Source organism: Eumetopias jubatus, unplaced genomic scaffold, assembly GCF_037043125.1.
Source record: "Eumetopias jubatus isolate StellerSeaLion01/CBP00866 unplaced genomic scaffold, mEumJub1_p1.0 scaffold_11, whole genome shotgun sequence".
NCBI lineage: Eukaryota > Metazoa > Chordata > Mammalia > Carnivora > Otariidae > Eumetopias > Eumetopias jubatus.
The window spans coordinates 113,801,651-114,090,008 of record NW_028274817.1 but is presented as its reverse complement, the minus strand read 5'-3'; the positions used below and the strand labels follow the sequence as shown (position 1 = coordinate 114,090,008).

The 288,358-nt window shown below is 40.9% G+C and overlaps 1 protein-coding gene and 2 pseudogenes across 1 annotated transcript; 1 reads left to right on the top strand and 2 right to left on the bottom strand.

Moving 5' to 3' along the window:
- Positions 1 to 55,271: 55,271 nt before the first annotated feature.
- Positions 55,272 to 246,934, top strand: REPS2 (RALBP1 associated Eps domain containing 2). Its single transcript, XM_088028580.1, has 19 exons — positions 55,272 to 55,280; positions 62,870 to 62,993; positions 73,450 to 73,598; positions 74,982 to 75,108; positions 82,108 to 82,205; positions 105,660 to 105,798; positions 115,470 to 115,533; positions 118,416 to 118,558; positions 123,650 to 123,744; positions 130,339 to 130,408; positions 131,872 to 131,967; positions 137,749 to 137,794; positions 141,408 to 141,544; positions 171,897 to 171,958; positions 173,797 to 173,889; positions 206,088 to 206,171; positions 207,284 to 207,429; positions 224,733 to 224,838; positions 241,263 to 246,934. The coding sequence occupies exons 1-19, from the start codon at positions 55,272 to 55,274 to the stop codon at positions 241,329 to 241,331; spliced, it is 1,857 nt and encodes a 618-aa protein (XP_087884706.1). The 3' UTR covers positions 241,332 to 246,934.
- LOC114200439 (histone-lysine N-methyltransferase SUV39H2 pseudogene) lies at positions 114,173 to 115,222 on the bottom strand (annotated as a pseudogene).
- On the bottom strand, positions 132,171 to 135,004 carry LOC114200440 (proline-rich protein 19 pseudogene; annotated as a pseudogene).
- Positions 246,935 to 288,358: the final 41,424 nt, after the last annotated feature.

The window sequence follows — 288,358 nt, the reverse complement described above, 5'->3', positions numbered from 1 at the left end:
AATTATGTCAGAATCCGGGTAGATGTTCCCCAAACCCATTTCTTCTTCCTGGCTATATACATCGACTACATTTCCCAGACTCCCTTGCAGTTTGCTGCAGCCACATGACTCAGTTCCAACCAATGGAAAGCAGGGAGAAGTGATATGTGCCACCTCTGGCCCTGGCCCATAAAATCCCTGTGTAAGCAATCTTCCATGCTCTCTCTCTCTTTCCAGCCCTGTTGAGCTCTCTCTTTCTTTTTATAACTGCCAGATGCAGAGCATCTAGTGGAAGACTGTGAGGTCCCACGGGATGGAGGACTTACTAGCTAGTGTCCTTGAATGAACACAAAGAGAACCGCTTTTCTGCACAGACCCTTGTTGGACTGTGACCGGAGCAAGAAAGAAATCATTATTATGTTAACCCGCTGAGATTTTTCAAGTTGTTTGTTTCAGTAGTTAGCCTACCATGACTCATTTAGTGAACCCTCTATTTTTCAGAAACCTGAAAAGCTTCTGAAAATTTTATGAATTCTACCCATGTCATCAATAATAATCCTTGCTCAAATCTGTGGTGACCAAAGTGCTGAAGACCTAAAGTAAGAATTTTTTTCTTATTCCTTCAAAACACAGAAGAAAGCTCTGACAGTGTGCTTGAGTATTATGGGTGAATGTGAAAAGCACCATGGAACTATATGGCTAGGATAATTATTATCCAAAATCCTGTTCAGGGAAACCAAGCAGGAAGCTGCTTTCTCAAGTTTAGACAGCTTGCTATTGTTAACAAGTGGTGACAACTGTCGGCTACGGTTTGTCTGATGTAACTATTGGACTTGCCCAGTGCATAGAAAGCTTTTTAATGTTTCTGTTCAGCCATTCCCAGGGCTACCATGGAGAGAGGTGAGCTATCTGATAGGGTACCTAAGAGGCCAACAGGGTTACTGAGAACAAACTATTTGTTGTTCGGGAACAGCCACCTTCTCAATTTGTCAAGCTTTTGCTTCAGAGGATGGAGTTGCTACAGGAAGGAAGAGGGCACATTCTCTCTCTCTCTCTCTTTCTCTCTCTCTCTCTCTCTCTCTCACACACACACACACACACACACACACAGGTGGATATAATATATAATTTCATCGATGTTCAAAACTGGTTTATGGGAGACAATAACTTGTAAGATTTCATTGTCATTAGTGGTTTGCAGAGCGTACAGGGGGCCAAGTGCTCCAAAAGCTCTCTCTCTAGGAGCGTAGAATGCATTGGGTGGGCCCATGTGGCCCACATCAGCTTTACTGTTGCTGGAATTGAATTGGAAATTCAGATTGGTTTGTGGCCACAATCAGGCTTCTTCTTACTTTCCCTACCCCCTTCCTTCTCCACCCCAAAGAGAGTCTACAAAGCAGGCTTTTACCTGTCAAGCAGCAAGGACACTGCTGTCTTACACCCATCAAATCCCACAAGTGGGAACAGAAGAGTGGCCCCAAACTCAGTGTGCTTTCTATGTGAAATCAGGTAGAATGGAGTCCTCTCTGAGGGCAACAGAATTCAAGGGTGTTGGTGGTGGGGAGAGAGGTTGAAAGAGGGGGGGGTCAGGAAAGAGAGAAAGAGAAACAGAGTGAGACAGAAAGACAGAGACAGAGAGGGATAGAGAGAGACATTGTTAAAAATCAGGAATGATCAGTTTCTTCTGCCTTCCATCACTTCTGCCGTAGAGAAGAGAAAATGAGAGGAGCTGGGAGAAGCGCCAGTGTTACTTCATCATACTCCCTCCTGGGGAGTAGAGAGGAAATTTCTCAAGAAAAAATGCGGCCAGGGGAATAGGATTCCCTCTCACACTGTCAAAGATCTTTCTTCACTTCCAGAAAAAAAAATCAGTCAAACAAGTGATTATTTAGTGTTTACATTGGTCAGTCCCTCACTAAGTAATTTTTAAAGTTCACAATCTTTGAAATACAATGTCAAGAACCTCAATATCACTCATGAAAATTCTGAAGCTCAGAGAAGCCGAATAGAATTCTGTATACCTCCCCTGCCTAGGTAACCTATAAACTGGCTGTAGGTATAAGAAAATATTAGGTCTCAAAAAAGAAAAGATTAGGTTTCCATACTATGAAACAGGAATCAGTAAATTTTTCCTGTAAATGTCCAGAGACCTTAAGCAATGACTCAACTCTGCCATTCTAGTGTGAAAACAGCCATAGACAACACATAAATGAAGGGGCCTGGCTGTGTTCCAGTAAAACTCTACTTATGAATACTAAAATGTGAACTTCACATAATTTTCACATGTCCTGAAATATTATTCAGTGTACAGAAAGCACTATTTTTCAACCATTAAAAAATGTATAATCCAGAGGGCGCCTGAGTGGCTTAGTCAGTTAAGCCTCTGACTCTTTTTTTTAAAGATGGATTTATTTGGGCGGAGGGCAGAGAGAATCTCAAGTAGACCCCTGCTGAGTGCAGAGCCTGAGCTGTGGCGTGATCCCACGACCCTGAGATCATGATCTGAGTGGAAATCAAGAGTGAGTCGCTGAACCGACTGAGCCACCCAGGCGCCCCAAGTGTCTGACTCTTGATCTCAGGTCACATCTTGATCTCAGGGTCAGTGAATTCAAGCCCTGAGTTGGGCTCCACGCTGAGCGAGGAGGAACTTAGAAAAAAAAAAAAAAGAAAGTACAAGCTGGGGCACCTGGCTGGCTCTGTCAGAACACACGACTCTTGATCACGGGGTCATGAGTTCAAGCCCTACATGTGGTGTGGAGTTTACTTAAAAGAAGATGTACAACCCATTCTTAGCTCGTGAGCCATACAATACCAGAAAACTGGGGCGCCTGGGTGGCTCAGTCAGTTAAGCGTCTGACTCTTGATTTCAGCTCAGGTCATGATCTCAGGGTTGTGGGACAAGCCCTGCATCGGGCTCTGTGCTGAGCGTGGAGCTTGTTTGGGATTCTCTCTCTCTCCCCCTGCCCCTCTCCACACACTCTCTCTCTTTCTCTCCAAAGATAAAATAAAATAATAATAAAACCAGACAACTGGTCCTAGTTTGCCAACCCCTGCTTTAGGAAACTCTTCCCTACAGGTGACCAGCACCTTGTTCTGAGTTTGTTCAGTTGTCATCTTTATGCAGGGCACTCATGCTGGATTTAAAAGGAAAAAGCAAAACTTAAAGACCCTGTCTTGACTATTCCCGAATATACAGTTGACCCTTGAACAACACAGGTTTGAACTGTGTTGTTCTTTTTCTTTTTCTTTTCTTTTTTTAAGATTTTATTTATTTGACGCAGAGAGACACAGAGAGAGAGGGAACACAAGCAGGGGGAGCGGGAGAGGGAGAAGCGGGCTTCCCGCCGAGCCGGGAGCCCGATGCGGGGCTCGATCGCGGGACCCTGGGATCACGACCTGAGCCGAAGGCAGACGCTTAACGACTGAGCCACCCAGGCGCCCCCTCTTATGATTTTAATAGCACTTTTCTCTAGCTTAGTTTATTATAAGAATATAGTATATAATACATATACAAAATACATGTTAATCAACTATTTGCTATCGGTAAGGCTTCTGGTCAACAGTAGGCTCTTAGTTAAGTTTCTGGAGAGTCAAAAGTTACACGTGTATTTTCAAGTGCATGGGGGTCAGTGCCCCTAACCCCTGCCTTGTTTAAAGGTCAACTGTATTATCATTCTGGCCTCTCTAGCCATGATGGAGCCCAAACAAGTGTGGAAGTTTAGAACTGCAAAAAGTAAAAAGAAATTCTCTTCTAAAACATTCTTGTTTACTGCCAGCCTTAAGGGATATGAGTGTTTCTCGTTATTACATTCTTAGCTGTGTTTACTCTGAAGTTTGATAACTATTTCTTTTATTCAAAAAACTGTTGCAGAAATAAAGAACAGCACTTGGCATTCCTTAGATACAAAGACATTTAAAAAATGCCATTTTTTCCCTCCTGCATCCTAGGTTTACTGGTTACTGTTGGTGGGTCACTTCTGCCTCTTGTCCTCCATTGAGCAGCTTTCCTCTGGCATACCAGAGCCCCAGACAGGCTGCCCCCTCCCTCCCACCCCAGCCCGCTGTCCCACACTCACCCCTTCCTTGGCGCCAAGTCTCTGGGGCTCCTCCCTCTCCTGTGAGCCCCCCCACTCTGTCCGGCCCTTTTGCATCCCCCAGTCGAACCGATTTGTAACATCCATCTGGGGGCCTTCTCCATTAAACCTTCCTGGCTGGGCTCTGGCTCATGGATTTTCTCTCTTCTCTAAACTCCCACAACACTTAGCCCGGGTACACGATTTAGCACTTAATTATATATTGTCTTTTATTGTGTGTTTTTATTTGTTGTGTTAGTTTTGTCTCTTCCAGCAAAGCTACAGATTCCTTGAAAGGAACACATCGTGTATTTTTTTTTTAATCCCTCACAGTACTCCAGTAGGGACACAGTTAATACTTTCTGTTCTACCAATGAGTGCTGCTTGATGGATAGGCACAGATGTAAGACTTTCTACGCATTTCTGCAGTTATCTGTGGTGCTGATGACTACCTGTCAAATTTATTAAACTGAGTTGAGTAATGAAGAGCAGCTCCGAATCTAGTATTCAGTTGGGTAAATCACATCATCTCTGTATCCATTTTCTCATCTGCAAAATGAAGATGAAAATGTTTTCCCAACCTACCTCAGTGAGTTACTGTGAGACTTGCTTAAACGAGATAATGTAGCTTTGAACTATATGAATGTCAGGGATTATTATACCTCACATCTCTTTTCCCAGGTGTTACAGGGGAAAGTAGGGTTTGGCTTTTATCACAAAGAGTGGGTCCCTTTCTAACCTCTGTTAGAATGGTGGGGGAATCCTGAGTATGACTAAAAAGGTCAGAAGAGAATAAACATGATCTCTTGGCTTTCAGTTTTCCTGAGAAATTATTACGGTCGTGGAAAAGACAGTGGGTGGTTAGATTTTGAAATGGAAATTCCCCAGCTGAGGTAGTCTTCGCTGCTTCTTACTTAACTACCCTTTCTGTACTCTTGTCTGCAAGCTTATTTCTGTCTTAATTCTCTCCTGGCAGGTCTAAAGCAAAATGTGGTAAAAGGAAATCTTAGTGAAGAGATGAGAACTTCCTGCTTTTGGAGTGGATCTTATTTCATGTCCTTAGATTCCAAAAGGAAAATCTTACTCTGGCCATCAATTGACATAATTTTCTTCTTCTTCTTCTTTTTAAAACCTTTTGTTTATTTATTTTAAATAAACTCTATGCCCAACGTGGGGCTTGAACTCACAACCCCAAGATCAAGAGTTGTATGCTCTACCTACTCAACTAGCCAGGCGCCCTCATAATTTTTCTTCTAATGTATTCCCTTCCCCCTTTACCACCTGTTGATTTTTTCCCCAGTCTTCCTGCCCTTCCTCCTTATTTGAGTTGACCAAAATACCAAAGTATATTTGCTATCATCAGTGCTATTTCTTGAGATAGTTTTTGTTTTTAATTAAAATAAAATTATTTGGGGTGAAAGATTTATGTATCTCTTTATTAAATTCTAAAATGTATTTTTTATTAGTGCTTAATCCTGGACTTAATTTTTTTTGTGTGTATATATATATACACATATGCAATTCTTCTTCCTAGGGCCCCTTTTACTCTTATTACTCTAGTACTTAACACTAACTGATGTTGTTCCTTTTCAGGCTCAACTGCAGACCTGAGGAAGTGGCCTAACCTCATCGTCCCCGTGAGCGCTTTGGTCAGTCCCTGGGTCAGTCAGTTCGTATGATCTCTGGATCTCCATAGGACACAGGAGGACAGAAGCGCTACTGCTATGTAAAAAGGGAAACTTAATTTCTCACGCCTCCTCCCTTTTCCGCGAAGGGCGCTGCCCCAGCTCCAGCGTTCTAGGGAGAAATCACCACAGCTTTCTCCGCCCGCTGAAAAGCGCCATACTCCAGGTGGGTCTAGTTGTCTCCTTTCCCAGCCTGGGAGGAGAGCCAAGGGCACCCCTCCCGGGCCGGGTGAGCGCGCCAAGCGCTGGCTCCTGCCCTCCGGGTCTGAGGAGTGCGAGAGGGGCAGGTGACCGGTCGCGTGGTGGACGGCCCGCAGAGTTAGTTACCTGGCGCGGCGCGGCGGGGCGGGGCGGGGCGGGGCCGGATGGTGGGGGCGGGGCCGGGGTGCGATCTCAGCCTGCGATTGGTTCGCCCCGCGCCTGTCTCCATGTGCCGCGCGGCGGAGGCACAACATTCAAGTCCGGGGGCGGGGCCGGCGCGCGCCGGGAGGAAGCGGCCGCGCGGCAGCTGCGGGGCGTGGGGGCGGTGGCGGCGGCGGCCGAGGCCGAGACCGAGGCGGCGGAGGCTGAGGCGAAGGCGTCGGCTCCTTACCCGGTGACGGTGCTACGCCGGACCCCCTTCCGGGCCCCATGGAGGCGGCAGCGGGCGGGGGCTGCGGCTCCGGGCCGCCGCTGCTACTGAGCGAGGGCGAGCAGCAGTGCTACTCCGAGCTCTTCGCGCGTTGCGCCGGCGCCGCAGGCGGGGGCCCCGGGTCCGGGCCCCCTGAGGCCGCCAGGGCCGTCCCGGGAGCGGTCACCGCAGCCGCGGGCCCCGTGGCCGACCTGTTCCGGGCGTCGCAGCTGCCCGCCGAGACGTTGCACCAGGTAGGTCCCCGCGCCCCCTGCCACAGCAGGTCTGTACGGACCATTTCTGTGGGGATAAGGGGGCGGGGTGGGGCGATGGGGCTGCTTAAGAACCTGGAGGCCTCGGGCAGGTCGAAGTCGGGGATGGCGGCGACGCCCTTGTCCCCCGGGGAACACCAGCCTCCTCCGCAGCTCAGGAGTGCTGGGTGCGCTCCCCGTTTTCCTCCCCTGAGACAGACTGACACTCCCTCCCCCCCCCCCCCCCCCCCCCGGCCATCGCTGGGGCTCTGCAGCCGTCCGGACCCAAAGTTTGCCTTGTTCTGGAAATGGTGTTTGTTTTGGCTGGTGTCTGGTTTAACCTCTGCTCGCTGCTCCTGCCTTTACCTCTCCTGGGTGGGTGGAAAGGGATAGGCGCTCAGGGTGCCTTGCTGGGATTTGAACTTGAAGTGTGCGTGTGTGTGTGTATATGTATGTATGTATGTATGTATAGCCAGGGGCCCAGAATTGAATATTGTCCGCCCTATATCCATGTAATCAGTCTATCTGTCTAGATATATATATCTACTATATGTATTTGCTCACTAACATATTTCTGAATATTGGTATTAAATTGGAAAGCCTTAACAAGTTGCAGAGCAGGGACAAAGGGCTGCAAGAGGATGTATGTCAGGGCAAAGCCAAGCTTACTGTTTCGTGCTAGAGATAGACCCAGACATCCACCATAGGAGACAGCTGTAGTTTCCCATCTTATTACTTGGACTTGAAATAGAACTGGAAAGTAATGTGTGTCACCTCCTTTTAGCTGCTCCATACCTGGAAAAGGAGGAGGGAGTGATCCACAGCGCATGCTGTTTTTGTTTTGTGCTTTCCTTGGAGCTTGGAGAAAGACTACTTGATAAGCATCGTCTTTTGATATCACCAGGCTTTCATGTTGATAAGATTCTTAATATCAGGCCCAAAACATGAAATGAAGCTTTTTAAAATTATTTTTTTAAGTTTTAATTGTATTTCCAGTTAACATACAGTGTTATATTAGTTTCAGGTGTACAATATAGTAATTCAGTACTTCCATACATCATCCTGTACTCATCAGGGCGAGTGCACTCTTTAATCCCCATCACATATTTCACCCATCCCCCCATCTCCTCCCCTCTGGTAACCACCAGTTGGTTCTCTGTAATTAAGAGTCTGTTTCTTGATTTGTCTCTTTTCCCTTTGCTTGTTTTGTTTCTTAAATTCCACATATGAGTGAAATCATATGGTATTTGTCTTTCTCTGACTGACTTATTTTGCTAAGCATTATACTCTGGCTTCATCCATATCATTGCAAATGGCAAGATTTCATTCTTTTTGATGGTTGAATAATATTTCTTTATATATTATATATAAATAAATAACATTTGGGTTGCTTCCATATCTTGGCTGTTATGAAGAATGTTGCTATAAACTATAAACATAGGGGTGCATGGAAATGAAGCTTTTCTTAAAAGCAATAGTTAGTATGAAAGTTAACATCAATTGAATATTTAGAGTGGGGAGTGGTATTTTAAAATCTAGTTCTAGAGGATTAGTGAGGGTTTTATGGCTCACTTGCAATGTCACTGTGTTTGTAGGTTCTTTATTTTTTTCTTACCACTTAAGACTGTGCTTTATACTGCTGGAACATGCATATGCCTGTGTGTTTGTGAGCATAACTTTAGCCACTCTGTAATCTTTCACCTTTTAAAAGGGATTTCTGAAAATGTAATGAGTATTCATAGAACTTAGCATGGCTGTTTAGCCCTTAAGAAGTCCTTTGTATGTAGAAAGTTCTGCAATTGCTGTTCCGTGGTTGAGCTGAACGAGGTAGACAGAAAGTCAGTGTCTTAAAACACAAACCATGGCCATTACTTGAGGCCCTCAGAATATTCTCAATCATATAAATTTATTAAATGCTGTTGCAACTTCTCAACTGAAAAAGGAATAAGTGACTGGTGCCACACGGCAAGTAAATGGCAGGTGGGCACCTGCTAAGGCTTATTTGTAGTCAGTAATACATGGAGTGTGATAAGAGAAAGTGGGCATATTAAATGTGAATATGTTGGTTCACCACTCCTAAGGAATTGGGGAGGGGACTTTCCTGGTGTTAGAATCCATGCTCCCTTCAAGTATATATGATTTAGAAAGAACCCAAGGCACAGTACATTTGCATGAGTGAGTTTATATTCTTGATGTCCAGTTGGAACTGGAGACTGCTTCAGATGTTGGCAAAGGGAGACATGCCTAGAAGATTGCTTAGAGTAAATGTCTCAGAGCTTTAAGCTTTCTTACTCAGCCCAGCAAAATAAAATACATCCTTCCCCGTTAACCTAATATAATTGCAATAATCCAGTATTCTTCATAACAGGCAAAAATGAACATCAGAGGCATCCTGGACAGGGAAATGTGATCAGAAGAGATTCACACAAAGCTAGCAGTCAGCAGCCACCTAATTTTTGCCAATCATTTTAGTGGGGAGTGGTGTGGCGTGGCGTGTTGTATCTTGATGTGAGTGCATGCTCCATTTACCTCAATTTGCATTTCCCCATGAGTGTATTAGCCATTCTTTAAAACAAATGTAGACATTTTTAGCCTTTCCCTGTTGAACAGGAACCTGTAAGTTCAGAATTAAGTGACCCAACAGGTATAACTGCCCAAATCATGGAGGCACTAACCATCCCTGGTAATTTCTATGGTAACAGCCAGATTTTTGTTTTCTTAATAAGCATATAATTAAGATTACCATGACATTTCAAGCAGGGCGAAAATCTTACCTGGAGTAAATGTTTTACAAAAATACTTAATTTTGTCTCCTCCTTGCAGTAAAAAATAAGCTACTATGTCTGTTACTTTGTCATGAAGGTGAGTTATGTTAAGGATTTTTTTTTCTGTTGAAATGTGTATATATATTTTTTAATAGATTTAATTTTTTTCAGAGCAGTTTTATGTTCACAGCAAAATTATGGGGAAGGTACAGAAAATTCCCATAGATCCCCTACCGGCACACATGCCAGCCTCCTCCATTATCAACATCCCCCACCAGACTGGTACATTTGTTATAGTTGACATTGACATTGACATATCATTATTACCCAAAGTCCAGAGTTTGCATTAGGGTTCACTCTTGGTGTTGTACATTCCAAGGTTTTTTTTTAAAAAAAATTTATTAAGACTTAATTTTTAATTTAATTTAATTTATTTCAGAGAGAGAGAATGAGAGAGAGCACTAAGGGGGGAGGGTCGGAGGGAGAAGCGGGACTTGATCCTGGGACTCCAGGATCATGACCTGAGCCAAAGGCAGTCGCTTAACCAACTGAGCCACCCAGGCACCCAAGACTTGATTTTTTTAGAGCAGTTTTAGGTTAATAGCAAAATTGAAGGAAAGGTGCATAGTGTTCCCATATACCCCCCTCGCCACACACATATACAGCCTCCCCCATTAGGAATACTCCCTTCCAGGGGCGCCTGGGTGGTTCATTCATTAAGCGTCTGCCTTTGGCTCAGGTCATGAGCCCAGGGTCCTGGGATTGAGCCCTGCATTGGGCTCCCTGCTCCATGGGAAGCCTGCTTCTCCCTCTCCCACTCCCCCTGCTTGTGTTCCCTCTCTCGCTTTGTCTCTCTATCAAATAAATAAATAAAATCTTAAAAAAAAGGAATACTCCCTTCCAGAGTGATACATTTGCTACAATTGATGAACCTACATTGATATATCATAATTATCCCAAGTCCCCAGTTTACATTATGGTTCACTCTTGGTGTTGACCATTGTATGGGTTTGGACAAATGTATAATGACATGTATTTACCATTAAAATATCATACAGAATAGTTTCCCTGACCTAAAAATCCTCTGTGCTCTGCATAGTCATCCCTTCCACTTACCCCCAACCGCAGGCAACCACTGATCTTTTTACTGTCTCCACAGTTTTGCCTTTTTTAGAATGTCATATAGTTAGAAAAACACAGTACGTAATCTTTTCACATTGGCTTCTTTCATTAATAATATGCATTTAAGATAACTCCATGTCTTTTCATAGCTTGATGGCTCATTTCTTTTTAGTGCTGAATAATACTCCATTGTTTGGATGTACCACAATTTATTTATCCATTCATGAACTGGAGGACATCTTGATTGCTTTCAAGTTTTGGCAGTTATAGATCAAGTTGCTATAAACATCTGTGTGCAGATTTTTGTGTGGACTTAAGTTTTCAGTTCCTTTGTGTAAATACCAAGGTGTGATTGCTGGATCATATAGTAAGAGTGTCTTCAGTTTTGTAGGAAACTGCCAAATTGTCTTCCAAAGTGGCTGTACCATTTTGCAGTCCCCTCAGCAGTGCATGAGAGTTCATGTTGCTCCATATACTCACCAGCATTTAATGATAAGAGTGTTTTTTATTTTGACCATAGGAACGTAGTGATTGATATCTCGTTGTTTTAATTTGCAGTTCCCTAATGACATGATGTTGAAAATCATGTCATATGTTTATTCCCCATTATAAATTTTAATGCATCATAATAGCCTATTTTAAAAAGGTCTTTTGGTCCTATTTTTAGAGTATTTATCTTCATTTGCTGATTTATTTTAAAAGCGGGATTCTAGTACTAGGTGAAAAATGGTAGAACAAAACCCTTTACATTAGAAAAAGAAAATATAAATGTCTGAGAAACATAGTTTTCATTTTAAGACAAAGAACTACAAATGTTAGTGATTGGTTTCTCAGGTTGTAAAGTATTTCATTGGTGTTCAAAGGCCATCATTTTACTAGAAGGCATAAGGTGGTGTGGTGGGAATCAGGTTGGGTTTGACATGCATTTGAGTTTCTATTGCTCATAATGGACAGTTCTAGATGCTGAGGTTACAACTATGAATCAGACAAATCCCTGTCTTCATGGAGTTTACATTCCAGTGCAAATTTTTTTATTCTTCAGTTGATTTGAGTAAGAAACAATTTGGAATATAACCTCCAGGGGGGTACCTGGCTGGCTCAGTTGGTAGAGCACATGACTCTTGATAAAGGGGTCGTGAGTTCAAGCCCCATGATGGGTATACAGCTTACTTAAAAAAACAAAAAAGAGGAATATAACCTCTAGAAATAAAATATCTACCTTAAACTAGCAAGTTTTGCATTTGATGTAATGAATTAAACTATATAGACTTATTTATAATATTTGTCTTAGGATGTTGTGTTAGTCTCTGGGAATGCTGTGCATATTTGAAGTAGTCATAATTTGTTTTAGTTTTTATGAGAATCAGCTCCTTTTATTTTGAAATAGTCTTTTTAATTGGGATATGATTAACATGTAACATACTAGTTTCAGGTATACAACATAATGATTTGGTATTTGTATATTTTGTGAAATGATCACCACAGTAAGTCTGCATCCGTCACCATACATAGTTAAAACATTTTTTTCGTGTGATCAGAAGTTTTATGATATACTCTCTTAGCAACTTTCAAATATATACTCTCTTAGCAACTTTCAAATATATAGTATGGTATTAACTATAGTCTCCATCCTGTACATTAAATCCCCATGACTTACTTATTTTATAACTGGAAGTTTGTAACTTTTGATCACTTTCACCCATCTCTCCCCCACCTATCTGTCCTCTATATTTATGAGTTCAAGTTTTTTGTTTTTAGATTCCACATGTAAATGAGATCATATGGTGTTTGTCTTTCTCTGACTTGATGGTTAACTCTTAGACATTAAGGGGCATAGCTATAAAACACTGCTGATTCTGTAATATCAGGGGAAATCATTGAATTGGAAAAAAGCCAATAAATGTCTGATTGTTTAAGCAGCTGTGATTGAGGTAAAGAAGTAAAACAAAGCTGCTAGAAGCAGAACAAAGCAGAAGCAGGGATATTTTAAAAATTCCTGTGCACAGAATCATATTTTTGTTTTTTTAAAGATGTATTTATTTTAGAGAGAGCATACGGGGTGGGGGGAGGGCAGAGAGAATCTCAAGCAGACTCCCTGCTGAGTGCAGAGAATGTGGGGGCTCAATCCCAGGACCCTGAGATCACCACTGTAGGCAAAATCAGGAGTGGGGTGGGGGGGTGGAGAGGGGTGGGGGGCTGGGTGGTGGTCGGTTGGGCGTCCCACTCTTGGTTTTGGCACAGGTCATGATCTCGGGGGTCATGAGATCAGCCTGAAGTGGGGCTCTGAATTCAGCGAGGAGTCTGCTGAAGTTGCTCTCTCCCTCTCCCTCCACCCCTCCCCGTGCTCATTCGCTCCCTTTCTCTAAAATAAATAAGTAAATCTTAAAAAATTAAAAAAAAAGAGTCAGTTGCTCAGGGCATCTGGGTGGTGCAGTCAGTTAAGGGTCTGACTCTTGATTTTTGGTTCAGGTCCTGATCTCAGGGTTGTGAGATTGAGCCCTGCGTCAGGCTCCCCACTTAGCACAGAGTCTGAGATTCTTTCTCCCTCTCCTTCTGCCCCTCCCGCGTGTGCGTGCTCTCTCTCTCTCAAATAAATAAAATCTTCATTTTTTTTAAAAGATTTTATTTATTTCTTAGAAAGCGAGAGAGATCACAGAGGGAGAGGGAGAAGCAGACTGAGATGAGAGCCCAATGCGGGGCTCGATCCCAGGACCATGAGATCATGACCTGAGCCGAAGGCAGCTGCTTAACTGACTGAGCCACCCAGGCGCCCCAATAAATAAATTAAAAAAAAAAAAAAGAGTCCAAGGCTCAACTGACTGAGCTACCCAGGTGCCCTGTGCATGGACTCACCTTTGGGAAGAAGTCCTATTTAAAGGTTTTCTTGTAATTCATTGAAGCAACTGTTTAATCATTAAAGAAAACTATAGGTAAAAGACAAAATTCTTGTGAACTTTCCCCATTGTTAGCTTGTTAGCCGGAACTGTTTTTTAAAAATGCAAATAAGGCAGTTTTCTGCTTTTACATCTTTATATCATATCCCTTTGTAACATAGACGTTAAGGAGATAGAGGCATTTTGCCTCTAAAACAGAAAGAATATTTGCTGTTTAAGATAGTGTTCTTTTTTTATAAAAAAGAAAGAATGCCAGCAGATATAGGAAGTTCCAGAGCCAAACCGTTCTGTGGTTAAAAGAGGGACATTTGCATAAGAGTTACTTGTTGACTCTTTTATAACAAAAATACTTCAGGTGTGCAAAACTTAGAGGATTACCCAACAAATAAGTAAAACAGTTCTTTCAGTGTGAAGGTTTCCTGTGATCTCCTTCTCTGGTCCCATTCTCTTTCCTTCCAACCCCAGAGGTTACTGCTGTCCTGAATTTGCTGTGTGCATGAATTGAAAAAAATGGGACGCCTGAGTGGCTCAGTTAAGCGTCTGCCTTTGGCTCAGGTCATGATCCCAGGGTCCCGGCGTCAAGTCCCACATGGGGCTCCTTGCTCAGCAGGGAGCCTGCTTCTCCCTCTGCCTGCTGCTTCCCCTGCTTGTGTTCTCTCTCTCGCTCTCTCTCTCTCTCTCTCTGACAAATAAATAAAATCTTTAAAAACAAAACAAAACAAAAACGAAAAAAATGTTAATACGTTTACTATACATGTAGATATCGTGTGTATCTATCTGTATAGCGTGTGTGTGTATATATATGTCACTAAAACAATATATTGTTTTGTATGGCTTTTCAACTTTTTAAAGATTTTATTTATTTGACAGAGAGAGAGAAAGAGAGAGTGCAAGTAGGCGAAGGGGCAGAAGGAGAAACAGGCTCTCTGCTGAGTAGAGCCCAACACGGGGCTCAGTCCCAGGACCCTGGGATCATGACCCTAGCTGAAGGCAGACCCTTAACCAACTGAGCCACCCAGGCGCCCCTGTATGACTTTTCACCTTAAAATTAGGAGTATTGTACTCTGTAACCTGCAACTTGCTTTTCCTCTCATTATTATGTTTTTGAGATTCATCTTTGTTGACACATGTAGCTCTAGTTCATTTATGTTTCCTTTTTAAAAATCATTACCGGGGCGCCTGGGTGGCTCACTTGTTGGGCGTCTGCCTTTGGTTCTGGTCATGATCCCAGGGTCAAGCCCTGCATCGGGCTCCCTGCTTGGTGGGAGGCCTGCTTCTCCCTCTCCCACTCCTCCTGCTTGTGTTCCTTCTCTTGCTTTGTCTCTCTCTGTCAAATAAATAAATAAAAAAAATCTTTAAAAAAAAAACTTCATTACCTATTGTTATAGTGACTCCTTATGGTGTTGTAGAGGCCTTTATGCCTGAGGAAAGGTGGCATTTTTATTTGCATAGAATGTCACATGACTGGGGGACTGTGCTAAATGTGTACAAATATTAAAAGCTCCTTTATAGGTAGCAAAATGCACACTGATATTCTTTTTTTTTTAAAGATTTTATTTATTTATTTGACAGAGACACAGTGAAAGAGGGAACACAAGCAAGGGGAGTGGGAGAGGGAGAAGCAGACTTCCTGCGGAGCAGGGAGCCCGATGCGGGGCTCGATCCCAGGACCCTGGGATCATGACCTGAGCCGAAGGCAGACGCCCAACGACTGAGCCACCCAGGCGCCCCGCACACTGATATTCTTGAAGTGTTAGAGGACCTTAGAGTTAATTGATTGGGCTTTCATAGGCTTGTTTTTTTTCCCCCTCATCTTTTTTTTTTTTTTTTAATTTCTGGTGCAGCCTGTGAATGAATGTCACCATCTTGACATTTATTTTCTTACATTTTTTAAAATTTAAATTCAATTAGCCAACACATAGTACATCATTCAGATGTAGTGTTCAGCAATTCATCAGTTGCATATAATGCCCATATAACATAATATGATGGTGTTCATCACATCATGTGCCCTCCTTAATGCCCATCACCCTGGGATCGTGACCTGAGCTGAAGGCAGACGCTTAACGACTGAGCCACCCAGGCGCCCCCCCCATCTTTTTTTAAATGGAAAATCTTAAACAAGTAGATGGAATAATACATTAAGCTCCTCTGTGCTTGCCATCCATGCTCAACAACCATCAGTGCCCATGTGATCAGTTCTGTTCCATCTGTGTTCTCACTTTTGTACCCTACCCTCCAAGTCTCTGACATCACACAATTCATGGGGTTTATCTTTAAAGAAGGAACCTGGGAGTGGTCAGAGGAGATGGGAACATGGAGGGGTTTAATATAGGCAGAAAAGGTATCTTTGGCTTTTGGTCAAATGGCAAGACAGTGATGGTTCCACATGATCGAGCTATTTGCAGTCTTAAAGATAACGATATTTGAGACTGATTTAGAATGGGTAAACCAATAGGGAGAATGAAAAGGTAACAAAAGTGAAGACTAGAAATACAAGATGGGGGCGCCTGGCTGGTTCAATCGGTGGAGCATGTGACTCATGATCTTGAGGTCGTGAGTTCAAGCCCTGAGTTGGGTTAGAGATTACTTAAAAAAATGCAAGATGGATTTGAATATTGACCTAGTTTCACATGCATAACTGGGAACTGTCCTACTTTAAGGGTATGGAAAATTGGTTGTGAGGAAATTTTGAGTTGTTTCACTAATTATCAGTAACTTTTTAAAGAGGGTTTGGTTCCTTTCCAGGTTTTTTTTTTTTTCAAATTTTCTCTTTGTTTCATAAAGGCAAGTATCTAAGATTTTGTATTTATATCATTCTCTTCTTTAGTACATGTTTTTTGGTGGGCACCTAAGTCCGTTTGGGCTGCTATAACAAATTCCACAGACTGGGTGGCTTATAAACCATGGAAATTTACTGCCCACAGTTCTGGAGGCTGGTAGTCCAAGATCATGGTGCCAGCATGTTTGCCTTCTGGTGAGGGGCCCCTTTCCTGGTTCATAGCTGGCACCTTCTTGCTGTGGCCTTAAATGATGGAAAGGGCTAGGGTTTTCTCTGGAGCCTCTTTATAAGGCATTCAGTCCCATTCGTGAGGGCTCTACCCTCATGACCTAAGTATCTTCCAAAGGCCCTGCCTCCTAATACCATCACATTGGGCATTAGAATTTCAACAGACATATTTTGTGGGGGGGGCACATTCAGATCATAGTAACTAGCCTGGGTTGCTCAGGCCTGTGGGGTTTCCTGGGGCATGAGATTCCGTTTTCAAAGCAGGACAGTAGCAGGCAAATTGGGATGGTTGTTCACCCCCTGTACTGGTTACTACATGAATTATCTATTGCTCTATAATGACTTCGCATAAATTTAAATTGCAGCTTAAAACAGCACATTTATTATCTTATTGTTCCTTTGGGTCGGGAGTCCTGACATGGCTTAACTGGGTCCGCAGGTCAGGGTTTCACAAGGCTGAAATCAAGGCATTGGCTGGGTGGCATTTCTTTGTGGAGCTCGGGGACTTCTTCCAAGCTCATGTCATTGTTAGTAGAATTCTCTTCCTCGTGAGTTTAGGACTGAAGCTCTCAGCTACTAGAGACCACCTGCAGTTCCCCGCCACGTGGCTCTTTTCATAGGCAGTTCATAATATGGCTGTTGGCTTCTTTAAGGAGATTCTCTCTCTCCAGTTGGCTTAGAGGAGTGACACCCTGTTGCCTTTGCCATATCCTGCCTTATATATAGAAGCAAGTCACAGGTTTTGTCTGCACTGAAGGGGAGAGGATTATTCAAAAGCAAAGAGAGAATTATTGGTGGTATGTGTCAGCTTAGGAACTTTGTACCACACTTGCCTTCCAGAGTTTTCTGAAGCAGAAAATTACTCTGTCTTTTTTGGGGCCAGATAATATAGATGTTTTTGCTCACCCCCTCATTTAAAATTTCTTTATCTTTTAAAAATACATTTTCATGCGTAATTCATTTTCTTATGCCAAGTAGAACTGGCAAGTATATTATCTTATGTATTATTTTCAGTTTTAGTCTTTAGGCAATTTGTTTTTCCTCTTAACTAGTAGGAGGCAGGAAAAGAAGTAGAAAAGCAGATATGAATGCCCTGCATGTCCACTCCTGCCCGGAATACTCTAAAGCAGGCCTGGGTCCATTTCAGGGGTCTGTGAATTTAGATGTGGAAAAAGATCCGTTTTTGTTTGTACCAACCCCTAAGTGAAATCAAGCATTTCCTTCTATTGTGTATATAGGGGACAAACCACAGCAGCAGTAGTAGTACCTGTGATTTCATCACCTGTAGAAATAGGATTTTTAAAAATCATAATTATTACAGGTAGTAATGCATATTCAAACACATGCCTTACTACCACAAATTTGCTTTTTAATATTTTGATAGCTATATTTCTGTATGTTTCTTTTATAATCCTATTTTAAGTGTTTCGTGTTATGCATTTAAAAACAGTATTCTGAGAAGAGGTCCATGCAGACTACCAAAGGGTAAGGGGCATAGCACAGAAATAACTAAGAGGCCGTGCTCTGAAGAGTTGTGAGGTGTCTGGACTAGGAACTTCCCTACTTCATAGTTGACCGTTTCCAAAGTCAGACTGGCAGCAGCAGTGCTGGCAGCTCTGCGGCAGGAATGCGATTCCCTAAGGCTGCGGTGGTCCCTCCCCCTCCAGGCAGCCCTGCGAGGGGGAAGGAAGGCCAGAGAGAATGAGAGAATGAAAGCTCCGCTCCTTCCACCAGGACTTCGCCCTGCAGTCCCTGCTCAACCCTCCCTGCTCCTGACCTTCCTGTCTGGCCCTCTCTGCTCAGCTTCATTCCAGAGAGCCCCTGGGGGGCACATGCCAGCTGACTTTGGGCCTGTTTTATTTACCACTGTTCTCTCTACTTCAGAGACGGGCTAGAACACGAACCTGAAGGAAACGTGATTTTTAACAGACTGGAGAAACTCAGCTCTCCTCATAATTTAATTCAGAACCAGGAGAGGCTATTTAATTTAGGTTAGTAGTAAACGTTTGCTTTGACTTAATTCATTTGTAACACTTTGCCATTGGTTTACAGAAAAATAGCTTTGTTCAGCCTCCTGGGGGTAATTAAATGTTTCACCTGTGTTAATTTCCTGACTAATTGAAGTAAATGCCATAAATGCCAGCAATTAAGAATTGTTTTTGCTTTTTTTTTTAAAGCAGGCTTTCTTAAATGTGTAATGTTTGCCCTGATGCCTTCAAAAGAACATATGTAATGCAATAATCTCTTTGTTTATCCCTTAGTTCACGGTCAGTCTTGTGAAAAACAGATGATTTTACATGAATAGGTTTTTGACCCTGGAGATGTTTGGTGTGCTTGCTTTTTGAGTTTTTTTTCTCCTTTAGGATTCTTTTAAAATTGTTTTAAAATGCTTTAATTCCTCTCCTTTGCCTACACTCTGGTAACTTTGAGTCTTGTTATTAAGAGATGGCACTGGAAGCAAAGTGCGTGAAATTTACCATGTGGAATGTCTTAGATTCTTTTTTTTTAGACAGAGAGGGAGAGTGCAAGCTGGGGGGAGGGGCAAAGGTAGAGGGAGAGAATCTTTTTTTTTAAAATACATACCCACTTTTGTTCTTTTTTAAAAAAGATTTTACTTATTTATTTGACAGAGAAAGAGTGCATTCCAGAGCACAAGCAGGGGGAGCAGGAGAGGCAGAGGGAGAAGCAAACTCCCCGGGTTTGGATCCTGCTTAAGATTCTCTGTCTCCCCTCACTCGAGGCTGGATCTCACAGCCCTGAGATCACAACCTGAGCCAAAATCAAGAGTCAGACACCCAACCAATTGAGCCATCTGGGCACCCCTAGGTTTTTTTTTTTTAAGATTTTTAATTTATTTATTTGACAGAGAGATAGGCAGAAGAGCACAAGCAGAGGGAATGGCATAGGGAGAGGGAGAAGCAGGCTCTGCACTGAGCAGGGAGCCCAACACAGGACTGGATTCCAGGACCCTGGGATCATGACCTGAGCCAAAGGCGGACGCCTAACCATCTGAGCCACCCAGGCACCCCACCCCTAGATTCTTTTAATTTATTCTTCATTCTCTTAAGTTTTCTCCACCTTGGCACTATTGACACTTTGGGCCAGATCATTCTTTGCTGTGGGGCCTGTTCTGTGCATTATACAATGTCTAGCAGCATCCCTGCTCTCTATCCAGTAGATGCCAGTATCTGCCCTTCCCCTAGTTGTTTCAGCCAAAAATGTTTCCAGATGATTGTCCCTTGGGGCAAAATCTACTCCGGTTGTAGATACGTGGTAACAATCATAGTAGCTACTACTGTTTATGTACTGATTACCATGTAATTGGCCTCGTCCTATAACTTGTAGAATGCTCATCTCATTTAATTTTCACAAGCAAACCACAAAGTAGGTATTATCGCCCCCAGTTTGAAGAAGACAAAATGGAGGTACAGAGAGATTCAGTAACTTGCCCATGGTCACATAGATAAATGACTTCTGGTAATATTTTTCATAATTATTTGGGTTGAAATTCAGTCTTTGTTGAAGAGACAAACTAAAAAATAAAGGGGGTGTTTCCTGATGATGTCTCAGTGGAGAGGCTTTGGCTTTCATAGCAATTCTGTGTAAATGTTGGAATTCTTGCTTAAAGGTGTGAGTCTGTCTATGGGTCTGAGTAGGGGATTTGAATCTGCTTCTAAGGAGCTTCAGTATGGTAAAGCAGAACATGAGACAGTCTAGGGTCAAGGCTGCTTAAACTTCAAAACCAAGGAAGCCATCAGAAATTGAGGTAAGGCTCAGGCACCCCTTAATAATTTATTTTATTCTACCTTATATGTCTAAAATATTATCACCTCAGGGCCACCTGGCTGGCTCAGTTGGTGGAGCGTGTGACTCTTGATCTAAGGTTTGTGAGTTTGAGCCCCCTGTTCAGTGTAGTGATTACTTAAGAAATGCTTAAAAAAATTTTAAGCTGGGGATTTGGAAAACGTCGAGACAAGGTTTATATGACAAGAAGAAAAATTAATACATTGGCTTGGTGGGGAAATCAAGGTTTAGCAGAGTTTTTGCGCAGTTTGAATTTTAGAAAGCATTTTCAAGATTTTATTTTGATACTAAATATTTATGTTAATGTGGGCTCAGTGGTCTTGTTCTGGAAATAAACTTTTTAAATATTTCTGTGTCCATTCTCCCAAATATAATTTGATGATTCAAGTAAAAAAAAAAAAGAACGAAATCTTGCCATTTGCAACATGGGTGGATCTAGAGGGTATAATGCTAAGTGAAATAAGTCAGTCAGAGAAAGACAATACGATATGATTTCACTCATGTGGATTTTAAGAAACAAAACAAACAAAGGAAAAAAGATAAACAAAAAACCAGACTCTTAACTCTAGAGAACAGACGGATGGTTACCAGAGGGGAGGTAGGTGGGGGATGGGTGAAAGAGGTGAAGGGGATTAAGAGTACACTTATCATGATGAGCACTGAGCAACAGAGAATTGTTGAATCACTGTATTGTACACCTGAGACATATTAATATAATACTCATGTTAACTGTACTGGGATATGAAGGCTGGTGCTTATGTGGTGGTTTTGGAGGCAAAAGCTACATGTAGAGCATGGCAGAACAGCAGTATATGTATATAGGGAGAGAGCCTGGGTCCCATACCTTGATAAAGCTGCCTTATTAGTCCAAGACAGTCCAATTTTATACTACTTTTACATGAAAGAGAAATAAATTTCCATCTTATTTTTTATTTTTGTTTATTTTTTTAAAAGATTTTATTTACTTGAGAGAGCACGAGCGGGGAGGCTGAGCAGGGAGCCTGACATGGGGCTTGATCCCAGGACCCTGGGATCATGACGTGAGCTGAAGGCAGAGGCTTAACCAACTGAACCACCCAGGCGCCCCTCCATCTTATTTTTTTTAAATCTGTATATATCAATTTTTTTCTATCATATAAAATTTACAAAAGTATTTACAACTTGTTAGCTAACTTTAAAATATTTATTAATCTCTCCTATCAGCTGATTTTAAATTCCACATTTGACATGTTCTCTTACTGATTGAAGTTTTAAGTATTTGTTTCATAGAATTTATTATTTTTTATAAAGGGATAAGACTTTAACCCGGGTGTAATTATTGTTGTTTAAAAATAGATACTGGGGCGCCTGGGTGGCTCAGTCCTTAAGCGTCTGCCTTCGGCTCAGGTCATGATCCCAGGGTCCTGGGATCGAGCCCTGCATCAGGCTCCCTGCTCTGCGGGAAACCTGCTTCTCCCTCTCCCACTCCCCCTGCCTGTGTTCCCTCTCTCGCTGTGTCTCTCTTTGTCAAATAAATAAAATCTTTAAAAAAAATAAAAAATAAAAATAGATAACTAAATTGATTGTAAACCATTAAAAAAAAATTGGGGTAAGGCTATGTATGTATTGTTCAGGGCCCGAAGGAAATGGCACACTCAGAGGGTTTTACTGAAAACAGCATGGAGGCATGGAGAGATTAGCAGCAGCACGAAGCCATTGCTGTCCCTAGATCTGAAGGGGCCCAGGAAAGAAATGTTGTTGCTGGAGCTGTGAAAGGTGTGATTCCCCTAACAAGAACAGTGGTCTAGAAGAATGCAGTCATTGGCAGAAATGTGGCCAGGGAGGGGCTGGTGAGCTGAGGGACAAATAACCAACTCTGTCTGATGTGCTCCAGTGCCCAACTGGAAGCGAGAGGCAGAAAAGCCTGGGAGTTGAAGCTTATAGAGACCAGCCTCCTGGGCAGAGTGGATGAAGGGTTGTGGTTCTGGGGGACACATGGAGGAAAAGCCAGCACAGGCTACAAGGTGAATGGGAACCACCGCCCTGGATCCTAGGGAGAATGGGGCATGGCTGGTGTAGGGGGCAAGGGAAGTCCATTTGTGCCACACTGGGCTTGGGTGTGCAGACTTTCATGAGGGACAAGAGAGGGCTGGACAGGAGTGACTGGCCCATCTGAGCTGCTGCTTTCCACTTCTTTAGGAAAGTCTTGAAGACTGTGGGGTTGTCTGTTTGCATTCGGGTATGGGATGTATGCATATGTATGCTTTTTGATCAGAGTAGGACATTTCCATGGGTTGCTGGGTTTGTTCTTATTCAGGGCACTGGGAAAAATACAGCAATAGAGTAGCCTTCTTGGAGATTCTGCCAAGAGTAGCTGCACATGGTGGGAAAGGTTGCCCTAGGGACCAGAGATGAATTCAGGGGAGTAGGAAGTATATTATAACATTTGGGGGTATGACCTAGCATTAGTTTGACATTTTTCTTTCCCCGAAGGATAAGATTCCTGTAGAGATTCTTTCTCACCCCGAAATAGCTGTATATGTGTCCACTCAGAATTTCTTTGTACATTGCTCAAACTTACTAAGGTCCTATTGAGCAAACCGAGGACTTAAAGAATCTTCCTCATATACTGCAAAGTAAAGGCAAGTGCAAAGAAAGAGCTTTGTTCTCTTTTGCATTCTTCATGGGCTCTAGCATATTTTCTGGAAAACTTGTTGCCATGGAAATGGGATATTATCTATCTCTGTAGTGTACTACATAAAAATAGCCCTTTGTGTTTGAGGGTGATGTTGGTCACAGGTGGTTGGGTGAATGTATAGCAGGGTGCCTTGTCAGCATTCCATTGTTGAAGGTTGTGAAATCAAAATGAGTATTGATTTGCTTTTTTCTCTCAAAACGCAGTTTTATCTGGAAAAGGCAGGTAGTGGTGCTCTGTTTGTGAATTTTAAGCCTCCCTTTCTAGGTCAGGTGAATATGGTGATTGAAAGCACCACTCATGGTGATAAGTAAATGGCTTCTCTACTCTTTCTTTTGGTGTTACAGGGTGTGCAACACAAGATTGGGCTGGGGCCAAGTAGTATAATTCTCCTGTTCTTGAACACATGGTTCTGCTTAAGTGCCTTGTACTTTTAAACTGAGACGTAGCAGCAAGTGGTTAGGTGGAATAGATGAGCTCTGAGCTGTTTATCAAATAGTGACTTCTTGTGGGTTCTTATATGGAACAGATCCTTGGTAAAGAAAGGTCGTCGGTTCACCATGCTGGTTTTAGCATTGGCCTCACACGTGTAGCCAAGGTTGAAATCTTAACCCTAATCTTAATTTTTCCTTTGAGAAATCCTTTGGGTAACTTTTTAGAGCCATAAGTCTCAAATATTTTGTCATTCTCTCACCTTTCTTCTAGAAACTTGTCTTATATGTAAATAACAGCTTCTTGGTGCTGAAATAAAATTTAGTCTTGAGAATTTTAGATTTTCTTGAGAAAATACCATGGCAGGGAATTTTAGACCTAAAAGTAATCACCCCCTTTTTTTAGACACAGAGTGTGTGCGTGAAAGCAGGGGGAGGGGCAGAGGGAGAGAGAGAGAGAATCTCAAGCAGGCTCCATGCCCAGCATGTAGCCTGACGTGGGGCTTGATCCCAGGACCCTGAGATCATGACCAGAGCCAAAATCAAGAGTCGGATGTTTAACCGACTGAGCCACCCAGGTACCCCAAAAGTAATCACTCTTAATTCTGATTTGTGTTGTACTACTGCAGAAATGGAATCATTGCCTTTATCTTTTCTCTGTGAGTCAGTATAAATATCTTTTTGCTAATAATATTGTAAATAGTTTTTGAGTGCTGAGCATCCATTATTATTCTTAGAAATTTTTTTGTGTAATTAACTCACTTAATTCCCATAAATATTCTTTTTTTAAAAGATTTTATTTATTTTAGGGAGAGAATGCATGCAGTGCACGCTCATGAGTCAGGGGAGGGGCAGAGGGAGAGGGACAAGCGGACTCCCTGCTGAGCGTGGAGCCCTGCATGGGGCTCCATCCCAGGACCCTGAGATCATGACCTTCAGCCAAAGTCATATGCTTAACCAACTGAGCCACCTAGGCGCCCCATAATTCCCATAAATATTCTTAATGGTTTTTGTCACTGTTTTTCAGATGAGGCATTCTTATTAGTATGCCTTTTCATTTCTGAAAATTATTGCTGTGCAGTGTAAGACTTGGTTGTTCCTTTTTGTTTATCAGGATGTTGTGTTTCTAACACTGAAAAGCATTCTTCTATATCAGGGGATGACAAAATACAGTCCATGGGCCAAATCCGTCCTGTTATTTATTTATTGATTGATTGATTGATTGGTATGCCCAATGAGCGAAGAATGGTTTTTACATTAAATGGTTGGGACAGAAATAAAAAGACTATTTCATGACATGAAAATTATATGAAACTCAGATTTCAGCTTCCATAAACAAAGTTTTATTGGCACACAGCCACACTTAAGTTTCTGTATAGTATATGGCTGCTTTCACACTAGAGTGGCTGGGTGAATAGCTGTAACAGAAACTGTTTATAGCCCACAGAACCTCAGAACCTAAAGTACAAAGTTTGCTAATCCTTACTCTATATTATTCTACATCTAGAATGGGAAATTGTACTGAATAATAAAAGTAGGTCACATTTATGTACAGGTTCATATGTATTTGGATTCTCTTTGGGTATTATATTTTCCTCTCTTCCACTAAATGTTACTGCTTTCACAAGCCTACTGTCACATACTATGGCATATTTCAAATATACTTGATCTCAACTCTTTCTATATCCATGTTGTTTTTTTTATCATAACAAATACTCCTAACCCTTCCTAAACAAGGGTAATGAATTTTATCACTTTATTAGTTAATGTGTTTTCTTTGCTAGATCAGTAATTATCCCCCCAGTTCTATTTATTTCCAACTATGTTGCTTTCTACTTTTGGGCTTTTCAGCCACCATATAAACATTGATACTTTAATAATCCTAACTAAGCCACCTGAACTGATTGTGCTATTTTAATTTAATAAATCCTATATTAGATAAAGATTATATTTTCTATATTCATCCTGTTGGGTTTAATACACTTAACATGATCACAGCTTTGGAACATTCATGCAGTTATTTTTTTTTTAATTTGTTTTCTTTTTTGTCTCTTACTTCCTCACTTTTTAAATTAATAGCTTTATTGAGATATAATTCACATACTATACAACTTACCCATTTAAAGTGTACAGTTCAGTTTTTAGTATATCCACTATATATTTCCAGAATATTTTCATCACCACAAAAAGAAACCCTAGGCAGGGTGTTCTCAGTAGTGTAGTCATCCCCAGTCCTACTGTCCCTAGGCAACCACAACTCTCCTTTTTATCTTTATGGATTTGCCTATTCTGAACATTTCTTATAAATGGAATTGTACAATATGTGGTCATTTGTGGCTAGTTTTTTTTAGCATAAAGTTTTCAGTGTTCGTCCATGTTGTAGCATGTATCAGTACTTTTTATGGCCCAATAATATTTGATTATATGTATATGCCATATTTTACTTATCCATTCATCTGTTGGTAGACATGGGTTGTTTCTATATTTTGGCTGTTATGAATAATGCTGTTATGAACATTTGTGTATAAGTTTTTTCTAAATTTTATTTTATTATGTTAGTCACTACATTACATCATTAGTTTTTGATGTAGTGTTCCACGATTCATATGCTTTTTTTTTTAAGATTTTATTTATTTAATTGACAGAGACAGCAAGAGAGGGAACACAAGCAGGGGGAGTGGGCAAGGGAGAAGCAGGCTTCCCGCTGAGCAGGGAGCCCGATGCAGGGCTCGATCCCAGGACCCTGGGATCATGACCTGAGCCGAAGGCGGTTGCTTAACCAACTGAGCCACCCAGGCGCCCCCCCCAAGATTCATTGTTTGCGTATAACACCCAGTGCTCCATTCAATATGTGCCCTCCCCATCACGGGGCTAACCGATCCCCACCCCCTTCCCCTGTGTATAAGTTTTTATGTGGATGTATGTTTTCATTTCTCTTGGTTAATAACCTAGGAGTGGAATTGCTAGGTTACATATAGTAACTCTGTATTCAATTTTATTTATTTAAAAAAATTTTTTTTAAAGATTTTATTTATTTGAGAGCGAGAGACAGAGATAGCGAGTGAGAACACTGAGCAGGGAGGAGAGGGAGAAGCAGGCTCCCCGCTGAGCAGGGAGCCTGATGCGGGGCTCGATCCCAGGACTCTGGGATCATGACCTGAGCCGAAGGCAGCCACTTAACCGACTGAGCCACCCAGGTGCCCCTCAATTTTTTAAAAGATTTATTTATTTTTGTTAGTGGGGGGCCTGACCCAGGATCCCAGGATCATGCTGTGGGCCGAAATTGAGAGCTTGATGCTCCATCAACTGAGCCACCCAGATGCCCCTCTATGTTCAGTTTTTTGAGGAACTGCCTGACTCTTTGAAAGCTGCTGTGTCATTTTACATTTCCCACCAGCAATATATGAGGATTCCAATTTCTCCATATCCTCACCAACATTGGTTATCGTCTGTCTTTTCTATTACAGCCATCCTAGTGGGTAAGAAATGGTATCTTATGGTGGTTTTAGTTTGTATTCTCCTAGTGACTAATGATGTGAATGATACCATGTGCTTATTTGCCATTTATATATCTTCTTAGGGAAATGTCTATTTAGATCCTTTGCCCATTTTTTTTAAAGATTTTATTTATTTCTTTGAGACAGAGAGAATGAGAGAGAGAGAGCACATGAGAGAGGGGAGGGTCAGAGGGAGAAGCAGACTCCCTGCTGAGCAGGGAGCCCGATGCGGGACTCGATCCGATCTGGGGACTCCAGGATCATGACCTGAGCCGAAGGCAGTTGCTTAACCAACTGAGCCACCCAGGCGCCCTCCTTTGCCCATTTTTAAATTAGGTTGTTTGTCTTTATAAAATCTTGAGTTGTGGAAGTTCTTTCTGTATTCTAAATATAAGTCCCCTATCAGATAAATGACTTGCAAAATTTTTCTCATTTTGTGGGTTGTCTTTTCACTTTCTTGATGGTGTCCTTTTTTTTTTTAAGATTTTATTTATTTATTTGTCAGAGATAGCACAAGTAGGCAGAGTGTCAGGCAAAGGAAGGGGGAGAAGCAGGCTCCCTACTGAGCAGGAAGCCCGATGTGGGGCTCGATCCCAGGACCCTAGGATCATGACCTGAGCTGAAGGCAGACACTTAACCGACTGAGCTACCCAGGCACCCCTTGATGGTATCCTTTGAAGCATACAATATTTTTTTAAAGATTTTATTTATTTATTTGAGAGAGAGAGAGAGAGAGAGAGTGTGCATGAGTGGGGGGAGGGGCAGAGGGAGAGGGAGAAGGTGACTCCCTGCTGAGCAGACAACCTGGGGCTTAATCCCAGGACTCTGGGATCATTACCTGAGCTTGAGGCAGATGCATAACTGACTGAGCCACCCAGGCACCCCTGAAGCATATAATTATTTTTTTTTATTTTGATGAGGTAATCTGTTTACTTTTTGCTTTTGTCATTTGTGTTTTTGGTGTCATATTTAAGAAACCATTGCCTGATCCAAGATCATGAACGTCTACTCCTGTGTTTTCTTCTTTTTTTTCTTTTTCAAAGATTTTATTTATTTAACAGAGAGACACAGTGAGAGAGGGAACACAAGCAGGGGGAGTAGGAGAGGGAGAAGCAGGCTTCCCGCAGAGAAGGGAGCCCAATGTGGGGCTCGATCCCAGGACCCTGGGATCATGATCTGAGCTGAAGGCAGACGCTTAACGACTGAGCCACCCAGGCGCCCCTCCTGTGTTTTCTTCTAAAAGTTGTATAGTTTTAGCTCTTACATTTAGGTCTTTGCTCTGTTTTGAGTTAATTTTTGTATGTGGAGTAAGGTAGGGGTTCAGCTCCATTCTTGTGTATATGGATATCCAGTTGTCTTCATATCATTTGTTGCAAAGTTGTCCTAGCGTCATTTTTTTGCCCTTGAATGGTTTTGGAACCCTTGTCCAAAATCAGTTGACCATAAATATAAGAGTTTATGTTTGGACTACTCATTCTATTCCATTGCTCTGTATTTCTGTTATTATGCCAGTACAACATTGTCTTGATTTGCTTTATTTATTTTTGAGGCACGTATTCCCCCCTCCCTCACTTAAAATTAGGACATCTCACAATTAATGGTATCTTCCATTGCATCAAAACAGGCCTACTGGGTGTAAGTGGCTTGGAAAAGGATACTGAAGTCTAGAGTGGAGCACTGTTAACTCTTAGGATCCAAATGGATGGGAGATGGGGGGTAGCGAGAGAGGTGGTAAATTGGATGCTCCCTCAGTGTTTAGCAGCAAACTCAAAGCAGTAGTCAAAAATAGTCTAGCTTTACAAAATTTCAAAGCTGAGTACTAATAGTTCCAGTTTCTTTTTATGGATTTTTTAAAAAAATGCTGCATCACCAAATGGTGTTGGTAGCACAGAGGACAACACTATGGAAAAACATGGACATTGACTACTCTTAGTCTAAAAGATTGACAAAAGTTCAATTCTGAATGTGAAGTTTTAGGAAAACCTTGAACAACTAATTTTGCTTATTTTCCTTTGAATATATGAGTGAAAAATGAAAAATATATGAGTTCCTTTAGTAAGTCTAAGATAAACACTAAGTAGTATTACTGTTGTGTCATATCTTATTTGGCTGTGTTTTCTTAGTGCTACCTAAATAATGGTGTCTTATGTTTGAAACGCTGTTATCTTCCTGCCTCTAGCTCTGTTTACATCTCAGAGGGAGTTGGGTCCTTTCCCAGAGTCTGTTGTATGAATTGACCTCCTTGGTTTCCACTTCCTGTCCATCACTATATGTCCATCTGTTTTCTAGGCACCATACTTTTGTTTTTTTCCCTTTCTCTTGTTCTTATAGTTTTAAGACTTAAAAAACAACAGCAACCCTGTATTATCGTCCTAGTGGAGTTTTGAGTAGGAGTGGGGGTTAACGTGTGTTCAATCCAGTAGGAATATTCATTCAATCACTCAGGAGATGAGCTTACAGAAAATGACTTTTAGAAAAGTTGCAAAAATAGTACAGAGTTCCCTTATTTTCCTCACCTATAAGATGCCATTAGCATCTTATATAATCAGTACAGTCATCAAGAACAGGAAATTAACATTGTTACAATATTATTAACTAAACTACAGACCTTATTCTCATTTCATCACTTTACCACTGGTGGTCCGTTTCTGTTCTGGGATACTATTCGGGATCCCATATTGCATTTACTTATTTCTCCTTAGTCTCCTCTAGTCTGTAACAGTTTTTTAATCTTGTCTTTCATGACACTTTTGAAGAATATTGATCAGTTATTTTGTAGAATAGTCTTAATTTGGGTTTGTTTCATGTTTTCTTATGATTTGAATAAAGTGCATTTTTTGGCAAGATTACTAGAAAAACAGTGATGTATCCTTTCCATTGCACTCTATCATGGAGTTCATAATGTTGATAGTCTTTTTTTTTTTAAAGATTTATTTATTTGAGAGAGCGAGAATGAGAGAGAGAGAGCATGAGAGGGGAGAGGGTCAGAGGGAGAAGCAGACTCCCTGCTGAGCAGGGAGCCCGATGCGGGACTCGATCCTGCGACTCTGGGATCATGACCTGAGCCGAAGGCAGTCGCTTAACCAACTGAGCCACCCAGGAGCCCTCATAATGTTGATAGTCTTATTAATGGTGTTATTTACCTTGATCCCTTAAGTTGGTGTCTGCAGAGTATCCCCCATAGTTAAAGTATCTTGGGGGGAGGTCCTTTGAGACTATGTGAATATCCTATTTTTCCTCAAACTTTTGCCTGTTAATTTTTTAGCATTCGTTGGTGGATCCATATTCATTTCATATCATTTTCTAGAGTATTTGTGAAAAATATTCGATTAAGTAAAATAGTGCTCTGTCCTCCAAGAAGCCAAGATCAATTACATTAAAGTCCTATCGTATTGGTTAGTGTAACACTAGCAACTTTGTACACCAACTTTCAGAGGCTTAACACAATAGAAGCTTTCTTTCCCAATGTGCATATTTTTGGTTGTTTTTCTTTTTTTTAAAGATTTTTTTTTTATTTATTTGACAGAGAGACACAGTGAGAGAGGGAACACAAGCAGGGGGAGTGGGAGAGGGAGAAGCAGGCTTCCCGCGGAGCAGGGAGCCCGATGCGGGGCTCGATCCCAGGACCCTGGGATCACGACCTGAGCTTGAAGGCAGACGCTTAACGACTGAGCCACCCAGGCGCCCCATATTTTTGGTTGTGTAGGTGGTTTTCTGTCATATAATAATTCAAGGACCCAGGTTAAGCTTTTTATTTTAAAGTAATTTCAAACCGACACAAAAGTTGTGAGAATAGTACCAAAAAATGCCTATGTACCGTTTATCTAGGTTTACTTGACATTTGCCCCATTTTACCTTATTTTCTTTCTCTCTCTCCATGTATGTATATGTATTTTATATCTGTTCATCCACCTATTTATTTATCTTTTACCTGTACTAAACCATTTGAGATTAAGTTGCATACGTCATGCTCTTATATGCCTTAATAGTTTAAACTTAAATATTTATCTATATGTTTAATTCTAGTGTACATATAAAGTAGTTGCAGAATTGCTACCTCATACCCCTGTGAAAAAACACTTTCACTAACTAGATTACAGCATTTATAAACCATTCTCTTTTCTTTAGATTTACGGTATCTAGTCATGATACTGTTTTCAACAGTTTTCCACTGAAGTATTAAATTTGAAAACTGTACACAAGCACATAGAGTTATTCAAATTCAGGAAGTTATTTTAAAGATTTTATTCATTAGGGAGAAAGAACGAGAGAGAGGAAGAGAGAGCGTGTGCACATGAGTGGAGGGAGGGACAGAGGGAGAGGGAGAAGCGGCTCCCCGCGGAGCAGGGAGCCCAATGGGGGGCTCGATCCCAGGACCCGGGGACCATGACCTGAGCTGAAGGCAGACGCTTAACTGACTGAGCCACCCAGGTGCCCCTCAAATTCAGGAAGGTTAATATCAATACAGTACTTTAGTTTGCAGTCTGTATTCCAATTTCCCCAGTTGTCCCCAAAAAATTCTTTGCAGGAGTCTTTCTGTTTTTTTTCCTGATACAGGATCTCACCCAGGAACACATACTGAATTTATTTGTCATGGCTCTTTAGTCTCCTTTGATTTGGGATTGTTCCTGCAAGCCTTTGTCTTTTGTGACATTGACATTTTGAACAATGACATTTCATGACATTATTTTGTAGAATGTACCAAATTTGGGTTTGGTTGGTAGCCACCAACCAACTCATGTTTAGATAAGATTATGCATTTTTGTCTGGATACTGTATAAGCAGTGGGTCCTTCTCAGGTAATGAATGCATTAGGAGGCACATGATGTCTCCTTGTCCCTCATTGGTGATTTAAATTTTTATCATTTGGTTAAAGTATTGCCTATGTCTGACATGTTTTTAAATATGAAATATCAGAGTGATCAATACCAGGAATCCTCTTACAGCAGTGTTTAGATTGAAAAATTATGATTGAAAAGACTTTCAGAAGCATTCAGCTTGACATATATCTAACATGAAACCAAGTTTTAAACTTTTTTTTCCTTGAGTCATCTACCATTGAAATGTTAATGCAGGATTTACCCATTCATATTGTTTTTATTTCCTCATGCAGGCAATTTTTTCTTAAAAATTTTTTTTGTTGTAAAATACATAAAATTTACCATTGTAACCGTTTTTAAGTGTACAGTTCATTGGTATTAAGTACATTTGCAGTGCTGTACAACCATCACTACTATCCCTTTCCAGAACTTTTTCATCATCCCAAACAGAAACCCTGTACCTACTAAACAATAATTATCCATTTCCCCTCTCCCCTAGCTCCTGGTAACCTTATTTTACATGTCATCACAATATTTTAGTATAAACAGCAGCTTTCTGTTATATCTTGGATAAGGTCAGTCAACTTTTGCTCCCATATCAAGAATATGATAAAAATATTATTTGCAATTTCTGTATTTTGGCATGAATTAATATATAGTAATTCCAAATCCTGGTACGGGGAGCAGTTTTATTCTGAAAGTTGACAGAAATAATTATTGGTTTGTAATTTTTACCTCTGGGGTTGGGGTTTTTTGGATGGGATAAGGGCAAGGAGAGGTGAAATTATTGCTGTAGGGAAGCAGACCAGAGTTTAAATGGCCTCTTATGTTTTCCATCTTGGCCATCTACCAGTTGGGTATAGGCATTCAGATCATCCGTGCTTTTGTACATGGTTTGATAGGTATAAATACATACAAATTGGGATAAATTCTAGCAGTGTTAAAGGCCCAGGGTTCATAAAGGCACTTTTTCTCACTGCAGTCTTTGTGTGTCCCTATTCCCTGGTCTTTAAAGTGACCATAACAAAACCAGCTTCTCTGCAAAGGCTGCTTTGGGACAAAACTGTAAAACACTTTGCAGAATAAAGGGGGCTCCTTATTCTTAGTAACATTCCTCAGTGTTCTTTGGGGTTTCACTCACAATCATTCTTCTGTGTTGGGAATATTTATTAGAACTAATTTTAAGGGGCGCCTGGGTGGCTCAGGCGTTAAGCGTCTGCCTTTGGCTCAGGTCATGATCCCAGGGTCCTGGGATCGAGTCCCGCATCGGGCTCCCTGCTCGGCGGGAGGCCTGCTTCTCCCTCTCCCACTCCCCCTGCTTATGTTCCCTCTCTTGCTGTGTCTCTCTGTCAAATAAATAAATAAAATCTTAAAAAAACCTAATTTTAATAGAACTGTAGGATATAGATTGCATGGCCACATGTTCTAGTTTGCTGGAACTGAAGAAACAGCTATAGATTTTAAAATTCTCCTATAATAATATTGCTCAGATGACCCACCTATTCCTTTGCTATATGGTGTTGGGTGTCTCTTTCATTTCCTTGACAAATTTTGACAAGGCCTTGAGACTGTTGACAGATTCCTTGGTTCATGTGGGCTGTAGATGTAAGAGAGACTCCAGGACTAGCTTTGTTTTGCTCTTGAGAGATTAGTGTATTGATAGATGGCATTATTAGTTAGGTACCTGCAAACAGTTTACAGGATTTCTCTGTGGTTCACACAGAGGATGGAGAGGATTCCTAGAGGCAAGAGGTCATTTTTCTGAAGAGTAAGTAGTATTTAGGGTCCTGCCTCAGCTTCCTACTCATGGGAGATCTTAAATTGAATGAGGTAGCCCCTCACCATTAGAGTCCCTATGGCCTTAATGATTCCTATTGGGATGAGTCAGGCAGAAGTCAGGCAGTCCCTTTCTTGCTGTAGATAACTTCTGCCTGAGGATTCAGGATGAGTGCCTTTGAGGTCTGAGCCAGCTAGAAGGACCCTTGTTCATTTTCTACTCCTGTTTGAAGAATGATTGGGTCACCTCATTGTTACTTCTCTGGTGGTGCCAAAGCTCATTACAAGAGATGATGACTGTCTATTTTGGTTCTATATTGCTGCCTAAAAACCTACTCCAGAACTTGGTGGCTTACAGTTTTATTGGTCAGGGATTTCAGAAGGTTTCCTCTGGGCTCTAGATGGCATTGATTGGGTGGCTGGTACTGCAGGTTCCACTTACAAGATTGCCTCTTCACTCTTAGGAAAGTCTTCTCAGTGTCTGTGGCCGTCTCTTTCCATGTGGTAGCTCATCCTCCAGGCCCTTTCCACATGGCTCAGCCTTCTTACATCATGGTGGTCCCTGGGTAGTTGCACTTCTCATAGAGTGGTGATGGAATGAAAGTCTCTCTTTTAAATTCAGTTAGATATTGGCAAACATATTTGATATTGGGATTGTGATATTTATTATTTTATTTTGTCATATTTGTAACCTAATCAAGGTAGAAACTTGAAGGAAAGAAGGAACACTTTATTTTCTCTGCTCTTTGTGTGGATGTTGCATTGTCCAAATAGCAAGAGGTTCAACTTTTGGCTTGTTTTGGATTACTGAGCACATCCTTTAGAAATGATTTCCTAATGCTCTCCTGGCCATCTGGTGTGAGCACAGAAGACCTTTTACTCTGTGAAAATAAGCTGATAATAATAACAAGTTGAAACATCTTGATAATAAATATATTTGTACAGCTTTTCTAATCCCAGGTTATTGAAACTCTGTCAGCCTTGGCTGGTATCCATGCTCTCTCTGTGCCCTTGTGTTTTCTTTTTTTTCTTGGGCCACTCATGCTGAGTGAGCACTACAGCATTAGGAGCAGTGTCACTGGGATATAGAATTGGTGAAGGTAAGGCTTGGGTTCAGTTGCAGTAATCCTTTTTTGGCGCAAGAGGGGCATGAAAACCTCACCTCCCTTTTACAACATAAGGAAGAAGAGGTATAAAAAGGTAAAATAGCTTTTCTTAATGGCAGCATCTGATTCTCTATCCTCTTCACCCTAGTACTGATTGATAACACAAAACAGATGTGCCTTGGGCAAGAGAATAGTAGAGCTGGATCTTTTTATGATCCTGTACTTATTATTTGTAGCACTGGATCTTTCTTTTTTAAAGATTTTATTTATTTATTTGACAGAGAGAGAGAGAGCAAGAGCAAGTGTGCGCACACAAGCAGAGGGAGAGGCAGAAGCAAGCTTTCTATGCAGGACCCTGGGATCATGACCTGAGCTGCAGGTAGCTGCTTAACTGACTGAGCCACCTAGGCGCCCGTCTAGCCCTGGATTTTTTAAAGTAGGAAAAGCGATGTTGATTCTAACTAGAAATTGTGGGCCATTTAATAACATGTGAGGCAGAATTACGAGGAACGGTGAGAAACCAAGTGGCTCCTAGCTTCTACCATCTTCTCTTCTATTGCCTAAGTTAATAAAAGGTCAATTTTTTTTTTTTATGTAATCTCTACAACCAACATGGGGCTTGAATTTACCACCCTGAGATCAAGAGTTGGATGCTATACTGACTGTGCCAGCCTGGTGCCCTTAAATGGTCAATTTTTAATGTGATAAAAAAGGAAATTTCATTCATTCATTCATTCATTCGTTCATTTATTGTTGAGAGAGGAGACGAGGGGCAAAGGGGGTGGGGAATCTTAAGCAGGCTCCACGCCTAGCTCAGAGCCCGATGCAGGGCTCTGTCTCACAACCCTGAGATCATGACATGAGCTGAAATCAAGAGTTGGACACTTAACCAACTGAGCCACACAGGCACCCTTAAAAAAGGAAATTTCTGATAAGTTTTGCCTAACTTAAGAGTGCTGTTTATATTACGGACAAAATGCTAAATTTACTAATACAAACACATCCTAGTCAGAGTTTTGAGTGCCCCTAGGCAAGTCCCTAGAATTACTTTGAATGTTCAGATTACAGGTCCTCCCCCATACCATACATGTATTACCTAGCACTGCAAGACTCTTTATGGGGTGTCAAAATGTGGGAGGATTTAAACAAATTCTCTTAAATGCTTCATGGGATAAGATGATCCAATGGGAACTGAATGTTTTCAATTAGGACGTTTCCATGGATATCATTAAGAGTGCCAAAATTCATAGCCACAGGAGATTTTACTTGCTTCAATATTGATTAAGAAATCTGAGAACAATCTCAAGTGTAGGAGGTAGGTGGAGGATAAATTCTGAGGGTAGTATAGAATTTGCTTTCTCTCCCTTGGTGAAGGGCTAGTCCAAATAAAATTCTAGGCAGTCAGCCAAGTCTAACAACAGGATTTCTGTCAAGGGAATATCCAGAATAAAAGTGAACATGGGTTACTTCTTTTATTCCAGGTGTAGATGTTATTTATTTATTCACATTTGCTTTTTTATGTGCTGGGTACAAGCCATTGGTAGTGTAAAACAATCACAAAAATCATAACCCTTTGTATCTATGTTGTTTATAAAGAAAACATTCTCAATGGTGTCTGCATAGATATTAAAATTTGCATCCCTCTGGGAAGGATTCACATCTTAGGTTATTATTCATTTTATTTTATTTTTTAAAGATTTTATTTATTTATTCATGAGAGAGAGAGAGAGAGAGAGAGGCAGAGGGAGAAGCAGGCTCCCCGCTGAGCAGGGAGCCCGATGTAGGACTCGATCCCGGGACCCTGGGATCATGACCCAAGCCAAAGGCAGATGCTCAACCATCTGAGCCACCCAGGTGCCCAGGTTATTATTCATTTTAAATTTCTTTTTTTTTTTTTTAAATTTTTTTATTTATTTGAGAGAGAGAGAATGAGAGACAGAGCATGAGAGGGAAGAGGGTCAGAGGGAGAAGCAGACTCCCCGCCGAGCAGGGAGCCCGATGTGGGACTCGATCCCGGGACTCCAGGATCATGACCTGAGCCGAAGGCAGTCGCTTAACCAACTGAGCCACCCAGGCGCCCTTATTATTCATTTTAAACACGATTCTTTTCCTGGGTTTTTAGGTCTCCAAGGGATCTGTGGATAGAATTCAAGGGGACCTTGACCTTGAATGAAGAAAAAAAGTACATCTTTATTTGACTAATAATGGATATTTAGCATTTTCATCAATTAATGAATGTGGGCAACAAATCACAGTGCTATTAGCCCCACCTATGACTGTGTTATCACTCAGCTTCATAATGCATTACAGCTGTTGCAAATATGCAGTATCATTTATGCCAATCACTACTTCAAAATTTTGGCAGTTATTGGAGTTTCCACTTGTTCTTGATGCTTAATACCATAATAAAATGGCATATATATTGCTAAATCACAAATTAGTACAATATTTTAATAACTATTTCAATAACTGGCTTCCCTTGTAGTCCTATGCTTATTTTTTGCATTTAAAAATATCATTCCTAAAAGGGATCCATAAAGCTTTACCAGACTGGCAGAGAGTCCATGGCATAAAAAATGAAGAACCTCTTTCCTAATAGAGTGCAGAGTATCAGAGTTATCATATCTTACTAGTCCGACCACAATTTAAGAAAGCAGTTTCCTAGTTAAGTGCCTTTCATCAAAAATATTAAAAAAAAAAGTTAAAGGTCAAAAGGGAATTATTTTCTGTTGGCTCTTGTGTGGGCCCTGCAAAGTACTTTGCAGGCAACATTGACTTTCATTTGAGAATTTGCCTTCAGAGGATAAGATATTACCATGACAAAAGTTTAAGAAGAGAAGGTTTTCCATTCTATGATGGGCTGCATTCAGTAGATCACTGTTAAATCCCTGGGATTTGACGCAGATATATTTGCCTGCAGAACCCTGTCCTTTACACAATCCTATACTATCTCTTTAGCATTGGTTTCAACCTAAAGAAAGGCAGGCAATGCCTGAGTGGTAACAGTTTGTGGTGTGTTAGCTTTCTATTTCCTGCATAAAAAATCACCTCAAAATTTAGCACTTTAAAACAACAAACATTTATTATCTCACATAGCTTCTGAGACTCAGGAATCCAGAAATTAAGCTGGTGGTTCTGGCTCACGGTCACTCCTGGGGTTGCAGTCAAGTTGTCATCCAGGCCTCAGCCATCCGAAGGCCCAATTGGAGATGGATGATCTGCTTCCATGATGGCTCACTTACATGGCTGTTGGCAGGAGGCCTCGGTTTCTCACCACATGTCTCCTTAGGGCTACTCGAATGTCTTCATGACATAGCAGATGGCTTCCCCCAGAGTGAGGGATCTGAGAGAGACAGCAAGATAGAAGTCACACAGTATGTGTGTGTATATATATATATATTTTAAAGTAAGCTCTGTGACCAACCTGGGGCTTGAACACACAACCCTGAGATCGGGAGTTGCATGCTGTACTGACTGAGCCAACCAGGCATCCCCCCCACCCTTTTTTTAAGAAGCCACAGTATCTTTTATGTCCTCACCTCAGAGATCATCACTTCTGCCACATTCAGTTGATCACACAGACAGCCCTGAAACAGTGTGGAAAAGGGCTATACAAGGGCATCATGAATACTAGGACGTGGACATCATTGGGGGGCCATCTGGGACACTGGTTAGAACATGTGTAGGATCCTTACTTCCCATAGATGCAAAATTGTAAGTTGTATTTCCTTTTCATATTTTAAAAATCCAAATCGGAATTTCTAACTTTAAAATACCCAAATCATTCACAACATAAATGGAAATATAAATTTACTTTTAGAAGTATTTAATGAATGGGCAAAATCAAATACATACTATAAAAGCTGTGTTGCAAACACTTCATTTGGGGAATTTTTTAAAGTTTTTATTTAAGGGCGCCTGGGTGGCTCAGTTGGTTAAGCAACTGCCTTCGGCTCAGGTCATGATCCTGGAGTCCCGGGATCGAGTCCCGCATCGGGCTCCCTGCTCAGCGGGGAGTCTGCTTCTCCCTCTGATCCTCTTCCCTCTCGTGCTCTCTGTCTCTCATTCTCTCTCTCAAATAAATAAATAAAATCTTTAAAAACAAATAAAAAAAATAAAGTTTTTATTTAAATACCAGTTAACATACAGTGTAATATTAGTTTTAGGTGTGCAATATAGTGATTCAACAATTCCATACGTCACCTGGTGCTCATCATGACAAGCACACTCCTTTGGGGGATTTGTTTTTTAATGGGCTGAACTAGGAGAGGCCTCTTGAGTCCTGAGAAGTTCAGACTGCTGGTGCTTTTTTCCTGGAAAATCTACGTGTACCAAACACTGAATTCTTCAATTCCAAAGCCTTTCCAACTTCTTTATGTTTTTATTGCTGATTTGGTGTGCTTGAATGACAGCCAAAATAGAAGATAAATGGTAGATGCAAGGACTGGGTGGTTTCCATGGAGACTTCTTGCAGGAGCCTTTTCTTTCTTTATTCATCTATTTCTGGGAAGCACCCCTTCCATTTAATGTGTGGTGCCCATCAATCTAGTGGCTGTTGGAAAGGGGATTTGTTGAAACAAATTCAGAACTGAGTTTTTCTGTGTATCTCTGAGGTTGAATTAGGTTTTCCTGAAACTTGAAGATGTTAATGGGTCCTCTTCCTGAAGCAGTTTAGCTGTACTTTTGTTTATTTTAACTTGGTTTGAGCTTTGGGGAATAGAAGATAGGCCTTGACTGGAAACAGAGGTATATGGATTTACTGTGTCTAATCGTGCAACCATGAAATCAAAAACGTTTCCACCCCAGGAATCAACCCATCACTTTTAACCACTGTTGATTGCATTGGCTTAGAGGTTTTTGCTTCCTTTAAGTATTTTCCTTTTCCTTTCAAAATTGTGTTCAGTTGGATGTGACCAATTCTACACAGAGGCTGGCTCACTCACTTTTGATCTTGACTCCTACTGTCCCAATGTCATGCTTCATTTACACAGTGATAGCTTTCCTTGACTTTTTCTATTGACTTGACATCCTATGCATCATATTTTCTTTCTTAGACCTAGGAAGATTGAAAAAAAAATAAGGATTTGAAGAAAATTTGCAAAAGTGAAGAGCACCATGAAAGGCAGCTTTTATTAACATAACAATAAAAAATTAAAAAAAATAAAAGACAGCTTTAATTTTAATTTTCACTGTAGCCAGAATAGGTGGCCACCTGAGAACTGCCTTCTCATTGCACACTGCCCAGTATAGGTGCCCAGGTCAGTCAAGGTCAAGCTGGTCACCAGTACTTTCGGTTCTAAGTGTAGCTTTGTGCAGGAGATTTTATTAACAGAGGTTATAATAAAAATGAGGTATAGTGTCAAATTGTCTGCATGCGTGTGGCATGTGGGTGGAGTAGTTGTCTAATATTTGTTTTTTTTTTTAAAGATTTTATTTATTTGAGAAAGAGAAGAGAGAGAGCATGCAATAGATATAGCACAAGTGGGGTGGAGGGCAGAGGGAGAGGGAGAAGCAGACTCCCCGCTAAGCAGGGAGACCGCCACGGGGCTTGATCCCAGAACCCTGAGATCATGACCTAAGCTGAAGGCAGATGCCCAACCGACTGAGCCACCCAGGTGCCCCAGTTGTCTAATATTTTAAAGGTGGGAAGCTGGAGGTTTTTTTTAATTTTAAGATATCTATTATCAATTTTAAGAATTTTTTGATCATTATAAATGCATGACTGATGTTATTTTCTGATCCTGAAGTTTTGTGGGCAGTCATTTTGAAAAGGGGCCAAGATGAGAATAAAAACTAATTATAAAAATATGTTTGAAAGATTGATAATGTTATGATTCATCAGAATATTTTGTACAACTTACATATTGTGTGTTTTTACCTTTGGGACATGTGTTCTTAAGAGCTGACTTCTTTGGACTTTGTGATGTGTGCCAGTTATGTCAGCTCACAAACATGTTTTCATCTGTGCATCATGTTATATTGGGACTTGGATGGAATGTTAATCTTTTATTGGCCTAAATCTGAGTCTAATCCTCTGCATGGCTTTGGTAGAAAATCGATTTCCTCTGCTGTGTCAAGATTTTTCAGGTCAGTGCTCTTTGGAAGTTTCCCAGTTCTCTTAGATTAAAATAGATTTTGTTTCTCTGCTGCATACTGGTATTCTTTAGTAGGACAGTGGGATCTAGAAAGAGAAAACAGAGCCTGATAAAATATCCATGGGTTCTGTTTCAGCTAACTTGTTGACACACTGTACCTTTGAGGAGCCAAGGAGTTTATGTGCTTTCAAAAACATCGTTTGGGGAGCATTTAAAAGGTGGCATTTATAGGTGAGCCTGTGTGCTTGACTTTAATGAGTTCCACTTGGTGACCTGCTCACCAGAAGTGAGTGGAAAAGAGAGGAGCTACTCATACCCCACTCAATCCATTTCACGAGTATGGGCTGTTGGAGCCGGAAGTAGGGTGACCAACTTGGACTTTCTCAGTTTTAGCACTGGAAGACCCACATCCTGGGAACCCCCTCAGCCCTAGGCAAACCAGAATGGTTGGTCATCCTGGCAGTGAAAAGCATGGAGATGGATGGTTTGGCACTGGTGAGTACTCTTATAGATATTTTAAGGAGGGATTTATTAGAGACACGCATCTTGCCACCCAGTGATGCTAGTGGGTGAATGATTGTACTTTGATTTGACTGAAAAGCAATGAAATGAGGGGAGATGGGAGGTTTTTCCACCTTCTGAACCTAAGAGGAGGTGTTTAGGAGGTGCTTTGGTAAAAAATTATTACCATTAAGTTTTATCTTTATATTTCTCCTGGACAATGGAAGGACCTTTAACTCCACTTATCCCTTCTCTCAATTTGACATTATTTGTGTGTGTGTGTGTATATACATATATATGTGTATTTTATACATGTGTGTATATATTTATATATTAAAAACACAAACTAGATCACAAACTTAAATATTGAACATAAAACTATAAATTAAAAAAAAACATAGAAAGTCTTTAGGACCTAGGCCTAGGCAAAGACTTTTTAGACTTGACACCAAAGGTATGATCCATAAAAGGAAAAAATGATAAATTAGATTCCATCAAAATTAATAATTTTTACTCTGAGAAAGACTTTGAGAGACAAGCTACAGAGTGGAGAAAATATTTGTACATCACATATTTGACAAAAGACTATAATATATAAAGAACTGTCAAAACTCAACAGTAAGAAAACAAACAATCCAGTTAGAAAATGGGCAAGAGAGATATTTCTGTGAAAAGGATATATAGACAGATGACAAATAAGCACATGAAAAGATGTTCAACACCATTAGCCATTAGGGAAATGCAAATTAAAGCCACAGTGAGAGATCACTACATACGTAGCAGAATGGCTAAAATAAAAAATAGTGACGTCACCAAATTCTGTTGAGGCTGCTGAGAAACGAGATCATTCATAGCTTGCTGATGAGATGGTACAGTGATGTAGCCCCTCTGGAAAACAGTTTAGCAGTTTTTTTTTTAAAACACTGAATATATCATATGACCCAGCAATTGCACTCCTGGGCATTTATCCCAGAGAAGTGAAGATTTATGTTTACCCAAAAACCTGGGCACAAATGTTTATAGCAGCTTGATTCTTAATAGCCCATAACTGGAAATGACACAGATGTCCTTCAGTGGGTAAATGGTTAAACATACTGGTACATCCATACCATGGAATACTACTCAGCAATAAAAGAGAATGAGCTATGGATATAATAACCTGGATGGATCTCTAGAGAATTCTGCTGGGTGAAAAAAAGCCAATTCCAAATGGTCACATACTATATAGTTCTATTTATATGATGTTTTTTAAAGGACAGAATTATAGAAATGGAGAACAGATTAGTGGTTCTCAGGGCGTGAGGGGCATGGGCAGGAGTAAAGTGATTGGTATAAAAGGACAGCATGAGAGATCCTTGTGGTGAAGGAAATTTTCTGTTCTCTATCTTGACTGTATCAACGTCAATATGCTGGTTGTGTTCTTGTACTGTAGTTTTACAAGATGTTATTATTCAGGGGAAATTGGGTAAAGGATACACAGGATCTTTCCCCTGTCATTTCTTACAACTGCATGTGAATCTACAATTATTTCAAAATAGTTTAATTTTTTAAAAAGCATTTAAGAAAGAAAAAATACAACAGGATCTACAAAGATCAGAGTCAGAAGAATCAGAAATAATAAATAACGTAGCATTTTTTTATTTGGTTGTGTTCCAAGGTTCTGGCCCAGTTCTGTTCTGAAATGGGTCCATGTGAGTCCCTGTATGTAGGTGTATGATTGACTTTTTTCCTCAAGTGCTTTTAATTTAGGAAGCTATTTTCTGTATGCCCTTTGTGTGCCTTTTGTTTCTGGTTTTCTGCTAGTTTCTTCATTTCAGTTTCAAGGTCATTTCCAAGCACTGTTAACTTTTATGATCTCATTTTTGCAGTGTGTTCTTAACTAAGGGCCAGAGTATCTGGACGCTAGACTTGTTTTTCCTCAGTGATTTTTTTTCTCTTTGCCTATGTGATAGAGCTTTCCGTTTGTTCGCTGAGGTTCATTCCCTTCTCTTTTGCAGTAGAAACTCCAGTTTTTAGTTGGGCACATGACCATTCAGAATAAAGGCTGCGTTTGCTTAGATTTCAGTAGCTAAGTGCAGCAGTGTGAACAAGTATGAACCTTCTATTTTGATTAAGCCATAAATTAAATGGAACTAACAATTTGCTTTAACAAACAGTGAATGGGTAAAATGAAATACTTTATATAAAAGCTGTATGTTGTGGGTTAAATTGTGTCCCTGCAAAAAGATATGTTGAAGTCCTAACCCCCCAGTACCTTGAAATGTGGCTTTATTTGGAGATAGGTCTTTGTAGATGTAATCAAGATGAAGTCATACTGGAGTAGGGTGGGCTTCTAGTCCACATAATGAGAATGCCATGTGAAGATGAAGATTGGAGTGACGTGTTTACAAGCCAAGGAGCTCTTGGGCCTACCAGGTGTTAGGAGAGAGGCACGGAACAGATTTTCCCTTAGAGCTCTTAGAAGCTCTTGGCTCTTAGAAGGACCAAAGTTCATGGTCTTCCTATTACAGCAGGGGTTGGAAAACTAATGTTCACGAGCCAAATCTGGATCATTGCCTGGTTTTGTATGGCCCATGAGCTGAGAATGGTTTTTACAGATGAACATTTGCAATCAGTCTGATGATCGCAGAATGATAACTTTGAATCCCGTTAGGTAAAATGTTATCCCCAAAACAAGAATCCCATGTTTCTTACTAGCAGACCTGTATTACAAAAAAAAAAAAAAAAAAAACCCCACCCAAAAATTGTACTAGATTATTGTATTTTGAATTTTGTCAATAAAAAGTTTGTGGAAGTTTGTTTTGTTTCTTGTTATATAAGTACCTATATAATGTCCTCAATTTTGCCTTTTGGCTTACAAAGCCTAAAATATTTACTACCAGGCCCTTTACAGAAAGGGTTGCCAACCCCTGCACAACAACACACTGCCTCCCTGAGCTATACTTTATATCCTTGCAGATACCCTCAATAGCCATGCAGAAAGGATATTTTCTTGAAATAATCAGCTATACTAAGTAAATGCCAGCTTAAAGAGTGAACAATTCCATTAGGAAAGAACACAGGGCCTGGGTGGCTCAGTCGGTTAACTGTCTGCCTTCAGCTCCAGTCATGATCCTGGGGTCCTGAGATCGAGCCCCATGTTGGGCTCCCTGCTCAGCCTGGAGCCTGCTTCTCTCTCTGGCCCCCACACCATCCCACTCGTGCTTGCTCACTCTCTTTCTGTCTGAAATAAGTAAATAAATAAAATCTTAAAAAAAAAAGGAACCAACCCTGTTGATACCTTGATTTTGGACTTCCAGCCTCCAAAAATGTGAGACAATGAATTTCTGTTGTTTTAAGCTGTCCAGCTTGTGGTACTTTGTCACAGCAGCCCTAGGGAAACCAGTACACTGTGTTTCACAACTTCCTAGAGTATTTTTAAAAATGGGTTGGGCATGCAGACGCTTCTTAATCTAAGTCCTGAGACGTTTGGACTGAGTATGCTTTCTTTTTCCTGGAAAATCTCCGTGTACCAAACAGACAATCTTCATTGCTCCAAAGCCCTCCCACTTCCTTACGTTTTTATTGCTAATTTGATGTGCTTGAATGCCAGCCAAAGAATAAGGTAAATGGTAGATGCAAGGACTGGGTGGTTTCCATGGAGACTTCTCACAGGAGCCTTTCCTGTCTCTGTTCAACAGTTGTCAGGGAAACATTGAGTTTCAATTTGTGGGGTCTGCCAATTTAAGTGGCTCTTGCCAATTTAAGAGGATATGGTTAAACCTCTTCAAGATCCTAATAAACAAATTCAGAGCAGAGCTTTTTTAGATTCTCTTGAAGTTATAGTAAGTTTTGTTGTAATTGAGGGGTATTAACTAGTCCTTTGCTTGAAGTGATCAAACTACCCATTTGTTCATATGCAGAAAATGCTGATTGTGAGCTGTGGGGGAGGAAAGCTGAGGTTTGTAGAAAGGCAGGCCCATAGCTAGAGAGCTGGTGTCCAGTGCCACATGAGTTCAGTTCATGATCTTTAGCATGCCCTGCAGTATGGGAGATCCAAGAGGCCTGCCCTGTATCTAACTGTTTACAGGTGTGGTCTCAGTACTATGTGTTTATTGCTTCTATTTAGCTGTTGTTGGTTTAGTGGCTGACATTGGTGGTAGGTTAATGGAAATGGTGGTGAAAGCACAGATTCTGGATATAAGCAGTTGTAATAAATGGGAATCCGTAGGGTTATCACTATTGTGACAGCTTCCCCATTGTGCTGTTTATCAGTCAGCTATGGTAGATTGCAAAATTCCCCCAATACTGTGCATCTTCTTTTTTTTTATTTTAAAGATTTTATTTATTTTGGAGAGAGAGGGAGTGCAAGCTGGGGGAGGGACAGAGGGGAGGGAAAAAGGGGGGAAAAATCTCAGGCAGACTCCATGCTGAGCGTGGTGCCCAACGTGGGGCTTGATCTCATGACCCTGAGATCATGACAGAAGCCAAAAGCAAGTCAGACACCTAACCGACTGAGCATCATCATCATCATCATCGAGATGTGGAGTCTGTGTCTCCATCCTTAGAGTGTTTTCTGGTTTTGTGACTTGCTTTAGTCATAGAATATAGAAGTGACCTTGTGCAAGTTCTGAGCCTTGGTCTGAAGAAGCATTTCACCTTCAGTTCTTGCTGCTTTGGGAGCTCTGCCACCAAATGGAAAAGCACAGGCTCACCTGCTGAACGAGAAGATACGTGGAGGAGAATGGAGGTCTCCAGTCAACCCCATAGCCAACTGTGGAAGCATAAGTGGTGAGCCCCACCTGACCTGAGCAGAGTCTGGTCCACATCAATAAAATTGCCGACCTGAGCTTAGTCCAAATTGCTGACCCCAAAATTATGCACTAAATAAATGTTTTAAGGACTAAAGTTTTGGGGTGGTTGGTTATGCAGCAATAGATAATTGATAGAGCTGAGTTTGGATGCTCTGGGCCAATTAAGGCTCACTTTTGACCTGTTCTCTATAACACTCAGGAGTCGTAACACAATCATGTTAGTAACAGAAATTACCTGTGGGTAATTTAAGCAGAAAAAGAGTTTATTGGGTAGCTCAGTCTTTCCCTAAGAAAGCTGGAAAAGGCTTGAAAAGTGCATAAGGGGCAGCACTGCTAGAACTGCAGCCCATATCATGCCACAGATTTGGTCTGGTGAAGATGTGAGAACTGTAGCTACTGAATATTGGATGCCTCCAGGTGTACCTCTCTTTGCCTGCACTGGACCTCAGGTGTGGGGCTCGGTACCCCTGTTGCCCCTGGGAACTGACATTGCTGCTCTTTTCAGAAAACAGTGATTTGCTCTTCCTGCTGCTTTGCATAGTTGTTACTGAATTCAAGTGCCCTGTGTTGTGTCTGACCAAGCTGAGGGCCTATGTCCATACCCTGATTGAGCTGAAATTAGGAAACTGAGTATCTGACATAATTTTTAACTTATTTAGCTGAAGGCAGGTAGAACATTTCATAAACATTGGCAAGGTGTTGTGATGCTGGGCAGCCAAAAGAAAAATCACAAAATGTTCATTACTTTCTGTTTTATACTCTGGTTAGCTCCGTTTTAGCACACTTAGAATGAAACCAGCTTTGAGGTTCGTTCCTTGGTTCTATGGAGAGAAAACAGTCTGAGCTTGTACCCTTTACACCTGCTCCCTTTCTCACAGATGTGTGCCCTTGGCCATTTGGAAGTCCAAAAAATAAGTGGGGCCCTAATTTGCATGTATCTTTGGTTGCCAAGGTACAAACAGTATGTGTCTTTTAGTTGGTAGGCCCAAAGAGGCTCCATTCACTGCCACAGTGCACCACCTAAGAGAATGAATGAATGAATGAATGGTATCTTAGTGAACATAAGGGGTTGCCTATTTGTGCAGTGAATTTGGTTTATGTGACATTTATAATATGAATTGCTGGGCGGCAAGATCTTTAAATTCAGGTCATTTCTTATTTTCCAGAATTTCTCTGATAACCATTCTGAATCCTGAGGTGCCTATCTGCAAAACCATTTATGTAGGATTAGTTTAAATATTAGAAATAATACATAGGAAAGCATAATGCTTGGAGATTGTGTAGTAGGTGCTTGAGAAATGTTAATCCTTCTTCTCAAACTTCTTGGATGCACATATCCCAATCAGATCATGTTTTAGCTTAGGCTGCTATAACAAAATACCATAAACCGAGTGGCTTATAAACAACAGAAATTTATTTCTGATAGTTCTAAAGTCTGGAAGTTCTAAAGCCTGGAATTCCAAGGTCAGGGTGCCAGCATGGTCAGGTTCTGGTGAGGGTTCTCTTCTGGGTTGCAGGCAGCCAGCTTCCTGCTGTGTCCTGACATGGCAGAAAGAGGGAAGCAGGCTGTCTTATGACTCTATAAGGGTACAAATTCCATTTATGGGGTCTCTACCCTCATGATCTCATCTAATCCTAATCAGCTCCCAAAGGCCCCATCTCTTAATACCATCACATTGAGGGGTAGGGTTTTAACATATGAATTTGGGGGGGGGCACAGACATTTAGTCCATAACAGATTATAAACTCTTGGAGGGTAGGGACTATTCTTTCTGTGTCACATATGTCTAAGTTGTCAAATCTCTAGGCATAGCTTGTGAGAGTGGATTGTACTTGGGTAGATTGTCTTGGGAGAAATCAGGACGTAGACCTCAGCTCATCCACTGTGGTGGGGGTGCCAGTTTAGGGGGAGATGGGTGGATTGTCTCAGACCAGGCAATGCAAAGTCTATCCCCGCTGATGGAATAGTGTCTACAGGTGATTCAAGGTACAACATAGGAGATCCACTTGGATCCTAGGGATGTCCCTCCTGGCAAGCATAACTCAGTGACAGGAGACTTTAGAGCAGGGAAAGTTTGGGGGTTTGGGTATCAGGGAAGTGTCAGTGGGTACCTGGGGGTGAGGTGTAGGATAAGGACAGACAGTTGAGAGCAAGGCCAGGCCTTAAATGATGGGTGTCTGTTAAGCTAGAGGGGGGAAAAGGATGGATGTTTATTGTTGGGGCAGAGAAAGGGGATTTGGTCCTGGAAAGAGGTTAGTCTCCTAAATATAATGTGGCCATTAGGTCACAGTAGGACCAATAGCAGAGGGGACTTGGAGCTGGGTTCTGGCTAGTTGGGCTGAAGAATCCATTTGCATTTGCTATGATGACGCTGGGGGACTTAGCGTGCTGGTTGTCATGAGGCCCTGCTGTGGGGAGAATAGTCAATGAACAGGGAGGGGGCCCATCTCCAGTTTCAGTGCCCTGAAGTATAGCCTGCTTTGAGGGGGCCAGCTTTCTTGCAAGGAGGCTTCCAGAAGGTCAAGGAGGGGAGAGGAGCATTTGTTGTTTTAACAGTAGAAAGAGTCTTCACTAAGAATTCGACAAAGAAACCCAATTAATGAAGTCAGATTGCCTACCCCATCAAAAAGAGCTATTTCTGGTATGAGTTTAACTCTGTGCTGGAGGGTATGATCTGTCTGGGTTTAAGTTGGAGAGTGAGAACTGTAATGTGATCTGAGACTTCCATTCGTTTATCCCCTCCCAAAACATTTCAAGGATTTGTATATAATATATGGGTGCTCCACTGACGTGAGGTGCCTTGGCATGCTCTATTTCTCTCATCAAGGCCCTAGTTTGAAACGGGAATGTGTGTGAGTGAGTGCATGTGTGCCTGGGCATGCATGACTGTGTATAAAATAAAAGATACATAGAAGGGACTGAAATGAACAAACTTACAAAAATACCAAATAACCCCAACCTGTAATTTTATTTTTGAAAAGCACTAAAAATGTCAGTAAATAGTCTGAAAAGTGAATCCTTTGGCTGCTGAGAGAAGTTTGAATTGTCAGAACCAGTAAAAGCTTTATGTAATCTTGGCAGTGCATGTGTGTTCACCTGAGATTTTGCTGCCTCCAGCTGTACAAATTTTGTGATGTGCGGAGCCTAGAAACCAGGGCCAGCATCCTAAAATGAATTTTCTTTTTGTAATCTGAGCAGCCTTTGCATTTTAATTCAGTTTCTAATGCCAAGACTCTGTATGTGCGTGTGTGTTTCTTCATCTCATCGATTCCTGGCATTTAAATCAGTGCCTGGCACATGGTCAGCCCTCAGTAAATGTTCTTACTGTTGATTCTATTGTTCTTTTCCCCTATACTGTTGTACATCACAGTGACTGTCTTCTTGGGGTGGGCAGGATGCTTCCTGGGTACCTGGGTGGTTCACTCTCATTGCACTCTTCCCCTCAGCTCACTTCGAAGTGTTAGATCCCGATTTGTCCTTGGGCAGGTGACAACCCTGAGGAACTCCTGACCCTGAGATGTGTGCCTGCACGTGTGCAGCCAGTTGGACAGCTTGAAAAGCTGTGGCATTGGCTTTCCAAAGGCCTAGTTTATAAAAGTCATAATAAATCATTGTCATCAAATGTCATCACTACCTATAATCTTTCCTCATTCCTCACGACAGTATAGGTGCATGATAAAAATCTGTAGAATCACTCTGTCCAGCCAATATATGCCAATCCATTGTGCAAAAACCAAAGCAGTTAGCTTGAGTGTAGAATTTCTTCAAATTCTCATCTTTAGGAACCACATTAGTTTCATGTTCGACTCCTTAATATATTTCTTTGTTTCAATTCAAAAGTGATCTCCCTCCTGCAAAAACAAAACAAAAAAAACTGAGTAAATTCAAAGTTCTGGGGGGATATGTTGTATTTCTCTTTGGCTTTGTTTGCTTGGAATCAGGTGATTACAAAATGACTTACCTGAACTCACCTGAGGTGCTTTCTATCCTGGAATCAGGTAGTGTCTCTGATCCTTTAAATCTGAAAAAATTTTTTTGAATAGGTTGGTGTATTCACATAAGGCACAATTCAGTGGTACAAAACAACATTCACGGGGGTTCTCTCAGTGCAGTAGGGCATATTTAAAGTATTCCATAAGCGTTCTTAATGGGAAATCAATGGGATGGGTGCTGTGGGGAATGCAATTCTGGGCTTGCCCTCAAGAGACTTGTGGCCTTGTAGGGGGATGTAGCAGGTATACTGAGAATCATAATACAAAGTAGAAGTGGTAGCCAGAGGGAGAGGAGAGGTTCAAACTATAATTTTAGCTTTTACTCATAGAATTCGTATTTATAAAATTTATGGATCTAGAAAAAGCCTTGTGTCCAATCTAGTCAGAGTGCTTCATTCCATTAGATGAGAGTTGAGACCAAGGGAGGTCAGGTGCCTTCCCCTTGGTCACCCAGTTAGACAGAGCTACCTTTGACAAAGATAACTCATTTTCATAAAGCAAGCTGCTGCCTTGGTCTGTGTTGGCAACTTAGAGGAAAGAGCACTGTGTTTGCTTGTTAAATGTGGACTCGGTGAGTGAGGATTGTTGCAGCTTTGTCTAGCTGGGCACTTTGTTTTGAAATTGCACTTAGAGCAAGTGGGAGGGGAATGGTTTTGGGGTGTGTCTATAATATTTTCTGCTGACGTGGGCTTAGGCTTTGTCTCTTACTCCTCACAACTTTTTTGAATTCATTTTAAGTAGATAATACATGTACAAAATTCAAAATTCAAAAGGTATAATATGAAATACAGCAAACTCTTCCCTACCTCTGTGCCTTGGCCAACCCCTTCCCTTCCCCTTCCCCTTTCCCGTCCCATGGAGGGCAGCTGGCAGCCAAGTTTGTTAGCTTCAACTTCCAGAGATAGCGTATGAATATATAAATAAATGTGTCTATAGTCAACCCCCTTAAAATAATAACCTCCTATACCCATATTGTGCACCTTGCTTTTTCTGTTTCAACAGTTTAACCTGATGATCTTTCCATGCATTATACAGGGAGCTTCCTCATTCTTCTTTACATGGTTTTTGTTCTTTGTGGCAGACAGCTGAATCCATCCTAGATGGTTAAGCCAAAGAGGGATTAGGACTTTAGGTAACTGGTACAATTGTTTGGAGGCTGGAGGAACAGGCCAGCATCTAACTTTCGAAGCCCCACATAGCACAGGTATTAAGTGGAAGCCACCTGTGCTCCTGCCCACACTGAGAAGCAGATAGCAGGGATTTACCTTGACTGCAGGTGCTTCCATTGTCATCCTGAGCCAGGAAGGCAGCTTTGCAGCTACTGCAGCTTCCCACCTGCAAAAGTAGATGCTCTGAGCAGCTTCTCTTGCCTTATAATTTCTCACTTCCCAAGTGAAGTCATGTGTGTATATGTCTGATCAGTGGAGCTGTGGTCACATGTTTGCAATTTACCTGCAAAGAAGCCTAGGAATTTGATTCTCAGCCTTCAAGTTGGGAGGCGAGACTTGTAATATGAGAAATTTCTCCAAAAAGAAAAGCTTTCAAAAGACGATGGGTAATCACAGATGTGACACATGTCTACTAGAGCTGCCTAGAATTCTCTTGTGTGGATGAACCACAGTTGATTAAACTAATATTTTATATGAGGGACCTCTAGGTGTTTTCCAATCTGTATCTTAGACAATATGTATTGAATGACCTTGTACATATGTCATTTAATTGTGTAAAATGGAATAGAAATTCATGGAGGTAGAATTCCTAGATCAAAAAGTTGATTATAATTCTTAGGGATATTGCCAAATGGTCTCTGGATGTCATACCAATCTGTGTTTTCACTAGCAGTGTACAAGTTCCTGATTTTTTGCCGAGAGTCTTTTCCCTGTTCAGATTTCATCTGAGCCAGAGTGGCAGGCTGGGTCTTCCCCACTACTGGGGTGAATTTTGGGCCTTGGGCCAAGAATGCTGGCAAACCAGGTCTGGGCTGTAACCTCTGCCAGGACAGCCTGTTTTTAGCATCTGGGCTGGATTCGGCCTATAATTTTATTATACATTCTCTGGCCTTAAATTAAATGGCATCTTGGGGAATCTGAAAGATAATGTAGCTTCCAAAATTGATTTGCAACTTGGGAGGAGCTTACTCATTGAGAGGACTTGGATGATTCTGTTTTCACAAATGTGTAAGGACATTTTCAAAGAATGATTATGAAGATTTATAATAGCGTTTCCCCTTTAAAATAAAAAGCAAATAAGTGAAATAAGCCAGACATAGACAAATACTACATGGCATCACTTCAGTGTGGAATCTTGGGAGGAAATAAAAAGTCAAACTCATGGAAGCAGAATAGAATGGTGGTTGTCAGGGGCTGGGGTGGTGGGTAAGGGGTGGAGGAAGGGGGGAGAGGATGGTAAAAGGGTGCACATTTTCAGTTATAAGATGTATAACATCTGAGGATCTAATGTTAAACATGGTGAGTATAGTTTATAACGCTGTATGGTATAATTGAAATTAGCTAAGAGAGTAGAACTTAAGTGTTCTCACACACACACAGAAGTAAATAGGTGAGGTGACGAATGTGTTAATTAACTCTGGGAGGGGGTCCTTTCATAATGTGTATGTATATAGAATAATCACAATTTATACTTTATATGACATTTTATTTGTCAGTTACACCTCAAAGCTGGAAAAAAGGGCAGGATCATATTTTTAGGGTGTTAATTATTGCATAAATTTTGCTTCTAACTGAAATCTGGCATCCAGTTGCTCCAGTTGGTTGCTGTGAAAATACGTAGTTGTGTAGGAAGCCCTCGTTCAAAAGCTTCGGAAAATTTTAAACAAATGTATATAAATGGGTAGAAAATGGGGGGTAAATACATGTGTGTTCTTTTTAAAAAAGATTTTATTTTATTTATTTGAGAGGGGGGAAAGAGCGCACGCTTGAGTGAGCACATGAGCAGGGGGAAGGGCAGAGGGAGCGGGAGAAGCATGAGCAGGGAGCCCAACTATGCCAGGGCTCCATCCCAGGACCCAGAGATCATGACCTGAGTCTAAGGCAGGCGCTTAACCGACTGAGCCACCCAGGCCCTGTGTTCTTTCCTAATGGAATTGTTCACTCTTTAAGCTGGCATTTACTTAGTATAGCTGATTATTTCAAGAAAATATCCTTTCTGCATGGCTATTGAGGGTATCTGCAAGGATATAAAGTATAGCTCAGGGAGGCAGTGTGTTGTTGTGCAGGGGTTGGCAACCCTTTCTGTAAAGGGCCTGGTAGTAAATATTTTAGGCTTTGTAAGCCAAAAGGCAAAATTGAGGACATTATATAGGTACTTATATAACAAGAAACAAAACAAACTTCCACAAACTTTTTATTGACAAAATTCAAAATACAATAATCTAGTACAATTTTTGGGTGGTTTTTTTTTTTTTTTTTTTTGTAATACAGGTCTGCTAGTAAGAAACACGGGATTCTTGTTTTGGGGATAACATTTTACCTAACGGGATTCAAAGTTATCATTCCGTGATCATCAGATTGATTGCAGATGTTCATCTGTAAAAACCATTCTCAGCTCATGGGCCATACAAAACCAGGCAATGATCCAGGTTTGGCTTGTGAACTTTAGTTTTCCAACCCCTGTTGTAATGGGAAGACCATGAGCTTTGGACGCATGCATGTGTAGGTTTGAGTATTGGCTCTGAACTTGTGACTTTGAACATCTCACTTAACTAAGTTGTGTTTATTTGTGCATAAACTGGAGGTAATGACACATACCACATGGAATAAATAATCTCCCCATCTTTGTTGTGATTTTGAATTAGGATTCCAGTTCTATAGATGTTGATGTATTTAGCTAGGCTTACTTAGAATTAGTATTTAACAGATTAAAAAGCCGATTTGTCAGGGGATAGAATGGTCTGCAAGTACTAAGTGAAAACATGTTTTTGCAGTGGAGAGATCTGGCTGTCACCACCTTACCCAAATGGCCAGGCTTGGTAACCAATGGTGGAATGTTCTGACATTATGTGCCCCTCACTGATGTGTACCTCTTACTATATCACAGTATCACCTATGTAGTGTTCCTGCCAGAAATGTTTGACGTGAATGTTATCATAAGGAAACAAACAAATCTAAAATGTGGAACATTCTGCAGGAACATTGTGCACTCTTGATAGGATTCAGTGTCATGAATAACCAAGGGAGATGGTGCTAGATTAAGGGAAGATTAAGGAGAAATAAGATAAAAATGTAATGCATAAACATTAATTAAATCTTGGATACGAAAGAGGAAGAGTTCTGTAGGCCATTTATAGGACAATTGAGGGAGCCTGAGTATGGATCATATGTTGTATGATAATGTTGATTTCCTGAGGTGTGGTGATGATGGTGGGATGGTGTAGGAGAATATCTCTGATTTGGGGAGGTGATTGGTAAAGTATTTAGGGGTGGGGGAGGGAGGGAGTGAGAGAGTGAGAGAGAGAAGAGAGTAAGTTATTTTGTTCAGTGCTGCTTACTTCGTAGCATGGCCCGAACACAATGCTTTTAATGGGGAGGTGCCTAATACATTTTAAAGTGTTAAGTACTTCCAGGTATTAGTGGGCTTTTCTGTCTGAAATTATGCCTAAGCACTGAATGTCTGTCTTCTCTTTAACAGTGTGCTAGTTTGGCTTAGGCATATACTGTGGTACTTGATGTTGAATATTTGGATATGGGGGTTCATATTTTCTTGGGCAGCTCACCCAGGTACCTCTGGACTGAAAATCCCTCTTGATTTTTAGAATGTGTAAATGAACAGGAAAGAAAAACTCAGGATGGTTGACCTGACTCTTCAGCTGGTACAACTTGTAAGCATGTTCTTCAAATATTCCTCTATATTTCTATTGTTGAGGGTGCCTGCTTGGGGGCTGATATCCCCTGGGGGTATGCTGAGTAGAAGGAGGCTTGAAGGAAGAAGCCTGCAGTGTGCAACTCTGGAGCACCTAGCTGGTAGGGCATCACTGAGGTGTTCTGGGCTCTGAGGCAAAGGGCCAAAATAAAGCATGATGAGGCCTTTCCTCATGCTTTGATCCTAACCAGTCCTTCCTACCTGAGCAGGGATGGAACAGATAAGTTGATATTCTCTTATATTCCTGCAGGAACTCTTATGGCTATATGGTGTGAGATGACTGAAGCCAATTTAGCAGCCACTTGTAAAAGTAATTACAAGATGAGAGAAAGAGGAGTGATTCTGTTACTACAGGCTGTGAAAATGAATTAATTCAGCAAACATTAATTGAGCAACTGAAAAATAGCAAGCATTGTAAAATATGAGTCCTGGGGTACACATGATAAAGATATATTCTTGCCTTGGGCTGGGCACTTGGGGGATAGGGGAAGGAGTTGGGAGTACAGTGGAGACAATGACTAAGGTACAGACTTGGCTATATTACAAGGCTACTGATGTGATAGAAAGCTAGTGAGGAGGGTTATTGGAATGCAGAAAACCTACCATATGGAGTTAAGGTTGCAAACATAAGGTTTGTCTTGAGGCGATCTGGAGAATGAGTCTTGTGGGTAATGAAGTGGGGAGACCTCCGGCTTCCAGGCAGGGGGCACACCAGGTGCCCATAGGCTTGAATAGCTCTTACGTGTTGAGAGACTGGTTGGCATCTGGAGTGGCTGAAGCCTTAGATGCAGGGTGGGGGAGGAGGCAGACGTGGGGTTGTTGGAAAGGTAGTTTAGGCCAGATGGGAGGGCCTCAAAAGCCATGCTCAGGAGTCTGGGTTTTACAGGAAAGGGAACGAGGAGCCCTGGAAGTCCCTTTGAGTTGGGGGTGATCTTGTTTCAATAAGATCTCATGGAGGGAGTGTGGAGGATGGTATGGTGAAATTGCATGAGTCTAAGGGCAGGACTTGAAGTAGTGGATGTGTGAGCAAAGAATCTGAACTTGGCAGCTACAGCAGAGAAAGAATAGAAAATAAGGGTCCACTGGTGCTCTTGCAGAATTCTTTCAACCCCTCCCAACAAGACTTTTTACAATTTTAAATCTTTCTGAGGAAGTCTTTAAAAAATACTTGAAAGAGAGAAGCTTATTCCAATCTTTGAACAGCTCTGAAAATTTATTACATTTCAGCTAGGAAAGAAAGTATTATTTCAGGGAAATTGGAACACGTGTGGACTGATTACTCAGCACAGTCACTTAATCTTTCAGAATTAGGTAGGAGGGAAGCTAGTTTAGTGGCCTTCAATCTTTTTCCAGAACTTTGTCCAGGTTCCTCCCAAATGGTCGGTGAATTTTTCTGATTCGTATCCAGCACCCCCACAGTTTAGTGTACATCTGTAAGCTGTAAGGAATTGATTTCATCCATTCCTTTTTTTTCCCCCCCATCTCTGGCCTTCCACCTGAGAAAACAAATACGAGTCCATAGGTTCTTGTTCTGTGTCAGAAATTTGCACAGCGTGTAATCTGAGGTGGATCCAGCTGAGAGTTACAGGTTGGGAGTTTAGATTAAAAAAGAGGAGTGGGATCTTTCTATTTTTTCTTTATTTTGAGCAAGGCTTGGCAACTTGGACTGTTTGAAGGAGCAATTATATAAAATATCTCCTGCTAATTGAGTATTTGGGGATAAAGCACCACCTTATTTTCTTCAGTTTGTGTTAAAATATTTCTATCTACAATTTAGAGCTTTTCCATGGAGAATTTAATTTAGATTTAGAACATCTTGAACCTTGAGAAACAAAACTTAGAAAATTAACCTCTTTTTTGAATTGAGACATTTCAGTCTTACAAGGGTCCATACATAAGTTCCAAAGGCTTATAATAATTACTTTGTCTTCCTTATGGCTTGAATATTTCGGAAATTTCTTGGCATGTCTCTTGGAGGGTTAGTGTACAAAGAGCAAGAAAATTGACCTATGGGCTTACCTCATTTATGTGTGTATGTTCCACGTTTGCTACAAAGCAGTGATCCTAGTGGTGTATGGGACCAAAGGACACTTTCCAAGGTAAATAAAGCAGTTTACTAATGTCAGATTTGAGTGTTGGTCTCAAAGTACCAATATGGAGGTTTAATAGCAATTTCATTTACCTTTAGTTGAGAGCTTTTCAGTTCTATGTATTACTTACGGCAAAGGAATAACTGAAGGTTAACTTGATATTAAATAACACTGAAATAGTTAAATTGCGTGTCAAGGATTATAATTTTTTAGGGATTATTCTGCAACACAACTATATTGATGCTGGAACCACATTGATGATGTTGGTGTTTTTTCCCATGTACAGGTGAGCCTGTATCTGAAGATGTGTAACTTACATATTCAGAGTAAGGGATGTATTATACGACTCAGTTACTTTTTGTGAGGGTTGGTTCATTCACTTGTTTGAGAATTTTTTTGACTGCATCCTGGATGCCTATCCTTTTGCTGGGAGGTGAATGGAAGTTACCCCTTGCCCTTGGAGAGAAGACAATTTAATGGGAGGCAGAGATAAACAAATAATTATAGTATGTGATAAGTGCTGAAGTAGACATGAAAAAGCTTGAATGTGGAGAATGTCAAACATACATGTAAGTACAGACAGAGTAGGAGAATGAATCCCCATGAATGCCATCCCACAACTTAAACAGTTCTCAACTCAGGAGCATGCTTGTTGTACCCACACGCTCTGCTCTACTTACTCCCCTCCCCCCTTTTATTTGGAAACAAGTCCAAGACAGTATATCATGTGGTGGGCATTTATATATATTTGAAGAGTCAGAGAATACACAGGGAAAATAAACTATACCTGGGGACTTGGGAAGGAAGGAGCTACAGAGAAGTAGCATTCAAGAACGGAGGGAGAAAGTTCCAGTTTCGGGTAAAAGGGATGGAACCCAGCAATTACTGAATATCCCTAAGCATTGTATTAGGTTCATTTAGTACACTAGTTCATTTTTTCCGTCACAATAGTCCTATGAGGGAGGCACTATCTCTGTTTTACAAATGAGGAAATTAGGTTTCAGGCAGATTCAAATAAATTTGTCCTAAGTTATAAAACTAATTAGTTTTGCGTGTTGCAAACCAGCTTTGACTTTAAGGCTATTTAGTTTGCCATCTTCTGCACCATGTGCATAGATACAGAGAAGTGAAAGTACGAGATGTGTCAGTGAAAGTGGGAGAAGTGGAATGCAGCTACTGAATTGTGTGTGTGTGTGTGTGTGTGTGTGTGTGTGTGTGTGTTCGTGTGTCGGTGTTTCATCCATGTTCAGAGATGAAACTGGAGAAGCTGTTCCGGGCCAGGTTGTGAAGGGACTTTAATGCCAAACTAAGGAGATAGAATATTGTCCTGAGGATGGTGTTCCAGGATGAGATGTCTTAAAGTGTAACAGTATTGTCAGCTTTCAAAAGGAAGAATATGCAGACACTGTGGAAGACAAACTGGAATTGCAAGATGAGCTGAGGTGAGTATGGGTCAGAAAAATTATTTATTCAACCAGTATTTATTAAGTATAGACAATATGGCAGGGAATGAACAGATGAACAACAAACACATTTCCCTATTTCATGGAGATTAGTAGAGAATTAGTCACATGCAAATGGCCCGTGGTAACGTTGTGATTTATAATAAGAAAAATGTATTTGGTCTTCAACCCAGTTCCTAAAGCACAGAGCCCCTAAAACCCTTGGAATTTCCTGGGTTCGGAGCAGTGAATGTGTCTTTTTTTTTATGTTAATAAGGTGACTTAGGATAAGCCTTCAGCTAACCAGGATGGGGGCTGTTTGCCAAGGGAACCAACCTTGTGATCCGAGGTTTGGAACTTTGGATACCCGTTCTGCACAAACCTCCAGGCAGGGAGGGGGCTGGAGGTTGAATCAATCACCAATGATCAGTGATTTAATTAAATCATGCTTATGTAATGAAGCATCCATAAAACCCCAAAAGGACAGATTTCAGAGAGCTTCTGGGTTGGTGAGCACCAGGTATTTGGGGAGAGTGGAGTGGTGCTCCAAGAGGCTATAGAAACTCTTTACACTCCCCCATACCTTGCCCTATTCATTTCTTTCCTTTGGCTGTATCTGGGTTATATCCTTTTTATAATAAACTGTTAATCTGAGTAAAATGTTTCTTTGAATTCTGTGAGCTGTTGTAGCCAATTAACCAAACCTGAGGAGGGGGTCATGGGAACGTCTGATTTATAGCCAATTGGTAACAACCTGGGCTTGTGACTGATGTCTGAAGTGGGGGGGGTGCCCAAGGGGGCAGTCTTGGAGGACTGAGCCCTTAATCTGTGGAATCTGATGCTGTCTCTAGGTAATCCTGTCAGAGTTGAATTGACCTGTAGGATACCCAGGTGTTGTCTGGAGAATTACTTGGTGCTGTGTGGGATACTCCCCCCCTTCACGTTTGGGATTGGTCTCAGGACCATAATACCTATGATCCTCTGAAAAGGTGATAAACTTCCTAGTTCTCAGAAAAATGCAAATTAAAACTACAATGAGATATTATACCACACTCCCATTAGAATGCTGAAAATGAAAAAGCCTAAAAATACCAAGTGTTGGCAAGGATGTAAAGCAAACTGAAGTCCCAAACTCCGTTGGTGGCAGTGTGGCCGTATCTACTAACACTAAACATACACATATCTGGTAAGCCAGCAATTACCACTCTTAGATAAAAACCTAAAGAGAAATGTATTTCAGGCCAATGTATTCCGCTCTACATGTCTTGACAGGACATGAGCAAGAATATTAGAGCAGCACGATTCAGAATAGACCCAAAGTGGAAACCATCCAAATGTCCAGTGGCAGAAGGATAGATAATTTGTGATATATCCACACAAATATTTGAATAACAACTAAAATGATTGAACCGTAATTTCACTCAGCAACTTGGAAGAATGTTACAAATAACATTGAAGAAGCCAGACATGTGGGTACATACTCTTTTGACTATATAAAGTTCAGAAAAAGGCAAGACTAATCTATGGTATTAGAAGTTAGGAAAATGGCATATGGGTAGCGATTGAAAGGAGCGGCACAGGGTGGCTTCTAGAAGACTTGTAATGTTTTATTTCTTGATTCTGGCTGCTTGTTATGTAGTTGTGTTCTGTTTGTGAAAACTTATCTCCCCATACACTATACACTTAGGATTTGTATGCTTTTCTGTATCTATATTATGTTTTTCCATAAGAATATTATATTTCTTCTTGAAACAAATTCTGATAATTAGTATTGATGTCTACTTGTTCAGTTGAGGAAAACTCACTATTATCTGAAAGTCACACTCAGGGGTTTTTCATCTCTCTCAGTATTAGTGCCTGCATATTTTGTTGTGAGAACACCACCAACTATGGAATAAAGTTAGAAAAAAGTTAAAGAAATCTGTCCCTGTATGGTTAAGTGTGTGAATTCTATTTAGAAAATCTGTCACGGTTGCCAGGTGGATATTAGGAAGGGTTAAGGCTGTGACAGGGGAGAAGATAGCCTTGATGTGGGACATGGGTCAGTGGTAGGATCAACTGGATATGGTTGCCATTGAAGATAAGTTTCTGATTTAGGATATGGAATAGTTGACATCAACAAGATTAATTAGCAGGTGCCAGGATATGTGGGAAGGGGCTTATTTATTTTATTGTCTGAGATGGCATTGGGTATCTGTGTTAGGGTTTTGGAAAAGCGTATGAAGCATCTGAGATGTTACGTTTGGAGAGAGTGATTTGGTGATCATTTGGATGGTGAGGCCTGGAGAGGGAAGGAGATCACTGAAGGAGCAGTAATTCTCAGCCTTGGCTGCACATTAGAATTACGTTGAGAGCTTTGCAAAAATACCCATGCCTGGGCTGCACAATTTACCAGCTTAAAGCAGAATCTTTGGGGGGTAGGGCATAGGTAACTGTATTTTTCAGAAGCTCCTCAGGTTATTCTAATATGCAGCTAGACTGGGAAAAAAATAAGACAAGTCGATCAATAAATCAGACAGCAGTGCATTTATTGAATGGGCACTATTTTCAGCACTGCTAATTAGCTCTCAGGAGGTAATTACTGTTATCTCTCTTTATACTTATAGGGAGACTGAGGCACAAGAGTTAAGTAGTTTGCCTTAGGTTATGCAAACAGCTAATTAGTGCCCAGGCCAGGATTCACAACCAAGTCATTTACTCCAAGGGCTGTTCTCTACCATAACATCCTATTGCTTCTCCAGTCAATGAATCTGGGGAGGATTGAGACTTTTGGAACAGCAGCCTGAGAAACTCAGCAGACCCTCTCCAATGAAACAACCTTTTAAATGGTAACAAAAAAATATAAAAAATAATTAGTCATTGGAAATTGACCTGAGGACATACAGCAAATGGAGAAACATTCAAGAAAATCCCCTAAATCTTGGTAAGAGCAATGAGTCTGCAGTATTTGAACCATGACCTGCTCCCCACCTGTCCTCCACCAGTTCCATATGAGGAGAGCTCCATTCCTGGTAGATCCAGCCAAGAAGACAGGACTCACCCCCTCCCCCCAACCCCAGCTTGTAGTCTAGGGCTAGGAGAGTTAGAGCACCTGCTCTGAGAAATACTAGAAGTATTAGAAGGAAGGAAGGAAGGTGGGGGGGGAAGGGAGGGAGGGAAAGTGAGAGAGAGAGAGGGGGGAGAAGGAGAGAAAGACAAACACTAATGTATACATTGAAGAAGCCCAGCCCTGTCCTGTCCCTTCCTGTGGCTGCCAGGCTGTTCGTCTCACTGTGACTGCAGGCTGGGGATGCCTGCAACCACAGAGATGCCTGCAGTTGGGGTGGGGGCTTGGGTGTAAGGCCATTTAAATACCACAGAGCTCAGTGTTCTTCCTGAGATGCACAGTTTTTCTTGAACAAACGCTCCCTGGATTGCTGCGAGCCTTTGGTTCATTTCCAGAGTTCTGTCCATTTGCATAGTTTTCTCATTGCTTTGATAGAGGAGAGAATTTTTGGAGGCCTTTATTCCCCCCATTTTTTGCTGACATCCTAGTTGAATTTTTATAGGAATTTTCTTAAGATTAATTAGTGGCTTTTTATAGTTTGGAAATCTAAAAGCCCATCCATAAGGACCAACTAAAAAAAAGAAGGTGTATCTTTATAGCAGAGTATTATGTAGTTGTTAAAAGAAAGATGTATTTTTAACTGTGATGGTAGAGAGGATTTTTCTTCAAGGGATAATGCTAAATGAAAACAAGTTGCAAAACAGTATATGGTATTCTGTTTGTATAAAGTATTGAGTAAACAAGAGGAAAAACACAGGTGTGTGCTATATTATATATATATATATGCATAGAACATTTCTAAAAGAATATAATGTTTTCCTCTGGGCTATAGGAAGTGGAGGGTGCTTTTTAGATCTTCACCCCATTTACTATTATTTGAACTTTTGAGTATTATTTTGAAATAACTTTAAAAAGTCATTGAATATTTGTTAGTTTTAAACTACCAATAGGATATGTGTTAATTTAAGGTCTGCAAATTAAAGATTGCAAGATCTTAAAGACATTTGTGTTCATAGGACCTCCCCCCCCGACCCTTTTGCTTCTCTGAAGTGAGCACTTGTGATGTAGTTTCAATGCTTGGGAAATCCTGTTGCCTGAAAACTTTAAAAATAATTAATTCATTTTTAGTTTTGATCAGCTGGGATAACCCACAAGTAGTGGTAATGACTAACCTGTTCTCTTTTCACCCCAATGATCTTCTAGACTTTGTACATTAGTATCCACCCCCTGAACAAGTCACTGTCTTTTGTAAGAACAGTAACAGCCATCTTTGTCACCTTTATTTTTGTCTTTGAAAGAGGAGGAATAATCACTCAGTCCTGAAACATCATGAGTAGGTAGAATTTAATTATCTGAATTGAAAATCTTCCTATAAACTGGAGGAAAAAACCCCTAACCAGTGTGTACACATAGGTTCTCCAGGGAGTTTTTGGTTCGCTATACTGTGAAATCCTTGAGATTTCATAATATATCTTGTCTCATTTTCCTGTTATGAAATGGGTTTTTCAGCCTGGTTTTTCTTGTCTGTTTTCAGATCACAGAACTGTGTGGTGCAAAGCGGGTTGGTTATTTTGGTCCAACACAGTTTTACATTGCCTTAAAACTGATTGCTGCAGCACAGTCTGGCCTTCCTGTACGGATAGAGAGTCTTAAATGTGGTAAGTATCTCCCATTTATACACTTGATTGTCCATGACGGGTGTCTTGTTTATGAGAACCATTTTTAGTGGGCTTAAGGCCTGTTATAAGCATTTGTGGAATTTCTCCTTGCTTCTTCCAACTGTTGTAAAATAAAGTAAGAAAACTTAGCAGGTATCTTACTTTTTCTTTTTTTTCTTTTTGAAATGGGAAAAATATTCAGAGTGACCTGAGTGACCTCATGCCTTTAACGGACTTGATGTTAAAATAGTTTTTGTTCTTTAGCAGAAGGAGATCAGGACAGGAATTCTAGAGCTTGTGGCAAAATAATAATAACATTTAGTTTTATTTTCCTCTTGAAGAATATATAATGCCATTTGAAGTTCTGTTAGGAACAAGGGGACAAGTACGTGGGAGAGTTAGAGTGGAACTGACCCTATTTCTTCTCCTGCCCCTGCAAGTCATATCATGCATGATCGTCCTTTAATCCTCCAATTCCTGAAGCACTCTTCTAATGATTAGTAAGTCCTATGGAGCTACCAGACTTTTGGCGGAATGAATTTAGCTTCTCAAAGTTTTGATTTAACGTTTTCTTATCTTGCCATCCCTGCCCCCAACCCAGTGAATGTTTGAACACTTTCCACAACTTAAACAAAAAGCAAAGTCCCAGAGCATCATTTATACTGCCTCAGTATTGGGTTTACAAATCTCTATGAAGAAGGTGATTATTCCAGGGCTGTGCTGAAGTCCTCTGTTCATTTACTCTGATCTGAGTTACTTTCATAAGTTCACACAGCCACGCAGAAACTTTTTCCTTTTCCTCATTTTGAGATAAAAAACACTCAACTATCCACGCCTGTCCTCTGAAGTCCTTGATAAACCTCAAAATGGGTTCAGGAACCTTTTAGGACAACTCTTAAATAGCTGACAAGATTCTGATAGCTTGACTATGGGAAATAAAGTCCTTTTGCACTAACCATCAGGGAGCCATAATCATCCCACTAATCTTTATTAAAGGCTTAGTGTCTACCAGATACCATCTCATTTAGTCCTCACGACATCTGACTAAATTAGGTGTTTGTGTTAGTTTGCATTGCCTACAATGAACTGTGAAACAAATCCCACTGAAATCCCAGCGCCTTAACAAAATACAGGGTCACTTCTTGCTTTGCAGTGGGTCGCGGTGACCCCCTAGGGCAGCCGCCCTCCATGTGGTGGCTTCATGATCCTGGCTACTTTATCTTGTGGCACCCCCCCTCCCCTGGCAAGCACCTGTTCCTATAATTGCTGCAACAGAGAAATAGTTTCTCACCCTAGCAGTTAAATACTTGGTCCTGGTTATGACTCACATGACTCCTGCTCACAGTGCATTGGCCAGAACTTGTCACATGGATCCACTGAACTGCAGAGCAGACTGGGGGCGGTGTAATTCTCTCCTGTGCCTGCAAGGAGAGAACTGGCTCTGGATAAACACTGGAAGTCTCTCCTGTGATACTGTTGTTATCCTTCTCTTACAGATGTGGAAATTGAAGTTTAGGGGGCATTGAGTAATTTGCCTAAAGACATAAGGTTAGTAGAGTTTGGAGCCAGAAGCTCAGCCTTCACTTTCCTCGATCTTCATGCATAGTAGCCTCTTCTTGATTATTTGGTTTAATAAGGTGCTGATTATAATCTGGAATCATGGAATATATTCTGAATGGGAAAAAAATCTTACCCAAAAGGCATCCCTTGATATTACATAATTTGGTTCCTTAAAATAGTTTTTAATGGAGCATTATTTCAGTGGCAAGTTTGGTGTTTATCACTATAAGGCGGAGTAGTCTCTGCTGTAAGTCACTTGCTGTGATTAAAGTCACATCACATTGTAATTGGACTTGGGGTAGACACGGAAACTTTCCAGTTTTCATTCCATTGTAAATGATCATTAAGCTTTATTGTTGTATCTTTCCAGCTTTATCTTCTGGAAAAGTTAAAGCTGCTTTGTCGTATTCAAGAATAAATTTTTAACACTTTTGTTGTTTACTTTAAGTTAGAATGATCTTTTACCTGATTTGTGCCCACATCTACAGCCAAACTTCCTGGGAATGGAAAGTGGGGAGAAGGAGGGGGGAGTTGTCTAAATTATGACATTGTAAAGGAGTAACACTTTTTCACAAGTGTAAGGCCTTCTCAGTTCTATTTTATAAATCCTGATGCTGCCTTTTACCTTTGACAGTTTAAGTATACTCACAGTTAATTTTGAATTTTCTTCCTTCATTTAAAGATTTATTAAATAAAAGTTATTTGCAGTCAGCATATGTTAAGTAAGAATGAGGGCAACATTGGGCCACACTTGAGCTGCCACTTAGAATTTTCCAATTTGTTGCTTGAAATCCATTAGTTTAATGTTTGATGACACAAACCTTGAAAGCCAAAGAGAATGCTCTGTGAGAACTTAATGTGAAAGGTTGTAGTAGCCTCATCACACTCATGGAGTTGTGAGTCTGTTCTTACTTCACGAATTACGTGCGTCTGTGTGTATGTGTGTGTTAACCTCTAACCCCCAGCCTTGCCCATTTCAGCCAATGCCACCAGCATCTATAGTTGCTCAGTCCAGGAACCTAGAAGTCATCCTTGATTCCGCCCTTTTCCTTGCTCCACAGTGTAATCCATCAACATTCCTGGCAGTGCGGCTCCAGTCTCATTGCTTGCTCCCTCCATCTCTCTATACCTCCTAGAGCCAGCCACCTTCAGCCACTCACTCGGATATCACAGTGGATTTGTCATTGACTTCTTGGCCTCCTCTCTGCTCTCCTTTAGTCTCTTTTCCCGTGCGGCACTAGGAGTGATCTTTCAAGGAGCAGGTCCTTGAAATCCTCCACCGGTTGGCTTGTTGTACATCAGACTAAAATCAGTCACTACACCGATCTTTAAGGCCCTAGGTAATCTAGTCTCTGCTTCTCCATCCTCATCGTAAACTTGCCCCCCACCTTGTGTTCGCAATCTGTAGCCCGGCCTCACTGGCCTAGCCATTTCTGGTGCGGGAAAGACCGTGTTATCTTGAGGTTTTGGGTTCCCGGCAGTCTGTCCCCCCCCCCCCCCCTTTCCAATGGCTGGCTCTTCCTCCTCGTCCTTCAGGATTTGTGGACTGTCCCCACCATCCTGTCTAAAGTGGGTTCTGTCAAATTAATTAATGAAGGAACCAGCGTAGAGTAAAGCTGGTTCAAGAAAGTGTAGGACAGTCAGAAGTATTTATAGTCATGGAAAGAGAGAATGCTGGAGTAAGATTGCTAAATTACATATAAAATTGATGAATGCCCTGTAGAGCAGTAAAACTGTAATTTGGTTATTATACTCTTTTGTAAGATGAAATTCACTTGCATTGCTATTAGACAAGATTAGTTAGCTAACAGTTTTCTACCAGTGAAGTTGTAAGATGCATAATGAAGAGTAAATAAATAGTAAGTCAAAACAAAAGTACAGGTCCCTAGGGAGTTAGGTAATCCTTGGATGGGTTAATCCTGTTAGATAATGCTTCTGTGTGACAGTCCTCTCCCTACTTTCTCTCAGCATCTGTTCCTTTATAACCCTTTAATCAGTTTGTAAATACTCCTTTACAGGTTTGACTAATTTCTGTCTTCTTCACTAGTCTGCAAGCTTACCTGAAGGGAAGGGAGGAAGATCTGTGTTGTGGAGCACTGTGGGCACTGAGGGTATGTTTGTTGAGTGAATGAAGAGATGAGTGCTTGTGCATGGGGACTGAGTCATAATTATCTGTTCACTTTTTAAGCTCAAACAGTTGGATTTCAGATTCATCCAGAACTCCTGAGGGATTTCTAAAGAAGTCTTCTTCTTTCTCAGGCTGTGGTTCCTGGCCTTGTTTGCACTTCAGAATCTGCTGGAGACCTTTAAATGCAAAGTAAAAAATAGACGTGCCGGGGCCACCTCCAGAAATTCTCATTTAATTAGCCTGTGGTACAGCCTGAACATGGGGATTTTTAATAGCTCCCCAGGTGATTGTTATGTGGAGCCAGGGTTGAGACTGAGTTCTAATGAAAGTTGACTGGAGCATTTTCGAGAGCTTTGCTTACACCATGAATATATATTTGGTTATAGCAGGGCCTGAACTGGGGTGAGGCCAGAGGTACCCAGTGTGCATAACTTTAAGGGGGAACTCATTCTCAGGGCTATACAGGTGCTGATTCTGCATTTACAGAATCAGGGCCTGAGAGTAACCACCTTCTTAAATGTTGGCACTAGGTCTCTCTCTAGCTTCACCTTATTTGGCCAGTTAAAGAGATGGTGAAACCTTATGATGATTTTTTTTAAAGATTTTATTTATTTATTCATGAGAGACAGAGAGAGAGAGAGAGAAGCAGAGGGAGAAGCAGGCTCCCCGCTGAGCAGGGAGCCCGATGCGGGGCTCGATCCCAGGACCCTGGGATCATGACCTGAGCTGAAGGCAGACGCTTAACCATCTGAGCCACCCAGGCGCCCAAAACCTTATGATGATTTAAGAGAACAGAAGAAAGGGGTGAAATTGAGGACCAGTGAAGAATTCCTGATGAGGAAAGTGCATGGTGGACATTTGCCCTGGGAGCTGTTGTCCCTTCCTTTCTGAGGACTGGTCATAACAGGGTGTGAGGACTGAGGGAAGGGATAGGTAGGGTTTAGAATAGGTTTTGTGTCCTCTTGTGTCATGGGCTCCTTTGGCAGTCTGATACTCCTTCTTGGAATAATGTTTTATTTTATTTAATTAATTAATTTTTTAAAGATTTTATTTATTCATTTGACAGAGAGACAGCGAGAGAGGGAACACAAGCAGGGGGAATGGGAGAGGGAGAAGCAGACTCCCCACCGAGCAGGAGCCGAGCAGGGAGCCCGATGCGGGGCTCGATCCCAGGACCTGGGGCCATGACCTGAGCCGAAGGCAGACGCTTAACGACTGAGCCACCCAGGCGCCCCCGGGAATAATGTTTTAAATGTATACAAAGACATAGGAGTCTAAAGGACACCAATTACATTGAAATTAAAACTAAGATATTTAAAAAAAGTGTTATATGGCAATATACATACTTCTTCATTAGTGCATTGATATAAGAGACCTAACAGTGACCTAAATAACTACCATACTTTCAAAGTAGTGATGAGCATAAACAGTACTTCAAGATGTCTACAACAAGTGTAATGTGATATATAAATATCTGATTTCGGTGGGTGACAAAGTTACAGTTGCTGCTAATGATACTACAGTGCTTTGTTGCCTGCATTCGTAATTGAAGGAAATGCTAACTTGCAGTTAGGGTAGGGAGAATAAAGATGTAATTTTTTTCTTATCCAAGATGACTGACCCCATGATTTCTTTCCACAGCCCCTCTGGGAGTCTCTGAATGCTAATAGTACAATAACGTGGTTCACATAGCCTCTAGGGCTGTGTTCCCCAAACTGGTTATTGATCTAGTGGCAGTCTGGCACAGTCTGTAGTGAAAAGGAGAAAGAATTAGGACAAAAGAGGGAGTTATTTATAAAATGAAATGCATTCAATTCTAAGGTTTTTTTTTTTTTATTAAATGCCCTTTTATGAAATTGATGAGTAAATGTAATTTATTTGCCATTACCCCTCGAAAAATTACAAGAGGGAGCCCCCGCAGGCAGGAGTGTTGTGGTCATGGTTCTGTCACCAAATTGCTGCATGACTAAGACAAGGCCCACCCTCCCCTTCCTGGGCTTAGTTCTTCACCTGTGAGATGTGGATATTCCAAGCAGGTTTTCTCTAGGCTATTTTCCAGCTCTGAAATGCCACAGTTTCATGCTGAGTGTTCAGACCTGCAAGAGAAAGAATATTTTAATTTTCAGGATGACAGTATAGCCTAATGGCTGAGTGCGGGCCCCCAGCAATAGGTTACCTGATTTTGAATTGTTTGCACCATCACTTTTTATTTGTGTGCCCTCAGACAAGTTTCCTAACCTTTTTGAGCTTTAAATGGCTCACCTGGAGAAGGGGTATACCAATAGTACCTGTCTTACAGGATTGTTGTGAGCATAAAATCAGGTAATGTCAAAAATTTGGAGAAGCATCTAAACTGTGCCATCTAATATAGTACTTACTAGGCACATCTGGTTAGTGTTGATGGAAGAATTGAATTTTTAATTTAATGTAAATTATTTAAAATTTAAATAAAAATACTCAAGCAGTGTAAAATATTTTTCCATTAAATGCACCTTTATTGTTTTAGTAAGGCTATGTTTTACTTGAACCATTGCATTGTTTAAGACTGGGATCAGCAAACTCTTCCTGTAAAGGGCTAGGTGGTGGATATTTTAGGCTTTGTGGAACCATATGGCCTTTGCTGCAACTACCTAACTCTGCCCTTGAACTATGAAAGCGGATATGGACGATATGTAAACAAAGGAGAGTGGCCGTGTTCCAAAAAATCTTTATTTATGGATACTGAAATTTGACTGTCATACAATTTTCACATCACAACTATTTTTCTTTTGATGTTTTTCAGACATTCAAAAATATAATACCCATTCTTAACTCACAGGGTATACAGAAATAGGCAGTGGGTTGGACTTTAGTTCATAGGTTTATGCCCAAAATAAATTAATTCATGTCCATAAAAAACTATTTATTAGAATGTTTGTAACAGCTATATTCATAATGGCCCTACACTGGAAACAGCCCAGATGTTTATCATAGGAGAATGGATTTAAAAAAAAAAATCGCAATGTATTCCTAAAAATGGATTATTCCATAGCAATGAAAAAGAATAAACTATGTCTACATACAGTACACTGGATGATTCTCACAGACAAAATGTTGTGAGGGAAGCTAGTTTCAAGGATAAATACTGAGTGATTCCATTATGTGAAGTTCTATAATGGCAAAGGTAGTTTGGATTTAGATATTAGAACAGGGGTTGCCGAGTGGGACAAGGAGAGGGGATTAACTAGAAATGGATGTGAAGGAAAATTCTATAGGATGGAAATGTCCTATCTTAATTTGGGTGTATGTTCTTATATATACATTTGTCAAAATTCTTTAGATGGTACACTTTTTATGTAAATTATCCCTCCATACAAAATACTCCTTACATAATTTTAAAAGAAATCAATTAGTTGTTAACATTTAACATTATAATATCTCTTAGTAAAATCCAGATTTCTGGCCACAGTGGTCCACATTCCCTCGTGTCAACCATCCACTGGAATTGTGCTGTTCTAATAGGGTAGCCAGTAGCCATACTAGTGTGGCTACTGAGCACTTGAAATGTGGTACGTCTGAATCAAGGTGTGCAGTGCATGTAAAAACACCTGGGACTTTGAAAAGTCTGAAAAAAAGAATGTAAACTACTTCATTAACAATTTTTATCTCGATTATATCTTATAATGATATTGGGTTGAAATAATTATTAAAATTAATTTCACCTGTTTCCTTTTTTATTTGGAGAAGTTTTGAAAAATTGTGATAAAATATACATAACATAAAATTTACCATAAAATTTATCTTAACTGTTTTTTTTTTTTTAAGTAATCTCCACACCCAACGTGGGGCTTGAACTCATGACCTTGAGATCAAGAGTTGCATGTTCTACCTACTGAGCCAGCCAGGTGCCAGCCAGCCATTTTTTAATTGTACCATTTAGTACATTCATATTGTGCAACCATGTCCACCATGCATCTCCAGAACTCTTTTCATCTTAGATATATGAAACTCTGTAGTCATTAAACAGCTCTGCATTTCCCCTCACCCTAGTCACAGGCAACCACCATTCTACTTTTTGTCCCTATACATTTGACTGTTGATCCTTCATATAAGTGAAATCATACAGTCTTTGTCTTTTTGTGACTTCTTCACTTAAAAAATATTGTAGTTACTACACAATTTACAATTATGTATGTGGCTCGCCTTCAATTTCTAGTGGACAGTATTGAAGGACAGTGAACAGCAGCTGCCATTTTAGATGGAACATGGGCTCTCTGCTCAGCCCCACCTCTCCCCATTGTCATTTACCATTTGTTATTCCATTTCTGTTTTATGTTTACATTTTTTCTAATTGAGGAAATGGAAGTATTTCTTATATTCATGTCTCCATCAAATATGGAAAATGAAAGGATTTTTCCCTTACTTTTTAGAGGGTCAGATGTTTAGAAGCATAGTTTTCTTTGTGGAAGGGAAAAATAGTCATTTATATTTAATATACAAAGTGTTTCTGTGTTCAAAGACTACAACCTAAGATAACATTATGAAACAAATTACTGCCTTGGATGGCTGTACTCGTTGTCTCCGTGGCCCCCATAAACCTTTAATTTGAACTCTATTTATTTCCTTGTGTTAACTTAGGAGAAAAGATTCTAACCAACTACTACAAATGGCTCTTCTCTTGTGATTACTTGACACAGATAGCAGATACTTTATTGATTATTTTTGAATAAAGTTTCACTATTAAATATGTTGTCCATATGACTACAAAAAAACATTTAGACTGAATATTTACAAACTAGAGTTTTACTTTTCACTTTTTGAAAGCTTGGAGCAGTTTATGGGAGATAGCACCTTCATGAAAGTTTTCAGTGATAGGATTATTATTATGTATGGTTACAATTCTGTTAAGTGAGAGTTGTTTAAAACCACATTAAGCAAAGAAAGTACAAGAGAAATTCAGCTATATTTTGTGTTTTGCTGTTTGGTGGCCATCTGGAGGAGAGAGAGGTTCTTTGCCAGGGGAATAGTTCTGGAGAAATGCCATCGCCAGGGAAGGAGGAGACTGTGTGATGTGATAGTGTCCTAAAGGATATCTGGGAGTCCTCGTATAATAATAGTTGATATTCATCTTCTCGTGTTTGTATTCTATTATTCCCAGAATTATGTGTTGAACACCCAGTAAAACACTGGTCAGGGAGTTTACAAATGTGAACATGTACTTCTCTTCTTCCTCAAGTAGTGTTTGGAAGTAGAGTCATCCTCTTATGGGTAATCAGGGTGCAAATTATTTTATGTGATCTTGTTCCATCTTTTTAGATACCTTTTGGAGACTGAACTGAAACAAATACCTTTCTGAGAAGATAACCGTAGGATGAGCTTATATTTGATTTATGAAAAATCTAGGTTTTCTTTTCTTCTGCCTTTTTTTCTTTTGAAGTCCATTCCTGCCTTGAGTACTGGAGAGCTGCTGAGGTTGGGAAATGTTACAATGATCAAAATTGGTGGCCATCCTCTCTTTAGAGGAGAGTCCTGGTTTAATTTTCCGGATTGCTTATTCTATTTATGTCTCTTGGGCCTTTGGCTGATTGATCATGCAGGGAGTCATCATATTGCCTACTTCTTTGAATCAAATGTGGACATAGCAACTAAAAATAAACATGATGTGGATATTAGAGAACCAGGGGCCTGCTTTGCCTGGGGAGCTGGGATACTTGGTTGTTGTTACTAAGATGTTTTCTGGCTTTAGCACAGCATCAATCAGTGGAAATGCAGCTGTGTTTGGAATAGAGCGCTGATGGAAGTGCAGAGGAACCGTGATGAGTATTATCCTGAACAATGGATACAGATGCAAATCATTATGCATAATCCATAATATTATCCCCATTTTTGGAGTTCTTTGTGTTGTGTGATTGTGTGTGATTTGCTGTGCTGAGAACTAAAAGTGTGCCAAAGCATCATTTCTGTTTCAGAATAGTTCTATCAGATATTTGAGAGATAAGTAAATATTCCATACTGTTGTGTTTCAGCTCTTTGTAGCATTGTGAGTGTGGCTAATGGTTTTGACAGTAGAATCTGGCTGAACATTGGACTGATGGCTCTAACTTGATACCGTTTTCCTTATTCTATTATGAAAAGACAATTGGAGATCGAGTGTGGAAATTCCTTAAGGAATGACGTAGGGTGAAAACCTTGTTTTACCCAGTAAGTTTGCCCTAGGAATGAGGGGCCTGTCTGTAGGGCAGCAGCTCTGGGCACTGACAGCTCTGCCAGAGATGATGAGCTGTGCGATCTTGGGGGTGTTACTTAGCTCCTTTGTGTTTGTTTCCACATCTGTAAAAGAAGGCTAATGATAGTCTTACCTTATTGAATTGTTGTGAGGATTAAATGACTTAACATTTGCAGATCTTACTATAGTGTCTGGCATATAATATGTGTTGTATAGGTTTTGCCTGCTTTATTTGCCACTTACTGTGTTTATACAGTATAACATCCTTCTTGCTGGTGCTGGACTAAAGGCTGAGGTGGGAGAGCAGTCCACAACCTGAATATCCTCTGCAATGATTTGACAGCATTTAAAAATGTGAAGCCAGAATGTCTTGGTAAAGCGGAAGCATTTTTCTCTCACGACATTATTATAGGAGTCTTCATTATGTCAAAATAAAAATTTAATCTATATTTAGCGCTCTGGAATTTTTCCTCAAAAGTGATTCATCTTTTGGCCATTGAGTTCCGCTTTTCACAGTTTTAAAATGAAGCCTTACTTGAGCTTCTCTGATTCTGGTCCTAAAGAACTGCCGCTGCCTCGCTTTATGATGTCAAAGACTGATGCTGATACACGATTCGGGAACCCGGCGGAACTGCATGGCGCTAAGGTTCAGATTCCATATTTAATCACAGAAAAAAATACCTTCAAAAGAATGGACGATGAGGATAAACAGGTAAACAGTCTGATAAGGCATGTCCTTTTGATTCTGACCATGAAACCTCATGTAGCAGTGCCTCATATCTGCTGTCAAGCTTCTAGCAAACCTCACCATCTGGGATTCAATTATAGACTTGGAAGTCAGCCAGTAAAGTTTCCTTGTAGCAAGAAAAAGCAGCTGACATATAGCCACCCCTGGGCCCTTTAGAGCCTACTTGAATGTGGAACTGTGTCCAAAGTAAGACTACTGATTTAACACATTTACTTGATTTCTCTAATCAGCATTTGCAAATGGGTTCTTTGAAATGTAACTTATAGGAGTTGTGTTTTTTTTTTTTTTTTTTTAAGTAAACCCTACACCCAACGTGGGGCTTTAACTCAGGACTCCATGATCAAGAGTCACACGCTCAACTGATTGAGCCAGCCAGGCATCCCTAGGAGTTTTTAATAGACCCTCTCCTCACAAAAAGTTTGGAGAAAAGGTTTCAGTGGTTAAATATGTTTGGAGAATGCTGCTTCATATTCTTTTCTTGGGGGAAAGACTACATCCTCAGGCTTGGAGAGTTACAGTGCACATTAGCACATTCAAGGCCCTGAGAAGTCCTGCTGTAAAGAGACCTGGAGATTTGTGTTTACTAAACTTCTTTGACCAGGGAATCTTTTCTTGCAGAGCATGTTTGGAATTCCATCTTGGGAAATGCTGCCATTACACATTTAGTAGGTTAGGGACAAGGATAGGGAGGATGGGCTTTTTAAAATTAGAGCACTAATTGCAATAGTCAGGTGGTGATTGATAGAGACAGAAGTATAATATCTCAGAAGAGTGAGCCTATCAAGAAAGAGGTAAATAGTCTTACACATTAGTAAACCCTGAGGGCATCAAGGTACAGCTCATACTTCTAATAAAGGTACTGAATCATGCAGAAAAGTCAAATTATATTCAGTATAATATCTTCTCTAAGACAAAGAAGTCTGCCATACAAATATTCTTTTCTTTGCTAGAAGACTTGATAAGTGTAAATCCAGGAAATAGGAGCCTTTATTAATGAATGAAATTTGAATTTACCCACAAAGAGATCAGATTTGGGAAGTATGAATGCTATTTCATGTGATCATTGTCTTCCATTTTCCAAAGGAAAATTTTAGCGGAATAACTGAAAGCATTTCAGCCTTGTTTTAGTAATTTAGACAACTAAGCGCTGGCGAGATTTTGTTCTCTGGGAGATGTGAATCCTCAGACACTGCATTTTAACCAAACTGTTTTTGAGAAAACATTCCCCCCATTTGTTAAATCAGCCATCTCTCCAGCAATAGAGTTACATTATACTTCATAACTGCAGCTCAGAGTGCCAGGCTTCTCGAGTGATTGCCTCTGAACTCTGCTCTGGTTCTTTTGAAGCAGGAAACACAGTCTCCCACGATGTCACCCCTCGCCTCCCCTCCTTCTTCCCCGCCTCATTACCAGAGGGTGCCCTTGAGCCATGGCTACAGCAAACTGCGGAGCAGCACAGAGCAGATGCATCCAGGTAAGAGGCGATTTTGTCCAGCTGTCCCAGGCAGTGTCTTAGAGACTCCTCAATCTATCAGCCAGCAACGCCACCAGCTGCTGAATCTCTGGACTTAATTACCTCTGTTCTTGGAAACATGGCTCAATTTAATTTTATACTCTCAAGCAAGGTTTTTTTTTTAAATAAAATGAAATATATCTTAGTAATGCCTTGTATCCTATCCTACAAACTAGTTTATCTTTAGAATTGTAAATGATTTAGATGATTTAATCCTTCGTATACAGATTTCATTACACAGGAACATAGCATGTGAAAGATGGGTATTGTTTTGGAATCTTTTTTTAAAGATTTTATTTATTTATTTGACAGAGAGAGACACAGCAAGAGAGGGAACACAAACAGGGGGAGTGGGAGAAGCAGGCTTCCTGCAGAGCGGGGAGCCTGATGGGGGCTTGATCCCAGGACCCTGGGATCATTATCTGAGCCGAAGGCAGATACTTAACGACTGAGCCACCCAGGCGCCCCGGAATTGTTCCTTTCAGCAAACATTCCAAACATATTTATATAACAACCGCTTTTATGAAACTACTTAAAAATATAACTCTGCAAAAGCAAAAGAGTTGATTCAACTTTTAAAGACCAATCACATAATGAATATATTTAGCTCTTGTGTTTGGGAATAAGAATAAGGGAAATAAATGGTAGGGGAAGCATTTGCTGAGAAATGTGTATAGTGCCTAGTTGTGGGGTTGCCTGGTTGCTCACATTTATGCTGTGCTGGCTGTGTTTGTGGTAAAATACATTAGTTGGTTCCGAGGATGACTTGCAGAGTTGGCCACCTTGCCTGTGGTGCCTAAAGCTCCATAAATTCACTGCAGCATCTTGTCCTCCTGGGGCTCAGGCTCGTAGTTTAAGATAGGACCAATTAAAGGTATTCTAGAATTGGTTATCCATAACCCTCCTTTTGTACTTTGTGGACTGTGTTTGAAAATGACCCAGTTTCTGCAGGTTTTTGCTGCATTGAAAATAGTGGTGAGTTCTAGAGGGACACAGATAAAAATGTGTGCTAGGCTAAAGAGAGGTTGTAATCTTGTAGAGAGGAGCAGGTGTGGCATAATGGAAAAATCTTTTGATTGGAATCAGAAGGCATGGGTTTAATGTGACTAGCTATGTGATCTTGGGCAAGCCATTGAACTGCTCTGGACTGTGATTTCCTCTCCTCTTTTAAAATGGGGTAACGGTATTCTATAGGGTTTTTGTGAGGATTAGTGAGAACACAAGTATAAAGTCTGATGGGAAATTCAGTCCTATGCAAATGTAAGATGATGTTATTAAGCGTTAGTAACAAAAAATGACTCTCCTGAAACGTGGATGTCCCATTAGAGTCTGAAATGAAATGAGAATTCTTCATTTTCCTCTTATAGTCTCTCCTGCCTGACTTCCCTAGTTTTAGAAATGGAGTTTTTTTTTTTTTTTTTTTTTTTTTTTTATTCCTAATGTTATTTGGGCTTGGACACTGGAGTTTTATGCCCAGCGTGGTGCCTGTTTTTTGGCTTTTAATTCACAGGTGAGTCATTTTTTGTTCTTCTGAGTCAGCCTATTACCAAGTACGACCCTATCTTTTTTTGTTACTCCTTTAACAACTTGTCTGCATTCGCTCTGTCTACTCCTTGCCCCATTCTTTCCTCATTCCATTCACATTGGGCTTCCATTCCACCATTGGCAGGGAGACAACCCGCTTCTCTCCATCTTTCTCAACTCTTAGAGGCCTATGTCATGGCTGACCATGCCTTCGTTCTGTTTTATTCTGTTTTCTAAATGATAAAATGCACACATTTAAAAATCTCCAGTTTGAGTTTTAACATCCATGTAGCCACTGCTTCGATCAAGAATAGAACATTTATGTCACCCTTTCCAGTCACTCCCTGGCCTCCACTGTGAGGACTGTTCTGACTTTTATCACCTTAGATGAGTTTTGTCTCTTTTAAAACTTGATATAAATGGAATCGTCTTGAATGGCTATACTCTTATGTGTCTGCCATCTTTCCCTCAGCACAGTGCTTGAGATTCATCCATGTTGTTCTGGGTCTCAGTAGTTTGTTTCTTTTTATTACTCAGTAGTGTTTCGTTGTGTGAATGCCTCACAATTTGATGATCCATTTTCCTGTTGATGGACATTTCGGTTGTTTCCAGTGTTTGGCTTTTATGAGTCCTTAAGGATACAATGAACGTTTGTTTGTGAGTTTTTTTGTGACATATATTGTCATTTCCCTGGCACCTAGGAGTAGAATTGCTGTACCTTAGGGAAGGTGTGTAAGAAACTGCCAAAGAGTTCTACCAAGTGCTTGTATACTCCCACTGGCGATGTATGAGAGTTCTGTGTTCCTTGCCAGCATTTGGTTCTCTCATTGGTTTCCTTTTTCAGTGCTTTTAATTGTAGTCATTCTATTAGATGTGAAGACATTTCCTTGTTGTCACTTTATATTCTTGGAATGTATTTTTCTAAGTTACCCCTTCCTGTTTTTTTTCCCCTGATATCATAAACCTTAAACTTGATGAGCTACTATTCCAGAGGGTTCTTCTTTGCACAGCATACCCATAGAGAGGAGTGTGAGTGAACACTTAGTTGCCTGTTTCTCAAAGAGTTTGAGTTTTTTGGGTCTAGCCATTGATTAGGGTCCTTTAACTGGAAACAAGGTCATTCACAAAATGTTTACAGGTACTGCCATGTAGATTTCTCTTAAGTCGAAGGAAGGCAGAGTTTTTCTAGCTGCGACTTGGTTCAGTCTTGTGATTTTTGCTTCTAATTGATAATATTCACCTCAAAGCTTGTTCACTCCTATTTTTGTAATGTCTGTAGATTCTCCCCCAGAGGATTTTCTTGGCCTGTCTTCTTCCTTTTCTTTCATATATCCTTAGGTCAGGAAGTAAGAGAATCCCACATGTCTTCATTCTTTCTCTCCCCACATTTTCAGAATTCAGTTTTTCTTAAGGCTTCCATGCTCTTTTCCATGAGTTTCTTAACTCTCTTGCCTTCACCATGCCATCAACCCATCTGACAAACCCAGGATTCTCTTTCCTGTTTCTGTGTTCCATCTTCCCTTTGATCTAAACAGTAGCATATCTAAAATCTGTTAAATCTTAGTGACTCTGGGGTGCCTGGGTGGCTCAGATGGTTAAGCGTCTGCCTTCGGCTCAGGTCATGATCCCGGAGTCCTGGGATCGAGTCCCGCATTGGGCTCCCTGCTCCTTGGGAGCCTGCTTCTCCCTCTGCCTCTCTCTCTCTCTCTCCCTTTCTCTGTCTCTCATGAATAAATAAAAAATAAAATCTTTAAAAAAAAATCTTAGTGACTCTGGTAGTAAGCATTGTTAGAGTTATTATTATTTTTTTTAATTTGAGGCAGAGAGAGAGAGAGTGCGTGGGAGTGAGTGCACGAGTGTGAGGGAGGGGCAGACTCCCCGCTGAGCAGGGAGCCCGATGTGGGGCTCAATCCTAGGACCTTGGGATCATGACCTGAGCTGAAGGCAGTCGTTTAACCATTGAGCCCCACCCAGGCATCCCTAGAGTTATTCTTAATTTATGCCTTTTCAGAAAGGAGTCACACTGCTGGAAGATTTTTCTAGGAATACATTTTTCTGGGGTCATTTCCCTGTCCAAGATTCTGCCATGTTCCTGGCTAGTGGGGAATATATGTGAGTATGTTTTAAATCAGACTGAGTGTCTCCAGACCAGTCTGATTCAGAGCCCCTCTTCAACTTCTCTCCTGGCTCCTGCTAGTCTGACCTGCTAGACATACCTATAGTTAACATTCAGTGGCTAAGACTTGTGTGCCAGGCATCGTGCAGAGATCTTCATGTGCATTATTTGCTTCTTAGCACAACCCTCAGAGGCAGATACTGCTACCCATATTTAAAAAACGGTTAAATCACAGTAATAACATCTGTATAGTTAAGTAATATTTAAATACCTGTAGTGAAAACAACTGTTCTCCTTCCCACTCAACCTATTTCTGATCTCCAGAGGCAACTACTTTCAAATCTTACCTGTTTTTTTCTGATATCTAAGGTCTTATCTCCATATCAAGGTACCTGTTCTGTTTTTTCTTACACATCTTATTCTGACGTATCAATTCTAGGAATGTACTCTCTTAAGAGCATGGGCTATGATGTCAGTATCCTGGGCCTAAAGGTAGACTTGGGGAGCCTGTGTTTCTGGCCTGTGTGACTATGGATATGTCACCTTTCTGAGCTTCAGTTTCTCTTATCTGTAAAATGGAATAACATCTGTTTCAGAGGTTTGCTCTGTGGATCAAATAAGGAATGTTATATAAAACCTCTGTGCCTAGCACAGTTCCTGGCATATTGTAGGTGCTCCAATGTTGCCTAGTATTTTCTTTTGTGTTTTTAGAATCTGGTACCTGTTTTATTTCTGAAGCTCCTAAGTATTCTTGAAAGTCACCTCCTGGATATGGTTCATTAGGTTGACTGCAGATGTAGAGTCTTTATTGTGCAGTTACTAGTGGTCCCTGTTCTAGTTTGACACTGAATCTCTGAGCGATGAAATCTTTAGGGTTCATTTTATACTCCTCTCTTTGGAGAAAGATGATACTTCTAGTTCCTTATTAAACCTCTCATAAGGGTATCTAAGAATTATTTCTTTTTCGTTGAATTGAACGTTCCAGGTTTTATTTGGGAGGAGGGAGAGTAGAGGCAATAAGTAGTGCCTTTTTACCTTCTGAGTTGAGATCCAACTGAGGATTGAGACAGGAGTCAGACTGATGATGGTCTGATTATCAGATCTGGTACTGACAGAGCCGATTGGAGCACGTGTTTTAGATTTGTAATCAGATGGGCTTCATACACTCACCTTTCCAGTCACTGGTGTGGCCAACCCAGGCTTCCCACAGGAGTCGGAAGAGAAAATCTGCCATTGAGGCCAGACCTTTCCAAAAATGATCCCTCATGCAGCTGAGTCTTTGTTCAAGCCTTACTGATTAGATATGTCTATTTCTTCTGAGGGAAGACCCTTGTAGGTAAGGGACTGGAGCCATGGGCCACATGGCTTCCTTGCATATGTGTCCTCCTTTGCAGTAGAAGCTCCCTCCCTCTGAGGGAAACCTGAAGCATGGGGGATTGGCTGCCCAGGGAAAGCTCATGACCACTAGTCTCCCAACCATGGTATAGTTTACTATGGTTCAAAACTTCTGGCATTGAGAGTTTAATTCTGGCATTGGGTATTCCATCAAAATGGGGAATGATCTTAAAAATCCTTCTTCGACTGAACTCTGCCTCTGAAACTCATAATACACTATATGTTAATTAATTGAATTTAAATAAAAAATAAAAAATAAATTAATTTAAAAAAGTCCTAAAAAAAAAATCCTTCTTTGAAGGACACCTGTCTGCCAGCTGAGACTTACCTTCTTTTTTTTTTTTTTTTTTTAAGGATTTTATTTATTTATTTGACAGACGGAGACATAGTGAGAGAGGAAACACAAGCAGGGGGAGTGGGAGAGGGAGAAGCAGGCTTCCCACCGAGCAGGGAGCCCGATGCGGGGGTCGATCCCAGGACCCTGGGATCATGACCTGAGCCGAAGGCAGACGCTTAATGACTGAGCCACCCAGGCGCCCCTGAGACTTATCTTCTAAGATTTGGATTATGTGTTCTCGGGTTTGTGTCTTTCGTAGTTTATATATTTTTATTTATTCTTAGCAGGGTCTGAAAATCTACTTAATGCTTTGCCAGGTAATGATTTTTGATGTTCTGATGTATTTTAAATGTGTTATAATGTTGTGTTCCAGTCCCTTGGAGGAAATATAAAAAGCAGATGTGAGCCCAAGAGTGGTTTGCTGTTCTTACACCTCCTTTCTTTTCAAATGATCAAAGTATGCTAAGGACGATGCCATAACAGGCTGCCCTGCTCTCTCTACCTAATTTTATTTATAAGGAAGCTGTAGGAAGAAAGCATTTTACTTCTTTTTTTTAAGATTTTATTTAATATTTTGAGAGAGAGAGAGCTAGAGCACGAGCCGGGGGGGAGGGGTAGAGAGAGGGGGAAAGGGACAAGCAAACTCCCCGCTGAGTAGGGAAACTAATGCGGAGCTCAGTCCCAGGATCCTGAGATCATGACCTGAGCCGAAGTCAGATGCTTAACTGACTGAGCCACCCAGGGGCTCCAGCATTTTACTTCTTGATATACTTCCAAAAACTTGAATTGTTAACTAGAAATGTTAATCAAAAATGGTTTCATCATGGGTGACAATTTCTCCTTTCTGTTAGCGCTGAATACTACCTGGTTATGTTTAACTGTTTTCCTACCATACTGACAAGATCATTATGAAGTGTTCTAGAAATAAAAGGAATAAAAAAATGCATTTGTTTTTGTGGCATGAGAACTTTTCTCAAAGTCAGCAAAATTATTTTTCATTTGGTTTTTGAAAGATAAAATAATAAATATAAAATACCTTTATTCCTTTTTGTACTTTTCTCTCCTTGGTTTTACATTCTTTCCAATAAGGAAAAGAAGACTGTGCCATTTATTTTTGAAAAATGAATGGTAATGTTGATTCTTAGTGTTCAAAATGCATATTTATTTTCTTGCTGCTTTGGAAGATGGATGATGAATGCAAGACTTTTAAACCAGCGGGTATATATAGAATTTACCTGATATTTAGAATTTGAGCATTTATAACATGGCACTTTTCTGACTCTTATTATTGCTTTCTATTGCAGTTTAGATTCTTAACCATTCCACCCTTCTAATTTATTCCTAATCTCAACTTGATGTAAATATTTTCCTGTCTTTTCATGAATCAGTTGAACGTCTTTAGATTGCTTCCCTAAATTGTACCCAGGGACACCAAGGTTGGTTTGTGCGAGGTGGCCCTATGTACATAAATTCTAATTCCTTTGCTAATTCTTCCCTGAAGAACAGACACTCTTAGTTTCAGTGTGAAGTCATAATTTTCGGGTGGAATCTTTTTGTACTGTGCTGACTTTTCCTCCTGCATTTTCAGCTCCTTATGAAGCTAGACAGCCCCTTGTCCAGCCTGAAGGACCCTCGTCGGGGGCTGCAGGAGCCAAGCCCCCTCGGCATCAGGCTTCCCTTATTCGGGTAAGTGATGTTGTGGGGTTATGCCAGTGGGAGACTTTGGGGACATGAATTTTTGATGGGCCCTCATTTTTTTTTTTTGTAAGGGATATTTAAAACTGCCCCCTTATGCAAATATTGCACTTCTTGTTCTGTTGCTTATATATTTTCATAGATCTTTTTTTTTAAAGTTAAGTTCTACCCCCAGTATGGGGCTTGAACTCATGACCCCAAGATCCAGAGTCTCATGACCTACTGACTGAGCCAGCCAGATGCTCCTGTTCTTCTACATCTTTTTTGTAATGTGTGTTTCTACCCTTTCTCAGTGTCTCTAGACTAATCCAAGCTGGTTCTTGGTCTTTTGTATGTCTAAAACGCCCTTCCACCTACATCATTAGGCACCTCTTTCAGGAGTGCTTTATTTTTTTCCAAAACAGCGTATCTTATTTCTGCCTTATTCTTTATTATTATTCATTCAGTGCATACTTAGCTGTTGCACTTTGTTTTGTGCCTCCAGTCACATTGCAAGCTTTTGGAAGGCGGAGGTAGTTCTTCCGCATTCTGTCTCAGGGCTTAGTCGCTACTGTTTAGAGAACAGTTATTTTACATGTGGCAGTAGCTGCTGTTTCTTATATGTAATAGATATAAAAGGAATATTATGACAGACGAACAAGTGATGTCTCCATTTCTTCTGGCTTAGAAAATTTCAGCTTCCCTTTCTCCAGTGTTGTCTTTTGGATAAAGAACAGTTATTATTTTCATGTCTGCAACTGTTATCTTGTGTAGTGTCTCTGAATGCTATGCTGGGGAAGTCATATTCTCAAAAAAGGGTGTGTGCTTGTTGGTGTGTGTGTATCTGCATGAGAGGAATTAGGAAAAAACTGGGTGTACTGTTTGACCCTAAAGACAAGAGGAAGTTGGGTGGTTTGTATGACATTTCGGTTATCCAACTTAGGAAGAAGGATCACTTATGCACTGGCAGTTCTACTCAGAATAGAAGGGTAGTGTCAGATATTCCCATAAAGAATTGGGCTGCTGCTAGTCTCAAACAGAATAGACAAAGGCTAAGGACAGATCATGGTGTTCAGTGACTACCCTCTGGGAATGGGGCAATCTGTTAGGCCCAGAGCTGTGTTATGGACAGAACTTTATCTTCTAAGGTGGTAGTCTGTGTACAAAGAACTTTCTTAAGGATAATAATTTAGCCATATGCTGTGTATATTTGATGCTTCCTACAACTGTAAGATCTAGGTACTGTTTTGTCTACTAGTGTAGATGAGTTAACTGTGGCCAAGAGAGGTCAAGTAATGGATCTAAGGTTTTATTCATAACTAGTAAGTGGCAGAACCAGAATTTGAAGCCAGGTCTGCCCAGTGTCAAAATCTGCACTTTAAAATATTTTACTATACATTAGAGTTCTATATTATAGGGAGGCTAGGTTCTGGAGTTGCTACATAAACTGACTTTGGGTGTAGTAAAAAATAATCCTGATGATCCCTTACTGGTACCATATCGGAGAGCCAAGATGCCATTCTCTCCTCTGTCCAGTAGAGCTCACTTTCACTCCCAAGTTGGAACAAAGACCTGTTTATTTAGCTGAGCCCCAGATGTATTTGGCTGTGTTGAGAGGGCCTATGTTATAAAAATATGTGTCTTTAAACACAAGAATCACACCCACTGTGGAATGATGGTTACATTAAGAAAGATGTAGGGGGGACTGGGATTCATTTAGAACATTCTCCAGGATGTGTCTGTGCATGTGTGTACAGAGTGTATCTTAGGGCCATGGAGACCTAATCCTGAACTGTTAGAATAGTGGTCAAGCAAGCAGTAAATCATGAACTTTGCAGTTGTCAGGTAGGGCTCACCAGACCCTTTCTACCTAGTCCCCTGGGTGGGATACCTTGGGTTTTTACTTGGATTCATGCCCTATGACTTCTCTTCAAATCTCTGGGTCCATGTTTCCTGCTGGTAGACATGCTTCTTGGGCACTTCATTCAACTGATACTTACTAAACACCTATTAAGTGCCAGGTACTGTGTTGAGGATACAAAAATGAGGTTTAACATTTCCAGTCCCTGCCCTCATTGAGCTTATAGGCAATTGGGGGAGGTGGCCAATAATCAAACCATTGCACAGTAAATATATCATTATGTGTTGTGAATGGAAATTGCACTGCTTTGAGGATGAAAAACAATGTGTGGGGGCACAGTTACGACCTACCCTTAGCTGGTAGGGGGCAATCAGGGAAGGCTTTTAGTGGGGTGTCACATTTGAGTTGAAATGAGAAGGATTCATAGGTGTTAACCAGGTCAAGGGATGGGAATGGGGGGAGTAGGCAAGAAGATAGAGGGCACTGCACTTACAGGACTAGAAAATAGTCTGTTTTCTAGTGCTTAGCATTTTATACACATCTTCTTCAGTGCTCACAGCTGTGTTATGGGGTAATTCCTGTTATCTCATTTTTTTCCATGTACCAGTCATCTTTTATTGGATGTTTATTCTCAGTTAGGATATGAAAGGATTCAAGGGTGCTAGGCAAAGGTCATGGTCAGGAATGCAGAATATGCCTCCACATTGGGCCCTCTTCAGGGGTCCTTGTAACAATGACAGTAGTTGAAAAGCACATAAGCTGCCAGCACCATAGAAATCCCAGTGATGCCCCCCTTTCTTCACATTGACATACTTGTTTATAATACTGGTTGGTAGTAACCTCTTTGAAATGCTCCAGCAGCACCTTTAGGGGTGAAATCCCACATCAGTATCCGGCTTGGTTGCTCTTCTAGTTTGCCATGAGCTGCTTCTGCTTCACTGGTATGGATGAAGCCATCTTGGACCCCTGGGTGTCCCATTTATTAGATGACAAAACCTGAGGTTTAAAGACCTTATTTAATTTACCCAGAGTCACAGCTAGGAAGTGATAGGGCTGGAGTTCAAACACAGGACATGTTTTCTTAGTCTGGCTCAGGAACCTGATAGATGGTGATATCATCTGGTAAGCTGAGAAGCCCTGGATGAAAAACTGGCATTGAGAGTATTAGGGAAAGATCATGAGTTCAGTGTTGGATGTTGGGATTTGAGCTTTTGGGATAGCCAAGAGGAGGTGTCAAAGAGATGGTAGGAAATATGGCTCTGGAGCTTTGGAGAGAGCCAGGGCTGGACATCAGTATTTGGCAGTTGTTGGGCATTAGAAGTACTTATGGTCTGCTGCAGAAAAAAACAGATGGGTTCTTGCCCAGGTCTGGCCAAACTGTGTGACCTTGGGCAAGTTTCTTCTCTTTTCTGTAACATGAATGACTTGAAATGGATTTAACAGTCCCTTGGAATAATCTGCAATAGTCTGACTCCCTTAATGTTTGTTTGGCATCAGTGGAAGCCCCGCCCCCGCTCCCTCCTGATTGGAGTATTGCCTTCTGTTTAAGATGAGAACAAGGGGCCTTCCTTGGGACAGCAGTTTGTGGTTTTCATGGCTGATGTGTTTTTCTTGCTTTTGTTTCTAGGTTTCCTTCTTATGCCTGTCAACTTGGTTTGGCTGAACTCCAATTCCCAGAAAGGAAAATGCCAACCTGAATTAGTCATGTAGATGAGGGGATCTAAAGAGAAGGTTTTTGGTGGTAGGGGATTAATATGGATTGGGTCTGGTAGTAGGCTAGGCTGGGGTAACTCATTCTCCTCACATTGACACGTTAGTGTGCTGTTGGCAAACTTGCTGTCTTCTAGCTTCCTCTGTGGCCTTGTATTCAAGTTGTTTCTTATGATTGGAAGGGGAGTGGCCTCTGGGTACTTAGGGAGGTTATTCAGGACCCTGGGCCAGTGCTCTTGCAGCTCATGAACTTGGCGTTTTAGAGATGCTTATGCCAAATTCAGCACCCAGATATTGGCATGAATAATTTTTTTTTGGCCTAATATTTTAGAAATTTCAGGGTTTTTTTTTTTTTTGTTTAGGGTTGGAAGTTTTTTCCCTTGAAATTTCAGATACTGAGCATATCCTAGATCAGTGAATGGTTGACAGTGATTTGTAAAGAAATACTAAGTCTCTAGGGCACCTGGGTGGCTCATTCGGTTAAGTGTCTGCCTTCACCTCGGTTCATGACCTCAGGATCCTGGGATCGAGCCCCAGTCGGGCTCCTTGCTCAGCGGGGAGTCTGCTTCTCCCTCTCCTGCACCTCCTCCTGCTCGTGTTCTCTCTCTCTCAAATAAAATCTTTAAATATATATATATGTATATACACACACATAAATATATATATATATATATATAAGAAATACTGTCTTCTTTCCTGATTCATCTGTTTTATCATGTGTTTATAGGTCATTTTGTGGTTTACTTTTCACAAATTATCTTAACCATCAACATTTGTAATTGGCTGGTGTAGGATTTAGAATTGTCCCTTTTGCTCCCACTATACTCCACTGACTCTGCTTTTGCCGCAGTTGCCAGAAACTACCTTGGGTTAAGTCCTTGTTTCATTGACCCCTTAGCAACTTTTGACACTGACCACCTTCTTGACATGCTCTCATTTTTTGGTGTACATGATGCCATCCTCTCCTGGTTTTCTTCCTGCTTCTGTGACTGCTTCTTCCTAATCTTTTTCCATTCTCCTACTTCCCCCAGCACCTGACATGTTGGTGATGCCTGGGTCTGCTTCTCACTCTGTTCCTCTTTAGCTATACGGAAGCTTATGACCACATAGCTCCATCTGCCAGACATCCTCACTCAGATGTCCCACTGTGAGTTTAAACTAACATGTCTTTCCCACAAAGCCAGCTTTCACCCTTCCATTCCTGGCTCCGTCCATCTATCAGCATGGGCCAGAATGCTGGTCTCTATATTTGGCTCGTCTCTTGGCTCTTCTGCCCACATAGTTACCAGGTGCTGGCCGTTTCACTTTCTAAATGCCTCTCTTACCTGTCCGTTATTCTGCATTTCTTTGGTTCAGACCATCTTCCTCTGTCACTGGATCTATTCTGTCAGCCTCTAACTCTTTTTCCTTGCTTCTCCTCAGGCCCTCTTCAAATCTTAAAAATACATATCTAATCACTCTACTCCCTTGATTGAGACCTGTCACTCTCTGCCTACTGCTGTCTTCATATCACCTCCATTCCTGAACATGGCTCTCAGGGCCCTGGTGTTTGCCCCTGCTTAATACCTTTTCAGCCACAGTAGCTCACTTCTCTCCGTCCGTACTCCGGCCACACAGAGCTACTGTTGTTTCCCCGATGGTCAGTGTTCTCTGTGTGGGAACCTTATTCTCCATCCTGGCTTTTGCCTTGTTTTCTCCTTTGTCTCAGTTCATGTATCCTTTTTTTCTATTGATAACATTAAGTTTGAAAATTTTCTAATATTTCTTGTATATGTGAAATTTCCATTTTTTCATTCTCAAAAAAATGGTTCATTATTGTCTCATTTATCTGTAAGCTCAGCTAGAGGATGGCATTCAGTCTTTATTGGTTTCACATTCCAGAGGCAACTGGTATGTTTGTTTTGTACCATTCCAGGAGTATATTATACACATATAAACAAATATAGGTGTTCATATATATGTATATTTGTGTATACGTGTACATATATATGTATACACACACATATATAAAATATATGCAATATATTTTTATCTGACTTTAGGGAGACAGGCTTGGCAAATGAAATATCCTTCCAGGCAGATCTCAGTAGAAAAAAATTTATCTTTTATTTTAAATCAAAACATACTCACTTTTCATACCCTAAATATACATGCTGTGATCTATTCTTCTCTTTCTGGAGGGGTGAACTTAACAGCCTTCTGGGATAAATTCTAAATACTTGTCTTTATTACTTCAAAGATAAAAAACTGATAAACAGCATTTAGAGAACTTCATCACTCTGCCATTTTACTTGGGGGTTTTGGCTATATTTGTGGTGGAAGTTTTTTACCAACTAGGCAGACATTGTTAGACATTGCTAGCCAGCCACCATATTAATCTAAAAGTCTGTGACTTGAGAAACATTTATTTAAATTAGTTGTCTCCTTTTTTCCCCTCTCATTCTTGCTCAATTTCAATTTTTTAGCATGCCCCCCATCTCACCCAGGACTTAATTATAGGTACTTATGGCCAGAAGCAGATTCTCTCTGCTCCTTGCCTCCCTTTGGAATGGTTCTAAATAGAAAAGAAGTGTGTAAAGGATGGTAAAAGAAACAAATACCCTGAGGTTCTGTCAGAGTGCTGTTGGCATAAGTCAGAAGAGAATGGATAGTCACTGTGAGTAAGTTGTTCACTGTAGGCGTTTTGATGAGAACAGGAAGAACTAGACTTTCTGGAAGGCTGTCGCTGCTCTGGGAGAACTTTTTATGGTGTGAAAGGTATCTTATGGATGGATGGGACTAGAACGCTGTGGGGTAAGGAAAGCAGAGAGTAGAGGCTGTGGCTGGAAGACTGGGATGGGATTGAATGAGGTGGCTTAGAGGTGAGTCGTGAGCAAGTTGGTGTTCTGAGTGTGGAGAAGAAAGAAGCAGGTCAACAAGTGGGGCCTACTCAGTATTGTCTGAGCCACTCTGCTTCTCTTACCTGGTCCTCAGCCCAGAGGAACGGCCTGTGTGGCAGGTCGGGCCGTAGGGGGCTCTTTCATGGTCATTTGGCCTGGGTGGGGGCTGTTTTTGTGGTTGATGTGTTTTCTTTGAGTGGAGCCTCAGGCATTTTTCCTTCCTTATTTTGGAATCTTTCCCCTCTCTCCTTATCTGAGAGCTGTGACCTTGCCCCGTGAAGTGCCCCGGGCGTACTTCAGCATGACGCCACTCCACATTTTGTTCTTGCCCTTTTTTGTGCTCCACATCTTGCAGTCAAACCAGTGGGCTCGTGAGCCACTGAAGAAACCCACTCAGATGTGCTCCTGAGGGGCTGGAGCTGTGCAGCCGCCTAACATGCTCGCCCTCTTTCCTTGGTTGCAGCGAAAGCATGCTACGGTGCTGCTGGCTTGTTTCAGATTATACAGTAAATACCACACTGGTGTTTTTTGTTTTTGTTTTTTGTTTTTTTTTGGATCATGGGTTGTGAACTTTCAAATACCCTTGTTCTTAAGAGCAATTAAAAATTTAAAAAATATGTCAAAAATTAAAAAGATACGAAAGGGTGCAGAATGAAAAGTGTCCCTTCTGTCCCCACCGGTGGCCATCCAGTTCCCTATCCTACCAACAGCTAATATGACACATTTCTTTTGTATCGTTCTAGGACTGTTTTATGCATATACAAGTGAATATAGGTATTCTTACATGTAATTATATATAATAGGTGCAAAACATATAGTTCCAGCTTTTTATACATATGGTAGCATACTATATACATCTGTTACACACTTGCATATTTTACTTAGCAATAAACTTTTAACAACATTCTATAGCAGTCCTCATCTTTTGTTTTTTTTCAAATGCATGGTATTTTATTGTGTGCATCTTCCATAAATCATTTATGGATCAGCTCCTTCTGATCAGCATCTGGAACTTACAATCAGAGCATTGTTTGCGTATGCATACATATATATATAGAGAGAGAGCGAGAGCGCCAGTTCTTAGAAATGGAATAATTGGATGAAATATCTACACATTTTTATTTTATTTTTTAAAGATTTTATTTATTTGAGAGAGACAGCGATAGCGAGAGAGAGCATGAGCAGGGAGGAGAGGGAGAAGCAGGCTCCCTGCTGAGCAGGGAGCCCTACGTGGGACTCGATCCCTGGACCCTGGGATCATGACCTGAGCTGAAGGCAGCCGCTTAACTGACTGAGCCACCCAGGCGCTCCTACACATTTTTATTTTTGATAGAGATTTTCAAATTGGAGACTGTACTAATTCACACATTTACCAACAATATATGAAAGTGTTTATTTTTCCATACCCATGCTAACACAATGTGCTAAAAAAACTTGCACATCTTTGCCAATCTGATAGGTGAAAAATGGTATCTCAGTGTAGTTTTTTTTTTTAAGATTATTTATTTATTTGACAGAGAAAGAGAAGGTATAAGCAGGGGGAGTGGTGGGCAGAGGGAGAGGGAGAAGCAGGCACCCCACTGAGCAAGGAGCCTGATGTGGGGCTCCATCCCAGAACCCAGGGATCATGACCTGAGCTGAGGGCAGACGCTTAACCGACTGAGCCACCGAGGCGCCCCTATCTAGGTGTAGTTTTAATTAACATTTTCCTTTATTTTTAATTTTTAATTTTTTAAAAGATTTTATTTATTTGAGAGAGAGCGCGCTGGAGCAGGGGCAGAAGGAGCGGGAGAAGCAGGCTCCCCGCTGAGCAGGGAGCCCAATGTGGGGCTCAATCCTAGGACCCTGGGATCATGACCTGAGCCGAAGGCACATGCCCAACCGAGTGAGTCACCCAGGCACCCCAACATTTCTCTTTATTAGTGAAGTGGAGTACATGACATTTGTGAGACATTTGTGTTTCCTTTTCAGTAAAATAACTTCATATCCTATGCCTCTTTTTTGAGTTATCAGTGTTTTCTTACTGGTTTGTCATTCCTGCCATTCTGAAACCAGAAGCTGGTGTCTCTTTTCCTTTGGACAAATGAGAGGCTGCATTGTATGTGGAAAATCGCTCCTGTGTGGTTGAGAGGAGGTCCTGGGCACCCAAGGCCCTTGTAGGAGTTTAGGGACCCCAACCTCTCTTGGTTCTGGAGCACCCTAGGCCCTCCAGCAACAGGAATTTCTTATTTATACCTTTAGGGCAGAAAGTTGAGTTACTTAAGTTTATGGGTAGAGAGTGGGGCTAGGAGAATCTTCTGTTGTTAGGGATAGTAAATGTTAATACATCGTGTGTGTGTTGACCTCTTGGCATTGCTAAATTCTCTTCCTCTGACTGAAAGGGAAGAGGGTGAGGGGAGAGGGAGGAGGAGAAGGAAGAGGGCGGGAAGGAGTATATGTGTGTTTGTCTTTGTGTGTAACAGGAAGAACTGGTTTGATAAATTTTATAGGAATGTATATGCCTTGTTCTTGACATCTTGTTTTACCAGATTAATTCTGCGTTTGATTTCAAACCTTAGCTGGAGTTTTACCATCTCCTTAATGGGTAGAAAAGGTTGATATGTTCTACTTCACTGAATCTACTACTAGGACTCACAGATACCTAGTTACTCACTGTTACCACGAAGAGGTCCTGTTTTTCATCACCATCAAGCCTCCTTCCTAGTTCTTTCCTTCACCTACTTCTTTTTCCCTTATTTCTGAAGCATTTCACTTGATACTGAAATGTACCTTTTTTTTTAGCCTAATTCTTTTTATCTGTCTCTTATTATCCTCTTCGGGTGCTTACCCTTTACCTATGCTTCTTAACAATTAAAGTGATGGTAGTTGATTGGTGTCTTTGCTGGGAGGCATTTCTACATGAAAAATGTTTCATGTTACAGGATGAGAATAGTAAAGAAATACAGGATCATTGAAAGAGAGGTGATTCCAGGATATAAGAACAGGGTACCTGGCATTGAAACTGAAGGATTTTTATGGGAAAAAGAAAATTCAGTAAATATTAGGATTCATTGGAGTGCTGCCTTAAGGCCTTACAGAATCCATGCTTGGAGACAGTAGGGTGGAGGGAGGGTAAAAATGGTGGATCCTGGTATACATGAGAATTCTAGCTTCCATATAGTGCTTAATAGGTTATTAGACTACGATGAAAGCAAATGAGCATGTTTTATTTGTAGGGTCAGCATTGCTTTTCCCCACAGTTGTGGGCGTTATGGTGTCCAGAGCTTTCTTGGTAGTAGCTAGGGTCCACATTGATATGGTAGACAGGAGCACCTCTGATTTACTGTATCAGACGTAAACACCCAATTGAACTCCTGGTCCCAGATAGTACTATTTAAAGCTGAAAAAGACAGTGTGTATTTGTTTCTGGCATATTCTCCAGGACCCCTTGGTCTCAGTTGGTGTATACTTGGGTATAAATATGGAAAGTGCCTTTACAACAGCACCATTTCAGCCCCTGGGCCCATTGGTATTCCCCCTGATATCAGGTGAACAGGTGGTGTCATGCCCCTAGTTTCCTATCCCAGTGAGAGTCTCTACCAACTGAGTGCTTATTTGGTCCTGGTGCTGTGCTCGTCCCTTTAATTGTGTGTGTCCTTTCAGTTCTCCCAACAGTCTTGCAATGTAGACTCCTTACGAGATTATGTCCTGTACTCATCCACTCAGGGATACTAAGTGGCTTGTGTGGGTCTGGCACCGTGCCAAGGGTACCCTGAGGACTACAAACATGGTCCCCGCTCTCAGGGAGCTTGCGTCAGGCGGGGTAGATGAATGTGAATCAGATGGTCCCACCTCTGCATGTATAATGGAAAACTGACAGTTGCCCTAACCACAAGAGAGGATTTCCATGGCATGTGACAGAGAAATCCTACCTAGGGCTAGAAAGTGAGGGAAGGCTTCCCTAAAGAAGTGCTGCTTGAGCTGAGCTGTGAAGGATGATTAGGAAGTAACCAGGCAAAGGGAGGATGGTGCTGGGAGGTTAGGAGAGGGGTGTCTGGCTGAGTGCACTGGTCTGTTTTCATTGGTCAGGGTTTCATTGTGGATGACAGAATCTACTCTGGCTAGCTGAAGCAAACAGGGATTTCTTTCTTCTTTTTTTTTTTTTTTTTTAAAGATTTTATTTATTTATTTTGACACAGAGAGAGACAGTGAGAGAGGGAACACAAGCAGGGGCAGTGGGAGAGGGAGAAGCAGGCTTCCCGCGGAGCAGGGAGCCCGATGTGGGGCTTGATCCCAGGACCCTGGGACCATGACCTGAGCCGAAGGCAGACACTTAATGACTGAGCCACCCAGGCACCCCACAAATAGGAATTTCTAAATAAGGGGGTGGGAGGTCTACCAGATCTTTGGAAGGGCTGAAGATTCAGACTCGCTTTTGAGCTTGCAGGAACAATTCCCCAAACCACACAGCAGGACTGGATGGCTGGACGGCTGAGGGAGCTTTGCCTTTGCCACAGTCAGGAAGCTACAGAGCTGGGCAACTGTCGCCATAGCTTTCAGCTGCAGCTCCACACTGTGTATGACCCAGGCCCGCCAAGTGAATGCTTTGTTCCCTGCCTCTTTTACCATGTGCCTTGTTTTGAATCATCCTTCCGTGGGCGTGTTTAGTGGAACCTAAGTCCCATCTGGAATTCTAGCAGCAGAGGTATTTGGATAATGTACTTTTACTTAGCCAGCGTCTGCAGTGCAGAGTTATGCTAAGAGGGAATGGAGTGAGTACTGAGTGAGTCAGTACACCATGTATACAGCACACAGAGGAGACACAGTGGAAGACCTGAAAGGAGGCCAGTGTGGCCAGAGCCTGGAGTGGGAGGGAGATGAAGCTGGAGAGGTAAGCAGAGCCCTGTGAGCCATGGCACTGCCTTTTAGGTGGGGAACTGATGGTTCAGAAGTTAAGTGGCCCAAGTGACCATCCCAGATTTGGGCCCAGGTCTGTCTGCCTCCAGAATCTGTACTCTTTTTGCACCGCCAGTATGTAGCCTCATTGTCTAAAGCATTCCTTGAATTCAGCCCCAGATCTTGGCACATCTGTTTCCCATCTGACCTCAGGCTGCCTTGAGTGTTAAGGGGAGGGCATAGTGAAGGAGACAGGTGCCCTTGACCTAACTGGCAAGGATTGGGGTGGGCATGTTAGTGCACTGGTACTGGAAGTCCACAGCTTCATCAAAATCTCCTCTTACTGCTGATTCTCACTTTTTCCTGGACTTCTCCAAGCAGAGAGCAAAATCCCAAGGAAAAATGCCCTCTGGAGTAGCAGATCTTGGCTCCTGATGGAAGAGTTGGAGATAGTGATTATTCATAAGCATTTCTTATGTTAATCAAAATGGTGTTAGTGCCACATGCTAAAATAACAGTGAATTGATTGAATACCTGTACTGTATGGCTGTCTACAGGATTCTTTCCTGATGTGAAAACATGCCAGATGCTTACAGGTGTGTGAGCAATAAGATGGTACTCTGTCTATATGATTTAATAGTTTACTGGCCCAAATCCATAACTAAACTAGATAATGGGAGAGATGTGTAAGTATAGGATATTCATATCCCAGAGGAATATCTGCAGTCTGCAAAATTGCTGCATTGATTTTGGCATTAGAGTGAGGGTGTTCCTGTTTTGTTTTATTTTATTTTACTTTATTTTTTTCATCATGGTGAGTCTACTCTTTAATCCCCATCATCTATTTCACCCCCCCCCCCCATCTCCCCTCTGGTAACCATCAGTTCTCTATGGTTAAGAGTCTGTTTCTTGGTTTGTCTCTCTTTTTGTTTTCCTTTGCTTGTTTGTTTTGTTTCTTAAATTCCATATGTGAGTGAGATCATACGGTATTTGTCTTTCTCAGACTGACTTATTTCACTTAGCATTATACTCCCTGGCTCTATCCATGTTGTTGCACAAGGCAAGATTTCATTCCTTTTTGTGGCTGAGTAATATTTCTTCTTCTTTTTTTTTTTTAAGATTTTATTTATTTGATAGCGAGAGAGGGAGCACAAGCAAGGGGAGCGGGAGAGGGAGAGGGAGAAGCAGGCTTCCCGCTGAGCAGGGAGCAGGACCCTGGGATCATGACCTGAGCTGAAGGCAGACACTTAACAACAGAGCCACCCAGGTGCCCCCGAGGCTGAGTAATATTTCTGTGTGGGGTGTGTGTGTGTGTGTATGTGTGTGTGTGTACACACGTACTTGCTTGCACCCCACATCTTTATCCATTCATTTATCCATGGACACGTGGGCTGCTTCCATAATTTGGCTATTGTAAATAATGCGGTAAACATAGGGGTGCATGTATCCCTTTGAATTAGTGTTTTTATAGTTTTTTGGGTAAATAGTAGTGTGATTACTGGGTCCTAAGGTAGTTATATTTTTAATTTTTTGAGGAACCTCCATACTGTTTTCCACAGTGGCTGCACCAGTTTGCATTCCCACCAACAATGCAAGAGGGTTCCCCTTTCTCCACATCCTTGCCAACACTCGTTGTTTCTTGTCTTGATTTTAGCCATTCTGCGAGGTGTGAGGTGATACCTCATTGTGGCTTTGATTTGCATTTCCCTGATGATGAGTGATGTTGAGCATCTTTTCATGTGTCTGTTGGCCATATGGATGTCTTCTTTGGAGAAATGTCTGTTCATGTCTTCTGCCCATTTTTTAATTGGGTTATTCGTTTTTTGGGTATTGAGTTATGTAAGTTTTTTAAAATATATCTTGGGGGCGCCTGGGTGGCTCAGTCGTCAAGAGTCTGCCTTCGGCTCAGGTCGTGATCCCAGGGTCCTGGGATCGAGCCCCACATTGAGCTCCCTGCTCAGCAGGAAGCCTGCTTCTCCCTCTCCCACTCCCCCTGCTTGTGTTCCCTCTCTCACTGTCTCTCTCTCTCTGTCAAATAAATAAATAAAATATTAAAAAAATATATTTTGGATACTCTTTTTATTGGATTTATCACTTGCAGATATCTTCTCTCATTCCATAGGTTGCCTTTTAGTTTTGTTGATTGTTTCCTTTGCTGTGCAGAAGCTTTTTTTTTTTTTAAAGATTTTATTTATTTATTTGACAGAGAGAGACAGTGAGAGCAGGAACACAAGCAGGGGGAGTGGGAGAGGGAGAAGCAGGCTTCCCGCTGAGCAGGGAGCCCGATGTGGGACTCGATCCCAGGACCCTGGGATCATGACCTGAGCCGAAGGCAGACGCTTAACGACTGAGCCACCCAGGCGCCCGTACAGAAGCTTTTTTTTTTTTTTTTTTTTTGGATGTAGTCCCTATAGTTTATTTTTGATTTTGTTTCCCTTGTATCAGGAGGCATACCTAGAAAAATGTTGCTAGGGCTGATGTCAGAGAAATTACTGCCTGTGCTCTCTTCTAGGATTTTTGTGGTTTTCAGGTCTCATTTAAGTCTTTAATCCATTTTGTGAGTCTATTTTTGTGTATGGTGAAAGAAAATGGTTGAATTTCATTCTTTTGCATGTAGCTGTCCAGTTTTCCCAACACCATTTGTTGAAGAGACTTTTTCCCATTGCATATTCATTCCTCCTTTGTCAAAGATTAATTGACCATCTAATTGTGGGTTTATTTCTGGATTTTCTATTCTCTTCCATTGTTCTATGAATCTGTTTTTATGCCAGTACCATACTGTTTTAATTACTACTGCTTTATAATATAATTTGAAGTCTGGAATTGTGATGCCTGCAGTTTTGTCTTTTTCAAGATTGCTTTGGCTATTTGAGGTCTTTTGTGGTTCCATACGAATTTTAGGATTGTTTGTTCTAGCTCTGTGAAAAATGCTGTTGGTATTTTTTTTTTAAGATTTTCTTTCTTTTTTTTTTTTTGAAGATTTTATTTATTAGAGAGAGACACAGCAAGAGAGGGAACACAAGCAGGGGGAGTGGGGGAGGGAGGAGCAGGCTTCCCGCAGAGCAGGGAGCCCGATGTGGGCTCAATCCCAGGACCCTGGGATCATGACCCGAGCCGAAGGCAGACTCTCAACCCACTGAGCCACCCAGGCACCCCTGCTGTTGGTATTTTGATAAGGATTGCGTTAAATGTGTAGATTGCTTTGGGTAGTATAGACATTTTAACAGTACTTGTTCTTCCAGTCCGTGAGCATGGAATGTTTTTCCATTTCTTTATGTCGTCTTGAATTTCTTTCATCAGTGTTTTATAGTTTTCAGAGTAGTGAGGGTGTTTCTTAAAAGGAAATGGTATATTGTTACAGGATGGATGGATAAGAGAGGGAGGGAGAGGCATAGGGCTTGCTTATTAAAAAAGAGTACTCTGGACTCTGCTCATGTTCTGGCTCTACCATTTTAGTAGGCATGTGATCTTGGTAAGTCACTTCCCCTCCTTAATCCTCAGTTTCCTCTTCTGCAAATTGGAAATAATGGGTTTCTGTGAAGGTGAAAATAGGTCATGTGTACTGGGTGGTTACAGTGCCTGGCACTTAGCAAAGTAGTGAATATGTGTTCCCTGACAGTCTCCTATGTCTGTGGTGATTGCTTTTAAAATTTAGTTTATCTCAATAAGCAGCAACTCTGTTTTGCTCATTAGATTCAGATTCCTACACTTTGCAATCAACCTCCTAAGCTGTTGAAATTAGATCCCTGAGCAAGTTTGGCATCTTTATGGATATATTTCCATGAAGAAACTGATAAGGTTAAATTGCTCTGTTAGGATTTAATTTTAACTAACTTCTCTACAGGCAAAACCAGAAGTCATTTATTGCAACTTCCTGTGAATTTATAATTATTTCAAAATAAAAAGAAAAAAAAGAATTTTTTCCTTTAATTTTATTGGTAAAGGAGGGGGCCCAGCCTTTACAGTGAAGTGAGGTTGTTTGATAAATGCATATAAAGTTCAGGTCTAGTCATCATAGGAGAGCTCGGGTTAACCTTTCTGTCTCTGGATTGGAATTGTCCATTTGTCCAATTATTTGTTTAGTCACTGAAAAAAACGTATTGAGCATAGGCACTTGTCTAGGTGCTGGGGATACAGCAGTGATCAGACTAGACCAGTTTTCCTACCCTCATGGACCTTTTATTATAGTGAGAGCGGGTGTGAGACAGAAGATAAATGCACAAGATTGTAAAGTATTACGCAGAGTAACTAGTTGAAAGTTCAAAACAAAATTGTTGAGCTCCATCTTTTCTTCATTCCTCATTTAATAGTTTTCCCAGTTTTACCCTGGCCCTCTCCTTTTTACTCAGTACATCTTCCCGTAAGTCTCCTTCAAACCCATGAAACATAAACTCCTATTAACCAGACATAGAAAGATGGCTGTAATGATGCGTCCACACACATGCTGTCCCTATAGATCATCTGCATGGACAAATTATAAAATTGTATAGGCTCAGAATTGTCTCATGTCATTAGGTGGTCAAATTACAAAACGAAGCCTTATGCTTCCATCTTCAGTGCAGGAATGGCTGTGCTGTTGGGACTGGGCAGGCCTGCTTTTCCTTTGGGCCTTGCCTGCATGGATAGTTAGACTATATATTTAGCTGGTATGACAAATATGCCCCACATTTTAATGACTTCATTGCATCGGTATATTTCTCACTCATCTAACAGGTTGGTAGACAGCCATCCTCCACATGGTGATTCAGGCACCAGTGCTCCTTCTGTCTCATGGCTGTGCCGTCCCCCATTCAGTGGCCCTTGGGGATGAGCATAGAGTGCCACAGGGTACTAGCTGTACATGGAAGTGGTGCCTGTCACTTGTGCTCACATTGCCTTGGCTAGAACTCAGTCACATAGCTGCACCCAACTGCAGGAGGTGTAGTGGAACATGTCCTTGTTGGGAGGGCAGCCACAGCCACTCAGTGATACTTCTGTACCAGGCCTTGGGCAGTGTAAATGATCGGAGGACAGCTGCCATAATCCCCCATATCAGCACGGCTGTCATTTGCCTCTATGACTCTTCTTTCTCCTCAGCCCCATGGCTGATCAGTGACCATGATCTTTCCTTAGGCAGATTAATATTCACTTGGGCTGTAGTCTAGTCTCACCAGCCTGTTAGTCCTTCTTTCTCATCAGGGGAGACTGAGTCTTCTCACATTTTTGCTCATGAAATTGTATTTTTTTTTTTAAAGTAGTATGGAAAGGTGCAACAAGGTGAAGACAATTTTTTTTTAAAGATTTTATTTATTTATTTGACAGAGAGACACAACGAGAGAGGGAACATAAGCAGGAGGAGTGGGGGAGGGAGAAGCAGGCCTCCCACGAGGCAGGGAGCCTGATGCGGGGCTCGATCCCAGGACCCTGGGATCATGACCTGAGCCGAAGGCAGATGCTCAATGACTGAGCCACCCAGGCGCCCCATGAAATCGAGTTTTGATCAGTAGTTGCACTGAGGCTGTCTTATTTCCAAAATATTGTTAGCAGGTGAGGTGTTCTCACATCCTCACTGTGGGCTTTTGCTACTCCAGACGGTTTGTTTACTAAGGCACTGGTAGAAGATCATTGCATCCTCAGGTGAAATGGCTGGACTCTTGGGCAGCATTTATAGGATGCCTCCAGGGTGGGATTATATTCTAAACAGAAATGTTCTGTGGTTGAAACAATATATACACACCCTTTGTAAATTCTCCCTGATAATGCCTCCTTGCAATTCATATTATTCAGCTGTGCTTGATTTTAAGCTACATCGGGGTAAATGTCACCTTTTGGGATTTTATTAATAGTATTACTTTTTAATGAGTCTTTTGAAGTCTCTTTCATTATAAACAGCCGGTTTTCCCTTGAGATAATAACTTGTAGTGCCAAATATTTGCATTTCACTTGAAACGAAACTAAGGCTTTGAATGTTTTATATATAAGCAAATCTAATTCTCCTGTGTCTAGAGAAACTGCATAATGAACCATATGTATGTGGCTTAAGCAGACAGATGTGGAAGGTTTCTCTCTCATTTTATTTTTTCTTAAAAACGCTGGCAGAACTTAAAATTGGCACCAACTAGCAAATAGCTCTACTGAGCCGATGAAACCACTGGAACTGGAGTTGAAGTAGAAGAGTCCTCTTAGGGTGCATGCGCAAGTGGGGCTTTTCCTGGCTCTGGCTTCACTTTGGAAGCCCGAGGCTCCATAGTTCATCCACCCACATTTCTCAGTGCCTTCAGTCTTTGCAGTTGGGTATTCTCTCTCCGGTGGCTGACTTTTCAGATCTTTGTAAGGTGGGTCAGTTGTTTCAGTTGACTTTGGGGTTCATTTGGAGAAGATGTTCCATGCATCTGGGTCCTGCAGCAAGATGGCCCTCTAGCTGCTGACAGAGAGGTCCTTAGCTGCCGTCCCACTGCTGGAATGGGCCTTCCCCTGGTCCTGGCCATATGGCTTTTTTCTCCCTGTCTCTTCTCATCCCCTCCCTAACTCTGGGCCATCTTGACCTCTGGCCAGGTTTGCTCATATGGTCTTAACTTGTCCTCCTACCTTTAGTCTTTCCCCTTCCATTCTCATCACTGAAGTGTTCTTTCTGTAACTGACATCTGATAATATCATTGTTCTGTTTAATACTTATCTGTGGCTCCTTGTTGTCTTCTAGATACAGTCTGTATCTCTTAACCTGGTATACCTGGGCCTTCATGATCTGGGCCCTGCTTGCTGTCTGGATTGTCTTCAGGCAGCTCCACTAACATCCACGTTGTATTAGCAGCCTATTCTATCTACATGTAGTCCAACTGAGCTATTTTCAGAAGATGGCCATCTTCTCTCATTTTGGGGTTTTTTTGTAAATGCTGTTCCTTTTGTTTGTCTTGCTCTGCATGTTTTATGGCATTGCTTCTCAAACTTGAGTGTGCTTCATATCATCTAGAGGGCTTGTTAAACCACAGATTCCTGGGTCCCACTCCCAGACTTTGATTCCCCAGATGTAGGGTAGAGCCTGAGGTTCTGTGTTTCTAGTGAGTCTCCATTAGAACTGCTTTGAATAGCAAAGCTCTAGAGTACCCTGTCTTGTCATAGCACTTACTTCACTGTTTTGAGATTGCCTGTTTGTCTTTCTCTCTCGTGAGACCCTAGGTTTCCTGGGAAAAAGCATCTGTTTGCCCATCAGTGTATCCCGAGTCACCAATGTCTGGGATATACTTGGTGTTCAGTAAGTGTCTGTTGAATGAATGGATGAGTGGATCACTCTTCATGCAGCAAAGTTCAAATCATTTTGCTTCTTGTAGATGAGCTTTCTTTTGGACTGTTTCAGCCTAAGGATATATGGAATGTGATCTAATCCTTCCGTTTGCCCTCACCTGACACTGAAATACTCACTTAATGGATATGGAACTTGAGAACTCCCCATAGAGATCAGAGACTGTGGATGAACCACAGGAAGATAGACATGGATTTCTTTTCATAGATCTGAAACTTTAAATGTGAAATAGACTCATAGGTTTTCTTTCATTCAGCACACAACACAGAGTGGTGTTTCTGCACCTCTTTTAATATAAGACAAACACCTAAACTTACTAGAGCCCATCAATAAGTGGATCTCACACTACTTTTTAGTATCTGTGATATACCTGCTAGGGACTATATGCGGAATAAAGAAATACATGAAATACATGATATGGTTCTGGTCTCCCAGGTTGAAACCTGAGTGATGATATTCAGGAGCACTTGAAATGTTCAAACTGTGTGATACTTATAAGAATTCATATATATATTTTTAAGATTTTATTTATTTATTTGACAGAGAGACACAGCGAGAGCCGGAACACAAGCAGAAGGAGTGGGAAAGGGAGAAGCAGACTCCCTGCAGAGCAGGGAGCCTGATGCGGGGCTCGATCCCAGGACCCTGGGATCATGACCTGAGCCAAAGGCAGATGCTTAACGACTGAGCCACCCAGGCGCCCCAAGAATTCATATTTTTTAAGATGCTTAATTACTTGTTTATTAAATCAATTAAAAGCATGCAGTGAGAAGCAAGGGGAAAGAGAATGGGGGTAGTTAACACATTTCGTGCAAGCCAGTAGAAGGGCCATGCTATGTTATGTACAGGTTATACAATGTTCATATGCCTTCTCTCTCTTTGTTGCAAGGCCTTTTTGGTTTTAGGGAGCAGGGACTCTCCTTGCCAGCTTAAGTCTTCTTGAGAAGGAGGTGGGGTTGGAGTTCTCATGGGAATCCAAGAAATGAGAGACAAGGAGTGGCCCAGTGGTCCTGAAGAGTGAGAGTTCTTGGTTATTCGTGCTTGCCCTAGTTTCCTTGAGTTTGCTTCACTATCTACTTATCTTTTGGCTGCCAACAGCTATCCTCACCCCCTGTTCTTTTTAGTACTTCTCTACCTCACAGGTTCTGCTTATGCTGGTTCTGGGTTCCTCATGACTTCAAGTCCCACTGGGCCCTTACTCTGTATCATGGCTTCACTGCATCCATTCAGGACCTGCTTTCTGTGTTTTTGATCTTCATATTTCTTATCCACACCCCCAGTAAAGAGCATCTGGCTGAAGTTTTTCTTGCTAGGGTAGAGCTTTTTATGCAAGAGGATCCCAGAGGCCAGAAACTGTGTGCCCTCCCTTCCTTACTTGGACTCAGTTGGGTGAGACCAGGTGTGAGGTGGGTCATGTGGTGCACATGTGGCTGCCAAGCCCACCTTTGTATCAGAGTTGGGGAATGGGCATTGCCCTCTGAAGTGGTTGTGGGCCTGGCAGGTACGTTGGAGAGCCTTTGGGGCAGTGGGACTCGAATAATAGGATTTCAGCAGGCTGGGATTAGAGGAGGGATGGTCTGGGAAGAAGACACAGATCTGACCCATGAAGAGCCAGCATGTGGGCAATCAGAAGCCTGCTAAGAGTGAGCAGGGAGGAGGTTGGATTATAAGGGCCCTAAAGGCCATGTGGGGGAGGTAGATGTTTTTTATAGGTGACAGGTCATCTCTGTAGGCTTTTAAAAACCCTGCTGCCAGAATAGACTTGAGACCTGCTAAGAGGCCACTGACGCCAGTCGGGAGTGAGATAATGTGTGAGAGGAAACAGAGTGAGCAGGTGGTCATGGGACTGGAGAAAGAACAAACATGGGCTGACATAACAACAACAACTGGATATGGCAGCTTCAGGTCCAGGTGGAAAGGAGTGTATTCTAGGGGACTAGTAGCTTCTGTATCAGAACCAGGAATGCAGTAGCCAACACCCAGCACAGAGATTTTCGTGCCTTCATTCGCAGGGTGGCCGGTGGGACACAGCTTTTCACAAGTGTCCTGCCGGGTTTGTGAACTGTCTCTGTCCGCTTTATCGATTAGTCGTAAACATCCATTCTTGTGTCTTGTTCTTGCCCAGCTTTTTAGATACCTTTACTGCAGCTGTTTCATTCAGTGCCAACCAGAAGGACAGTGTTCCTGGGAGCTCTACACATTATAATTTGGCCAGGAACCCAATCCATTGCATACCGATGCCCTCTGTCCTGAATTTTGCCCCTGCAACCTGGTCAGACATTTGGGCTTGTTCAGAGAGTGCTAGTGTGGAGCCTTTGAATTTGGCTCGAGTGTTTTGGAAAATTGTGTGGTCCATCGGGTGCTTAGACTGACTTGTAGCCTTGCTTGCTTTATTTATCTTGTTTATTACCAGAACGATAACAGTTAAACAACTTGGATGCAACTCAGTTTTTAAAAATTTATTTTTTAAATTGAGATAAATTGATGTATAACATTGTATTAGTTAGGTGTGCAGTGTAATTATTTGATATATGTATATAATGCAAAATGATTACTACACTAAGTCTAGTTAACATCCATCATCATACATAGTTACAGATTTTTTTCTTGTGATGACAACTTTCAAGATTTACTTTGTTAGCAACTTTTAAATACATATAACACAGTATCATTAACTGTAGTCACCATGCTTTACATTACAGCCCTAGGACTTATTTATCTTATAACCAGAAGTTTGTACCTTTTGACCACTTTTACCCATTTTGCCCACCCCCCTCGTCTGACAGCCACCAATCTGTTCTCTGTATCTGTGAGTTTGATTTTTTTTTTGGTTCCACATATAAATCATACAGTATTTGTCTTTCTATGTCAGACTTATTTCACTTAGCATCATGTTCTCAAGGTCCCTGATGCAACTCAATTTAAAAAAGGCCTGATACGGAGTAGGCTGACTTTGAACAACAGATAAAACAGAGGGGGTAATTACTTGCTGACTGCAATAATGCAGTAATGCTGATTGCAAATAATGAAGGATATGGACTCATCTCTTAAGTTGTATGAGCCTTCATTTCCTCATCTGGGAAAAGGATAATAATCCCTGTTATGTCTACCTTTCAAAGGTTTTGAGATACTCAGATGAGATAGGTGTGTGTAGTGCTTTGTAAATTTGAAAGCATTCTATGAATTTAAGATATTAACTAATGATTAGTGGCTTCTGGGGCATTTAAAAATGGTTTGATCTACGTTTAGTGGAAACTCACCTAGTATGAAAACTTTCAAAATGGAATCGCAAGGTTATATCACAGCTCAACATTTTATAGTCATATTTCATCTTTGAAAGTCCACAGAGGAGGGAGCTGGGTGTTCCTGAAAAGAATTACTTGCTGGAAATGGGTGTGTGTGTGTGTTGGGGTGGGAGGAAGGGTGCAGAGGTGGTCGGCTGTCTTTTCTAGGGATAGTGAGTAGAATGCCCTCCTGATGATTAATTTCTTTTTTTTTAAAGATATTTTTATTTATTTATTTGACAGAGAGAGAGAGAGAGAAAGAGGGAGAGAGAGGGAACACAAGCAGGGGGAGTGGGAGAGGGAGAGGCAGGCTTCCCGAGGAGCAGGGAGCCCGATGGAGGGCTCGATCCCAGGACCCTGAGATCACGACCTGAGCCCAAGGCCGACGCTTAACAACTGAGCCACCCAGGCGCCCCTAATGATTAATTTCTTGATAGTGTGTGCAGAAGCAGGCAACTTGGTGGCTTATTAGCAGTCATACCTCTCCTTTTCTTTCCTAGTTTCCTTTTGTCCTAAAGGATCATGCTGCTTGTGTTCACCTCTTGGTTCCGTGAAGGTGGCCCTTGGCAAGTAGCACCTTAGCCTTTGGGTAGATGGGAGGGATGGAACAAAGCCCTAGGCTACTCCTTCCAGAATCACCAGTTTTGCTTCTTTCCTCACTGCCTAGTACAGTCTTTTACCCTGAACTATTTTTCTGGTTCTCTGTATCCTTAAATCCTCACATTTGCCTTGCATGCCCCCTAGTGGCAGGTCTGATGCACCCCTTGTTATGTTACCCTGGTGGGGTCCCATGAGCAGTTCTCCCCACCCAGTTCTATTACCAAGTATTATCCATAGTTCACAAATGCGGAACAAGAGATTCTGTGATCCTGACTTGCCGCTCGAGTAGGACCTGGGGAGGTGGAATTGGGAATTGGAACTTTGATTCCCAGATTTATACAATGGGAATGCCTCAGAAAAAAGATGACGTGGTTATAGCTTTTGTAGATTTAAAAAAAATGGTTTAAAAGAAATCTAGATTATTTTGCTGCCTACTCAACTAGTTATCTAAAAGGATAAAAATGTGAATATTTGAAGATAAGAATGATTGTCCTTTTGGGGCACCTGGTTGGCTCAGTTGGTTAAGCATCCCAACTCTTGATTTCACTCAGGTCCTGATCTCAGGGTTGTGAGACTGAGTCCCGAGTCTGGCTCCACGCTGGGTGTGGAGACTGCTTAAGATTCTCTCGCTCCCTCTCTCTCAATCCCTCCACCCCTCATACCCGCTCTCTAAATAAATAAATAAAATGTTTAAAAAGAATGATTGTCCTTTTTCCTCTTTCTTCATCACATTGGAAAAACTTTCATCATTCACCAAGTGTTCAGTATTTCAAGCTCAGTCCTGTTAACAACTTTGAGGTATACAAAAAAAATATAAAGTATGATGTCTGCCCTGTAGAACTTTATGTTCTAATTATGTTCTAGTTATAAGGTGTTTAAATGTATTTTCTTGAGGAAAAAAATAAGTATAATGCATGATAACTTTTACTGATGTTTTATATTTTTACCTCTGAGCATTTGCTTATTTATTTTTAAAAGTCCTTTTCCGTGGAGAGAGAACCACATGATAACAACAGTAATTACCCAGATGAACCCTGGCGGATAACAGAAGAACAGCGAGAGTACTATGTCAATCAGTTCCGATCCCTTCAGCCTGACCCGAGTTCCTTCATTTCAGGTAACTAAGTCTGATGGGTGAAGACATGGGTCCCAGATCATTGTCTCAGATAGGTAACAGTACACATCTTGAGATATAGTTCACACAAAATCAATGTGACAACCTCTGTGATTTTGATTTGTTTCCCTCTAAGGTTGAATTTTTTTTTTTAAAGATTTTATTTATTTGAGAGAGAGAGAGACAGCGAGAGAGGGAATACGAGGGGGGTGTGGGAGAGGGAGAAGCAGGCTCCCCGTAAAGCAGGGAGACCGATGTGGGGCTCGATCCCAGGACCCTGGGACCGTGACCTGAGGCGAAGGCAGCCACTTGACTGAGCCACCCAGGTGCCCCTAAGATCGAATTTCTTATCAGCTATAAACCATGCAGAAAAATACTTGGCAATGACATTTGGAAAATTATATTTCAGTTTTAAAGGTTTAAATGGGAATTTGGGGGAACCTGGTTTAGACCTGTGCCTTATTAGTTGGAGCAGTTCTTGAAATGGTAGACTGTGGCACCACGACGACCTCTTTAATTGCTTATTCATATTAGAGCAAAGATGTAGTGTAGCCTTCTAAAGATTTAGTGTCACAAGTCTCTTACTGTTATGTATGCTTTAGAAGTCCAAATTCATGCTCGTTTTCTTTGGCTCAAGTCTTTCTCCTCTGGATTTTCTGAGAGAAATTAAAATATGGGAGGAAAATGGGCCAGCAGTTTTATGTCCACATGTCTGTTCTTCTGGGTTGTCTTCTAAATATGTATTCCTGTTGAGTTCTCATGTAAAATTCAAACTGAGACAAATTGATTTAATTCCTATGTGCATTTTCCTGGACTGAAGACTAAACAGTGAAATAGTAGAGTCTGGAAGAAAAATTCATAAAACTTTCCTTTTGTACTTCAATTTTGAAGAATAACAATATGCCCTCAATAACTGTAACCTGACATACTGAATGTGGACTAATTTTCTCTTGAGAAATAAGGTGTGTAATTGAAATATACTTGTATAAATTCAGACATAATTTTTCTAATTGATGCAATACCTTTATTCAAAGGAGAATATTGTAGATACAACAAATTCATGTTGACAACAGGACTTAAAATAAGCATAAACCCAGATTGACCATTTGCTAACCTTACCCACTGCTTAAGTGAGTTTTTAAATTTTTTTTAAAGATTTTATTTATTTATTAGAGAGAGAGCACAAGCTGGAGGGGGTCCGAGGGGGAGAGGGAGACACGGGGCTCCACGTGGGGCTCGATCCCAGGACCCTGGACCTGAGTTTGAAGGCAGACGCTTAACCGACTGGGCCATCCGAGCACCCCTTAAGTGAGTTTCTTCATAATATATGTGTATAAGTAGACAAATACAAATGGGTAGCTGTTAGGAGTGTTTTTTTTTTTTTTAAGATTTTATTTATTTATTTGAGAGAGAGAGAGAGAATGAGAGACAGAGAGGGAAGAGGGTCAGAGGGAGAAGCAGACTCCCTGCTGAGCAGGGAGCCCGATGTGGGACTCGATTCCGGGACAGCAGGATCATGACCTGAGCCGGAGGCAGTCGCTTAACCAACTGAGCCACCCAGGCGCCCCTGTTAGGAGTGTTTTTATTTTAACTTTTTTATTTTGCAGAATTTCAAATACGGATACAACTAGAGTGGCTAGTATAACAAACCCCTCTGTAACCTATTACACAGCACCAGTGATTTTGTTCTGTCTGTATCCTCTCTCGGCCCAGATGATTTTGAAGCAGTTATCAGATCATTTCATTTGAAAATATTTGAGGTCATATCTCGAATGATAAGAAAGACTTCTTTTAAAAACATAACCGCAATTCATTGGCACACATGAAAAAAAATACAAAACACATTTCCTTAATGTTATCAAGTCTTTGTTCAGATTTCCCTGATTGTCTCACAAATGCCTTTTAAAAACAGTTTAGTTTGTTTAAGGTCAAGAGGGGTTCATATATTGCAATTAGGTGATGTCTCTTTTAAAAAAACATCTTTTTTGAGATAGTAACATACCATAAAATTCACCCCTGTAGAGTGTACAGTTTAGTGGTTTTCGTGTATTTACAGAGTATATTCATAATCTGAATTTAGAACACTTTCATTACCCCCTAACAAACACCTACTTATTAGTAATTATTCCCCATTCCTGCTCTCCCCACCTCCCAGCCCTACATAATGACTAAACTACTTTTTCTCTCTAAAGATTCACCTATTTTGGGCTTTTCCTATAAATGAAACCATATAATGTGTGGTCTTTTTTTGTGTCTGACTTCTTTCACTTAGCATAATATTTTTAAGGTTTATCCAGGTTGTACTATGTACTAGAACTTCATTGCTTTTTTATGGCTGAATAATTTCCATTGTATAGATATACTACTTTTTATTTATTCATCAGTTGATGGGCACTTGATTTGTGTTGTTTCCACTTTTTGGCTCTTAAGAATAATGCTGCTCAGGGGTGCCTGGGTGGCTCAGTCAGTTGAGTGGCTGCCTTCGGCTCAGGTCATGATCCTGGAGTCCCAGGATCGAGCCCCGCATCGGGCTCTCTGTTCAGTGGGGAGTCTGCTTCTCCTTCTGCTCCTCACCCCACTCTCGTCCTCACTCTCTCACTCTCTCTCTCAAATAAATAAAAAAATCTTAAAAAAAAAAATTGCTACTCAGAACATTTGTGTGCACGTTTTTGTATGGATGGATGTTTTTATTTCTCTTAAATATGTACCTAGGAGTGGAATTGCTGGGTCAAATCGTAACTCTGTGTTCAATCATTTGAGGACCAGTCAGACTGTTTTGCATGGTGGCTGCATCATTTTACATTGCCACCAGCAGCGTATGAAGGTTCCAGTTACTCACCAACACTTATTATCTGTCTTTTGCTTTTAGCCATCCTAGTGATGCCAGATGGGCCGAGGTCCTGAGAGGGAGGGCCTCAGGCCTCTTGCTTTGAGTGTTCTTGGCTTTGTGTGAGAAAGAATTCGAGAGCAAGCTGTTTAGAAAAACGGACAAAAATTTATTTAGAAGTGAGAAAGGAGTTACGTCACAGATAAAATAGTGATCTCTTCTCCCAGGTGAGGAAGAGGACCCCCCCTTTGCTTCTAAGAAAGGGTTTTATAAGTTTTAAAATTAGCTAACTCTGTAGGGAGGGGCTTACTCCTTAACTTTGGGTTTATCATTTACATTGGGTAGTTAGTTTGGCCATTGTCTTAGGGTTGTGAAATTACCCACAGGGAGCAATTTTAAGAATGTCAGGCCTTTGTGGCTTTTACTGCCAGAGGGGGTGGGGTCTTGTGGTCTTCCATGAGTCGAATCTTGTGACTCTGTCTACTACCTGCTGACTTTTAGGTTAAGGGTCAGTCTAAAACCAGAATGGCTTTACTTTGATCAGCTTGTCTCCTGAGTCTCCCGTCCTTCCTACCTCACTAGTGAATGTGAAGTAGTATCTCTTTGTGGTTATGATTAGCATTTCCCAGATGAAAAATGAAATTGAACATCCTTTCATGTTCTTATCGACCATTTGTTTATCTTCTTTAGAGAAATGTCTCTTCAAATCCTTTGCCATTTTAAATAAATACTGAATGGTAAGAGTTCCTTATATACAGGCATAACTTGGATATATTGAAGGTTTAGTTCCAAATGACGGCAATAAAGTGGATATTGCAATAAAGCATGTCAAATAAATTTTTTGATTTCCCAGTGCATATAAAAATTATTATTTACACTATACTATAGTCTGTTAAGGGTATAATAGCATTGTATCTTAAAAAAAGCACTGTATATGTTTTAATTAAAAATAATTTATTGCTAAAATATACAAACCATCATGTGAGCTTTCAGTGAGTTGTAATCACTGATCACAGATCACTATAACAAATATAATAATAATGGAAAAGTTTGAGATATTGCAAGAATTACCAAAATGTGATACACAGACACGAAGTGAGCAAATGCTTTTGGAAAAATGGTACCAATAGGCTTGCTCAACACAGGGATGCCACAGACCTTCAATTTGTAAAAAAAAAAAAAAAAATGCAACATTTGCCAAGTGCAGAAAAGTGAAGCATAATAAAACGAGGTATGCCTGTATTCTAGATACATGTTCCTTATCACATATTGGATTTGGAAATATTTTTTTCTCAATGGGTGGCTTGTTTTTTTTTATTTTTTTAACAGTGTCTTTTGGAGCACATAAGTTTATAGTTTTGATGGTGTCCAGTTTATCTTTTTCTTGTTGATTGTGCTTTTGGTGCCATAAAGATCATTGCCTAAACCAAGGTCATGAAAATTTATGTGTATATTTTCCTCTAAGAAGGTATATATATGACAGTTTTATCTCTTATATTTAGGTCTTTGATCCATTTTGAGTTAATTTTTGTGTGTAATTATCAGGTAGGTGTTCAAATTGATTCTTTCAGGGGCGCCTGGGTGGCTCAGTCATTAAGCATCTGCCTTTGGCTCAGGTCATGATCCCAGGGTCCTGGGAATCGAGCCCCACATCGGGCTCTCTGCTTGACGGGAAGCCAGCTCTCCCTTTCCCACTCTCCTTGCTTGTGTTCCCTCTCTCACTGTCTCTCTCTCTCTGTCAAATAAATAAATAAATAAAATCTTTAAAAATTACTTCTTTCATATGTGCATCTCCAGTTGTCCTAGCGCCATTTTTTTGAAAAAATGATTCTTTCCATGATTTAATTGTTTTAGCGTCCTTGTCAAAATTCAGTTTACTATGAATGTGAGGGTTTATTTCTGGATGTTAATTTTTTCGCACTGATTTTCACTGTTTAGTCTAATGCCAATACCACACTGTCTTGAGTATTGTAGGTTTTGAAATTAGGAAGTGGGAGTTCTCCAGCTTTGTTCTTTAATTGTTTTGATTTCAATTTTTAGGGATTGTGGTTTTTGAAATTTAGTTTTATACATATATAAAATATTTTCACAATTCTGAATTTGAGTCTACAAAACAATTTACAAAGAAGTCTAGCTTCTATTCCTATCCCCTCTGCCCTTTCCTTCCTTGCCCCCTTTTTTATGGGTTGTCTGTTTTTAAAAGTAAAAGCAAATTCATGTATGTGTGAATAGATCTCTATGTGTGTGTATATTCTTATCTCCCATCTTTTGAGAGATAAATGGTAGCATACGATTTATACTTCTCTCCACCTTGCTTGTTCCAATTAACATTATGTCCTGGTGTTTACTCCATATTGCATGTAGACATATTTCCCATTCGCTTTTATAAGTTGTGTACTACTAGATTGTGTGATATGCAGTCATTTATTTAGCTAGTCTCCTTTTGGGATTCTTTCTTTTTTTTTTTTTAAAGATTTTATTTATTTATTTGATTATTTCTAGTCTTTTGCTATTACACATATTTTTGTTGTGAATAACCCTCTGCACTTCTTTTTATATCTTTGTCAGTGTATCTTTGGATAATCCGATTTTGCTAGATGTTGCAAAACACTCCTTTAGTGGGGTTGTGCCGTGCTGTCATTTCACCAGTATTGTAGGAAATGCCCATTTTTCCCACAGTCTTACTATCACTACATGTTCACTGACTTTTGTATTTTTCCCCCATTTGATAGGCAAGAAATCATGTCTTTGTGTGGCTCTATTTTATGGATCTCTTACAAAGAAGGTTGAGGTTTTTTTTATATATATAAATGATTAAGAGTCAATTGGGCACCTGGCTGGCTTAGTTGGTAAGAGCATGAGACTCTTGATTTTGGGGTCATGAGTTCGAGTCCCTTGTTGGGGATAGAGTTTACTTAAAAAAAAAAAAAGGGCCAGTTGCATCTGTTTCTCTGAACTGTCATAGCTCTACCCATTTTTATATTGTGTTACTGGTTTTTATTTTTAAAAGATTTTATCTATTCATTGTGTTAACATTTATCACTGAATCATCAATGCTATGTATAGCTGTTTTTTACTGGGCTGAGAGACTCCTTGTAATAAAAAGTTTGAATCCACATTTTGATGTTTGATTGCTGACAACTTTTTTAAACCTCACCTCTCCCTCTTTTGCCCCATATAAAGCTTCCCAGCAGGTCTGAAAATGGCTGGAGAGAGCAAGGAAAGGAGGCTGGGTTGGGATTTCTCAGTTGGCTGGGATTAGGGCTGGGGTGAGGGTTCCCCTTCACTGATTAAATATCTGTCAGCACCAAAGGAGGGAGCACTTGGGTTTTCTCATCAGCTTCCTTCTCTGGCAGGTGACAGCCAGGGCACGACTGAATTTGTTAGCTGTTGGCTTCCGGATGGGCCCTACCTAATCTCTTTGGGACACCATGCCAGAACAGTCTCTTTCTACTGTCTGAAGGCCAGGCTGGGTCTCTGGCTTGGCTTTGGGCCTAGTGTGATTTGAAGAAAGGATATCAAGGGAGAAAAAGAAGAATGAGTTGAGGGGAGAATGTCTTTATATCTATAAAAGAGCTGATAAATAGGCTCTTAAGACATCTCTGATAAATGTTTGACAAGGTGGCTGCATTGATGGCCAGCAGTCCTGTGACAGCATTATTTCCCAGGATGCTTTTGAGAGAAAGCTCATTGGTTAATAGGGCATTTTGCCTTTGATCCTTAATAATTTAATCAAAGGACAATACATCTGTTCTAGGGTCCATTATAATCCCTTGTTTTAAGGCCAGTTAGAAGACTTGTGATTGCCAAGGAAAGACTTTTGACTTAATCAGTTTAGAGCTTGAGGCTTGGATTTGACTGTACTTTGTGTTAGAATTGAGGCCTTTGAATTTTGAAATTGGTCTTAGAGCTGAAACCATAAAAAATTTCAATCTCGGTAAGGATCGGTCTAACATTTTAAGTGCAGTTGGGACTTGGAGCTATATAACGTGTAAAATGGAATGATTACTTGATTTCAATTGATACTGGTAAATTTGTGATAGATAAAGAAAGTAGCAAGAGGTTCCTGGATAAGTTTCTCAAAGAGCCACCAGGAGACCTTAAATTTCACCAAACTCTTTACCATGTCTTTGTGTGATAAGATTAATGGTGTTAATTTTCTTTTTGCTGTTTTCTGCCATGATTGTATATTACTTTCTCATCCTTTCATTAAAAGTGCTTAACAGATTTTTACTTTAATAATTTTGAAATTTGTCTTTTGAATTTTGAATAAACTTTTGCAGATTTTTGGAAAAATGAAGAAGGAATTTATGTGATTCACATATCATAATAATTTTTATTTATTTATTTATTTATTTATTTATTTATTTATTTATTTATTTTCCCGATTGGGGTTTTACTATGCAGGAAAACAAAAACCAAGGAATATAGTCCATTTCAGTCTTCATGGTTCAAGTAAAAAAAGTTCTCATTATTCAGGTACACACTTTGGCCAAGCCAAGTTTAGCTTTATCACATTTAAAAAATTCATGTATAAAAAATAAGTATCAGTCCAAAATATAGATTATTTTAAGAGCCTGCAGGAAATAGAGAAATAATTAAATTTGGTGGAAATGTTAAAACTGCCTGAAATTCAGAAAATGTAATATTGATGTATTGTATGAAACATTATTCTTAGGAGCAACTGCACTCAGGGATAGTTTGTTTTGCTGTTTATGTTTAGACCAGAGGAACTCAACATGGATCTCTTAATTCATGTTACTAAGAGGGGCCCTTCAAGCGCTCCCTTCCCTCTGCCCAGCACTCCAAAAACCCTCTTGTGGTCCTATTGCCCCAGCCTTTTGAAGCAGCATAATGGCCAGCCATTCTAGAATTGTAGAGCTTTTTGGAAATTATTCTTTTAAGGGAATAAGTCTTTAAGAATTACTGGTTCAGACATACATGCCTCATAACAGTCTAGATTGCTTCAAAATATGAATTAAGCTGTAATTAAATTTTTTATGTTTAATTTTAAACCTTAAATTTATGTATGAGTAAGACCCAATATTTTAATGAAAGTAGGAAAATAGTATATAGTATCATCTGTTTGTCTCAAATACAAGTACAGTGAGTAATAATGGGAATGACAACATAACAGAATAGCACTTGTATATATTTGCCCAAACTGAATTAACTTTCTCTAAATTCAAGGTGTACGCAGGTTGAATATTTGATCTTAGTGACTGTTACGCTATCAGTTCAATGCTTAAACACTGAAGGAGGCATTTCTTTATTCACACAGCCTTTTTATGTATGTATATGCTCATCTGTAAATAGTTTTCATGTTTGGTATCTAATTACTAAATATGTGTATTTCAAATTAGTCTGTGTGACCCTGTGTTCTTCTCTTCAGAAGCATCAGTAATACATTTGGCCAATAGTTTGAAATATGAACTGTAAATTAACATAGCATATAATCTTGATAATATGAAAAGAGTCCCAAATACTTTTTTGAAATGTTAACATTAGAAAAAAACAAAACTACAATCATCAGCTCTATTTCCTGAAAATTCAGTTGAGGTAACCTCTGCAAGTCACAGCTCCACACTTGCACACAGTTCTGACTCTCTTTTTGGCTGGGTTGTGGTCAACAGAATCTGAAGATATATCTCCAGAACCTTTCATTTGATAATCAGAGGTGAGCTCTTCTCCAGCATTTATGGTTCTTGTGGAAAATAATGCTATTCGGGGAAGACGGGTGTCAAGGTTGTCAATAAAAACATTGAACACCTGAAGATTTGGGTCACAACTGTGATTCACAAAATGAGAGACATTTCCATATCGGGCTGCATCCACTGTGAATTCATCAGATTCATAATCCAGATCAAAGAGATATGTGATTCCCTTGTTGTCATATAACTGCTCCCGTCTTTCAGCTTCTTCACTTGTGATTACCTCTCCAACATATTCCATGACAAAACTCATTCTTTTAATCTTCACAAGGGTTTTTACACCCCAGCCACAGCCATTGCTAGTTCGAAAGATGCAAAGAGAATACTGGGTGCCTTTTTGTACAATCCTATTGGGACAGTCGGGTCCACATTGACACCTTGAGTTGCATTCATAAATGGGGGTACCAGATGGGATTTTAATTTGCTGGTTTTTATTATAAGCCAAAAGAACTCCAGCTTCAGCAGGACATTTCTCAAAGAAGCAGTCTGTACCTGAACAACCAAAGATAGCTTCATTGACTAAGCTGATTCCAGGAGCTGGTTTGTATTCATTAATGTAGTAGAAGTCTGAAGGTAGGCCCTCTAAGTCAACAGTATTTTCAACAAAAATCATTCCTTTATGATTCTTTCTTCTCTTGAGTTCATCTTGCCATCTCTGCAGAGCTCCCCTTTGTTTGGCCTTCTTTACAATATATTTGGCAACGGCAGGTTTCAAAGCTTTGTTATTGTCTTTTAGAGATATTGCTTTGCCTTTGTTTACCAGAGATAAATAATTATGCTTGTCATTAGAGAACTGTTGAAGTAGTAATGGGCACTTGAGATTTTACAAAGGTTCCCAAGTATTTGTAGAATCTGGCCATCCTTTCCATTTTACAAGATAATACTCCATATCCTCCGCACCTCGGCCCCAGCCTCCACCATCTTGAGGAGCTTTCATTCCTATATATTCTTTTAAAAGCTGTTCATATGTTGTTTTTAGCCATAGGATTTATACTTGCTTTGATGAATACATGTTACATTTGTTGTTATACGGTAGGGATTCTGAATGAAAAAATGGCAGTTCATTTATATATAAATATAAAAGCTGCTCTAGATAAGTAATTAATGATTTATTTAAACATTGGCTCTCTTGGCAGGTTCGGTGGCCAAGAACTTCTTCACCAAATCAAAGCTTTCCATTCCAGAACTCTCCTACATATGGTAAGTATAATTAATGCCATATTAGTATTATAGTGTCATTACATACCCATTCCTTAGCTCCTACTTTTGCATTTTGAAAGTCTTATCTTTTGAATGTTTTCTCTTTTAAGATTTTATTTATTTATTTGACAGAGAGAGAGCACAAGCAGGGGGAGCTGCAGGCAGAGGGAGAGGGAGAAGCAGGCTCCCCGCTGAGCAGGGAGCCCGATGCGGGGCTCGATCCCAGGACCCTGGGATCATGACCTGAGCCGAAAGCAGATGCTTAACCAACTGAGCCACCCAGGCTCCCCTTGAATGTTTTTTTAAAAAGGATTTATTTATTTATTTTAGAAAGCACAAACGGGGAGGGGCAAAAGAGGGAAAGAATCTCAAGCGACTCCCCACTGAGTGTGGAGCCTGACACGGGCTCAATCTCACGACCCTGAGATCATGACCTGAGCTGAAATCAAGAGTCAGACACTTAATTGACTGTGCCACCTGGGGGCCCCTTGAATGTTTTTTTTAACAAACTAAGAGAGTGAATAGAACTTAAGATTTTTGTTGCTCTGAAGTTATTATAACTATATTATATATAAGTTATATGAAAGAAGTTATTATATATAAGTTATAAGTTACATGAAAAGCACAATGTTCAGTGTGTGGTGCACTGTATCTGTTAGCTGTTATTTAAAAATTAATTTCACAATTATTATCCTCCTCTAGATCCCTTTCCTGTCTAAACAATTGTGTGGGCATATGAGCATTCCCACCTTGTGAATTTTATTTTCAGATATTTCTACTTGATAGGATGCAAATAACCAGAGGATCTTGAAAAACTCTTCTTTAAAATATTTTATGAGGCCAGGTGAACAGAAGGTCCACAAATGTTTTGGAATTAAGTCAAATTTGACTATTCTAGCTGCCTCTGAGCTTCATCAGTTTGGCTGGTGTTTATCAGCTGGGCCCTAGTTCAGGCTTGCAGCTGTGGTGCGCATTGCATCTTGCTGCTGCGCCGGCTGCAGCCCATGCTCCAGAAGGGCTGTACCGGGACAGTCCAGATGGCTGATTTGCGTTTATGAGAACGCTCGGTGTCTCTGTAAACTCCCGGCTGTGTGTGGGCTCTTCTTCCTCAAGCCTAGGGGGGAGAGACCACGCTGATATAAATATATAATTAAAACATTGGAATATTTATGTAAGACTTTTTTCACGAGGATTTACAAAAATTGTGGCAGGATTTAAAATTGCTTGTCATGTTTTGTGCATTTTATTGGAAAACTATTCCAGTAACACTTGTGCGTGCCAGTGTATCTGGGATTCTGAGCTGGATTTAGGTTCTTTAGCAATATATTCTAGCATAATTCTTTTTTTTTTTTTTTTTAACAACAAGCCTTATATTAGATTTTAAAGCTGGGGGGGGGGGAAAGGAATTATCATTTTGAAAAGAAGACACTCTGTTTTGGCAGAATTCCCAGTCTTAACATTATTGGCATGAGGCTTCCTATCTTTTTGTTGAGACATACCCATGAAAGCTGAATGGTATTCTCTCCACCCAGTGTTTGAAACCGTTCCCTGACTTCTCACCCTGGGGTGCTGCTTTCAGGGCTGGTGTATTCTAAATATTGAAGGGGAGGAGAATGTGAATGGTCCAGAGGAAAGTTAGGGAGCTTACCTTCTGTATTTCTTCTTTGAAATAGTGATACCTTTCCAGCACGGTTTTATATCTATGTCTTATACACCTAAGAGACTGGTTGATCTTAGTTACTTTGGCAAATAGGTTTCTTTTGTGCTGAGTAAACAGGTCTGTGCCTTTCAGTGGGAAACACTGACTGAAGCAAAGATAAGCCTTTTCAAGACTTCCTTTTTTCCTTTCTGTCTTATCTGGTTCCAGCCTTCTCAAGTTGCTGGTTTTATCTGAAAACATAATTCAACCAGTATTTATTACTACTGTTATTATTTTTGTAAAGATTTTATTCATTTATTTGGCAGAGAGAGAGAGAGCGCGAGAGAGGGAACACAAGCAGGGGGAGTGGGAGAGGGAGAAGCAGACTCCCTGCAGAGCAGGGAGCCCGATGCAGGACTCCATCCCAGGACCCTGGGATCATGACCTGAGCCGAAGGCACACGCTTAACGACTGAGCCACCCAGGCGCCCTATCAAGCAAATTTTTGATACAACATTTATGTGACTTAAAAAGTTCAGGGTTCTTCCTTAAAGCTGAAAAATTAAGTGCTCATTTCTGAGCTTGGGTAACTGTATAATGGCTGGGACAACTGTAAAAAGGTTGAGGCCAGCCCTTCCTCTGACTATTGTGAGTGCCAGGTCTGGAGCTCTTCACACCACCCATTTACTGAATGTCGACTAATGAATTCTGAGCCTTATTTTCCTTTTTGTGCTATAGTTTCTTGTCTTGTGTGCTCAGTGTTGTAAAACAGACCTGCCAGAGAACCTGAAGAGTGTAAAGTTTTGTTTATAAAGTGGTGCTGGTACCAGTGCTGTTGATCAGCCGTCGTCCTCCAAGTGCTCCCTGAGATTTCATAGGAGTTTGGAGACTTTGCAGGGCCACCACCAGAGAGCCTGGGAGTTGTGTTTGCATATTTTTTTTTTTTTAAGATTTATTTATTTTTTTTTTTTAATTTGAGGTGGGGAAGGGGCAGAGATGCAAGTGGGGTGGGGAAGGGGCAGGGGCAAAGGGAGAGGGAGAGGGAGTCTTAAGCAGACTCTGCACTGAGCACAGAGCCGGACATGGGTCTCCATCTCAGGACCCTGAGATCATGACCTGAGCTGAAACCAAGAGTCGGATGCTTAACGGACTGCGCCACCCAGGTGCCTCATGTTTGCATATTTGAGGCTGAGTATCTTTTCCTCTAAGCCCCATGTTAGGTGCTTGTGACATGTTATATTTAGGGAACTTAGTGATGCTGACTGCGATGGAGCCCTGACCCTGCCTGAGTTCTGTGCTGCGTTTCATCTCATTGTGGCTCGGAAAAACGGTTACCCACTACCTGAGGGCCTGCCTCCGACTCTGCAGCCAGAGTACCTGCAAGCAGGTAAGGCCTCATCAAAGTCCTAAACCTTTGACATTTTCCATCCAGGCCTTATTATAAGCACTTTTTGTGCCTTAAGGTGGTATCCAGGCACTTTGCGGAGTCTTTTGTGTCTAAAGTTCTTTAACCGATATTAGCCTCTCACATCTTACGATATAAGTAATAGGGATGATGTGGGTAAGTGTGAGTCATCTGTTATTCCCATTCTATTGTTCTCTGGATGGATTTGAACCAGTCACTTACCCTTTCATGAAAATTGTGGAGTAGGCAAGTACTGAACTTCCTAGCTGATATAAAATGAAGAGAAAGATCTTCCTGTAGAGCCAAGTGCTGACTTGGCATTTTTAGGTACATCCTAGTGTCCCCAAGTGGCCTGGGGCAAAGGAATGGAATGGAACTCTTATACCTAATGAAGTTAAAAAATTACATGCCAGGAAATGTACAAAGCGCTGAGATCGTAATGTACCCTTGAAAAATTTTTACATCTGTATACATCTATGTAACTGCAATCAGATAGAGATATAGAACATTTGGCACACCACAAGGTTGGACTAGAACTCTTTGTCTTTCTCCTTAATAAAGCTATTACCCCCAGACCCTTTCAATAAGAAAGAGTCATCGTGAGTCTAACATTTATATCAATTCTTTTGGAAGATTAAGTGTCTCTTGCCCTTTTCAAAGGCAATGGGCACTGATAACGATTTCTGTTACTCAGAGAAATATAGCTTCCATTCAAAGGGTCCAGAAACAGTTGGTGCTGTCAATAAGCTTTCTCAATTTTTAGGGAAGGCCTCTTAAAAACATGAGACCTCTAGTTATGGATGATTATTGGCAAGGAGGAGCAATGTCTAAAGAAACTGAATAGTCTTTAACAGAGTACACATTTCGTGTTTAGATTTGAAAAAGGCCCTAGTTTCTCATGTCTTGTCCCTTATAACAACACTAGATTTAAAGTGGCCAGTGACTTATCTAAGTCAGTCTTGGGGTCTCTGACTCTTAAATAAAAAGTCTGTCATTTTCTGTATTTGGTAGTGAGTGGGCCAAAGCTCAACCAAAGGGAAGAGACCAAGTGTGTGGCCAGTGCCAGTGGCAGGTAAACATGTTGGGAAGAGTGACCCATTCTGGGATCTTCCCCAAATGCCTCCATAAAATGTATGAAGGGGAAAGTTCAGGCAGTAGAGGCTACTACTAATTTCAGAGCTTAGACTTTGCAAATAGCAGCTGCTTTCTGACTGCAGCAGGATGTAACTCCAGCCTGCTACCCTTCCTTCCAGGCTGGGGGCGACCCTCATGGGTCCCCAGGAACCAGTTTGCAATTGGGCAGCATGGCAAACAGCTCTATTTCTACTTTGGTGTCTATCTCACCATCTTTTTTTCTCTCTGTTCCTCCTGGATTGAGGCAAAGAAGAGCTAACATCCTTGGGGCTATCTTGGCAAGGGTGTAGCTTTCATAACCAAGTCAGTATCAGGTCATCCAGGAGCCCCTTCTCCTGGGAGCAGGGCCACATGGAGCTTTGTCTCTCTTTCATGGGGATGAACAGCTGACCAGAGGGCAAAGGTCTGCTCCCGGGCTATTTAGTTACATTTAATACTGTCACTGTTTCCTATTGCGAGCCCTGGGCAGAGTCCTGGGTAACCTTATTTCCCCAACCCACACTTAGCTTTCTGTTTTTGGGTCTTGATGAATGCTGTTGTACTGTTCTGATGCCCTATGGCCATGGAATCTCTGCCAGGTGTCATGACTCCTTGTTTGAGGAGTCACTTTGTAGGTATCCAAGTATTTCATGGATTGTTTCAAAAGCTACTGATAAAATTTAAAAAAAATCTGAAAGCCCTGTGCAAAAAGTGTGTTAACAGAAGACAAGTAGCTTCCTTTGATTCCTTCACTGCTGCAAATGGCTGCTTTTGCCTTGCTTATGCAGTAGCGGGGAGTCTGTAAAACAGAATGCCAGTCAAGAGGCATCTTCCTTTCATTTGGAATGAAGCCCCGTGTGTGTTCCTGATCTTTTGTGGAGGCTGTCAGCATGCATTTAGACAGAAACAACTGAAGAATTCATCACATACCCTTCAATTAAACAAAACTGCACGTCGTTTCCAGAGCTCGTGGGATTCATCTTAAATAATAATTATACAGTTCTAACAAAAACCATGAGAGACCTCATAAAACTCCCATCAAACTCAGTGATGGTATATTTTAGGCAAACCCTGCGGGTTTAACAGTTAACTTTTTAATGTTTATCACTCATGTTTATTTTTGTATATAGCTCAAGAAAATGGCCAGAACTGTCTAGGTTTTCTCTGTACTTTTAGACTTTGCATATATGAGTGATTCTGTTCATTTTGGGGGTTCATTTTTATGGTATCCCACTTGGCTTTTTTAAAAGCTTACCTTTTGTTGCAATTTTTTTTCTGATCTACATTCAGTCTTAGAAAAATCTAATCCAGTTTTCAATAAGATTGGTGAAGAGTATAAATTTGGTTGATACCATCATGCATTTACAATTATACAAGCTTGTTTTCAATAAAATAATGAAACAAATTGTTGTATCTGATTTTTTCTCTAATAGTGGAAATTAACGGACACAGTTGGAAGGAAAAGTTGGATTACTTGGTAGCTTACCCATGGGCCTTTGATATTTTCCTGTCTAGGTGACTGCGTGGATTGTGGTATAGATTTTTACTGTAGAGTTTGTTAAAAATAATTGAGCACTGTGTTACTCTCGCTGGTCAAAATGCTGTATAGAAGAGCATTCTTACCGTCATGGAACTTGCTGGCAGTTAGAGGATCGATGTTCAATAAACTCATGTACTTGTAATTGGAGGCAGTGATAGGTGCTGTGGAGAAGCACAGCTGCAGCAAGAGGGTGTATGACCTTGGGGAAGACTTCCTTAAATACTTGAGCTAGGATGTGAAGGATGGGCTAAGGGCTATGTAGGTGAAGAAGGGGGCAAGAGTAGGCTCTGGGCAGAGGGGGCAGCGGGTATGCTGCAGAGGCCCTCAGAGGGGACTTGGAGCACAGGAGGCATGGAAAGTGCAGGTCACAGCAGCTGGAGTGCTAGGAGCTAGAGCTGGAGGGGCTGGGGATGAGGCTGAAGAGGAAGGTACGGAACAAACCATGGGCAATGACGTTGATGGGTTTTAAGCAGGGAAGTGCCACAGAGTTGCTGTCGGAAAGGATTATGCTGGTTGCTGATTGGAGAGCAGGTTTTGAGGAGCAAGGGTGCAAACTCAAAGACCAGGTTATGGCAGCAGTCCAGTCAGATCCACAGGGGGCTGGCACTAGGGAGGTGACAGTGGAGTTGGAGAGATGGGGACAGGCTAGAGAGAAATTTAGCAGTTAACAATTGCATTTGTAGGTTTGGAAAGTGTTAGGTTTCTCTGTAGCAAGACCCTCTCATGATAAAGCTTAAGTCATGTAATTCTAGTCAAATCAACTGATTGGTAAAGTAGAAGCAGAAATCTTAAACCTGCTCGTGTGGCCGGATTGTGGAATGGTACTTGGAAAGGTGTTTTGCTGAGTTTTTACCAAGGAAATGAGACTAAGTGGTATAGTCAGAAAAAATCGCCAGCGCCCGAGATTTGCCCTACTTGATATTGTTGCAGGATCGCAGGGTTCTTGTCTCATAGAGTCGAAGAATGACCTCTCAGACACAAAGGAGTGAAGTGAAAGTTTATTAAGTAAGGTGAGAACAGAAAGGAAAGAAAAAGCTCTCTAGAATGAGAGGGGTCCTGAATGGGTTGCCACTGAGGGCTTTTAGGCCGGTCTTTTATTGAAAACTTGACCCAGGGAGCTTGTGGCCTTGAGATTCTTGGGCCATCTTGGTCTGAGCAGGGACTATTGATAACACCCTTAATGACTGACTGCTTTGAGGTTTGGTCAATTTCTGTGATTACACTGTAGCTGCCAAAGAAAAATATTGCCTCACATCCGGGGCCAGATGGTCTGGTCTACTCCCTTATCTCTTGTTCACTCTTTCAGAGCCTAGTCAAGGGCCCCCTATCTCTCCCTGCCTATACCTTAACCCTCTCTTTACTCAATATCAGTGAAATTCAGACCAAAGTAAGCAAACGAACAATTTAAGGTGCTTGTACTAAACTGCATGTGGTAGCTGTTAGTGGCCAGTACTTTACTGCAGAGGGAAGGTGGCATTTCAAACTCTGGTGGGGGTGGGAGGGTGAGAAAGGATTAAAAATAATGCCAGTCCATTTTTAACATTTGATTCAAAAAATTGTTTAAATGTGGCATTAAAATTTTGATTTCTTAATATCTGGTCTTGACAAATTTGTAGCTTCTGGTTATTGTCTACCATGATCTGCTCTTTCCTCCTTGAGATATTGACCAATTTCCTGGTTGTTGAGACATTTCTTTCTTAATTACTTTGTGACAAAGTGGTGAAACAGAATCTGCTTCTCAGAAATGGTGTGTTGAGTATTAGTTTACCAAGTAGCATAATCCACTCGGCTACCCAGCTAACATAGCAGCTTCTGTCACTGTTCTATGTTAGAAGAAACCCAAAATGTGATTCTTCTCTCCTTGTTGTAAATCAGCAAGAACTTGTGCTCTTGTTTTTGTTATTTCTGCTAACCAAAAGAAAAGAGTATTTTATAAAGTCTTCTTGGTCCCCTATCATTAAAAGATCATGTCTATTTCAAACAATAATAGCTAAAATGAAGTATTTCCTTAGTTAATGTTTATAGCATTAAAACTATCACCAGCTACTGCCATTTAAAAATTAATGCTGGTAGCATAGTTAAAATGTGAAGTATTGTGATAGTGAAGGTTACTACTATGTTACAACGTAAATGCTGACAGTTCAAGTCCCTGGTCTTGCACTTACCAGCTATATGACCTTGAGTAAGTTGCTTAACTTCCCTGCTCCTTAGTTTCATCACATGTAAAATGGGGATGATAGAAATAGTAGGTTGCGTATGTGAAGAACTTAAAACAATACCTCGGCATGATTACTGCCATAAGTAGTGTATTGGTGCTGGCAGATTTTGTTGTTATATTTCCTAAGCACAGAAGAGCTGATAGGAAACAATGCCTGCTGTGAATATAGTATATATTCTTATGCATTTTTGTTTCTTCTTAGCCTTTCCTAAGCCCAAGCGGGAGTGCACGCTGTTTGATTCTTATTCTGAGTCAATGCCTGCGAACCAACAACCCCGTGACTTGAATCGGATGGAGGTAAAAGATCTTCATATGTTAATAAATAAGTATGTGTGTGGAATTAAAATCCATTAGCCTGTGTTCTTTACAAACTCTAGAAAATCCACTTTCATAACATTTTCTCTTCATGCCAAGTCCTTATGTTGAGGCTCAGCCTTTCAAATCTAGACACCAGATATATCTATAATTACTTTTTTCCTTTTCTTCCTAGAACTAGATTTAGTGAAATAAGCAAAGTAGTCTCTTGACCTTCTAGGGGTGAAATGTAGGTGTAGACAAAGTAAGCCAGAAAAATGCTAGGCAAGTTGTTTATTTTAACCAAGCTTTAATTTTGAAGTAAATGTAGGAAAGTATTTTTAGTAACTGAGTATGAACAAGGTTTAATGGACCCAGAATAGTTTTAAGAGGAAGTTTGAGAACTGTGTAAGAGGATCCCAAAATACAGTCAAAGCTGCCTTCTCCCTCAGGGTTTTTAGTGTTGGGACCAAATGAAGACTGATTTGGATTATCCCCAAGAGAAATCTGTAGAATTCCTACAGTGTTGGGCCATTGATGTAAGGTCCTAGCCACATGCTTAGGTATGCATCAATAAATAGGAGTCATTATGGTTATTGTTAATGTCAGCACACTCTTCATCATCATCATCACTGTTACGATTGCTGTGATGACACCTTATGATATCTGCTGTTCCCATCCTAAAAAAAAGTCTGGAAATGTGTAATAAATGGAGGTTTATTTATAGGCTGCTATTATAGTCCCCTGACCCTGGTTAAAACTGTTGCAAGATGATGGAAGTCAGATGCAGGATACAGGGCCATTTCTTTGATTTCTTGCAACTGTGTGTGATTATTTATTTTTTTCCACGGGGCTCTCATGCATATAGTCTGTGTTGCAATGACATCCTCTGTTCTGCTGTGATGGAATCAGCCTGCTTCTGCAGTGTTCCCTCTGATAACACCTCTCTTGGCCTCTCTCCTACTCTTTCTTTGAGTCAGAGCCTCTGTTACTTTCCTTAATAGATTTCTACTCATGGGAAATAGGTATAAAGTGACATCAGGAAGAGTGATAAATGTGCATTTGAAGCGTTTTAGGTTTTTAAATTTCTTTTTTTTAAGAATGTGTATGACGGAGAAACAGATAACAATAATTAGCCACTTTTCCCGACCCTCTGTATACTCTGGGGCTGCTGGCAATGTCTGGAGACTTAGGCAGTTGCCCTGTTTTTGTTTGTTTGTTTGCTGTGGGTCCCTTTGCTTGTGTAAAATTATGAGGTTGATTTATTGAAAAATGTCATAAATTCTTATTCTTTCTCGATAAATGTTATGTTTCAACTTGCCACGGTATCAGGTGGCCTTTGCCCTTCCAACAGAAACAAATAATGCTGTGTTTTAGAGAAATTAATTACTGGCCTGTGTTGCTTTCTCCCATGTAGTCATTTATCATCTGTCTAAAAGGAAAGGAGCCAATACAGTTGGCTGTGAAGTCTGTAAACGGAGATACTTTTAGACACATGCACACTCTGATGTCCTTGATGACATTATGGATATTCACCTTTATGGACGTGATGTGCAGCTAGTTTTATGTTAGATACTTTTGTATACTTTAAACTAGCTCTTTTGATGGGGGTTGGTGGTAGTTAAAATTCTTTGCTTTGCCCTGTCCAAACAAGAAAGCAAAACAACAACCACCACCACCACCACCACAACAACCACAACAATAACTCTTTCCCCACAAAGTTGTTATATTCTAGGGTGAGGTGCTTTTACATAGTCATGTAATAATATACAGAATTCAAGGACGAAGTAATGAGGTTAATTGAGGCTTTGGCCATTCTGGAAGTGTAGGTCAAATTTTAGTAGCTAATGAATAAATATTTCATTTTCTTCTATTTTATTCATTGTTCTTTCTACCAATCTTTTAATCTCTCATGAATGCATACATGGGATTTAAATAGATCTTGGTACTAGTCCTGTGAGGGATGGCTCCATATAGGTGTTTGTGCTGTGAATGAAGCTGTAGCTGATTCAGGTCATGAGAACTTTGCTCAGCAGTACAGATCAGATCTCTAGACAGCAGAGCTGTAACCATGTACTTGTTTCCTTCAAGAATTAAAGATTATAATTTCAGGTAAAGTCCTCTTTAGCAGTGCTTCTTAGATTACTAGATTTCTTTCTTTTGTAAACAGCTTTACTAAAATATAATTCACATACTCAACTGAAGTATACAATCCGGTGGTTTTTAGTGTATTAACAGAGTTGTGCAACCATCAGTATAGTCTTATTTTAGAACGTTTTTCATCACTCCAGAAAAGAAAGCCTGTACTCATTAGCACTCACTGACTGTCCTCCCTTCCCCCCAGCCTCTGGTGATCAGTAATCTATTTTCTGTCTCCGAATTTGCCTATTGTGGATATTTTATATAGAATCATAGACTATATGGGGGTTTTTTTGGTGACTGCTTTCTTTTGTTTAATATAATGTTTCATTTTAAAAAAAATTTATTTATTTGAGAGAGAGAGCAAGTGAGCACAAGCAGGGTAAAGGTCAGAGGGAGAAGCAGACTCCCTGCTGAACAGGGAGCCTGATGTGGGGCTCGATCCTGGAACTCCAGGATCATGACCTGAGCCGAAGGCAGATGCTTAATGGACTGAGCCAGCTGGGTGCCCCTAGTATAATGTTTCAAAGTTTGTTCATGTTCTAGCATGTATCAGTGCTTCATTAGTTTTGCTGAGTAGTATTCCATTGTGTGGATCTGCCACATTTTGTTTGTCTGTTCTTCAGTTGATGGACATTTGGCTTGTTCCCACTTTGGAGTTGTGAGGGAAAAAATGCTGCTGTGAACATTCATGTAGTAATTTTTTTTGTGAGCACAATGTTTTCAATTCTCTTGGGTGTTTACCTGGGGTGGAGTTGTGTGTCATATTGTAACTTGTGCTTAACTTTTTGAGGTACTGCCAAACTGCTTTCCTAAGCACCTGCAGCATTTTACATTCCTCTACCAGTAATGTATGAGGGGTCCAATTGTTCCACATCCTTATTAACACTTGTTTTTGGGGCACCCGGGTGGCTCAGTCAGTTAAGCAGCCGACTCCTGGTTTTGGCTCAGGTCATGATCTCAGGGTCCTGGGATCGAGCCCTGCGTGGGGCTCCATGCTTAGCGCAAGTCTGCTTGTCTCTCTCCTCTCTCTCTCTCTCTCTCTCTCTCAAATAAATAAATAAAATCCTTTAAAAAAATACTTGTTATTGTTGTGGTTTTTATTTTAGCCGTCCTAGTGGGAGTGAAGTGGTTGGTATCTCATTGTGGTTTTGATTTAAGTTTCCTAATGACTACTGATGTTGAGCATCTTTTCTTGTGCTTATTTGCTATTTGTATATCTTCTTTGGTGAGATGTCTATTCAAATCTTTTGTCCTTTTATAAATTGGGTTATTATTGAGTTGTAAATATTCTTTATATATTCTGAATATAAGTCCCTTATTCAATATATAATTTGCAAGTATTTTCTTTCTTTGGTTTTTCTTTTTCCTTTTTTTTTTAAGATTTTATTTATTTGACACAGAGAGAGAGAGAGAGAGAAAGAGCAGGGGAGCAGCAGAGGGAGAGGGAGAAGCAGACTCCCTGCTGAGCAGGGAGCCCGTTGTGGGGCTTGATCCCAGGACCCCGGGATCATGACCCAAGCCGAAGGCAGGTGCCCAACCGACTGAGCCACTCAGGCACCCCTCTTTTTCCTTTCTTCTTCTTCTTTTTTTTAATTCAATTCCTTATTAGTATTTTTTTAAAGATTTTACTTATTTATTTATCAGAGAGAGAGAGCACAAGCAGGGGGAGTGGCAGGCAGAGGGAGAAGCATGCTCCCCGCTGAGCAAGGAGCCCGATGTGGGACTTGATCCCAGGACCCTGGGACCATGACTGAGCTGAAGGCAGACACCCAACTGACTGAGCCACCCAGGCATCCCCTCTTTTTCCTTTCTTGATAGTGACCTCTGTAACACAAATGTCTTTTATTTTAACAAGGTCTATGTCTCTTTTCTTCTTTTGTTGCTTGTGCTTTTGGTGTCATATCTAAGAAACCATTGCCTAACAGAAGATCATGAAGATTTACTCCTATGTGGTCTTCTAAGAGTTGTATAGTTTTAGATCTTATATTTAGGTCTGTGATCCAGTTTGAGTAAATTATCATGTATGCCATGAGGAAGAGGTCCACCCTCATCCTTTTTTTTTTCTTAATTTTTTGACAGAGGGAGAGACAGTGAGAGAGGGAACACAAGCAGGGGAAGTGGGAGAGGGAGAAGCAGGCTTCCTGTGGAGCAGGGAGCCTGATGCGGGGCTCGATCCCAGGACCCTGGGATCATGACCTGAGCCAAAGGCAGACGCTTAACGACTGAGCCACCCAGGCGCCCCCATCCTTTTTTTTTTATGTCAAAGATATATTTATTTATTTTAGAGAGAGAGAAAGAGAGCGGGGGGGGGCAGGGAGGAAGAGGGAGAGAGAGTGTCTTAAGCAGACTCTGTGCTGAGTGTGGAGCCTGATGGAGGGCTTGATCTCATGACCCTGAGATCATGATATGAGCCAAAACCAAGAGTCGGATGCTTAACAGATTGTGCCACCCAGGCTCCCCCACCTTCATTCCTTTGTATATGGATATCTGGTTATTTCAGAATCATTTATTGAAAGACAATTTTCACCCATTGAATTGTCTTGCACCTTTGTTGAAAATAAGTTGACTATAAATGTAAGGGCTTATTTATGGATTCTCAATTCTGTTCCATTGATCTGGATGTCTGTCATAATGCTAGTACCACCCTGTCTTGATGACTATAACTTTGTGGTGAGGTTTGAAATTGGAAAGTCTGAGTCCTTCAGCTTTGTTTTTTTGTTGTTCTTTTTAAAAAATATTTTCACTATTCTGGGTCCTTTGCATTTGTTTATGAAATTTAGGACAAGCTGTTCAAATTCTGCAAAAAAGTGAAGAAGGATTGCACTGAATCTGTAGATGAATTTGGGGGAGTATTGCCACCTTAACAATATTGAGTCTACTGACCCATGAGCATGGGATGCCTTTCTATTTATTTAGGTTTTAAAAATTTCTTTCAAAGGTGCTTTTCTGGGGATGACTTTTTATTTATATTTTCTACTCCTAAATCATTTTCTTTTACTAGGGATCTAGTTATAGTCCAGGTGGGAGAAGCAAATGAAAGAAAGGCACTGTTAAGATATATTCTCTGTTCTGTTGGAGATAGTAGACTTTGAATAGGAAATTGTATCTGGAGGCTTCATGGTAATGCCAAGAATCACCTGCCTGAGGATTGTTAAATCCTAGATCAGGTTACCACCAAGCAGTACTGAATTCCAATCTTTGAAACAGTTGAAAAACAGAAGTATTGCTTATCTCACTGGGGTTGTTCAGATTCTGAGAGGCAAACCAGTTAACCTTCTGGAGCACTAGATGGCTCCAGGATTTACCTTATTTCCTTTAAGGTTTATTTGATTTTCTGAATATGTTTAAAATTAAAAGAATATCAAAAGGCATATAGTGACAAGTCCTCCTCCCATCCTTCCCCCATCTACCCAGTCACCCTTCAATTTTTATGTATCTTTCCAGAATTTATATATATAGTAAATATTAATATACTTTTATCAGAGGTCTTAGAATGCGTATTAATTGAGACTTTATAAGAAATAAATTTATAGTAAGTAGATTTTAAATAGGATTTTATTATTATTATTATTATTATTTTTAAGGATTTATTTGACAGAGAGAGACAGCCAGAGAGGGAACACAAGCAGGGGGAGTGGGAGAGGGAGAAGCAGGCTTCCCGCGGAGCAGGGAGCCCGATGCGGGGCTCGATCCCAGGACCCTGGGATCATGACCCGAGCCGAAGGCAGACGCTTAACGACTGAGCCACCCAGGCCCCCCTTAAATAGAATTTTAACTGATCAATATGTGATCAATTTGGGTATTCTTTCTTATTAGTATTAGTGAAGACTTCCCCTAACTGAGTTAGGAGAAAATTTTGTTCTGCTCATTTTTCTTATTCCTTGACAAGGGGCTGTTTGAATCAGATTTGAACACTCTCTGCATAACAGATTTTGGCAAATATCTACATTATGGGGCCACTTGTCAGAACCTTTCTCTGCTTGTGAAAAAGTACATAAAGTGCAGGTTTGTTTTTGGCAGAATGGGCAAATGTTCACAGTTCTCTGGCTGAATCCCACACCAGATTCAGATTTAATGTGCAGTCTTATACATATGCTTAAATCTGAATCGTCATTTTTTTTCTCTGCACATGTAAATTTTCTTTTTTTAAAAAAATTTAAAAATTTTTTAAAGTAATCTTTACACCTAATGTGGGACTCAAACTCAGGACCCTGAGATCAAGAGTCACGCACTCTACTGACTGAGCCAGCCAGGTGCCCCATATGTAAATTTTCAACACAAGTTAACTTATACCTCACTAGGAATCTAAAAAAATAAAGTAGTATTAAATGTCAGAGTTTACTGAAGACAGGAATATTGGCAAACTGTGTTGTTTTTAAAGCATTTTCATCATATGTACATGTAACTTAATTTACACTTCAACCTGTATAAATTTATTTACTTTTCTTTTCCAAGAAGCTATCTATTAAAGACATGGCTGACTTTCCTGTCCCAGCCCAAGATGTGACTAGTGATGACAAACAAGGTATGAAAAGAATGAGTTTTATTCCTTTAGGGACATTCTACCCTTGTTTCTTCATCTACTTCTCTTGGAATGGCTGGCTTCTGGAGCATATGAGGACGGTGTTCAGTATATGAACACATTTGGGTGGATTAAGTAGTTCAAATAGTTGTCAGAAAACTGTAGTTTCTGAAGTGGTAACAGGAGCTTCCAAAGCCCCCTAACTCATTGGCCCCTTACTCACTGCTGACCCTCAGACTACTCTGACACTTTACATTGGGATTTGGTTGCACTAATTAGGAAATGACTGGAAGCTGGAAGAATTGAGAGCTTAACATCTTGGGTTGGCAGATGTGATCCCAGAACATCAGTATAAATGCATATTTGTGCACAGGTCTAATCCTTGAGGAAGTTATCTTCTGGAGAGAGTTTCTGTCCCTGGGATTTATCTTGTGACTTTGTGGATGCGAAGCTGTGTCGTGGAGCCAGCAACCATTTGTCTGTCTTACTGGGCAAGTGAGAAGCAGTACAGCACAGTTTTCCATGTTAGAGCTACCATGAAGCACAGAGATGAGTTGGCCTAGGAATATTTAGAAGAACAGTTGGATGTATACCCCTCTGCCCCCTCCACCAACACCACTCCATATAATTCTTTATAATCTACCAGGTCTTTCCTCATTCATTGTCTTACTTGGTTCTCACAAAACTGAATGGAGGCTAGTATGTTTTATCACCTAAAACGCAGAGATGAGTAAACCGAAGTGCAGGCAGGGTGAATCACTTGTTTAATAACAAAAAGAATGGGGATAAGAACAAAGATTTTCTAAGTCTCAAGCCAGTATTCTTTTTATTATTTGATACTGATTTACTACCCATGAATGAGAGGCTTATCTGAAGGGACTAAAAATCAGTGAAGGTATTTCAGGTTTTATTGTCAAGATCTGCCATTGTTGCTGCTTTGTATGGGAATTAAACATGAAAAATAAGTTTTCCATTAGGAAACAATAATTGCTTGCTCTCTTTAAATATTTGCTCAGGAGAGGCAGGCAGAACTAGACATTCTTTGCAGCAGTGTGTACTCTGATCACTGTCTTTACTAGTGGGTCTAAGCCTTGATTGCACATTGGAATAACCGGGTGAGGTCTAAAAATACTGAAGGCTGCATCTCACTCCCAGAGAGATTCTGATGTCCTTGGTCTGGGTGTCAGGAATGAAAGGGAGAAATTTCTCATATTTTCTGGTAATACTCCTCATAGCCACTAGAGGTGCTCTGTTGAAAGTTGGAAGTACTGCTTTGTTCCTTGTGGGATGAGAACCTATTTCCATACTTTAGGGGGTCTTTATTCTTTTACTAAGTGCTGTACCAACCTATAGAGGTTTATAACACCATTTTCATAAGTGATGACTAGGGATTCTTTGTTTTAATGTCATGTGCCTCAGACATAAAATTTTACCGTTTTTTTTCCTCCTTTCTTTCTCTTGTTAAGAACAAAACAAAACACGTCTAGAACAAAACAAAATACGTCTAGCTTTGAAAAGTACTGCGGATGAAGCCTTACCAAAGGATATGTCTGAGGATCCAGGTAGGAGAAAACCATTTTAATATATTTTTATGTCATTATTTCTAATTTAAAGAACCCAGTAGTTTCAGTGAGTAGAAAATTGGTGGTAGTATAAGTTTCTCTCTAAATATTTGCCTTGTGTTTTATTCTTTTTTTTTTTTTGACCATGTAGAAGGTACTTTATTGAGGTGATTAGGAGTGCCCCCAGCCCAGGCTCATCCCCCTCAGTACAGTCCCATGGGTGGAAAGGACCAGGCCTGTGGGTTGCTCTGGGCCACCACCTAGGAGAGGCTGGGCAGTGGGACAGGGGGGCTGGGGCTCCAGTCCAGGGCAGAGGTTCCAGGCAACAAGGGTGATGGTGGCTGAGGCATGGGCTGTTGGGGCCCGACCCCCCAGGGCTGCAGAGGGGGCGGTGTGGCTACCAGCCAGATGCTTTTCAGCAGGTCAAAGGCTGTTGGGGAGCCCCAGGCTGCCCCGGATGGCGAAGGCAACAAGGGCAAGGGGGGTGGCCAGGGACCTTTTGGCGGTGCCAGGTTCACCCTGTGCACCATGGGAGTGCTGCAGGTGTGAGGCATGGCAAAGGTGAGCTTCTTTGTCCTCTGTTGCCTCCTCTGCCTCCCCTCCCCTGGGGCCGGCTCAGGGCTGTTGATCCAGGAGGGTGTCATCCTTTGGCTTTCAGGGCCCTCAGGCTTGGTCCCTGGTAAGAGTGGCTGGCAGCCACGGAGCACCACGGTGAGGTCGGGCACACAGCCATGGCAGGCCTGTAAGGTGCCCACAGTGGCATCCCTGGCTTCTTGCACTAGGTTCCTCCTGGGGAAGGCCTGTGGCAGAATCAGCTGGCACTGCAGCTCCTCCAGCAGCTGCCCCAAGCCAGGGAGCTCTGGGGGACTGGGTGGGCCTGGGCCAGAGCCTCTGGGCACCTGGTTTTCCTTGCCCCTTGACTGCGGGGCCTGTTCTTGGGCCCACCTTGGGCTTGGGGAGGGTTTGGTGGGGAGTGAAGGGGTGCCTGGCTCCAGAGACTCACAGCCTAGCAGCTGTGCCACATCAAGAGATTTCACCTCATGGTTAAAGAGACCCCAGTGCTCCTGGCTCAGCCGGCCCTGGGTTATGACCACAAGCTTGGGAACAGTAGGGGCCACAGAGGGATCCTGACTGGTCACAGGAGGATCCTGACGGGTCAGTGGCCGGCGGCTGCCCATCAGGGCCTCATTGCACTCCCGCCTGGTCTTCTGACAGCGGACACAACCAGGTTTCTCAGGCTGCTGGAAAGGCTGGGGGGCTGGCCCTCGGGGGTCTATAGTGTCCTTCTCCTGGACCAACGAACCCCGCCCCACACCCACCCCACGTGGCTGTGGGGTACAGTGGCTTCTTTTCCGTAGTAACCCTAGCTCACGACGGACTGGGGTGTCTTCCGGGCCTCACGCTGGGCGCCTTTTGTTTTATTCTAAGGAAATCTTTTGGTTGCTTTTTACTGCTTCCCTCTTTTCAGGTATGAGAAGAGGGTGTTTTTTATTTTTGAGTTCTGAATTTAGGTTTCACTGATAGGATCACGCAGTTGAAGTTAGAGTCTCATTATTACTTTTACTGTGAAATTGGGAAGGCTTGGAGTTGAGATTTCAGTAAGCCATTGTGGTTTCTGTGTAGAGTAAGGAGCTGATGGGTAGATCAACTGGAGGCCCATGGCTAGATCAACTGGAGGCCCACAGTTGAACTTTTCCATTTCCAGAGCAAAAATCTCAAATGTTTTCATTAAACTTCACCACCAGGAAGGCAAGTAAATGTGCTTATACATGGAGTGGATTCCAAGGAGAAAAAGAAAAGTTGTGTTTGTCCATGTTCTTGGAGAGTTGGAACTGTGTCTGTGAACTGTGGAGAGGGCCAGGCCTGTGTCCTCAGCTCTCTTGATGGGAGCCATCACTGAACCAAGCTGAACCTAGCTGAAAACAAACTGGCTAGGGAGGGCATTACTCTTTGGATCTCCAGTTGTGAGGATGTGAAAGAGGTTGCTGCATTCCCTCATTGTTATCTTTCATAATATTTAATAAGTGAATCATGTTTGTTTTGGTTAGCTAGCTATCATCCCAGGCTTATTTGTTTAAAGTTGGAACAAAGGAATCAGTATAACATTGAGTCTTATGCTATAGTACAGTATTTCCCAAACACTAAGTTCATTCAAGGTTTAAAAGAGAGAGAGGGGCGGGGGAAGATAGAAGGAGGAGGGGGGGAGAGAGAGAGAGAGAGAGCGAGAGAGCGCACGCGCATGAATATGAATGAGAATATATGATTGATTTCGGTGATGAGGTTGAAGATTCTATGTGTTTAGGCAGCACCCCAGGTGATTCTGATGTGTGGCCTATTTGGGGAACCCCTGCCTTTAGGAGATGATGTTAAGAACTAGAAAATTGAGACTGTAGATTAACCATGCCTCCAAAAGTGGTGGGAATTCTCAAGCCTAGTTTGGGTTCCTTCATCATAGGGAGAAATGCTCAGTTTATGTAAAGACAAATGGATTGCTGGCTTGTTAGAGAATTAGACTTTAGGCTTGCCCTCTTATTCCATGGCAGAACAAATGCCTGAGGTCAGTTCTTTCCACCTCTAATTTCTGGAGCTAAAGTATGGATGCACCTCCGTTTTTGTAAACTTCATGTTAACGGTGTTAATAAAAGCTAGTTGAACTTAGAGAGTTAAATTGGTGCTTTTCCAGCAGCCTTTTAGGCTAATAACTTGCTGTTTTTTCCATGAGCATCATGTGTTCTCTGGAGCATGAGCTTCATTTTTAAGATTCCTTCACTGACGGGGATGGGGTCACCAGACAAATGCTACGAGGGTGTGCTACGGTGTGCAAAGCACATCTGCATTTGTTTCATTCTGCCTGGGAACATGCTCTGTGGCTTCTGATTTATTTTTCCTACTGCTGCCCCTTTCTGGAGTGGATATGAGGGAATCTGTCATCTGAAAACCTATTTAATACCCCCTTTCTTGGGGCATGTTTGGATTTCTTGTGCGAGACACTGTAGAGCTTCAACGTGGTGGTTTCTAACTCCGAATGTCTGTCCATGCCACAAGGACATTTCACCTCAGTTGAGTGCTGCCTTTTAGAGAATTAAACTTCAGGCTTGCCTTTTTATCCTATTTCAGTTTGCTGCAAAGGTGACATGCCCGGGATGTTCTAGGAAGTTGTCATTCTTCTTCCCTCTTCCCAGCTAAACAAGCTGTGATCTCCCCACTGGCTTCTGCCTGGATTCCAATACAACAAGCCCTGGCCATTTTTGCAGATACTCACATGCCCCAAATGCTGAGTCTGACTTTCAGGGGCTTGGAGGCTGATGGAAACTTAACTGGAATAGTGTTATCTAGCTTTTTGTGATCCGAAACCTGTGGGGACTTATCAAGATCTGCCTGGGATATATCTTTGCAGATGGCAGGAGAAATATCTCCCTGCCCTGCTCTTCCACAATGGGTGGTAATAGTGATGATAATAATGGTAATAGTAATGGTGATGAAGATGATGTGGGGGTGGGACTGTTGTCAGGGAATGGGGGTAATTCCTTGTCACATATTTTTTAATATGCCTTTACCCTTTTAATTGCTGAAAGTGTACATATTAGTGGAGTCTAATAGATTCCTTAGCTAACATCATATTCCAGCCGAATTCAACAGGGCACACTGCACAATGGTGATCTTTTTCTTGATGTCTGTAAGTCATGCTGAGGGGATTAGGCCTTTTGACCCTCACACTAGTCTTCAGACACCGTTGGTGATTCTAGCAGCTGCCCCGTTGCCAGCTGTCACCCCAGGGTCTTTACAGGGTAGAACAGTTTTCTGCTTCCATTACCTGCTCCCACCTGTACCTCCTTTGCTGTCCTAATGGGAACTAAATTTAGAATCCAGGTTTCTAAGCTTGAAAGATTAGGAACACTCTCCAACAGTAATATTTTGCAATTCTAAAATACAGTTAGTTTTCAAAGTACTTTCATCTTCTCTCTCCCCGTGAGAAAGGGGTCACATTTTTATTATCTTCATTCTGTAGATGAAGAAACTGAGGCTCAGAAACATAATAGTTACGGTTGTGGCCAGGAGGGACATGTAGGCCTCAGGACTCCTGTCTGGGTCTCCACCGCTTATCCATACCCCCACACCCCATCTGTCTGTATGTCTTATCTCTCACCTCCAGGGTTTACCACTCCTTCCACACCCATTCTCACCCCAGCAAAAAGAGATAATGGCAGTTGACAAAGGAATTAACGGTCACCCCCGTGGTCTGGTTTGGGGAACCAGACTTTTATTTTAATGTGGCCGAGACTTTCCTGACCCACATATTTCTGGAAAGCAGTGTGGCCTGAGGGAGAAGAAGGGTTCAGAGTCAGCTGTGGGCAGCCTGCCCAGAGGGTGGCCCCCAGCTTTGTGGTGAGTCTGGTCACACTGTTCACTCACCTGCAGGATGGGCTCCGCTTAGGCCCCTTTCCTTCGCTGCCTGGAGTTTGTGGGGTCAGGGGTGGCGGGGTAGCCACATATCCCTGCAGATGTAGGTGCATGAGAATGGGCAGGACAGGGCTCAAACTCCTCAGGCCTCCCATGCTTTTCAGGGCTCTGGCAGCATTTTGATGGATTGAAGTTGAAAGATGCCTGTGTTCTCAATACACCAAACCAGAATGCTTATTTTGGGATAAATGCATCTTTTCGGCAGCTGACCATATCTAAGGGAATATATTGCTAGTTTGCTTTGTGCTTGTTAGCATTTTTAGCTCCCCTTTCCTCTCCTGCTTATCTAACCCATGGATTTTAATGACCCTCATCAATCCAGGCTGCTTCATCCCAAGGAGGGTTTTTATCTTTAGGAGCAATGTAAAAAAGGGTGGGATAATTCACTGAGACATAAGAAAATGTTTGGAAGAATTTGTGCAAGCAGTATACAAACTATATTCTCCTTGTTCCTAGTTAGTAGCACTTTTTCTATGGATTTTTATGACATTTTATGATGAAAAATTTGCAGTGTTTGCAAAACCTTAGCATAACTAATGGTTTCTAAAGTTGTCTTCTGTAGGGTATTGAAAACATAAAAAAGGATTAATCTTTTTGTAAATGTTTCTAATTACTCCCAGGAACCTGTGATGGGAAAGTAGGCTTCATGGGTGTCGATACTGAGCAAGTTAGTTCATGATTTACATTTGATAAGGAAAAGTCTTATGGTTGATAAAATATTTTAATGATTTCACTCCGTAATATCCTCTGTATGATTTGGTCACAGAGACATAGGACACAAGAATATTTTCTTATAGGAAAATCTGTGTAGCTTATTTCAACTTGTGGGAGCTTTGATTTCTTGTGGTCATGCTGCTCTGGTAGTGTATTTTAAGAAAATCTTGAAATATGTAACCTGATAGATTTCTTCCTAGCCTTCAGGGGAAGCTGGTTCAAAATCAATTACTAGGCTATCATGATAGACCAAGAAAACCACAGGTCTGAACCCACTATTATACAAGTAGATAACCCCTTGAGAGGGTTTTCTTTTTAGACTGGAATTTCTTTATTTGTCAACGTAGATTTGAAAATAGCTCCTTAGTACTCTAACAAAAGGAAAAAAAATACTGGTTTCTCCTTCCTTTAAATTGTGCCTTTAGCTTTAGAAATAAAATTACAAGATAATGAAAATGTGGAGGCGGTCAAGTTCTCCACAGGGACACCTGTACCTCACATTTACCTGTTGATAATGTTTGTTCTGTACTAGCCCAGGTATTGCTTATAAACCTGTTCAACTGCAAAAATGAAAGCCAAGTAAACAACAACTAATCTTTGTTTCAGCCACTTCTAAGGATTCCAACAGTCTCAAAGCAAGACCAAGATCCAGGTAGTGTTTGTTTAATTTCTGCTTTAATGCCCCTTCTGTCCTGTCCCTGACTAGAAATAAAATCCCACAACCTGAAGCCCAACCCACAATTTCCTTTTCCTTCAGATTTGAAGCTTAGAATAGGGGTGAATTCACTTGTCATGAAGGGCCTGCTTGGAGCATGCAGTGCGGCTGGGAGACTCTCAGTTTTTGTGTTTATTAGCGCTGGAAGACGGTGGCTGCTTCTGGCTGGTCGCCTGACAAGAAGTGGTTTGTGTGGATATGGCCCAGTTGTTGCAAGATGATAAGGAGTAGAGGGCAGTAGTTTTGGAGAGAAGGAAATGTGGTTCAAAGGTAACACTGAAATTTACTATCATGACAAGATGGACACCAAAAAGTAAGATGCCTGAGGGATGAAATCTAGAGTAGGAAAAGAAAGCACTCACAGTGATTTTAATGAGGCTTGAGGCTTTAGGTAAGCAGTGCTTATGGTCTGTTTTATCCTGTCTTAGAGCTGCTTTTTGGCTTCACGGTTTGTTTGTTGTTGTTGTTTTTTTTAATAGATTTTGTTACTTGACGGAGAGACAGCGAGAGAGGGAACACAAGCAGGGGGAGTGGGAGAGGGAGAAGCAGGCTTCCCACTGAGCAGGGAGCCCGATGTGGGGCTCTATCCCAGGACCCCAAGAGCACGACCTGACCCAAAGGCAGATGCTTAATGACTGAGCCACCCAGGCGCCCCAAACTTCACGGTTTTTAGATCAGTAGAAGCTAGTAGAAGAGGGAGAGCGAGTAAGGCAGAGCTGCAGTTGACATCAGACATCAGAGTGGAGGATTGAGGAGAAATACGGAAACATTAATAGAACATCAGAGAGGGGAAATGGTGTTGGGACCACTCTTCAGTGGTAGACAGCAGTGGAAGACAGGACAGTACAGATGTGTTTGCTTTGGCTCTCAGTGACTTTTTTCTTCCTTTGGCTACTGAGACACATTCCTGAAAAAGTGAATTTAAATCTGATCATATTTTATATGCTTGAAATATTGATACTTGAGGAAACCTCGTCTTTTTGTAAGTCTGAGAGTTACCCCTTAGTTTATCTTTTATGTCTGGAGTTTCTAAATTGGGGTTTTGTTTCCTTGTTTATAGAAGATACAGATATCTATATTCACATTTTTTGAAACAATAGATACAGTAATCTTTTTGGCAGGAAAAAAGGTATAGTCACTATTTCTGTCTGTGGCTACCACATTTACTAATCTCTCTTTTTTTTTTAAGGATGAATGGATCTTTTACTGTACTGGCTTAAAAGTACTGGCTTTAGGATGTAGGAATAGTAACATTTATCTGCCCTCATATTATGAAAAACCTTTGAATTCCAGAAATCTGTTTATGTGTGCTGTGTTAACTGTAAATTAAACCTCACAGTTTTCTTCTGTTGACTTCCTCTCTTTCTCCAAGTGAATGAAAGTACAAAATTTCATGGTTACCTGTTCTATTATTAATATCTCTGGCCAACTTTTTTTTTTTAAGATTTTATTTGTTTATTTGACAGAGAGAGAGCGAGAGAGGGAACACAAGCAGGGGGAGTAGGAGAGGGAGAAGCAGGCTTCCCACTGAGGAGGGAGCCCGCTGCGGGGCTTGATCCCAGGACCCTGGGATCATGACCTCAGCCGAAGGCAGATGCTTAACGACTGAGCCACCCAGGCACCCCCCAACTTTTATATATTATTCTTTTAGGGATTGGTCTCCTGGTCTAATTTGGATGTTTTTATTTTCACTACTCCCCAGCTGGGTCTTTACTGAGACTGAGAGAATCAGATTATCCTTTATCTTCCTTTTTAGAATAATAAAACTTTGTAGAAATGTGAGGGAGAGGGAAAATCACTGATCTAACACCACTTATATTCATTATTTTGTTGATTCCCTGCACATTTGTATTTAAATTGGTTGTAGTCACAGTTTTACAATATCACTTGTTTAATATTCAGTTAGCTTTCCATATGAAAATACCAGTACGCAGGTTATATATGGGAATAGAATGGAACGAGATATGTGGTATGGGATGGTATGCCTAACTGTATGTGTGTCGATACACACACACACACACACACACACACACACACACACACACACACACACACACACACCATATTTTCTTTCTTGACTGAAAACTGTCACTAAAGCTCTTTCTGGCATAAAAAGTTCTTTTAATTTCTAGCTAGAGTCTCTGGTTTCCTTTTTAAATCGAGTTCCCATTTGAAAACTTTGTTGTCCTTTCCTATCAATTTCCTTTCATTTTGATTGAAAGTATCAGACCATTATTCCTGCCAGTTCCTGCATGCCTTTGCCTTGCCTGTCTTGCCAGTTGTTTTACAGGGACCACCCCGGAGCACGTTCCATGCCATTATGGCAGCTTTATGAAAGATTGCAACCTTGCATGACAAACAAAACTCTTCAGCTACCACAAAGAAACCTTGAGGGAATGATTCGGGAAAGTAAAAACTTGCTATGTCACAACCAGCTTTACCAAGAACTGAAGTTGCTGAATAGTAATCGATAGATTCTGATTTCATAAATGGCACTCTAATAGCTAAATACTAATAATAGTTTTCTGATGTTAATTTGTCCCTAGAACACATCTCCGACTCAAAGGTCATTTTGTTCTTTGACATGAGCGTAGCTGAGAGGCTGAGTAGAACGGATGTACAGATCCACTTCTTAGAAAATCATATTGGGAACTCATTCACAAACCTGTTTCTAAGCGATAATGTACTGAGTTGAATTAATTTAGAAAATAATTAAGTCTCTAATAAGTAGTTTAGCCACTACTGCCAAAAGATTTCTTTCCTGACTCATAGGCAGTATCAGAATATTTTAAAAATGGAATTTAGAAACAGATTGGCGTTTGAATTGAACCAATGTAACTTTCTAGCTATGTTACTTTTGGCAGGTTATTTATTTTCTGTTTCTTTGAATGTAATTATTAGAGTTACAATCTCAGAAGTTGTCTAGTTAGCCACTGCCTTGTTACAGATTGAGGGAGAAGGTTAAGAGGAAGCTTCTGCTTTGAAAATTTCCCCAAACTGGTATTTCTCATGGTAAGACAGCCTAGACCCCTCCATCTGATAGATGTGTGTTTCCCTTTCCTGAATTTCATTTGTGGCGTATTCCCTTGAGTCTCTGATTCTTACTCTCAGGTTGTCTGCCCCACTTCCATATGTGCCTGTCATCGTGTTCACATGTAAACAGGAGAAAAGTGCTGCAGTCTGTTAAGACCATGAAGCCCTTCTGTTACAATATGGAAGTGCCTGAGCAGAAGGCTTATGTGTTATTCTTATTAACAATACCCATAGAAATGGATTTGAATTTACTTTCTATCTTTTCCTTTGTGTAAGTTTAGGTCTAAGATATAATATGAACAGAGAGGTTAAAAAAGGTTCTGATTCATGGTTTGGGTTTGGACAGTTATTGCAGGTAGTGGCACCCAAGGGACAGTTGAATTTGTGGTTGCTTTGAGATGGGCCCTGGTCAGTCCTTTGTAGTGACTTTGACTTTTGTGGGTATTTCCATTTCAGCCCTACTTCAGAGACTAAAGCTTTGCTGTCTCCCTTCTGACCTTTCCTTATTTTGCTGCAGATCTTACTCTAGCACCTCCATAGAAGAGGCCATGAAAAGGGGCGAGGACCCTCCTACCCCGCCACCGCGGCCACAGAAAACCCATTCCAGAGCCTCCTCCTTGGATCTGAATAAAGTCTTCCAGCCCAGTGTGCCAGGTGAAGTGCTCCTCTGCACCCCAGTCTTTCCCTTTCCTGTTGGAGTCACTGGATGTGTGTCTGCCACAGAGGCCTTTGTGAGTCCACAGAACAAGCAGATCTGGCTGTTTCCCGTCCCAGGAAGGCCTTCGAGTTGCTATGGTATTCTTGGGAGGGAAAGCAGTTCTAAACCGATAGATATCCCATGTGTCTGGAGCCTTGCCCACACTCGTATGGACCAAGAATTATGAAATTCTGTACCAAGAGGATTAAAATACTTTAACCCCAGAAAGCCCACTGAGTGCATGACTGGGGTCTTGTTCTCTGTATCGTGGTAATTTGTATATAAGTAATTTGTATATAATTTGTATATTGTCTGTCATTTCCTGAGACGCTTATGCAGTTCTTTTGTGAAAGACCTTGGCGATCGACACCTGGCCAGATTCTTCCCCTGCATCTTATCCTTGTGGGGAAGATGCTGTGTCTTGGCGGGTTTAATGCTAAGGGGGCTTGCTTTCTAAATCTGACTGATGGTTAGGTGGTTGGTGGAGGGAACTAGGGCAAGGGCTCCTCCAGGTGGCCTGCTGAGGGCTTCTGGGACTGGGACTTCCTTGAGCCAGCTGCTGCACAGCTGGGCTGGAGGTGGGGGAGGTTGGAGGGCCCTGTCTCCCTGTGAAGTGGGAGATGTCCTCCTAGGGACCCTACAGAACAGCAGATGAGAACCATGCATGCCTTTGCTTAGCAAAGGTGCTAGGATGCAGCACCTTCCCAAGTGTTATTTTGGGAGCAGCAAGGGCCTTTCCACTGACTAATGTAGGCAAGCTATAAATACAGTGATTTCCTGGAACTTTTTCTCTATCTGTGTGCATTTTAAATCAAGCCAGCCTCAGATGCTAGTGATTTGCAGATTATTATCTTTTCTACAAAAGCAAGAAAAGACTCTCCTTGGCTCACACATTAGCATGACCTCTGTGTCCCAGCAGAGCTCAGCATGTTTTAGTTGTTCTAATAAAGTAGTCTCCTCACAGTAAAGTTACAGATTGTTTTTTAATATACTAGAGTCTGGAACTCTCTATGAAATTTGATTCTCTGCCATGAGTTCATCAGATAAAAATTTGCCTTGCATTTCCCCCCATACTTTGATCCAAATTCTGGCATAATTTCATAGTAACTGGTATTTGAGGTGGGAGTAGACATGGATGATGATGCTATAAAAATTTCACGTGGCTGGCGGATTATGACCCAGAAGATTTTTCTATGCATGCAAAAAGATTAAAACAATCTGGGCAGCTATCTTAATACGTTTTCCTTGCAAGGAGAGGCTGCAAGCGTGCAAGCATCTGTCTGGCCGTGCAAGCCTGCGAGGAGTGCCAGCAGTGCTGGGGAATGGATGTGCTCTGGCTTTTATGACATTGCATCGTATGCTGGAAGAGACAAGACTGGATTTGGAGTCCAGCTCTGCTGCTTATTAACTGTTTGATTTTCAGCAAGTGGCTTAATCTTTCTGCATTTCAGATTTTTAATCTCTAAAATAGGGCCAACAGTCCATGGAGCTATAGGGTTTTGGCGAGATAATAAACATAATCCTAATAGCAACATGTTTGACCCATAGGCACTCATTTGCTCAGAAATCATTGAGGAAAGGGAGTGAGAAGATAAAGTCCTTTGCCCCCCCCCTTGATCTCTAGTGGTTCAGGTCTGTGATCCCTTCCCTACAGTTCCTTGGTGGGCTCACAGAGGGACCGAGCCCCAGTTGCCTGCTGTATTACAAGCAAAGGACTGTGAAAAACAGAGTAAGTGAGGCTAGGTTGCTGAGTCACAGAGTGGCCTATGGTGGACTGATTATGTAGAGAAGAAATAGGATGGAGAGAAGATGCAAAGAAGCAAGAATGAAAGAGGGAAGTGCAGAAAATGATGAGATGGTTGTTACATAGGAGTGATGATGTTTATATAAAGGGAGGAGAAGGAAATAGAAGACTGTGATGACCAAGGGGAGGAGAGCACACAGAGAGCCCTTCCTACAGACTTGGTGAAGGATTTGGTGGGATTTTTTTTTTCATTTTTTTATTACTATGTTAATCACCATACATTACATCATTAGTTTTTGATGTAGTGTTCCATGAATCATTGTTTGTGCATAACACCCAGTGCTCCATGCAGAATGTGCCCTCTTTAATACCCATCACCAGGCTAAACCATCCCCCCACCCCGCTCCCCTCTAGAACCCTCAGTTTGTTTTTCAGAGTCCATCGTCTCTCATGGTTCATCTCCCCCTCCAACTTACTCCCCTTCATTCTTCCTCTCCTGCTATCTTCTTCTTCTTCTTCTTTTCTTAACATATATTGCATTATTTGTTTCAGAGGTACAGGTCTGTGATTCAACAGTCTTGCACAATTCACAGCGCTCACCATAGCACATACCCTCCCCAATGTCTATCACCCAGCCACCCCATCCCTCCCACCCACCACCACTCCAGCACCCTCCGTTTGTTTCCTGAGATTAAGAATTCCTCATATCAGTGAGGTCATATGATACATGTCTTTCTCTGATTGACTTATTTCACTCAGCATAACACCCTCCAGTTCCATCCACGTCGTTGCAAATGGCAAGATCTCATTCCTTTTGATGGCTGCATAATATTCCATTGTGTATATATACCACATCTTCTTTATCCATTCATCTGTCGATGGACATCTTGGCTCTTTCCACAGTTTGGCTATGGTGGACATTGCTGCTATAAACATCGGGGTGCACGTACCCCTTCGGATCCCTACATTTGTATCTCTGGGGTAAATACCCAGTAGTGCAATTGCTGGATCGTACGGTAGCTCTAATTTCAACTGTTTGAGGAACCTCTATACTGTTTTCCAGAGTGGTTGCACCAGCTTGCATTCCCACCAACAGTGTAGGAGGGTTCCCCTTTCTCCACATCCCTGCCAACATCTGTCGTTTCCTGACTTGTTAATTTTAGCCATTCTGACTGGTGTGAGGTGGTATCTCATGGAGGTTTTGATTTGGATTTCCCTGATGCCGAGCGATGTTGAGCACTTTTTCATGTGTCTGTTGGCCGTTTGGATGTCTTCTTTGGAAAAATGTCTGTTCATGTCTTCTGCCCATTTCTTGACTGGATTCTTTGTTCTTTGGGTGTTGAGTTTGATAAGTTCTTTATAGATTTTGGATACTAGCCCTTTATCTGATATGTCATTTGCAAATATCTTCTCCCATTCTGTCGGTTGTCTTTTGGTTTTGTGGACTGTTTCTTTTGCTGTGCAAAAGCTTTTTATCTTGATGAAATCCCAATAGATCATTTTTGCCCTGGCTTCCCTTGCCTTTGGGGATGTTTCTAGGAAGAAGTTGCTGTGGCTGAGGTCGAAGAGGTTGTTGCCTGTGTTCTCCTTTAGGATTTTGATGGACTCCTGTCTCACGTTTAGGTCTTTCAACCATTTGGAGTCTATTTTTGTGTGTGGTGTAAGAAAATGGTCCAGTTTCATTCTTCTGCATGTGGCTGTCCAATTTTCCCAACACCATTTGTTGAAGAGACTGTCTTTTTTCCATTGGACATTCTTTTCTGCTTTGTCAAAGATGAGTTGATCATAGAGTTGAGGGTCCATTTCTGTGTGTCTGTTTTTGTGCCAGTACCATACTGTCTTGATGACAGCTTTGTAATAGAGCTGGAAGTCCGGAATTGTGATGCCGTCAGCTTTGCTTTTCTTTTTCAATATTCCTCTGGCTATTTGGGGTCTCTTCTAGTTCCATACAAATTTTAGGATTATTCGTTCCATTTCTTTGAAAAAAGTGGATAGTATTTTGATGGGGATCGCATTGAATGTGTAGATTGCTCTAGGTAGCATTGACATCTTCACAATGTTTGTTCTTCCAATCCATGAGCATGGAACGTTTTTCCATTTCTTTGTGTCTTCTTCAATTTCTTTCATGAGTATTTTATAGTTTTCTGAGTACAGATCCTTTGCCTCTTTGGTTAAATTTATTCCTAGGTATCTTATGGTCTTGGGTGCAATTGTAAATGGGATCGACTCCTTGATTTGTCTCTCTTCTGTCTTGGTGGTGGTATATAGGAATGCCACTGATTTCTGTGTATTGATTTTATATCCTGCTACTTTACTGAATTCTTGTATGAGTTCTAGCAGTTTTGGGGTGGAGTCTTTTGGGTTTTCCACATAAAGTATCATATCATCTGCAAAGAGTGAGAGTTTGACGACTTCTTTGCCGATTTGGATGCCTTTGATTTCTTTTTGTTGTCTGATTGCTGTGGTTAGGACTTCTAATACTATGTTGAATAGCAGTGGTGATAGTGGACATCCCTCCCATGTTCCTGACCTTAGGGGAAAAGCTCTCAGCTTTTCTCCATTGAGAATGATATTCGCTGTGGGTTTTACATAGATGGCTTTTATGATATTGAGGTATGTACCCTCTATCCCTATCCTCTGAAGAGTTTTGATCAAGAAAGGATGCTGTACTTTGTCAAATGCTTTTTCTGCATCCATTGAGAGGATCATATGATTCTTGTTCTTTCTTTTGTTAATGTGTTGTATCACGTTGATTGATTTGCGGATGTTGAACCAACCTTGCAGCCCAGGGGTAAATCCCACTTGGTCATGGTGAGTAATCCTTTTAATGTAGTGTTGGATCCTATTGGCTAGGATTTTGGTGAGAATTTTTGCATTCATGTTCATCAAGGATATTGGTCTGTAATTCTCCTTTTTGATGGGGTCTTTGTCTGGTTTTGGGATCAAGGTAATGGTGGCCTCATAAAATGAGTTTGGAAGTTTTCCTTCCATTTCTATTTTTTGGAACAATTTCAGGAGAATAGGTTTTAATTCTTCTTTAAATGTATGGTAGAATTCCCCTGGGAAGCCATCTGGCCCTGGGCTTCTGTTTGTTGGGAGATTTTTGATGACTGCTTCAATTTCCTTCGTGGTTATAGGTCTGTTCAGGTTTTCTATTTCTTCCTGGTTCAATTTTGTAGTTGATAGATCTCTAGGAATGCACCCATTTCTTCCAGGTTATCTCCTTTGCTGGTGTAGAGTTGCTCATAATATGTTCTTATCATTGTTTGTATTTCTTTGGTGTTGGTTGTGATCTCTCCTCTTTCATTCATGATTTTGTTGATTTGGGTCATTTCCCTTTTCTGTTTGATAAGTCTGGCCAGGGGTTTATCAGTCTTGTTAATTCTTTCAAAGAACCGGCTCCTAGTTTCGTTGCTCTGTTCTATTGTTCTTTTGGTTTCTATTTCATTGATTTCTGCTCTGATCTTTATTATTTCTCTTCTCCTGCTGGGTTTAGGCTTTATTTGCTGTTTTTTCTCTAGCTCCTTTAGGTGTAGGGTTCGGTTGTGTATTTGAGACCTTTCCTGTTTCTTGAGAAAGGCTTGTATTGCTATATACTTTCCTCTTAGGACTGCCTTTCCTGCATCCCAAAGATTTTGAACAGTTGTGTTTTCATTTTCATTGGTTTCCATGAATTTTTTTAATTCTTCTTTAATTTCCTGGTTGACCCATTCATTCTTTACTAGGATGCTCTTTAGCCTCCATGTATTTGAGTTCTTCCTGACTTTCCTCTTGTGATTGAGTTCTAGTTTCAAAGCATTGTGGTCTGAAAATATGCAGGAAATGATCCCAATCTTTTGGTACCGGTTGAGACCTGATTTGTGACCTAGGATGTGATCAATTCTGGAGAGTGTTCCATGGGCACTAGAGAAGAGTGTGTATTCCGTTGCTTTGGGATGGAATGTTCTGAATATGTCTGTGAAGTCCGTTTGGTCCAGTGTGTCATTTAAAGTCTTTATTTCCTTGTTGATCTTTTGCTCAGATGTTCTGTCCATTTCAGTCAGGGGGGTGTTAAAGTCCCCCCTATTACTGTATTGTTGTCAATGTGTTTCTTTGCTTTTGTTATTAATTGCCTTATATAATTGGCTGCTCCCATGTTAGGGGCATAGATATTTACAATCGTTAGATCTTCTTGCTGGATAGACCCTTTAAGTAGGATATAGTGTCCTTCCTCATCTCTTATTACAGTCTTTGTTTTAAAATCTAATTTGTCTGATATAAGGATTGCCACCCCAGCTTTCTTTTGGTGTCCATTAGCATGGTAAATGGTTTTCCACCCCCTCACTTTCAATCTGGGGGTGTCTTTGGGTCTAAAATGAGTCTCTTGTAGACAGCATATCGATGGGTCTTGTTTTTTAATCCAATCTGATAGCCTGTGTCTTTTGATTGGGGCATTTAGGCCATTTACATTCAGGGTAACTATTGAAAGGTATGAATTTAGTGCCATTGTATTGCCTGTAAGGTGACTGTTACTGTATATCGTCTGTGTTCCTTTCTGATCTATGCTGCTTTTAGGCTCTCTCTTTGCTTAGAGGACCCCTTTCAAGATTTCTTGGAGGGCTGGTTTTGTGTTTGCAAATTCTTTTAGTTTTTGTTTGTGCTGGAAGCTTTTTATCTCCCCTTCTCTTTTCAATGACAGCCTAGCTGGATATAGTATTCTTGGCTGCATATTTTTCTCGTTTAGTGCTCTGAAGATATCATGCCAGTCCTTTCTGGCCTGCCAGGTCTCTGTGGATAGGTCTGTTGCCAGTCTAATGTTTCTACCATTGTAGGTTACATATCTCTTCTCCCGAGCTGCTTTCAGGATTTTCTCTTTGTCTCTGAGATTCGTAAGTTTCACTGTTAGATGTCGGGGTGTTGACCTGTTTTTATTGATTTTGAGAGGGGTTCTCTGTGCCTCCTGGATTTTGATGCCTGTTTCCTTCCCCACATTAGGGAAGTTCTCTGCTATAATTTGCTCCAATATTCCTTCTGCCCCTCTCTCTCTTTCTTCTTCTTCTGGGATCCCAGTTATTCTAATGGTGTTTCGTCTTATCGTATCACTTATCTCTCGAATTCTGCCCTCGTGATCCTGTAGTTGTTTATCTCTCTTTTTCTCAGCCTCTTTATTTTCCATTATTTGGTCTTCTATATCACTAATTCTCTCTTCTGCCTCATTTATCCTAGCAGTTAGTGCCCCCATTTTTGATTGCACCTCATTAATAGCCTTTTTGATTTTGACTTGGTTAGATTTTAGTTCTTTTATTTCTCCAGAAAGGGTGTCTCTAATAATTTCCACGCTTTTTTCAAGCCTAGCTAGTATCTTTAAAGTGATGATTCTGAACTCTAGGTCTGACATCGTACTAATGTCCGTATTGAGTAGGTCCCTGGCAGATGGTAATACCTCTTGTTCTTTTTGCTGAGGTGATTTTTTTAATCTTGTCATTTTGTCCAGAGGAGAATAGATGAATGAGAGAACAAAATGCTAACAGGTTAACAACGTCCCCAGCAAATATACTCTATAGAAATCAGAAATGACCTGAAACCAGGGGAAAAGAAAGGGAAAGAAAGAAAAAAGAGGAAAAAAAAAAGAAAAAAGAAAAAGATAAAAACAAACAAAAACAGAACAAAACAATAAAAAAACCAGAATATGATCAAATATGATCAGATTTGTGTATAGATCAGTGCCACACACTAGATTTTGGGCATATTTTGGTCTGTTAGAGGAAAGTGCCTCCTAATATTTAAAGGAAGAAAGACTTATATATGTACAAAATAAGGGTTGATACATTGAAGGGATGGAAGATGACTGTAAAGATAAAAAGTATAAAAGATTTTATAAAAGGAATTGATAAGAAGTTGTTTGAAAAAAGAAAGAAGATTAAAAAACAAAGAAGAAAAAGAACAAAGAAAAGGGAGAGAATGTGATCAGGCAGGAGACTAGAACAAAGCCATACACTAGTGATTTAGGGTATATTTTGATCTGTTAGAAGAAACTGTATCTCAAAATGTTAAAGAGAGAACAACATATATATATGCCCAAAATAAGGGTAACTACTATGAAGGGATAAAATATGACTCTAAAAAATGAAAAAAAATTTTTTTTTTAAAAAAGGGATTGATAAGATGTTGGTTGAAAAAGGGAAAAAGAAAAATTCAAAAAAAGAAAAAAAACAGTTAAAAAATCAACTTTGAAAAACTAATGAATTATGGTAAAAAAGCCATGAATTCTATGTGCAGTATTCCCCTAGCGCTGGCGTTCTCCCGTTCTCCTTGATCGTTAAACTTGGTCTTGGCTTGCTGGCCGTTCGTGCTAATCTTCTGGGGGAGGGGCTGGTTGCCGTGGTTCCCAAATGTCTTTGCCGGAGGTGGAATTGCCCCGCCCTTGTCCTCCGGGCTAAGCAATCTGCTCGGGTTTGCTCTCCGGTGCTTTTGTTCCCTCCAAGCTCTCGGTACAGCTTTGGAGGACCAGAGTGAAAATGGTGGCCTCCCAATCTATGCCCGAAGGAGCTGAGAACTCGGGGCCCCGCTCCTCAGTGCGCCCCCAGAGTAAAGCAGTCACTCCCATGTCCCCGGTCTCCGGCCGCACTCCGTGCTCACCCGGCCTGTGACCGAGTGTTTCTATCTCTGGCATCCGACCCCGTGTCGAGTCTCCAAACCCAGCAGATCTCTGCGGTGCGCTCTCGCGCCCCCCCCCCCCCCCCCCCCCGGGGAAGGAAGGGGAGTCACCCCGGCTCTGCCGCTTGTTGGGTCCCTGCTGGAGGAGCAGTGGCCTGACTGGGCCGTGGATCACAGTTAATGGCCACCCCGAGCTTAGAGCCCACGCCTCGGCTACGTCTCTGCAGCCGGCTTTCCTGCTCCGATACCTGGGAGCTCTGCTGCACCCAGGCACCCCCGGTCTTTCTGTGACCCCAAGGGTCCTGAGAGCACAATGTCCCGTGAGGGTTCCACCTCCCCCACCCCCCCCACCCCCGCTTAGCCACTGGAGTGACATCCCTCAGTGGAGCCGACTTCTAAAAGTTCGGATTTTATGCTCCGCGGCTCTATCACTTGCCAGAAGCGGCCGACGGAGGCCCCCTCCCCCGCCGTCTAGCCTCCCGAATATCGCCTCAGTTTCACTTCTCCGCACATCCTACCTTCCAGTAAGTGGTCGCTTCTCTGTTCAGAGAGTTGTTGCTATTCTTCTCTTCGATCTCCTGTTGAGTTCATAGGTGTTCAGAATGGTTTGATCCCTATCCAGCTGAATTCCTGAGACCAGATGAAACCCAGGTCTCCTACTCCTCCGCCATCTTGCTCCGCCCCAATTTGGTGGGATTTAAGGGAAGAACTTAGAAGAGGATGGCATTAATGCCTTCAAATTTAGGGAGGTCGGTAAGATGATATGGGGAAGAATAACAAAGGGCTGATTTCGAATGTAAATCTGTAAAAGTGAACAAGCCACTTTGGCAGTATGGGACAATTGGCTTTACCTTTGATATCTGTAAAAGCAGTATGAATTTAAATTTACGGGAGTCTGGATAATCCCAGGGCTCTAGACAGGTAGGTACTGGTATTACACCTAAGTGTATGTTTTCATAGGGAGAAGTTGACATGACATGATTGCTGTGTGTAAAAGGGAGACCACCTTTGTTGTGGTTGTTTTTTAAAAGATTTTATTTATTTATTTGACAGAAAGAAAGAGAGAGCACACAAGCAGGGGGGAGCAGGAGAGGGAGAAGCCGGCTCCCATTGAGCAGGGAGCCTGATGCGGGACTCGATCCTAGGGTCCTGGAATCATGACCTGAGCTGAAAGCAGATGCTTAACCGACTGAGCCACCCAGGCGCCCCATGGGAGATCACCTTTGTAATAGCTGATCCAGGTCAGGGAGCCATCCTGTCAAGGCCCAAACAGCTGCTGCATTTGAGAGAAGACAAAAATATGCAAGAAAGTCTCAATCAATGATGATGCAAGTGTACAAAATCTAGATGCAGTCAGACCTGGAATGTTTAGATTTTATAGCTCTATGCTTACCGCCACAAAACATATTTTATTATTATTTTGTTTTATAAAACATATTATGTTACTGAAATTCCTGTAAGAAAAATCAAATTGTGAAGGCAGTACTTTTTAGATACTAACTTCCTTTTCCTCATTGAAACAGTTGTTTTCATAAAACGGGTTTCTTTTGTTCCACCTTGTGGGGTGGGAACTCCCCTCCTTCCACTCTCAACAGTGACTTGTCCCTTCCAGAGCCATGTCTAAAGCTTGAAGCTGGAGGTTGCCACGGTGATGGTCAACCCCTTCAGTGCTGCCTCTGCCAAAATAGCCCTGTGCCAGTCATTGAGCATCTACCTGGCAGAAGGGGCAGAGTTTGTGTGGAGGAAACGTAGCCATCCTTTTAAAGCTGCAGACCAGAAACCTTCATCACTTCCACTCAGCTCTAACTGGGGAACCCTAGTCCCAGGAATATAGCTAGCTGCTGGGCAACTGGGAAATGTAGTTCCTGGCAGGGTAGCCATTTCCCATTGACATCCCTCTTCCTGTAAAAGGGGAGAGTGAATGTTGGTGGGGAGCTCTTTTTACCACATCGCATGTGGCCAAATACATTCAGATCCACATGTTAAAACCATTGTGATGGCTGAACAAAACACATCCATGGGTAGCATCTACCCATGGATAGCTAATGTTTTATTTCTGCTTTAGACATACTGATGATAATAATTCATTCCAGGGTTAAGAGATGATGGTACATCCATGTTATGGAAACTTAAGTAGCAGTTAAAAAGCGTAAGGTATGTGTACTCAGTGGAAAGCCATCTGACATAAATTAAGTGAAAGAGGCACGGTGCAGAATATGCGTGTTCTTAAATGTATAGGCAGATTTTGGAAGGATACTTAGGGAAGTGGTAATAGTGGTTGCCTCTGGGGAAGAGAATAGGATGACTGGGGACAGGAGTGAGAGAGAACCTTACTTCTTATTGAATACCCACTTGTATCTTTTTAATTTTGCCTCAAGTACAGATATTATAAAAATTTTGCTTTTCACTCTATAGCACAGTGACCAGATAGTACCTGAGAGTACCAGAAATGTCCTTCCTTGTCCCAGTTTACCTGTCTCAGATTTACCTACTGTGTGATAAGGGCAAAGTGTGATAAGGGCTCTGTCTTAATTTGGAAGGGGGTTGTATTTTTTAGTTGGCCAGCTGAGAAGAGTCTGTCCGGGTTTTTCTACAAATTGATATTTCTTTCTGCAACTTGAGAAATACATAAACCTTTTGGGAATAAGAGATATAACATCTCTTACCAAATTTAACCTTTCAAGTTCTCTAAAGGATGAATTTGCTTACACAAACGGCTTCGACCTTATAGATTTCCTTATTGTATCATTCCTGTGAGTGCTAATTGTTCCCTTTTAAAATCCAGTAGGATTATGGGATTCCTGCTCCACCCCCAAACTTTTGGGTCCACAGTACACAGTCAGCTAAGGGTTCAGTTTGGCAGTCTGGACAGTTTTGTTTTTTTTTTTTAAATGAAAGCTTTATTGAGGTAAAATCCACACACTGTAAAATTCGCCCTTTTAAAGTATATAGTTCAGAGGCTTGTAGTATATTCATGCTGTTGTGCAACCACTAGCATTATCCAATTTTAGGATATTTTCCTTACCCCAAAAAGAAACCCCATACTCATTAGAAGTCCTTCTTCATTCCCCTGTCCTCTCCCACCAGCTGTTGGCAACCTCTAGCCTCCTTTCAGTTTCCGTGAATTTGCCTGTTCTGGACATTCCATATTAATGGCATCCCACAATATATGGTCTTTTGTAACTGGCTTATTTCACTTAGTATAATGTTTGCAAGGTGTATGCATGTTGTAGCATGTAGGAGTACTTCATTCCTTTTATGGACGAATAATATTACATTGTAGGACTATGACCCATTTTATTTATCCATTTATCACTTCATGGATATACATGGGTGTGGAACGTCTGGGTTGTATGGTAACTCTAAGTTGGACATCTTGAGGAACTACCAAAGTGGCTGCACCAGTTTACCATCCAGTGTGTGAGGACTGCAGTTTCTCACTCTTGAAGCACTTGTTATTGCCCATCCTTTTTATTTTAGTCATCCTAGTAGGTATGAAATGGTATCTTATCATGGTTTTGATTTGCATTTTCTTTTTTTAAACTATTTTAAAGTAATCTCTGTACCCAATGTGGGGCTCAAACCTATGACCTTGAGATCAAGAGTCAGATGCTCTTCCACCTGAGCTAGCCAGACACCCCTTGATTTGCATTTTCTAGTGACTAATGATGTTGAACATCTTTTCATGTGCTTATTGGCCATATTTATGTCATTTTTGGAGAAATGTCTGTTCAGAATCTTTGCCCATTTTAAAATTGGGCTATTTGTCTCTTATTGTTGAGTTGTAAGGGTTCTTTATATATTCTGGATACAAGTCCCTTTTCACACACATGATTTAAAAATATTTTCTCTCATTTTGTGGATTGTCTCAACATTTTTAATGGTATCCTTTGAAGTGCAGAAGCTTTTAATTTTGTGCTTTTGGTGTCATATCTAAGAAATCATTGCCTAACTCAAGGCCACAAACACGTACTCCTCTTTTCTTCTAAGATATTTATATTTTTAGCTCTTACATTTAGGTGTGTGATCCATTTTGAGTTGATTTTTTTGTATGTGGTGTGTGGCAGGGGTTCAAAATTTTTTTTTTTTGCATGTGGCTATCCAGTTGTCCCAGTACCATTTGTTGAGAAAATATTATTCCCTTTTTAATTTTCCTGGCACCCTTGTTAAAAATCAAGTGACCATAAACATAAAGGCTTATTTCTGGATTCTCAATTTTATTCCATTGATATTAATATATCTATCCTTGTGCTAGCACCATACTGTTGTGATTGTTGCAGAATTGTAATACATTTTGCAGTTGGGAGGTGTGAGTCTGCTCACTTTCTTCTTCTTTACTTTTTTTTTAAAGATTTAGTTATTTGAGAGAGAGGGCGTGAGCAAGTGCACAGGATGGGGAGGGGCAGAGGGAGAGGGACAGAGAGAATCTCAAGCAGACTCCCCAGTGAGCATGGAGCGTAACGTGGGGCTTGATCTCAAGACCCTGAGATCATGACCTGAGCCGAATTCAAGGGTCAGACGCATAACTTACTGAGCCACCCAGATGCCTTTCTTCTTTTTCAAGATTGTTTTGGTTATTCTGGGTCCCTCGCATTTCCATATGAAATTTAGGATCAGGTTGTCCATTTCTGTTTTTTTAAAAAAAGGCAACTGGGAGTTTGGTAGGGATTGCCTTGACTCTGTAAATCAGTTTGGTTAGTATTGCCGTCTCAACAGTCTTTTTTCCCAAACTTTATAATGATGCTAATGGACAAATAAAAATTGTACATATTTATGGTGTACAACGTGATGTTTTCCATCTTAACAATATTAAATCTTCCAATCCATGAACACAGGATGTATTTCCATTTATTTAAGTCTTTAATTTCTTTCAACAATATTTTGTAGTTTTCACAAAAAAGTTTTACACTTGTAAAAATTTATTCTTAAGTGTTTTGTTTATTTTGATGTTAGCCTAAAGGGAATTGTTTTCTTAATTTCATTTTTGCAGTCTTCATTGCTGGTGTATACAAGTATAACTGGTTTTTATGTATTGATCTATCTTGTAACCTTGTTGAACTTGTCTGTTTGTTGTCTGGACACATCTTATCCTTAATTTAAATAATGAGTTTGGCAGCATACTCATTATTGGATTTCTAACTGCTTAACTAATCATGCAGCTACCACAAATCATGGAGGGAATCCCTTTTAGTGTTTGGAGAACATTTAAAGAATCATTACTGACTGCTAGCATCCAGCTATACTTTTTCTCTCATATGTGAAACTAGTTGATCTAGTTCCTTTATAAGTAGTATATTCTTTTTTTAAAAAAGATTTTATTTATTTATGTGAGAGAAAGTGAGAGAGAATGCGTGATGGGGAGGGGGAGAGAGAGTGAGAAGCAGGCTCCCTGCTGAGCAGGGAGCTCGATGAAGGTCTTGATCCCAGGACCTGGAGATCATGACCTGAGCTGAAGACAGATGCTTAACTGACTGAGCCACCCAGGTCACCTGAGTAGTATATTCTTTACCTGTAAGTATGCAGTGGCCACTCTGTCCCAAGCCAAGTTTCCCTATTTGTTAGAGTTGTTTTTAGGCTCTTATATTAACACCTAGCACTAGATACATAGTGATGATGGCCGATTTGAATTTGAGGCTTACTTTGTACAGAGGACACATTTAAAGCAGTTTCCATGCATTATCTCTTATCCTTAGAATAACCCTAATGAGGTGTAGATGCTGTTGTATCCCCACTTTAGAGATATAGAAATTGAGGTGCAGAAGTTAATTTGGCTAAGGTCATGGAGCTAGTAGATGGTGGTCCTGGGCTTGCCTACACTCCACTGCCTTAAGAAGGGACAAGTATTTCTCTTCTCTCGACCCCACTTGAGTCTCCCAACTTGTCCATTTGGCCAGATATTTGGTAGTTATGTCTCTGTTCAGCTGCCTATGCTGGACGCTGAATTCTTTTTTTTTTTTTTCTTAATTAAGTAGGCTCCACACCCAGCATGGAGCCCAGTGTATGGCTTGAACTCACAACCCTGAGATCAAGACCTGAGTTTGAGATAGAGTCAGACGCTTAACCGACTGGGCCACCCAGGTGCCCCTGGATGTTGAATTCTTAAGAAGCACACAGTGCTGTTATTTCTGTTGGTTGTGGCCCTTATCCTCCTTCACTAGCCAGCTGAGGACTGAGATTCATCTCCACACCTGGGCGGTTGGCTGTCACGACAATCATTTGTCTTTGAAGGGCCAAGGAATTCTTTCTAGCTTTCTCCATCTGAATCCTTGCTTTCAGGCCTGATCTTATTTGTGGTAGGGGTCTATAATTAGAAGTAACACATTCAGAATTTGTAGTGACAGAGCACTGAGGTTTCCTTCTGAGCTTCTCAGTAGTTGACGGCTAAAAGGTGTTGCCTGCAAGTGTCACTCGGTCATGAGATTTGAAATCTAGAAGTTCATTTAAACCTGGAGAAGTATATTTGAGCTGTTGGGCTAGATGAACATTTTCAGAGGTGAAAATACAGTGCTGGTATTTCCAAACTTGTCTGTGCCAGTACTCAGTGTGTTCATCTAGATATGTGCCAGTCTCCATCTTTGGGAGCTGTGCTTACAGTGTGCTGTCTGTCCTTGGCTTCTTTTTGCTGTTTCCTGTTCCTTTTTCTATTTATAGGGTTTTTTCTTTTCTAATAGTTACGTGAAAGTTTCTATACTAGCATAGTGCTATGATTTGTGCCACTAGAAGGTTTACAAAGGCTTGCCAAGGCGAGGGTACAGCTAGTCCTGCTATTAGACAGGGTGTATTCTCTTTTCTAGCCACTCTCTGGCTTTATAGCTTTCCCTGGCTGGCTGAGTGCTTGAACAAGGGATTGTGGGAAAGAATAGGACTAGAATCTCAGGAGGATGCGGTGGGAAATGTTGGTATAATCTTTATTTTTCAAAATGCTTATAAAACTCATTTGAGTAGGGGCGCCTGGGTAGCACAGTTGGTTAAGTGTCTGACTCTTGGTTTTGGTTCAGGTCATGATCTCAGGGTCATGAGACTGAGCCCTGCATTGGGCTCCATGCTCAGCATGGAGTCTGTCTGAGTTCTCCTTCTGCCCCTCTACCTGCCGCCCCCACACTCTCTCTCTCTCTTTGCTCTCTCTAAAATAAAAAAAAAAACTCATTTGAGTAATAAACAAATACTTTCTTCTGTGTAAAATTCAAACATTACAAATCTGTCCCTTAACCTCATTTCCACCAAGCCCAGTATCCTTCCCAGGGAAGGTATCCTGACATTTTCTAGTCCATTTATAACATCAATTTCATGTTTTTTGTCTTTAAAATAATTGGCATCATATTGTACATGTTTCCCCTGTGCTTTTTCACAATTTGTTATTTCTTGGAGATCTATCCATGTCAGTACTAATAATTTTGTCATTCTTTTATATACATTTTATATACTGGCTACTTTGTTAAAAACTATATTATGGAAAACTTCAAATTTATGTAAAAGTAGAAAATCTCCATCCCCAGATCAAATGCCAGATATTATATAATTTCATACATACATTATATGTATCTCTAATAGATAAGGACTTTCTAAAATAACTTAATCACTAAGCCTTTTCTTTCGTATTTCTTACAAACTGGTAGGTAGATAGGTTTGATTAGAATCACATTTTATTTTTTTATAATAATTTATTTATTTGACACAGAGATAGCGAGAGCAGGAACACAAGCAGGGGGAGTGGGAGAGGGAGAAGCAGGCTTCCTGCTGAGCAGGGAGCCCGATGCGGGGCTTGATCCCAGGACCCCGGGATCATGACCTGAGCCGAAGGCAGACGCTTAATGACTGAGCCACCCAGGTGCCCCGAATCACATTCTATTTTTTTAAAATTTTATTTATTTATTTGACAGAGAGCACAAGTAGGCAGAGAGGCAGGCAGAGGGAGAAGGAGAAAGAGACTCTCCACTGAGCAGGGAGCCCGACGTGGGGCTCGGCAGCTGCTTAACCGACTGAGCCACCCAGGCACCCCATCACATTCTATTTTTTAGCAAGAGTAGTTCCTAGTGACGCTGTGTATTTTCTACTGCATCACACTAGGAGGTCTCTGATGTCTAATGACTCCATTTTTGTGATGTTTGATTTATCGATGGGTTCATGAAGTATTAGCTTGATTCATCCATTATTATAGAGATCCCCAACAGCCTTTCAGATAATCATCTTATCAGGTATTGATCCTCATTGCCTACATCCAGTGGTGTGTTGATAAATGTTTAACTGGCTATTTACCAATTTTTATGGTATAAACATTCCTGCCACAGCCAATTTTATTCTTACTCATGTCTTACAAAATGTGGGGTTGGAACTTATGTATACAGTTGGCTCTCATAAGCTGGTATGAGCTGTTCTCAGCAAACTACTGCTTAGATCCATTGTTCAATTGGTAGTTGCAAAATGGTGATACTCTCATTTCTTTTACCTTTATTAATTTGGGTCTTAGTTTATTTAACCATTTATCTATTGTTAGAAATTTTGCTTATGACTGTTACAAAACTTGTGAGCTGAAGAATACCATAAAACACTACAATTCTTGGGGTGCCTGGGTGGCTCAGTTGGTTAAGCATCTGATTCTTTTTTTTTTATGTTATGTTAATCACCATACATTACATCATTAGTTTTTGATGTAGTGTTCCATGATTCATGATTTCAGCTCAGGTCATGATCTCAGGATCGTGAGATCAAGCCTTGTGTTGGGCTCCATGCCCAGTTTAAGATTCTGTCTCTCCTTCTCCTTCTGCCCCCCGCCCACTTGCATATGCTCTCTCTCTCTCTCTCTCTAAAAAAAAAAAAAAAAAAACCAACAACAAAGCAATAGAATTCTCTAACATAACATAATAAAAAAAGGGAAAAAATGCAATACAATTCTCAGTGTATGCATTTGGGTTTAGAGAGTTATATGAAAACTGAAATAGACTTCAGTAATGGTGACCAGCAAAAGTGTCTTATCGTTTAACCAATATTTATTGAACACTTACTGTGTACTAGGTACTGTGGAGAATTGTAAGAGGAATATGGATATGGCCCCACATTCTGCCAGTCAGTATTATAGTTACATGTGAGAAGGGTGCTGAGTCTGGGTGGTTTCTAACTAGGATGATCTGTAGATATGTTGGAGTGGTTGTACAGGCTGTTGAGCTAGCCTTTGAAGGATGGATATAATTTTTGGAGCCAAATTCTGCTGATTTTTCTTTGATATCTGCCTTGGCTCACTTCTTATTACCAGTTGCCTTGGAGACTACTATAGTAATCTTCAGTCTGGTTTGCTTGCTGCGTTCTTTTCCTTCATAGTGCAGCAGGATTAATTGTCTTAAGTTCAGCCATGATGTCACTTCCTTATTTAAAACTTCTCAGGTCTTTCTATGTAAACACCAAATTGCCATAACAGCTAGACCTAAAGCCATGAGAACACATGAATTCAGTAAGAGACAAGCACCATGGCCTGGAATGCTCAGGGAGGAGTATATTTCAGGAAGAAGTAGAGACCAGAAGTCTTTAGGTTTGCTACTGATCAACAATAAGAATGGGGCCTAGGGGAGAAGGAGTTTGCAAACTATGTTCCTAGGAAGTCTTAGAACAGTTCATTGGAGTGGTAGGGTTAGTCCAGATTGCAAAAGGTGGGGTGACTGAGAAACTTGGATGTGGAGTTGTCATCACAAACTCATTTTGAAGTGTTTTGGACTTAGATGTTGGTTTGACTGTATGTCATGGTGGAAAAGAGACCCTACCATGATAATAGAATCTTTTGCCAAGTTGCCTGCCTGCCTTCCGTCCAAGACACACACACATACACGTTTTTAACCAACCTAAGGAGTTTCATAGATTAGGACAAATGCATTCATGTAAAAGTAATATGAGAAATGAAACTTGACCTTTACCAAGGTTAATTCTCATGCGTTTTTGTTGCTTAACTGCTCGTATCTCTGTCTGGGACCTCGTTAACCTGTGGTGCAAGAAGAAGGAGTTACTGGAAAAAACTGGTAAATCAATTCTAGAATCATAGAGTGTCAGTGCTAAAAGACAACTTACATGTCATCTTGGCCACCTCTCACATATTACAGGTGATGAGACTGAGATCCAGAAAATGTAATTGCTTTGTTCTCCATGAGAATCCTCTTTGCTCAGGTTTTTTTTTTTTAACGATTTTATTTATTTATTTGACAGAGAGCACAAGCAGGTGGAATAGCAGGCAGAGGGAGAGGGAGAAGCGGGCTCCTTGCTCTGCAGGATGCGGGACTCGATCCCAGGACCCTGGGATCATGACCTGAGCTGAAGGCAGTTGCTCAACCACCTGAGCCACCCAGGCGCCCTCTTTGTTCAAGTTTTTGTTGCAAGAGATTTGGTGTTGGAGAAGGCAATCTATATTAATTTAATTTGGGGAGCACACCTTACTGTTTTTCTGTGGGTAATAATTCATCTAAAGTTCACAGATATATTAAAGAATAGATATGGTGCCCAATATGCAAGAAAGTAATAGTGTTTTCTTTTTTCTTTCTTTTTTTTTTAAAGATTTTATTTATTTATTTGACAGAGACACAATGAGAGAGGGAACACAAGCAGGGGGACTAGGAGAGGGAGAAGAAGGCCTCCTGCTGAGCAGGGAGCCCGATGCGGGGCTCTATTCCAGGACCCTGGGATCATGACCCGAGCCGAAGGCAGATGCTCAACGACTGAGCCACCCAGGTGCCCCTCCTGTGTTTTCTTTTATGTGATTTACAGTGTTGGGCCAATTTCCCCGAGGTTCTTTAGGGAGACAGGAAAGAAAGTTTTGTCTTCGTAAATAGCTGGAGATCTTAGGAATTCTTTTTTTGATGATCAAAAATTGTTATTAATATAAATTGTTATTATCAGATTGTTAAGTATATATAAAAAAAAGGAAAGGAACAGTATACTGAATCCCTGGCCTCAACAATGATCAACTATGGCCCATTTTGTTTTATTTGTGTTCCTTCTCCCATATGACTAATCATACTTTTTTCCCCTACCCCTAGCTTGAAAAAAAACTATTGAGGTATAATTTTTAGACCATAAAGTTCATCCATTTTAAGTGTACAACTCAGTGATTTCCAGTAAATTTATCAAATTGTGCTGTCACCATAATCCAGTTTCAGAACCTTTTCAGCACCCCAATAGTATGCCTCATGCCTGTTTAGTCAGTCCCCACGCCCAGCCCCAGATAACCAGTAATCTGTCTTCTTCCTGTTTCTCTAGATTTGCCTTTTCTGGACATTTCATATAAATGAAATCATACAAAATATGGGTCTTTTGTGCCTGGTTTTTCTATACTTTGATGTTTTCGAGGTTCATCTAAATTTAGCATGTATCAGTATTTCATTTTTTTTTATTGTGGAGTAGTGTTCCATTGTATGGATGTACCACATTTTGTCTCTCCATTCTTCAGTTTCATGGACATCTGAGTTTTTTTATACTTTTTGCCTGTTAGGAATAATGCTACCATGAACACTTGCATACAAGTCTTTGTGGTACGTATGTTTTCATTTCTCTTGGCACAGGACCTACGAGTGGAATTACAGGGTGTATGGTAGTTTAAAAAACTGCCGAACTGTTTTCTAAAGTGTCCATACTATCTCACATTTCCAGCAGCAATGTGTAAGGGTTACCGTTTCTTCCCATTTTTACCAATGCTTACTATTTTTTTTTTTTTTAATTATAGCTGTCCTGCTGGGTGTGATGTGGTATTTCATTGTGGTTTTGATTTGTTTCCCTGATGACAAATGATATTGAACATCTTTTCATGTTCTTATTAATGATTCCTATGTCTTCTTTGGTGAAATGTCTACTGAAATCATTTGCCCATATTTAAATTGGGTGTTTGTCTTTTTATTGTTGAGTTATATATTCTGGAGTTCTTTGTATATTCTGGATGTAAGGCCTTTATCAGATGTGTGATTCGCAAATATTTTCTTCCCATTCTGTGACTTGTCTTTCCATTTTCTTAATGGAGTATTTTGAAGCAAAAAAGTTTTGCATTTCAATGAAGTACAGTTCATAAATTCTTTCCTGTTTAGATTGTGCTTTTGGTGTCATATCTAAGGAATCTTTGCCTAACCTAATGTCTTGAAGTTTTTCTATTATTTATTTCTAAAAATACTACAATACACTTATATTCGTATCTCTAGTCCATTTTGATTTAATTTTTGTCTGTAGTGTGAGCTAAGAGTCTAAATTCATTTCTTTGTATGTGGATATCCAGTTGTTTCAGCATTACTTGTTGAAAAATACTCTTTTCCCTATTGAGTTGCCATGGCACCTTTGTTGAAAATCACTTGACTATAAATATAAGGGTTTGTTTCCGGACTCTCTGTTCTGTTTGTTGATCTATATGTCCTTATGGCAGTACCACACTGAATTTTTTTAAAAAGATTTTATTTATTTGAGAGAGAGAGAGAACATGAGAGGGGGGAGGGTCAGAGGGAGAAGCAGGCTCCCCACTGAACAGGAAGCCCGATGCAGAACTCGATCCCGGGACTCCAGGATCATGACCTGAGCTGAAGGCAGTTGCTTAACCAACTGAGCCACCCAGGCGCCCCTACACTGAATATTTTTTAAAGCAAGGGAGTCATGTGTAGTCTTGCGAAAAGGTAATCACATGACTTAGAAGGCTAAATATTTGCTACAGTGGCACATTTTAAGATAGTGTCTAGCATCCTATTTATTTGAGTATGTGGCATGTAGCATATTCAGAAGCATCATTTTAGTGCCCTGAAGCTGCATAGTTTTCTTTACTTTCAACCTTCTGACATGCTTATTCCCTGGACATACAATAACACCTGTCCAGCTATTTATCCCCTATCTCAGTGCCCTTTTCCATTACCTGTCCTGTAGGTTCAAAATGTGATACTGACTGCTGCCTCATAGTAGCTTTGGTTATGTCATTTTACTTCTCCAGGCCTTAATTTTCTCATCTGCGAAGTGGAAGAATTGAATTTGATCTCATTACTTTTCCAAACTCAGTCATTAATATTTTCTCTGGTGAACAATTCCAAGTCATGTGTAAGTTCCTGTCTTTTAACTGGTGAAAAATAATTGTTGTGTTTAACAGAGAATTGAACGAGCTTGTATGTTTGGGGGATGTGGGGCATTATCAGGGGATCAAAGCAGCTCTTGTTGGAAAAGTACTCCTGGCAAACATTTTGTCATATTCGTAGGTGTATATGACATATGAACCCATCACTGTGTGTAACTGGGTGATTAGGAGATAGGCATAGGCTCACACATGCTTTTGTGATTAGTAAGGAAAGAAAGTACATTTTCTATTACAAAGAAATAGCCATTTTAATGAACTTGCCAAGAAGAAGAATGGTCCTCACTGATGAAATCCTTGAAGCTTTGCATATGGCTAACTCTCTACTTGATTGATGCTTAAAAGTGCAGGTCCCATTGGCAGGCTCCTTTCAACATTTTCCATCCTTTAAGTGTTTTTTTTTCCTTTGGCATTTGAATGGTTTTATTTTCTTCATAAAATATTCCTAGTTTGGGGGGAATGGGAGACCTTTTCACAGCTGAAGTTATTCCAAGTGTCTCTCCCCTGAAGAATTGGCTTTCTGTTCCTTGCAGCTTTCAATTGCCACATTTGCTGCTTTATTTCTACTTAGTAATTTGGAACATGTTTTCATTAAATCATTGATTTGGGGCTTTGTAAAAATCTGAGGGAAATTAGTAAATAGTAACATATATGGGTAATATTTTGTCTGGAAATTTCTAAGCATAATAAAATAAAAGGATAAAAAAATTTAGAGGTTAAGGTTTTGGATGAAGATACCAGGAACCTGAGATTCAGCAGATCAGTGCTAGAAAATGCACATCTTTCAATAAATTTAATAAGCATTAGTAATTATTACTGTGTTTTCTGAGTTTAGGATTAAATGGCAGTTTCTTTCATGAACTTTTAAATTTGGCTTTCAGGATTTGGGTATCTATTATTTTTTCCCTGATTACACTTATAAAATTTTCTGATTTGACAAAACCTTGCTGATACCTGGTATTCCACCTTGTTAACTGTGAGACTTCACGAATAAACCTACAGTTGCTTCACATGTATGGTATAGCTTTCAATATATGCATCAAAAGTGTTCTCCTCCCCTCTTCTCTCCTTCTCTTCCCTTCTGGGAAAGCAGGTGTTACTATTAACAGGTATGTTGTCATCTTTTGCATGTGTATGCTAGATTACTCAGCCAAAGTATTTTTTCAGTTTCACTTTGCGTGAAGGTGTACTTTTTCTCTCTTTTTAATTTTTATTTTTTATAGATTTTCTTTATTTCTTTGACAGAGTAAGTACAAGCAGGAGGAGTGGCAGGGAGAGGGAGAAGCAGACTCCCCACTGAGCAGGGAGCCCAATGTGGGGCTCAGTCCCAGGACCCTGAGATCATGACCTGAGCCAAAGGGCAGACGCTTCACTGACTGAGCCACCCAGGCGCCCCTTTCTCTTTTTTAAATTGATAAAAGCATGCCAGATAAAATATTTGAATCCAATTTAAGATCATGAATGGACTGAAACTATTATAAGAGGAGATATTTTACTAAATTCAGTTCCAGTTAATCACCCACCATGTGAATACTTAATACACACATGGTGGTGTGTTTAGGTGCTCTGGGAGATAAAAAGGTGAATCAGACATAAACTTGGTAGAATGAAGCTAGATTAGTATCACCTACTGTTAAAGGAAATGAACGTGGGGTCATGAACATATAGAAGAGATTTTTCAGCAGGAACCAAATAAGGAAAGATGCATGAGCTAATGCCTTTTTTTTTTTTTTTTTGAGAGAGAGTAGCAGCTAAGGGAAAACCCAAGGCTTGACTCTGCCTGCCTCCTTCTAGAAGCCATGTGTGAGAGTAGGTTTCTTACTAAAACTCCAATCTGGAGTGAAGTGAGTGAGTGGGTACTCTTAGTTTTACCTTCTCTTGACTGAGGGTCAGTGGACATGACTTCTGGAAAGAGAGGGAAAAAGCTGGAAAAGTGAATAATTACAGGTGATGCCCTGATATGGTGGCGGGGAAGGCCCAGGGCTCCATGCTGAACTGAGCGAATAAACTGAAGTTTGGGAAGTACCTCCAAGACCATTGATATACCTCAGGACTTGAGAGAATACACTCTGCTACAGAATTGTTTATATCCTTTTGGTATTCACATTCAAAATAACGTATTTGTATAACCTCTTGTTGTCTTTTCAGTTTTAGTCATCATCTGCTGCCTTCCCCTTCTAGCAACTTTTCTCCTCTTTCACCCTCTCAGTACAGTTAGAGTAGAATTTTGGTTAGATCAGTATTTAGTGTTTACATTATTCTTATGGCTGTGTAAGCCACATAGTAAATGATTTACTTTTCTTAACTTGTGCAGATTTTTGTTGGCCTTGGAATGCGTAATCAGCTTATTTCTTTTCAGTGTACTTGCCCCTGAAGCAACTGTAGACGCCCTCAATTTTCTAAAGTTCCTCTTATGAAATTCTGACACAGGTATTAGTTTCATCTGTTTGAAGAAATGTAGAGTGATTGTCTTCTATGCCTGGTACATAGTTTTCATCATGGCATCTCCCTTCTCTGTCATCCAACGATTCTCTTCTTCTTCCATGTTGGAGCTCCTTTATCCTATGCCTTGTTCTTTCTTGGTTTAATCTCTTGCTTTGGTAGAACACATCCTTGAGTAGCTTTTTTGGAAAGGGTTCATAGAGCTCAGTACAAACCTCTGAATGTCTAAGAATACCTTTAATTGAACCATCATGCAGGCTGCTCATTTGTATATTAAACCATCGGTTGGAAGTCAGTTTTCTTCAGAATTTTCATGACATTGCTCCAGTGAATTCTAGCTTTCAGTGGTATATTAAAAATCTAAAACTATTCGGACTCTTGATCCTTTGGATGTGGCCTGCCCTCCTCTTCCACCCCCTGCTGGAAACTTGTAGAATCTTCAAACTCCAGTATTTTGAAATTTCGTATTGATGTGCCTTGCCACGGGTCTGTTTTCTTCCATTGTTCTGGGTGTAGGCTCTTTTAATTTAGAAAGTCCTGTTCTTCATTTCTGGGTAGTTTTCTTGGACTATGTGATTTTTTTCTCTGCTATTTTCTGTCTTCTTGTGGAACTTTTATTTGGATATCATTCTACTTTTTTAAAGATCTCCTTAGATTGGGGTGCCTGGGTGGCACAGTCAGTTAAGTGTCCCACTTTTGGTTTTGGCTCAGGTCGTGATCTCAGGGTTGTGGGATCGAGCCCCACATTGGGCTCTGTGCTCAACGTGGAGTCCGCTTGGGGCTCTCTCTCTTTTTCCCTCTGCCTCTCCCCTCTGCAGTCACGTGTGCGAGCTCTCTCTCTTGCTCTCAGATAAATAAATCCTTAAAAAAAGATCTCCTTCGATTATCTTTGAACTTTTCTATTAAGCTTTCCTTTCCTGCCATCATGTTTTTAATTTCCAGGTGCTCTTTTTAATTATTTGACTGTTCTTTTTTTCAGTAGCATTTTGAGTATTTCATCTTTGCACGTAACATCTCTTATCTCTTACTGAGGATTTCCCTGATAACTTTGAGAAATGTCACTCCTTACTCCCACCCCATTTGCTGTCTTCTCAGTAAAATAAAGCTTCATGAGGGTAGAGCTTTTTTTCCTGTTGTTTTTTTTCCATTGGTATTTTCACAGCACCTCAGACAATGCCTTATACATAGTAAATGTTTAAGTAATTCTGGAATAAACTGAAGCATCATTATGGTGATACTAATATACATTAAATTTTTCTCCTATTATAGATCTAATCTGTATCTTTGAGATTAACCTTTTTTATTTCTATTGCTCTTAGAAATTTTTATGCAGATATCTGATAATACTTCATCATCTGTTTCTATTTAAGAAAGGGAGTAAAAAGCTGATTGGAATATATGGATAAATGGATAGGACTTGCTGTCTGTGGGTTTCACGGTGGAATGATCTGATTTGGTCATCTTGTTGGAGATCTCTTGATGTTGGTATCTAAATCTTCTTGGCTGGTCCAGTTCCCTGGAGCACTTCTTTTAACCTCTGGATACAAAAGTCTGAGAGCAGAGAGGAAGAGGGTTGGCAGTCTCAGCATCCAGAATGTATACATTTACTAGATCCCCCTGTTTTCACTATGGCCCCATGCCTTCATTTGGGCCTGATGACCTCTCTGGAGAAGAAAGATACTTCTAGCCTTTTGCTGGAGTGGGAGACATGAAAATATGCAGAATGTGGGAGAAAAATCTCAGGATCTAACTCCTCCTAAAGGGCTTCAATTAGTCTTTTTTTTTTTTTTTAATATGGGGATGGATCATGGTCCTGTAGTTCTTACGTTAGTTCAAACAAGTATTTGTTGGACACTTCCTATATCCTGAATTATCCAGGTGGAGTAGGGGTAGGGCATGGACACTACAGGCAGAGGGGACCATAGGAGCAGGGATCCTGAAGCCAAAACCTGCGTGAGGTGTAGCTGGAACCCAGTCTTCAAGGCTATTGTCAAGGTATGCCCTTCTAAAGGGTAGGAAATAAGATTGACTATTAGTTAATTTTCTTTACTTTTTATTGCTTTCTTCATTTTACCCCTACTTCCAGAGGAATTTGATGTCATCAGTTCTTGAGAACTGGGGTACACCTTGATTATTGTCTGCTTTCTCTGCTGCTCATTTAGCTATCAGCCACTCATCTATTTTCCCAGTTCCAAATTTAAACAAGAAAATTTAAACAGTTTCTTTTCACTATTATGTTAATGAGATAAGACTGAGATTAGTTGCAGATATTCAAGCTACTATCTAGACTCAGAAGTCTTACTATAGGACATTTACTAAAATTCAGGACAGCAGAAACTAGGAATCCTCTACAGTATCAAGCCAAGCTTTTAGTTTCAAGTGATCCCAGGTTGATAAGCACCTCCAGGTTTCTGGCAGACACAGTAGAGGAGGAACCCACTTTCCACACAGGGCCCAATTCCTACAGGTAAAGTTCCAAGGGATGTGCATTCAGAGTCAGAGGTTGCCAAGCACTCTAGGAAATGCAACACAGAGAGAGCTAGCAGGAGCAACAAAAGGGTAGTAAATACAAAGCCCTCAGATTGTGGGATTATCAGACACAGACTGTTACATAAATATGTTCAATAAGTTGAAAGAAAAGGAGATGGAGAAAATGAGCACATAGCCAAGAAATTATAAAAATGGAAAAACCATTTTGAAAACAGATCAGATAGAACCAGAAATGAAACAGTCATTGAAATAAACTTAAAGATTGGATTAACAGGACATTAAGCACAGTTGAAAAGGGAATTAGTTCCTGGAACAGTAGATCTTAGAAAATTATCCAGAACACAGCACAGCTGAGACAACTCCAAAAGAAGAGGTAAGAGCAAATGGCAGAAAGACAATATTTGGAGAATCACTCAGAATTTCCCAGAGTGAACAGGATGCCACATGGTTCAGAAATTCTAGTGAAGATCAGTAGGTTATGAAAGAAAAAGAGGATGAAGAGATAGGCAGACTCAGTGTCAAGTTTTGTACTGCAGAGTACCTCAAAGAGATTTAAAAAGCAACCAGGGAGAAGACAGACTACTTACCAAAAAAACAATGATTCTATAGACACCTGACTTCTTGACAGCAACAATGCAAGCCAGAAGACCACAAAATCTTATTTTTAATGTGCTGTGTGAAAATAGCTGTCCATCTAGAATCTATACCCAGTGAAATAATCTTTTGAAGAATGAAGGTAAAATAAAGACTTCAGTCACACAAACTGACTAAGCTTGCTACAACAGACTATCCATGAAGGAAATTCTAAAGACTTCAGACAAAAGGTAAGATTATAAAAGATGTTGTAATGGAAACTAGGAAAACTTTAAAAACTGAATGAGAACATATCAAAACCTGTGACACTTGGAAGAACATTTGTAACACTGAACGCTTATATTAGAAAAGAAGAAACGCAATCAGTTAAGCAAGTAATTTGAGCTAGAAAAAGAACGATAGGATAAGCCCAAAGAAAGAAAATGCAAGGAAATGAACAGACATTAATGAAACAGAAAGCAAGCAGACAATACAGAGGTTCAGGAAAGTTGGTTTTTGAAGAGTAATAAAATGGACAAATGTCAGGTGAGCTCAATGAAGGGAAACTAGAGTGATGATACAAACACTATTAGTAGAAAACAAAAGTTATGTGCACAGAGATTAAGATGAGTAGAGGAGGGCATGGGAATGTCTTTATGGCAATAAATATGGACTTTTAGACAATAAATGTCTAGAAAAATATTTATCAAAACTGACTTAAGAATTAGAAAGTCTAAACAATCCTGGAACAGTTAAAGAAGTGAAGTCATTAAAAATCTTGTTTCAAACAAAACTCCAGGCCCAGATGCTTCTGCTGTCAAGTTTTACCTGCCGGTCAGCAACAGCAGCCTATTCCAGAGTATAGATGGGGAACACTCTTCAGCCGAATGAAGCCTAACAGATAACCATATGAACAAGGAAACTCACTTATCAGTCTCACTTATGAATATAGTTGGCAAAAATCCAAAACAGGATATTAGCCAGCTAAATCTAGCAGATATAAAAACCTGACCAAGTTGGGATTATCCTAGGTTGGCAAGGGTGTTTTAATATTTAAAAATTTATAATATAACTTATCATATTAACTACTTATAAGGGGTAAAATCATACTATCATCTCAGTGGGTGCACATGCAATTTTGGTTAAAATGCATCAACAGATTATCACAAAAATCTCAAAATAATAGGTGAGAATTTTCATGATCCGTTAAAGGGTTTCTACACAAACCTACAGCAGATACCATACTTAATGTTGAAATAGTGAAAGCCTTCTCTTTGAGATCAAGAGAAGAATGCCCATATGATTATTATGTTAACTTTACAGTAGATGTTCTAGCCAGGTAAGTAAGATAAAAAACAAAAAATAGATAAAGGTACTGAAAAGAAGAAACCAAATTGCTGTTAATATTCATAGGTGGTAGAATTTTATCCAAAAGTATATTCAGAAACACCCTCATATCATCTTTTACAAAAATAAGGCATTTTTTTAAATTAAAAAATGGTAAAAATGAAATGAATCGGACATGCATCTGGATGTAGGTCCTATATCTGAGTATACTAAGCAGGGACAGTGAGTCCTACAACTCAACTGTTTGGTTTCCCGTCTCTCAGGGATCACTGTCTTTTGTTACAGGATTTCCTAGTGTCTTGACAACTGTTGTTTTATACATTTCCCTCTCATGTCTTAAAACTTATTTCATATAAAAAACGTGTTTGTTTTGGGCTGTTTCAAATGGGAGAGTGAATCTGGTCTTTGTTATTCCCTCTTGCTGGAAGGGGAAGTTTGTTTAATGGTTTGTCAATTCTTAGTCCTCTTTGATAATGGCTTATCAATTCTTAGTCCTCTTCTGTTAATAAAGGGTTATTTTAACACACACTTTGTTCCAGTGCAAGGCCTTTCCTTTAAAAGCATGTGTAAGATTTTTAAAATTTTGTTTTTTTAAAGAAGCTGGTAATTTAAAGGCCCAATCCTGAGGACCTTTAGAGTAAGGAGTGGACCTGAGATGGATAATTCCTGAGGCTTTTGTTTTTCTGCTGCCTACATGCTTTGTTATCCAAGGCTGTTCAAGGTCTCACCACCCCTGGAGTTTTGACCCACTGATGTGTTTCATAAATTTTAATGAAAGACAGATTGAGAGAAATCATTGATGGGCCCACATGGTTGTACCAGATCCGTGCACTGGCTCAAAATGCAAATGTCTATGAAATTACTCTTAAGTTACCTTTCTGGAAAGCCCCAGACTCCATCTTCTGGCTCGTCTGATCTAGCTAGGTCAGATCAAAAGTGATTTTCAAAAACCCTCATGTTCTTGGCACATTGCTATGATTTATTTTTAAGTCACAGAAAATTGTCCAAATATTAGCACACATATTATAGAATTGCCAATAAACTAGGTATGGTTAGATAGAGCACGGTATGCTTTTTAAAGGAGTTTGTAAAGAATATGGTTTAACTTGCCAGTGTGTGATAATAAACTTATTTCTTATGCGTGATTATGAGCTTTATTTATAATTCACTAGCAGATGTTTATTTCATTTAGTTTACAACTCAGACATTCTTGGCTTAACTCAAATTTTCTCTGTATCTCACAGAATTAAAAAAAAATTAGACTAAGACTTTTGTTCAAAACATCCTTTATTTAAATGGAGCCAGATTATTGTAGAAACAGATTTTATTATTTCTGCTAATAAGGATCAGGGAGAGAAAAGGAAATTGAGATCTTTGAAGGGTTCCTCAACATCATTTAGTCCCATCTCTTTCAGCCTCCCTGCTGTTGTCAGACCCACTCGCTTACAGGGCAGCAGAACTGCCCATGGGGACTCCGGCTCCCTTCGTTTCTGTAGCCCAGTTGCTGAGCTAATGAGTAGTGTAATGGCCAAGAAATAGGGAGAAATATTAGAGAAACCAAAGGGCCTAGATTATTTGAACTAAATAAGTAACATCAGAATAATGAGGGATTGACTGCCTTTCCCTTGCTGGGTTCCAGTTCTTTGATCAAAGGGTATCTTTTCCTTACTGTTTTATACTGTCTTAATCAAAACAGCCTATATAAATAATTGGACTTGGGGTAGATAGGATGAAAATGAAAAAGGGGTTAGAAATAGCATGTACTCCTTTTTTTTAAATTAAGCCTTCAGATGGATTTTAATAACTTAAACATGTTAACTGCAATTGGTATTCCTAGTTAAAAAGTGGAAAGGGTATTTTGTTTTTGGTAATTCTTTTTTTTTTTTATATTTATTTGGGGGGAGGGGCACAGGGAGAGGGGGAGAGACTACCTCAAGCAGACTCTACCCTGAGTGCAGCACCCGATGTGTTTTTGGTAATTCTTAACAGTATATGTTTTTCTTTTCAGCTACTAAGTCAGGATTGTTACCTCCACCACCTGCGCTCCCTCCAAGACCTTGCCCATCACAGGTAGGAAACAGAAGTTGATTTCTGTGAACTGTTGGGTATAGTGAAATTGTCCTACCACTGTGCTTCCTTTGCAAGGGTTGATTGCCACAGAACTGGCCGGTCACATTCCCAAGATGACATCTGGACAAAGAGAGCAGAAAGTGGTTGCATTTCTTCTTATCCAGCCAGTCCTCCAGACTCATGTGGAAAAGGGAAAGTTTCCTTGATAAGCAACCAAACAAATGCATACTGGTTTACCTTTGGCCATAGAGGGTTGCATGTCATTTTCAGATAGAGAAAGAAGTAGAAGAATGGGTGTCTCTCCAATTGGGGAGTTGGGGACATGGTTTTTCTGTATAGTATGTACAGTCTGAGTGTGTATATTTTCATCAGTATTTTAGGAGCTGTGTTAATTCATAATTAATGGTCAATCACCATGGTTTTAGTGCTGTGATTTGGGCCTACAGTGCTTTCTTTATCATTAGGATGGTATTTTCCTTTGGAACAATAAGTTGAAACAGCAGGACTTGGGAGAGTGTGTCACCAAAGTCCGTTTCACTTGTGAATTAATTCTGCCTCATTTATATGTGCTACTGTGGCCTTATTCATCAACACTCCTTGTAGAGTTGGAAATGAGAAGCAAGCAGCAAATCTGCAGAGTGTGGTAAAGGGCACTACAGATCCTTCCTTTCATTAATTGCTGCTGAAGAGACTTTCTGTCTTTAAAGGCCCTCTAACTTTCAGCAGAAAATGTTGGGAAATTTCTCTATTAACAGTCCTAGTTTCTGCCTTATTGCTCTAGATGCTTCAGAACATACCTTTCCACATGGCACATCTTAGGACTTGCTGAGTCACTGAGACCACTTTGAACATTTGCTTGTCCTTCTTTTAGAGAATTAGATCATCTTTAGCATCTGCTCAACCTTGAGGTGCAAATACAATGAGTACTGCTTTCCTTCCTCAGTTTGAAGGGTAATTAAAAGCCCTGTTCTTCCTGACTCACATATAAACGAGTGAGAACCCCCTTTCTAATACTCCAGGATTGGCTTTAAAAGTTGTTGATTAATCAGTCAACAAGTATTTAAGTCCCTGTTGTATATCTAATGGCAAGCTTTAGTTCCATCCTAAGCTTTTCCTTGGTTATAATTTCTACTCATTTAAATGAATAGCTCTGTTTATTGAGAATCTGCAGTAGACCAGGTATTGTGCTAAGTGCTTTCAATCCATTATTTAATCTTCACAAAAATCCTATGAAGTAGGTGTTAATATCCTTAATTTTTTTTACAGATGAGGAAATTGAAGCATACAGGGTTAAGCAAGTCAGCCAAGGTGACATAGCTAGTAAATAGGTAGAGCCAGCTCCCAAACTGAGGTCTGTCTCCTAAAGGTCCCTGCCCTCCCCATCATTGGAGCTGAATCGTCTCTGTATACAGTAAGAGAGTGATCTGTTGCTCTAGCGGGTGAGGCTTTCACTATGTGCCCCCTGTGGAAGACCTAGATGAGACCAAACTCCTTACTGGCACCAACAGCAAACCTGGGCTTTGTCACAACAAAATAGTGGGCATTCGGGAGGCAGTTACCTACCAGCTACTGGTTTCAAACTGGGGCTTGGGAGCCACCCGGCTGAATGCATGCAAGACCTGTCTGAAAGGGCTTTTGTGATCAACTTCCTTACCTTCTGCTGTACAAGTAACAGGAATGACTGGTTGTGAAATGTGTTGCTGCTATCTGCAGTCCTCATTTGACCTGCTTGAGGTGGGCTTCCTGCCTGCTTGGGGTCTTAGTGACCAAGGATCTGATGGGGGGCTGGGAATTCTCAAGTCACTGTTAATGAATGAGACTGCTTCTTTGTCTACCAGATTTCCCATCACAATGTAAACAGTGAGTGCAGTGCTCAGCCCAGGCCTCCAACTCAGCTGCCTAACTATGGAGATTTCAGACTACAGAAACAGGTGTGTAAGAAATGCAGGCAGAAAAGCCCTTCACCACTTCCCTCCGCCTACTCTCCCCTTTTCCTCCACTGTAAGTGGGACACACACATTGAACAGAGGAAATCCTGGGTGCTGAACGTGTGACTGTATTTAGTCATTTTGCAGTGTCAAATTCCCAGTGGCCCTGGGAGAGGCTCACCTAACCACGTGGATGGGGCACCTGTATATTCTAGTCTTTCCCACACTGCTTGTGATAAAGTGGTCTTCTGGGAGATATTAACAGGGCTCTGCGGTAAGACAAATACGTAGGCTGCTGCCTCAGTCCCCGCTTGTGAAGATTCATTCATCATTGTGCGTATGGGCTCATTAAAGGGTTTGAAGTCCTACAGTAAAGAAACCTGGTCAATTTTGGTAAAGCTTGCAATTTCGTAGTGTGTGTGACCATTCACCTCTTTCTTTATACAAGACTTAACAGTTCCCTGAGGGCTTGGTGGTTAGGGAACATTATTCTCCCCAGCTTTAAAATATTGGTAAGGACATTTCTAAACCGCTTTCATCTGGCACCTCCTCTCTATATTATATGATTAAAGTTAAATTTTTATATCTTAATATCTTAGGCCAGTAGTTTTCCCTAGAAGAGTTGAAACTGAAAAAGAAAGTTTACCACATGTTAGCTTCAGATTTCTAGTTGTCATGTTTTCAGTTTGTTGTGTTTTTTTATTTGCTTTTCTTTTCCTTCTGGCTTACTCTCTCATGAGGTCATTTTTACCACAAGCTTTATTACAGTAAACTTTGAGTTCTTCTTTTGTTCTGTTAAACATTTTTTTGAGTGTTCCTTCTTATGTATGGACAATCGACCTGATTGTGGAAAAAAATATATACACCTAACCTCAGAGACTTCTTTACGAGGCTTAAACTGTAGTACCTAGGGGAGAAACAAGGAAGCTTGGTATAATTTAAATCTTAAATTTATCAGTAGCTCTGAGAAGAGATTAAAATAAAAAGGTTTTGGATTTAAATTTTTCTTTTTTTTTTTTTTTTAAAGATTTTTGTTTATTTGAGAGAGAGAGTGAGCTCGAGTACAGAGGGAGAGGGAGAGGCAGACTCCCCACTGAGCAGGGAGCCCAGGACTCAATCCCAGAATCCTGGGATCATGACCTGAGCCGAAGGCAGATACTTAAGCGACTGAGCCACCCAGGCACCCCTGGATTTAAATTTTTCATATTACTTAACTTGATAAATTGTTGACTACATTATAATAAAAAAGAAAAATTCTGTTCCCTAAAAAGGAACAACTATTTAAAAAACTGTGTGGCCAGTGATGTCCTTCTAGGTTTTAAGTATGTAAGAGAAAACCATTTGTACATTTGCAGATGTGTGTGTGTGTGTGTGTGTGTGTGTGTGTGTGTGTGTATACACAAAGGTATGTAGAGATCATTTCTATATATGCTAGAAGTATATCTCTACTTTTACCAAGTAAGAGAGATGAAGTATAGGTTTTCAGCATAAAATGCAGTTTAGCTGGCCGTTAATACTAAGCACTAGTATGATGATATGGACATCTGAAGTAAATTATACAAATGGGGCCCTAGAGTTAGGAAAAGGAATAAATTCAAAGAAACAGATCTTTTTATTTTGCATACTATAGGTAAGATCAAAGAGGGACCAAGTGACTATATAAAGAGTCAGATGGTTTGTGTTCCATGTTTTCTTGAGGACAAGCTAGAGACCAGGGCATGGTATTTTCGCTCAGCACAGAAGAGGTGACATGTTTATTTATTAATTTTTTTAAAAAGACTGATTCATAATATAAATGATTAAAAAGCAGTTAGAATTAACTGTTTCATATGGAGCAGAGTTAACATGAGAGCTAAACTTAGTAGCTCACTGTTTGTATGCATATAAACTGAGTAAAATGCCATCTACAGAGTTGGTGCTTGTCCTGTAGGTCAGTTCTCTGCTAAGGGCCTATTTGGTACTCCAATAATTAAATCTCTTTAATTGTATTGATCTCATGCCAAATTTCTTTTTTTTTTTTAAAGATTTTATTTATTTATTTGACAGAGAGAGACACAGCGAGAGAGGGAACACAAGCAGAGGGAGTGGGAGAGGGAGAAGCAGGGTTGCCTGCGGAGCAGGGAGCCCGATGCGGGGCTCGATCCCAGGACCCTGGGATCATGACCTGAGCCGAAGGCAGACGCTTAACGACTGAGCCACCCAGGCACCCCTCATGCCAAATTTCTTATGGCAGTAATCTTTATTAAAAAAGTTTTTTTGGTACAAAGGATAATCTTTTCAGTTTTTTTTTTAAGATTTTGTTTATTTGACAGAGAGAGACACAGCGAGAGAGGGAACACAAGCAGGGGGAGTGGGAGAGGGAGAAGCAGACTTCCCGCTGAGCAGGGAGCCCGATACTGGTGGGGCTTGATCCCAGGACCCCGGGATCATGACTTGAGTCGAAGGCAGGTGCTTAACCGACTGAGCCACCCAGGTGCCCCATCTTTTCAGTTTTATATTAGCACCACAGTTGATGAATTGGGGCTCCCTGTAGACTAATGTGCTCGGAATTTTCCTGTTGATACCACTAATTTCTTACCTTATAACAGCAAGTGCTTCTCACTGGCAATACAATGAGTACTAAAACAGCACTGTAGGGTGAAAGTACTATGGAGGAAGCATTTGATCAATACTTTTAAGCTTAGACCAAGAGGGCTTCATGGAAGGGCTAAGGTGACCAGTGAAATGAGTTTTAAACAAGAGAACTTTTCTTTTCAGATGGCTGAGGGGTTCAGAGCATTACTGTAGAGAAAAAGCAAATGCAAGGAGGCAGGCATGCAAGAGATCCCCATGTGTTCAAGGAACTGTCTGAAATTTAGAAAGCTAGATTTTAGGGGAGAGAGATTTAGTGTTTGGACGTGGCAATGAAGAGCCGGTGGCTTGCCCACTTGAGGCCCCTTGAGGTCCAGTGGTGCCAGAGCTTTGGGAGAGGAAGGGCCCCCTGACAAGAGAGTTTTGTCTGGGGAGCAGCCCCTATGGGAGAGCACAGGGTATCAATTAGCCCAGTGGTACTCACATTGTGCACACAGGAATCATCTGGGGGAGAGCTTTAAACCTACTGAGGTCTGGGTTCCACCCCCAGAGATTTTGGTGTGGTGGGAGGCCCAGGCTTTGGGAGTTTTAAGAGGCTCCCTACATGATTCTGAAGTGTAGCCTGGATTGAGAGACACTGAATTAAGGCAAGAAAAGGAATGTTCAGAGATGAAGCTGAGAATCTATGGGATTTGTTAATGGTATGCCCTGAGTTCTCTCTCTTTTTTTTTAAGATTTTATTTATTTGAGAGAGAGGAGAGGCAGAGCACAAGCAGGGGGAGGGGCAGAGGGAGAGGGAGAAGCAGATGCCCCACTGAGCTGAGAGCCTGATGCAGGGGCTTGACCCCAGAACCCTGAGATCATGACCTGAGCTGAAGGCAGGCAGGCACTTAATGACTGAGCTACCCAGGCGCTCCATGCCCTGAGTTCTTTAAGTGCACAGTGGAAGTCTTTCTTGAGTTGGGGAGGGTGGGAGGCATAAGGTCAGGTTAGGGGATGTACCCATACCCCGTGGGGACAAGAACCCAGATCCTGATGGATGGCCTTGGGAGTCTGTCTTCTTGGGATGGCTGACTCCAGCAGGGTTAGAGGGCTTGATGGGATGGTCTTGCTGGAAGGACTAGCCACTGCGCACCTCAGGTTCTGTGTGTACTATTTTGAGGGACTAGCCGTGAACCCAGGTGGCCTTGAGAGGAAACCATAGTCCACGTAGCGAGTCTTTCATCTAACTTTGTCATCTGGCTAGAATGAGGTCCCTAAGGCACTACTGAATCCAGTAGGAGTATGCTGGGCTTGCTGTTCTATTTCAAAGCCAAATTTCTTAGACACAACTTTTTAAGTAAGATCCTACCCTCTTGTCATTTCAAAGGAAAGACGAGCTCACTTCAACTCAAATGGCAGTTTGTAGGCCCTGAACTACTTCCAAAATACTTCCAAAATACTTGACACTATGCTTTTCTAGAAAATGTCCTTATAAATTAATATCCTGTCATTTCAAGTATTCTTTCTGTAAGTTAATGTATAGTTGGTGATACAAAATAGTAAATTCTCCTGGAAGAAATTAAGCATTTCAGAGCTCCATACACACTTGTTCTTTCTCTCTTTGTCTTTGGCGGGGGGGGGGGGGGGGGGGGGGGGAGGGGCGGGCATTACTGGTGATAATGTAAGTTTCTCAGAGGGTTATTTAATAGATTTTTAAAATGTAAATTTGATTAAAGTTTAACATGCATACTCAATCCATTTTAAATACAGACTAAATAATTTTTAATAGAGTAAAATGAAGTACTATCTCATTGGCAACTTTAAATATCTATAGGAAAACATTCTTTAAGTATAAACAATATGGAAATGTCACCACTTCTAACATTTTATGGCTTTTCTCCTGATCAAATTAAAACTCAGTGGGCATGCATCAGATGTCATGAGATATGCAGATGATCTCATGTAATGTACATTAGTCATCGAATCACCTTAATATATTGGCTATGTAGATAAAGCATATTTGTGAGCTTTCAAAGATATATTCAACATCCTAATTTTCACTCATCAATATGTAAGTTTAGTATATGTCAAAAGATATTTTTCTATGTATTCATGTATTTGAAACTTCATAATTATTCTGAAGAGAGTTTACAAACCTATCACCTAGAATGCTACCTTCGCTTTCTTCGAGTGTTACCCTGTTCTTATGGTGCACGCTATAGATTAGCTGAAAATCACAGTATGTTGATGAGTATCTTTGTAATGCAGGAAAGAAGATGTAGTCCCAGGATCTGTGTTCATCTGTGATGACGAAAGAACATACTGAAAGCTGCAGAACACAACATGAGTGTGTCTGTGCTCTCGTTCTTAGCTCTGCTACTCTGTCGCTTTGTGGGGGGTACGCAGATGGGTCTCACAGACCTACTGCCTCTCCTATACAATGTGAAGATGAGGGTACATAGATCCTTTTAGTGCCTAAGGTCTCTGATTCTGTGTTGTATTCCTCTGTCCAAGAAAAATTTTGTTGCAAATATAATTGAAACATCATAAAACACAATTGAGGATGAGATGATTTAGACTAATTTCTCCCTGCTTTACCCCACTGCAAAGTACAGCTAAAAGCCCTGGACATAATAAACAGAAAGAGGACTTTGAAAGATGTAAACAGGAAAGTGGACTGGCTAGGGCCTTAGGACTTGAGTATTGGCATGGCAGTGAGCTCCCTGAGTTGTAAAAAAAAGTCTGCCCTATATCCTGGACTGAGTACTGGAGAAGCCTGCAACCTGGGACTGCCAACAAATGTAGACCAAAAAAAAGAGGCCTTGAGAAAAGTCTACTCTCTAGCCAAAGGACTGGGAAAAGGGTAGACAAGCTAGATAGAAACCTTTTTGACAACACCTGCCCTACCCCAGCCAAACACTATGGATGTCCCTCTCTGTGGTGTCATCAGAGACCAATCTGGGAGTTGGTCTCTTGACCCTCACCTGGTGGCAGCAGACAACTTGGGGTGGTACTTTCCTAGCTGGCAAACATGGTTTTAGCAGAGACCAAAGGGGTCTCCTAACCCTGATCTAATGGCAACAGGTGGCCTGGGGAGGCACCTTATACCCTGACAGACAGTGTCACTAGAGACAGACCTTTCCCAATAAGCAAATACCCAAGGAATTTGTCACTTGTAGACCTGCCCCATAACGAAAGCTAAAGGGAGTTCTCCAGACTGAAATGAAAGGACACTAGACAGTAGCTCGAAGCCATAACAAGAAAGGAAGAATGGTAAAGGTAGCCACATTGGTAAATCTCAAAGCCAGTAGTGTTGATTTGTAACTCTTGTTTTCTGTATGATTTAAAAGAAAAATACTTAAAACAATAATCACAAATCTGTGTTAATGAGCACACATATATAAGGATATGATTTGTGACAATAATAATATAAGGGGCAACAGGGCTGTAAAGGAGTAGAGTTTTTGTATACTCTTGGCACTAAGTTGGTATTAATTCAGATTTGATTGTTATAAAGTTAAGATGTTAACCAATCCTTAGGGTAACTACTAAAGAAAAAAAACTAAAAAATATTAAAAATATGACAATGAGAAGATAACAAAAATGGTATACTAGAAAAAAATCATAAAAAAGGAAGTGATGGAACTACTCAGGAACCGAACAGGTATAAGGCATAGAAAACAAACAGCAAATGGCAGAAGTAAATCTTTCCTTATATGTAATTACTTTAAATGGATAAATATTTCCAATTAATTGGCAGAAACAGATGGATTTAAAAAAGTAATCCGACTATATGCTTGTCTACAAGAGGCTCACTTTCCATCCAATGTTAAAAATAGGTCAAATATGGAAGAATGGAGGGGCGCCTCGGTGGCTCAGTCATTAAGCATCTGGCTTTGGCTCGGGTCATGATCCTAGGGTCCTGGGATCGAGTCCCACATCGGGCTCCCTGCTCGGCGGGAAGCTTGCTTCTCCCTCTCCCACTCCCCCTGCTTGTGTTCCCTCTCTCACTGTGTCTCTCTCTGTCAAATAAATACATAAAATCGTAAAAAAAAAAGAAAATGGAAGAATGGAAAAAGATATTTCATGCAAATATATGTGCTGCCAAAGAGAGCACATATTTCATGCAAATAGTAACCAGAAGAGAGCCTGGTGGCTTCAGTCACATTATACTGAATAGATTTAAAGACAAAAATTGTTATAGGACATAGAAGGACATTATATATTGATAAAAAGGTCATTCCATTAAGATGGTAAAAAATTTATAAAAATATACATACCTAACAACAGAGCCCCAAAATGTATGAAGCAAAACCCAATAGAATTGAAGTAGCAGACAGTTCTACAAAATCTCACTTTTAGTAATGGATAGGACAACTGGACAGAAGACCAATAAGGAAATAGAGGATGTGAACAGCACTCTAAATCCCCTAGACCTGAGCGACATCTATAGAACACTTCACCCAACAATAGCACAAGACACATTCTTCTCTTGGGCACATGGAACATTCCCCAGGATAGACCAGTTATTAGTCACAAAACAAGTCTCAATAAATTTAAAAAGACTGAAATCATAAAGAGTGACCAAAGTGGAATGAAACTAGAAATCAGTAATGGATGTAACACAGGAAGATTCACTAACATGTGGAAATTAGGCAACATATTCTTAAAATAAAACTAGTGGGTCAAAAAGGAAGTTACAAGTGGAATTGGAAAATAACTTTGAGATGAATGAAAGAGAAAACATACCAAAACCTATGAGGGAACAGTACTAACAGTACTCTGGGGAAATTTATACCTATAAGCACTTATATTTAAAAAGGGATCCAAAATCAGTAAGCTAATTTTATACCATAAGAAATTAGAAAAAGAAGAGCAAGCTAAACCCAAAGGTAGCAGAAGGAAGGAAATGATGTAGAGTTGAGATAAATGATATAGAGAGTAGGAAAACAATAGCAAAATTGGTTTTTGTATCCTCTGTTTAAAAATAAAAGGCTTTATTATTTTTTTTAAAGATTTTATTTATTTGAGAGAGAGAGACAGTGAGAGAAGGAATAGAAGCAGGGAGAGTGGGAGAGGGAGAAGCAGGCTTCCCACAGAGCAGGGAGCCCCATGCAGGACTCGATCCCAGGACCCTGGGATCATGACCTGAGCCGAAGCCAGACGCTTAATGACTGAGCTACCCAGGCACCCCTAAAAGGCTTTATTTTAAACTAAACTCAGATTCTGATAAATTTATCTCTCACTGTAGATAATATTGTTTTGAATTTATCAAGGTCGAATATTCCAGTAGAACGATTCTGTTTTGTGTAACTTTTTTTTCCCCCGTATTAATTTTGGCAGTACATTTTACTGTATGTTCACTAGTTGTAGGATTGGTTCACAGATGACTCACATTGATCATCAGAGCTCCAGGTTGGTGTAACATGAAGACAATTGTGGTTTAGACCAGCCTCTGTTGATTGAATCTTGAGAGTTCTACAGGTCCTCTCACATAAGGATTTATTAAAGGAATTTGAAAGCTGTTCTTAAACAGTTGGCATTGAATGAGAAATTAAAAAGGTAAGAGGAAACTGCCATAGTGATAAGTTCAGGGAGATGACAGAGATATAGTGAGGAAATACTGGCATTGTATTAGTGGAGGGAAGATTAAGGATAAATCTCTGCTGTTTAAAAGAGCATACATAGTTTTGCCAGCTATCAACAAATGCTATTAAAATGTATTCCTTTTCAACAAAGGAAAAGTTTTATGATGGCATTTATTTTAGTATTATTAATAAAAATAAAAAACAATACATACAGATGTCCAAGAAGGTGCCTCTGGTTAAGGTATTGTCTATCTGTCTAATAGGGTATGAGACATCTATTAAAATGATTATATGGAAAATAGTGGAAAAGAAGGATAACAGCTGAATAGAGAAATGTTTCCTGATTGTACCACATAAAAGTGTTTAGTAGACCTTTGAGAGTAAGGTGTTCTGCCTTCTCAGGGTGATCTGGAACGTCTGTGGAACACAGTGATTGGCCCCTTTGCCATGGTCGGATTTTGAATTCCTTTCTCAGTGTTACTGGCCTGTGTTCCCTTCCCAGTGGGCTTTTGAGTTTTTTTAAAATTTTTTATTATGTTAATCACCATTTAGTTAATCATTAGTTTTTCATGTAGTGTTCCATGATTCATTGTTTGTGTATAACACCCAGTGCTCCACGCAGAACGTGCCCTCTTTAATACCCATCACCAGGCTAACCCCCTCCCCTCTAGAACCCTTAGTTTGTTTTTCAGAGTCCATCGTCTCTCATGGTTCGTCTCCCCCTCCAATTTCCCCCCCTTCATTCTTCCCCTCCTGCTATCTTTTTTTTTTTCTTTACATATATTGCATTATTTGTTTCAGAGGTACAGATCTGTGATTCAACAGTCTTGCACAATTCACAGCACTCACCATAGCACATACCCTCCCCAATGTCTATCACGCAGTCACCCCATCCCTCCCACCCCACCCTCACTCCAGCAACCCTCAGTTTGTTTCTTGAGATTAAGAATTCCTCATTATCAGTGAGGTCATATGATACATGTCTTTCTCTGATTGACTTATTTCACTCAGCATAACACCCTCCAGTTCCATCCACGTCGTTGCAAATGGCAAGATCTCATTCCTTTTGATGGCTGCATAATATTCCATTGTGTATATATACCACATCTTCTTTATCCATTCATCTGTCGATGGACATCTTGGCTCTTTCCACAGTTTGGCTATTGTGGACATTGCTGCTATAAACATCGGGGTGCACGTACCCCTTCGGATCCCTACATTTGTATCTCTGGGGTAAATACTCAGTAGTGCAATTGCTGGATCGTAGGGTAGCTCTATTTTCAACTTTTTGAGGAACCTCCATACTGTTTTCCAGAGCGGTTTTACCAGCTTGCATTCCCACCAAAGGTGTAGGAGGGTTCCCCTTTCTCCGCATCCCTGCCAACGTCTGTCGTTTCCTGACTTGTTAATTTTAGCCATTCTGACGGGCGTGAGGTGGTATCTCATTGGGGTTTTGATTTGGATTTCCCTGATGCCGAGCGATGTTGAGCACTTTTTCATGTGTCTGTTGGCCGTTTGGATGTCTTCTTTGGAAAAATGTCTGTTCATGTCTTCTGCCCATTTCTTGATTGGATTCTTTGTTCTTTGGGTGTTGAGTTTGATAAGTTCTTTATAGATTTTGGATACTAGCCCTTTATCTGATATGTCATTTGCAAATATTTTCTCCCATTCTGTCGGTTGTCTTTTGGTTTTGTGGACTGTTTCTTTTGCTGTGCAAAAGCTTTTTATCTTGATGAAATCCCAATAGTTCATTTTTGCCCTGGCTTCCCTTGCCTTCGGCGATGTTTCTAGGAAGAAGTTGCTGTGGCTGAGGTCGAAGAGGTTGTTGCCTGTGTTCTCCTTTAGGATTTTGATGGACTCCTGTCTCACATTTAGGTCTTTCAACCATTTTGAGTCTATTTTTGTATGTGGTGTAAGGAAATGGTCCAGTTTCATTCTTCTGCATGTGGCTGTCCAATTTTCCCAACACCATTTGTTGAAGAGACTGTCTTTTTTCCATTGGACATTCTTTCCTGCTTTGTCAAAGATGAGTTGACCATAGAGTTGAGGGTCCATTTCTGGGCTCTCTATTCTGTTCCATTGATCTATGTGTCTGTTTTTGTGCCAGTACCATACTGTCTTGATGATGACAGCTTTGCAATAGAGCTGGAAGTCCGGAATTGTGATGCCGCCAGCTTTGCTTTTCTTTTTCAACATTCTTCTGGCTATTTGGGGTCTTTTCTGGTTCCATACAAATTTTAGGATTATTTGTTCCATTTCTTTGAAAGAAGTTGATGGTATTTTGATGGGGATTGCACTGAATGTGTAGATTGCTCTAGGTAGCATTGACATCTTCACAGTATTTGTTCTTCCAATCCATGAGCATGGAACGTTTTTCCATTTCTTTGTGTCTTCTTCAATTTCTTTCATGAGTATTTTATAGTTTTCTGAGTACAGATCCTTTGCCTCTTTACTGAATTCCTGTATGAGTTCTAGCCGTTTTGGGGTGGAGTCTTTTGGGTTTTCCACATAAAGTATCATATCATCTGCAAAGAGTGAGAGTTTGACGACTTCTTTGCCGATTTGGATGCCTTTGATTTCTTTTTGTTGTCTGATTGCTGTGGTTAGGACTTCTAATACTGTGTTGCATAGCAGTGGTGATAGTGGACATCCCTGCCGTGGTCCTGACTTTAGGGGAAAAGCTCTCAGGTTTTCCCCATTGAGAATGATATTCGCTGTGGGTTTTACATAGATGGCTTTTATGATATTGAGGTATGTACCCTCTATTCCTATACTCTGAAGAGTTTTGATCAAGAAAGGATGCTGTACTTTGTCAAATGCTTTTTCTGCATCTATTGAGAGGATCATATGATTCTTGTTCTTTCTTTTGTTAATGTGTTATATCACGTTGATTGATTTGCGGATGTTGAACCAACCTTGCAGCCCAGGGGTAAATCCCACTTGGTCATGGTGAATAATCCTTTTAATGTAGTGTTGGATCCTATTGGCTAGGATTTTGGTGAGAATTTTTGCATTCATGTTCATCAAGGATATTGGTCTGTAATTCTCCTCTTTGATGGGGTCTTTGGTTTGGGGATCAAGGTAATGGTGGCCTCATAAAATGAGTTTGGAAGTTTTCCTTCCATTTCTATTTTTTGGAACAGTTTCAAAAGAATAGGTATTAATTCTTTAAATGTTTGGTAGAATTCCCCTGGGAAGCCATCTGGCCCTGGGCTCTTATTTGTTGGGAGATTTTTGATGACTGCTTCAATTTCCTTCGTGGTTATAGGTCTGTTCAGGTTTCTATTTCTTCCTGGTTCAGTTTTGGTAGTTGATACATCTCTAGGAAGGCATCCATTTCTTCCAGGTTATCTCATTTGCTGGCATAGAGTTGCTCATAATATGTTCTTATCATTGTTTGTATTTCTTTGGTGTTGGTTGTGATCTCTCCTCTTTCATTCATGATTTTGTTGATTTGGGTCATTTCTCTTTTCTGTTTGATAGGTCTGGCCAGGGGTTTATCAATCTTGTTAATTCTTTCAAAGAACCGGCTCCTAGTTTCGTTGCTCTGTTCTACTGTTCTTTTGGTTTCTATTTCATTGATTTCTGCTCTGATCTTTATTATTTCTCTTCTCCTGCTGGGTTTAGGCTTTATTTGCTGTTTTTTCTCCAGCTCCTTTAGGTGTAGGGTTCGGTTGTGTATTTGAGACCTTTCCTGTTTCTTGAGAAAGGCTTGCATTGCTATATACTTTCCTCTTAGGACTGCCTTTGCTGTATCCCAAAGATTTTGAACAGTTGTGTTTTCATTTTCATTGGTTTCCATGAATTTTTTTAATTCTTCTTTAATTTCCTGGTTGACCCATTCATTCTTTACTAGGATGCTCTTTAGCCTCCATGTATTTGAGTTCTTCCTGACTTTCCTCTTGTGATTGAGTTCTAGTTTCAAAGCATTGTGGTCTGAAAATATGCAGGAAATGATCCCAATCTTTTGGTACCGGTTGAGACCTGATTTGTGACCTAGGATGTGATCAATTCTGGAGAGTGTTCCATGGGCACTAGAGAAGAGTGTGTATTCCGTTGCTTTGGGATGGAATGTTCTGAATATGTCTGTGAAGTCCGTTTGGTCCAGTGTGTCATTTAAAGTCTTTATTTCCTTGTTGATCTTTTGCTCAGATGTTCTGTCCATTTCAGTCAGGGGGGTGTTAAAGTCCCCCCTATTACTGTATTGTTGTCAATGTGTTTCTTTGCTTTTGTTATTAATTGCCTTATATAATTGGCTGCTCCCATGTTAGGGGCATAGATATTTACAATCGTTAGATCTTCTTGCTGGATAGACCCTTTAAGTAGGATATAGTGTCCTTCCTCATCTCTTATTACAGTCTTTGTTTTAAAATCTAATTTGTCTGATATAAGGATTGCCACCCCAGCTTTCTTTTGGTGTCCATTAGCATGGTAAATGGTTTTCCACCCCCTCACTTTCAATCTGGGGGTGTCTTTGGGTCTAAAATGAGTCTCTTGCAGACAGCATATCGATGGGTCTTGTTTTTTAATCCAATCTGATAGCCTGTGTCTTTTGATTGGGGCATTTAGCCCATTTACATTCAGGGTAACTATTGAAAGGTATGAATTTAGTGCCATTGTATTGCCTGTAAGGTGACTGTTACTGTATATTGTCTGTGTTCCTTTCTGATCTATGCTGCTTTTAGGCTCTCTCTTTGCTTAAGGACCCCTTTCAATATTTCTTGGAGGGCTGGTTTTGTGTTTGCAAATTCTTTTAGTTTTTGTTTGTCCTGGAAGCTTTTTATCTCTCCTTCTCTTTTCAACGACAGCCTAGCTGGATATAGTATTGTTGGCAGCATATTTTTCTCGTTTAGTGCTCTGAAGATATCATGCCAGTCCTTTCTGGCCTGCCAGGTCTCTGTGGATAGGTCTGTTGCCAGTCTAATGTTTCTACCATTGTAGGTTACATATCTCTTCTCCCGAGCTGCTTTCAGGATTTTCTCTTTGTCTCTGAGATTTGTAAGTTTTACTATTAGATGTCGGGGTGTTGACCTATTTTTATTGATTTTGAGAGGGGTTCTCTGTGCCTCCTGGATTTTGATGCCTGTTTCCTTCCCCACATTAGGGAAGTTCTCTGCTATAATTTGCTCCAATATACCTTCTGCCCCCCTCTCTCTCTCTTCTTCTTCTGGGATCCCAGTTATTCTAATGGTGTTTCGTCTTATGGTATTGCTTATTTCTCGAATTCTGCCCTCGTGATCCTGTAGTTGTTTATCTCTCTTTTTCTCAGCTTCTTTATTCTCCATCATTTGGTCCTCTATATCCCTGTTTCTCCCTTCTGCCTCATTTATCCTAGCAGTTAGTGCCCCCATTTTTGATTGTACCTCATTAATAGCCTTTTTGATTTCGACTTGGTTAGATTTTAGTTCTTTTATTTCTCCAGAAAGGGTTTCTCTAATAACTTCCACGCTTTTTTCAAGCCCAGCTAGTATCTTTAAAATCATGATTCTGAACTCTAGGTCCGACGTCGTACTAATGTCCGTATTGAGTAGGTCCCTGGCAGACGGTACTACCTCTTGTTCTTTTTGTTGAGGTGATTTTTTCCGTCTTGTCATCTTGTCCAGAGGAGAATAGATGAATGACAGAACAAAATGCTAACGGGGTAACAATGTCCCTAGAAGATATACTCTAAACAAATCAGAAAAGACCTGAAACCAGGGGAAAAGAAAGAAGAAAGAGAGGAAAAAAAAGAAAAAGATAAAAACAAACAAAAAACAGAACAACAACAGCAAAAAAAACCAGAACATGATCACATATGATCAGGCTAGTGCATAGATCAGTGCCATACAGTAGATTTTGGGTGTATTTTGGTCTGTTAGAAGAAAGTGTCTCCCAAAATTTTAAAGAAAGAAAGACTTATATATGTACAGAATAAGGGTTGATATGATGAAGGGATGGAATATGACTGTAAAGATGAAAATTATAACATTTTATAAAAGGAATTGAGAAGTTTGAAGAAAGAAAAGAGGATTTAAAAAAAAAGGGGGGGAGAGAATGTGATCAGGCAGGAGACTAGAACAAAGCCCCATACACTAGAGATTTAGGGTATATTTTGGTCTGTTAGAAGAAACTGTATCTCAAAATTTTAAAGAGAGAACAACTTATATATATATGCCAAAAATAAGGGTTACTACTATGAAGGGATAGAATATGACTCTAAAAATGAAAAATAAAAATGTTTTTTTAAAAAAGGGATTGAGAAGATGTTGGTTGAAAAAGGGAAAAAATTTAAAAAAAATTAAAAAAAACTAACTTTGAAAGACTGAAGAATCATGGTAAAAATACCATGAATTCTATGTGCAGTAAACACCTAGCGCTGGAGTTCTGCCGTTCTGATTGATGGGTAAACTTGGTCTTGGCTGGCTGTTCTTGCTGATCTTCTGGGGGAGGGGCCTGTTGCCGTGGTTCCCAAATGTGTTTGCTGGAGGCGGAATTGCCCCGCCCTTGCCGGTCCGGGCTAAGTAATCTGCTCAGGTTTGGTCTTGGGAGTTCTTGTTCCCTGCAAGCTTTCGGTACAGCTTTGGAGGACGAGAGTGAAAATGGTGGCCTCCCAGTCTCCGCCCCAGAGGAGCCTAGAACTCAGGGCCCCGCTCCTCAGTGCGCCCCCAGAGAAAAGCAGTCAGTCACTCCCGTTTCCCCGGTCTCCGGCCGCACTGTGTGCTCACCCGGCCTGTGACCGAGCGTTTCTATCTCTGGCACCCCGCCCCGTGTGGAGTTTCCAAACCCAGCAGATCCCTGCGGTGCGCTGCCGCGCCGCTCCTCCCGGGGGAGGAAGGGGAGTCTCCCTGGATCTGCCGCTTGTTGGGTCCCTGCTGGAGGAGCAGTGGCCCAACTGTGTCGCTGATCACAGTTTATGGCCACCCCGAGCTGAGAGCCCGCGCCTCAGTTCCGTCTCTGCAGCCGGCTTCCCCGCTCCGATACCCGGGAGCTCTGCCGCACTCAGGCACCCCCGGTCTTTCTGTGACCCTGAGGGTCCCGAGATCACACTGTCCCGCGAGGGTTCCACTCCCCGCTTAGCCACTGGAGCAACGTCCCTCGGTGGAGCAGATTTCTAAAAGTTCCGATGTTGTGCCCCTTGGCTCTATCACTTGCCAGAAGCGGCCAACGGAGGCCCCCTCCCCCGCCGTCTGTCCTCCTGAATATCGCCTCGGATTCACTTCTCTGCACTCCTACCTTCCAGAAAGTGGTCGCTTTTCTATTCAGAGAGTTGTTGCAATTCTTTTCTTTGATCTCCTGTTGAGTTCATAGGTGTTCAGAATGGTTTGATCCCTATCCAGCAGAATTCCTGAGACCAGATGAAATCCAGGTCTCCTACACCGCCACCATCTTGTCCCGTTCCCCCCCCACCCTCCCCACCCCCCCCCACCCCCCCCACCCCCCCCACCCCCGCTTTTGAGGTTTTTAACTCCTTGGTGAGTTTCCACTAACTCTTTTTAGGGGCCTCAAGGGGTCACTTAAATTATTCATTTATAATTTAACTATGTCATATTATAACTTGTTTATTGTAAGTACATTCTCTATTTTGGGGAGACTATATGAAGGTATGTGTGTGAATTGGGGTGTCCACAAAGGTCTCCAGATATTTCAGTCCAAAATGTCAAGTGTCTGCTGTCAAGTATTTGGAGGTAAACTGCTAAGTAATTGGTAGTAGTTTAGATAGCTCTTTTTGGTGGGAAAATTATGTAGTTTTTCTTTTAAAGAGTTCCTCTTCCAATTAACGTTTAGGAAAAAGGGAAAAAATGCTCTCTGATAGGACAATTAGAATTTTAAAAAGTCACTGAAAGCTTCATCAGAAGAAACTGACTCTTAGGAAGCTACTTTTAGACACCATGCTCTCAGAACTTATAAGATATGTCATATTGCCTAATCATATAGTTAACTCCAGCAGTAATGAGGTTCAAACACTGTTTACTGAAATCTATCATGTAGTAGTTTTTCTCTTTTTCTTTTTTTTTCATCTACTAGTTTTTTTCATCCATGTTCTCTGGATAGTAAACTTTTTTTTTTTTAAAGATTTTATTTATTTGACAGAGAGAGACACAGCGAGAGAGGGAGCACAAGCAGGGGAAGTGGGAGAGGGAGAAGCAGTCTTCCTACCGAGCAGGGAGCCTGATGCGGGGCTTGATCCCAGGACCCTGGGATCATGACCTGAGCCGAAGGCAGACACTTAACAACTGAGCCACCCAGGCGCCCCTGGATAGTAAACTCTTATTGCCCTTTCTCTTAAATGGTAATTTTGTATTGTGCAGAATTCCAGATTGAAGGTTATTTTCCTTCAGCATTGTGAATATATTACCTCTTTGTCTTCTGGTGTTTATTGTTGTTGCTGAGAATTCTCTTTTTGTTTCCTTTGGATTGACTTTTTTCTTTAGGGTGGCTTTTAAAACTTTATTTTCGATGTTCTATTTTAATTTGACTGCAATGTGTCTAGGCATAGATTTAAACTTATTTGTCCCAGATGATGCTTGGTGTGCGTTTTCCATCTGGAAAACCATGTCTTCTAATTTGGAACGTTCCTAGTCGTATCTCTGCAGGTTTTGATTCTCTACTTACTCTGTTTTCTTTTCAAAGTCCAATTAGCTATGTTTCTGTGTCTGTCAATACAGCTTTTATTTCTAGTGATGGCTCTTTCAGTCTTTTTATGTTGTGATCTCTTCTGGCCCTAGGTGAAACCTTTATCTTCCAGATTAATCATTCTTTTGTGTAGCTGTATATGAGTCCAGTTTTTATAGTCCATTCTTGTTTCTGTCGATCTGTTCCTGTTTCACTTTTCCCCAATTTCTGTTTCATACTTGTCTCTTTTTTTTTGGTAAAGATTTTATTTATTTATTTGACAGGGACACAGTGAGAGAGGGAACACAAGCAAGGGGAGTGGGAGAGGGAGAAGTAGGCCTTCTGCGGAGCAGGGAGCCCGATATAGGGCTCGATCCCAGGACCCCGGGGTCATGACCTGAGCCGAAGGCAGACGCCCAACGACTGAGCCACCCAGGCGCCCCTTGTCTCTCTCTCTTTTTTTTTTTAAAGATGCATTTTCTACTTTTAACTTGGAGAGGATTTAAACTTATTTATTTTGAAGTCAGTTTCAACTTGTTCTATTTTCATTTTTGTCAGGAGTAAATTCATCTTCTCTCTCTCTTTTTTGGCTGTTCTTCTTAGTATTGGGTTTTTTCTTCATGCTTCTGGAAATTTGTTTAACAGTCTTATTTTGAATTGGAGTTTAAATTTCATTCTCCGTTCTTGGAGCTTCTCCCTGTCCAGCAGTTCATGGTGTGTCTGCCAAGCACACCCCGTAGCCCTGCACCCATGGGCCTCCAGTGTAGGGCTAGTTCTTATAATTGAGGTTCAGCCCTTCTGTCTGGTACACATGTCAGAGATGGTGCGGATGGCACCAGATGGTGGCTTAAGTGCTCTATCTGCTTCTGTTTACTTTTTTTTTTTAAGGTTTTATTTATTTATTTGACAGAGAGAGACACAGCGAGAGAGGGAACACAAGCAGGGGGAGTGGGAGGGGGACAAGCAGGCTTCTCGTTGAGCAGAGAGCCCCATGTGGGGCTAGATCCCAGGACCCTGGGACTATGACCTGAGCTGAAGGCAGACGCTTTAAGCCACCCAGGTGCCCCTTCTGTTTACTTTCTTAAGTAGGCAGTCCTGAGTACTTGCCCAGGCTTCATCCTGGTTTTGCAGCTTTATAGGTAGTGAAGCACCACCTTAGCCTCTGGCTTCAGGAAATGAGCGTGGCGGAGTTCCCCTGCCTCTTCTGGGGCATTTGAATACCTGTTACTCTGCTGTGTATGAGCTCTCAGCTGCCTCTGCCTACTTCTGAACCCTTAGCCTGGCTGACCATTTTGTAATTTGACCCTACAGGGATGTTGAGCTTGCTTCTTAGTGTGTTTAAGTCTTTTTAAATTTTAACACTTTTTATGTTCATGCTCTCACATCTGTCCTTGCATATTATTTTACAGCAGAGCAAGTTGAGGTTCAGAAAGTGAAAGTGAGTTCCTTGGAACCTCTCAGCTAGTGAGTGACAGAGCTAGGTAGCTCTTTTTTGTTTTTTTTGTTTTTTTTTAAAGCTAGCTAGCTCTTGTAAAGAGGAGAACTGGGAAAGGTTTCTGAGGAGGTGCTAGAAATTTAAGGATAAACATTTAGAGAGTGGAATCACTCATTGCACAGCACAAAAATTAACTATAGATTTGCTAAGCAAAAGTTAGCAAGAATTTCCAGTCTCTGTACCCACCAATAATTTTCTAAATATGAAGTATTTCCTTTTTTTAAATAAAGATTTTATTTATTTATTTGACAGAGAGCGCAAGCAGGGGAAGTGGCAGGCAGAGGGAGAGGGAGAAGCAGGCTTCCCGCTGAGCAGGGAGCCCGATGCGGGACTCGATCCCAGGACCCCGGGATCATGACCTGAGCCGAAGGCAGATGCTTAATGACTGAGCCACCCAGTCGCCTCAAAATATGAAGTATTTCTATACATTTCAGCGAAAATGCTGAAGTGCAGTGCAGACTTACATTTATCTTGGCCAAAATAGCCTTCACACTTTGGTCAGTGGACCATATTTGGTGTAGCAAAAGGCCAAGTGTTGTAATTCTTATTCTGTTTTTTAAAAGGAAACAAAAAGGCAGAACTTCTGCATAATAAATAATTATATATAGTGCTTATATGTCAGATGTTCTTTTAAGTGCTTGATGAATGCATGCTTGATCTTCATAACAACCATACTCGATAGGTTCTATTGTTATTCTCATTTTGCACATAAGTAAACCAAGGCACAGAGAACTTCAGGAATTTCCTCAAGGTCACCCACAGCAAGTAAGAATTAATGGGATGATTCTAATCCTGGCTGTCTTGCCTCAGAGTGCCAGTTCCTCCAACTATGCTATGCTAGCCAACCATGTCCCAGAATTAGTTTCTTTTGGTAATTTCTACACCCAGCGTGGAGCGTGGACTCACAACCCTGAAATCAAGAGTTGCACGTTCTTCTGACTGAGCCAGCCAGGTGCCCCTTAACCTGTCTCTTCTTAACAATTAGTTTCCCCCCCTTACTGTATTGTGTTCATGGTATTATTGTATAAAGCTGACTTTGCTTGCATCATTCCTCTGGAAGATGCCATAAGTTCATCCTGTTGATGGAATATGCTTACAACAGGTCCATACTTTGCCAAGACCTATGATGGCACAAAGGTTGTGATATGCTCCTGCCTAACACCATCCATTTTATTGTGTCTCCTGGGGTGCCTATTTTTCTCATTTAAATCCATTTTCTCATGCTGTATTGTCAAGGATTATAGGCAATAGCTGGGTGCTGTATTTCCTATAACTAATAGGCTACCTCAGTCTTTCCCCTGGGGGTCAGTTATGGTTGGTTTCTAGGTTCCTAAACAATGGAATCCTTATTTCTCTTCTCTGTCTCCTTCACCACACAGTGACAAAAACCAAGAAGTCCTCCTGTGTGTCAGGGAAGGAGCAAGTATGGAAGGGCAGGATGGAAGGGTGTCCAAATGTGCTGTGGTGTTCATGGGAAGGGACGATGGAGGACGGCTAGGAGTCAGACCCAGGGAGGCACCTTGGCAGAATAGTTAAGGACATGAGCTTAGGGTTCAAATTTTACCTCTTCCTCTTGCTGGCTGTGTATCTTTAGCCAAGTTATTTATTCTCTCTGTGTCTCAGTTTCATCACATATAAAGTGGGGTTAATGGTAGTGTCTACTTTCATAGGGTTGTTATAATGATTAAATGAGTATCCATAAAGCACTTAGAATGGTGCCTGGCATATAGTCAGGCCTCAGTGCAAAGTAGCTGTTACAATTATTATCACTCCAGGCCCAGCAAAACAGAAACAGGTTCTCGTTGGCAAACACAGAGGAGCAGACTCAGGATAACCAGAAATTAGTGGCCGGTCCTAAGCCCAGAATGAGTGCTGGACTGGCTTACTAAACCACTTGTAGTAGAATGGCATTCTTTCCCGATTTTGTGACCTTTCATAGGCTGGCCCTCTGCCTACGTCAGGGTTCAGCAAACTACAGCCTGTAGCTCCAAATCCAGATCATCACCTTTTCCTGTAAATAATGGAAACATGAAGGAGGAGACTTGATGGAAAGACAGGTAGGCCTCCTCATAAGCCTTGTAACCCACCATCTCCTAACTCAAGGATCGTGATGCCTATATTTATAGTCTATAGCTGTGCCTTGAGGACCTTTATCTGACCAAGATGCTCTGTCTTTCACAGCTCACTAGCAAAACCTTGAGCAAATATTCTTTATTCATTTGGCAGCTTCAAAGGCTTGCTCTGGGCAGGCCTTCCTACCTTTGTGTTTCTTAGGCATAATCAGAAGAAACCAGACTAAAGCCTTGCCTTTAAGGTGAGAAAGAGGGAAAGAAACCCGTCCAGGAGAAACAGGATAAAGGATTTCTTTCTTCCCAGCTCCTCTTGAATGCCCTGTTCTGTTCAGCAAATTCTGTACGTATCACTTCCTGGTGTGTTGGTAAACGTTCCTTCTGGAAAAAGAAAAAGCTCTGCTCTGTAGCCTTTCCTGATGTCTGTTATAAAAATTTCCACCGTGGCTGATGGCAGGTGGGGCTGGGAGGTGATGTGTATCATCAGCTCGTTGGTACTAGTGTGCTCTGTAGTAGACAGCTTCCCTTGCTGCTGAATCCTTCTGTCACGGGTTCTGTGTGCCACACAGGAACCTTTTGTTTGTTTGTTTGTTTGTTTGTTTGTTTTTGGTCTAGGGCACTGTTGCAGCCCAATCCCAGAATGTGCTGTTAGAAATGGGACCGTATTTTTAAAGTCACTAGAGATGAAACTTCCCTCTTTTTTACATTTAACTTGTGCCACTAGGTGGCACTTTAAGGACATTACAGGAAAGGCTCTACTGGATTTATTTTTTAACTTTTATTGAAGTATAACATGCATATTGAAAAGTGCACATTGAGTGTGCAACTGAATGAATTTTCACAAGCTGAACACATGTGTATAATCAGCACTCAAATCAAGAAACAAAATATTCCTAGCACCTCAGAAAGTCCGTTTTATGCTGTTTTCCAGTTACTGTCCCTGCTTAGGGTTACCATTATTCTGACCTCTAACAGCGTAGATCAGTTTCACCTGTTTGCTACCTTATATAAGTGGAACCGTGCAGTGTATACTCTTGTGTCTGGCTTCTTTTGCTTGCATGATATTGTGTGATTCATCCATATTATTGTGTATAATTGTAGGTCATTGCTGTATAGTATTCCATTGTATATGCAAAGATATCACTGCTTTCCACTGTTGATGGACTTTTAGGTAGTTTTCAGATTTTGGCAATTATGAATCATGCTGCTATGCATATTCATGCACAAGCTTTTGAGTAGATGGATGTTTTCATTTCTCTTGGGTATATGCCTACAGTAGAATTGCTGGGTCATAGAATAGGCATCTGTTCAGCCTTAGTAGGTACTGCCAAACAGTTTTATAAAGTATTTGTACTGATTTATATTCCATTAACAGTGTTCCTGCTCCAGTTTTTATATCCTTATCAATACTGGATTTATTCTGTGACTGGCTCCTAACTCTTAAATAATTTTTATAGTTCCCTCTCTAGCCAGCTATTTCTAATTGAAATTTTTAGAGGCCACCTTCTTGTGATGGACATAGCTCATGCAGGAAAGGCTGTGTCAACCCCAAAGTGGACATTAATCATAGTCTACTTACCCGCTATCACTAGTTAGAAAAGATGTTGTTCAAATATTTCCATCCCTAATAGAACAACAGAACTGGGAATGGAATTGAAAATTTTAAGAGTGGTAAAATATCGAGTGAGGCTAGGGCTAGGGCTTTGAGGCACTTGGAAATTTTTATATACTTGCTATTGTTGCCAGGCCTATGTATGTCAGGGTTGAGGGACCCGCAAAAGGGATTTCTAAAGGCCTCATATCCAGATGTCTTTGAATTGTGATGGTGGTGGCTGCTTGTTTAGTAAGCGTCTGTTTGGTATGACAAGAGGCATGCATATGGCATCTTTTTTCAGCCTTACTCAGTGGGAAATGTGAATCTCCAGAGAATCCTGTCATAGATCCCCTTAACTATGAGGCCTGTGTTGTTGACTCTGCAGAGAACATTATCATAGGGCTTTTAGGTATGTGATGAATAGTGGGTGGGGCTCAGACTTGACTCAGATTTCTATTAGTAGAAATTGGAAATAGAAGGACAAAACCCTAGTCATAGTCAAAATATTTGTGTTTTAGACCAAAATAAAGCACCCATGGTCCTTTGTCACAGTAAGTCTGTTTCATGGATATTGTCCATAATCCAGTGGCTTCCAGAAATCCCCAAGAGATTACGCTATGTGACTGCTGTATGCAGAGACTGGTTGCCCGTTATAGTTACTGAGGATCCACTTCTATCGCAGTCGTCCCTGAGCTCCTCTGTCAGTGTTCCCCTGGGTGTCGCCAGTGTTGGATTGGCCAGCTGTAGGGGGCCACCAGAGATGTTCTGTGTAAGCTGCTTGAGATGTCTGTGCTGAGGCAGCCATGAAATCTGAAAGGGCTTTTATTTTTAAAAGCTTCTTCCCTCCAATATTGATAGCAGCAATATTCAGTGGCACAAATTTGGATTATGGATAGTCTGCTTTATGGGATCTGTGTATACTCTAAACTGGAGTCAGCACTTTCTCAGTCTAGGTTTTCATCTTTTGGCAAGAGAGGAAGAGTCCTTTATGTTGAATTGGGTGCTCTTTGCAGTTGCAGAATCTATGCTTGGGAAACCAATTGTATATTTACTCTTTTTTCTTTCAAGATGTATTTATTTATTTTAGAGAGAGAGAGAGAGAGAGAGAGTGAGCAGGGGGAGGGGCAGAGGGAGAGAGAGAGAGAATTCTCAAGCAGACTCCCCACGGAACTCAGAGTCCGATGTGGGGCTCGATCTCACGGTCCTGAGATCATGACCTGAGCCAAAACTAAGAGTCGGATGCTTAACTGACTGCCCCACCCAGGTGCCCCTGTATATTTACTCTTAATTATGATAGTAGCTGCCATTGAGTGGCTACTATGTTACTGTGCTTAGCCCTCTAGATGGCTATTTTGCTTAATCTTTACAAATGCTAGGATTTAGGTGAATTATCCCCTTGTGCAGATGAAGAAACTCTGTCTTAGAGAGGTTAGTACATGCCCCGGTTATATACCAAACAAGTGCAAACCCTGGATGAATTCCAGAGCCTCTGCCCTGTAACTGATGTGTCCTGTGGCTCCAGTTATGGCAGGATGAATTCTTGACTTGTCCAGTGGAATACAAAACGGTGTTGGGTTCATGACTAGCTCATTCCACACATTGATTTGAGTATTTGCTATGTGCTGCCATTCAGCTTAGGTACTGGGGAAAGGACAGTGAAGCAAAACACAGATCATGCCTTCCAAGTGCTTCCACATCAGCTCCGTTTCTGTCTCTCATAGGTGACTTGGGTCATGGATTTTGGCAATCGTTCTTGCAGAAAAATTCAGTTTTTTTAGACCCTGTCTCTGAAACTCATTGTGGCATGATGGGCTTTGCTGTGGCCACTGTGCAGCGGGCCATTGGTTCTGCATCTTCTATGCCTGGATATGACCACGTGGCTTTTTCTCATGTGCCCTTACCTAGCAGAGATGGAGGTCAGGTGAAAGGTAGGCACCAAATGACATTTAGAATACCAGTGGGATGCTGGAGATTCCCTAGAGGCCATAGCACAATCATCTGCTCATCTGCCTAGCATTTAGCTGCTGCCTTAGACTACTTAATCTTTAAAAAGAGATTTGATCTCCTTTCCCAGTTTTATTGAGAAATAATATACATCTCTGTGTAAGTTTAAGGTGTACAGCATGATGGTTTGATTTACATATATTGTGAAAGATTACCACAGTAGGTTCAGCTAACATCCATCTTCTCATATAGATAAAATAAAAAGAAAGAAGGGGCGCCTGGTTGGCTCCGTCAGTTGAGCACCTGACTCTTGATTTTGCCTCAGGTCATGATCTCAGGGTTGTGCGATCAAACCCCGTGTTGGGCTCTGGGCTGGGTGTGGAGCCCGCTTGGAATTCTCTCTCTCCCTCTCCCTTGGCCCCTCCCCCTCCCTCTCCAAAAAAAAAAGAAAAGAAAGGAAAAAGTGTTTTCCTTGTCATGAGAACTCTTAGGGTTTACTCTCTTAATAACTTTCCTGTATATTGTGCAGCGGTGTTATCTATGGTCACCATGCTGTGCATTACATCTCTACTACTTATTTATCTTATAACTGGAAGTTTGTACCTCTTGATCATCTTCCTCTAATTTCCCCTCCCCACTGATTCTTTTTTGTTGTTGCAAATTTGATGTTTATTTACTTATTTACTTTTAAGATTTTATTTTATTATTTTTTAAAGATTTTATTTATTTGTTTGACAGAGCAAGAGAGCACAAGCAGGGGGAACAGTAGAGGGAGAGGGAGAAGCAGTCTCCCCGCTGAGCAGGGAGCCCAATGTGGGGGCTCAATCCCAGGACCCTGGGATCATGACCTGAGCTGAAGGCAGATGCTTAACCACCTGAGCCACCCAAGTGCCCCAAGATTTTATTTTTTTAAGTAATCTCTACACCCAACATGGGGCTTGAACTTATAACCCTGAGATCAAGTGTTGCATACTCCACTGAGTGTATCAGCCAGGCACCCTGCAAATTTGACTTTTAAACAGAAGTCTTACTGCTGAAGATTTTGCCCAGCTTCAAATATTTATTTTATGAAACCATAATGGCAGACACCCCTAGTCCCTCCATGGTAAATGGACAAGAAAACAGTTAGGAAGCCTAGTTAGTTTTAGTGCAGCACCTTTGGCCTTTTTCAGAGCAGGACCTTGGAGACTTGGTTTTCTCATCTCCTAAATGAAGAGTTTGGGCCATCGATGGTTCCCAGTTGGTCTGGACTGGCTACATAAAATTTACCCAGGGAGCTTGTTAAAATAGAAGTTTCTAATGCTCCACCCCTAGGAGATTCTAATTAGGGAAGTCTGGGGTAGTATCCAAAAGTCTGTAATTTATAAAAATTCCCTGGATAATTCTCCTGTGCAGCTATATTTGGGAATCACTGGGCTTAGAAGGTCTAGAACAAACAGAATGGAGTTGAGAAGGAATTTCTGGTCTGTTTGAAGATTCAGGTAATACTTATTGTGCCTGGAGTAGGATCCATATGGGCAAACTAATGTAGTTATGATGCAGAGGCAAATTGGAGTCAGATGATAGAAGATCTTTAACTGGCTGAGTGTCCCTAAGGCCTGTGGTGCTATGCCATAGGCCTTAGGGACCAGTTGAAGGGATTTGAGGAAAAAGTGTTTTGATGAGAGAAGGTGCTTTACAAAATTATTTCCTCAGTGTGTGCAGGGTGGGTTGGACTGGGAAAAAAAACCGAAAGCTAGAAAAAGACCCAGGGCAGTTTTTGCAGTAGCCCAGGTAGGAAGTGTAATGAGCACACGGACTTAGATGGGAGCTGTGGGACCTTTGCACAGCTAGCCTGCCTGGGTGGGACTGGAATCTGGGACATGTTGTTTTAAGCTTCTTTAAAAAATCCATAATTTATCAATGTTTTGTTCATCTGCTTTAACTATTATAGTGAATGATTTTATTGTATTTTTGTCCAGGAGCTTTTAAAGGAAGCCCAGTAAATAAATTCATGCAGAGAAGTAGTTGGCAGCAGTAACAGCTGCTGTTGTAAGGAAGGAGGGAGGAAGGGAGGAATGAAGAAACGAAGGGAGGCCTTTCTTGCCAGGCAGCAACCCCATCCTTACCCTACCTCCACACTCTTGGGGAAGGGGATCTAGCAGAGGCTCCCCGGAGCTGGATCTGCCAACCACTCTGCAGAGTGCTCCTCTTGAAGGATTAGGTGTGGAATGTGGCATTTGGTATTTGAGTCCAATGGAGTATTTTTCCTTTGTTCCTCTAAAACCCAGTCTGTAGGTCAGTATTTCCTAGAGTGTGTTCCACAGAATGTTGGTTCTGCTGGATGTTAGTAGGAGTTATATGAGAATAAGAAGTTGAAGCCAAATCAGATCGGGAAGTGCTGGGTTAAGCAGAGGCAGTGGCTTCCTTTACCTCACAGGATTTCAGAGTGTGTGTGATGTGTTACGTACTCTGTGAATTTCTAGGAGGGAGATAGACTATGCCATGTTCCCTAAGCTTATCTGGAGATTCTGTTTCCTCTAGTCCAGGGGCTGACAAACTATGGCCCACAGGCCAAATCTGTCCCACCATCCTGTTTTTGTAGATAAAGTTTATTGGAACACAGTCCCACCCATTCATTGTGTTGTCTTCTTTGGCTACTTTAACACTCAATAGCAGAATTGCACATTTGCATTGGAGATGCAGAGACCAAATGGCCTGTACAACTAAAAATATTTATTGTCTGGCTCTTTACAGAAAAGGTTTTCCTATCCCTGTCTAGGCAATTCATAGAACTGGTATTCCCTGGAACCCCTATTTGAGAGATACTCCTGTAAGAAGATAGAGGTTGGTTGTTCTAGCACTGCTTGTGATGAATCTGCTTAATTTTACTCAGCTTTTATGCTGCCATATTTCTTTTCCTCTGGCTTTAAACTATTGCCTCTCAACCATTTATCCATTGTTGAAGATCAAAATCTGGCTCCCATGTGTCATTGTTCTTTCCTTTCATTTATCACATACCATCAATCACCAAGGATGTATCCATTCTCAAGCCACACAGCTCTCAAATCTGCTTATCCCCACTCCCACCAGACTGGTTTAAGTGACCATCATCTCTTGTCTTGTTTTCATTTTCAGTCTTTTAAGTGAATTGCCTCCGCCCACTATGGGTTGCTTCTAATACATTTTACTCATTGGATTCAGAATAATCTTTCTAAAATGCAAATCTAGTCCTATCCCTTCCCTACTTAAAATCTTTCAGTGCCCCTGCCCCCACACCTCGTGGCCGTCAGGGTAAGTTCCAAATCCTTAACATGAATGTATCAGCCAGGATCTGGTTGGGAAATGAGAAACCACTCTAGGTATTTCACACTGGAAGATATTTCATTTAAGGGATTAGATACTTAAAGAATAGCTGTGCTAGAGGAGCAAAGACTAGGGAAGGCCACCAGTCAGGTTTGCCACAAGTTTCTGAATGTTAAGACATTGCAAGAACTAAAGGAAATACCTGGAGGACCTCAGGCTACCTGCAGCATCTAAGTAATGATTTGTGGGGAAATGCCTGAGGCCACTATAAGATTTTCTGACTGTTGAATCCCATGCTTTTCTTCCCACCACTGCCTGAGGAAGAGTAACACAACTTGTTTCTCTCACCTTCTTGGTGTCATGTGAGTGACTCTCGGAGTCAACAGGGAATATTATTGAAAGGAGATTTTATAAATGTTCTTCCCAGGCTTTTACCCCCTACAACATAGGGAAGAGCCTGGAAGTGGGGAATGGTGCTGAGTGGCAAATAGACCATCTAGGACAGTGATCTCTAAGACCATGTAGGATCCACTCCACTGCCTTTCTCCAGCTCTGGCTCTCTTATTCTTCTCTACTGTTCACCCTTATTCCACGCCCTACTAGAACCCAAATTTCAGACCTATTAGGGTGGGTGTTTTTAGAGGCCTTGAACAACTGACACTTACTATCACATAGTTTCTGTGACTTAGAGATTTAGGAGAAACTGATCTGGTGGTTTCAGCTCAGGGTCTCTCATTAGGCTTCAGTCATCTGAAGGCTTGACTGGGGCTGGAGGATCCACCTCTAAGGTGGCTCTCCCACATGGCTGTTGGTGGGATGCCTTAATTCCTTGCTACATGGGCTGCTTGTTAGGACTGATTGAGTGTCCTCACAAGATGGCATCTGACTTTTTCCAGAGCAAGTAATCCTAGAGAGAGACCAAGGAGGAGAATACTAGAGTGCTTTAACTCCCTTGTTCTGGGAGCAGTTTGCCTGGTATCTCAGGTGTGGTTCCCAGAAGCAGAACATGAGATGAAGATTTTTGGAAAGTGATACATGAAATATGTGAAATAAATATCTGTAAAATTGAGTAACTGAACAAACCCTTCTTTGGGTGGAGAAGCAAGATGCTTAGCCTTCCTAGGGCTGTGTCCATTTCTGGGGAGCTAGCTGAGCAGGGACCATATTGTCCCATCAACCATGGGAGTGGGCAAAATCCCAGAACAGATCTCTACATTTGGAGTGGCAGCACCCTCTAAGTCCATGTGACTCATACAGGCTTTTCCTTGCAAAATTAGGATGAAACTATATTTATTTGTGGGTTGGGAAGTATTAATATTAAAAATATGAGATACATATTTTTAAAAGGAACCTTAGCTGGAGTTTCAATGAGCTCTTGGCTAATTGTACATTTTCCTGCCTTGCCACATCCTGGTTGGGTCCGTGTTACACCCTGAGCTGTGAGGGAAGGACTGCCATTTGTACTAGTAATTGTAATCCACAGGATTCAGGCATTGGATTTCAGTTCAGACAATGAGAACTTTCAGACAAGGGCATATTGTCCATATTGATATAGTTCTCTACTTTAATATATGGAGGAAAAAGGGAGCTGCTGAGGCTCCCCTGTTTCATGGGTTATCATTCTCTTCAAGTTGTTACCTTAGAAAAGTCTGAAGAAATAGCAAAGAAATCTCCCCAGTTTGTTCTGCTTTTCAGCTGCTAAGCCTTACACTATTTTCCTGAGGGAAAGTGAAATAGTTTCTTGAAAAGAGGGGCTTTTGTATCTCTAAATCTCATCTTTAGTTGTTGGTTGTTTTTGTTTGTTTGTTTTTTAACCACAAAGCTAATTTTCTTTCCTCATCTCTTTTCCTAAAATAATGTCTGGCTCTGGTGAAGTTCTGCCTTTCCAGGACCTTCGTGATTCCTGTGCTCCAGGCCCCTCACAAGATTTTACTCCTCTGAATGTTCCATGGATGGACCCATTTAGAATCAGTCATGGAGTGGGGAGGGGAGGTCTTGATGTTCCTCCCAAGGAGGTTGGTGGTGAGATTCCACCTGACATAGTGCTAAGGAGCTGTTTATTCTTGGTTGTGGAACTAGAAAACTTCAGCCTTTAGATCCGATTTCAGGAAGGTAAACCTATAAATGGAAAAAATTGTCAGAAACTTTTCACAACTGCTTTTTCATCCTTCCCAACTCCCACTCTATTGTCGTTTGGGTTTTTAGAGATGTTTAAGAGAAAGCAGAGGCAATGACAATGACCTTCTATTACTTTTGCTATGCTCGGAATCCTTAGTTTTGTTGAAAAGAGGATCTGATTTATCATTTCCCTCAGTATTTCCACAAGAGGGAGACTGCTTGTCTCCTCAGGAAAGGGAGCATTAGGGTAAACACTTCTCTCTGCCTGATGATGGAGGGGAGCTGAGCAGGTGAAAGGCGAGACTGGTCCGTCACTCCTTTTCTCTCTGGCTGGCTGGCAGGATGTGTCAGTGCCTACCTGTGGTCCTGCAGAGGACTGCATGCATAGACTTGAGGCCAGAACATTTGTGTTCCAAGCAATAGATTTGCGGATGGAAGGCAAGAAGGGGCATCAGGTCCAAGTTGTGTTCTTCCACACAGGTCGGGAAGCCCTGCATTTGGGAGGTTGTTGGGCACTCACTCAGCCATTAATAAAGCTGACATTGGGCCCGTAGATCTTTTTTCTTTCTTTCTTTCTTTCTCTCTTTCTCTCTCTCTCTCTCTTTCTTTCTTTCTTTCGAGAGAGCACACGTGAGAGTGGGGGGAGGGGCAGAGGGAGAGAGAGAGAGAGAGAGAGAATCACAAGCAGGCTCCATGCTCAGCGAGGAGCCAGTTGCAGGGCTTGATCTCAGGACCCTGAGATCATGAGCTGAGCCGAAATCAAGAGTGGGGCACTTAACCGACAGTGCTACCCAGGTGCCCCTGGGCCTGCAGGTGTTGAAATATGACATCATTTGTCAGAACCCCCAGGGGAGGTGCGTGAACTCTTACATTCCCCATACTCTTGACGAGGAATGGCTCCCAGATAGCTTTGAACGGCTTTTGCCCAGGTGTTTCAAGCTCATTGTGCCTGGAAGTGAGCTCTCCTTACATCTGCTTCTCTCATGGTTCCTGCCTTGGGGATAGGCCTCTGAATTGTCATGGTGTCCTAAGCTGGTGGGTACTGGAGCTTCCTTTCTCACCATCCCCATGCACTGCCCCTCTAGGTGGCTGCACCCTGCTTATCACTCAGGTCTTAGCTGTGACATCACCTTCACCCAAGTCTTTGCTGACCCACATGGCCTGGGTGTTCCTGGAGCCCCCATACTTATTCACCAAAGTCTGAATTCCACTGAAGCATGTTTGCCCCATCATTTCTTTGCCTTTTCCACTAGACTTCAAGCTTCTTGTAAGAAAGGTCTAAGTATTGTTTATCTTGAATACCAGCTCTAGCACGGGGCCTGCCTGCAGTAGCTGGTCAATAAATATTTCTTGAATGAGTACCACTTGGACCCAAGAGTACCTGAGGCTGTATAGCATAGTGGTCACAAGCCCAGCATAGTGGTCACAAGCCCACCATTGGAACCTGAGGCCTGGGTCCAGACCCTGCTGTTTGTGTGATCTTGGGTGAGTTCCTCAACTTCTTGATCCTCAGTTTCTTCACCGATAGCACGGGGGTAGTAACTATTAGGGCTGTGATGATGAAATGCTTTCATTTATGCAGAACACCTGGAGAACTATGTGACACAGTGTTTGGTATTTCAGATAAGTGTTGACAGCAGCAGCAATACAGTTATCCTTAATGGAAGGGAGAAGACCATAAGCAAAACTTGGAATGAGAAATTAAGCATGTTGAGTGCCTGCATAATGGGTTTGAAGAGGAGAGGTGGTTGGGAACCAAGGTTTCTAGCTAGGGCAATGCATATGTAGGAGCAGATGGGATTGCTCTGGAAAGGAATGAATGGTGGTAGGAGGAATACGGTGGGAGAACCAAAGACAGAACCTTGAGAAATCCTACATCTGAAGGATAAGAGGAGTCAAAACAGGAAAGAGAAAGAATGATTACCAGTAGGAGATTGCAGTTCATCAGATGTCAGGGACAGGAGTTTTTTAAAAGATAGTCAGGGGTACTGTGCTGGGCAGAAGGCTTGGGAGAAAACTAGAAGAAGCAGCAAGAATCCAGTAAATGGGGGAGCATTAGTACCCTTGTCTGTTTCAGTAGAGGCAGAGGAAGGAAGAAGCCAGGCTCTGCAAGGAGTTAGAGAAGGCCAGGTTAGGGACAGAACGGACACACTAAGGATGATTGTTGTGCTGCAGATGCATATTACTTTGTGGGTAGAGGACTGATGTCACTGTAATGAAGAAGTCACATTAGTTCATACGGAGGGTTTTTTCTTTGCATGTTAACACTTCGCATTGATGGCTAATAGCAGCTGCATGTAGCAGGCCTCCTGGAGACAGGGAGCAGCACATGGTGCCTGGTCTCCCTGTGCTCTCCTCCTTGGTTCTCTGGCTTCTGCTTGGTCTTGAAGGGCTTTGGGGGCAGTCCTCGCCAATCTTTGTGCATTTTGTTCACTGATTCTGTACCACTTAGTAGCCTCAGCCCTTCTGTTTACTCCTTCCATCATGCTCTCCCACCCCTACATTTTTAAGGTAAAGAGTCATATCTCTTAGAGTGTTTTTCTTAGGTATTTAATGTTTTTTAAAGTTTCAGTGTTGTTTTTTTTTTTATTATGGTTACTGTTTTTGTTAGTGCTTGGGTTAAAATTTTAGTTCATTTCCCAGCCCTTTTTTTTTTTGATAAGCATTATTATTTTTTTTTAGTTTGAGCTTGTAAAACATTCGTTTTTAGCAATACCTATGTCTAGTTATAGACAACACTACCATGACTCCTTTTCCTAAGATTGAACAATGCTGGAAGGGGACATGGGAAGGAATGGCAGGGTCTAGAGAAGGTTTTCTCAAGGATCCAAAGACTTGACCATGCTTGGCTGCAAGTTGGTTTAAATCAGCTTCCACTTAGTGACATTTTCTAGTGCTGTCCATTATATATTTAGGTGTTCATGTTTTTGCATTTTTATCTTCTCTGTGATATTTCACTACAGTCTGAACAAGCATCTGAGGCTGAAATACACCCCCAGCTGAACAGAGCCCCCTCTCAAGCTGCAGACAGTAGTCCAACAAAGAAGGTAAGGCCTGCAGGGAGGCGCCTCTGTGATGGCATTGTGAGCCCCTCCCCTGGGCTTCTGGTCTCTGTTTGCAGATCTGTTTTACTTTGGTTTCAGTGTCCTGACCTGCATGTTAATGATCCAGCTTTCCTAGAATTTGGGTTTTTTTGTGAAGATTGGGGTGCTGATGATTCTTGGGCCTGACCTTGATGTCACTGACAGGTTGCACTTCCTCTTCAGCCTCCCAGCTAAACATGGCGGCCTTGCTTTTGGCAAGTTGAGGAGGGGTGGTGGGGAGGGCCAAGTGCCTTTGGCAGAACCTTTCATGCTACTGAGGCTCTAGGAGGGCCTCTGGTGGGGGACGGGGTAGTCTCCCCTTCTTTGTCCATGTGCCACCGTCCCCTCTTGCATCTTGGTGTCTTCACCGTAGCCCACCAGTGTCACTGAGTCCCAGGTCACTTGCTCAGGAGGTGCCACTCACTTGTCGTGCTCTCTGTTCACCTTGTTACCCTCTCCTTGCTCCCCATTTTTCTAAGGCCCTCCTCTGGTCAGAGCATGGATCCTGGGCTTGGGAGCACGGGGGAGGAGGGGCCTCCCAGGAAGCAGGCTGGCTGTCTCCTTCCAGAAGACACTGTAGCCCTTGAGCTTGGCTTCATGTATGAATTGGGAGTGGAAGAATGAGGAGCGGATGACTGAGCCCTTCACAAACTTCAGAACTTACAACATATTCCCACAAGACCCAAAGTGAGGCAAGAGCGAGCTTTGTCTTCAGTCAGAAAAGGCCTCATGGTGTGAGATTCACACAGCATTGAAAAAAGGGAGGGTGGGCAGGTGGGCCACTGGAGTCTGATTCCTGGGTCCTTTCAGGTGCAGAAAGCGGTAATAGGCTGCAAGCAGGGAAAGGAAAAAAGAAAGGCCCCTAGAATCTGATGCCCATGTCCCCGCCCCCCTTTCCCCCCCTCCCTCATTCTCGTGAAGCCATGACTCAGCTTTATATCCTTGGGTGTGGGGTTTGAACAAAGTGTGCACCTGACCTGGGAATGGGCCTAGGAGGAACATGAGCACATGGGCATGATGGGGGAGCATTTCAGTTTTTAACTTTTGGTTTTTATTGTTTTGTATTTAATCCACAGGACATACCATATTCTCAGCCTCCATCAAAGCCCATCCGAAGGAAATTCCGACCTGAAAACCCAGCTCCAGAAAACCAAGAGCCTTCTAGCACTGTTGGCGGGCCAGCGTCGGCAGTGACCGGGAAACCCCACACGGCAGTTCAAAAGTAAGTACGTCACATCAGGGAGGTCAGAAACTGCCTTTTCAATCTTCGTATGCATGTAAGTGTAAATCTGTTTATATTTATACTCACGGCCATAGAAGGGTGTGATTTTATGGCTGTAGTTTTGCCTTCCTCCTCTCTGTAGGTGGTACTCCGGGCTCCCAGTCACCTAGAAAGAGACCTTCTAAGCTATAGGACTTAACCTGAGCCAAGGGGCAAGCGAGTACAAAGCTGTGGTGTTTCGGTTTGGTTTCATTTCCTTCCCTTCCCACCCCTCTTCCTTGTGCTGGGCCACGTTTTCCTAGGAAGAAGACAGTGATAAAAATGGCAGTTTCCCCTCTTTGCCTGTCTTATGCTGCCCCCCCAGGGCAAATGGCTAGCTTCCTGACCCTCAGTCCCAACTTTGAGTAGATGTGGTTGTGATTTTTTTTCATTCCCCATGAAAATTTTCTGTTGTCGATCATCTCAGCACAGAATGGTCACCTGTGGAGCCTCCAGAATATCTGTCTGACCGCCTGTAATAGACATTGGAGGAGGTGGAGGGGTGGGGAGGTGTCTGTGGACAAGGCCAGGAACCAAGAGAATAATGCTCTGGACAAACCAATTTTCTGCAGAGACTTTGGCTTTAAGAAAGGCTATTACTCGGGGGGGCGGAGCAAGATGGTGGAGGAGTAGGAGACCTGGATTTCGTCTGGTCTCAGGAATTCAGCTGAATAGGGATCACACCATTCTGAATACCTACGAACTCAACAGGAGATTGAAGAGAATAGTAACAACACTCTGAACAGAAAAGCGACCACTTTCTGGAAGGTAGGAGTGCGGAGAAGTGAATCCGAGGCGATATTCGGGAGGATAGACGGCGGGGGAGGGGGCCTCCGTCGGCCACTTCTGGCAAGTGATAGAGCCGCGGAGCACAACATCGGAACTTTTAGAAGCCGGCTCCGCTGAGGGACGTCGCTCCAGTGGCTAAGTGGGGGGTGGAACCCTCGCGGGACAGTGTGGTCTCAGGACCCTCGGGGTCACAGAAAGACCGGGGGTGTCTGAGTGCGGCAGAGCTCCCGGGTATCGGAGCGGGGAAGCCGGCCGCAGAGACGGAGCTGAGGCGTGGGCTCTCAGCTCGGGGTTGCCATAAACTGTGATCCGCGGCCCAGTCGGGCCACTGCTCCTCCAGCGGGGACCCAACAAGTGGCAGATCCGGGGAGACTCCCCTTCCTCCCCCGGGAGGAGCGGCGCGGCAGCGCACCGCAGGGATCTGCTGGGTTTGGAGACTCCACACGGATCGGGTGCCAGACATAGAAACGCTCGATCACAGGCCGGGTGAGCACGGAGTGCGGCTGGAGACCAGGGAGACGGGAGTGACTGCTTTTCTCTGGGGCGCACTGAGGAGCGGGGTCCCGAGTTCTCAGCTCCTCCGGGCAGAGATTGGGAGGCCACCGTTTTCATCCTGGTCCTCCAAGGCTGTACCGAGAGCTTGCAGGGAACAAAAGCTCCTGAGAGCAAACCCGAGCAGCTTGCTTAGCCCAGACACACAAGGGCGGGGCAATTCCGCCTCCGGCAAAGACATTTGGAAACCACGGCAACAGGCCCCTCCCCAGAAGATCAGGAACAGCCAGCAAGCCAAGACCAGGTTTACCAATCAAGGAGAACGGGAGAACTCCAGCGCTAGGGGAATACTGCACATAGAATTCATGGCTTTTTTTTTACCATGATTCATTAGTTCATCAAAGTTAATTTTTTTAACTGTTTTTTTTTTTGAATTTTTCTTTTTCCCTTTTTCAAACAACACCTTATCAATCCCTTTTTTTTTTAAAAAAACTTATTTTTCATTTTTAGAGTCATATTTTTATCCCTTCATAGTAGTTACCCTTATTTTTGGCATATATATATATATATATATATATACATATATATATATATATATATATATAAGTTGTTCTCTCTTTAAAATTTTGAGATACAATTTCTTCTAACAGATCAAAATATACCCTAAATCACTAGTGTATGGCTTTGTTCTATTCTCCTGCCTGATCACATTCTCTCCCTTTTTTCTTCTTTTTTTTCTTTTTCAATCTTCTTTCTTTTTAAAAAACAACTTCTTATCAATTCCTTTTATAAAATCTTTTATAATTTTCATCTTTACAGTCATCTTCCATCCCTTCATTGTATCAACCCTTATTTTGTACATATATAAGTCTTTCTTCCTTTAAAATTTTAGCAGGCACTTTCTTCTAACAGACCAAAATATGCCCAAAAGCTAGTGTGTGGCACTGATCTCTGCACTAGCCTGATCATATTTGATCATATTCTGTTTTTTTTGTTTTGTTCTATTTTTGTTTGTTTTTATCTTTTTCTTTTCCCTTTTTTTTCTCTTCTTTCTGTCCCTTTCTTGTCCCCTGGTTTCAGGTCTTTTCTGATTTGTATAGAGTATACTTGCTGGAGAAGTTGTTAACCTGTTAGCATTCTGTTGTCTCATTCATCTATTCTCCTCTGGACAAAATGACAAGACGAAAAAAATCACCTCAGCAAAAAGAGCAAGAGGTAGTACCGTCTGCCAGGGACCTACTCAATACTGACATTAGTACGACGTCGGACCTAGAGTTCAGAATCATGACTTTAAAGACACTATCTGGGCTTGAAAAAAGCGTGGAAGTTATTAGAGAAACCCTTTCTGGAGAAATAAAAGAACTAAAATCTAACCAAGTCGAAATCAAAAAGGCTATTAATGAGGTGCAATCAAAAATGGGGGCACTAACTGCTAGGATAAATGAGGCAGAAGAAAGAATCAGCGATATAGAAGACCAAATGATGGAAAATAAAGAGGCTGAGAAAAAGAGAGATAAACAACTACAGGATCACGAGGGCAGAATTTGAGAGATAAGCGATACGATAAGATGAAACAACATTAGAATAATTGGGATCCCAGAAGAAGAAGAAAGAGAGAGAGGGGCAGAAGGCATATTGGAGCAAATTATAGCAGAGAACTTCCCTAATGTGGGGAAGGAAACAGGCATCAAAATCCAGGAGGCACAGAGAACCCCTCTCAAAATCAATAAAAATAGGTCAACACCCCGACATCTAATAGTGAAACTTACAAATCTCAGAGACAAAGAGAAAATCCTGAAAGCAGCTTGGGAGAAGAGATATGTAACCTACAATGGTAGAAACATTAGACTGGCAACAGACCTATCCACAGAGACCTGGCAGGCCAGAAAGGACTGGCATGATATCTTCAGAGCACTAAACGAGAAAAATATGCTGCCAACAATACTATATCCAGCTAGGCTGTCGTTGAAAAGAGAAGGAGAGATAAAAAGCTTCCAGGACAAACAAAAACTAAAAGAATTTGCAAACACAAAACCAGCCCTCCAAGAAATATTGAAAGGGGTCCTTAAGCAAAGAGAGAGCCTAAAAGCAGCATAGATCAGAAAGGAACACAGACAATATACAGTAACAGTCACCTTACAGGCAATACAATGGCACTAAATTCATACCTTTCAATAGTTACCCTGAATGTAAATGGGCTAAATGCCCCAATCAAAAGACACAGGCTATCAGATTGGATTAAAAAACAAGACCCATCGATATGCTGTCTGCAAGAGACTCATTTTAGACCCAAAGACACCCCCAGATTGAAAGTGAGGGGGTGGAAAACCATTTACCATGCTAATGGACACCAAAAGAAAGCTGGGGTGGCAATCCTTATATCAGACAAATTAGATTTTAAAACAAAGACTATAATAAGAGATGAGGAAGGACACTATATCCTACTTAAAGGGTCTATCCAACAAGAAGATCTAACGATTGTAAATATCTATGCCCCTAACATGGGAGCAGCCAATTATATAAGGCAGTTAATAACAAAAGCAAAGAAACACATTGACAACAATACAATAATAGTGGGGGACTTTAACACCCCCCTAACTGAAATGGACAGAACATCTGAGCAAAAGATCAACAAGGAAATAAAGACTTTAAATGACACACTGGACCAAATGGACTTTACAGACATATTCAGAACATTCCATCCCAAAGCAACGGAATACACACTCTTCTCTAGTGCCCATGGAACATTCTCCAGAATTGATCACATCCTAGGTCACAAATCAGGTCTCAACCGGTACCAAAAGATTGGGATCATTTCCTGCATATTTTCAGACCACAATGCTTTGAAACTAGAACTCAATCACAAGAGGAAAGTCAGAAAGAACTCAAATACATGGAGGCTAAAGAGCATCCTAGTAAAGAATGAATGGGTCAACCAGGAAATTAAAGAAGAATTAAAAGAATTCATGGAAACCAATGAAAATGAAAACACAACTGTTCAAAATCTTTGGGATACAGCAAAGGCAGTCCTGAGAGGAAAGTATATAGCAATACAAGCCTTTCTCAAGAAACAAGAAAGGTCTCAAATATACAACCTAACCCTACACCTAAAAGAGCTAGAGAAAAAACAGCAAATAAAGCCTAAACCCAGCAGGAGAAGAGAAATCATAAAGATCAGAGCAGAAATCAATGAAATAGAATCCAAAAGAACAGTAGAACAGATCAACGAAAGTAGGAGCCGGTTCTTTGAAAGAATTAACAAGACTGATAAACCCCTGGCCAGACTTATCAAAAAGAAAAGAGAAATGACCCAAATCAACAAAATCGTGAATGAAAGAGGAGAGATCACAACCAACACCAAAGAAATACAAACAATGATAAGAACATATTGTGAGCAACTCTATGCCAGCAAATTAGATAACCTGGTAGAAATGGGTGCATTCCTAGAGATGTATCAACTACCAAAATTGAACCAGGAAGAAATAGAAAACCTGAACAGACCTATAACCACGAAGGAAATTGAAGCAGTCATCAAAAATCTCCCAACAAACAGAAGCCCAGGGCCAGATGGCTTCCCAGGGGAATTCTATCAGACATTTCAAGAAGAATTAATACCTATTCTCCTGAAACTGTTCCAAAAAATAGAAATGGAAGGAAAACTTCCAAACTCATTTTATGAGGCCACCATTACCTTGATCCCAAAACCAGACAAAGACCCCATCAAAAAGGAGAATTACAGACCAATATCCTTGATGAACTTGGATGCAAAAATTCTCACCAAAATACTAGCCAATGGGATCCAACACTACATTAAAAGGAGTATTCACAATGACCAAGTGGGATTTACCCCTGGGCTGCAAGGTTGGTTCAACATCCGCAAATCAATCAACGTGATACAACACATTAACAAAAGAAAGAACAAGAATCATATGATCCTCTCAATGGATGCAGAAAAAGCATTTGACAAAGTACAGCATCCTTTCTTGATCAAAACTCTTCAGAGGATAGGGATAGAGGGTACATACCTCAAAATCATAAAAGCCATCTATGAAAAACCTACAGCGAATATCATTCTCAATGGAGAAAAGCTGAGAGCTTTTCTCCTAAGGTCAGGAACGCGACAGGGATGTCCACTATCACCACTGCTATTCAACATAGTATTAGAAGTCCTAGCCACAGCAATCAGACAACAAAAAGAAATCAAAGGCATCCAAATCAGCAAAGAGCAAGTCAAACTCTCACTCTTTGCAGATGATATGATACTGTATGTGGAAAACCCAAAAGACTCCACCCCAAAACGGCTAGAACTCATACAGGAATTCAGTAAATAGCAGGATATAAAACCAATGCACAGAAATCAGTGGCATTCCTATACACCACCACCAAGACAGAAGAGAGACAAATCAAGGAGTCGATCCCATTTACAATTGCACCCAAGACCATAAGATACCTAGGAACAAATTTAACCAAAGAGGCAAAGGATCTGTACTCAGAAAACTATAAAATACTCATGAAAGAAATTGAAGAAGACACAAAGAAATGGAAAAACATTCTATGCTCGTGGATTGGAAGAACAAACATTGTGAAGATGTCAATGCTACCTAGAGCAATCTACACATTCAATGCGATCCCCATCAAAATACCATCCACCTTTTTCAAAGAAATGGAACAAATAATCCTAAAATTTGTATGGAACCAAAAGAGACCCCGAATAGCCAGAGGAATATTGAAAAAGAAAAGCAAAGCTGGCGGCATCACAATTCCGGACTTCCAGCTCTATTACAAAGCTGTCATCATTAAGACAGTATGGTGCTGGCACAAAAACAGACACATAGATCAATGGAACAGACTAGAGAGCCCAGAAATGGACCCTCAACTCTATGGTCAACTTATCTTTGACAAAGCAGGAAAGAATGTCCAATGGCAAAAAGTCTCTTCAACAAATGGTGTTGGGAAAATTGGACAGCCACATGCAGAAGAATGAAACTGGACCATTTCCTTACACCACACACAAAAATAGACTCCAAATGGTTGAAAGACCTAAACGTGAGACAGGAGTCCATCAAAATCCTAAAAGAGAACACAGGCGGCAACCTCTTCGACCTCAGCCACAGCAACTTCTTCCTAGAAACATCGCCGAAGGCAAGGGAAGCCAGGGCAAAAATGAACTATTGGGATTTCATCAAGATAAAAAGCTTTTGCACAGCAAAAGAAACAGTCCACAAAACCAAAAGACAACCGACAGAATGGGAGAAAATATTTGCAAATGACATATCAGATAAAGGGCTAGTATCCAAAATCTATAAAGAACTTATCAAACTCAACACCCAAAGAACAAAGAATCCAATCAAGAAATGGGCAGAAGACATGAACAGACATTTTTCCAAAGAAGACATCCAAACGGCCAACAGACACATGAAAAAGTGCTCAACATCGCTCGGCATCAGGGAAATCCAAATCAAAACCTCAGTGAGATACCACCTCACACCAGTCAGAATGGCTAAAATTAACAAGTCAGGAAACGACAGATGTTGGCGGGGATGCGGAGAAAGGGGAACCCTCCTACACTGTTGGTGGGAATGCAAGCTGGTGCAACCGCTCTGGAAAACAGTATGGAGGTTCCTCAAACAGTTGAAAATAGAGCTACCCTACGATCCAGCAATTGCACTACTGGGTATTTACCCCAAAGATACAAATGTTGGGATCCGAAGGGGTACGTGCACCCCAATGTTAAAGCAGCAATGTCCACAATAGCCAAAGTGTGGAAAGAGCCAAGACATCCATCAAGAGATGAATGGATAAAGAAGATGTGGTATATATACACAATGGAATATTATGCAGCCATCAAAAGGAATGAGATCTTGCCATTTGCAACGACGTGGATGGAACTGGAGGGTGTTATGCTGAGCGAAATAAGTCAATCAGAGAAAGACATGTATCATATGACCTCACTGATTTGAGGAATTCTTAATCTCAGGAAACAAACTGAGGGTTGCTGGAGTGGTGGGGGGTGGGAGGGACTGGGTGGCTGGGTGATAGACATTGGGGAGGGTATGTGCTATGGTGAGCCCTGTGAATTGTACAAGACTGATGAATCACGGATCTGTACTTCTGAAACAAATAATGCAATATATATGTTAAAAAAGAAAGAAGAAGAAGATAGCAGGAGGGGAAGAATGAAGGGGAGTAAGTTGGAGGGGGAGAGGAACCATTAGAGACGATGGACTCTGAAAAACAAACAGGGTTCTAGGGGGAGGTGGGTGGGGGGATGGGTTAGCCTGGTGATGGGTATTAAAGAGGGCACATTCTGCGTGGAGCACTGAGTGTTATGCACAAACAATGAATCATGGAACACATCAAAAACTAATGATGTATGGTGATTAACAGAACAATAAAAAATTATTTAAAAAAAAAAAGAAAGGCTATTACTTGCCTCAGTTACCCTGTAGTGAAATTGAGCGAGGTGTTGAGGGCAGAAACCTGCTACTGTGCGTGACTTCGCAAGTGAACTGGACTGTTCACTAACATCACTGCTCAAGATAAGCCCTGTGACAGTGCTCTCAGGGCCTTGCTGATCCCAGGGGCTACTGTGGGTTTCTCCTGCTTACGCTGTTGTAGAAAAAGGAGCAACAGATTCTGTGGATGCAACTTGCTTCTGAAGGCAAAACCCCATTGTGAATCTGTGCAGCACTCTTTAGAGGATGGTTTTGTTGTCTGTTTTTCCAAATAGACAGTTCCCTGGTGGTATCAGTCCATAAAGGAAATCTGTTTTGTCCTTAATGGCCCCTGAGAACTTTGATCATCGTTTCACCACTGTCAAGCCTGGGGGATGGATCCCTGTGAGGGACACAGATGGCTAAACTTGCTTCCGGGTGCCACCCTGGCTTTCCACTGTGGTCTCTGCTTCACATTTCTGCTGGTCAGTCAGTGGTGCTTACAGCACACCCGCTCCACTGACTGGATGGAGGGCAGCTGGCGGAGCTCACACAGAGGTCTTTTTCAGTTTCTTTCCTTCGTCTGTTTTTTTTTTTTTAACAGTTTTATTGAGATACAATTCATATAGCATACATTTCACCCTTTTACGTGTACAGTTCAGTGGTTTTTAGTATATGCACAAAGTTGTTCAACTGCTGTCACAAACTAATTTTAGAACATTTTCATCACCCCCAAAAGAAATTCTGTGCTGATTAGCAGTCATTTTCCATTCCCTGTCCCATGTCCCAGGCAATCACTAATCTACTTTCTGTCTTTATGGGTTTGCCTGTTCTGGCCATTTCATGTAGATGGGACCATGCAACATGTGGTCTTCTGTGGCTTGCTTTTTTTCAGTTCACATAATGTGTTCAAGGTTTATCTGTGTTGTAGCATGAATCAGTACTTGATTCCTTTTTATTGCTAAATAATGTCCCATTGTATGGATATACCACATTTTATTTATCTTCTCATCACTTGATGGACATTTGGGTTGTTCTCACTTTGAAGCTATAAAGAATAATGCTGGTATACTATGTGTGTACAAGTTTTAGCATGGACTTATGTTTTCATTTGTCTTGAGTATGTACCTAGAAGTGGAATTGCTAGGTCATATGGTCACTCTATATTTAATATTTTGAGGACTTGCCAAACTGTTTTCCACAGTGGCTGCAGCATTTTACAGTCCTGCCAGTAACATATGAGAGTTCCAATTTCTCCTGTTTTTTTTTTAAATAAAGATTTTATTTATTTATTTATTTGACACACAGAGAAAGATAGTGAGAGAGAGAGCACAAGCAGGCGGAACAGCAGAGGGAGAGGGAGAAGCAGGTTCCCAGCTGAGCAGGGAGCCCGATGCAGGGCTCGATCCCAGAACCCTGGGATCATGACCTGAGCTGAAGGCAGACGCTTAACTGACTGAGCCACCCAGGCGCCCCTTGTTGTTACCTTTTTTTAAAAAAATTATTACAGCCATGCTGGTGGGTGTGAAGGGGTATCTCATTGTGTTTTTGATTTGCATTTCCCTAATGGCTAATGATGTTGAGCATCTTTTCATGTGCTTATTGGCCATTTGTTTATCTTTTTTGGAAAAATGTCTGTTCAGATCCCTTGCCCTTTCCTGCTTGGATTATTTATCTTTTTATTTTGATTTATGAGTTCTTGACCTATACTGGATATAAGTCCCTTGCCAGATGTATGCTTTGCAAGTATTTTCTCCCATTCTATAGGTTGTCATTTCACTTTCTTGATGGTGTCATTTGCAGCACAAAAGTTTTTAATGACGGGGTCCAGTTTATTTTTTTCTTTTGTTACTTGTGCTTTTGGTGTCAGAGCTTGAAAACCACTGCCTAACCCAAGTTCATGAAGATTTTTTCCTGTGTTTGCTTCTATAGGTTTTATAGTTTTAGCTCTTACATTGAAACCCATGGTTAATTTTGAGTTCATGTTTGTGTATAGTGTGAGGAAGGGGCCCCACTTCATTCTTTTGCATATAGATATACAGTTGTCCCCGAATTGTTTGTTGAAAGGAGATATTTTCTTTTATCTGCCTGTTTAGTGACTGTCCCTCATTGTGATACTCTCTTACTAGTTAGGTGACCACATGGTGTCAGACCGAGAGAGGCTAGTGAGCACAGCAACACAAATAGTGCTGTAAATGTCAGGGATGTAAGCTTTGGGTCAGGGAATTTCATACAACTTGTTTTAGTTCCTAGACTACTTTATTTTGGGGTGATAAGAAGCAACTTAGCGTTCATCATTTTTTAAGCCCTGGGGAGAGAGACAGCCAGACACACGATCGTTAGTCTGTATAGTTTTTTCTCACCCAGGGTTCTGGGAAAGAATGAAACTCTGATGCCCTTAGGCATCCATTGTCTGTAGGATCTTAACTTCTCTCCTATGCGTGTAGAGTGGTCTTTACTGTGTATTGTTTTGGGGAAATTTGAGAAAAGAGTCACAAATAATTTTCTTAATTATCTAACAGAACACTGGTTAAGAAAGGCCAAAAAAATAAACTAGTTGGAAAATGGTCATCAGCTCTTTGGGAAATGAACGTCAGAACTGACCTATTGTAAGAAACAAAATCTCCTTCAGATATCGTCATTGTCTATTTCATTTAGGGCAAAGGAAAAATAAAATAGTCTCTCCAAGTGAGCTGCTGAGTCCAGATTATAACTAATAACTCTTGGATTGTGTCAAAATTACTGAGCTGCTTGTAAGGACAAAAGTAGGTTTTTTAAAGAAATAATTTGGCTTACTTGGTTTTCCCTCACATCTTGTGCATCTAATAAAGATGGACTTTGGGAAAATAGAATGGTTTGAACAGTTTAGAGAGAGAGGATGTTGTATAACAATACTGTGACTGAAACTGTGCCCGCCTCCATGGCATTTGCTCTTCTCTGTAACCCCGGAAAGTGTCCTGGACCACCCCAGGGCATGCCCAGCAGCCAGTGTGGCAGTGTCTGCTTGCCTGCATGACATTCTCAGTGTGGTTGGGATTCTGTTTTCCTTCCTGCTTCATGGTTGGCAGTACTGGAATGTCTGTGGGGTTAATGAGTGGCATCCCTAATGAAAACCTGCTATTTCCAAGTAGAGAAAAGGCAATACAAGTTCAATTCTTAGAAGCTGTGCTCATAATTCCTTGGGAGAAATCAGGGCTCAGGTTGAAGGCTAAGATTTTTCTCATCTAGAGACCCCAGTTTATATTCTTTCAAATATTGGTTCAGCTGCTTGAATGAAACCCAGGTAACAAGCACTCAAATAACATAGAAATTGACTTCTTTCTTGTATAAAAGTCTGAGTTGGTGAGTGGTCCCAAAGCATAGAGTAGCTCCGTGCAGGAACCCAGGTGCCTTCCCATATTCTTCTTCTAGATGGGGGTTGCCTTTATCCTTGTGGTTGAAGATGGGTTGCCTTTATCCGTGTGGTTGAAGATGGCTCCCTAACATGTTCACATTCTAGGCCCCAGAGAGGGGGGAGGAACAAATGGAGAGAAAAGACTACTTTTAAGGGTATGACTCAGAAGTGGCATCTCTGATCGCTTTGGCCCAAACTTAGTCATATGGCCTTGCCTACCTGCAAGAGAGACAGGGAAATGTAGCTTCTAGTTGGAGGGCCATGTACCTCACTCAAGCTGAGAATGATAGGCTACTGCACATGAGAAGGCACAAGAACAGGTTTTGGAGGATAGTCTGCCACAAAACCTTGAGTGGACAGTGCCTCACGGTGCTGTGGTTCTGAATTGATAGATAGCATGACACACAATAGAATGAGACAAAATAAATGTCTACTTAAGCGTTATTCCTTCATTTTCCTCCCTGGAAACCAGGCCAGTTAGAGCGCAGCCTGGAACAGTGAGTAAAAACACAGGGAGAACCTGAAGAGAGAAACTCCGGAGACAACTCTTAAGAGGGTGGTGCAGGTTAAATACTTTGCTGACCCCTTCAGAGGTATTCTGGGCTTGATCCTATCTTTGTGTTATTTTAGGGCTCCTTTGGTAGCAAATAATAAAAAGCAACTTGAGGTAGCAAAATATACTCTTTATTATAAGGACATAGGGGTGATTCAGGGAAATCAGTGGCAGGAGTGGATTGGAAGAGAAGATTGCAAACCTTCTGGGGCTCATTCTGATGCCTCTCAGTTTTCTTAAGGTGTTTTTGACATTTTTATCTACAAAGACTTCTCAAGCACCTTCCACTCCAGAGATTACATTCTCACTGTGCCGGGCCCAGGCTGAACTGAAATATTAGCCGTAACTCAAGTCCTTCGGAGGGAGAATCTGGTCAGCTCAGCATGGGCCAGCATCCATTCAAGTGTCAAAATAGAGGTGAGGGTTTTCTTGAGACAACTAGAACTCCCTGCCAGGGGCCCATCCCTGTGGAGGAGGTAGAAGGAAATGGAGCCAGTTCCTAAAGGAGGAGGAAACCGTTAGGAGCTGGAAACACATAGTATGGTAGTAGTGTAAGGAGGGGCATCAAGTTCTGATCAACGTTTTTTTTAAACCTTTTATTTTGATATAATTACAGATTCACAGGAAATTACAACAACAGTGCAGAGCGGTCCTGTGGATCTTTTTTACCTCGTTTCTCTTAATGATTACATTTTGCCTAACTATAGTACAATATCAAAACGGGGCAGCTGACATTGGGACAGCATATGTATTGTTCCATGCCATTTAATCACATGTGTAGAGTCTTGTAACTGCCACTGTAATCATGGTACAGAAATCAGACCTACCCTCTCCTCGCCATTCCTTACCCCTGGCAACCACTGATCTCTTTCCCATCTCTAGAATTTTTCCATTTTGAGAATGTTATATAAATAGAATCACACAGCATTATCTTCTGAGTTTGGCTTTTTTCACTTGGCACAGTCCCTTGACATCCAAGTTATATATCTCAATCAGCACTGCTAAGCAATATTCTGTGGTATGGAAGTGCCATAGTCTCTTGAGTCATTCACTTGTTGAGAGATGTTTTGGTTGTGTCTAGTTTTTGAGCATTATAAATAAAGTGACTGTGAGCATCTTGTGTACAGGTTCTTGTGTGTGCATAAATTTTTGTTTCTCTAGTATAAATGTCCAAAAGTGTGATTGCTGGGTTGTGTGCGGAGTGTATGATTAGTTTTAAAAGAAACTGCCAAGTTGTTTTCCAAAATGGCTGTACCATTTTACATTTCCACCAGCAATGTATGACAGATGCAGTTTCTCCACATCCTCATCATTTGGTATTGTCACTATTTTTTTATTTTAGCTGTTCAAATACGTGGGTAGTTTTATCCTATCATGGTCTTAATTTGCATTTCCCTAATGGCTAATGATGTTGAATGTCTTTTCATGTGTATATTTGCCATCATATATCCTCTTTGGTAACATGTCTCTTCATGTCCTTTGCCCATTTTCTAATTGAATTGTTTTTTTGTTGTTGAGATTTGAGAGTTCTTTTTACGTATTTTAAATACATATCAATTGTCAGGAATGTGGTTTGCAAATATTTTCTCTCAGTCTATAGCTTGTCATTTCATCCTCTTAACAGTCGTTTGCAATACAAAAGTTTTTAAAATTTTGAAGAAGTCCAACTTATTTTTTTTCTTTTATGGATTGTGCTTTTGTTGTTACATCTAAAACCTCTTCACGAACAAGCCCTAGGTCCTGAAGATTTTCTCTTATGTTTTATTCTAAAAGTTATATAATTTTACACTTTATATTTAAGTTGCTTGATCCATTTTGTGTTGTTTGTGTAAGATCTGGGTCAGGGTTCTTGGCCTGTGGATGTTGAATTGCTTCGGCGCTGTTGGTTGAAAAGGTTATTCTTGGGATGCCAGGGTGGCTCAGTTGGTTGAGTGTCTGACTCTTGGTTTTGGCTCAGGTCATGATCTCATGGGTGGTGGGATTGAGCCCTGCATTGGGCTCCCCACTCTGTGCTCAGCAGTTTGGGGGGTGCAGTTGAAAGATTCTCTCCCTCTGCCCCACCCCTCAGTCAGGCACGCTTGCTCTCTCTCTAAAAATAAAATAAATCTTTTTTTTTATTTTTTATTTTTATTTTTATTTTTTTTTTAAGATTTTATTTATTTATTTGACAGAGAGAGACAGCACGAGAGCAGGAACACAAGCAGGGGGAGTGGGAGAGGGAGAAGCAGGCTTCCCGCGGAGCAGGGAGCCCGATGCGGGGCTTGATCCCAGGACCCTGGGACCATGACCTGAGCCGAAGGCAGACGCTTAACGCCTGAGCCACCCAGGCGCCCCAAATCTTTTTTTTTTTTTAAAGATTTATTTATTTATTTTGAGAGAGTGAGAATGAGAGAGAGAGAGAGAGTACATGAGATGGGGGAGGGTTAGAGGGAGAAGCAGGCCCCTCGCTGAGCAGGGAGCCCGATGCGGGACTCGATCCCGGGACTCCAGGATCATGACCTGAGCCAAAGGCAGTCGCTTAACCGACTGAGCCACCCAGGCGCCCAAAATAAAATAAATCTTAAAAAAAAAAAAAAAGAAAAAGCTGTTCTTGCTCCATTGACTTGCTTTTGCCCCTCTGTCAAAAGTAAGTTGTCTGTACTAGTGTGAGTGTGTTTCTGGGTTCTCTATTCTGTTCCACTGATCGATGTGTGTTTCCCTCTGCCAGTACCGCACAGTCTTGATTACTGTCTTCATTACTTATTTCCTTGATTATTATAGCTATATAATAAAATGTCTTCTATTTCTCCCACTTTTATTATGATTTTTCAAAATTGTTTTAGGTATTCTAATTCCTCTAACTTTCCATATAAATTTTAGAATAATTTTGTCTTGATCCACAAAAATTCTTGCTGAGATTTCAGTACGAATTGTGCTAAACCTTTGGGGTACCTCGGTGGCTCAGTTGGTTAAGCATTTGCTTTCAGCTCAGGTCATGATCCTGGGGTCCTGGGATCAAGTGCCCCGTGGGGCTCCCTGCTCAGCAGGGAGCCTGCTTCTCCATCTCCCTCTGCCCCTCCTCCCCCGGCTTGTGTTCTTCTTGCGTGTCTCTTTCTCTCTCAAATAAATAAATAAACAAACAAACAAACAAATAAATAAATAACTTTTTAAAAGGGAATTGTGTTAAACCTTTATATTAATCTGAGGAGATTTGGCATCTTTACTATTTTAAGTCATTCAATCCATGAACATGATAAATATTTCTCTATTTTGATCCTATTTTTCATTACTATTGTATAGTTTTCAGCATGTAAATCTTGTGTATGTTTGATATATCTAAGAACTTCAGTTTGAAGCTTTGTAAATGATACTATATTTTTGTTTTTTCCCCAAGTATTCAATGTTAGTGTATCAAAATTCTATTGATTTTTTAAAAAGATTATTTATCAGAGAGAGAGGGAGGGAGAGGAGCAGAGGAAGAGGGACAAGCAGACTCCACCCTGAGTACAGAGCCCAATGCCGGGCTCGATCCCACAACCCAGAGATCATGACCTGAGCCAAAATCAAGAGCTGGATGCTTGACTGACTGAGCCACCCAAGCGCCCCCGTTCTTTTGATTTTTCTGTGTTAATCTTCTCTCCTCCAAACTCATTTTTATTAGTTCGGAGGATTTTTTTATAGATTCCTTGGAATTTTCTATGTAGGCCATCATGTCATCTGCTGATAGGGACAGTTTCATTCTTTTCAATATGTGTACCTTTTATTTCCTTTTCTTGCATTACTGTGTTGGCTAGGACTTCTAGCACTGTGTTGAAAATAGTAATGAAAGTAGAAATCCTTGCTTTGTTCCTCATCTCAGGGGGGAAAGCATTCAGTTTTTCATTATGTATGATGTCAGCTGTAGTTTTTTGGTAGAAGTTTTTCATCAAGTTGGACGAGTTGGCCTCTATTCAGTTTTCTGAGAGTTTTTGTCATGAATGGGTATTGAGTTTTATCAGGTGATTTTTCTATATCAGTTGATATGTGATTTTTTTCTTTCAATCTGTTAGGATGGTGGATTGCACTGATTGACTTTTGAATATTGAATCAGCCTTCCATCTCTGGAATAAAGCTCTCTTGGTCATGGTGTATAAGTTTTTAATACATTGCTAAATTCTGTTTGTTAATATTTTGTTAAAGATTTTGCATCTATGTCCAGGAGAGATATTGTGTCTAATTTATATCTTGCTAGGCTGCCCCTTTCCAAGTCTGGAGAGAGCAGGATTTGGGTTGGGGGAGGCTTTTTATTGTCTACCCTTATTGACATTTATGGATTGCTGACTTCTCCACCATCCAGTCCGGGATATATGAAGCAAAAAAGAAAACCCAGGGAATTCACTGCTATGTGTTTCCCTGAGTACTGAGTTCCTCGGCTGGTTTGCCTTCTTCACTCCACTTTTTGGAGTGATCTTATGTTTGTCTTATATATTATGTCCGGGATTTTAACTGTAGTTGGTGGGGTAGAGAGAAGTATGTCTACTCCACATTGTCCTGAAACTGGAAATCCAATCCTTATCTTTCCAAAAGTAGATTTTAAAGCCTCTTCCCTGCCTATTTATGGATGAAAAAATTAATCTTCCAACTTCTTGGGGAATGGAGTATGCCTTCAGCAGATTAGCAGAGTGGGTAGCATAGTGTATATTCTCAGTGAATATTAATCAGATCTCCACAATGGTCACTGCATTCCGGTTAAGTTGCCCCGGCATAGAACCTACGTCTCACGGATTGCACATATGTCTGTTTTCCTAGGGGAACTTAAATTGCCCTTTTGCTCTGCGAATTCAGTATTTTTTGCTGTGGGATATAAGGCTGTAGGTTATACCATCGTGTTGATATATCATCCCAACTGTAGACAGCTTTGAGGGAGAAAGAGGGTTCTAAGAATAATTAGGGCCAGTCAAACAGTGTAAGCAGAGACTGTAATGGGCAAAGTAGAACATATGGTCACCCTAGTTATACCTGCTCTGTGAATTTACTATTGACTTAATTTGGCAATAGTGGTATTAAAACATTTTCTCAAGTGCCACAGATGTATGCTGGTATATGCACATACCTGAGCATCCTCACACACATAGACACATTCAGGCATTCATGCCTAATAATAAAGAAATGAAGGAGAGTTGTATAGGCCGGCTAAGTTAATGTAGGATTTTTCCTAAAGAGAATGTTCTATTCATTTCCTTCAGACTTGTCCACAGGGGCCACCTGCAGGTCTTTTAAATGCCATTAAGGCTTACACAAAAAGGGCATTCTAGTTAATGTGGTTTGTCAGGAAGAAATACTTATTAAAATGTCTTGGAATAAATGGAATGCGGAGTTTGAAAAGGTCCAATTCACAGCTTTTCTTTCAAGTTATAAAATGGGAAGTACTTCAGGTGTAAATAATTCATCCGGACAAATTTGTTTCATTTGGTGTGTATGTGTCTGCCTGCCTGCCTGCCTGTGAATATATGATTTTCTTTTTGGAGCCCTGTGACATTAGCCCCTTGTTAGTTGAGCACTTCTCATGAATCAGAGTGTTCTGACCCACAAGGGTCCAGACCTTTGAGTTCTATTTCACTGAACTGTTTGTACTTTTTTATAGACAGTCTTCCAAACAGAAGAAGGCTATTCAAACTGCTATCCGCAAAAATAAAGAGGCAAATGCAGTGCTGGCCCGGCTGAACAGTGAACTTCAACAGCAGCTCAAGGTAAGGAGCTTCCCAAAATTGGATTACTAGGCTTTTCTTCTGGTGGTTTTGTTTTGACCATTGGCTGAGCACCTGGTTCCATTCCTGTTGGTAAGACTTGCATCTTTGTTCTCAAACCTCTTTTGGAAGGTAGAGAATTGCTGCACTTAAGTTTCATGGGTTGGTTCTTATATGTTTAGAGGAAGACTAGCAACTTGAATATGCAGGCTACATATTGTGTATTAGTGACTAGGATAGAGAATCTATTACAAAGGCTGTCTATAGCATTCTTCATTCCCGAAAGCTTCTGGACGAGCCCTTGATTGTTTAGATCCTCCCTGAATGATGCTATACTTACGTAGGTGGAAGAGGGTAGCACTGACACTATCAAAGGCCCGACCCTCCGGCGGGCAAATGGTTCCATATCACCTTCTCAAGAACATCACCTCTCTCCTTACCACCTCTTTCTCTTCACCATTCATCTCCCCTGTTTTAGTTTTCCAGGACTGCCATAACAAAATACTATAACCTTGGTGGCTGAAAGTACCAGAAATCACTTCTCACAACTCTGGAGGCTAGAAGTCTGAAATCAAGGTGTCAGCAGAGCCGTGCTCTATCTCTGAAGGCTCTAGGGGAGAATCCTTCTTTCTTCTTTGCTTCTAGTAGTGGCTGGCAATCCTGGGCATTCCCTGGCTTCCAGATGTGTTATTCCAATATCTGTCTTCACTGTCACATGGTCTTCTCTCTGGGTCTCTCTGTGTCTGTGTCCAAATTCCTCCTCTTATTGTGTCCTCTTCTTACAGGGACACCAGTCATTGAATTAAAGCCTGCCCTAGTTTAGCATAACCACATTTTAATTAAATTACATTCACAAAGGTCCTATTTCTCTGTGAGGTCACATTTACAGGTGCTGGGAGTTAGGACTTTAAGCGTATCATTTTGGGGGACACAGTTCTACCTACTGCATCCCCTGATTCTCTACTGCATCATTCCCATCCACATAAACGTGCTCCAGTATTGTCCATTATTTTGACTGCACATCCTTCTTCAATTGCAGCCCCCTCTCTCTGCTCTCCTTCCCAGCTAGTTTCTTAGGAGTTGTTTTCATTTACTCTCCTTCCTCACCAACAGCTCTCTCTCTCTCCACTTCAGTGTGGCTTTGCTCTACTCCATTCACACCCCTCCTACAACCAAATCCAATGGGCCTGTTTCAATGTTACTCGAATTTTCAAAAGAATTCTACACAATTGGCCATTGCCTCCTCTGAAAAGGCCCCTCTCACTGACTTTTGGACTACTATACTTTTTTCCTGTTCCTTCCACTACCTCCCTCTCTCCCTCCTTCCCTCCCTTCCTGGTGCTTCTTCCTTAGCATTTTGTGCTATTTCTTCCTTCTTTGATTTCTCTTTTATTACTCCCCCTTTGCCCCGATATTTTATTATGAACATTTTTAAGCATACAAGAAAGGTGAAAGAATCCTATGGTAAATACGTTTATAGCCAACTCTTTTAACATTTTACTAGTTTTATCACATATCTACCCCTCTGTTCCTCAGTCTACCTTATTTTTAACATGTTTTTCAGTAAATTGCAGACATCTGTATGCATCCCCTAAATACTGCAACATGCAGATCAGTAACTAGAGTTCAGTATTTTTACAGGTTTTTCTGATGATGTGAGTTTTACATAGAATGAATGCACAGATGCTAAGTGTGCCATTTGCTGAATTTTTACAAATGCATATACTTATGGAACCCAAACCCCTATCAAGATACAGAACATTACCATCATCCTACAAGGCTCCCTCATGCTCCTTCCCTGTCAGTTCCTGCCCCATGCACACAGAGGCAACCACTGTTCTGACTTTGTTATGTCATAATGTTGTTTATTCTGTAACTTTATATAAATGGTGTTCCCTAACACGTACTTTTATGTAAAGCTTATTTCACTTAGTATTACATTTTTGAGAATCATTGATAACGCATGTGTCAGTAATCCATTCCTTTTTACTGCTGGATAGTATTCCATTGAGTGATTATTCTACAATTTCGTTATCAGTTCTTCTATTAATAGACATGTGAGCTGTTGCTAGTTTTTGGCTATTTTGAAGAAAACCACATTCTTGAGTAAGTCTTTGTGTGGAAATATGTCGTCATTTCTCTTGGGGAAGTACCTAAGATTTGGATTAGTAGGTAATGTGGCGAACATATGTGATTAGTTTTATTAGAAACTGCTAGAGCTTGGGGTGCCTGGGTGGCTTAGTCAGTGAAGCGTCTGCCCTTTGGCTCAGGTCATGATCTCAGGGTCCTGGGATCGAGCCCCACGTCGTCGGACTCTCTGCTCAGCGGGGAGCCCGCTTCTCCCTTTCCCTCTGCCTGCCGCTCCCCCTGCTTGTGCTCTCGCTCTCTCTCTCTCTCTCCTCTCTCTCCCTCTGTCAAATAAATAAATAAAATCTTTAAAAAGAAAAAAAGAAAAGAAACTGCTAGAGCTTTTCCCAAAGTGGTTGTAGCATTTTGCACTCCTCCCACTAGAGTGTGAGAGTTCCTGTTATTCCACATCCTTGCCAACATTTGGTGGTGGTCTTTTAATTCTTGTTGATCCTGTGGTGATTTAGTTTTTATTTTGCATCTCCTTGATGCTTAATTTTGCCGAGCATTTTTTATTAAAATTATTTACCTTTCACATATTTTATTTTATGAAGTGTTCGAAATATCTGGCCATTTAAAAAATCGTTTTTTCTCTTTTTTTGTGGCACTGTAAGTAGATGCTTTTTATATTATCTTGGTTCCTAGTCCTTTGTCAGATACCTGTTTTATAAATGTTTCTTCCAGTCTTTCATTTTCTTAACTGTATCTTTTCAAGAACAGGTATTTTTAATTTTTAAACAGTCTAATTTATCAGGTGTTTTTCTCTTATGGTTCTTATTTTCTTCTTATATAAGGAAACTGCCTACATCTAAATTATGAAGATAGTCTTCTGTGTTTTCTTTTAAAGCCATTATTGTTTTAGCTTTTGCATTTAGGTCTTAAGTTACTTTTTTAAACCACTTTAATTGAGGTATGATTGATACACAAAAAACGATGCATATTTAATGTATGCAATGTGATACATACAGTTGGAAGATAATTATATATCCATGGACCCATCACTACAATTTATGCCATAAAACTATTCATCACATCTAAAAGTTTTCTTCCCCCTCTTATTATTATCATCATTATTATTTTGTGAACATGACAAGAACACTTAACATAAGATCTGCCCTCTTGGCAAATTTTTAATTATATACTACAGTGTAATTCATTGTAGGCACTATGCTGTATAGTAGATCTCTGGGCCTTACTCATTCTGTGTAACTGAAACTTTGTACCCTTTGAATAGTACTTCCCCATTTCCCCCAGCCCCTGACAACCACCATTCTCTACTCTCCTTCTAGGAGTTTGACTGTTGTAGATTCCTCATATGAGTGGTGTCACTTAGCATTTGTCCTTCTGTGTCTGGCTCATTTCCCTTAGTGTAATGTCCTCCAAGTTTATCTGTGTTGTTTCAAATGGCTGAATTTCTTTCTTTTTAAAGGCTGAATAATATTCCATTGTATGTGTATATATTTTCTTTATCCATTTGTCCATTGGTAGACATTTAGGTTCCTTCCATGTCTTGGCTACTGTGAATAATGCCACAGTGAACATGAGAGTACAGATAATCTCTTCAAGATACTGATTTTAATTCCTTTGGATATATACCCAGAAGCTGGATCATATTTGGTAGTTCTATCTTTTTCAGCTTTATTGAGATATAATTGACATTTAACACTGTGTATAGGTATCAACATGTTGATTTGATACGTTTACATATTGCAATATGATTATCATAGTACTGTTAATACCTTTGTCACCTCACATAATTACCAGTTCTTTTATGTGGTGAGAACATTTAAGATTTACTTTCTTGGCAGCTTTGAAGTATGAAATGTAGTATTGCTAACTATAGACATCATGTTGTACATTAGATCCCTAGAACTGACTCATCTTATAACTGGAACTTTGCACCCTTGGTTAACATCTCTCCATTTCCCCTCCAGCTCCTGGCAACTTCCATTCTACTTTCTGTTTCTATGAATTTGGCTTTTTCACACACAGGTGGTATCATGCAGTATTTGCCTTTCTCTGTCTGACTTACTTCCCTTGGCATAGCGCCTACATGGTCCATCCATGTCACAAATGACAGGATTTCCTTCTTTCTTATGGCTGAATGGTACTCCGTTGTATGTATGTACTACATCTTTATCCATTCATCTGTAGACAGATACTGATGTTGCCATAGCTTGGCTGTTGTAAATAATACTGCAGTGAACATGGGAGTGGAGATATCCCTTTGAGATCCTGATTTTTATTTCATTTGGATACCCAGAAGTGGGATTGCTGGATCATGTGGTAGTTCTTTTTTTAATATTGAGGAACCTCCATGCTGTTCTCCATGGTGGCTGCACCAATTTACATTCCTACCAACAGTGCACAAGGATTCCCTTTTCTCCACATTTTTGGCAACACTTATCTCTTCTTACCTTTTTGATAATAGCCGTTCTAACAGGTGTGAGGTGATATCTCATTGTAGTTTTTTTTTTTTTAAGTAGGCTCCACACCCAATGTGGGGCTTGAACTCACAGCCCTGAGATCAAGAGTTGCATACTCCACCAGCTGAGCCAGCCACGTGCCTTTCATTGTGGTTTTGATTTACATTTCCTTGGTGATTGCTGATGCTGGGCATCTTTTTACGTACCTGTTGGTCATTTGTTTTGGTATGTTGTGTTTCCATTTTCATTTGTTTCAAGATCATTCTTGATTTCTTCTTTGACCTATTGGTTGTTCAGGAGTGAAATAATTTTTATTGCCCTCATTGTATTAATTCTTGTTAAAAGTTACTACCTCACTTTTTTTCCTAAAAGTATTAACTGGATGCTTGTCACTCTAGCATTGTGCCTATTAATGTTTTATGTACTTGATTTTTAGGATTCTAAATCATAGAATTTCAGAGCTTTAAGGGAACTTGGAAACCCTCCTTCAACAGATGGGCATAGCAAGGCCCTTGAAATCTGTGTGACCGGCCCATGGTCACTTAGCTACTGTGTAACAGAGCAGAGGAGGAGTAATACCAAGTCTCCAGCACCTTTGGCACTCTGCTTCCCCATATGATACTGATTTGCTTTTTATTTATTTATTTATTATTGAAGTATAGGTGAAATACAATGTTACATTAGTTTCAGGCGTATAACACAGTGATTCTGCAATTCTATATATTACTCAGCACTCACTACCACAAGTGTAGTCACCATCTGTCAGCAGGCAGTGTTATTATAATATTATCGACTATATTCCCTATGCTGTACTTTTCATCTCCATGACTTATTTATCTTATAACTGAAATTTTGTACCTCTTAATCCACTTCACCTATTTTGCCCATCCTTCCACTCACCTCCTCTCTGGCATCCACGAGTTTGTTCTGTGTATTTAAGAGTCCTTTTTGTTTGTTTGTTCATTTGTTTTATTTTTTAGATTCCACGTATAAGTGGAATCATATGGTATTTGTCATTCTCTGTCTGACATAGTTCACTTTAGCATTGTACCTTTTAGGTCCATCCACGTTGCTGCAAATCGCAGGATTTCATTTTTTTTTTTTATGGCTGAGTAATATTCCCGTGTGTGTGTGTGTGTGTGTGTGTGTGTGTGTGTGTGTGTGTGTATCACATGTTTTTACCTGTTCATCTATTGATAGACACTTGGGTTGCTTCTGTATCTTGGCTATTTTAAATAATGCTGCAGTAAACATAGGGGTGCCTATATCTTTTCGAATTAGTGTTTTTTAATTTTCTTTGGATAAACACTTAATATTGGAATTACTGGGTCATATGGTAGTTTTTTTTCCTTTTTTTGAGGAATCTTCATATGTTTCCCATAGTGGCTGCACCAATTTGCATCCCCACTAACAGTGCATGAGTGTTCCTTTTTCTTCATATCCTCACTAACCCTTGTTATTTCATATCTTTTTGATACTAGCCATTTTGACAGGTGTAAGGTGATATTGCACTGTGATTTTGACTTGCCTTTCTCCAATAACTAGAGATGTGGAACATCTTTTCATGTGTGTCTGGTGGTCATTTGTATGTCTTCTTTGGAAAAATGACCTAAATATGTCCTTTGCCCATTTTTTAATTGGATTGGGTTTTGTTTTGGTATCGTATAAGTTGTATAAGTCTTTTATATATTTTGAATATTAATCCCTCATCAGATAAATCATTTGCAGATATCTTCCCTTATTCATTAGGTTGCCTTTTTGCTGATGGTTTTCTTGGCTGTGCAAAAGCTTTTTATTTTGGTATAGTCCTATTAGTTTATTTTCCCTTGCCTCAGGAGACATATCCATAAATGTTGCTAAGGCTGAAAGCCAAGAGATTACTGCCTATGTTTTCTTTTAGGAGTTTTATGGTTTCAGGTCTCACATTTAGTCTTAATCCACTTTGAATTTATGTTTGTGTATAGTGTAAGAAAATGATCCAATTTCATTCTTTTGCATGTAGCTATCCAGTTTTCCCAACACCATTTATTGAAGAAACTTTTTCCCATTGGCTATTCTTGCCTCCTTTGTCATAGATTAATTTACCCTATAAGTGGGTTTATTTCTGGGCTCTCTATTCTGTTCTGTTGATCTGTGTGTCTCTTTTTGTGCCAGTACCACACTGTTCTGATTACTACAGTTTTGTGGTATATCTTGAAATCTGGGATTGTGGTACCTCCAGCTTTGTTCTTTTTTCTCAAGTTGGCTTTGGCTATTTGACGTCTTTTGTGGTTCCATGTGAAATTTAGGATTATTTGTTCTAGTTCTGTGAAAAATACTGTTGGTATTTTTTTTTAAGATTTTATTTATTTATTTGAGAGAGAGAGAATGAGAGATAGAGAGCACGAGAGGGAAGAGGGTCAGAGGGAGAAGCAGACTCCCCGCTGAGCAGGGAGCCCGATGTGGGACTTGATCCCGGGACTCCAGGATCATGACCTGAGCCAAAGGCAGTCGCTTAACCAGCTGAGCCAACGCTGTTGGTATTTTGATAGGGATTGCATTGAATCTGTAGAGTGCTTTGGGTAGTATGGACATTTTAAAAATATTTGTTCCCCTGATCCATGAGCATGGAATATCTTTCCATTTGTTTTTGTCATCTTCAGTTTCTTTCATCAGTGTCTTATAGTTTTCAGAGTACAGGTCTTTCACCTCCTTGGTTAATTTTATTCTTAGCTATTTTATTCTTTCTGATGCAAATGTCAATGGGATTGTTTTCTTAATTTCTCTTTCTGCTACTTCATTATTAGTATTTAGAAATACAAGAGGTTTATGTATATTAATTTTGTATTCTGCAACTTCACTGAATTCACTTATTCTAATATTTTTTTGGTGCTGTCTTTAGGGTTTTCTGTGTCTCATATTCTCATCTGCAAATAGTGGCAGTTTTACTTTATTTTTACTGGTTTACATGCCTTTTATTTCTTTTTCTTGTCTGATTGCTGCAGCTAGGATTTCCAGTACTATGTTGAATAAAAGTGGTGAGAGTAAACATCCTCATCTTATTCCTGATCTTAGAGGTAATGCTTTCAGTTTTTCACCATTGAGTATGATGTTAGCTGTGCGTTTTTCATTAGATGGCCTTTATTATGTTGAGGTGTATTACCTCTAAACCCACTTTGTTGGGAGTCTTTATCATGAATGAATGTTGTACTTTGTCATATGTGTTTTTTGCATCTATTGAGATAGTCATGGGGTTTTTATCCTTCCTCTTGATAATGTGTGATGTATCACATTGATTGATTTGTAAATAGCCGTAGGTACTTTTGATTCTCTTGTCCTTTTACCTTGTAATAGAGTTAAGTGGTTGACACCCCATCATATTACAGTATTAGAGTATTCTGAATCTTACTATATACTTACATTTACCAGTATGTTGTATTTTTTTATGTTTTCATGTTGCCGATTAGCATTCTTTCATTTCAGCTTTCTTGGCAAGGCTGGTCTAATGTTGATGAACCCACTCAGCTTTTGTTTTTCTGGGAAAGTGTTTAATCCTTCTTCATTTCTGAAGGATTACTTTGCCAAATAGAGTGTTCTTGGTTGACATTTTTTTTTTCTTTTAGCACTTTGAATATATTATCCCACTCTATCCTGGCCTGTCTGTAAAGTGCTTGCTGAGAAATCTGCTGAGAGCCTTTTGGGGCTTTGCTTGTAAGTTACAAACTTCTTTTCTCTTGCTGCTTTTAAGATGGTCTCTCTTTGATTTTTGACAGTTTTATTATAATGAATCTTGAAGAGGATCTCTTTAAGTTGAGTTTGGTGGTCTATGAGCTTTATGGACTTGTATCCATATTTCTCATCAGCCATTATTTATTTAAATAAGTTTTCTGCCCCCTTCTCTTTCCAACTTCTGAAAGTCCAGCAAATCACATATTATTTCTTTTGATGGTACCCTATAGATAATGTAGCCTTTCTTCACTCTTTTTGATTATTTTTTGTTGTTGTTCTCTTCTGACTGTATAATTTTAAAGTTCTGTCTTCTGTCTCATAGACTTTTTCTTCTGTTTGATCCATTTTGATGTTTTTGCTCTCTATTGTAATTTTCCTTTCATTCATTCTTCAGCTCCAGAATTTCTCTTTGGTTCTTTTTTTATGACTTCTGTCTCTTTGTTAGACTTCTCATTTTGTTTGTATAATGTGGTTTTCCTGATTTTGTCTTTTTGTGTTCTCTTGTAGCTCAGTGAGTTTTCTTAAGACAGCTATTTTAAATTCTTTAGCAGGTAAATCACAGCTCTCCATGTCTTTGGGTTTGGTTACTGGACATTACTGCAGTATTTCGTTGGTGTCATGTTTCCTTAATTTTTCACGTTCCTTGAAATTTTGCATTGCTGTCTTCATATTTGAAGTAGCAGTCACTTCCTTCAGTCTTTATTAACTGCCTTCAGAAGACAGGTACATTTCATCAGTCCTGCTAGGGATTCTGAGGCTTTCTCAGACCTTTTATGAATGTAGCTGCTTGACATTTTTTGTTCCCTCTTGTGGAAGAATTATTAAGCTTATATGCCTTCTGAGCCTGCAAAACACCAGGCCAAGTGCTAGCAGCCTCTCTTTTGTTTTCCCAAAGGTGGCACTAAAGCTCAATTTCGTGGTCTCTCCATGACCCACAGATTTGAGCCAGCACAGCCTTTCTGCATGTGCTCACCAGCCACCTGCCAAAGTTTGCTGCCTAGGGAGTGTGAATAGGTATCTGGTACAGGATAGGGGTGTGTGTGTGTGTGTGTGTGTGTGTGTGTGTGTGAGAGAGAGAGAGAGAGAGAGAGAGAGAGAGAGAGAGGGAGAGAGAGAGAGTAAGGCTAGAGGTATGCTGAAAAGTACCCTGTGGGCAGTTGGAGGACCCCCAGAAGCTCATGAGTAGGCTTCTTGATGAGTCCTGCAACACATTTTGTAGGATCCATGTTTCCTTTAATACCTTTTGAGGGTCCTTTCTGCTGCTCTCCCAGCTACTTTCTGTCTCTCGGTCATGCAGTTCATAATTCAGTACTCTGGACGGGGCAAGAGAGAATTGAGCCTCTTTGGCAGTGTCCCACACAACTGGGAAGGTGGGTGTGTACCCTCACACTCCTATTTCCCCCATGGGGGAAATCATGGGCTGAGAAGTTCTCTCGGCCCTAAGCTGTGCTACCTTGTGGGGGAGGGTGATATAAGTAAAATCTTACAGTTCCTCTTATTTCCTCCAGTGCATCCAAACTATTTTTTTTTTTTTTTTTTGCTCTAGCATTGTGCTAGAACTTCTCTCCTGGAAATTTGGACTTCCACCAAGGCGCTGTCATCCATGGGTGATTGTCTAAAACAGTGTTTTCCATAGATTCCCAGATGGTGGCTAAGAGGGACTAGAGCTGGTTCAGAGGCCAGTGCAGGGTCCAGAGCTGGGACTGAGGTCTGTGTGCCTATTATCCAATACATGGCTGGGTGGATCTCTTGGTGTATGTATGGTGCTGGATCCCACAGCTCCCACAAAGGCACTTTGCCCATGAATGAAAGCCAGGTTTTTTTGGCACCGTTGTTGTTGGCAGAGGGACATGGACAAGGGATGTCTTATACAGCCATGATGCTGATGTTACTCCTGGTAATTTTGTCATTTTTTGATGAACTTTCATAGCGTTTCCCATAGAGGCTGCACCAATGTCTATGATCCACCTCAAATTAAGTTTTGTGTATGGTTTGAGATTAGGGTCAAGGTTTATTTTTTCCCTATATCAATATCTAATCTAGCACTATTTGTTGAAAAGAGTTTCTTTTCCTCCTTGGATTACTTTGGTCCCCTCATCAAAAGTCTAATGACCGTATAAGTGTAGATTTATTTCTGGGTTCTCCTTTTTTTTTTTTTTTTTGAGAGGGAGAGAGCACGCCAATGGGGGGAGGGGCAGAGGGAGAGAGAGAGAATCTCAAGCAGACTCCACAGTGAGCACGGAGCTGGACATGGGGTTCAGTCTCACAACCCCAAAATCATGACCTGAGCCGAAATCAAGCGTCAGATGGTTAACTGACTAAGCCACCCAGGTGCCCCTGGGTTCTTACTCTGTTCCTTTAATCTATTTGTTGATTCTTACACCAGTAGTACACAATCTTGATTACTGTTACTTTGTAGTAAGAAAATCAGGTAGTATAAATTTTTCAACGTGCTCTTCTTTTTCAAGATTCCTTTGGATATTCTGGGCCCCTTGTTTCATATAAATTTTAGAATCATTGTTTCATTTGCTACAAAATAGCATGCTAGGATTATGACTGGATTCATTTGAATCTATAGATCAGTTTAAGGAGGATCAAAATCTAAACAGTGTTGAGTCTCCTAATCTGTTGGTAGAGTACATCTTTCTAATTATTTATATCTTGTGAAATTTCTCTTAGCAGTCCCGAGTGTACACATATTACATGTGTTTTGTTAAATTTATTCCTAATTTTTTGTGACACTATTGCAAATTGAATTGGTTTTTATTTATTTATTTATTTATTTATTTATTTATTTAAAGATTTTATTTATTTATTCATGAGAGAGGGAGAGAGAGGGAGAGAGAGAGAGAAGCAGAGGGAGAAGCAGGCTCCCAAGGAGCAGGGAGCCCGATGTGGGACTCGATCCCAGGACCCCGGGATCATGACCTGAGCCGAAGGCAGATGCTTAACCATCTGAGCCACCCAGGCACCCTGAATTGGTTTTTAAATTTCCATCGTCTAATTGAGTTTGTGAGGGTTACAGAATACAAGGTCAACACACAAAAACCAATCATATTCTTTTATGTAAGCAGTGAACAATTGGTAACAGAAATATGAAGAACACTGCCATTCACAATATCTTGCCACCCTCCTCCAAATGAAATACTTAGGTATAAATTCATCAAAACACATAGGTTGTGAATATTGAAAACTATAAAGTGCTCCTAAAAGAAATCCAAGACCTAAATAAATTGAGAGACATGTTTGCTTTTTGTGGATTGGAAGACTTAACATAGTAGTGATGTTATTTTTCTCCAAAGTGATCTGCAGATTCACTACAGTGCCAGTCACAGTGCCAGCAGGACTTTTTGTAGGTATAGATCAGCTAATCTGATAATTTTTATGTAAGGGCCAAGGAACTTGAATAGCTGAAACAAATTTGGAAAAGAAGAACAAAGTTGGAGGAATCACTTTAGTATCAGGCTTCAGTAATCAAGACAATATGGGCTTGGCGGAGGGATCGATGCATAGATCAGTGGAGCAGGATAGAGGATTGTGAAGTAGACTAGATGAATATAGCCATTCCGTCTTTGACAAAGGTGCAGCATCAGTTCATTGAGAAAGGGGATAGTCTTTTCAACAGTTGTTTTCTAACAATGGGTCCTCCATATGTGAAAAAAAGAAAACGAACCTTGATTGAAACCTAAGTCTTTATACAAAGATTAACTTGAAGTGGGTCATAGATGAAAACATAAAACATAAAGGTATAAAACTTTTGGAAGAAAAGATAGGAAAAAGTCTGCATGACCTGGTGTTAGAAATGATGCCAAAAGCGTAACCTAGAACAGAAAAATTAAATTGTACTTCATCAAAATTAAAAACTTTTGCTCTGCCTAGAATACTGTCAGGAGAATTAAGAGACAAGCTACAGACTGGGAGAAAATATTTGCAGCCCACATATTTGACAAAGGACTTGTAATCCAGATTATATAAAGAACTCTCCAAACTCAAGAACTCTCCAAACTCCAAAAACTCAAAGGACTTGAACAGACACTTCACCAAAGAGGATATAAGGATGGCAGATAAACACGTGAGAAGATACTCAGCATCATTAGCCATAGGGAAATGCAAATTAAAACTGATCATGTACCACCACACACATAGTAGAATTGCTAAGACAGAAAATAATGACACCACCGGGTGCTGGCAACTGGGACTCTCATGCACTGATAGGAATGCAAAATGGTACCCCACTCTGAAAAATCATTTGGCCGTTTCTTAGGAAGTTACACATGCACTGACTATGTGATCTAGCAGTTCTGCTGGGTATCCACCAGTGAAATGAAAACTTGTGTTCACTCAAAAGTCTGTACATGAATGTTCATTAACAGTTTTATGTGATGGCCAAACCTTGGAAACAGCCCAGATGTACTTCAGAGGATGAATAGGTCAAGTGTGGTACATTCACACAATGAAATAGTACTTGGCAGTAAAAGTAGCGAGACACACAACTTGGATGAAACTCCAAAGACGTTACACTGAGTGAGGCAAGCCAGGGTCGAAAGGTTTTATACTGTTTGATCCCTTTTATTTGACTTTCTTGAAAAGACAAAACTATAGTGCTGGGAAACAGACTGGTAGTTGCCAGGGGTTGTGCATGAAGGTGAAGGTTTATAGATCAGTGAGTTGTACCAGGGAGCTTTTTGGTTGGTGGCAGTTACACAAATGTATACATGTGTTGAAGTTTATAGAACTGTATGCTAAAAAAAGTCACTCTTACCATGTAATGAAAAAGATTTTTTTAAATGTCGAAGTTCATTCTGTTTTATGAATCTTTGTGTATGAACTTTTTTGGTGTGTGTTTTATTTGTTTTTCTCCCCTCTTACTTTGCTTTGGTGTAGATCATTTTCATACAGTGTTCTTTCTTCTTGGTAAGCCCTTTTAATTTGGAAACCCGTATTCTTCAGTTCCGAGGGTTTTCTTGGTTTTTGTTATTGTATTTTCTCCATGTTTCTCCTCCCCACCCCCCGCCCATTTTCTCTGTTTTCGCTTGCTGATATTTTTCAGACATTGGAACTCTTAGCTTGTTGGTATTTTAATATTTTCATATTTTATCTTCTGTTTTCTGTCCTTCTTTATTTTTGTCTTTTTGTCCATTTCTGGAGACTTACTTAATTTTAAGTTTTCACACTGTTGTCTAATAACCAGGAGTTCATTTTTTGTTCTCTAATTGTTTCTTTTTAAAGGTATCCTATTCTCATTTCATTGTTGTAATATCTTTTATCAACGGTAGTATTTGTCTTCTCCCTGAATACTTTTCTATTTGACTGCTTCGTTATTTCTTATTAGATGCTTTCCTTCAATATCTGATGATCCTTTGCTTATATTTGGGAGGAGGATGCAGACGCTCCCTGGAAGTGCATAGCATGTTGGGCTTGTCAACTTTGAGCTTCAGTCTTCAACAGTCTGGTTGGGCTGTATAGTTGGGGATCCTCCCAAGGCAGTATCATTGGTGCTTTCTTTTTAATCTGATAGAATTTCCAGAGAGATTTTTTTTTTTAAGTTTCCTACATGGAGGGAAAGACCTGGTTCAGTGGAGAGAGAGGGCTGTGGGTCTCAGTATCTAGGATATTCATTTAATCTCCTTAGTTCCAGTCCAGTATCTTGTCCTCAGCTGTGTCTCTGTACTGCTAATCAAGAGGCCCTGTGTTTTACCTTTTCAAGGAATAAATCTTCAGTGTTCTGCCCGGGTAGCAGGAAGAAGCTGGGGAGCTAATTGCTCCTGAAGCAGACTTTCACCCAACACTTACTCTAGCCATCCTCCTCCCCTCTTCTGCTTCCACTTATGGAGGTATCTGGCGCTGCCAGCTTGAGTCTTTCAGGGACTCTTCTATGTAAAATCAAGTGGGTTCTTGTTTTGTCCCTGTGCTTAGCTTAGGTTTAGTTTTCTCTCCTTGATCTGTATGAGTGAAAATGTTCTAGCTCGAGTGAAAAGAAGTCTGAAGAATCATCAGAATAGAACTTTAGTCACAGCCTGTCAGTCAATTTCCAGGCTAAGTCAGTTTACAGATGCAGGACCCTTGAATAAAGGGGTATTTGGGTCACTTTACGGACAGACCCCATGCAGCGATGTAACAACTGGTAGAATGCCCACATTTATTTTGCTTGGATTTGCTGAGTCATTTACCATTCATCAGTTTGCCTTCCTGCTTGCAAATTGTATTGGTATCACTTCTTTCCTTTTGTTTTTCTTGTTTTTTTGTGTTTGTGACTTAAAAAACTTTTTCATTGTTTTAGTGGAGTTCTAGTAAGGAATGAGTATGCTGTGTATGTTCAGTTCCATCTTTCACTTGCAGCCTCTGTCTGTATTCTTTTGCTAGATGATAACACAATCTCAGGGCTTTGAAGATCATCATCCATAGCCTGGTGATCCTAAATTTATGTCTCAAACCTTACTTCTCTTACCTCTGATCTTTGGACATGCAATTACAACTGCTTACTCAACATATTCTCTTAATATATCTAATACACACCTCAGACGCTTCATTCCCAACCGTCCCTTTGAAATGCCTATTTCTCATCTAATCTTGTTCTCAGTACCACTTACTAGCCACCCACTTGCTTGATCCCAAATCTCTTTCCTTCTTTTCTACGTCAACTTTATCAGCAAGTCCTGTCAGTTCTAAATTAAAAAAAACAAAACAAAACCAGAATTCATCCAGTTCCTGCCATCTTTATGGCTGCTACCCTGACCAGAGCCATTTTCATTTCTCACCTGGGTCCATGCAGTAACCTTGCAACTCTTCCCTGCCTGCACTCTTGCCCTACTCTACAATCCACTGTCTACACAGTAGCTAGAGTGAACATTTTGAATTCTGAATTAAGCCACATACATTCCCTGATTCAAAACCCACAATGCTATCCCCCTGTACTGTGAATGGTGTCCACACTCCTGACTCTGTCCACAAGGTCTGTGCCTAACTCTCAGACTTCAGCTCCTGCCAGTGTCTTCCTGACTGCCTCTCCTCTGGTCACACAGGCCTTTCTGGTATCAAACACACCAAATTTGTTCCCTCCCTTGGGGCCTTTGTATTTGCCATTTTGTCTCCCTGAATCTCCTTCCCCCATTCTTCATATGGCTCACCCCTCAGTTCAATCAAGTCTCTGCTCAGATAGCATCACCTCTGAGAAGCCTTCCATGACCAGCTGTTCTACCTGTCTTCCAGATTCCTCTATTACCTCATCTTATTTATTTCCTTTTGAAAGTATCGTGTTCTTTATTGTCTTCCTCTAGCCATTTGAGTATAAAGCCTGTGAGGGCATTGGTCTGATCCATCTTGTTCTTTGCTGGTACCGTCACACCTAGAGCAGAATCTGGCCCATAGTAGACAGTTAATCAAAGACTCTTAGATGGCTGGGTAGGGGGGAGGGTGAACAAACGCTTGCTGAATTCTGTTTGGACTGTTAGCATGTTGATTCTTCTGGGGCATCTCAGAATTAAGCCTTCCTACAGAGTTCTTTCCCATCTTAACTGATTCTACTTACGAATGTCTTTAAGTGTCCCCTCTCTTCCTGCCAATAAATCTGCTTTAGGGTCGAAAGTTTGAATTCCCAAATAGCAGGTGGCTGATCCTATTTTTCTTTCTCCCTGCCTTTAGCCATGCAGTCATACCTTCAGCTGTATTTTGTGCAGGAGCCAAGGCGAGATTTTGGCAGAGGGATGGCCAGTGCATTTGCTCATCCCTCAGACCCGGCAGGGTGTGGTGCTGGACTAGAAATGAGAGATCACAGCTAGAAATTGAGTCCTGCTGGCTCACCTCTCAGTATTAGCATTCTGCTTTTGCTTTTCTGCTCTCTCCCAGTCTCTGTCTTTTGATTTTTAACATTGACTTCTGCCAGCCACTGATCCTGTTAAAACTGCCAGTGAGATTGAGGTGTAGGGGGTGGCGTCAGTCAGTTTCATTTCCTCATCTTCAGAGAGGAGCTGCGAGATGACAAATTGTGAAGCCGCCTCTGTCTAGTCAACAGTTGTAAATATGATTCCTTCTAGTCTGCTTGTCCGGTACTTCAGCGTTTGTGGGTCAGCTTACAAGTTTCTTTTTAATATCTGATGAAGTAGGGATGAACCCAGGAAATGACCCCTTTGCTTTTTTGTTTTCTTCTCTCTTTTTTGTACAAATCAGGAGGTTCATCAAGAACGGATTGCATTGGAAAACCAATTGGAACAACTTCGTCCAGTCACTGTGTTGTAACCCCCAAGACTCAAGTAACAGTGGGTGACTTTTTCTGCCAAGATCTTTCCTTTGAATGTTTCAACCCAACTACTTGTCATAGATGTCCAGGACTGTGAAAAGCTGCGAGCAGCGGAATATAATCCATATTTCCTTTTCTCTTGTATTTCACTTGTACGTTTTACTTTGGTGGAAAAAATACAGCTGATTCTTACACTTGAAATTGTAATTTCAGTGGAGTTTATCTCCCATTCTTAAGTACTTCCTCAAGTTGTTAGATGTTGCTCCTTACCAAAAACCAATCTTCTAGCAACTAAAAACAATTTAGAGCATTATTTATTTAAAGAATTTATGATTTGTATAAAACCTCATAACCTAGTACCTTCAGGATGCTTGTTTTATTTTTGTATATATCAAATATAGTAGGTTGGTTTCCTGAATAATCGGGATTCCAACTGGATAGTCTTTGGCATGATGATAATAAAAGCAAAAACTAAAACAAGAGCATCAGATTTAGACAGGCGCCGTGCCCTCTGCCACCATATGCCAAAAATTGCTTCTCTAGTGCCATTGCCATTTTGACATTGTACCTAGCTATAAATAATACATAACTATTGTTTTCTGTTGAATGGCAGAGATTTATTGGGTCTTTGCACCTCTGTAAAGTGGAAGTTTTGTCAATGATCTATTTAACTTGGCCCAGTTAGGCCATCAACTCACAGAATTCAGTCCTTTCATGTAAATTTTTGGGTAAGAGCAATCCACTTTAACCGCCTCACTCAATCAAATTAAATAAATAGTTGCCAGATCGCTGCTTTTATCCTGCATGGGATAACATGTTTCTAAATGCATGAATTTGGAAACCACACATCAGATGTGAAAGGCTGAAGAGACTGTTTGGACTGTTAAATATTTGTTGCTTGAACCCAGGTATCCACCCTGGAGAAGAAGGGGAAATGGTTGTTACCAGCAATCCAACAACTCTGGTAGTTATTTTTGTCTTTGTTATTTTAACCTGGATTGTGATTGTATTGAGTATGAAGGACTAATGAAAGAAAACCGATCTTCACTCTGTATATAAAAGTGTTTGTTCTCTGTGAAGTGTACCCTTGGGAAGTGATTGGTTTATGTACCGTCCAGCGGAGCCCAGCTGACTCCAGTGTATGTGATGTAAAACCATGAGCTCAAATTGCCGAAGCCAGTATCCTATGGAAGTTTTGATCATCCACTCCTCCTGAAAGCTCAAGTTGAAAGTGGGAAGTGACTGACCCCCAGAGGGATCAGGGCACGCCCGCTTTCACATCACTTTGAGAGACTGATTACAGGAAATGCTCTCTCTCTCTCTCTCTCTCTCTCTCTCTCTCTCTCTCTCTCTCTCTCTCTCTCTCTCTCTCTCTCGTGCATTTTGCTAATTTACCCATTCTTAGAGTAGAGGTGTGGGGTGTGCCTCGGTTCTTTTTGAGGTGGTTTAGGATAGGTTTGCAGTGTGGGATTAAGCCTTCAGTTTCAGTAGAGTTGACAGCTTTTAGAATAAGGAGGTGTTTATTTAATGCTTCCTTATTTTATTTGCAAGCTTTATCAATAGCTTAATGGCAGAAGAGAAAGGCTCAATCAGATGATGTTTTCCCAAAGAAAAACAAATTGTTGATTCTATCCTGTGCATGTGAAAAGATTTTGATTTGATTTTGAAAATCCTAGAACTTAAACTATTTCTCTATTCTCCCTTTCCTTCCCTTTTGGTTGCCTTTTCTGTCCCTCTGGGAGGGGTTTGGAGTCATTTTAAACCCTTCCTAAGATTATGAATGGGTGGTGCAGATTTTTGACATAACCTCTTTTCCAGTGTCCTGAGATCAGCAGTGTTCTTGCTGCAGACATTCCCCAGCATGCTTAGCTTTTGTTACATTCCACCCGGGAAAGAACAGCGTGTGCGCTCCATCTCCTCATCTTCCAGTACCTGTGCGCTCCCTCGAGATAGCACTGCATGTCCAGTAAGGAGGCATACGAGCTCAGGAATGTTAGTCTTTAGTATACATTTAAAAAATATTGATATGTTTTCCCCCCATCAAGTCAGTGCCAGAGTGAGACAAATTAGGAGGTTGGGGTTTTGTTTAGCTGGCTTGGTTTTCACTAAAGGACCAAACTCACATTGGACAGTTAAAGTCCCATGAGTTGCATAGTTTCACTGATATTTTAAGATGAGCATTACATTAAAGCACACATCATTGTCTATACCCAGCTTTCTTTTTTTTTACATTTTTAAATTTTATTGTTATGTTAATCACCATACATTACATCATTAGTTTTTGATGTAGTGATCCATGATTCATTGTTTACGTATAATATCCAGTGCTCCATGCAATATGTGCCCTCCTTGACTGCACTTAACAGTGACCATAGTGTATTAGTTGCTTAGAAGTGGGTTAAAAAAAAACCCAATATACACTATTATTATTACCTGACTAGTGCTCTTCTTCCATGTCTCTGTTTTCTCAGAATGTGCACTTTTAATTTAGGATTATAGCTCCTGTTAATGTTTCTGTGAGCCTTCAGTGTGATTTACAGGAAGGCTGGGTTATGGAAATCACCATTATACCTCTTCTATAAAACTTCTCCAAAATTAGACCCACTTGTTGGGCAGAATTCAGTGGACAGAATGTCGATGTTGCCCCCATCCATGGGGGTTTCATAAGCTTGTTGTTAAGTGGTCTTCCTCCAAAGGGGTCCTATAGTCCCATGATGAAAGCACAGTAGGGATTGATAGCAGGCTAATGGGGTACCTCGGTGTCTCTTGTAAGTGGTGTATTACTTCTGCCACATCCCTGTCCAGCAGACATGAAGTACAACCAAGAGGTAGATAATCTGGAATGGAGGTGCATGTTGTAATCAAGGCAGATACTTGCACTTGTTTCAGTTGGTAAGATCAAACTGCTTTATAAATACTAGAGAAGTGCTTTGGGCCTGATTGGGAGGGGAGACATCTTAGCTGGAAGCTATGCCCATTTTCCCCTCCTTGGAGAAGAGGATGTCAGAGCTGAGAGCACTTGTACCCGTCCTCTGCAGTTTGCTTGTGGGGAAACCAAGGCCATCAGAGACTACGTTTTCTAGCCCCAGAATCTTTAGAGAGATAACTAGTGGCAGAGTTGGAATGCCAGCTGATCTTACAGATTCTGAGTCAAGTCGTCGAGCCTCTAGCAATACTAAAAATAGATTAGGAGGGTTTCTTCTGTTTACCATGTTGTTTTATTTACTTAGTCTTCAAGTATGAAAACATGTTTCAGTGAGTTTTAGATCTAGATATTTCTCTTGGATTGAAGCAAAAAATAAAATCTGAAGGGAAGAATATGATTGCACTATTTGTTCTTCTGAACACCTCACCTTTCATGATGCAATAAATTACTCCAAGTTTCTTGGCAGAACTTTTGACAGTTGTTGCTTTGAATGGATTCCATTCTTGGATTCCTTATGGGGGTTTGTTTTTCAAATAGACTACTGCGATGGAAATGAACTCAATATGTAGTAAGTTTCAGTTTTCTTCGATATATCTTTAGTTATGTGGGTTGCAAATTTTCGATTTCAGCATATTCCGGGGGGAGTAATCAAAAACATGCATTTTTCTTTGATTTCCTACCAGTGTCTGAACTATCATAAAGCATTCTTCTCTTAATATGTGACTTGATTCTATAGTCTCTTTATAAATGATAATTTGTCTATTTCTTAAATGATCTCTCAACCATGGTAATAATAGATTTGTATGCAGAAGATTAATAAGAAAATCATCTGGAATGGGTGTTTTTCTTGCAATTAAGACAGGCATTTGCAAATGTCTTCTTCTAAGCAGTAGTTGGAAAGATCTCAGTTACAGTATAACACCTTACAGCTGAAAACATTTGTTCAACACAAACTACAATCACACCTCCTGACTAAACATCAGAAAAAGAATGTGATTTTGAAAGTATAAAAAAAAAAAAGAATTCCCAATATCATAGCAACCAGATCTTCCCATATTATTGACAAGTAAGACTTAGTAGCTTGTGGTTTAAACATTATGAACAAAATGTAATATCAGTTAGAAAAAGGAAGGTCTTTTTCTCCTCTAGTTAAATAAATAGAACACTAGTGACTTTGGTTTCTCTTTTCAACTGGCTTATTCTGTTGCAGGTGTACTCTTTTGAAAACTCTGATTTCAAAGGATCTCTTGAATTTACACTTTAGTGATGGGTGTTTTGTTATGTTCTTTTTTTGCATCATGACTTAGTGTAGTTCAAGTTCCTAGTAGAAGTGGGAATTTGGGTTTTTGGAATTCTGAGGTGGCATCTCCTCTCAGCACAGGCTGAAGGCTACTGCCCAGCAATGCCAACAGTTCAGTCACTGATGGCAGTTTGCATGTGAGTCTTACTCTGCACGCCACCCCACTTTGCCTGTTTGCAGTGAGAAATGCATCTAGTTTTGTGACCCTCCCTAGAGCAGCCATAAGAACAGACATGGAGGACCAGACTTTAAAAGCAGCACAGAGTCTAAGAGTTGCTGCCTTCCTCAAAAATAGGCGTTCAGAGGTTGCCTTACAGGTGTTCCCTGAAACAGCCAGTCTGTTAGTGTGAGCAAGAGATGCCGAGTACACAATTGCTTTTAGGCTTAGATAGTTATTGTCTACATTTGCTAAGCTACGTGATGATAAAGGCAGGGTTTCAACTGAGAGGACTTGTTCTAGTTACAGAAGCCTTGCTCTGTTCTTAACAATTGGAAAATGTTTATTTTTTTGTGTTTTGTGAGTTCTCCTGTCTTGCTCTAATTTAAGTTCATGACCGTGGGAAGTTGGAGAAAATGGGCTTAAGACTCAGAAGACCAGAGGACAAGGGACTTTCAAGAGGGCTTGTATTAGAATTTGAGGGCCGCACTAGGGAAATTCAGCAACCAGTTCCGTCCCACTAAAGTACTCTGTTGGACGACAGGACTGGATCCTAAAGGTCCTTCGCGGAGCTCTGCCCTCAGAGTGGTGCAGCTGATGCAAGCACCCTGTCGTATGGCGACTGAATCAGCTGAGTTTTGTTGTTTTTGTTTTGTCTCAAGGCAACTTATATGAGGACTTCACCTGTACCTATCTTGGGAACCGGGTGTACCCTTTTCTTTAGCACACCATTCTTTTTGTCTTCAGCGCAAATACGATGTTCAAGAAAGCCAGAGGCGGGAGGGGCCATTCCAGGCTTTATTCCAGTGGGTGGGCCCGGAGAGAGGATGAGCTGATGGTCTATTTTAACCTTGAGAGTAAAAGTGTATATTTTTTCACTACAGGTACATTGAACAGTAAAATGAGTAACAGCAAAGTATATATTTGATGCCTTCTCTCTTTTCATACTGTGCTAACAAGTTGTGTTAATATTTTAATTAGCCAGAGTCTTATTCATTTGCTAGGCCTTGGGAACATTATGTATATTGATCTTAAACATAAATAAATATAGGGTAACCTATATTTGGATTGTGACTTGTAGACTCTAACCTTACTGCCTCTTTTTCACACTTGTTGGAAAGTTTGTGAAGAACATAATAGGTTAAAAATCTCCAACTTTGGAAAATGTACATGATGTGAAACTGGGGTGCTATGTTAAAAATAAATGTATGACAACTAAGTGTGGCTTTTATGGAGTCTTGGTGTCGATATGTTGTGGCCTGCATTTGCTCTTGTGCATTTCCTGGAAGTGCTGTGGGAAAGAGCTGGAGGTCTTCCCAATTAAAGTCTGAGATTTTATTATTTTTACCTCCTAGTGATCTGCGGTAGGCCCTTAAACATCTGTACATGGTCAACACTGGGCGATCATGGGAGATCATGCCTAAGAGTGCATTTTAAAGATCCACTGAATTGAAAACTTGACTTAATGTGGGGTCCAGGTAATTTGCTTCATCCTGTCAGTATTCTTTTTGTTCAAAAATGTTCCCATCATCACATCCTTAGCTGGAGTAGGGGTGAAGGGGGAGGGATCAGGAAGAGTGGGCTTGAGAGCCCCACCAAGTAATCTGTCATCCCAGTTGCAGTTTCTTACTTTTAAAATTTGAATAATTTTAGGAGTCTACCAGTCTCCTATCATATGGGGGTTTTATTCTGTAGGGTGAATGTATATGGTGGACTACACATGGGATATTTCTAGTAATCTGGTAGTTCTGAATACCAAATGAACTCTGGAAAAAATGATCTATGATCTGGCTTATAAACTTGGGCACTGGAGGTCACCTGACCCTGACCTTTCCCAAGCACTGGTGAGGATCACTGTGTCCCTCATTTTGGAGATAAAAGAGATCTGAGGTCCTCTAGGCAAGTGGTTCCCAAAATGTGGTCCCCGGACCAGCAGTATCAGCGTCATTAGGGAACTTATCATTGGAGAATAAATGAATCGGGGACTCTGGAAGTGGGCCTGGCACTGTTCGTGATGACAAGCCCTCCACATGATACTGATGCCCGCTACTACTGAACTGCTGCTCTAGCTAACTTCATTTTACAGCCAAAGAAACCGTGGTGCAGAGAGGCAACATGGACTCATCTAGGTCTCAGTTAATTAACAGCAAAGGATCAAAAGGTTCCCAGGGCAGACTTTCTCCTGTGCTACAGGGTCCAATCATGAGTTTGTTCCCTCTCCTGACCTTCCCTCCACAGATACTTGCCATGCTCTTGCTGTGTATCGAACACTATGTCGGGAGCTGGAGGTGAGACCTACAATACAGAATCCCTTCCCTCAAGTTGCTCACAAACCCCTGCACAGGAACTGCAGTGCAGTGTGGGACAGTTACTAAGATGTATGAGGGTAGGCTGACTGCTGTAACAAAGAACCCCAAGAGTAGAGTGGTTTGACCCAATGGATGTGTATTTCTCACCTTACAGTACAAAGTGGATGTTCTTGGTTGCCCCATTTTCTTTGTGGTTATGTGGGGACCCAGACTCCTTTCATGTGTGCTTTCATCTTCCTCCTTTTAGCCAGTGTGTGTGGAGAAAAAAAAGATACTGTAGGAAAGATAAAATTTCTCTTCACTGAAGTGCTACACATCACTTCTATGCATACTTCATTTCCCAGAGCTCAGATGACAACAGTTAACTGTGACAGAGACTGGGAAATGTGGTCTCGCTGTCAGCTCAGGAGGAAAAAGTTGTAGTGGGCACATTGTCCACCAGGAGGCACAAGGCCAGTTGACTCTGCGAACACACGGTGTGGGGGTGGGACATCTAATTCAGACTGGGGGGATCCAGGAGAGTTTCATGGAAGAGTCTTAAAAAAGGGATAGGCATTAATTAAGAAAAAGAGGGTGTTCTGGGCAGAGGGAGCTGCATATGTTAAGGCAAGGCAGTACAAGAACATGGTGTATTCTGGCAACTGCAAAAGATTCTCCTCTGGAAGGAGGAGCCAGTGGAGTGTGGAGGGGAGGGGAGGAAGTGGCCAGAGTCGGGCACGGGGGCTGGGTGGGAATGCATGTCATAAGAAGGCATAAAGCATCCTGAAATCCTAGCCTCTTTCAAGATTTAAGCACAAACGCATGAAGTCACTTCACTAATATTCAAGGAGTGATATGTGTTCTCTCCATTTTTTTCTGCCTCCTAGAAAGGAGGTAAAAGAGTCTTCACTGGAAGACTAAACTAGTGCTTCTGACATGAACCAAACCTGTTCATTTGATTTGTTACACATCTTGTGGCATGTGTTTGGACAAAGGCCTGAAGTCCAGAGCACAAGGGACTAAACTCTGCGAGGCAGGAGCTCCACTGGATGACGTGAGACATTTTCCATCCTTACTTATTTCCTTTTGGGGGAGATAATGGGCGCTGAGGTGACTGAAAGGCGCAGGGCTCTTCTGTTCCTTCTTTCTCTCTTTTTTTTGGCAGGAAGGCTTAACGAAGTTCAGGAATGAAGAGTTTGGAAAGGAAGCTGAAATACCGATTTGTTTGGAAGATGAGTTCTCATTTGAATTTAAGAATTCCGAAAATCCCTGAGTCTGGGGGAGAAATGCTCCCAAGTGTAGCATCTCTGTGGCAAACTCCAACTTCAAAGAATACTGCCATACTGTTTTTAAAATAGGTGTTTTGGAAGTGCAGACATTGGTGTTGGCAGGTCTAAGCGATTTTCTCATTGCATTTGTCTTTCAATCACAGAGTAAATGTTATATATATATATATATATATATATATATTATATATATATATATATATTAACAACAGTAACCACAGTAATTGTTTTGAACATAGACCAACAGAATGTTTGGGGGGGTGCATTTTAACATTGGCCAGTGTCTAAACAAGTTTAGAACCACTGGCACATGCTGAAAATAAAAGACTGACTTGTGGTCAGTTCTGTTACTGTTTTTCTTTTAAACTTTTTACAGAGAATGCACCCCAGTTTCTTGGACCTGGCGTGGACCACTCCTGCCCTAGGTACACCACTGTGGAACAGAGTGCATGCCTCCACCCCTGGATTAGACTTACTCAAAGCAACAAGGCTGAAGGAAAGCCAAAGGGAAGTAAGATAATGCTTGGGGAATGAAATAAAGGAAAGCAAAGAAAATTAAATACAGATACAGAGAATTGTGATGTAGGACCTTTGAAATGCAAATGAAATTGACTTGAACCTCAACCCATGTGTGGTGAGAGCCTGCATCTCAGTCTTTCTGGAGATTGTGAGAGGCAGAGGAACTGATGTTTTTATCCTTGTCACTTCTGGCTCAGATCTGTTTCCTAGGAATTAGTTTGATAGGTGGACCATCTATTTCCTGGCAGAACGTCATTTACACGCATTTGTGTGTCTGTGTATGGAAGATGGGGTGGGGCGGGAAAGGGGCAGAATTTATGGAATATAGTTTATATGCAGGGGACGTTGTTAACATTGTGTTCTGTGTGAAAGATGCCCCTTGCGGATTGTGCTGCAGCCGACCTGTTCACAGCTCTGAGCTGCAAGGTGCGCTCTCCGAGTGAAGACGAAAGGTGGCGGGTGGGAACTGGGGAGGTCCTGCCAGTATTTCTGTTCTAACTCAGTGCCCACGCCCCCATTACAGATCTCTTTTCTCCCCTTCCTGTTTCTGTGCTAGGTCTGGGCCAGTAGGTCTCAACTGGGTGCAGTTCTGCCTCTCCCCCCAGGGAACCTTTGGCAATATCCAGAAACGTTTTTGGTTGTCACAACTTGGGAGGGTATCTGCCGTTAAAGATAGGGATGCTGCTAACATCCTACAGTGCATCGCACAACCCCCACCACAGAGAATGGTCTGGCCCCACATGTTAATAGTGACCGTGTTGTGAAACCTCCAGGGGAGCCCCTGAGGCTTCCTTCATTTCCCCTCAATTAACTCAGAACAATGTAGCCTTCTCTCCCATCACTGCCAGGGACACCCCTTCACATGGTCAGAGCTACATGAACAGGTTCTGCTAAGTTAGTCCATTAATTTAAATACCTCCAGGATCCGAGCAGCAGTGTAAATTAGTGAAGTGAGTCAGAGTAAGATGAGAAGTGGCGCTGGCCCATGCGTCACAGTGGTAGGGAGCCATAGGCAGGGACTGCGACAGGTCTGAGCTGGCATACCCCATTTATGAGGGCAGGTCTAGATTATTGCCATACGGGCCCCTGTGTTGCTAGGTTTCTAATTCCTTGAGAGGAGCTCAATATCTCCTCTGCCTTACCCCCCAGAAAGTCTGTTTTGTTTTACCTACTTTTTTAGTGAGGTATAACGTACATGGACCAATTTTAAGTTTTCATCCCAATGAATAGTCAAGATAATCTTGAAGAAGAACGGAGTTGGAGGACTTCTATTACTAGATTTCAAGACTAGCTATAAAACCACAGTAATTAAGAGCATGGTATTTTTGCAGATGTTAGACAAACAGATCAATAGTACAGAATAGAGATCCCAGAAACACATTCACACACATATAATCCCTTGATTTACAATAAAGTTGTTACCATAATTCAGTGGGTGAAAAAGATGGTCTTTTCAATAAATGGTGCTGGAACAATTAGATATCCATGTGGAAAAAAATGAACCTGGATCCCTACCGTGTGCAAAAATTAATTCAATATGGGCCATAGATCTAAATGTGAAAGGTAAAAAATAAGGCTTCTGGAATAAAATATAGGGTAATATCTTCATGAATTTCACAGAAAGTTTTTTTAAACAGGGCATACGAAGAACCAAAAAGGAAAAGATTGATAAATTGGATTTCATTAAGATTAGGAACTTCTGTTTATCAGAATTCACAACGAAGAGAGTTTTGGCAGGCTGCGGCACAGTGGAACTTATTTGCAATACATCTGTCAAAGGGTTCTTGCCTATTTTTTTTTTTTTTATATGTTGGCAACTATTTTCAATTTAAAACACGGAGGGGGAAAAATCCCACTGTGCAGGCTAACATTATGCAGGCCAAACAAAACATGTCTGTGAGCCAGGTTGGGCCTACTCATTGCCAGTTTGCAACCTCACCTTTCACAGCGTAGAAGAATGATAGATGCTTTAACATTTCTGTATTTTCTCATTCTTTTCTTGCCAGCCTCTGTAAGGGGAAGAAACAATGTAGACATGTATTTCTTAATAATAGGGATTTTTCTCTTAGATGGCAGCATGGCTGGTTATAGTGATTTTATGTTGTTGTTGTTTTTTTAAATTTTTATTTATTTGACAGAGAGAGACACAGCGAGAGAGGAAACACAAGCAGGGGGAGTGGGAGAGGGAGAAGCAGGCCTCCCACCGAGCAGGGAGCCTGATGCGGGGCTCGATCCCAGGACCCCGGGGATCATGACCCGAGCCGAAGGCAGACGCTTAACTGACTGAGCCACCCAGGCGCCCCTGATTTTACATTTTAAATAGTACTTTACTCCCTCTGATAGACACAACAATTAAAATAGTTTAAAATATATTTTAATCAGTTTTTAATTGGCTCCCACTGTGTGTTCAGCTTGCTCTCTGAAGATCATAGCTGATGCTCTTTTCACTCTGCTCTCTGGCTAGAATGTCTCAGCATTTCTGGATGTCAGCTTTAAGCTGCTATGAGGCAGAAGACATGGAGACACAGGCTTAAACTTTTAACATTTTGAGCCCATTAATGTCCAACTTCTGTACTTTCTACCTCCTTCCCTAACTCTGATTTTGGTCGCCTCGTTTTCTTCTTCTCCCAAGTACCTCTCTTCCTTAATTCTCTGATGGCCCAGTGGAGGCAGTAGGGTGGGGGTGGGGTGAGGTGATCATTTCCTCTTGTCATGTCTTGTAACTCCACTGTTGGGATGAGTAAGAAGGGGTGGCCTGGAGGATGGCTCTCCAGCAGTATAGCATAGTGGTTAAAAGTATGAAATCTTTATTAAGGAATGCTGGCTCCATCCCTTAATAGCTATGTGGTCTTCGGCAAGTAACTTGCTTCTCTATGCCTCATATCCTCATCCATAACTTACCAATAATAGTGCCCATATGTTAATATAAAGAACTTAGAATAGTGCCGAGTAAGCAAAATGCTAGACATGTGTTTGTTAAACTAAAAATTGATGATTGGCTGTTGTCAGGCCTTGGCATTGTGTCCAGCATTGGGAAATAGACACAGGATCTTTGTCTCAGGATCATCTCAGAGATCACCTCAGAGACCACCAGCCCACACCTGATCTCGAGATAGGCAAACAACTTCACCAGACCGCAGCCCGTTTTTTGAGCTGGCCAAAAACGGACCACCAGATAGTTTGATGACATTCTTCTTCTTTTCTTTTTTAAGAGAAGGAGAGGGGTAGGGGCAAAGGGAGAGGGAGAGAGAGAATCTTAAAACAGGATCCATGCTCATCATGGAGCCCGACATGGGGTTCAATCTCACGACCCTGAGATCATGACCTGAGGTGAAATCAAGAATCAGACGCTTAACTGACTGAGCCACCCAGGCGCCCCAGTTTTGATGACATTCTTTTTGTGGAGCCTGGTAATGGCTGCAATCCAAAGCCACTTAGGAGATGATTAAGATCATTTCGTGGGGTATTCTCTAAAATTTAAAACTAGTATTATGCAAATGAAGAAATTTTTAATCCTGAGAAGTGAAATAACTTACCTGGGATGCGGCAGAATGATAGAAAAAAGCCTAGATTGTCTTAAATAGACTGTTAGTAGAAATGTGGGTGTTAAATACTGTTGGTCAGGGCTCAGAAAGATTAAGGACAATTGTAGAGAAACCCTAATCACCATAGACAAAGCTTAAATACCATAGGGAGAACTTGGGGCCATGTGCAGTGTAGATAGGGATCATGGGGGCCACCAGAGGGTGGATTGTGCTAAGCAGAATTTGGTGCCCTCCTCCCATTTTCGCCCTCTGGTGTTCTGGTGTTATTCCTGTGGTCATGTTGTGTTACATGGCAAAGGGGATTTTGCAGATGTAATTACGGTTGCTAATCAGCTGACTTTAAAACAGGAAGATTATTGTGGGTTATCTAATAGACCTCATGTGATCACATAAGTCCTTTTAAAAGCAAAAGAGGAAGGCAGAGATGTGAAGATCAGAAGAATCAGAATTCTGAGAAGCAGGCTTGCAGGTGGAGGGGGCAATGTGATGAGGAACACAACCGGCCATAAAGAGCTGAGAGAGGCTTCTAGATGACAACCAACAAGGAAAGAAGGACCTTAGTGCTATCGTCCCAAAGAACTGAATTGTGCCAATAACTTGACTGTGCATGGAAGCAGATTCATCCCCAGAGTCTCCAGAAAGGAATATAGATCTGCCAATACCTTGATTTTATTTTAGAGAAACTAAGCCATTCTGTACCTAGACTTCTGACCTTCAGAAGTGTAAGATAGTAAAGTTACGTTGTTTCAAACCACTAAATTTGTGGTTATTTGTTATGGTAGCAATAGGACACTAACACAAAGTTCTTATTTGACTTCCAACATTATGGTGTCTACCAGGAATTTCCTGGGGATGGGGTAAGTAGGGATGAGGGGGAGACCAAAAGATATAAGGCTCTTTCTGACTTCTGTGAGCATTCATGTTTTTTAAGAAAAACTTTCTCTTGAAAAATGAAAAAAAAGGGGGGGGTGCCTGAGTGGCTCAGTCTGTTAAGCGTCTGCCTTTGGCTCAGGTCATGATCCCAGGGTGGGATCGAGCCCCACATCGGACTGCCTGCTTAGTGGGGAGCCTGCTTCTCCCTCTCCTGCTCTCCCTGCTTGTGCTCTCTCTGTCTGTCAAATAAATAAATAAATAAAAATCTTGAAAATGTAAAAAAAAAGAAAAATGAAAAAAGGTCAGAGAGGTATGGTGCGTGCTTCTAGTGGGTTTCTAAAGGAAATTCTGTTCTTATCTCCATCAGTCCTGCAGGGTTATGATTTACTCCCCAGTTCATGAGTCTGGCCGTGAAAGCAGCATTTCTGGACTCAGTTACAGGTAGCTGCTGTAACAGTAAGTTTAGTAAAGGGAACATCAGACAACCTGGGCTATGGGGTGGGAGTTAGGAGTCCCTGGAGACTTCTGAGTCCTTTCAAGGAGGACCCTGAGTGCCAAGTATTAGGAGCTTGGCCCCAGAATAGAGAACACAAAGAGAAAGAGCACGAGACCTGGGCTCAGAAGGCCTGGGCTGGAGGCCGGGCTGCCATGTCCAGGCTGTGTCTACATGCAATTCATGGCTCCTAACTTCTTGACTTCCTATCATAAAGTGGGGACAAGAAGATGACCTATTCTGAGGAACTGTAGCCCCAATTAAATAGCATGATGTATGTGGAAACATTCTGCGGCTATATAGTATCACGTCAGTTGTAGTTGGGATAAGTTAATACCTGACACAAAGCTTAAATCAGCAGATATCATTTGAGTTCTTCTTATGAAATATCTTGAATAATACGAAGGAGACCCTGCCTTGGCTCCTGCCCAGTGATGTGGCTGGCAACACGGGACCCCCACAACCGTAGCTCACATACCCCTGAGGATTTCCACCTCCTTCATGGCTCCAGCGCAGGGAAGGGCAGGAAGTGGCAAGTTGCCTTCCTACCTCCTCCCTTTGCTTCCGCCCAAGGCAGTTTCTTTGGGGGCCATGGGCTGGGGTAGGACAAGATAGAGCTACATTGAGGGATCTGTGGCATTGTGATTTCTGAGCAAATTTTTTTTGAAAATTGTATTTATTCATCTATTAGTGCCCATGAGCAGGGGGAAGAGCAGAGGGAGATGGACAAGCAGACTCCGCACTGACCGCAGAGCCCTCAGGGATGACAGGGGCTTGATCCCACGACCCCAAGATCATGACCAGAGCCAAAATCAAGAGCCGGATGCTTAACCAACTGCGCCACCTAGGTGCCCCTATTTCTAATTTTTTTTAAGGTTTTATTTATTTTTTGACAGAGAGACAGTGAGAGAGGGAACACAAGCAGGGGGAGAGGGAGAGGGAGAAGCAGGCTTCCCACCGAGGAGGGAGCCCAATGTGGGGCCCGATCCCAGGACCCTGGGATCATGACCTGAGCCGTAGGCAGACGCTTAACAACTGAGCCACCCAGGAGCCCCTATTTCTGACTAATTTTTAAAGTAAAAACATTTCTGCAGGAACATGCTGTGAAGTGTGGGCATGTGTGTGTGCATCTAGCAATAGGAATGAGAAGAGGCCCCGTTAGCATATACAGAAACACTAAAATTAATTGAGGTGAGATTGAGACTAAAAAGAAATCCATTTTGTTGAAAGTCAGGTTCCTCCTGACTGTGGAATTTCAAGTGCCCATGAACTGCACATAAGATCTGGACAGAATGTACTTGTGTTCTGTCCTGTTCCAATCTGTTTCTGGGAGGTCTGGAATGGTTAGGTTCTGTAAGTGGTTAGGTTCACAGCACTTGGCTTTTATAACAACAGGAATGGTGCATGTCTGGTTTCTACAGGTAAGTAAAGAGTGTTTTCAAAAGCTGTGGTGTCTGAAAAGAATTATGGGACTATCTGGAATCATTTACGGAAATTTCCAGAAGCCTGCCAGCTTCCAGACAGCAAATATAAATAAAAGAGAGAAAATAAAAGCATTTGGCAAACATCCCGTTCCTAAGACTTCTTAATAGGGAAATTAATTATCTCACAAAATAAAAAGTCTTAAGGAAGAGTGGTTTTGTGACAGATCACTTAAAACAACTTGACAACTCATCCAAACCTGGGTTCCTTCCATCTTTTTGCTCTGCCGTCTTTGGAAGATTTTTATTTCTCAGACCTGTCTCCTTTTGAACACAGGGTGGATTTGGCAGTTCTAACTACTTTATTCTTAACAGTAAGGTGGGAAAAGCTATTTTCTTTCATGTGTCTTTTATTAAAGATTTTTAAAAAATGAAATAAAATTAAATGTCATGAAATTAACCATTTTAAAGTGAACAATCCCATGGCAGTACATTCATAGTGTTGTACAATCACCACTTCTGTCTAGTTACAGAATATCTTCATCCCCCAAAAGGAAACCCCATGGTTAAATGGGGTTTAATTGAGCAAGCATTGCCCATTCCATCTCCCCCAGTCCCAGGCAATCAGTAATCTGCTTTCTGGCTCTATAAATTTGCGTATTCTGGACATTTCAGGTAATGGAATCATACAATATATGTCGGGTTTCTCTCACTTAGCATAATGTTTTCAAGGTTCATCTACATGGTAGCATGTAGCAATATTTCATTCCTTTTTATAGCTGAATGCTATTCCATTGTGTGGATAGATCATAATTTATTTATCCATTTATTCATTCATGGATGCTTGGGTTTCCAGTTTTTGGCTATTATGAATAATGCTGATATGAATATTCACATACGAGTTTTTGTGTGGGCAAATGCTTGTCTTTGGGGGGTAGATACTAGAAGTAGAATTGCTGGGTCATGATAATTCTGTTTAACATTTTGAGGACCTGCTACACAGTTTTCTATACAGCTGTACCATTTTAGATTCCTACCAGTAGCGTATGAGGGTTTTGGTTTCTCCACATCTTCACCAACACTTACTTTCCTGGTTTTTGGGAAATCTTAGTGGATGTGTAGTGGTATCTCATTGTGGTTTTGATTTGCATTTCCCTAATGACTAATTAAGAAGAGCATCTTTTTATGTGCTTGTTGGCCATTTCATGTGTCTATTTTTAAGTTTCCCTGTAGAACTCACAAGATAGTCATACTTAATTTTTCTGAGCCATGGAGAAATTCTCTTTTCCTACGTGTTACTTGTGGAGCTTTCATATCTGGTGCTCCTGATGTGGTTACAGGTATAAAGTAAATGCCAAGTGAATGAATAGACACAAAGCCACTGCCCACCCATCTCTCCTAATATTCTTTGCTAATAGAAACCCAGTTTGATTTAGGTAATGGGTAGTCATGTGATTCACAAGAGGCTAAACTATCCAGACACTGTTTGGCTCAGTATATACACCCCAATGATGAACTCAGGGAGGAAAAATGATGTCAATAACAGGGCTGCTTTAGCTTTGCATTAAAAAAATAAAGTATTATTATGGCTTTGACTTCATAATTGTACTTTGGTGCATATGTCACAAGCACATAACTAAAATGAGAGAAAAAGTTGCATGGACATAATCATAGCCTAGGAAGATAAATTTTTGTAATCCCATTTCCTTTGCCATTGACTGGCTTAGGGTAGACATATGACCAGTTCTGGCCAATGGGATGTCAAGAGAATTCTGCTGAGGAGACTAATGGGAAAAGTTTCCTCACATATCAAAAATAGACACTTTTGGATGTTAACATGTGGGGATGTGATGGTTGAAACTGCTTCAGCCACCTTGTGACCAGGAAGAGACAAGCCTGATGACAAACCCAATGTGCTAAGGATGGTGAGCAAAAAGATGGAAAGGATGTGGATCTTAGATGGACTTGTGGAGCCATTAATTAGCCTGCTTTTAAACCACACTGCCTTTGAACTTATTATATGAGGCAAGAAATCTCCCTACGTTTAAACCAGCCTGACTCACTTAGAGTCAGAAGCTTCCTGAGACACACAGCGTGAACTGCATGGCTCTTCTCCCTCTAGTTTTCATCCAGAAATTTAAAACTTAGGATATAATAACTGGCTTTTTGATTTCCATTTAAGTTTTCACTTGTTCAAATATGTGCCAAGATGTTGTGGCTTTGGAATGTGTCAAGCTGGCTAAGCTGGTACTACGGTTCCTAGAGTTCCCCTCCCTGTATGTTTCTAGTTAGAGTGAGCCCAGGAGAAATCTGCAGGCTATTTGGAAGGTGGAAGTGAAGCACTAGCCATGTTTGCTCTCAGGAGGTCAGTGTGGGTTAGGCCGTGTTACAGCTTGAGCACATTTTCAGGGATCTGCTGGTTCACCCTTGTTTCGGCGGCAGCAGCCAGCCTTGGAGTTGTAGTTATTGTAGGCTCTTTTCCTTTAACTTCTCCAAATCCTAGGCTGGGTGTTAGGGTGGCTTCATGGCAAGAGCACCAGCTTCTCCTATAGGTCACCTAAGGCAGCAAGGTTGGAGGCTTGGAGATGGGGAAAGGCCAGAGCAAATTCCAGCTTGTTCCTCACAGGTTTCAGTTGCCCTGTGTTTGCCTACCTCATGCCTACTTGACTACAGGCTCTGCACCAGATGCAGAAGAAACAACCAAACTGAGACCATTTGACCAGTTTCCATAATTGCTGCAGGTCAGATCCCTATGACCACTTCTTATTCTACATCATTCCTCGTGGTTCTTTTTCTCTGACTGAACCCTATCTGATACAGAGTCAAGTTTTATTGACCCCCCAAGGTCTACCTTTAGATTCTACATCCAGTTGGTAGTAGAGAAAGAAGTTTAAGCCAATAGAGGTGAGCTCTCTAATATATAGGATTCACTTATTTCTGACTGAAAAGAAGACAGGAAATCATGCTTTCACCATTCCATAGGAACACATCTCCAGATATGGATGGTGGGCCACCAGTTTGCAATCTCTGCTATGGGTGTTTTAGAATCCATCACTTACCTAGATATTTATGAGTATTCAGATGACTTGCTAAATGTATCCATTTTTATGTGAGTTTTGGGCCCCATTGTCCCCAGAAAGGTTATACTCCTCAATCCCCAGCCTTATTGTATTAGTTATCTCCATCAGAATGCTATGTAACAGCCACTGCAAAACTCAGTGGCTCAAAATATTATGTACAAGTTTAATGTGTCTCTGGATTGGTGATGGTTCAACTGGGCAGTATATCTGGTCTTGCCCAGGTTTACCTGCATTTCTGGCAATTAGCTGACTGTCAGCTGGTCCAAGATGACCTTGGCTAAAATGAGTGAGGCGACTTGGCTGTGCTCCACATGTCTCTTATCCACCAGCAGGCCATCCCGAGTATGTTCTTATGGTGATGACAGAAGGCAAGAGCGAGCCAGTCCAATCATGGAGGCTCTTTGCAAACCTCTGCTTGTGTCATATTCTCCTATATTTGTCCAAAAGGAAGCCATATAGCTGAACCTCCACACACAGCAGAAGAACACTGCAAAGTTACATGGCAAAGGGGGTGTAGGTACATGCAAAAGCAAAGAATTGGGACAATTTTTCCAATCTATCACAATTACCAACACTCCTCAGATGTGATAAGTAACTATGTCAGCTGCTGCTATTTCCAGAACCATTTCATTTCCAATATCTAGATTTCGCATGGCTTTTAATTGCCATGTTAATACATGATGCAAATTGTGCATTGTCAACCCATTGTATTCAAGCCTTGAGCTCAGCACCCCCTCTCATTAGGATGAGTAATTGCTTTATAAAGCTGAAGCTTTGTGTAATGAGCTTGCCCTCCTCTTTTCTTCTCAGATATCTTATGAAAACAAACAACTAAGGGATAGCAAAAACAACTCTTCACCAGTGGTGAAGAGTTGATGAACATTTGACAAATAGACAAATACATACTGTTAGACTGAGAATAAACTGGGTGATGGTCAAGATTGCCTGAGTTATCCATCAGAAATGGTGAGAAGCAGATCGGCTCTAAGCTAGTTGCATATATTATTGCTTTTCTTTCTTTCTTTCTTTCTTTCTTTCTTTCTTTCTTTCTTTCTTTCTTTCTTTCTTTCTTTCTTTTCTTTCTTTTCTTTCTTTTCTTTCTTTTCTTTCTTTCTTTCTTTCTTTCTTTCTTTTCTTCTTTCTTCCTTCCTTCCTTCCTTCCTTCCTTCCTTCCTTCCTTCCTTCCTTCCTTCCTTCCTTCCTTCCTTTCTTTCTTTCTTTCTTTCTTTCTTTCTTTCTTTCTTTCTTTCTTTCTTTCTTCTTTTTTCTTTTCTTTCTTTTCTTTTCTTTTCTTTTCTTTCTTTCAAGGAAGAGATGGAGGGGAGGGGCAGAGGCAGAGGGAGAGAATCTTAAGCAGGCTCCATGCCCAGGCCAGAGCCTGACATGGGGCTCGATCTCACAAGCCTGAGATCATGACCTGAGCCGAAATCAAGAGTCCTGCTTAGCTGACTGAGCCACCCAGGTGCCCCTACTTTTTAATTAATTAATTAATGCTTTAGAGAGGAAGGAGGGGCAGAAGGAGAGAGTATTGCTTATTTTTAATCACACTGGTTTTATAGACAGTAATTCTAAAGTATTCATAGGCTGAAAAATAAAGTTTTAGGTTCCTGAAATTTGTGGTAGTTTTTCTATTCAAGGGGTGTATGTTTCTTAGCCATATTTCTTACGGATGCTCGTGTATTCACTAGAGGTGCCCCCTACATCTTTGTCTTAGTTTGGGTTCCCCCAGAAGCCAGCCCTGAGACAAGGATTCAAGAGCAAGTAGTTTATTTGGAAGTAAAGGAAATGCCAGTAGAGAAGTGGGGGGAGTGAGAGAAGCATGGGAAGACAGGGTACATTATCAAACCAGTTAGCTCTGTAGGCAATAGGAGAGCATAATCTTGTTCTGGACCTCTGGGGAACACTGTAGAACATGTGTTTCAGAGTTACTACCCCCAAGAGGTGAGAAAGCTGGGATATTTATACACCAGTCAATTCCCAGAAGTCACAGGTTGAGGGCTGTTCCTCTGGGGACATTAATTCCCTGGCACTTCTGGCCTGACAGATGGGCAGGCCAAGTTGGCCTTTAGCAGCCAGAGCAGTCCAGCAGGCAAAAGCAGTGCTGGCTATTGGAAGTTGGGCCAGCACCTGATGTGGTAAGGGTGAGAGCATAAGGGCAGATTACCCACAGAACCTGCTCTTATTTCCGTGGATATAGTCTGATACCTGAATTGTAGGTATTACAACAGTTCTGCTGCCCACAGAAAGCTCACCTCCTGTACTTGAATGAAGTACCACATTGTTAACTTTTCATTGGAGAATAAAAGACAGCGAGATTAATTTTCCAGTATTACTAAAGTGAAATTGACACACAACAAACTGCACATACATAAAGTGTAAAGTTTAAAGAATTCGACATACGCATACACATCAATGACTCTTGCCTGCAGCAGTTATTGCTGTGGTGTTCTAAGGGTGATTTTCTGTTTTTCTCCTTCTTTCTATATATGTTAGTTGAAATTCTAATGTAAGGAATATTTGTTTCTTCTTCCCTATTTATTCAATGATGTATTTATATCAGTATGCATTCATGGATGTTTGTTTTCTTCTTTGGGTTACAGTCCAGTACAATCAGTATTTATTTGGTTCAAACTGTTTCATTTTTGGCTATTTGAAGCTCTTTCAGGTTGACTCCAGTGTCCTTTTGCCATCGTTTTTTCTTTTTTAGCACCTCTATTTCTTTTAATTGAGGTCTGATGCATTCATAACAAGTTGTGGATGCCTCTGTATTGATTAGCATTAGGCTTGGCTGAATGTAAAAACAAACTGTGAGCAACAGGGTCTTAAATGAGATTGAATTTTATTTTTCTCTTGGTATGCCATGTTCATGGGTCAGAGGCTCAAAATTGTTAGGTTGTCAATGCTTCTCAAATTATCTATAGATTCAAAGCAATTCCAGTAAAAATCCTACAATTCTTATTTGTGGAAACTGACAGGCTAACTCTAAAATTTCCATGGAAAACTAAAGAAATTAAAATAGCCAGGACAGTTTTTTAAAAAAGATTTTATTTATTTATTTGACAGAGACAGTGAGAGAGGGAACACAAGCAGAGGGAGTGGGAGAGGGAGAGACAGGCCTCCTGCTGAGCAGGGAGCCTGATGCGGGCCTCAATCCCAGGACCCTGGGATTATGACCTGAGCCGAAGGCAGATGCTTAACCAACTGAGCCACCCAGGTGCCCCTAGCCAGGACAGTTTTTAAAACAAAAAGGTCAAAGTTGAGGACTCTCACTATCGATTAGAAGAGTTACTATAAAGCTACAGTAATCAAGACAGCATGGCATTGATGTAAAGATAGATACATAGATCAGCAGAGCTAAATATAGAGTCCAGAAATAGTCCCCTGTATATATGGTAAATTAATTTTTAGTAGTGGTGCCAAAGTAATTCAATGTGGAAGGAGGATAGTCTTTCAGTAAATGGTGCTAGAACAATTAGATAACCATAGGCAAAAAAAGTGAACTTCAACCTTTACCTTGCACCATATATAAAAATAAATTTGAAATACATCATAAATCCAAATGTAAGTGTTAAAACTATAAAAATTCTAAAAGGAAACATAAGAGAAAATCTTTGGGGCAGGCAATATATTCTTAAATAGGATACAAAATGCACAAACCACAAAAGAAAAATTTGCTAAATTGAACTTCGTCAAAATTAAACACTTCTGTTTTTTTAAAGACGCTGTTGAGAAAATGACAAATTACACTTTAGGAGAAAATACTTACAAAGCACATGTCTCATAAAGGACTTATATCTTAAATACAACTCAACACTAAGAAGACAATTAACTAAAAATATGGGCAAAAGATTTGGACATACACTTCACAAAAGAGATACAGATGACATAAGCACAGGAAAAGATGCTCAACATTATTAGTCATTAGAGAAATGCAAATTAAAACCACAATGAGATACCACTGCACACCTATTAGGATGGGTAAAATGAAAATTTCTGACACTATCAAGTGCTGACAAGGATTCAGAGCAATTGGAAGTCTTACACATTGCTGCCTGGGTAAAAATGGGCATAGCGGATTCTTATACTATTAAATGTAAACTTATCATACTACCCATCGGTACCACTCAGGAGAAACAGCATAACACCCTCCAGTTCCATCCATATGTCCATAAACAAATAGTTATAGTAGCTATATTTATAATTACCAACACTGGAGACACTCCAAATACCCATCAGGTGGTGAATGAATTAATAAATTGTAGTACCTGAGCCACAAAAAGTGACAAACTACTGATACATGCAATGGCATGGATGAATCTCAAAAGCATTATGCTAAGCAAAAAAAGCCAAACAGAAGAGTCAACATACTGTATGGTTCCAATTATGTGACATTCTGGATAAGGTAAACTATTTGGACAGAAATCAAATCCGTGATCTCTAGTGGCTCAAGATGGGGGGAGGGATTAAATGCAAAGGAACATGAGGGAACTTCTTTGGGCAGGATGGAAATGGTCTACATCTTGAATGTGGTGGTGGTAACATGACTGTATAAATTTGTCAAAACTCATTGAACTGTGCACCTAAAAAGAGTGAATTTTACTATATATTATACAATAAACCTGGCTTTAAGGAAATGAATTTTGTTCTTCTCTGAAGTAAAAGAAGGTAATAGGCCAGGAGGTAATAGGCCAGGGCTAGAATAGTGGCTTCATGTCACAGGAAGCCTGGTGAATATCATGCTGTTTTATAATTCTTAGCACGTGGCTTCCTTTTTTAAGGTCACTTTATGGTCCAGTATGGATCTCCAGTCATTACACCCATTTCAGGCAGTAGGAACAAGAAAGAGGTAATTAAGGGAATTGCGGTTCTTTTAAAGAGACTACCTATAAGCCATACATATATCCTTTTACATTTCATTGGCCAATACTTTGTCACTTGGCTACATCTAATTGCAAGAGAGGCTGGGGAAATGTAATCTTCAAGCAAAACCATGGTTATATTAAATAAAATTGGGGTTGTATTACTAAAAGAAGACTATGATGAGAGTTGGGATAGGCAAATGACAGTGGCTGTCATAGGCTCATGACAATTGTAAATCTGCCATAGATTGCCAGTCCCCAAGCAAGCAGTTGTACTTGGTTCACTCTTTGGTTCTCCAGAAAATGTGTTTCTCTTTCATTAAAAAAAAAAAAAACCCTGCACCTCCTTGATGTATATAAGCCCCACTTGAAGGGGGTTACATAAATAACACATGTCCTTAAGATTGAGGGCAGAGGGGGGCGCCTGGTTGGCTCAGTCATTAGGCGTCTGCCTTCGGCTCAGGTCATGATCCCGGGGGCCTGGGATCGAGCCCTGCATTGGGCTCCTGCTTGGGGGAGGCCTGCCTTTCCCTCTCCCACTCCCCCTGCTTGTGTTTCCTCTCTCACTGTCTCTTTCTGTCAAATAAATAAATAAAATCTTAAAAAAAAAAGATTGAGGGCAGAGGCATCAGTGAACTGTTAGGCTTAAATTTTCATACATGTACATTCATTTACCACCTCACAGAACACACCCTTTCCTATATCCAGAAAAGAATTAGCCAATTCTTCTATACCTACTTCATTCTCTAACATTATTCTAATGATCATCATCCATGATTAACATTATCAGTAAGCTAGAGTTTACCTGTTAAAGACTAAAAATTTAACTGAGCAACGTATAGTAGCCAACAAAAAATTGCCAACAACTTTTAAAAAAACACCTATAAAGGTTACCAAGTACCTTTACAACCATTTCCCCATATATCTTCCTCACACTCTCCTTTTTCAGGACCAAGAACCTATGGGCTGTTAAACAAATTTTCACCAGAAAGATACTGAGAGACATTTTCCCCCCACAAGTGATGTCATCTAGTTCAGAGCATGTGATCACAAACTGCTCTGAAGAAAAATAACCAGTTTTCTGGAAGAAAATCCTTGGAATGAAAACTGGTGTTTCCATTACTGCTTTCCATACTGCAAACTGTTCTTCTCAGAGAGGGAAGAATTGATCATTTCTCTTTTGAAAAAAAGACCTGGTTTTTTGACCTTGAGTTTCTGCTCTCTCAGGAGTGATTTGCTGGCTGCTTCCTTGAGAGATAGAGGCTGCCTTGGGTGTGCTTGATCTAATGTAGTTGTTGCCTTTCATACCAGATACTCATTTCATAACTGACAAAAATCTAAAATGGCTCCTTAGCCCAGAAAAGGTAGAGCAAACTCTTCCATTTGATAAGAGAGAGAGAAGGAAAGTGGTAGTGGCACAAATAACTGGTAGATCTATTTGTATTTGAGGTCCAGGTCTTACAAGGGTATGATCAAAACAACATGTATCAGCCAGCTGTTGCCACAACAGGGCTATATAATAAACCGGCTCAAAACTCACTGGCTTAAATCATTTGTTCTTGTTCACACACCTGTGGGTTGGCTGACATTTCAATGATACAGACCAAGCTTGGCTGAACTTGGCTCCAAGCTCTAGGTTGAGTCCAGGTTGGCCTCCTGCATCTCTTTTCTTTCTTGGACCAGCAGACTAGCTGCACATGTTCTTCTCACGGTGATGGCAGCAGCAGAAAAAGGATGAGTGGAAATATCAACTGCTTTATGATCTAAGCTCAGAACTGGCACCCTCACTTTTGTCCACATTCCCCTTGGCCAAAGAAAGCTATATAGCTAGGCAACATCATCAGTGGATCAGAGAACTATATTCCACCTCTAGATGGAAGCACTGCAAAGTCACAGGGCAGACAGACGGCATGGATAGAGAGAGGGGTAGATAGTTGGAAACAGCAATGCACTCCTCCACAGCTATATAGCTACTGAATTTACTATATTTTTTCTTTAAATTTTTTATTGTTATGTTAATCACCATACATTACATCATTAGTTTTTGATGTAGTGTTCCATGATTCATTGTTTGTGCATAACACCCAGTGCTCCACGCAGAATGTGCCCTCTTTAATACCCATCACCAGGCTAACCCATCCCCCCCTCCCCTCTAGAACCCTCAGTTTGTTTTTCAGAGTCCATCGTCTCTCATGGGTCGTCTCCCCCTCCAATTTCCCCCCCTTCATTCTTCCCCTCCTGCTATCTTTTTTTTTTTTTTAACATATATTGCATTATTTGTTTCAGAGGTACAGATCTGTGATTCAACAGTCTTGCACAATTCACAGCACTCACCATAGTACATACCCTCCCCAATGTCTATCACCCAGCCACCCCATCCCTCCCACCCCACCCCCACTCCAGCAGCCCTCAGTTTGTTTCCTGAGATTAAGAATTCCTCATATCAGTGAGGTCATATGATACATGTCTTTCTCTGATTGACTTATTTTGCTCAGCATAACACCCTCCAGTTCCATCCATGTCGTTGCAAAAGGCAAGATCTCATTCCTTTTGATGGCTGCATAATATTCTGTTGTATATATATATATACCACCTCTTCTTTATCCATTCATCTGTCGATGGACATCTTGGCTCTTTCCACAGTTTGGCTATTGTGGACATTGCTGCTATAAACATCAGGGTGCACGTACCCCTTCAGATCCCTACATTTGTATCTCTGGGGTAAATACCCAGGAGTACAATTGCTGGGTCGTAGGGTAGCTCTATTTTCAACTTTTTGAGGAACCTCCATACTGTTTTCCAGAGTGGCTGCACCAGCTTGCATTCCCACCAACAGTGTAGGAGGGTTCCCCTTTCTCCACATCCCCGCCAACATCTGTCGTTTCCTGACTTGTTAATTTTAGCCATTCTGACTGGTGTGAGGTGGTATCTCATTGAGGTTTTGATTTGGATTTCAGCCATCTTTACTTTTACACCTTTAGCTACTCTATTTCACTCCTTCCTAAGATTGTAGGCACCCTTTAAAAGTGAACTGCCTGGGAGTAATGTCACTGGAGATGTTGGAGCAAAGACCTCCAGAAATACTCTCCTCCATAAAAGCTATAAGAATACTAGCAAAAATGGTCAGAATCAATTTTTTCAGAACTCTGGCAATTGGCCAAATGTTACAGCAATCCAGGGAGTTATATAGGAGCAAAGTTTTTATAAACTATTGAAGTTAAGTTGGTATTAATCCAAGCTAGATTGTTATAAGTTAACATTTTAATTTAATCCCCAGGGCAATCACTAAGAAAATAACTCAAAAATATAATAAAAGAAATAAAAAAATTAAAATGGTACACTTAATATGTCTAACACAAAAGAAGGCAGTGATGGAGGAATGTAGGAATAAAAGAGACAATTCATATAGAAAACAAATAACAAAATGGTAGGTGTAGACCCTATATTATTAAATATAAATGGGTTAAACAGACAAAAGGCAGAGATTGGCATAACGGATATTTAAAAAATGATCCACAATGTGCTGTCTACAAGAGACATCTTAGATTCAAAGACACAAATGGCTTGAAAGTAAAAGGATAGAAAGAGATATCATGCAAATGTAACCAAAAGAATTAGAGTGGCTATGCTAATGTCAGATAAAATAGACTTTGAGAAAACAATTGTTACTAGAGACAAAGAAGGATGCTTTATAATGATAAAAGGGTCAATTAATCAGCAAGAGAAAACAATGATAAACATGTGTGTACCTAACAACAGAGTCCCAAAACACATGATGCAGAAGATGACAGAATTGAAGGGAGAAATAGACAAAACTTATGGAATTCAGCTCAAGCAGTGCTTATAGAGAAATTTATAGGTGTAAATGCTTACATTTAAAAAAAAGGAAAGATCTCAAACCAATAACTTTCTACCTTAAGAATCCAGAAAAAGAAGAGGGAACTAAACCCAAAGCAAGTGGAAGGAAGGAAGTGACAAAGATTAGAGTGGAAATTAATGAAATAGAAAATAGAAAAACAACAAAGAAGTATTAGTGAAACCAATAGCTGGGTCTCTGAAAGGAGCAACAAAATTGACCAACCTATAAATAGATTAAGCAAGAAAAAGAGAAGACTCAGTTTAATAAAGTGAATAATGAATGTGGGGACATTCCTACTGACCTTATAGAAATGGCAGTGATTAAAAGGGAAGAATATGAACAATTTTATGTCAACAAATTGGATAACCTAGATGATAAGGACAAATTCCCAGAAAGACACAAGTACTGAAACTAACTCAAGCAGAAACAGAAAATCTGAATGTAAGTAAAGACATTGATAGAATCAGTAATCAAAAAACTTTTCACAGACTCTCAGGACCAGATGACTTCACTGGTGAATTCTGCCGAATGTTTAAGGAAGAATTAACACCAAGCCTTCAGAAACTCTTCCAAAAATAGAGGAGGGAATATTTCTCAACTCATTCCATGTGGCCAGCATTACCCTGATACGAAAACCAGACAAAGATGTTACAGCAAAAGAAAACTATAGACCAATATCCATTATGATTATAGATGCACAAATCCTCACCAAAACACTGGCAATCCAAATCCACATCTAAACAGGATTATACACTATGACCAAGTGATGTTTATTTAATGTACACAGGATTGTTTCATTGTGTGAAAATCAATGTAATACATCATATTAATAAAGGACAAAACCCCCTTGATCACCTCAATAGACAAAGAAAAAGCATTTGACAAAATCCAGCATCTTTTCATGATGCAAACACTCAACAAACTAGGAATAGAAGGGAACTTCCTTAAACTTTGTAAGGGGCATCAATGAAAAACCTACAGCTAACATCATACTTAGGACTGAAAGCTTTCTTCCCAAGAACAGGACAAGGATGTCCCCTTCTTGGTAATTCTGTTAAACATTTAACTGGATGATCTAGCCAGGGCAGTTAGGCAAGTAGATAAAACAAAATGTATCCAGATTAGAAAGGAAGAAGTAAAAACGATCTCTATTTGCAGATGACGTGATCTTGCATATAGAAAATCCTAAAGAATACACACACACACACACACGGAGGAGTTGGGAGAGGGAGAAAGAGAAAATTAGAGCTAACCAACAAGTTCAGCAAGGTAAAAGGACACAGGATCAATATTAAAAAATCAGTTGTGGGGCGTCTGGGTGGCTCAGTCAGTTAGGTGTCTGCCTTTGGCTTAGGTCATGATCTCAGGGTCCTGGGCTCCAGCCCCATGTCGTAGGGCTCCCTGCTCAGTGGGGAGTCTGCTTCTCCCTCTCCCTCTGTCCCTCCCCACCTCATATGTGCTCTTTCTCTCTCAGATAAAATCTTTTTAAAAATCAATTGTATTTCTAGGGACACCTGGGTGGTTCAGTTGGTTAATGGCTGCCTTCGGCTCAGGTCATGATCCCAGGGTCCTGGAATTGAGTCCCACATTGGGCTCCTTGCTCAGCGAGGAGCCTGCTTCTCCCTCTGCCTCCCACTGCTCCCCCCTGTGCTCTCTCTCTCTCTGACAAATAAATGAAATCTTTAAAAAATCTATTGTATTTCTATGCACTAGCAACGAAGACTATGAAAATGAAATTAAAGAACAATTCCATTTACAAAAGAAACATAAAGCATAAAATACTTAGGAATAAATTGAAGAAAAGATGTGCAAGACTTATACCCTGAAAATTACAAAACATCATTGAAAGAAATTAAAGACCTAAATAAATGGAAAGGTACCCCATATTCATGGATTGAAAGACTTAATACTGTCAAATTGACAAAAATCCCCACATTGATCTACAGATTCTATGCAATCCCTATCCAAATCCTAACAGCCTTTTTTTTTTGCATAAATTGATAAGCTTTTCCTAAAATTCAAATGGAAACTCAAATAACCCAGAAGGGCTGAAACAATGTTGAAAATAATAAAATTGGAAGACTTACTCTTTCCAATTTCAAACTCACCATAAAGCAATAGTAATCAAGACAATGTGGTACAGGCATAAGACTAGACATATAGATCAATGGACTAGAGCTGAGATTCCAAAAACAAAGCCTTACATTTGTGGCCCACTGATTTTCTACAAGGATACCAAGACAATTCAACAAGGCATGAATACAGTCTTTCCAGTAAATGGTGCTAGAACAACTAGATATCCATATGCAAAAGAATGAAGTTGGACCACTACTTCACATCATATACAATATTTAACTTATAAAACGGATCAAAGACCGGAGTCCCTGGGTGGTACAGTCAGTTAAGTGCCTGATTCTTGGTGTCGGCTCAGGTCATGATCTCAGGGTCATGAAATGGAGCCCTGCATCAGGCTCTGTGCTCAGCATGGAGTCTGCTTAAGACTTTCTCTCCTCTCTCTCCTTCTCCTTCCCCCACTCCATGCCCCCCATGCATTCTCTCTCTCTCTCAAATAAATAAGTGAATCTTTAAAAGAATGGACCAGAGACCTAAATGCAAAGCTAAAACTATAAAACTCTTAGAAGAAAGTATACACATAAATCTTTGTATCCTTGAATTAGGCCATAGTTACTTAACATGGCAGCAAAACCACAAATGATAAAAGAAAAAATAGATAAATTGGATTTCATCAAAATAAAAACGTTGGCGCTTCAAAAGATGCGATCAAGAAAATAAGACAGGGGTGCCTGGGTGGCTCAGTCAGTTAAGCATCTGCCTTTGGCTCAGGTCATGATCCTGAGGTCCTGGGATCGAGCCTCGCATTGGGCTCCCTGCTTGGTGGGGAGCCTGCTTCTCCCTCTCCCTCTGCTGCTTTCCCCACTTATGCTCTCTCTCTGTTTCTCTCTCTCTCTCTCAAATAAAATCTTTTAAAAAAAAAATGAGAAGACAACTCACAGAATCAGACAAAATATTTACAAATCAGATATTATATATCTGATAATTGGTATCCAGAATATGCAAAGAGCTCTTACAACTCAATAATAAAAATCAAATAACCCAATTTTTCAAATTGGTAAAGTCTTTGAACAGATTTTTCTCTAATGAAGATATACAAATGGTCAACAAGCACACAAAAAAATTCCTGACACCATTAGTCATTAGGGAAATGCAAGTCAAAACCATACGATACTGCTTCATATACATTAGGATGATATTATTTAAAGAAACAGAAAATAACAAGTTTTGGCAATGATGTGGAGAAATTGGAACCCTTCTACAATGCTGTTAAGATTATAAAATGGGTGCAGCTGCTTTGAAAAACAATTTGGCAGTTCCTGAAAAAGTTAAACATTGAGTTACTATGTGACCTAGCAATTCTACTCCTACCCGTTTACCCAAGAGAATTGAAAATATATGTCTACACAAAAAGTTGTACACAGATATTCATAGCAGCATTATTTATAATAGCCCAAAGTGGAACCATCCCAAATATCCATCAGCTGATGAATGAAAAAACAAAATATGGTCTATCCACACATATCCAAAAAGGGAATGAAGTATTGACACATGCTACAACATGGATGAACCTTTCAACATCATGTTAAGTAAAAGAAGTCAAACACAAAATGCCACATGAGTCTATTTCTATGAAAGGTGCTCAACAGGCAAATCCATAGAGACAGAAAGCTAAGAATAGCTGTTGCCAGGGGCTGGGAGGAGGGGTAAATAGGGAATGACTGCTAATGGGTGTGGGCTCTCTTTGGGGTGGTGAATTTTCTGGAATTAGTAGTGATGGTGTTACAGGTTTTTGAACATATTAAAAACCACTAAATCATACACTTTCAAATAGTAACTTTTATGGTATGTGAAGTGTATCTCAAAAATTAAATAATTAAAGTGCCTTCTGTTCTCCTCAAACCTTTTCCTGGTTTCCATCCTGTTGGCTTGATCATGGATTTCTTATTTGGAATGACCGTTAAGGTGGATGGTTTGGCAGATAGTACAAATTGGCCCACTGAGTTCCATTCCAGCCCTCTGTAGCATGCCTTACTGCATGCTGGGGACTGGAAAGCTAAATTCATTTGCTGTTTTCTCTTACAGCTTGGATTCCATATGTGTCCCAGGTTTTGCCCTGAAGATACCTTCCTGAGAGATGTGCAAAGTAGAAATGAGGCAGATGCCATGCTTGTCATAGTGCATGCAGTTACAGAGTTTTGCTTCTCTAGCAGCAAAGTGGTCCCTGTATGAAGCTCTAACTTAATGCGTTTTGAGAGGCAGATCATAGGGCTTTCATCTTTGTCGATATGGCCTGGGCTGAGGCTATAAAGTACTCGAGCAGGAGTCCACAAGCTTGCTGTAAAAGGCCAGATAGTACATATTTTTGGCTTTGTGGGCCATGTAGTCTGTGTCACAAGTACTCAGCTCTGCCATTGTAGCATGAAAACAGGCATATATAATGTGTAAATAAATGAACATGACTGTTTTCCAAGAAAACTTGATTTATAAAAATTTGACCCATAGTTTGTTGACCCCCTGTCCTAGAGCAGTAATTGTGGAGGTGATGGTTTTCTGATGGTTTATTAACTTTTTTATGGCAACAGATGTAGGATTCCCATTTGGGCCAGTACTGTGGTGTGTTTTAACCAGCTGATTATCTTTTAGTAGTTGCTTTAGGGATTACAAAATGCATACTTATCTTTTCACAGTCTATTTAGAGTCAATATTTTCCTACTTTGATGAAAATGTAGAAATCTTACTGCCATATAGATCTCTTTACCCTCCCCTCTTCATGCTATAGTTGTTACATCAACATATATTGAGAACCCCATCACATGGTGTTCTGTATTTTGCTTTCAACCTTCACACATGCTTTAAAGAGCTATAATTTACCATATTTTTACCGTTTCTGTCTCTAGTTAGCTTGTGCTCTTTCCTCTAGCTTCTAGAACATATGGAATAGTTATAATAACTGTCTTAATGACTTGGCTTACTAATTCAATCATTTCTGTCATTCTATGTCAGTTTCAATTGATTGATTTTCCTACTTCTTTGCTTTCTTGGTATATTTTTTATTGGATACCAGACATTGTGAATTTTACCTTATTGGGTGTTGGGTATTTTTGCACTCCTCTAAATAGTTTTCCCTTTATCTGGGATGTGGTTAAATGATTTAGAAGCAGTGTGATTCTTTTGGGTCTTGCTTCTGAGACTTACTAGGCAGGACCAGAGCAATGTTTAGTTTAGGTCTCATTATTTCCTGTGATTGAGGCGAAACACTTCTGAGTACTCCACCTAATGCCCCATGACTTACAAGGCTTTCCATGCTGGTTGGTGGGAACAGGTACTATATTCTGCCTTGTGTGAGCTCCGGGTATTCTTCTCTGTCGTCTTCCCTCCAGGTACTCTTCACATTCTTGAAAATATCCTGAACTCCATGGCCTCCTTAGCCTTTATTTGCCCTTACCTGACAAAACCCTACCGCTGGATCAGTCTAGCTCTCAGACTTGGTCAATCTATACCCAGGCTCATGGGAAACAAATCAGACAATGGCATATACGGAGTTGGATTGTCCAAGTTAGCTGAGGCCTCAACACTGTTACACGATCATTCTCTATGACCTTAGCTCTATTTCTCCCGTTTTGCTCCTCCTTCATTTTCTTCAGCACTGCCCTCTGCCAACACAGACACACACACACACCCACTCACACACACCGCCTGCATTGAATTTATAGGAAATAAACGTCATCATTTGCAGAGAGAAAATAGAAATTATCAGACAGGAACTTCTACAACTTTAAAAAAATTTTTTTTAAATTAACATGTAATGTATTATTTGTTTCAGGGTTACAGATCTGTGATTCATCAGTCTTACACAATTCACAGTGCTCACCATAGCACATACCCTCCCCAATGTCCATCACCCAGCCACCCCATCCCTCCCACCCCCCTCCACTCCAGCAACCCTCAGTTTGTTTCCTGAGATTAAGAGTCTCTTATGGTTTATCTCCCTCTCTGGTTTCTTCTTGTTTCATTTTTCCCTCCCTTCCCCTATGATCCTCTGTCTTGTTTCTCAAATTCCTCATATCAGTGAGATCATATGGTACTTGTCTTTCTCTGATTGACTTATTTCACTTAGCATAATACCCTCTAGTTCCATCTACATCGTTGCAAATGGCAAGATTTCTTTTTTTTGATGGCTGCATAATATTCCATTGTATATATATATACCACATCTTCTTTATCCATTCATCTGTTGATGGACATCTAGGCTCTTTCCATAGTTTGACTATTGTGGACATTGCTGCTATAAACATTGGGGTGCATGTGCCCCTTCAGATCACTACATTTGTATCTTTGGGGTAAATACCCAGGAGTGCAATTGCTGGGTCATAGGGTAGCTCTATTTTCAACTTTTTGAGGAACCTCCATACTGTTTTCCAGAGTGGCTGCACCAGCTTGCATTCCCACCAACAGCGTAGGAGGGTTCCCCTTTCTCCACATCCCCGCCAACATCTGTCGTTTCCTGACTTGTTAATTTTAGCCATTCTAACTGGTGTGAGGTGGTATCTCACTGAGGTTTTCATTTGGATTTCCCTGATGCCGAGTGATATTGAGCACTTTTTCATATGTCTATTGGCTATTTGGATGTCTTCTTTGCAGAAATGTCTGTTCATGTCTTTTGCCCATTTCTTGATTGGATTATTTGTTCTTTGGGTGTTGAGTTTGATAAGTTCTTTAGTATATGTGCTGCCGAAGCAAGCATGAGTTTGATAAGTTCTTTATAGGTTTTTGCATACTAGCCCTTTATCTGATATGTCATTTGCAATTATCTTCTCCAATTCTGTCCGTTGTCTTTGGTTTTGTTGACTGTTTCCTTTGCTGTGCAAAAGCTTTTTATCTTGATGAAGTCCCAATAGTTCATTTTTGCCCTTGCTTCCCTTGCCTTCGGCGATGTTTCTAGGAAGAAGTTGCTGCGGCTGAGGTCGAAGAAGTTGCTGCCTGTGTTCTCCTCAAGGATTTTGATGGATTCCTATCTCACATTTAGGTCTTTCATCCGTTTTGAGTCTATTTTTGTGTGCGGTGTAAGGAAATGGTCTAGTTTCATTCTTCTGCATGTGGCTGTCCAATTTTCCCAACACCATTTGCTGAAGAGACTGTCTTTTTTTCATTGGATGTTCTTTCCTGCTTTGTTGAAGATTAGTTGACCATAGAGTTGAGGGTCCATTTCTGGGCTCTCTATTCTGTTCCATTGAGCTATATGTCTGTTTTTGTGCCAGTACCATACTGTCTTGATGATTACAGCTTTGTACTAGAGCTTGAAGTTCAGAATTGTGATGCCACCGGCTTTGCTTTTTTTTTTTTTTTTTTCAACATTCCTCTGGCTATTCGGTGTCTTTTCTGGTTCCATACAAATTTTAGGATTATTTGTTCCATGCGATCTTGCCATTTGCAACAACGTGGATGGAACTGGAGGGTGTTATGCTGAGCGAAATAAGTCAATCAGAGAAAGACATGTATCATATGACCTCACTGATATGAGGAATTCTTAATCTCAGCACACAAACTGAGGGTTGCTGGAGTGGTGGGGGGGTGGGAGGGACAGGGTGGCTGGGTGATAGACATTGGGGAGGGTATGTGCTATGGTGAGTGCTGTGAATTGTGCAAGACTGGTGAATCACAGATCTGTACCTCTGAAACAAATAATGCAATATATGTTAAGAAAAAGAAAGAAGATAGCAGGAGGGGAAGAATGAAGGGGAGTAAATTGGAGGGGGAGACGAACCATGAGAGACGATGGACTCTGAAAAACAAACTGAGGGTTCTAGAGGGGAGGGGGGTGGGGGGATGGGTTGGCCTGGTGATGGGTATTAAAGAGGGCACATTCTGTGTGGAGCACTGGGTGTTATGCACAAACAATGAATCATGGAACACTACATCAAAACTAATGATGTAATGTATGGTGATTAACATAACAAAAAATTTAAAGTAAAAAAAGGATTATTTGTTCCATTTCTTTGAAAAAAGTGGATGGTATTTTGATAGGGATTGCATTAAATGTGTAGATTGCTCTAGGTAGTATTGACATTTTCACAATATTTGTTTTTCCAATCCATGAGCATGGGACGTTTTTCCATTTCTTTGTGTCTTCCTCAATTTCTTTCATGAGTACTCTATAGTTTTCTGAGTACAGATTCTTTGCCTCTTTTAGATTTATTCCTAGGTATCTTATGGTTTTGGGTGCAATTGTAAATGGGATCAACTCCTTAATTTCTCTTTCTTCTGTCTTGTTGGTGTATAGAAATGCAACTAATTTCTTTGCATTGATTTTATATCCTGCCACTTTACTGAATTCCTGTGTGAGTTCTAGCAGTTTTGGGATGGAGTCTTTTGGGTTTTCCACATAAAGTATCATATCATCTGCAAAAAGTGAGAGTTTCACTCCTTCTTTGCTGATTCAGATGCCTTTTATTTCTTTTTGTTGTCTGATTGCTGAGGCTAGGACTTCTAGCACTTTGTTGAATAGCAGTGGTGATAGTGGACATCTCTGCTGTGTTCCTGACCTTAGGGGGAAAAGCTCTCAGTTTTTCCCATTGAGTATGATATTCACTGTGGGTTTTTCATACATGGCTTTTATGATATTGAGGTATGTACCCTCTATTTCTACACTCTGAGGAGTTTTAATCAAGAAAGGATGCTGCATTTTGTCAAATGCTTTCTCTGCATCTATTGAGAGGATCATATGGTTCTTGTTCTCTTTTTATTAATTGATTGTATCATTGATTGATTTGCAGATGTTGAACCAATCTTGCAGCCCAGGGATAAATCCCACTTGGTCGTGGTGAATAATCCTGTTAATGTAATGTTGGATCCTATTGGCTAGTATTTTGATGAAAATTTTTGCATCCATGTTCATCCAGGATATTGGTCTGTAGTTCACCTTTTGATGGGTTCTTTGTCTGGTTTTGGGATCAAGGTAATGCTGGCCTTGTAAAATGAGTTTGGAAGTTTTCCTTCCATTTGTATTCTTTGAAACAGCTTCAGAAGAATAGGTATTATTTTTCTTTAAATGTTTGGTAGAATTCCCCTGGGAAGCCATCTGGCCCTGGGCTCTTGTTTGTTGGAGATTTTTTGATTACTGCTTCAATTTCCTTCGTGGTTATGGGTCTGTTCAGGTTTTCTGTTTCTTCCTGGTTCAGTTTTGGTAGTTGATACATCTCTAGGAATGCATCCATTTCTTCCAGATTATCTAATGTGCTGGCATATAGTTGCTCATAATACGTTCTTATAATTGTTTGTATTTCTTTGGTGTTGGTTATGATCTCTCCTCTTTCATTCATGATTTTATTTATTTGGGTCCTTTCTCTTTTCTTTTTGATAAGTCTGGTCAGGGGTTTATCAATTTTATTTATTCTTTCAAAGAACCAGCTCCTAGTTTTGTTGATGTATTCTACTGTTCTTTTGATTCCTATTTCATTGATTTCTGCTCTGATCTTTATTATTTCTCTTCTCTGCTGGGTTTAGGCTTTATATGCTGTTCTGTCTCTAGCTCCTTTAGGTGTAGGGTTAGACTGTGTATTTGAGACTTCTCTTGTTTCTTGAGAAAGGCTTGTATTGCTACATACTTTCCTCTTAGGACCGCCTTTCCTGCATCCCAAAGATTTTGAACAGTTGTGTTTTCATTTTCATTTGTTTCCATGAATTTTTAAAATTCTTCTTTAATTTCCTGGCTGACCCATTCATTCTTTAGTAGGATGCTCTTTAGCTTCCATGCATTTGAGTTCTTTCTGACTTTCCTCTTGTGATTGAGTTCTAGTTTCACAGCATTGTGGTCCGAAAATATGCAAGGAATGATCCCATCTTTTGGTACCAGTTGAGACCTGATTTGTGACCTAGGATGTGATCTATTCTGGAGAATGTTCCATGTGCACTAGAGAAGAATGTGTATTCTGTTGCTCTGGGATGGAATGTTCTAAATATATCTGTGGAGTCCATCTGGTCCAGTGTGTCCTTTAAAGCCTTTATTTCCCTGTTGATCTTTTGCTTAGATGATCTGTCCATTTCGGTGAGGGTGGTGTTAAAGTCCCCTACTATTATTGTATTATTGTCAATGTGTTTCTTTGATTTTGTTATTAATTGGCTTATATAATTGGCTTCTCCCATGTTAGGGGCATAGATATTTATAATTGTTAGATCTTCTTGTGGGATAGATCCTTTAAGTAGGATGTAGTGTCCTTCCTCATCTCTTATTATAGTCTTTGGTTTAAAATCTAATTTGTGTGATATAAGGATTGCCAACCCAGCTTTCTTTTGATGTCCATTAGCATGGTAAATTGTTTTCCACCCCCTCACTTTAAACCTGGAGGTGTGTTTGGGTCTAAAATGAGTCTCTCACAGAGAGCATATTGATGGGTCTTGTTTTTTTATCCAATCTGATAGCCTGTGTCTTTTAATTAGCCCATTTACATTCAGAGTAAATACTGAAAGATATGAATTTAGTGCCATTGTATTGCCTGTAAGGTGACTGTTACTGTATATTGTCTCTGTTCCTTTCTGGTCTGTGTTACTTTTAGGCTCTTTCTTTGCTTAGAGGACACCTTTCAGTATTTCTTGTAGGGCTGGTTTGGTGTTTGCAAGTTCTTTTAGTTTTTGTTTGTCCTGGAAGCTTTTTATCTCTCCTATTTTCAATGACAGCCTAGCTGGATATAGTATAGTTGGCTGCATATTTTTCTCCTTTAGTGCCCTGAATGTATCATGCCAGTCCTTTCTGGCCTGCCAGGTCTCTGTGGATAGGTCTGTTGTGAATCTAATGTTTCTACCATTGTAGGTTACAGACCTCTTGTCCTGAGCTGCTTTCAGGATTTTCTTTTTGTCTCTGAGACTTGTGAGTCTTACTATGTTGGGGTGTTGACGTATTTCTATTGATTTTGAGTGGGATTCTCTGTGCCTCCTGGATTTTGATGCCTGTTTCCTTCCCCAGATTAGGGAAGTTCTCTGCTATAATTTGCTCCAATATATCTTCTGCCCCTCTCTCTCTTTCTTCTTCTTCTTCTGGGATCCCAATTATTCTAATGTTGTTTCACTTTATGGTATCACTTATCTCTTGAATTCTCCCCTCGTGATCCAGTAGTTCTTTATCTCTCTTTTTCTCAGCTTCTTTATTCTCCATCATTTGGTCTTCTATATCACTAATTCTCTCTTCTGCCTCATTTATCCTAGCAGTTAGAGCCTCCATTTTTTTTAAAGATTTTATTTATTTTTTTATTTGAGAGAGAGAGAATGAGAGATAGAGAGCATGAGAGGGAAGAGGGTCAGAGGGAGAAGCAGACTCCCTGCCGAGCAGGGAGCCCGATGTGGGACTCGATCCCGGGACTCCAGGATCATGACCTGAGCCGAAGGCAGTCACTTAACCAACTGAGCCACCCAGGCGCCCTAGAGCCTCCATTTTTGATTGTACCTCATTAATAGCCTTTTTGATTTCCACTTGGTTAGATTTTAGTTCTTTTATTTCTCCAGAAAGGGATTCTCTAGTATCTTCTGTGCTTTTTTCAAGCCCAGCTAGTATCTTTATAATTGTCATTCTGAACTCTAGTTCCAACATTTTACTAATGTCTGTATTGATTAGGTCCCTGGCAGTCGGTACTGCCTCTTGCTTTTTTTTTTTTTTTTTGAGGTGAGTTTTTCCATTTTGTCATTTTATCCAGTGGAGAATAAATGAATGAGAGAACAAAATGCTAAAAAATGTTAAAAGTGTAACAACGACCCCAGAAAAAATACACTAAACAAAGCAGAAGAGACCTGAAACCGGGGGGAAAAGAAAGGGGGGGAAAAAAGGAATATGATCAGGCTGGTGAAACTAACAGAGCCACACACTAGATTTTTGGTGTATTTTTGTCTGTTAGAAGAAATTGCCTCCCAAAATTTTAAAGAAAGAAAAACATATATATACAAAAATAAGGGTAAATACGATGAAGGGATGGAATATGACTGTAAAGATGCAAATTAAAAAAATTTTTTAAAAGGAATTGATAAGAAATTGGTTGAAAAAATGAAAAAAATTAAAAAAAAAGAAAGCAATCAGGCGGGAGACTAGGACAACATCATACACTAGATTTAGGGCATATTTTGGTCTGTTAGAAGAAACTGTATCCCAAAATTTTAAAGAAAGAAAAACTTATATATATACAAAAAATACAGTTAAATACAATGAAGAGCTAGAATATGACTGTAAAAATGAAAAAATTTTTAAAAGATTTTTAAAAAGGCATTGATAAGATGTTGGTTGAAAAAGGAAAAAAGAAAAATTCAAAAAAAAAGAAAAAGAAAAAAGGAAAATTAAAAAAAAATTAACTTTGAAAGACTAAAGAATCATGGGAAAAACGCTATGAATTCTATGTGCAGTATTCCCCTAGCGCTGGAGTTCTGCCGTTCTCATTGATCGGTAAACTTGGTCTTGGCTGGCTGTTTTTGCTGATCTTCTGGGGGAGGGGCCTGTTGCCGTGGTTTCCAAATGTCTTTGCCGGAGGCGGAATTGCCCCGCCCTTGTCGGTCCAGGCTAAGCAATCTGCTCGGTTTTGCTCTCGGGAGCTTTTGTTCCCTGCAAGCTTTCCGTTTGGCTTTGGAGGACGAGAGTCAAAATGGCGGTCTCCCAATCTCTGGCCCGGAGGAGCCCAGAACTCGGGGCCCCGCTCCTCAGTGTGCCCCCAGAGAAAAGCAGTCAGTCACTCCCGTCTCCCCGGTCTCCGGCAGCACTCCATGCTCACCTGGCCTGTGACCGAGCATTTCCATCTCTGGCACCCGACTTGGTGTGGAGTCTCCAAACCCAGCAGATCCCTGCAGTAAGCTCCCGCGCCGCTCCTCCCGGGGGAGGAAGGGGAGTCTCCCCGGATCTGCCGCTTGTTGGGTCCCTGCTGGAGGAGCAGTGGCCCGAATGGGCCGCGGATCACAGTTTATGGCAACCCCGAGCTGAGAGCCCGCGCCTCAGCTCTGTCTCTGCAGCCGGCTTCCCCGCTCTGATCCCTGGGAGCTCTGCCGCACTCAGGCACCCCCAGTCTTTCTGTGACCCTGAGGGTCCTGAGACCACACTGTCCCGCGAGGGTTCCACCTCCCGCTTAGCCACTGGAGCGACGTCCCTCAGCGGAGCCGACTTCTACAAGTTCCGATTTTGTGCTCTGCAGCTCTATCACTTGCCAGAAGTGGCTGACGGAGGCCCCCTCCCCCGCCGTCTATCCTCCCGAATATCGCCTCGGATTCACTTCTCCGCACATCCTACCTTCCAGAAAGTGGTCGCTTTTCCATTCAGAGTTGTTGCTATTTTTTTCTTCGATCTCCTGTTGAGTTCGTAGGTGTTCAGAATGGTCTGATCCCTATCCAGCTGAATTCCTGGGACCAGACGAAATCCAGGCCTCCTACTCCTCCACCATCTTGCTCCTCCCTCTCGACTTCTACAACTTCTGATCACCAAACTTACTAAACAGCCCTGGTTTACTCCACCAGATACAGATTTGGTGAGTCGGTCAGACTGTGAGAGAAGCTCTTAGCAATGATTTTTAAAAACAAACTCTGCACATTAAAGCAAGAAATGGACAAACCTGTTTGGATAAACTAAGGCAACCTGGACTTCTGCCTACTGCCACCAACCAAACCAGATTGGACCCTAGCTGTATTGCTTGGGATGGGCTCAGCCATGAAGTGCCTATTTGTTTGCTGATTACAAATTGTTCTCAGCACCTAGGAATCTTGTTCTCCCCTTGGGTGTTTAAAGTAAGTGCAACATTTTCATGTGCTTTCCCTGCCACAATTCTGTCATTCTCTCCAGATTCCCATCTGCGGGGATTCCAGTTGTGGACCAGTCTGTACCCCGTTTCGTTGTCTGAGGGAGGAGCAGGGTGTGTTCTTGAACAGATTCTGCTTTTGAAAGTTGCTTGGAGTCTGCTTCTTGCAATGCTCTGCCCTAATGTTGAATCATGCTTGGGAGATTGCTATTCATCACTCATTGACTTCCACGCTTGGGTGGAAGGGTTGGTAGGAAGGGAGGAGAGGTTGGTGGAGAGGAAGAAAGAAAACAGCCTGTGTGCTCATTTGTTCATGGTGGTGGGAATGTTATGCCCTGTCCTTATTTTTGAACAGAAATGATGCATAGCTTCGCAGAGTGAACCTGATCTCTCCCCACAAAAGGGTGCTTAGATACTGAGGTATAGGTGAACAAAAGAGATGTTCTTGCATTTACTAAAAGAAAGACAGAAAGCAAGCAAGCAAGCAAGCTGTGACTTCTTCTAATGCTCTATTTATAAAAATTCCTTTAAGCCTTCCTGATTATTATGCATAATTTTTTGTAAGACTGCACTGGGGGTTCCAGAACAGGAGGAAGGTTAAATCATTCCAAAGCTCTCTTTTGACGCTCTGATTCTCTCACCCCTGGCATGGGTGACAGTGGCAGTGGAGGGGTTGGAAGTCGCTTCTGGAGGTGGGGGGTGTTGGTGGTGTGGGGGAGGTGTTGCTTTCTTTGCCACCCACAGAATCCCTGAATATATTTCTCCTCTGAAACCAGAGGGTTTGTGTTGTCAGTTAAGCCCAGAAGAAAGATAATCATTGTGGCTAAGACACAGAGAGGTTTGGGCTTATCTGTGACCCCAGTAACCATGGGCTACTGCCCAGGAAATGTATTTGTTTTGTTGCTACTAATCCACGGCCTGCTCTAGGGGGGGGAAATAATAAATAGCCCAGAACGTTATGTTGGGTTTTAGCTCATTGACTTAAAAGGCTGAGGTATAATTTCCCTGAGATTTTACAGTCATGAACATCTGCTCACAGGAGCCCACAACATCTACAGCCCTTGTAGTCATTCTTTGCAGAGGACCATAACGTTTATAGAAAAATGAATCCACCTAGACACAGAGGAGACCTGGCAGAACCACCTTCCTGGCTGAGAAGTTTATTTTATATTCCAGCATGGGCAACAGAACATTTTGAGCTTATACTTGAGGACCTGTGGAAAAAACGGAGCTGAGAGTTCTGCTCTGCCTCTCTCTGTACGCCCCAGCCACACAAACACCCCAGTCCCACTTACAGAGTCCCTGCTGCATGCTCCAGTGCTTTCTCATTGGAGTGGCTCTGTTGGTCACCATTACCTGTTTCCACAACAGTGTGTGCATATGTAGGCAAACAATTTTAAATGCACATACTGACTTGGGAAATCTCAAGCCACAAACATAAGTTTCTTGTCTGTATTCGTAATTATGTGGGAAGGAAGAAGACGTAAATAGAGGCAGCATCTTATCATAGAAAGAGCACTGGATTGGAATTGGAAGACCTCTATTCTGGTCTTAACTCTGGGGGCTTCATATGTCCCTGGATTTCTCTGGGCTTTCCATTTCTCATTTATATAATGAGGAAGTTGGGCTCAATTTTCTCTGTCTCTTCTAGCTCTCATGCTAAATAAACTAGGAATCAGTATCCAGTATAACTTGAACCACATAACATAAATGTGTATGAAGGAGGAAAAAAGGAACTATGCCAAAGTGTTTTCAGTGGTTACGTTTGGGTGGTAGGATTATGAACTCTATTCTTTGTTCTTCTTGGCCTCTTCCAACTCTTCTATAATGCACATGGATTATATTTATGATCAGAAAGACATCGTAAAAATATTAACCCATTTGGTGAAGAATAGCACCTCATTCTTACTGCATTATATCCTTCTTCAGCTAGGTCTCCACTATGGCAGCCAGACTAATCCACCACCTCCTTTGATCTTCCTGGCCCAACCATTGTCCCCCCAGATTACTCCATGGCATTGCCTTAGACATGTTTACTTTTTAAAACAGTTTTTATTTAAATTCCAGTTAACATACAGTGTACTGTGGTTTCAGGTGTGCACTATAGTGATGCGTCACTTCTGTACACCACCCGGTGCTCATCACTACAGGTGTGCTCCTTCATCCCCATCACCTGTCTCACCCATGCCCTACCTCCTCTCTGCTAACCTTCAGTGTGTTCTCTGTTAGACTTTAAGGTGTGTGTGTGTGTGTGGTTTATATACCCAACAAGATTTAAAAATTCCTGAGATTGGGGAGTGTGAGTCTTCTGTTTGTTTCTGTTTGTTTTCTACAACTCCTCTAGTGCTGCACATTATGGATACCTGCAGTTAATTGTTGGAGTGTTGGAGTGAAGGATTACCATGTCAGTATGTGCACTGATGTCCTTACTCAGCCAACACAACTGATAGGGCTTGGCGCTAGGGGCCAACTTAGGGGTCTAAAAAGTTCTATCTGATGTAACCACTGTCCTCTAGTAGCTTCTAGTCCAGAAGGGAGATTATACACATATATGAATGTCTACAATTAAAAACAGTATGTAATAGGTGCCATAGGAATAATGGAAACTTCAGAGCACAGGATCCCCGAGGAGGGAGAATTCCTCTCTAACAAGACATCAGGGAAATTATATCTAACATTTTTGGTACCTCAAAAAACATTCCCTGGTCTCTGATTTCAGACACAGCTGTAGAGGATAGTTCCCAGGGGAGCTCAGGATCATGCAGACAGCATCCCACTTCAGACCTGCACATGGGTCTTTCTGCCTCAAGGCTGTCCTCTGATGCTGTGGGAGCCGGCTTGGTTCACATGCAAGAGCAGCCCAAAAGTGTGGGGAAGATACTGTCCTTCGGGGTAACCCTCAACCAATAAAAAATAGGAGCTGGTGGAGAAAGGCTCTGGGCCCCACTTCTTTGAATAATGTACACTCCTGAGAGGTATCCCATAGCTTCTTAGGGATCCCCGTGGAATCAACCTCTCATTGCCTACCCCCCAGCACTGATCTCAGTAAAGCACCCCCATTTTGGCTTTTCTTCCATCTCTGCTTTACTCTTTTTACTTTTTCACTCAATATCTCCATCAAAGTCCTTGTTTCGGGCTCTGTTTTTGGGAGAATCTAAACTAAGGCAGAAGTCATTGTGGAATAGGAGGCATTTGAACTGGAGTTGTCCACAGAGAAAGACAAGGAGGAGGGAGAGGTTTTGGGTAGATTACACCCTGTGAGGAAGGCATGGAGAGCATAGTACATGTCTGGTGTAGTACTTTCACGCATCCTCCTATCAAGACTCTCTTCTCCACCCCTTGAATCTGAACTGGCCTTGTGACTGGCTTTGTTTATTAAAATGCTGCAGAAGTGAGTGAGGTCTGAGCTTGGACCTCAAGGGGCTCTGCACAATTCTACTCTCATTCTCATAAGCCTGCCGCTGCTAGGTTTACAAGCCAGGAGTAGCCTAGTGGAGGATGAGAGACCACATGAAGCCAAGGCAAGCTGTCCCAGCCGAGGTACTCTCTAGATCCAAAGCCCCTAGCCAGTATGGCAGCTGACTGGGCCTGGGCCGGAAGAATCTCTCAGTTGAGCTTGACCCAAATTGCCAATCTGAAGAATTGTGATCTAAATAGATGGTTATTATTTCAAGCCACTAAATTTTAGAATGGTTTGCTATGCAGCCAAAGCTAACTGATATGTCTGGTGGTGGTGGGAGACTGGGTCATCTTGGTTGGTTAGAAGATGGCCTCCATGACTTGAATTGGGGCTAAGTTGGAGTAGGTTTTGAATACCATCCTAAAACGTTTGGAAGTAATTCAGTGGGTGAGGAGATTCTGTTGGAATAGATGGTTGGCTGACCACCAAATATTGGGTTTCCCATTCTGTAGTGTAGAGCTATTGCTGGGAACTGGCTGCCCAGCCAGAGACTATGTTTTCCCAGTTCTCCTCGCACATGACTTGTTCTCTCCAATGGGATGTGAGTGATAGGAGTGTGTGTAACCTCCAGGCTGAGATGGCTAGGTAGTAAGTATAGGATCCTCCGTGTTCTCCCTCTGCCCCACGTGGTAGCTGGATGATACGAGCTCAGCCTTGAACACAGAGGATGATAGAACCTCCAGATTGATAGAAACCAAATTCCTGAGTCTCCCCTTACAGAAGAACCATTCAGCAGAGTGGACTTTGCATGAACAAGAAAGAAACATTTATCATGTTAAGTCATTGAGATTTTTAGGTTGTTTGTTACAGGATCTGACATTACTCACCCTGACTAAATGTAGGCACCATCATAGGCTTTTGAGTGGGGTATTGTACCCCTCAAAGCAGTGATTTGGGTATGCTGGCTTTAGCAGACAGTTGCAGCAGTGTTCTGTGTCTAAGGAGACAATGACCTGAATATTGTTTGGCCGTGAGAGCAAAAAGGAAAGCACCAAAGTAGACAATCCTTTCAAGTTAGACATCTTTTCCTTCCAGGGTTGGAAACTAGTTAAATAGTGGACAGTTCCACATGCACAGGAAAATATTTATGTCTAAATTGCTCTCCACCTTTTTAGTTGTGAATTAGGAAACTGGTCTTGACATTTTAGGATTGGAATCTTAAAAGGCCAGTTATTTAAACACATCTGAAGTTTCTTTTAAAGGCTCATAATCATAATTATAATCCTGATCATAGTAAAGCCTGACCCACCAGAGAGGTATGTGCCTTCTCTGAGTCTGGGGCTATATCGGTCCTTCCTCACCATGCACTGCTGAGCTCCTAATCCAAACAAAATGGGTACGATTATTGTGCTGCTTGGTCTTTGTGAGTGTAGAGAGAGGTCCTCCTGAGGAAGCATGAATTTCCTTTTGGAGTTTTCTTGGTGGAGATTTAGATGGATTTCATTTTTTACCCTGTTCATCATGGGAGCAATTCCATGTCTGTCTCTGGAAGTGTTTGGAGCCACATGCTTCGAAGAGAGGCTCATCCCTAAGAGTTGCTCCTTGGGACAGCAAGCCATCCTTAGCATCTTAGAGCTGTGGCACTGCGACCAGTAGCTTGGCTCCCTTGTGCCATCGGTGGCTTGGCCTAGTCTCTGCCAACCACTCTCGGCCAGACTCCCAAGGCCAGATCTGTCCCAAGCAATGAAAAGTTTGTAGAACATCCCTGATTCCATCTGCCTGCCTGTCTGGCCATTTGCCTATTGCCTGTGGCCACATCACCAGACACCCAGCCTACAGGTCCCCTGATGTTGGCCCCTCTCCTGCTCCAGCCTGTTTGTCAAGTCTCCTTGGCTTGATCTGCCCCAACCAAGCCCAGATTTGGACACTATCCCAAGGGCAGCTGTAACTCTTCAGCTGTGCTTCATGGTGGCCTTGGAGTGCTCCCACCTCCCACCCAGTGCCCAAAGGCCCCTGGAATGTTGAGAGAGTTTTGACCCAGACCTGGCTCACCTCATACCATAATGAACCAGTTTATTAGAGCCTGCGATAAACCTCAAACCAGCTTGACTCAAATTCTTAAAGGGCTAGTTCCAACCACCCCATGTCACCCCAGCAGAAGCATAGTGCTAATTATACCAAAGAACCTCTTTCTAGCATTGAGGTGGGCAAAATGTGTCTTCGGCATCCCATAGCATCCACTTTAGGTCTTTCAAGGCATGTGATATTCTTTGAAATATCTGAATTAATATACCATAATTATAATTCTTATGTTTCTCTTTGTACTTGTTTTAATGAACCTAAGAATAACATCAGGACTGAAATATCAGCCACTCTGCAACAGGAAGTTTGGTTGATAATAACCGTAATGATGATGATGATGGTAACACTAATCAAAATTTATTGAGCACCTTTTATATACCAGGGTCATTTAAAAATAAATTATATACACTGTCTTATTGAATCCCCATGATATCCTTACCCTACAAGGTAGATATTATCATTCTCCCATTTTATAGATGAGACTAAATAATTTGGCCAGAAAATACCACTGGGCAGCCAAACTTAGAATCCAGGTCATATGGCACTAGAGTTCATGCTGTTAACTCTGTGTTGTCCTGTATCTCTATGTGTGGCCGACAGACCCCACATGGATGGATTTTTCCCTCCTGATTACGTCTGAGAGCAATGATGGTGGGGTTTTTCTTCAGTCATTGAAAAAATAATTGGGCATTGTTTATTTATTCTGTTTAATTATACCGGTCAGTGTCAGCTCTTCAAAGTGGAAAAATTAAAATAACTTTTTGAATTCTGAAATATAAAATTCAACCATGATTTCACCACCCTGACAGAACCACTGTTAACACTTGAATATTTTATTCAGTATTTTTATTTTCAATGTTTTCTAATATAAAATAAAAAATGCAACTAATTTTAGAAGGTACAGAGAATCAAAAAGAAGAAATACAAGCCATCCCAAGTTCTACTATATTATTAGCTTTCTAGATTCCGTGTGTGTTGTATGTGTGTGTGTGTGTGTGTGTATGTGTGTGTGTGTGTGTGTGAGAGAGAGAGGGAGGGAGAGAGAGAGAGTTGGATCATATTGCTTTATAATCTGAGCTTGTAATTGAATAGTATTTTGTAGATATCTT

Coding starts and splice junctions, on each gene's coding strand:
- REPS2 (XM_088028580.1), top strand. Junction 75,109..82,107: donor CACAGAGCAGATGCATCCAG/GTAAGAGGCGAT, acceptor CTGCATTTTCAG/CTCCTTATGAAGCTAGACAG. Junction 173,890..206,087: donor ATTTCAGACTACAGAAACAG/GTGTGTAAGAAA, acceptor ATTTCACTACAG/TCTGAACAAGCATCTGAGGC.